Consider the following 288,358-nt stretch of genomic DNA (forward strand, 5'->3'; position numbering starts at 1 on the left):
AACCGACATGTTTAGTGCTGTAGCTTCAGTTTCCAAGCCTACAGTACCTGACGACATTTTGCAAGAACAGGTGAACATAGCACATGGAGGTGACTAGCCACGGCGGTGCCGGCGGCACCCATACAGAGGTGCAGGTGTCCAAAAGTGATGTCAAGGAGGGACAGACTGAGCAGAAGAGTGTAATAGAAATGGTAAGCATAGTACTGTAGTTACATGATTAACAGGAAAGGAGTGTTAATCAAGCCAAAAATGTATATAAACAGTAGTGGTGACCCCAAATAGTCGACGATTCGATGCTTCGACTCTAGGAGCCTGATTCGACTACCAATCTCACAGTCGAATATTCGCGGGCTGTTATGATATGGCTGTTATGCCATTCTGACTAGATGTGAGTGCTCTAATGTTTGATAGAACATTAGTAGATAGTACTTGCAGTTTTCTCTCAATAAGTTAATATGCAGCCTATTATGATAAAGCCATGAATAAGAATCTGAAAATAAAGAAGCTTCAAATAAATATTTTAAAGTGCGTGAATAAATCCAACCACCCCATAGATTTATGTTTCACTTTCCATAATCTATGACCGACAGAGGAGCATCTTGGCGGCAGGGATTTAAAACTTCAAGACTCAAACTGACACAGGCAGAGAGACTGGATTGTTTTGAACAGGTAGGGTACAAGTGATTTCAAAACATTTCAGCCGGTGTATATCGTGTATAACCTATATTATTTACCTGATATAAGATGCATTTGCTTTTAAGTCAAGCACTTCTGTAGTACTACGGTGATATCTCTTCAGTGCACAATCAACAAAGCAGAATATTAATTACTATTACTGGGACTGTTATATACATACTATTATAATGAGAACAACATTATAATAAAACGCTTTGAATTTTTAGAGTTTAGCTGCCGTGTTTCTGCATTAGGGTTAGGATTAGCATTAGGTCGCATTCAGAGCTCCGCAGATATGCATTCAGACTCTTTTTGTTGTATAAATAAAGCGTATTCTATATGAAATTATGAATCCCATTGATTTAAAACCTGCTCATATGCGTCACTCTACTGCTCATCTTTAGCACGCGCAGCTTAAAACTGAAATGCAGAGCATTAATATCTAGGATAACTTTATAATGAGAGCACTATTATAAAATTGAGAATTGTTAGGGTTTTGCTGACGTTTAGTGTTAACTATCTTTTAATCAAAACATGAAAACATTATTTACCCTGTTTGTATCTGCGAGGCATTTGTTACACATTTTCCCTGTGTGTTAACATCAGTAATTATGGCTGTCGAATGTCTGACTTGACTCAATGTATTTTGCCCCACCCCAAAACTATCAGTCGAATATTAGCAAGATTCGAAAATTCCGATTCGACTATGAAAGTCCTTAGTCGGGGGCACCCCTAATAATTTTTTTTTTTTTAATATAACCAATAATAATAGTCTAATAACAATAATAATCATATAGAAATATTATATATTTTTTTATATATTATATATAGTTTGCAGTTGAGTGTGAAGCGGCTGGGATGAGAATCAGCACCTCCAAGTCCGAGGTCATGGTTCTCAGCCGGAAAAGGGTGGCATGTCCCCTTCAGGTTGGTGGAGAGCTCCTGCCTCAAGTGGGAAGGATGGAGCGGGAGATTAACAGGTGGATAGGTGCAGCTTCTGCAGTGGTGCAGTTGATAAACCTGTCTGTCGTGGTAAAGAAGGAGCTGAGCTGCAAGGCGAAGATCTTGATTTACCGGTCAATCTATGACCGACAAGATCCCGGATACAAGTGGCCGAATGAGCTTTCTCTGCAGGGAGGCTGGGCGCTCCCGTAGAGATAGGGTGAGGAGCTCTGCCACTCGGGAGGAGCTCAGAGTAGAGCCGCTCCTCTTCTACATCAAGAGGAGCCAGCCGAGGTGGCTTAGGCATCTGTTCCCAGGGGAAGACCGAGGACACACTGGAGGGACTATGTCTCTCGGCTGACCTGGGAATGCCTCTGTATCCCCCCGGGAGGGCTGGAGGAAGTGTCAAGGGAGAGGGAAGTCTGGGCGTCTCTGCTTAGACTGCTGCCCCGGATAAGCGGAAGAAGATGGATGGATTGATGGATAGAAATATTATGAGGAAAAGATGGACAGTTAATGGGCTTACAAGACTATACAATGGATAAAATGTTTTCTTGTAGGCCTATTTAATATATTACATTTTAACATTTATTCATGATAAACTTGAATGTTTCTAGTAATAAAGTCCGGTAGCCAAGGCATATGGTTAATATAATAATTGAATAATGACATAACTATAATAAATAATATAACAATTTATTAATTCAAAATAAAATATTAATAAATAAATCTCTGATAATCCCGGGTTATGGTCATGCAGGTTTGTTTATAAATAAACTCGTGGCCACAAGAAAAATATGTTGTTCCCTCAAGGTGACCAGATTTCTGAAATGAAATGAAATCCGGGGAAATTTCTTAGTTCAGAGGTCAAAATATCACTGAAATCTCACTTGTCACAATGTAAAAATTTAAAAACAGAGACAGTATGTTTTTATGTTTGTTATTGTGGATCTATACATTAATATAATAATTGATACAGTGGTGTTTGATGCTCAAAATTAAACTGAAAAATAGTAACTATGGCAAATAGCCTGGGGTGTAAAAAGTCCAATTCCTGGTAAGAGCATCATTAAACATGATTTACAATTAATTTAACATAAAAGGCTCATTTAAACAAGTTTTGAAAATTTGTAACATTTAATTTAAAAAAAGCTGTCATCCCTATATATATATATGTATATATATGTATATATATATATATATATATATATGTGTGTGTGTGTGTGTGTGTGTGTGTGCGTGTGTGTGTGTGTGCGTGTGTGTGTGTGCCCACAAGGATAGCTGACCAGACATGTGTGTGTGTGTGTGTGTGTGTGTGTGTCACGGAGACGAACCCGGTGATTCCCTCTGCTGGCCAGCGGAGGGCACCCGCACTTGAATACTGACACACACGCATCCATTCATTCACTTACACTGACAACACTACACTTCCCATAAGCCCCGTCCTTGGACTCTGATCACCTGCACATGTGATCGTCATCAAAACTGTGTATTTAAGCTGGACTTCCACCACAGTTCAAACGCGAAGTCTTGGTTTGCTGTGTCTGTCATTTCTGAGCGTTATTACCCGTGTTTGATTTCCTGTAACCGATTCTGCCTGTTATCTCTACGTACCTTTGCTGCCTGCCTACCGATCCCTTGCTTGTTACTGGATTACTGATTCTCTGTTCTGCCCACGCTGTTGATATTGCTGGTTCCGACCATTTCCTGTACGACTACAAGCCTTTATAATAAAGCCTACATTATGGATCCTATGTCGAGTTCTGGTTCATTACAATATATATATATATATATATATATATATATATATATATATTAGGGGTGTAACGGTTCACAAAATTCACGGTTCGGTTCGATACGATACACTGATGTCACGGTTCGGTTCGGTTCGGTACGTTTTAGATACAGCAAAATGTAAAAATATCTCAACTTTTCAGAATGCTGCAAGCGCACCGCGGGTCATGTGACAAGAACTAACCAATCAGCTTCATCCTTTCACGTAACAACGTTGAAAACTCAGCCAAGATGAAGGAACAGCTGATCATAGTTGTATATGGATTGCAATTTTGAAATAAATTTAGTAGCAGAGCTACTGCAAGCGATTTTTAGAGCTGCAAATCCATTTATCCTTCCCTGAAATTTCCGCGTCTCATGGAGAGAGCACGTCATTGTTGCTTAGCAAAGATAGACGCCTCATGAGCGCTTCTGCCCGGGCGCTTTGGAAAGGAGGAGAAAGACGCGCTTAGCGTTTTCCATGCGGTTTTAGGCGCGATATGTGAACGGCCCCTAAGGCGCTCGCTCACTCAGCACGCACTGAAGGCTCGTTGCAAAATGTCTAATGCATTTAACAGACCAGAAATATAAGATCCTAAAATAACCAACAGGTCTGGTGTGGGTGCACTTTGGATTCCCTGCTATAATACCGGTGTCTAAATGCTGCAGGGATAGTCTTTTTTTCGTCTTTTCCCAGATACTGACACAATAAGGTGATGTCAGAGTTGACATGTTTCAAGTATTCCCGCTGGGGTTTTTTTTTTTTTTTTTTTTTTTTTTGTATTCCCGCTGGTGTACCCTATTGTCATGTTGCAGATGCGACATACCGTTGTTTTTTTATCCACCACTCTCTTGCCATCACCATTATAGCTTAAATGGAATCCAAAGTACACCCAAACACCAGACCTGTTGGTTACTGGAGGATCTTCTTTTTTCTGGTCTGTTAAACGCATTGGCCATTTTGAACGAGCCTTCAGCGCGTACTGAGTGAGCGAGCGCCTGACTGAGTAGCCTAACATAAACATATAAGATGGTGTTTTTTTCTTCTTCGGGAGTGTCAGGGGCGTTGCCTGTTACGTCGTTTGGGTTATTGGGCTACCTTGTTGAACGCATATCATTATATTTCTCTCTTTTTTTTTTTTTTTTTTTTCAAATATAATTAATTAGTCCAACGAACCGTTCGGTATACATAATGCGTACCGCGTACCGAACCGAAAGCGTCGTACCGAACGGTTCAATACGAATACGCGTATCGTTACACCCCTAATATATATATATATATATATATATATATATATATATATATATATATATATATATATATATATATATATATATATATATATATAAAATACACACACACACATATATAAAAAAACACAAACACATATGTAATTTGTTTTATTATTTTGAGAAAAAAAAAAAGCAACTCTGCTACCTCAAAATGCTAAATGATAAACACTTATTATATGTGCACCCTAGTGATTCAGGACAAGCTAAAAACACGGTTTGGAAAATGGATTCAGGGTGTACTCGCTTATTATATACATTTTTCTACATTTTGAACACAAATAAAGTTACGGACCGTAGCTCTGATTGGCTGTTTTTTAACGGGAGCGATGCATTTCTGCAAATGGCAATAGGACCACTGGGAGGAACCAGAGGAGCTTGTTTTTTTCACAGATTATCTGTCTCATATTCTACTGTCAGGACATAATGACAGGTTTTAACAAATATGTAAAAAATATATTTTTACAAAAGTTACCTACTGCAGCTTTAATGTGCATGAGATTAAATAAAAATGCAAAAAAAAAAAAAAAAAAACGAATGAGTCTTCTTTAGTTTAAATAAATATGTAATTGTGCAAGTGTAGACCTAATTGATTCATTTATAATTGTTTATATCATTCATATCAGAGAGTTGTGACAGCAAAGTTTCATGAATGTTTAATAGGCCTTTTATGTGCAAATCAATCACGCAACCTACCGTATTTTCCACACTATAAGGCACACTTAAAAGCCTTTAATTTTCTCAAAAAACGACAGTGCGCCTTATAATCCGGAGCGCCTTATATATGGATCAAGGCGCTCTGTCAAAATGTTGACATTCCCTTTAGCACAGTTCCATCTAGTGGAGGCATTACGCAAACCCAGTCAAACGTTTGACTGCAGTATCTTCTATTCTATTCGCTTTATAATCCGGTGCACCCTATATATGAAAACAGTTCTAAAATAGGCCATTCATTGAAGGTGCGCCCTTACAATCCGGTGCGCCTTATAGTGCGGAAAATACTGTACATGTCTTGTTATACAATGCACACAAACATTATTACTTTGTTTTAATAGGTATATAACGCAGTCTCTTTTGATAACTGATGATAATAGCACTCTGCTCACGTCCAAGCATTTCATGGCCACAGTAGTGGCTTGCGACCGGGAACAAGTAATCATAGATATATACACTAGATGTCAACTTGGCAAAGGCAGTTAATTGGAACCAATGTGTCAATAGAGCTGCCATCTTGAAACAGGGGGGACCCCCTCTGTTTTAATGCATCAGTGTCAATGTAGGCAAAAGGTCTAATGGAAATAAAATTACCATAAATGAATGCGATTTTATGCTAAATTACCGTCATGAATGCGATTTTCTAGTTTTTTTTTTTTTTTTACCAACGGTCAGACATGTATTTATCATTGAGTTCAGAGAAAATGTAAGGTTTTGATATTAAGATATATATAATATTATCTAAATATAATGCATAGTGCTAGTAGGCCTAAGTTTATTAGTCACATTCTTCCACTTGAATGTACTTTACTGCGTTAATAAACTATCACTACTTACTTACAAAGGTGTGACTATACATGTTAATTTAAACATTTTAATTATATTGTGTGACGAGTGGGGCAGGGCTGAGAGCCGTGGGAATGGAACAAGGCCGATGGAGTGATTTGGAAATGACCAACACTCACCGGTCTCCCATCCCACGGCAGAGATTGGAATGATACAAAAGAGGATCGATGACAGTGAAGGATGAGAGAGGACCAGGCCTGGGTTTTATTTTATTTTGTGTTTTTATTTGTGCGCGGCAGTTGTCCGCGAGGGGCTGTTTTGTGTTTATTTTGTCATTAAAGTTCATTTTGATTGTCCACCGGTTCCCGCCTCCTTCTTCCTGTGATTATGAAGTTTGTATTGTTACATATTTGCTTATTAAATATGATACACAAAGCAATTTGCAGGTGGAAGCAAATCACAAATTTTGAGAGAAACGTATCTTTATTCCTGTCACTCAATACTTTTGCCACATTAAATAAGTATGTACTTAAATCACATTCATACAGAACCCCCACCCCAAATCAGTGTAGTGTCACACAGCACCAGTCAGAGAAACTATTGAATAGAGACCAAAACAACTGTCCACATTTCTAACATCTTATGATCATATTACATTGAAATAAATACAATGCCTCATTCTAACTCCAGCGCTCTGATAAAAAATAAGAGAATCATTAAAAAAAGTTTCCAAATGTTTCCAACACTGACAATAATCAGAAATGGTTACTGAACAGCAAATCGGCATATTAAAATGATTTCTGAAGGATCATGTGACACTGAAGACTGAGTTATGATGCTGAAAATTCCTGATCACAGTAATACAGCAGCCTACATATTAAAACATTCACATTATTAATTTAAATTGAAATATTTCCTAATATTACAGTGTTTACTGTACAGGTCCTTCTCAAAATATTAGCATATTGTGATAAAGTTCATTATTTTCCATAATGTAATGATAAAAAATTAAACTTTAATATATTTTAGATTCATTGCACACCATTCATTGAACTTTGCTGTCCCGCCTCCTCCCCTTCCTTGTTTGTTTTTTTTTATTTGCCACCCTAATCCTATCATAGTGTATTCATGTTTACCTTTATTGTTATTTGTCATGTCTTGTTGGTTTATGTCTCTGTCTCAGTCAGTCATGTCCCGTGTTTGATGTTCCCTTGAGGAGCGTCTGGAAGCCGCTCCTTAAGGGAGGGGTTCTGTCATGATTCTGCCCTCGTGTCCTTGATTTTTCTCTAGTCTTGAGGCAGGATCATGACAGACCCGTGTTTTGTGTACAAGCACATGGCCTTGTCTTTGGGCCATGTGCTTGTGTGGTCTCGTTTCCTTGCCCCGCCCCCCTTGTTATCCCTCTTATTATTGCTTTACCTGTGTCACCTGTTTTGTTATGATTAGTCTCCCTATTTCTATCCCCTTGTGTTCACTGTCCTGTGCGGTTCATTGTTATATTGTTACACTTTGTTACCCATTGAAGATACGTTGTCTAGCCTGTGATTGTTTATCTGTAGAGTTCCTGTGTGAAGAGTCTTTTGTTAACTGTTAGTACCTAGTCCTGTTAAGTCACTTTGTCTTGCCCTAGTCGTTGTTTTCCCCCCTCGCAGGTTTTGTTTTCCCCTTTTTTGTCTACAATAAATCCTGTGTATTGGGCATCCTGTCTGCGATTGAGTTCATCCCTACCCTCCACATGACAGTTTTATCAAGGGCAGGGTCAATCCAGCTAGCTATCAGAAGATTTTGGAGCACTTCATGCTTCCATCTGCTGAAAAGCTTTATGGAGATGAAGATTTCGTTTTTCAGCACGACCTGGCACCTCTCACAGTGCCAAAACAACTGGTAAATAGTTTACTGACCATGGTATTACTGTGCTCAATTGGCCTGCCAACTCTCCTGACCTGAACCCCATAGAGAATCTGTGGGATATTGTAAAGAGAAAGTTGAGAGACGCAAGACCCAACACTCTGTTTTTGAGATAGGAATTTGGGGTTTTCATGAGCTGTATGCCAAAATCATCAGTATTAAAACAATAAAAGACCTGAAATATTTCAGTTGGTGTGCAATGAATCTAAAATATATGAAAGTTTAATTTGTATCATTACATTATGGGAAATAATGAACTTTATCACAATATGCTAATTTTTTTAAAAAGGACCTGTATTTTCAATAAATAAATGTAGCCTTGGTGAGGATAAGAGACTTACCAAAAAAAGAAGAGGGAAGGGAGTTGAGGGGCATTTACAAAATTTTCTCTACAAAAAGGGGGGGGGGGGGGGGGGGGTGAGGAGAAAAAGTTGGTCCACTCAAACACACAATATTTAATTTGATTTAATTCATACATGCTTACCTAAAAACAATGGCACAATAAAATAAAATAAAATACATTTCATGTCCAATCCCTCACTTTTTCTAGTTATATAAGGTTAAAATATTTTGCCTGTAATTTTTTTCTCATATCACAATATAACATTTATATCGCCTGGACAGTGTAAAATATTGTGATATGAATTTTAACTTATATCACCCACCCCCGCCTCAATTTTTTAAATTTGACCTGAGAAATGCATATCATTCGGTGCACATAAACTAACCTGCACCTGCTCTTTTACTGCACTGGTCACAGTACTTTACATACGTGTATTATTTTGCACAGACTGCACATTGTTCATGCTATTACACTGTAAACTGTCTAACATTGTTACTGAACAGAGCACAGTAAACTATTTCTATAAAAATATCTTTGCACTACTGTTATTTTACATAGAATACATTGTTCAACAATACTTTTGCACACTCATCCAACTGTATTTATTACCACTGTTCTTACGTTGCTGCTGTTCATAAAGTATATATAATCCTACATTGCTTTGTTCATAATGTACATACAATGCCTACATTGCATTCCTATTTATATTTTGTACATTGCTTGATACTGTATATAGCAACTCCACTGTACATTCTGTAAATCATAGCTTTAATTACTCTGCACTTATAAAACACTATATTCTTGCACTTCTGGTTAGATGCTAACTGCCTTTCATTCTGTATATGCTCCCACTAAGTCAAATAATAAGAAAGAACCAAATTGCCTATCACAGCTATGCTGATGATACTCAGATTTACCTAGCCTTATCGCCAAATGACCACAGCCCCATTGACTCCCTCTGCCAATGCATTGATGAAATTAATAGTTGGATGTGCCAGAACTTTCTTCAGTTAAACAAGGAAAAAACTGATGTCATTGCATTTGGAAACAAAGATTAAGTTTTCAAGGTGAATGCATATCTTGACTAGGGATCAAACAACTAAGAATCAAGTCAGTAATATTGGTGTGATTCTGGAGACAGACCTCAGTTTCAGTAGTCATGTCAAAGCAGTAACTAAATCAGCATACTATCATTAAAAAAAACATTGCAAGAATTAGATGTTTTGTTTCCAGCCAAGACTTGTTCATGCCTTTATCACCAGCAGGGTGGACTATTGTAATGGGCTCCTCACCGGCCTTCCCAAAAAGACCATTAGACAGCTGCAGCTCATCCAGAACGCTGCTGCCAGGTTTCTGACGAGAACCAGAAAATATGAGAATATCACACCAGTCCTCAGATCCTTACACTTGCTTCCAGTTACATTTTGGATTGATTTTAAAGTACTTTTACTCATCTATAAGTCACTCGATGACCTAAGACCGAAATATATTGCAGATATGTTCACTGAATATAAACCTAACAGAGAACTCAGATCATTAGGATCAAGTCAGTTAGAAATACCAAGGGTTCACACAAAACAAGGGGAATCCGCCATTAGTTACTATACCGCCCACAGTTGGAATCAGCTTCCAGAAGAGATCTAGGTACCATACTCTCAAGAACTATAAACTGTGTCACCTAGATACCTGATTGGGCAAATAGCTGGTCAACTGATCAAAAAATAGGCACATGTAATTTACATACATAAAAAAAGGGGATAAAAATAATATATATATATATATATAATAAATTAAATTGATTACTGTTACACTTTTTAACGTGACCTTGATCCTGTCAAAACATTATCTGTTATTAGTCACCGTTTACACTGAACGTAATAAAATCAGAATCATTCTCACCAAAGTTTCAGCCCTAGTTATTGTTTGTTATAAAAATTTTGATCAGGTTACTTGTCTGGTCGGGCAAGTAAAATTATCTTTCAATTGCCTCTTCACAAAATCCACTTGTCCCAGCCAACCGGACAAGCTTTAATGTCGAGCCCTGAAGTGTGATTTAAGGTCACATTTTTTGTTGTCTTTTGGAAGCAGCGTTCAAAATCCACTTGGCTCAGAAATCTGAGAAGACACGTGACGCCTCTTATCCTCGTGGCTTATAGACTTGACTTCAAGTACACTTGACTTCAAGTAAAGTATAAAAGCAGGGCTCTTTCTGGAACTTCACAAAATCTTCCTCTATGATCCTGAAAGCAACAATCTGAAAACCAAGGTGAGTTTTGGCACAGAGACCTACTGAATAACCTTTTGACTTAAATTATCTTTGTCTTTAAAATACATTGACAATCCACATCTGTGCAGTGCAGTTTAATACATACTTTAAAAATTTTAATGCTTAACTTTTATTTTTCAGTTTCATCATGGCAATGCTGAGAAGTCTTCTGCTTCTTTTCATTGTGTTCTCTGTGGGGAACACAGAAGGTAACATATATTTATTTGTAAAACCTTCTCATTAATGAATTTTAAAAGCTTTTCTGCCAAACCTTTGATGTTTTGTAACTTTATGGAGAAGGATAGCAGGAAATGTATGATATTCAAATTTATCATTTATCATAATATTATTATAATATTTCCTATGTTTATTTACTGGATAATTCATTTAGTTAAAAAATGTCCCCATGGATGGACAAATTTTGGAGTCCGATGCTACAAGTTCTTCTCTCAGGCAGTCAACTGGGTCACAGCAGAGGTAAAGTATTAGTTACAAGATGATTTTTATTATTTTTACAATAAAACTTTCTTTTTGTAAATAAATTTGACAGAAAACTAATACTGAGAAAATAATCAGGCAGTCCTGACTTTGTTTGAAAATGTTATTTAAAATGCTTTATGCTAAAAAAAAGACTATTTTGTATTGACAATAAAAAAATCTATGTCTTTAGAGGAAATGCCAAAGTCTGGATGCAAATCTCGCATCTGTACAAAGCAAAATAGAACAGGATTTTCTCCTGAGTCTGTTGCCTTCTTCTTCCACACACTGTTGGTTTGGTTCTCATGATGGTGAACAAGTAAGTAAAGTTGTATGGCCTTTTTATATTTGCTTTGTCTAGTTTGTTTGTCATGACTGAAATCTCTAAAGTTTGTAATGAAGATGGTTTGACTTTTTCAAAGCCAAACTAAATGACCTTCTAAATGGAGTCTAAGTACAGTAGAGCACTCTTATAACAACTGTCTTTACTCTTTAGGAAGGACAGTGGTTGTGGACTGATGGTTCTCCGTTTGACTTCACCTACTGGGCCCCTGGACAACCTGACAATAAGAATAGTGAGAACTGTGGGGAGCTCAGCTACAACTATGGAACGTCCGGTAATATGAAATTGTTCATTTGTCAAACATGTCTTAAACATTCTATTTTATTTGGATTATAACATGGCAATAATGATGAGAATGACATATTTCATTTTTTATATCCATAGATAACCGTTGGAACGATGCAAACTGTTTAACCGAACATGGTTATGTTTGTGCTAAATACCTGTGAGATCACATGCAGTCATCCTGCTCCATGGTTACTTTGATTGTACTAAATTTACATGTTCTGATCTTATATTTACAAGTGTTTTTCTGAAATTAAACTTTTCTTAATTTATTTTTCTGAACGTTAATCTTTTCTCAATACTGAAACACTCCTCAAATCAATAAAGGCATTTAAAATAAAAAAAATGTCTAGCAAAGAATTTAATATATAGTTATTATAAGAGCTTTATAGACTTCAAGTGATGTCATCATCAGGGGAGGTGCTTGAAACAAAGCTGGTACCTCACTGACTAGAAGACAGAAATTTAAGGGTGTCTATCAGTATTATCTTACAAAAAAGTACAGTGGGTTCTAATACACCCTAGGGTTCTTTACTCACGTTTATAGAACCTTTTATACCCAAAAGGTTCTATGTTAGGCTGTGGCCTAATGGTTAAGGCAAGGCAAGGCAAGTTTATTTTTTATAGCACATTTCATACACAATGGTAATTCAAAGTGCTTTACATAAAAGAAAGTAAAATAATAATGAAGAAAAATAATAAAAAGAATAAAACAAGCAATTTTTTAACTTTTAAAATTAATACAAAAAGTACTTATTTAAAATGAATTTAAAACAGTTAGAAAATGATTTTACATAACTAAAAAAAAACTGTGAAAATATAGTGCAATCAGTTCAGACATTGCACAGTGCTCATTCAATAAATGAACAGCTAAACAGATGAGTTTTAAGTCTAGATTTAAATGTGACTAGTGTTTTAGTACATCTGATCTCTTCAGGAAGCTTATTCCAACTGCGGGCAGCAAAGTACCTAAAGGCGGATTCCCCTTGTTTTGTGTGAACTCTTGGTATTTCTAACTGACTCAATCCTCTGAGTGGTCTGTTAGGCTTATATTCAATGAACATATCTGCAATAGATTTCGCTCCTAGGTCATTTAGTGACTTATATATGAGTAAAAGTACTTTAAAATCAATCCTAAATGTAACTGGAAGCAAGTGTAAGGATCTGAGGACTGGTGTGATATGCTCATATTTTCTGGTTCTCGTCAGAAACCTGGCAGCAGCGTTCTGGATGAGCTGCAGCTGTCTAATGGTCTTTTTGGGAAGGCCGGTGAGGAGCCCATTACAATAGTCCACCCTGCTGGTGATAAAGTTTCTCCAAGTCTTGGCTGGAAACAAAACATCTAATTCTTGCAATGTTTTTTTAAATGATAGTATGCTGATTTAGTTACTGCTTTGACATGATTATTGAAACTAAAGTCTGTCTCCAGAATCACACCAAGATTACTGACTTGATTTTTAGTTGTTTGATCCTTGTTTAACTGAAGAAAGTTCTGGCACATCCAACTATTAATTTCATCAATGCATTGGCAGAGGGGGTCAATGGGGCTGTAGTCATTTGGCGATAAGGCTAGGTAAATCTGGGTATCATCAGCATAGCTGTGATAGGCAATTTGGTTCTTTCTTATTATTTGATTTAATGGGAGCACATACAGGCTAAACAAGAGCGGTGCAAGAATTGACCCTTGTGGGACTCCGCATGTCATGGACGTCCACTTAGACTTATGCTCCCCTAGACTCACATAATAGCCTCTCCCTTCTAAGTATCACCTGAACCATTTGAGTACCATCCCAGAAAGCTCGACCCAGTATTTCCAGTCTCTCTAGTAGTATGTTATGATCTACAGTGTCAAAGCAGCACTGAGATCTAGCAATACCAGCACCGATATTTTGCCAGAGTCACAATTAGAGAGTTGGACTTGTAACCTGAAGGATACAGGTTTGAGTCTCAGTGCCTGCAGGAGTTGTAGTTTGGGGGAGTGAATGAACAGAGCTCTCTTCCACCCATGACCGTAGCCAGCCATGAGGTCACCGAGGTCCTGACCTTGGTAAATTTTTTCATGTTCGAAAATAAAAAAAATTCTCTGATTCACTAATTTGCAGTAAATGTAACACTTTAGAAAGTTAATTAAGTAGGAAGTTGCTGTTTAGGGTCAGCGATAACTTTATCTTATATAATTTCCAAAATAATTTCGGTTTATTTTATTTATTTATGGGTTTTTGTTTATTTTAATAGCAACATTTGGCAACATTGCATTGCCGGCATTAGTCTGGCAGTAATCAAAAAAAGGCAGCGGCTATTTACACTAATTGCAAATAGCAGCATTTTTTTGTGATATGCTATTTACACTGAGTGAAAATATCTATAGATTCTATTTATACTATGCAGGATTGCTATTTATACTACTTACTGCAAATAGTGGCAATTATCTGCATCTCAGTATTGTAGTACATTATAGAACAACATGTAGTAATAACTGATTGAGTGTAAATTTAATGGATGCCACCTTACTGGGACAATAAAGCCCTCCCTACACCTACCTTTAACTTTTTGATTACTTAATTTTCATTGAAAATAAATGCTTTTCTGATGTGATTGAACATGTCAAAGTATGTATGACACACACGATTGACCTTCTGCACCATTAGAGCTGTATTGTCAAGTATTGTCTTTTGTTTCTTGGCTATCCGAAAATAACAATGTTTGGTGGGCAATATGTTTGGTGTATGTTTGCATGAATAATAAACAACTGATAAAATTATCCATAATCCATAAATATAGTATTAAAAAACTTTGTTGCAATAAATAGGGTATGATTTAAAAATGAGCATCCCTCCAAAAACATCTACATTTCTGTCTCTTTTCAAGTGTTGAGAGTATATAATTAGTTGTATTTATAGGGGTTATTATAGCACAATTCTATAATAAAGGGGTTATTAAAGAAACCCTCTAGACCAGTGGTTCCCAAACCTGTCCTGGCGTACCCCCAACACTGCACGTTTTCTTTGTCTCCCTAATTAAACACATCTGATTCAACTCATCAGCTCATTATCACATGGGTTAATGAGCTGATGAGTTGAATCAGATGTGTTTAATTAGGGAGACAAAGAAAACGTGCAGTGTTGGGGGTACGCCAGGACAGGTTTGGGAACCACTGCTCTAGACCTCACTAATTTCCAAAGCCTGGCTTCAGCCATGGTTACCTGTCTCCTGGGATTAAGTTACCAGGCTCTGCATATGAAATTATTAGTTGTTAAATAACATAAAACTGTATGTTAATGCCATCATCTTTCATTATTGTTATTCTATTATTATTTATCATGTTGCATTTTTTTTTTTTCAATTTCTGACAAGAACTAGGCAAGAGAGGTTTCTGTACCTAAATAAACCACAACATTAAATCAGCTTAACCAGAAGTTTACGAGTTGGCTCATCTATATGAGGAAGTTCTAAAGAGCGCTCCGTGCATATGGTCAGTTGGTTACCAGGCAACGTAACAAGTCCTCTCGCAGACAAAGGCTCGTCATGTTATTCTCTTGTTCATGCGCGTCTTGCACACACACACACACACACACACACACACATATCAGGGGAGAATTGTTGTCCCATGTCAAACATTTTAACTGGAACATAAAACCTGACCTGGACAACAGGCCATAAGAACATATTACTCCATCAATGCAAATAATTAAAGTAACTTATAGCGCTACAAAACATCTCCGGTTACTCACGTAACCCTAGTTCCCTGAGAGGAGGGAACGAGACATTACATATGGGGAAATCCATTTCCTCGAAATTATGAAGTCTGATTGAATAACTCTTTTGCCAATGGTGCCCTCGCCCTCACCTGATTGGCTGGCAGCCATCAATATAGGTGACGGCGGGCGCCAAAAACTCAGAATCTTCGTCTGAACGAGAGTTATGAGGCTGGAAGGTTTTCCACACGGCAGGTAATGTAATGTCTCGTTCCCTCCTCTCAGGGAACTGAGGTTACGTGAGTAACCTGAGACGTTCCCTTATCGAGTCGGTCTCTCGACATTACGTATGGGGAACAATAAAACCCCCGCCGTGTGTTAAATACTGTCCGGCCCAGCTCGCATCAAGCCACAGAAGAGCAGCACTAGTTCTTACAGACCATTAGCTCTAGGTCGGGGACCGGACCTGGTTGAAACACCTCTTGGCCCAGAGACAAATTAGCTCTTACACCATCGTAATTCAGTGCACCCAGATAAGCAACACTGGTGTGATATGGGGAAAATGCAGCAATATGTTGGTGCTTGGGAATACACTGACGACTTATAATGCGGGCATAATACAGTCCCTCCAGAAAAACGCGGATTTTTTTGATTGTTGCGGGCAAAAATGCGATGGAATATGCGGGATATTTTTGCAATTTTATGCGATGTAATTGCAGGAACTTGCAAAAACTGTGGTTTGATGAAAAAGAGAAAAAAAGGTGATCCCCCAACACCCTGTTCTCACTACTACTTTACTGTAAATTACTTATGACTAACTATGATAAGCAAGCATACTAAATAACATAATATTTAAGTTCTCATTCTGTTTTATTTCAGACCTTAATTAACACATGACCAGAGACGGTCTCTGCTCAAACTTACAAAACATTGAGTCAAACAAGTTCTCTAGCTTTACAAAAGGAATATTCAACAACTTCTGTACAAATGAATAAATAAAATACTTAAAAAATGCTGTTTTACAGGAATTGCAAAGTGCAATCTCTTACTGCAAAGTAAATTATTTTACATACTACTAATATACTTACAACTGTAATGTTTTGGTACTATTCTGTAACAAAAAAGTGCAATCTTACAACTGTAGAGGTGAATCAACTTTTGAATGAAACTACAACAGTCCACTGTGAAAATGAAAACTAACTGCATAGCCTCTAACACTGGCCTATCATTTGCCATCCTCATCATCATCCCTCTCCAAATAATTTGCCCCCACTGTCATGTAACACACCGGTTAACTGCTTCGAGCGGTCTTTTGTGCTATTTTTTGTTGGCAAATGAGAGTGATTTGCGTGCTTCACCCTGGTTTCACTGCGGGGTTCGCAGATGATGTTCACGTCGCGTAATTACGTCACTTCATAAGGTTCCCATTGGGAAATAATGGCGATTTACTTAGTACTACTGTGAAGTAAACGCAAAATTTTTCAACTTTCTGCTAAGATATATGTGACTTTTTTTGCAACGAAAATACAGGGATTATGAAATCATGCTACCCCCGCATATTTTGCTTCCTGAAATCGACAATTTATGCGGCGAAAGTGCGGCCTATTTGAAAAAATGCGACCCCCGCATAAATATGCGGCATTTGGCTGATTATGCATTAAATCAGGCGATCGCATAATCGCGTTTTTCTGGAGGGACTGATAATAAGGGGCAACATTATATAGTGAATGAATACCTCAACCGCAGCTATTACTAAAATAACTGACACTGTCTATATGACCTGGTCGAAACCATGGCTACGTCACGCACCAGGCAAGGCGTGCCTATAGCCTAGTCCAATGACTGCTCAACTCCCTCCTCCTGCACTGACAGCACATGGCACCCGCGTAGCAGACGAAAAGCACATATGCACGCAGGGCACGCACGGGGCACAAAGCGCACTTCTGAGACACTGAATTACTGTCCTCCTCTGGGCAAAATGCTTGAATTGTAACTATCTGAGCTCTGAATGGCGTTGAGAGTACTTTATTCGAATAGCCGCGTTTGGGTAAAAGTCTGACCATACAATCGTCCGGTCCAAACTGCATACACGCGCTGTTCACTGACAGGGCATGCAAGTCTCCCACTCGTTTCCCGCAAGCTAGCACGAGCAGTAGCGCCCTCTTAAATGAGAGCACTTTAAGGTCACTAAACTCGGCTGGTTCAAAAAGGTGGGTCGGACAGCGCACTACGCACTAACGACAGGTCCCAGACCGGCATCTGACTGTCACGGTGCAGGGTGCCATCTCAGCTTCCCCTGTGGTCTGTGTTGTCCTGTCTGTTCAGTAGCTCGTGGTCTGGGCAATCAGCGCTAATCATGGCGGGGTTGTGCAGATCACGAGCTTATTCTCCCCGCCTGTTGCTCATTCCCCCACTCCCTTTATATGTCTCTGCTTTTCTGTCTGTGGTCGTGAGTAGATTATTTTGTCTTTGCCCATGTTTTGCACTGTTTCTCAGTATCAGTCTCACCTTCTGTTCTTGTGCCAAAGGATTCGTAATTCGGAGATCCGGCAGCGTGAGTGGTCCGCAGTGTGCCGGCCAGCTCAGAGATCTGTGTGCGCCAGAGCTTTTCGTTATTGTTTATGTTATTTTGTGTTTTGTGGCGAGAATAAAGATTCTCCTTTTCTAACTCTGCATCTGAGTCCTCTGTCCAGTACGCACCCCGTGACACTGACGAAGGTGGGGTGGATTAAGCCGCCTAGCTACCCGAAGAAAGCTCGATATCAGGGGTGGCCTCCCCACTGAATGGCCGTCTAGCAAGTCACGAAAAATGGCGATAGTGGCCACGTAGACTTTCACTGTAGATGGGGAACTGCCAGCATCCAGACGTTCCTGTAGGAAGGTCAGAATAATAGATATCACAACTCCTGGGGACCTCATTTTTGTCAACACACCAGTTAGAAAATACTTTCCTCTTCAGAGTGTATAAACGCCTCGTCGAAGGGGCTCTAGCCTCTGCTATTATCTGCAGCACTCGCTGATATACTCCACGCTGATCTGCCACACATGCAGGTCCCAAAGCTCTGGGTTGGGGTGCCATATGGTGCCCCTCGCCTGGGGTAAGAGGTCCCTTCTCGGCGGGATCCGCCACGGGGGAAGCCGCGACATGTTCACCAGTTCTGGGAACCATGGCTGGTTGGGCCATTTGGGTGCTACCGGGATCAACGCACATCTCTCCTCCCTGATCTTTTGCAGCACCAGCGGCAATAACTTGACTGGGGGAAAACCATACTTCCGTCCCTTGGGCCAGCGGCTCGACAGCGTGTCTCCCCCCAGGGGGGATGCTGTCAGCGAGAAGTACAGAGGGCAGTGGGCGTTCTCTTGCGACGCAAAGAGGTCGATCTCCGCTTTGCCAAACAGATTCCAGATCATATTTATCGTTTGTGAATGGAGCCTCCATTCTCCGTGTACAATGCCGTCCCTGGACAGCATGTCCGCGCCGCAATTCAAACTGCCCGGTATGTGCACTGCTCGAATCGACAGAAGTACCCTGTCCGTCCATAACAGCAGCTGTCTCGCTAATCCCAGCAGGGATCGCGAATGCAAACCTCCCTGGCGATTGATGTATGCCACCACCGCCGTGTTGTACGTTCTGATGAGAACATGACGGTGTTTCACAAACGGAAGGAAACTGCAGCGCTAGATGAACCGCTTCCATCTCCAAGCAGTTTATATGCCAGCGTGTCTGGTCCCCTGTCCATGTACCGAATGCTGGTCTGCCATCGCATAGGGCTCCCCAGCCTGATAGTGAAGCATCTGTAGTGACCACTACACGTCTGACCACTCTGCCCATAGCAGCACCCTGCTCGAATATGGTCGTGCCGACCAAGGCGCCAGACTCTCAAGACATGATCACGTTATGATAAGGCGTACCGTTCCCGCTCTCCACGCCCGCGGCTTCACTCGGCTCTGTAACCAGTGTTGAATCAGTCTCATGTGCAACAAGCCCAGTCGGCAGACAGAGGCTGCGGCCGCCATCAGACCGAGCAACCTCTGAAATGTTCTTAAGGGGATAGCTCTGCCTTGAACGAAGAGGGCTAGTGTATTGTGAATCGACTGGATTCTCAGCTCTGACAGCTTCGCGATCATAGTGCGCGAGTCCAGTATCATACCCACGAATGTGATATATTGGCGCGGCTGCAGTGTGCTCTTCTGAATGTTCACAGACAGCCCCAAGCCTGTCAGATGGGTGAGGAGTCTGTGTTTGTGTTCCTCAAGAGCACTTCTCGACCGTGCGATGAGCTTCAGGGGAGCGAGCGCTGTATTCATGCACATTGTAAATACGCGGGGAGCCAAAGCGAGCCCAAACGGCAACACTTTGAACTGGTACGCCACACCCTTGAATGCAAAACGCAGGAAGCGCCTGTAATGTGGGGCTATCTGGATGTGGAAGTATGCATCCTTTAGATCAGGGATAGGCAACTCCGGTCCTGGAGGGCCACTATTCTGCAGAGTTTAGCTTCAGCCCTCATAAAAACTCACCTGCCTGTATCTATCTAGTAATCCCGAAAACACTGATTGCCTTGTTCAGGTGTGTTTAATTAGGGTTGGAGCTAAACTCTGCAGGATAGTGGCCCTCCAAGACTGGAGTTGCCTATCCCTGCTTTAGATCCACTGCAATGAAGTAATCGTCGGGCTGAATGTGCGCGAGGATCTGCTTCACAGTTATCATCTTGAACGTGCATTTCCCGAGCGCTTTGTACAGTAATCTCAGGTCTAAGATGGGGCACATACCTCCGTCCTTTTTCGGAACTAGAAAATAACGGCTGTAGAACCCAGAATTTTTCCGTTCCTCGGGCACTATCTCTACTGCTTGTTTGGCCAGGAGAGAGGATATTTCTGCTCGTAGCAGCGGGGCGCTCTGTTCTGATACTTCTATCATAATCATACAGCCAAAGCGGGGTGGTCTGCGAGTGAACTGGAGCGTATAGCCGCGTTTTATCGTGTTGATCACCCAATAGGATGCCGCGTGGATCGTCGCCCACGTGCTCAGATGACTCAATACAGAGGGTATTAATGCATGCTGCGGCGGGGGCTGCGTGCCAGCCACCGGGGAAGCATTGACCGCTATATGAATGGCAGGTGACTCATCCGTGGCTTCTTACGTGGGAACATACATAGTCACCTCCTCGAGTTTCCCCGAGCTTCAGCTTTGCGAAGCGTCTCTCGGGGGAGACGCTTCGCTTATGTAGTGGGTAATAGTAGAGGGAGGAAGAAAGCTCTTTTGCTGAGGCATGTAATGCATGTTTATTGAAACAGAACACAGCAGTTTCATTCTCAAAACATTTACATTGTTGACGAACTCTGGGCGGGAACACGCCCTCTTCGCTGCGGGTCTGACAAACACGTCCCGCGCTCTCTTCCCCCTGGCACGAGCATCAGGAACACTGCTCCTTCTTGCCCGCCGGGCGCCCTTGGCTGCTAGAGACCAGTTTAGTACCAAAACGGGGCTTCCTGGGCTGCCTCTGGCGGAATGGTGGCTCTGGCTCACGACGCTCTACCGCGCTCGGGAATGCGCGCCTGGTATATCCCGCCTGCTGCTGTGCTGAAGAAGACCTGCACCTCGCTGCAGGTGGGGCTTGAGACATAATCTTATCTGCAGGGGGGGCTTGAGACATCACCTTATCTTGAGGCATCATCTTAGACTGCTTGACGGTCTCAGCGTATTTCTCCGACAGAGATTCCACCGCGACACCGAAAAGACCGGTGGGGCTCACCAACGCATCAAAGAACTGCTTCTTTTTTGCAGTACCACAAGGCTGCTCATATTGCGGCTGATTCCCTGCGTGACCTTCTTCGACGCCGCGAGAGTGAGATCCGCCGCCGTGCGCAGCTTCCCTCGTCCAGGGACCCCAGGAGCCGAGTTTGGAAGACCTGTAGGATTGCCATCGTGTGGAGGGCAGATGCTGCATGTCCAGCCGATATGTATGCCTTCTCGGCGATGTGAGCAGTAGCTCGACATGGCCTAGGAGGCAAAGAGGCGGTTTTCCAGCCGGGAGAAGACGCCAGGTGGGCCGCGATAGCATCCTCGACGGGAGTTGGTCGTGCGTATCCTAATTTCTCCGCCCCTTCCACCGTCGTCAGCTGCTGGGTCCCCTGTGTATGGGCTCGGGCTGAGAAAGGGGAGCGCCATGACCTAGTGAGTTCCTCGTGGACCTCAGAGAAAAAGGACACAGGTCTCTGCGGGGCTTCAGCCTGGTGGCCCGCACCGAGGAAGGAACCGTCCATCCAGCTCTTAGACGACAGCTCCTTGGGGGCTGTCCACTCCAATTCCATATCTGCCACTGCCTCCGTGAGGATCGCCATAAGCTCCGCATCCAGCGAGGTGGGGACGGCTTCAGACAGGGCCTCGGACCACGCTCCCGGGTCTGAGGCATTAGTAGACATGGCGTCGTCCTCGTCATATCCAAACAAGACCATTTCCCGCGCTTCTAGTGGAGGGCGGTAACTGGCCTCAGAGTATGAGAGGGGATCTTCCACGTGAGGGAGGTGTGGACGTTGGGCCGACGTCAGTACCTCGACAGAATCCATCGACGGAGCTCTCTGCAGTCTCCCAGTTCGCGGCTCGACGGCGGCGGACGGAAGAGAGGCAGGAGATACAGGGCCACCGTTACGGGTAACGGCCAGCCTTGCACGAAGGTTCTTGATGGGAAGCTCTTCACAGGCATGACATCCCAATCCTTCTAATGCCGCCTCTGCGTGAGCCCGACCCAGGCACAGCACACACTGCTCGTGTGCGTCCGGGAAATCAATGGGCCCACCACACATGCGGCAAAGTGACATTTTAAGAGTAAAAGTCACCGGAACGCGAGAGGGGATCATTTTCCACAATTTTCCGCTCTGTATGCGTGAATCCACACGAAACCAGACTCAACTGAAGAAAAAAGATTCTGAGATTTTGGCGCCCGCCGTCACCTATATTGATGACTGTCAGCCAATCAGGTGAGGGGGCACCATTGGCTATTTGCAAGCAAAAGAGTTATTCAATCAGACTTCATAATTTTGAGGAAATGAATTATTCCATACGTATTGTCAAGAGACCGACTCGATAAGGGAACCGTAAAGCACAAAACAGCTAAAAAAGGTGGCAGATCAGGCGTTTTGTAATCACTACTTCAGTGTTTTATACAATTAAATTTTATTATAAACAGCATACATTAATATTTCATTAATATCAGTTTTTTTTTAACAGTTTAGCTTTTGCATCTAATGGCAGACTCCTAGACATACAGTAACGAGATCAACAACTCACCAACAGACATAATTAATTCACTCAAAATTTTTAGTTTAGGATATAGCTCAGATAGGTATCGTTATTTCTTCCTTTTTAGCGTCTTTAAATAAACTTTTAACAAGTTAAACAATGTTAATCACTAGTTTCCTCCGCTTCCTCTCCACTTTGATCGTTACTGTTCAAAGTATGCGCGCGCTACAGTTGCACACACACTACATTCAGATTTCTTAAAGGGGAAGCGTCTCAGGCAGCACCATTATAGATGTCTGTGTTTCTATGAATTCTTAGTCACATGTAATACATTTTAACTTATGCTGACATTATGAAATATAATATTTATTATATTTGTCTAACTGTATTATGAATTTAAGTTTCTATATTTGTGTATATGCAGGCTGCATTTTTATGGGTTACAAGTACACACACACACACACACACACACACACACAGTTTTACTCTAAAAAAGTTAAGTTTTTCTTAAAAAGTAAGTAATTAACACAATCAAATAAAAGTGAATATTAATTTAAAAATCACAATGTCCAATATGATACAAATCAATAAAAATCCTACATGATAAAATTAAATCCCATTAAATAAAACACAATGTCCAATAAGATGCTAAGCATCAAATAAAATCCTACAGGACACAGTATAATCCCATTAAAATAAATCAGAATGTCCAATAGGATTCTAAGAATCAAATAAAATCCTATAGGACAAAGTGAAATTCCATTAAAATCAATCAGAATGTCCAATAGGATTCTAAGAATCTAGTACGATCCAAAAGGATAAACTGAAATTCCAATAGGATTTTTTTGACAAGGGTAATGCAAAATTTTTAGTGTCGGTCATGGAGGGAAAAACAATGTTTCACAGCACAAAATTATTATTATCATTATTAATATTAAATTATTTTTAATATTACCTTGTTCATAAATGGTAAATTTTTGTTGGGTCAGACCCATCTGCTAGCAATGGAAAAATATGCACAAAACAATACACTTTTAAATTTGAATTTATCATCAGAGGGACAGATGACCCCCCCCCCCCCCCCCCCCACTAAACAAAGTCATTTTTATCATAATTATTATAAATTAATAAATATAAATAATATAAAGTTCAAACGTACAACATTATCTTTTGTAACATTATAAATGCCTTTACTGTCACTCTTGGTCAATTTAATGTATCGTTGCTGAATAAAACTATAAATAACTTTTGAATGTTAGTATAATATATGTATAGTCCATTTGTGTGAAGTTAGAGGGTTCCTGAGACAGATGACGCATGAACAGTCCAAATGGTCAGTATAGTAAATGGCTTTAATGTGACAATAAAGCACATGATTTCCCCTCTTCTAGGAGACACATCTTTAAGATAGAAACACATCTGCATTGATTATGACACTAATACTTTGCCCATATACAACCAGTATTGGTGAACTGGTGTTGCAGATTAACGGACATTTCTTTAAAAGCAGAACAATCTACTATAAAAAGCACCTCAGCGATAGCTACAAGCAAAAGCTGCATTTCTACACAGCTGAGACACATATATCACAGATGTTTGAGGAATCCTTGAAGAGTCCCTCTCTCAAGGTTCTTTAGTCTTATAAACTTGACATGGGAACATTTGAATAAATCATAAAGTTCCAGAGTCTACCTGAAAACATTGTTCATCTGTCTACAGGCAGTCAGGTTTTTTCTTCAGCCTTTAAAAGGGGATTGCCTCAATTCAGCTCTTAAAAATAAAATAAAGGTTCTCTCAGGAGGTATTGATGGTGACTTGATAGCTGCAAAGCAGTTCACAGTAATATTAAAAATGGCCAAACTCCTCTGGTCATTCACCCTTTTACTATCCTTGTTTCTACATAGCCATATTCCTTATTTGTTACATTTTAGACACTATGTGCAAAGACAATTGACAGAATCCATTTACAGGAAGCCATTTGTCCTGTACAACATTAGCTATAGATAATTACACAGGCTCCAAACTAAAGTTCGGTAAGAAAATCAAAAAATTATGCCGTAGTTGCTTTCCAAGAGCACTAATCCATCTTTCTACCTCATCCTGACAGTTTTTGGGACCTCCACAGCTTTGTGTTTGGTGGTGGAATTGCTCTCCCCAGCTTCACCTGTCTTTTTAACCACTTTGGGGCTAGATGTGCCTTTCCTGGTGGACTGTGGGCTTGTTCCTTTCTTCTGAAGCTGAGGGCTGGATGATCCTGTTACACCCCTCTTGGCCAGTAGAGGGCTCCTGGAGGTCTTTATTTTAGGTTGTTGTAGAGATTCCGTTGGCTTTAAGGGTCTTAGGCCCAAAAGTCCACAGTAGTAATTACATTGATGTTGAGTAATGAACTGCTCGATTATCTTTGGAGATCCCTTATCTGTGAGGCCTTGATACCTGCAGCAGACATAAAATATTAGTCTCTCCAAAAGAAAGAAAAAAAAAAACTTAAGAGGAAGTGAAAATATCAGGAAAAATATAATCTTGTAGTAAAATGTACCAACCCTTTAGACTTAGTAACAATTTCAATGCTTGTGATCTTTGTATCGACACCTGAAACGCACACAAGAGTTTATATTATACGATTATATGGATACATTTTAAAATATAGTACTTAGCAACTTACTCAAAAGTATATGTGAAGTAAATATCTCTTTACCTTCTAACCGAGTAACCAGGAGATTTCCATTGGTCCATTGATGGATCCAGTGCTGGAAAGTGCAACACTTCTGCTCCACCTCAGAGTTGGCTCTGGCGATCAGTCTTCCTGTGCTGTCCATCAGACAGTATTTCACATACACACCATTCAGATCAGTCTCTACTGAAGCATATGGAATTGTATTGGCAGGTCGATACATCAAGTGAAGCGGGATGACTCTGAATTTATTTAGAAAAGCAAAGAAGTCTGAAATTAGATCATTTTGACACAATCTCTTATTTGTAGCCACATGCATTGCATAGAAATGCCTTTTATTCAATATTACTTTATAGACCTACTCTAATGAGAATCCAAAGTTCTCAATCACTCTGGCCTCAGCTGCAAATATTTTGCAGTACTCCCGAACAGTATTTTGGATTTTACAGGCCTGAGGATAAGAAGAAAGAAAACTTTACTTGAAAAATATCTACACTGAAAATCTCTGTGGTGAAAAATACACAAGCTTCTTTTTTTTATTTTTTTTTTATACAATTATAATACAAGCTCTAAAAAGACCATAAAAATATATGACTTGTGTATTAATAACTGAATATTTCAAATATTAATTAAATTAATAAATAACCACTTTCTCCAATGTTTTCTTTTTATCGTTTTTGCTGTGTCAGTATAACTTGTAAATAGTGATCCACTAAGACTCAAACCTGTTTGGTGATCTCTAGATTTCTCTCGGCCAGGTTGCTCTCCTCCTTGGCTCCATATGCAATGGGATTTCTTACTTTAGTGATGCATGTGCTGCCTGAGTCAAAGACAGGGTCCAAACCGTAGATGACCTTTGCCCTGCAGGTCTTGTGTACAGATCCCTCTCCAATCTGAGCCTCTGCCGTCATGATGCGACCAAATAATTTATCACCCCAATAACCCGAGTCTGCCAGGCCTTTGGTGAACATCATTTTTGTCATCTCAATCTCTTCTCCAACTGAGAAGACCGAAATACAACACAGAAAATTCAATATAGGTAAACAAAACAATTTTTTTTTTAATTTGTAGCAATAAACACACTTAAATTACACCAGAAGTCTTACCTTCTAAATCTTCCCTTAAGAAAAATTCTGACAGGACTGCCCAAAAAAGAAACAATGTCAAAGTGAACATAATAAATAATACATTAGCAGATTTCTGTTTATTAGTGGACCAATGAGTTATAAATTACTGTCTGCGCTGAGTAGGTAATCTGTGATGTCAGTCCCATATTCATTCTTGACTGAGCAGCCATATACTCCACAGTCTCCGCTGGAAGCCTGGACTATGGCCAGGGCCACTGGACTCTCATCCCCAGCACTGAGAGAGATAAAGAGAGAGAGAGAAAGGAAGAGATGTAAATTAAATGTAATCAAAGGCACTTTACAGTTGAATTATAAAGTAAAAGCATAGTAAATGAACCAAGCTTAAAAAGCTGAATAAGTTATTATAGTCTTAAATACATATACACATACGTACATATACATATATACATAGTGTACACTTTTTAAAACCCTGTTTTATGCTGTATTAATGGAAAGTGGCACAAACTTACAGCCACTTGAGGGCAGTGTGTTACAAACACAAGCACAGATGACGCATTTCAGGGTGTATGCGTGTGAGCAAGGCGTCATTGTGCTGATACAGCACTGTGAGAAACAAATTTAGATTTTAATATCCCCTGATGGTGCAATTGGGCAGTGTTGGGTTACATACTCTCTGACTAGAGCCTCACCAGTAACAGCTGTGGTGTTCATGGTCAAATACAAATAAGTGAATGACAAGTCCACAAAGCAGCTAACAATATTGCTAATAACTTTTCAGATTTAAAGCATTAAATGCTTCTTAGGCTATAATATTGAGGTGAAATGTGCACACTGCCATAGCGGAATAATTGTTATATGTCAACATTTCAGTAATTTGTTCAAATATGTAGAAAAATGCTTGTAAGGTGCTTTATCAATAAACTTTTCCAGGTTGTGTTGGTCTTATGTTTTCCATAGATTTACATTTATGCATTTAGCAGAAGCTTTTATCCAAAGCGACTTACAGTGCATTCAGGCTATACATTTTTACCTATCATGTGTTCTCAGGAAATCAAACCCCCAACCTTGTGCTTGATAGCACAATGCTCTACCAATTGAGCTACAGGAACACCATAGATTTACTGCATTCAGATTGGTCTATCAACAGTAACTTCAGTCTTTTTCATTCTGTTGTTTTAAGCTTGGTTTAGGTTTTTTGGCTGTGTTGAAAGATTACAGGGGAATTTACCGTCTTTCCATCTCCACAATTTCCTCTTCGTCTCTGTACCATTTGATGATGGAGTCACTAAGAATGTTAAAAAACTGGCACCACAGCTTCAAGTGGCCCGAGGCATCTGAGAAGGGCTCCCCCCTAATCTTGCGGATAACCTGAGGTGCTGAATGGAAATAGGATCAAGGGTAATGTGACAGAGGCAACAAGTTAAAGATAAGTAGTGTTTACTCTTCCTCCACATCAGTCGTTCCCCTACATCTTGGTGTCACCATGATAATGTCTGAACGGTGCAAAATTAGAACACTTGCTTAGAAAGAAGGATAATAACAAGAATATTAAGAAGGCTTATGTTGGTCTAGTCCAGGATCTGAACCTGTCACCCTCTGGCATTTTTTACATTTTGATATTATCAGTATCGGTCAATACAGATTGAGCAGCTAACAGAATTGTTATTTAATTTTTGTGCAGTTTTGTACCATTTTTTTTTTTTATAGATATAAAATATCTCAATAGGTTCCTACTGGAAAAACTGCAATCAACCTGTATAAAAATACATATGTGTTACCTTTGAAGGGGTCCAGCTTCTCCTTTTCTGCTGGTTTGCTTTCTGTCTTTGTGCTGTCTGTCACCTCTGCCGTCTCCTCCTTAGGTTTTGGCACATCCAGCGTGGCCTTGCGTCGTGCCATCAATGGCGAACGTCTTTCTGTGGGTGGTGTTTGCTGCCCACTTTGAAGTTGCAGGAAAGCGGCCCTGCGTGCCTGACTGGGCGACATATACGGACTATCCCTCTTACCCTGCGTGTCAGATCCCTCATCCTCAGACTTGGTTTTGGCGAGATAGATTTTTCGGCGTGCACCAGAAGCCAGCTCCTCAGGGGTGGCTGAGGGTATTAGGGTGAGACTGTCTCGTCGCTTCATCTTTGGGCTGCTCTCACAGGACAGAGTGGATGTAGGTGTACTTCCTCCACTCTCTTCCCCTTTCTTCTCACTTCCATCCACTGATGCAGCTGAGGTGGACCCCTGATTCTCTAAGTTTGGGTTATTCTTCGCCATTAGCCTTCGCAAACTGGCAGGACTTAGTGGAGGGAGTGTAGGTCCCACAGGGGTTGTTAGGCTAAGTTTCTCTATGGAAGGTTTGTCTTTTTGAAGCCTGTCAGATTCAGGTTCTACCTTTGTGTCTTTCAGCTGGGGAACCTTATCTGGGTCTTGGTTAGTAATACTAGGCAGAGTTTTTATAGACATATCAGGACTCAGCTGGGACATGAGCTGCTCTTTTGGTTTCTGGGAAATAGCAACTAGACCTTGTTGATTGCTTTCACTTTTTGGCATAGTAACTGAAGTCTCAGAGTCATGTTCTTTGTTATCGGTCTGCCTTTCTGCATTAGTGACAGAAATGGGAGGGATATCTTGTGAGATTACTATGCCAGGAAGTGAGGTGTGACTTTGAACAAGAGTTTGCTCTTGTTCAAGAGTGGTTGTGTTGTCATCAGCACATGCTATGTTGATTATAGGGATATTACTCTCATCTTCCCTGCCCCACCCAGTGTTGATACTTCCTTGTTCTACTCCACCTCTCACTCTTGCTTCTAGATTTTGTGGTTTAATTTCCTGTGTTCTCTCCACAGAAGGTGACGACTGAGTGTTCCTTGCCACACCCAAAAGATCTGGAGTAACTAAGGCACTGTTGGAGGATAATTCACCTGATGCTCTAGTGGCATCATCCATTTGTCTTTCCCTTTCTCTAAATATCTGTGCCACCTCTTGTGTTAAAGGTTGCATAACCCTCTCAGTCTCTAATTTCAGAATTTCACTTCTAGGTGCAATAACAGGTTCTTCACGTTTGACTCTTTCTGGCAATGTGACCTTGATTTCTGGGATGAGTGGGGTAGATCTCTTTTTTGCTACATTCTTAATGACGGTTTCTCTTGTATCAGGGAGTATTATGATTGGTTGGACTGCTGGTTGGTCCTTCTCAGTCAAACGCCTCTCTGCTTGTGCTTTTGTAAGGAGTTTTGGTTTATCTACTTTGTATGGCCTCGGTTGAGTTTCTATAACCTCAGTTTCACCTCGTCTTGGACTTTTGGGGATCTCCATCTCTGGAATTACAACAGATGCCTCTGTCTCTGGAACAACATTATTGTTTCTCTTAACATCATCTTTCTTTGGTTGGCTGGAGTCATCCTTTGTTTTTTCAGTATTAACATTGTCTTTTTCCTCAGCGCTTTCCTCAGTATTTTCTTCACCACTATCTTTTCCCTTTTCTTCAGCACTCCTACCCTGACTTGGAATGCTTTTATTATGCTCCATATTAAAATCGTTCACTTTAACAGAGTCAGCTGCAACTTCTTTATTCTCTGTGAAACTAATATTTAGTGCTGGCATTGAGTTTTCATCTGGTTTAAAATCAATTTCCGTTGCACTCTCAGACACAAGAGTGATGAAATCCCCTTTTTGGCTTAGCTCCAATGCTGGCGACAATGAATTCTGATCATTCATTTCATATCCTCTGTCAATCACTACAGCTACAGGAAGGACTGACTCTTCTTTGACAAAGTCACTCACCGACTCATTTTCCTCTGCAGTGTAAGATTTCCCTTCTATTGCATCATTCATCTCCTCTTCATTTTTCCCTGTCAGGGAACCTCCCTCTAGCATTTTTGTAACACTTTCCTCCTCCATATGAGGAATTACTTTCTCGTTTGGCTCTTTGCTCTCTTCTACTCTCAGCTCAGCTGACTGGGACTCAGTGTGCACTTCGATGGGGACAAAGTCGGCAAGCGGGGAAAGCTGAGACTCTGGCTGGCTCTCACAACACTGCATGCTTTCCAGGTCTGCCATGATGAGGTCTGTCAGGGGGGCAGCTGAGCCCCTCTGTTCCTCTAAAATATGCATTTCCTCAGCAACTCGCATGACCTCATCCGCAGGATAGGTAAATTCCAGACTTTCAGTCTCGAATGGAGGATTGGACAAGCCCACAGAACCAGGAACATCTGTGTCACTAGGTTTAGTATGGTTACCTGTAGCCTTAAGACATAAACAGTTGCTTGTTAAATAGGTAACTTGTGGGTTCATAACACTGAATTCACTGCACAGATTGTACAGTTTTAGATTGTCCTTTTGGCATGCACTAGATCTTGATGTTTACAGAATAGGATATTAATTATGGGATAGTAATAAAAAAGTAAAAAAGCGTAATGAATCACTTTTATGCTTGGATTGATTTGCTCCTAAGACCATAAAATCAATAACTGAGGAAGAAGTTTATTTTTTATTTTATAAAAGCTTAGAATTTTTATCATTAATGTATAATATGTCATGTTTTTTATATAAAATATTATATTTATTGAATAAGCATACACCTTAACAAAACATTTTGGTCATTTGGTGTGTTTACTTGTTTTTTAAGCTGTTATATTTGAAACTATATACAAATGTGTAGTCTCAGACTACCAATCTTGTGCAATTTTCCAAATATGTAGAACAAAAACGACTTAATATTTATGACTTAATTATATATACAGTATATATATCCCTTTCACTTCACTTTTATAACCATATCACATTGTATATTCCATATTAGAACATAATCAGTTCACACTGTTATAATGTTACGATTACTGAAATATATAACTGTAAAAAAAAAAACTGAAAATGGAGTGGCATTTCAGTAGTGGCAGAAGTAGCTTGTCACATTTATAGATCGTTCCTACAAGAGCTTTCTTTTAACAGAAGTTCCTCTGTTGTGATTCAACACACAGAGTTCAGATGAATGTGCAGGGTTCCTCTAACTGACACACCACAACAACTAACATTAACTTCCCACGAGACGCTAGGGTGGTTGCACTTCCACATTACATAGGAAATAAAACAGCTGAATGTGTTACATGCCAGGTGCAACGCTATCACATGTTTGTCCTGTCTGAGACTGTAGAGCACATGTGAATCAACTAAAGGTGACATTCACCCTGTTGTCTAACAAACATGATTATAATTCTAGCATTTAGCAGTGACTGGTTTTAAGCGATGATGCAATCACTGTGGTTCCACATGCCTTTCTAACAGCCTCATTTCTCTCTAATCTTCAGCCATGGCATTTTAAAAATCATGTGAGGGTTCTCATGTGCACACTCTTGCCAAGAAAGAAGCTCAACTACTGTCTACAGTTGCATAAACAGTAAGTAAACATGTTTTGTAATAAAGTCTAAAACCAGAATGAATAATAGGGCATCTTGGGCATGTAATCATCCATTATACATAGAGAGGTTCTAAAAGAGCTTCAAATTTTTCAGTAACGGTGAATTGCCAGCTGACTTTGGTTTCTCTGACATAATGTATACAAGTTTAGCAGTCAGTAAACTCTCTTTGTATGGTAATGCTTCTCTCAGCACAGATTACAGGTTTATTTTAAGACATGAGGAACCAAAGAATCTGGAAAATGTGAAGAGGTTTTGTCTTCTTGTCTTAGTGTCCAGCAACTGTCCTTCATCATGTCCTGGCTATCATTATAACACGTCCATTTAAAGTCAACATGATTATGACAATACATCCCATTTCAGGTCGAATACTAGTTGGTCCCATTGAGTAAATAAAATTTCTAGAGAATTTGTCTATGGGATTATGTTGTTCTTAATGTCTGCTGACGCATGAAAACACATTTTCTAACTATTCTAGATAAGATAAAAACCCAGTTAGTCTGACTCATGCTCACTCTGTGTATTACTGATTGTTAAAGGGCCAGTGGCCCTTATTCAAAATCCTGGGAGAGAGCCGTAAATAAGACAAAAGCAGAGCTCAGAAGTTGTGGTGTTCTGAGAAGCTGAAAAGTAATGATCAGTATTTTTTATTTTTTTTAAATAAGCTTTTAATAAGCAAGGTTTAATATTTCACACTGAAGAATGAGTTATGAGCTAGGAATAAATATATATGACAAATATAATAAAAAAAAAATTATATTGTAATAATATTTCACAATATTACTGTTTTTATTGTATCTTGATCAAATAAATGTAGCATTGGTGAGCATGAAAGACTTCTTTCAAAAACATGTAATTTTAGTTGAGAAAAAAAATAACATGTTACACACAAATATTTTTCTTAAACTGTAATGCTTATAATAAATATTGTACAATATTGTAATTAAAACTGTATTTAATTAGAAACAAAAATAGAAATTTTAACTAGTGCTCTCAGACTTTATGCCCCGCTTTATTTGTGTACTGTATTCCAAACACTGAGAATGCAGTTTTGACAAGAAAATAGTCATTATAAGAACAATGCTGACACTTTCAGTCCTTACATGAGAAGTTAAAGAGCAAATAATTTCAAAGCTGCCTACTGTGTTCTCTTGAGTATAGTCAGTGTTATCATCTTGGCTATGGACTGGTGTAATTAAACTCAAGTCTTGTCGCACAAATGTGCTCTCTATAAATAACTCCCATGTGCCATGGTGCAGGAAGCCCTGCGCTACAGATGTACAAAACCGGCAGGTTGTCAAGTGAGAGGTGTGATGAACTCACCATGAGAAGAATAGATTGATCAATCTGCTGGACTTCCTCTGGACTACTCTCGTCCTTTGGCAACTCATTCTCCCCTACAGAAAGTCTAAGTGTTGCTCCAATGCTCTCAACATGCTCTCTTTCAGGGGTGGGAGACACATCCTCAAGTTTGTTTGTATGAAATTCAGAAACATGTTCAGCTGAATTGGAGTTTATGATATCATTAAGGACAACTGAGTCTTGTGTTTGTGGTAAAGGCTTTGTTTTTACTTCCAAAACCACCATTTGAGATGATTCCTGGGCCAGCTTTGGTGCCTCATGCTCAGAGGCCTTATTATAGACCAAAGACTCTTGAGGAGGTGTTTGTGAAGGAGGGAGATGTTGTGGAATTTCTTTTTCTATGATAACTTCACTTGTTCTCTTTGTGGTTTCTGTTGTCTCTGACTTCTTGCTTTTGCCAAAGAATATGTCCTTCAGGGAGTGAAAAACCGATGTTAGAGCTGACTTGTGTTGAGTTTCTGGCTCTTTGTGTGATGCAGCTTTGGTTGAAGGCCCAGATGTAGCTCTCTGTTCTTGTTCTGTGTGTCTAACTTTCTCTCGTTCTCTCTCTTTGGATCTCTCTCGTTCTTTCTCCCGCTCAATTTCTCGTGATCGGTTCCTTTCCTCTTCTTTTAATCTGTCCCTTTCCATCTCCAGCTCTCGTTTATTTTCTTGGACAGGTCTAACATCGACCTCCATGATCTCCTGTGACTTTGCAGAACTCTGATGTTCCTCAGCAGCTTGTGACTGCACAGATTCAGCTAAGTATTTTGCCAGGCTCATTCCTTCATTAGCATCCTCTTGTTTTCTGTTGCTCTGGGTGGGTTTAATAACACCCATCTTATCAAATCCATTGGTAATACGCATCTTCTTTTCACCTGGTTTCTCTTTGGCAGACTGCTTTGTGGTGACCACCTCCATTGGATCGCAGATATGGCTGAGTTTCTCATTACCGTTCTCTGTTTTCATCTCTGTTATTCCTACAGAAGCCTGTACCATGATATTATCAGACTTATCATCTATGATTGCAGGCTGCTCTTCATCTGTTCCTTGGGAGGTCAAGTTCTCCTCTCCATCCTGGGTTGTGGGAGAAGAGCTCAGGGTGTCGTTCCCAGCAGGAATCCTACGCTTCCTTAGTAAGCGTTCCTGGTTAATCACATTTAATTGTTCCATCTGCATGTTCTCCTTCCCCCGACGTCGACTCTCTTCCAGCTCTCGTCGCTTGATCTCAGCCTTCTGTTTCAGTTTGGCGAAGAACCTTTGGTGGATCAGGTACTCACTCATGGTACCCACTTCCAGCACCCCAGAACAAGAGACGATGCCCTTACTATTCCTCGCCGAGGCTTGATAAATGGCTGCATCATCTTCTGTACAGCTGTCAAATGAAGAAATGTAGTTAATAGTCACTGTGTAAACAATGAAATCATTGATTTGGATGTGAATGCATAAAATGTATTTCTTTAGAATAAGCAGTCAGGTCATACTTGTAGATGTGGAGTGTGTGAATTTTTCCATTGCGAAATATTTCATATTTGGGAAGACCACAATATCGATCTAACTCCATGTCATCTTTGTACCAGGTCAACTCAGGAGCCGGGTAACCTGTTGAAAATGTGAGTAAAATGAAGGAAGTTTGCTCTCATTAAATAATGGTATTTTAATCTTTCACCCTTGCATTCAGTATTTTCATTTATTTTCATAACCATAAAGAAACTTACCTGTGACCACACAAGAGAACTTGACATTGCATGTTTCTGACACTGCCTTTGATTTTATGGTGGTCTCAAAACATGGCTGGGTCTCTTCAGTCAAGTGAGCCATGACTGTACATAGTGTACTCCTGGAAATGGCCAATACATATTTGTCAACTCATTAATCCCCATTTCAGGAATGCTTGTATATATTACATAAAATTAATCCAAACATTGTTATATAAATCAGTAGTTTGCAGACAGGAAAGTATATTATTAATATAAGTAGTAAAACGTAAAATTATAATTATCGGTGTCATTGGGAGGAAAGGCTGTAAGGTAATAACAGGGTGAGATGGTATCATTTTAGCCTTATAATATTAACATGTAAAAGTTTGTTTTGGTATCATTTATAGTGGACTTTTTCATGTACAATATACAGTGGTTATTTGGGTGGGTCACAGTATTGATCACGTTGCAATTGGCTTCAATTTGGTATTTCTGAAATTGTAAAACAAACCAAAGCAGAAAGGCATTTTGGGGAGTAGAAACTGTTATTTGAAGTGTAGTTAGTTTGGGATTGACCTTTTGAGAAGCTTTTATTACCTCGACGGCCTGTAGTTTGAATACCTGTGAGTTGAAAAGCTATTTAGAAAAGAGTCAAATCAACGTTACACTCATTAGACAAGAGCATCTAAACTAGGGACTAGTCACTGTGTGACCCTGATTTTAATCACAGCCAGGAGCATCTGTAATACTGTACATCATACAGTAAATGCTGTTGCTAATGGGGAGATCGTTGTGGTCTCTCTTGGCATAACCGTGGTTGAGCCAACACAATACAACTAATATGGAAACCATAGTTAGTTCAGTATTTCAACAGCAGCAAATGATATTAAACTGATAAAATTGTGATTGTATTTAAGTTGACGTGTGCTAAAATGGGATCTCATTTAATAAAAAAAAAAGTATGAGAATAGGAGAATAGTGGCACATAAAAACCAATGATCATGTTCTAACCATTAATTATACCATTAATATTCCATATCATTTAGATACATTTTTGATTCTATTTATTTCACGAATGTCAATGATTAGTAAAATACTGTAGTTAAGTATTTCCAAAATATTTATTAAAAACACAATTAATTTCTAGACCTGAAAACCATCATAAACCTCAAAATCAACATCCATACTGGAGGTTTGGATAACTCTGACACAAGCAGAACGGCTTTTCACAATCAAACAAGGCAGAAAAGCACCCTCAATCAAATTTGATACACTTTTACCTGTTTTCAGGCCTGACGTTGGAGAGGTAGTTGCGGCTCTCTGACCTTCCGCTTGCCGATGAAACATCCTCCCCATTTTGGCTTCCCGATCTCCCATTTCCAGAGTAAGAGCGGGTCATGGGTCTCCTGGATGTCATTGTCCAAAATAAATAACTTCAACAGTCCAAAAAACCCACCAGTCTCTTTAAGTGGGGTCTCAGTGTTTCTGCAGGATAAAATACAGGTCGGTCTCCGGGCGATTGGAACCAAAATGTAAAGTTCCACTTGCTAGCTATTTGGTGAACAACTGAAAAGCAAAACATACAAATCAATCAAACTAAGAAATACAAACACTGAAAGTAAAAACAATATTAACAATATGTAACTGAATTTTTATAAATATAGTTTAAACAGAACCATTCTGTTTCGAGGGCAGCTAGTCTCAACAAGCCAACCATTTGAACAGAGAAGTTATAAATAGGAACTGCTGTCTGCTTATTTCAATTTGGTCAAACGCACTAGTTTGTATTTGATTTCAAACCAACACATATAGTTGAGACTTTGAATTTCTTGACTAAACAGCATAACACTTCAAGAACTCACCATTAGTATGTTTCTTTGCCTGTTCTTTGGAGCCTGCTGTCCAAGTAGCACTAGAATTGTCAATCACAGCAGAGCATGTGAGTTGCCAGCAGGACCCTATTTATAGCAGGCCTACAAATAGGCGCAAGAGCACATCACATTTTCCACAACTAGCCATTGCTCTGAAGCCAGTTGAAAGAAGCGTCCAAGAAAAAGACAGCAAAAACTTCCAAGTGAAGGTTAAAAATATATATATATATATCCTACTTTAATCATTCCTTATCTGCCAGCCTTATAAAATCCTGTCATTCTTTCTCTGACTGACTGTTTGTCTGATATACATAAACACATAGAAATGGCCCATGCACTTTGTGTAGAAATTTAGCCAAATGCATCTGTGTTGTGGTGGAAGTCATCTGATTCAAGTTGCCCTTTGATGACAGCTCTCCGGACAAGCTCAAGCATGGCCCAGGTTTAATTAGGACAGCCCCCTTCAGTCACTCTGTCTGTACACCCTCCCCATAACAGTCAACAACCTTTCCCACCGGTCATGTGTCATTTCATCATTTTCCAATCATAAAAGGGCTCTGATTACATGCTGTCAAGCAACCACTCTCACAAACATACCGTGCGTCATTCAAACAAGAGATGAAACCAAATAATATAAGTCACACACAAGTCACACGCAAGTAACAAGTCATTCAATTAAAAAATGATATTGAATTGTTATTGTTTAATAAGATTTAAGAATTGCACAATACGATTTTAAAAATGCAATGATAAAGTGCCGAGAACATATAGAAACAGAAAATAAAGCAAATATTTTAAAACTGTAAGTGTATCTGTGATGTTGTAAAGGGTAAAGCCAGTCTAACTTTTTGAAATATTGCATCACAATAATCAACTACAGTATATCATCTTTTAACTATATCATCAAACAAATAAATAATGTGCCATTTAGTCTCAAGTCCAAACCAATAATCAATCATCTGTCCAGCTCAGGATTGTTAGTGGCTTTCAATTTGACGTCAGCCTGTAATTAACCTGATGAAGAAGGAAAAACAACTATTTTCAGTCTACTGTACCTACTGTGTGCGGATGTTGATGGCGCATCTACACTGAGAATAGCGGTAGTGGGAGGTCCAGTCTGTCATTATTACGGGAAACCATTCATTTTTCTGCCAAACTCTTTCGCAGCATGTTGAATATCCAGACGTCGATACAGCTGACGCTCTGTGTTTGTTTGCATGACGGGTTTTAGGAAGGGAGTGTGATATAAGTCGCAGTCAGCCAGCATTCACAGCACACACCAGCATTAGGACAGGTGAGTCGAACACCCCTCTACATAAATCTACTGTATATACAGTACCTCAAGCGAACGACGCCACCAACTAGATGCTGTTGGTCACACACAGGGAAGTTGTTAAAAAGCGTTATACATAAGTAACTGTAAGGTTTTGAGACAAAAACCCAAAGTCCTATTCAATTCGAGTCATTTTGTAAATTATTTCCTCCAAATTAAATATTCCATTAATTTTTATTTTCCGTAGCTGCTGTGTAAACAAGTGAACGCCATAAAATCACACTGACGTACATTCAAACCAAAACGTTTAAACTTGTGCTTACATAGTTATACAAATATAACTTGGGTCAAGATGTTTTAAGTGTTACAGTTAATACAATATCTGTATCTGTTTGCCAAATAATGAATACATGTTTTCACAAAAGGTCAAAAAGTCTTTAAACTGTAGAACTTAGAACTTTTTGAACCGCATTTGAACTGCAAAATCTGGTTCGTTATTTTTGGCCAATGCCTCAGGTGCCTACAGTAAGCAGAATTTTAATTTACGAAATAAACTGATATTTAGTAAAACGTTTGACAAATTTACCCGTTCTCCTTATAGTTTATTTATTGGAGAATTGCTTTATAATTAGTAGATTATATATATGATATTTTATTGTATTGAAGTGGTGTGACATTTTAAAGAATGGGGTATTTAAGTCATCAGACTGACAAATTTTGAAATGACAATTAAAGCATAAATAAATAGTTCAATTAACTTATGAAATTAATTATGAAAGAGCCTTCTCATTTCCCTCCAAGGTGTTTAGGATAAACAAGATATGATAAGCCCAGTCATTTCAAATTTGCTGTCACTTTTCTCTTTAATTCTACTTTAGCAATAAATGACTGTACAAACACTGTTGATATCGTGATTGATTTGCTTCTTTTAATAATTAATCATTGGGCACTCTATGTGTTGAAACTCCGGATTGCTTAACTTTTCTCCATGTATCATTGTTTTGATCCTGAATGCCACTTTTGTTTGTTATGTTATGCCACTATTCATGCTTCAGTTTTCTTTTTACACAGGTGGTAAAATTCTGAAATGACTGACTACCTTAACAGTGCAGCACTATTGCGGTCCAGGCCCATACACACTTAAGAGAAGCACCCACAGTCATGAGAACTGGTATGATATACATATCCTTATGCGTTTTTCCCCTTGAAAAAATTCTACTTTCTATGCAGACTATATATGAAGAGTTTATTTGCAAAAACAGAGACTCAGTTTTTATTAATTTATTAATTGATTGTGTTTAATTGTTAGTTAGCTGTATTCTTTTAGTTGTTATTATTTAATCAAAACAACCCAATTGCATTTTGATTGATATTAATTGCAATGCAGGATGAAAAACATGACTTTTCATTTGTGTTTTCAATTGAACTCTTCATATGTATAGTTATTTTTTACTGTATATAAAACTATATATGAAACATATATATTTAATTTTTTTTTTTTTTTTTTTTTTTTTGTGGGCAGAAGTTGTTATTTTGCAGCAGCCGATGTCTGTGTGTGTACCACCAAACCATGAGGTGACCTTAAGAGTTCAAGCAATAGGCACTGGTGCATTGAAGTATCAGTGGTTTGATAAACAACAGACAGAGGTTTGTAGACTTTATATATTATATACTTTACACCTTTGATTATTATTTTTTTTATATAAAGTTGTAAAGTTATAGATTTATAGAGGAATAGATACCAAAATGAACATAATTTATCAATCTTTTCAGGTGGCAGGTGGGACGGAGTCCGAGCTCACCGTCTCTCTCCAGAGATCTGGAAAATATATTTGCAGAGTGAGCGACCTGTACTGTAACTATCAGTTCACAGAATGGGTAAAAGTGAGAATCCTGGATGAAACAGGTACTTTCCGTTATCTTGTATTGTCATTACTTTTTTATTATCAGCTGCATTAATCATCTGGCCTAAGAGGCCATATTGAGACTGACATTTACTTATCAGTGAATTACTTTGCAAGCTTTTTTCTCAGTGTGGCAAGCAGTTTTAAGACTGCAGTATCTGTTAGATAACGTGATGCTTTGTGTTTAGGTGTTTCTTGCACGTGGAGAGGGGAACCCCATATAGTCATTCACCCAATAAGCCAAACAGTAAACCCAGGGGAGACTTTCACTCTTAAATGTGCAGCTTTAGGCAAACCTGCTCCTGCCTACCAGTGGTACAGAAATGGTCGCATTCTTCCTAAACAGACCACAGAAACACTTAGGGTAAGGCTGCTTTGCTGTTGTATTGATTCATTTTTATGTCTAAGTTGGGTTCGGGTCATTGTTTTTAAGTGTGAGCAATATGATTTTACTGTAATGACTGACTCAGTGGTACACATTGAAGTTGGAAGCTGCCTAAAATAATAATGTTTTGCATTTGGTCTTCTTTGTTTAGATAGAAAATGCCAGCGCAGACACTGTGGGCTCATACCTTTGTGCTGTGTCAAATAATCTGGAAGAGAGATGGTCAGAAGCAGCTGAGATTGAGATCGGTAAAGACCACCAATGGCTGTTTATGTCAAGCTTTTCAAGCCTATCATTGGCCTTCAGTACACAACTTCCATTTTGCAGTTGTTTTTTTGAAGATGTTAGTGGCTATATGTTTTTTGTTTTGTTTTTTTGTTTTTTATTGTTGTTCTTTATCAGCATCCCTGCCACATAATTTATTATTAATACTTTTTAAATCTTTTTTTTTTTTTTTTTACTTTACTATTTAAAAATAGTTAAAGAAATAGGTCACTCTTAAATTAAAATTCAAAAAAAAAATTATCCTCAAATTCTCCAACAGATTTGGAGAAATTTAGCATTACATTACTTGCTCACTAATGGATCTTGCATTCAATTTGACAGTCCTTTCTCACTTTGTTTGGCGTCATGATTCAATTTAACCTGCACATTATCACTGTCAGATCTTCATAGCAGCTTGATTTGTGATGAAACGCAATTTGATGAAAAAATTAATAAAGGAAACCATCCAGTCTTTAGCTCTGGGCCATGAATTCTTTGTGCTCAGTGTAGTTCCAGTCTAGTTTCAAATTAGTGGTACTTTCCACAGCTTGTAGGAGTTAAGAACAATAAGGAACTGAATTGTATTTTGAGTCTAAACAGATCCTTAGATACATGACTAAAACTAAAGGTAGATTGAAACCAGCTCAATAAGAGCTTCCCTTTTTACTTTGTCACATTGTGGAACACAAATAATGCTGCTGTTCTGATAATTTTTTTTCCATAGTGAAACTATATAGCTATAGGTTTTGTGGGTAGCATCCAGCGGCATGCTGACATTTCTTATTCTCTTTCAACTTTCACCGAAACTTTTTTCCTCTGGTTCCCCCACAGCACCTCCAGATCAACATCCAACGCCCACACTTATGGGTAGGTCACAGACAAAAGCTTTTTTCAGCTCAAGTCAGGTCAAAAATAGACTTAGTACTTACCTGTGTTTCACAATACTTCCACCTGGAATATTTAGCCAAGATAACAAGTTGTAGAAAAAGCTTGAAATATCAGGGGTTTTCAAATAATGAATTGGAGGCCGGCCACAGTTATGGAAATTATTGAAAGTTTGAAAGTTCGCTGAAATGAAATAATACCTAGAAAGTCCAATCCTCCATTGAACTGCTTGCAAAAATAAAATAAATATATATATTTTTTTTAAACTTTGTAAATTTCTTGTAATACCCAGTTATTAAATTAAATTATTTATATAAAAATATTAACAATGCATTTTAAATTCTGTGTAAAAATAATACTTTATCTTTCTGTACAAAGTCTGTTTGTAAACTCTCCCATGCAATGAATATAACGTCTATATTTTACAATTATAATAAAATAAAATATAATATGATAAAAAAGTAAAAAACCTTTATGAACCAATTTAATGAAGGCAAACATTCTTTCCTTTAGCAACCGACAAAGTGGCATTATTGATTGGGAACCTGAACTACAATCACCATCCTGGTCTGATGGCCCCCACAATGGATGTTCATGAGCTGGCCAATCTTCTGCAACAGCTGGGCTTCAGAGTGGTCTCTCTGCTTGATCTGACTCTTCAGGAAATGCAGGCTGCCATCGACAAGTTCTTGCAGCTCTTGGACCGTGGAGTGTATGGTGAGTCACAGGTTGTGGCTTTGCTGGAGGAGCCGGTAGGAAATGCCTGGTGTGTTTCACAATACTGCAGGATGTAGAGTTTGCACTGATAGCAATGGGTTGTTTGAGGTGAAAGTTTCAGATTCCTGACTGCAAAAAAAAAAAGAGAGTCAGGAAATTATGTGCAGAAATAAATTAATTGCAGTGTGCAATAACATGCTCACTTGAAATGATCTGGGTATCTCAGTTTGAAGTTGTGGCTGTCGGTGCTATCCATTGTGTCTCCATAATGTATATTTTGTGCTGGAAAGTCTTGTGCTGGATGTTTTTTCCAGTGCAGTCCATTTGAAATTCTCCTAAAAAGAATGAATATTAGTGTTGCTCAATAAACATCACTGGAGCGTCTCGAGTGACGAGTCAGAGGAAGTTCCATCTGAGTGGAAAAAAGGCTTTTTTTGTTTTCCGGTGATACAGTATCAGTGCATGTCATGGGTCAAAAAACCACAGCACTTTCAACCAAAGGGCTTTTTTTCAGATGCTGTAGTCTGTTGATTGGCTGATAAGGGATGTGTGGGCTTGCTGCTTTTACCTCCAGAAACCTATAATGCTTCTAACCAACAGATTTATACTGCTTGCTTAGCCCACACTGGACTTTCCTTTTTTAAACCAGTATTGTAAACTGCCTTATAATGAAGACAATTTTGGCACATAGTGTATTCAATAGGAAGGGGAAAATGGAAAGTGTTTAGTCATTACTTTGATTGCCTCTGTACTGTTGTCAATATGGGTTACATTTTGCTGATGTCATGGAAATAGTCAGTCACAGCATCATCTAAATATGAAACATTCTGTAATTTCAATGTGTTCATATAGTTTCCCCAAAATTAAGCTTTATCATTATTTGTTCACCCTAATATCTTGCCAAACTTAGCAAATGTCTCTTCTCTTCTTTCTGTGGAGCACTTATTGTACATTTTTGGCCAGTTCAAGCTGTCAAGCTTCAAGACATACACAAAATCACGTAAAACTATCTTCTAATGGCTCATGTGCTGTATTCCAAAGCTGTACAGTTGCTTTGTCTTGTAAACAAGCTGATATTTTAAGTTTTTTTTTTGACTGATAAACCCAATGCGACCAGATCAGCTGTTCTGGAAGCTGTCACTGGTCGAATGAACTACTTTGATGATTTTATGGTTATGGTTTTAAAAAAAAAATATTTTGTGTTCCTTTGAAAGAAAGAATGTCATACGGGCTTTTGGAACGTCATGGGATGAGTAGAGGATGACAAATGTTCTACATCTTGAAAGTAGTGAAAGATTTGACAGTTACAACACCAGTTTTCTCTGTTTCCTAAGATTTGAATCTCGCTTCCTGTAAACTTTTTTTTTTTTAACTTATTTTAACAAAGTATTTGTTGATTTCTCTGTAATTGATTGCCTTTTTTATATTTAATGTTAATGTTGTATATAAAATGTATTTAACGAGAGACCTAAAACAGACATATATTTAATATTTTAGACCATTTTTAAACGCACCTTCTCTTTTCTCCCTATTCAGCTGTTTTTTACTACGCTGGCCATGGTTACGAGCACTCCGGCAGAAATTACCTGGTGGCCATTGATGCTCCACGGCCCTACCGTACAGAAAACTGTGTGTGTGTACAGAGAGTGATGCACAGCATGCAGGAGAGAAAAGCCCAGCTCAATGTCATTCTCCTGGATACCTGTAGGAAATGGTAGGCCTGCGGGAACATGATGATCTTGTGTAATTTATTGTTTGTTAAAAAAATTCTATTTTACAATTCCAGATTCTTGAAATTGTTTGAAATGCTACATTGTTTCAAATGCGACATGCTGCTGCACTGTTCAGTGTTTTTTTTTTTTTTTTTGTCCTCCAGGTACAAACAAAAAGGTCCTTCCTCTGAAATTAAGCCTTTGGCTCCTCTGGGCAACACTGTATATGGATACGCTACGTAAGTACTGGCAATTGTTCTAAGCCTCTAACAAAACTTCTTACACAACAGTATTATCATATCTTTCGGTATTGTCATGACATCTGCTCTCACAGGAGTGAAGATGCAGAGGCTTTCGAGGTCCAGGATGGTGGCAAGAGCACAGGAATCTTCACCAAGTATCTGAACAAACATGTCTTAAAGCCAGAGAGGGTGACCCATGTCTTGGAGCAGGTCTCTGAGGGTGAGTGCTGCTTGCAATTCTCTTCTGTTCCAAAACTTAGAGAGCTGCCTCAGTAGTACTGCCTACAGCTTCCTGCTTAAGGTGCTGTGCAGTCACATTTCCGTGGGCGAAATATTGTCATTTCAAACGGAATTCATGTGATCGTGATTTTTCACTTGTAGGCGAAAGATTTCCCCATGTAGATTTTGCAATGGGTTCAAGCTAGTCTCAGAGATTCGCTGTGTTTATCAATAGAAAGTAGCTTAGTTTGAAAGTGACTTCTGTGTGAGCTTTTCTTCATACACTGCTACAATATTGACAATAGACAATGGCCTTTTTGCCCTTAAATTTAATATCAATTCATTTTAAAAGGTCGTAAATGTTATGACTTCTGTGATGTAGAAAATGTGGATGGAATCCAGTCATAACAATAAAATTAACTGTATAAAGTCACAGAATTTGTCAAAATTTGGACGAGCTGTCCACTTAAAATATATTAATACTAAACTGCAAATCGTGGTGCAGTTTTGTCTACTACAAACCCAAGCACGCAGGTTTTTAGTCTTTTAGTCACATGAATTTAATCTCCAGAGCTGCTCTAAAAGATTACTTAATGAGCATTTTACTATTTCATTTGATAAAAAAGAAATTGGTAGAATGTACTTCACAAAGAAATAAAAACAATTAAATAATATAATTTATTAAATCATTACTTGTTTTAACTGCAGTGTTTTAACCGCAAACTTCTGTTGTGCTGCACGTCATTTGCCTGTTGTTCAAAATTAATAAGATTTATATTTTAAAAAATTTAGTCGTATGCATTTATTTGATTACCCCCATATTTGACAGTAAACTGCTATTATTAACTGCTGTTAATAATATGAACTATTATTGTGAAAATTTGAATAAACAATTAAACGTGAAGTTTTATTAGCTGCCCTTTTTGAATATTACAATTGAATAAACCATTAAAACACAACTGAGAAAAGTTAAACCATAAATTACGGAATTTGGGAAAATTAATACTATTAAAGGTGCACTAAGCGATTTTTGTAAAACGATGTTGATATTTGAAAGCACCAAAACAAACATGCCCGTACCCCAACAGGATCTCGCACTTATTTTGAAATCTCCGCCCCACGTGTGCTGTATGTACACAACCATGGCAACGATGATCGCGGAAACAAATGAAGATAACACACAGGCATATTCAAACAAAAGCCAACGCAGATAAGTCGTGAGAAATGACGTAAAATCAATGTTACTCACCTACCGAGAAAAAACGATGCAACCTCAGCATCTAATTCGCGCTATTCTGCTTCTTCTATTGCCTGATCATAACCTTTCTTTTTAATGTTTTGTTTTTCTGATATTTTCCTCCTTTTTTGTCTATCATCTCTGTCTATCTATAGTCGATCTGCTAATATCCGTCCTGTGAACTCAAACTGAGCGTTCTGTTCTTGCTATCATTACAAGACATGCCACCCTACTGCTTACTGGCTACAAGTGTGTTTCAAGACTGTTCGAAGCTGAGGTCAAAAGTGCACCTTTAAAGGTGATTATTTAATTAGGTATATGTGAGAGCTTATTGTGCACTGTTGAAACATCTCCAAAGTCAATATTAGATGTTCATATCAAAGCCTAACCAGGACGTTTGAGCAATTTCAGAACAGTACTCTCTTGCAAGCACGGTAATAACAAGATATTATCATATGAAATCATACTTCACACTTGTAGTGAACAAGGTCACAGTGTCTTTCAGAGCTTTTGATCATTAGTGGATTTCTACTTGGAGCACTTGTGAGTGCAACAACTGGTTGACATCCACTGTATCCAAGACATTGGCTTTCTGTATCGTCCATGGCATGACGTGAACGCGGATTTGTGTTTTAATGGTTGAGAAAATCCCCCCTCTCCCTGCAGAGAGCTTATTTGGTTGTTTGATTGGTCTCTTTGGTAACAGCCCTTGGCTTTTTTTATATTGTAGCTGCCAAAGCATGTGACCTCATTCTCTGGCTGCTGTGCTCAGGTGGGGAAATTTGAGAGTGCTTAACCCAGGGACGGCTGCAGGGTGCCCCACTTACACCCCTCCTCCTCCTCCTGTCTCTCATGCACCCTGTCCCACTGCCATTATCACTGTGTTTGTCATGTCCACAAGCACTATACTCCTTCCTGTCTCAATAACTGTCTTTGATCATAAATCAATGCTTAAGCACTAGTTACTGGACTGGTTACTCGCAGCCTAACACTATACTGTAAATCATTTGATTTATTCTGTATTTCTGGCTTTAAATGTCTTTTTGGAACAAGTTTTGCTAAATTATTAGTAAGTATTTACACTATTATTCAAGTTTGGAGTCAGTAATAAAAAAAAATGTTTCTCATATTCACCAAGGCTGCATTTATTTGGTCATAAATAAAGTATAAAGAGTTAAATTGTTTAATATAATTACAATTTGAAATAAATGTTTAATCTTTTTAATATTCCAGCATCTGTTAATCCAGTCTTCAGTGTCACACGATCCTTCAGAAATCAATATAATATGCTAATATTGTGCGCAAGACTTTTTTCAGGGTTCTGTTGTGCTTCTACAGAAAATGACCCAACTTGCATTGCTTTCGCAATAAGATTTATATTACAATTGTAAAATCCTGAAATTTTTTGCAACATGCCGCACTACAAAAGCAGCACGTCTCAAGTCTGTTTTTCTTATTTGAGAGAGCAGGGCTTAATATGTGTTAATAGCTATTTTACTTTCTTTTGCAATTGGGGAAGGAACCTTATAGCATGTTGCTCAAAGGTTTTAACTTCCCAATTATATGGACAACTTGCTGAGTCATGTTTCAGTGTCTGATCCTTATGATGAACACCAATCACATTTCAACAGAACATTAATACTGTAGTGTGTAGAGAATGTATTTTGTAATAGGAAAAATATTGTGTGGTTTGTAATGAAAACCCTGTCGTTCTCCTTTAGATCTGGGTAAGGACCCGCTGGTGCATGGCAGGCAGGTAGTAGAGATCAGACACACTCTGACAGAGCCACGGGCTTTGACCGATCCTGTGCAAACATCCGGACACACCATGGAACTCCGCCGGCGGGACGCTTGTTGGAAACAGGCCAATGGTATTTACATATTCCTCAATCAGATGTGACCCTGGACCACAAAATCATTCGTAAGGGTCCATTTTTCTGAAATTGAGTTCTATACATGGTTTGTTAGGGTAGGGAAATATTTGATACAACTATTTGAAAATCTGGATTTTTTTGATCCATGAAGTGCATTTTTGCTATTGCTACAAATATACCCGTGCAACTTATGACTGGTTTTGTGGTCCAGTGTCACATATTATGTCATCAGAGGTTCCTTTCTCAAATTCATCCTGTGTATACAAACAAACAAACAAAATTACCTTGATTAATGGGGTTAATGTATGCCCTATATCCAGTGTTATGCAAGCTACTTGGAAAATGTAGTGAGCTAAGCTACTAGTTACTCTACAGTAAATGAAGCTTCACTACACTGAAGCTACCCCCCTTGGAAATGTAGCAAGTTAAGCTACATCAACAGTAGCTTGCTACATCTAAGCTACTTTTAAAATTAAATTTTTATGTTGAACACGTTTTATTACAAGTCAGTGCTATCTCAGTGCTTAAAACTGTCAGGCAAATAGATAGGCAAGTGTAATTGTTTAGTTTAATCGTTTTTTTGTGTACCTTATCAATTTGGCAACAAAAACAATCAAAATACATGTAATTAACAATCTGCGCACAAGTAAGTGTATGCACCTGTTGCATGGGCATGCTTAATATACTGTAGGACTTTGCAGAACAAAATGCAAGACCTCCAAACAGTACAAAAAAAATGGCCAGGCTGGCCCTTATGAAACAAAAATATATTGCAGTATATTGGGAAATATCATGTAATATACACTGATATATTGAAAGCGGCAATCATTTGTATATTTTGCAATATATTATATAATATATGTGTCATCAATATCTTATTAAATGTATTCAAATATATAAAATATTAGAAATAAAAAGGGATAATGATATATTACAATATATCACAATATATTTTAAGAAATATATTGGTAAATATATTTTCCTTTCGTAAGGGGGACCCTGATAATTTTTACAAGCAACATCTGAAAACATATTTTCTCTTTGTTATCTCAGTCAGTGTCATGTACTTGTCGAGGTACGGCCACGGCGACTCACTCCTCGGGATTAACTGTTCTCCGACCTCATCCTATGTCATAATTTCATCAAATAATTTTTTGCGTGACTGGCCAAGGAGTGGTACCATCCGGAGCAGAAGGTGGCGGTAATGCATCATAAAGATGGTTGGTTGCTGTCCACCGTTAACACGAACAAGATGAAGTAGCGCCGTCGCGTCACTGATCCAGGATCAGCGATCTTAGCAGTTGTATTTCCCGATTTGAGTTTGAGCTTCAGAAATGCTTGCGAAAATGTAGCTTGTGTGGAAGCTACCGCACTACTTGGTAAAAAAAAAGAGCTTCGCTACTGAAAAGCTATTTGATTCAGAAAGTAGCGAAGCTACGACCAAGCTACTGAGAAATGTAGTTAAACTAGTAGCTTCGCTGCATGTAGCGACGCTACTGCCCAACACTGCCTATATCTTCTATGTATTTTTTCCACCTGAATTCCACTCACATTTCCGGTAAAAAATTTGAATAATTAAAGCTGCAGTCTGTAACTTTTGACACTCTAGCGGTTAATAAACAGAACTGCTTGCGTCTTGCGGAAGGACATTGTAGCAGGAGCTACTTCTCTGTTTATGTCTATGAAAAATCGCAAAAGGTACTGGGTGAAGCAATCGAAAATAGTCCAGATATAAACACTTATTATAGGTGTACCCTAGTGATTCATGACAGGCTAAAAACACAGTTTGGAAAATGGATTCATGGTGTACTCGCTTATTATATACATTTTGTAAATTTTGAACACAAAAAAAGTTACGAACTGCAGCTCTGATTGGTTGTTTCTTACCGGGAGCGGTGTATTTCTGCAAATGGCAATAGGACCACTGGGAGGCGCTAGAGGAGCTTGATTTTTTCACAGATTATCTGTCTCATATTCTACTGTGAGGACATAATGACAGGTTTCACAAATATATATAAAAAAAAAATTCTACAAAAGTTACCTACTGCAGCTTTAAGATGCTTTTGGAAAAGTCTCTTATGCTCTTATACAGGGCTCAGGGCTGCAATTATTTGAATAAAGTAAACAGCAAGAAGAAGTGTTTTCAGTTTTTCGTGAGTAAAGAAAGGTCTCTTGTACCAAAAAATAGTACATAACCAGTTGCATAACCAGTTTCTGCCCTTTTTGAGTTTTTACTGCCATACTTTTCCGATCTTTATTTAATTGGCCTCTTTAAATGTCCTTAACATGAGAAATAATCAGTTTGACATTATACATTAATCTTACATAGTACACTGAACTATTTCAAAAGAGCAATGACATTTTTTGATTCATGATGTTTCCCCTTTAAAATGCTAGATTCACCACCAGTAATGAAAATGCAGATTTGAATACAGTGAAACAGAAGTCAGTGCCTACAGTCAAAAGTGCTCTGTCACCCGTAACCATCTCACAGTTTGTGACTTCCGTTTTGGTTTCATTTGTGGGTTAGATTGTGATACATGACTCATGGTAAGAGCACTGCTAAATGATCATTCATAAACCATGTGTCTGCTTTAAAAGGAAATGTATTTCCTCCCAAAAAGAGCCAAATTGTCATCAGTGATCTAATTCAAACTGATTCCATTATTCACTTTAGATTGTGACTGGTTTTATCAATCAAGTAAAAAACTTGAATAGCTGCCAGTTAAATATGAGAACCACTTCATTTTGTTGATTTGAGCAAACCATGTATTCTGACACCTTTAAACATGCTTGCATTTACCAGCTTGTAGGGTTCTTTGATGAATGCAGCAATAATCTTACTTTTGCGCAACATCAGCAACAAATATAATAGTTCTACTTATCATACAAATCAGAAACTACTACTTTATGGTTTCTGTTATGTGTGTTTCTTTTTTTGCCTATTAATTAAATTATTATTTTTTACATTGCTGTGTATTTATGTGTTTGCTCATGTTTTTCGCAGTTCTTCCTGGCCGAAGGTCTCTGGACTTTCCATATTGTACAGTGGAGCTGAGTTTCTCTGCCCTGTTCTCCAATGTCCTGGTTGTGTTTGGTAAAGTGAGGAACACAAGCGCTAAGGCCCAGGACTGCACTCTGATTCTTGAAAGTGAACCAGTAAGTCGCAGCTTTTCATGTCCTCTTTTGCTGTCATAAACACATACACCCGGATACACAAGGGGGATAAGAGAGTCAGGACGATGGGGCCCAGAAAAGGAAAGAGGGTTGTGTTTCATAGTGTTTTGTACTTGAATGTGCTTCTTACATTTTCCCGAACTTATGAATGTAATATGGAGGAGGTTCATGCCGTTATATTTAACATTAAAGCAAATAATAAGCTGAAACAATTTTCACTCCCTTCATGAGTCTGTTCTAGACAAAATAGGTCCTATATTTGGAATCAAGCATTACTCACCAACTTGAGCTGTAGCAGATTTTGGTAGCATATTTTGATCAAAACTCATAACCAGTGTAAATTCAGTATTATTTATATAATATTGTAATATTTATTAATTTTAAATATGATTTTTTTTCTTTTTTTTTTGCGTTTTAGTACTTTTATGTGCTTTTTAAACTTTTTTTTAATTGTTTTTGTTTCTTTATATTCTTGTTTTATTTTATATATCATTTTAGTACTGTACTATAGTAATTTTATTATATGTATATATATACTTATACACAAGCAATGCACTTAAAAGCTCAGATATATTTGTTTTAGTAGGCAAATAACTTATTTAGATTTTAGTAAATTTTTCCTAGAATATATAATATGTTATACAATATTGTTTGCCTTTTTATTTTCACAGTAGTTTAAACAGTAATGTTTTAACACTAATAAAATATTGATATACTGCAAATTTGAAATGTAAGAAGTTGAGCAGAAAGATGTAGGATGAAATCCAAACTGTGGGTCTACTGACCTCCAGGGGTGAAAACATGTAGTACATAATTGGGTATACGTATATACAGTTCGACATTCACTTTACCTGTATGCTTGATTTACAGTTTAAGGTGTGATGTGTTTTTGTTTTTAGCAAATGCAGGACATTTTCTCAGGTTCTGGTAGATCAGAAGAAATGGACAGTCTGCTTGTGAACAGCGGTGAGACTCCCGACTGCACCCTCAGATTATGTTGCCTTCAAAGACTCCAGGTACAAGGACTTTTTGTTTTTGAAGTGAAAAATAGAGGTATAGATCTTAAATTTGAAAACATTGATACTGATACACGTTCAATTTAAAACAATTGATTATCAAGTGGTCAAAGATAATAGTAGGGTTTTGGCGAGCATGATATATGCAAATTATAAAATTCAAATTACTAAAAATTAAAAGGGCTTTTTTTATTATTATTTTTTTTTTTTATTATAATATATATAAATGAACCACTGATGTAGAATAATGCAGTATATCTGGAAGTCAAAAATACTGTGTAAAGACATTAAATAATTGCAATTTATTCTTACTTCCTAGGGATCTCTGGTGATCAAAGTGACACTGCACTACACCCAAACGCAAACTAAAGCACGCCTCACAGAGAGCAAAGAGCTGGACATAGGCCGGCCTCTGATTGCCTCCTGCAAACTGAATCAGATGAGACCAGTGGACAGGAGACAAGAGAGTCGTGTCCATACTGTGGACCATATGTCCAATATAAGATATCCTCATCATCAGAACCATCCTCGACCTGGTCAGCCCTACACACGCAAGGCTGAGAACCGATTACAGAGTTCAGCCAAATCCACTTCCATGAGCAGCAATGAACCGGAGGAGAATGATGAAAATGACTCTAGTGAATTCACTATGTGATGTTCCTTCTATTTACAAACACAGAGTAAGGCATTGTTTTGATTCAACAAAGGATTTTTCTTACATTAATTGTTTACTTTTTGCTTACTAATTACCAGTTGTGATACAGTAAATGTGTGTATGTGAGAGAGAGAGAGAGAGAGAGAGAGAGAGAGAGAGAGAGAGAGAGAGAGAGAGAGAGAGAAAGAGAGAGAGAAAACAATGAAAGGAAGACGTTCTCATGCAAATGTAGAAATATTTATACTGATTATTTGTAAATCAAATTAAGTGTAATATTCTTATATAACCAATAAAGTACTACTTCTGGAGTTTGCCTGTGTGATGAAATTTCATATTCAAACGCAACCTTGGAATGTAAAGATATTGATATTAAAGTCATTAATTATGAATGCATTTATAGAACCTTACATAAATATGGTAATAATAAGGTTAAAAGATGAAAATTTTGGAAAATCAGAAGATGTTTTGGATTAGGTCATAAATTTATTTTTTATTTTAACAATTTGTATTTATATGTATTATAAATTTAAGCCATATCACATTTACATAAAATTTGTGTTGCATGAAGCAGAAAAAAAAAACAATTATTTATAGATTAAGCAAAAAAGGTGTTATTTATTCAAAAATAGAATCTTTTTTATTCAATGTAAGAACACAGACAAAACATATTACATTTACATTTATTCATTTAGCAGACGCTTTTATCCAAAGCGACTTACAGATATATATTATATATATAGAGAGAGTAACATTAAAATTATATATAGTCACAGTGCACTTTTAAGTGTTTTTTGTTTTAATTTAAGTGAAAAAGAATATTTGCTTATTCAAATTTATGAAATTAAAAAATACAAACTGTCATTTAAAAAAAATAAAGAAACAGACCAATTTTCTCCCAATACAATATTCTAAATAATTTTAAAATGATCTTGAATAAATATTTAAAATCATTAGTAAGTTTTTCATTTTCATTTAAATCTTGGATACATCTTTTAGTTTAGCCAGACAAATCTTATGCAATATTTTGTAAGATACTACTTTGATGTTGTTATTGATACCAAAGACTTGATCCTACTGCCGAATGAAGAAAAAGAAGGGGAAAAATATACTGCTCCAGGAAATGAATCAGAGTACAGAATATTCCTTATAACCTTACTACTACCTTTGTCCAGCATCTTATTGGACAACAATGACCTCCAAATACGCAGCAGCACCCCAATCTTTCATTGTCCGTTTCAAACGCGTCCTTATTTGGAGATACTAACCATTGGCTAGAAGGAGTGTCAATCAGCTTCTGTGGTCCCGCCCCCTTGCTCAAATATCAAGCGGTGAATGGTCAACAGTCGGGCTGCTACTGTCTGCTCGTAACCACAGCGACTTAATCTGGAGCTGGATGCGTTCTGGAGGAACCTGTTCGCGATAACAGAAAATAAAACACTGAGCTGAAAATCTGCAGCGTTCATGCCATCGGATAAAGATGCCGTCGGCTTCGGTTAGCTCGTTTCACCTGGGCGACCGGAGAGTTTGGTCGATGTGACATTGCTTGAGCTTTTTGTTCTGGTCCCGGACGCAGAGCAGCGGTCGTGCTTTGAGAAGATGATGTTGAGTCGGCTGATGAGTGGCAGCGTCAGAAACCTGGAGCGAGAATTCATGTGCACGGTCAGACTGCTGGACGATACGGAGTATACCTGCTCCATTCAGGTCAGTCTCAGCAGCGAAAAACAGCCATCAGCAGAGCTTTTGTTGCTGGGAGGCTGGGAGAAGCGTGCGCAGTGGGTTTTAATAGCAGGTGCCAGCTGCCAGCATCCCCCCTAAAACCAGCTCCTTAGAAAACACTGCAACGCTCGTTTGATGTGGAAGAGTCTTAGCTTGTAAAGGCAGTTCAGATTATGTTTGATATTTATAGAGTGGGCTTGTTTTGCTCTCATCATGACTATTGTTGATGTGCTGGATTCCCATCTATCAGAACACAACACTGAAGTGCTGCTGTTGTAGCCTACTGGAATGTAAATGTTGTAGTTAGCATCTGGTTTGTTTATTTAAACAGGTCTGTGTTGCAATTTCTTCTTTGTAAGCTCTGTAAGAGCTACCTCAAGTTTTTTATTTATTTTTTTGGGACACATAAGTTTGAGATGTTTTAGGAGCATCCATGGTGATATTTTGGTGTAGAGGAACATTGCACCCAAAAAATAAAAAGTCTGTCGTTATGTACAAACCTGTATGATTGTCTTCTTTTCTGTGGAGCTTCAGGATACACTGAAAGCGAATATGAGTGAGGCTGTCAGTCACATCTCATTTTGTGCATCACGGACGACAGATTTTTCTTTTTTGGGTGAATTATTCCCTCAACTTTTGCACGGACGCCATGTGTAGAACTCTTGGATTGGGTGTCTGACACAAGTCTGTAGTAAACATGCCAGGACCGACTTCAGAGAATCAATTTATTCAATGCGCATGTCGCCCCTTTACAGTTTATTATCATAGTATTGGAAATGCTCCAGAAGCAGGAAAGTGTTGTATGGATTCTGGCATGATGTCAACACTACACATCCATTAATAATGTATGCTTTGGTCTCCAAAACTGCCCCTTGGGCACTTGTAAATCAAGCAGTTTAGCAGAGCAGCATGGATGGCTGGCTGCTAAGCACTGGCTGTACAGGAGTGTGTGAAATCCGGCAGATTATGGGAGGTCTGTTACTCCGTGATGAAGGGAGAGTTACATCATAAACACTGGGCATAGAGAAACTACAAGCAAACCTAGCTATTTCACTCTTTTCAACCGTCTCTTGTAGAATTTTCTCAATGATCCAGCACTGAAAGTAATTTTCCCATTTTACTCCATTGGTAAAGATCTTTTTTTTTTTTTTTATCATCCACTTATGATATTTTAAGTAAAGTTTTAGTTTATTACCCTGCCTTCCCTGAGGAAACCACTAATTGTTTTTCACAGTTTTTTTTTTTTTTCCAGTTTTAACAGGGACTTTGAACAGTTGACATTGCATGGCGATATTGATTTATTCCATGTAAAATTATGTTGTATAATAATATCATGATGCATGTAAGAACTAGCCAAAAACAAGCATATGTCACACTGTTGATACTGTTTAATACTAATTATTTTATTAACTTGTCAACTACTACAAGTTTTTAATTGATAAATTTGTAAATTATTACATTGAGGTTCAAACAATACTGAATATCACCTCAGGACCTCTTAAAAACTCAAATATATTAATTTATTTTACATTTAAAAACATGTTGTGTAATATCATGCATAGATTAATTTGCCAAAAAACTAACCTGATTGTCTTGTTGATACTGTATAATATAGGCTAATTCTATTAAATTATGCAAGTTTTTCAGTGGCTGTTAACATTTAGCTCCACGCAATCCTGAATATGTCTTTAAATAACTTCTAGGTTTTCAATTTAGGATTTTGACTAACTGTTGCTGCCTCAAACAGAGCAAATATAATAATAATAATAATAAAATCAAATATATTTGTGATTTATTTTAATAGGAGACTCAGACATACATCTGAGTGCAGGCTGACATTTTTTCCTGTATTCAGCTGTTTGTCTTTCTTTGAGGATACCTTTGTTTCATGCGTAGCTCGAAATGAAACAGGAGCCCACAGATCGCTTTCCCTTCCAGTCGATCTGAGAGCATCCTATTTCTCAGCCCTCAGAAGTCTTAGAGGACTGTGGCTCCTAGATGACACGCACTCCCTCGGGGCTTTCATACGCTTTCGACACATCAAGACAATCATTACGCGTTAGAGAGGATTAGAAGAAGGAAAAAAGGAATGGAATTTTTCAGGAGCCACCTGAGTGAAGACTTTAAACTGTCTTTATGAGGAAGGAGTGTTTGTTTTTTTGCCACACTTAATTTAATTCCACATTGTGTTAACTTGTTGATATTTAAAGGCCTGTTGGAAGGATTTTACAGTGAAAGCACAAAAGTACCATGGAAGTATTTGGAAAAGATTATGTTTTAAGGTTTTCAGTCCTTGTAATGATAATGCGGAGTAATCTTACTCTGACAGTACAGGACTTATAAGTGTCTGTCTAAAGACATTTTCTTGGCTTACACTGAAATATCTGAAGACATCCTGTGTCAAAGACTTTATATGAATGAGCAATTGGCCGACTGCTCAAAATGTCCACATCTTGACAGAATAACCACCCTTGATATAGATTTGTCATTCATTACTTTAAAGCTGATATTATACTTTTGTGCTACAGAATATTTGAATAAAAACAGCATAAAATCACAGTGACTCACTATAAAAGTGGGCACATGTAGTTTACAGAAATTTACTGTAAACTACAGTGACAATTATAACAGTGTATTTCATTAAGAAATATAATGTTAATTAACCAATCAACCTGAATTACCGTAATCAAATGTATTTTTTTTGTACTGTATAGCATGAGGTAACCAGTTAACAGGTTCTTTTAAAAAATAGCTACGTCTTTTTTCTACATTAAAAAATATATATTATTTTAATAATATCTTTTTTTCTCAATTGTCCATTTAACAAATTACAATTCACACGCATCTGCCTTGCCAAAAGAAAAAAAATGCGCACTGTTTTCAGCTATTTGAAATAAAAATTGGGCTACACACATATATATATATATATATATATATATATATATATATATATATATATATACAGTATATATATATATATATATATATATATATATATATATATATATATATATATATATATATATATATATATATATATATATATATATTAGGGCCGGGACTTTAACGCGTTAATTGAGATTAATTAATTACACAAAAAATAACGCATTAACTAAGATTAATTAATTACAGAAAAAAAAATCCCGCATTTTTAATAACTTATTTTTGCACCGCGGAACGTTTCTCACTGGATGAGTTTCGGCGGACCGATTATACTTGAGCACCAACTAGCGTTCGCATATCGCCGAGCCTGAGCCTCAAGTATCACCTCAACGCAAAACATATAGCAGCTAGCGTGGACTTTACACTTTATGTTGAACTATGTATTATTTTGTTGGTGCAACAGTTTATGTTGAACTCTTTATTGTTTTGGCCAAGGTTATTGAGAGTTGGACTTAGTATGTTATGGCCTCTGAAGCAACAGAGAGATGTTTTCTAATAGTCAGTTTTTCCAATGTTCTGAATGTAATTGACAGTATTGTGTTTTACTTAAAAAACCTATAAGCTTCCTGAATTTCTGAAATGTACTATTTCTAAATTGTTTCTAAATATGCTATTGCTATACTTAATGGCAAAAATTGCACTGGTCTGCTAGACTTGGTTGAACAAAAATAAACAATATTTTGTTGCTTAAGCTTATGTATTCATTATTCAATGGTATACTATAAATCCATGTGAAAAAAAAAATACTTCTCACTGTTCTCAGGTCAAATATTCATATGCGATTAAAATGCGATTAATTTCGATTAATTAATTACAAAGCCTCTAATTAATTAGATTAATTTTTTTAATCGAGTCCCAGCCCTAATATATATATATATATATATATATATATATATATATATTATAAATACAACATGTTGAATTAAGGATGCGTTCATCATATTTGCTCTCATGTAGCTTATCAGTAGTGACTATGTCAAGGTGATGTCCATATGACAGAAATGAAAATCATCCAGTTAGTTCATGACATGTATTCTTACAGCAATCTATTAACAGCAATGATTAGTTGTGTGTGTGTTGGATCAAGGTTGGGATCATCTTTTCTCAGGAGTTCGGTCATCTCAGATCTTCATAAGGGCTGGATCCAGCAGGCTGAAGCTTTACTTTGGCTTTACTTTACTTTTGCTTTCTAGAAATTATTATGAGCATTAGCACTACTCTAAAGTATGTAATAAAAGTGATTCTGTGCTATTCGTGAGGGCTAATTGTAGCCGGGCTGTGCGTGTCTGTAGAGAGTGCCAGGCGGGGAGGTGAGCAGCAGGGCTGATATGGAGCTGGAGTCGGTCCAGTGCAGCCAGCAGCAGGTGTGCCGTGTGCAGCAGTGCTGTGTGACGTAATGGAGGAGAGACTGTGACAGAGCAGCCTGCCAGCTTCTCTCTCTCTCTCTCCCGGCCAGAGAATAATCCAAACTCACTAGCTTGGGCAGCAGAGGTTGAGAGTGCACAGTCATTGTTTAACGTCCTTCCTGCCCTCCGCTGGTCATTATATACTGGTTTCAGGCCTGCCAGCTCAGCCTCGGGGTTCCAGGACACCTAGTCCGGGGAAGGAGCACGTGAAAGGCGGAACTAGGTCACCCTTTTATTCTCTCCCTCACTCCCTCCCTCTTTACCCCAAATATCTTGTTCCCACTATGCTTCGATTCAGTCCCTCCAGAAAGTGCTTTCATCACCGGCGGATAGTTTCCTTTAAAGCTGCCCAGTGGCTTCAGACCTGCTTGAGAATTGGCCTAGCTCGTGTGTTTGGCCTTGAAAATCAGAAAACGCACTGTTGTGTGTCGTCGCAGCTCGGTGGAAAATTGGTTCACCTAACATGTCGCTAATGTGCTTTTCAAAACGCAAGTCGTGTTTCGATGCTGTGATGATTGTGAAACTGAAGGTGTGATGTGTGGAAATCTGTATGACACCGTTAAATGTGTTGAGTGTAGCACGTCGCAGCTAATGTGAAACTTCAGAAATGCTGACTGTACAAACTTTGTAATGTGTTTATGTTACACATTCCCTTAACTTGGGCTACATTTAAAGGGATAGTTCACCTGAAAAGGAATGAAATTCTTGTACTCGTCCTCATCGTTTTCTGTTTTCTGTCAAGTCAGAATGTCAGAATGTTTCCATACAGTGAAAGCGAACAGTGATTAGGGATTGTTAGATTTAAAAAATGACAATAAAGCACCATAAAATATACCATAACAATAATCAATTTGACACTTGCACTATGTTCCTTGTAGTGTTGTCGAAAGACCCGGTACTTCGGTACCAAGTCAGTACTAAAAAATGATAATGTGACGGTACCAGGTTTTTTTAGTACCGGTGGTACCGAGAACCCGGTCAAACCGGTTCTTGACGCATACAGCGATATGATTCCTGCGAAGCAGAAAACGTGGATGGAATCTCAAAATCTAATCATGTCTCCATATGGACCAGTATCTGTAAATGTTAAGCCGCAAAAGTTGGTTGAAATATGAATCCTGCATGTTCTGCACGTTTCTGTGTGAATGAATGAATGAATGAATGAATGGCACATAGACTGAAGCACGTGACGCTTGCAGTAATTTCAGCATCTGCCATCTCAGTGAGGACAAAAATACATAAACATGAGTCACTTCACAAGCATTTTACCATTTCATTTGAGTAAAACCAGTGTCGATTTAAATGTATTCACGGCAACCCGTCAAAATAAGTTCATTTTTACATAAAGGCATTGTGCTAGAAATATTACTATTATTTAGTAGAATGTATGTGATACTGCTACTACAGTTGAAAAAATTTATACAACTTTATTTTTTAAATAAATAAATCACACAATATTTCTTCCATGTTTTAATTTTAATAGCAAATCCCCTTTATTTAACAAAAAATAAAATGTGTTTAAATTTCATTAATTAAAAGACAAATTAAATTTAGGTGAAACTAATTTTCATAATTGTATTACTTGTAGAAAAACTTTAAACACAATTGTAAATAATATTTATTTTTAGTGATAAAAAGTTTTTTTTTGTTTTTAGCATATTTTTGTGTTTTGCTTTGGTACCGAAATTTTCACTGGTATCAGTACCGAATACTGATATTTTGGTACCGTGACAAACCTAGTTCCTTGTAAGAGAATAATTTTGGGGAGGAAAACTGAAATTGGATATGTACAGCATTTAACAATACAATATTTTTCACCAGGTAACTTAAATGGCTATAGTTAGAAATTATATATTTCATTATATATATACGTTATTTAAAATTATTAACAGAAAGTGTACAGAGGTTTAAATAAATAATTCCATTTTAATTTTCATATGCCTAATTTCCACTGTTTTAGAATAGTTAAATATGACTATAAAGTTTTAATGAGTTTTATAGTGATTTTTATTAAATAGATTACAGAGCCCCACACGTCATTCAAAATTTTTTTTATAAAATGTGCGCACTATTTCGTTCCCTCGATTTGCAAAATCATGCGCACAATTTACTAATTAATTCTCTCGAATTATAAATCATGTACCCGATTTAGCAAATTGAGGGAATTAATTAGTAAATAGTGCGGACAATTTATAAATAGAGGGAACAAAATAGTAAATGGTGCACACGATTTAGCCTACTTTTTTCCTGCATGCCATGTGTGGGGCTACGTAATAGATAAAAAATATTTGCTTTTTATTTCATAGTATAGCTGCAAAAAGTTTACTACCAATTCTTATGTTTAGTTTCTTTATTTTCAAACATTAAACTTTTAGCTGGATTACATCTGAACTTGACATAAAAAATTGGATTTATTCAGGGCTGATACCATATTTAAATTTTTTCACAAATGATAAGGATGTGAGGGATAAACCTGACATCTGCTCAGTGGGTTGTATTGTTGTGTACTGTCCGTATTTATTATCCAGCTGAGGGAAAACTGAAAATAAAAAAGTTAAAACGTTTACACTTAAATTAATTCCTGATGACAAAAAGCGCACGGATTGTGAAAATTAGACCTATATAAATGACTTTGTTCTTTGTTTTCATTTGTGAAGGAATAAGTATTATGTCTATTAAGTCCATTTCTGATACGTTTATCAATCATGTTCTAAGATTAATCGTGATATGAGATTTGCTATACTGTAAATCCCTTAAATCTTTAGATCTTCTCGATGGAATATAAATGAAAGCAGAATTGCATCAATCTTTAACTTAAAGATTGTGATGACTAGCATGACCCTAGAAGTTCAGCTGGTATGAATTATGTATGGTCTCTCTATATCTGAGGGAAGAGTGAGCTCTCATCAGAAGATGCCCTTGCAGAGGCAGTTTGAATTTTACTGAGGCTGCAGCACTTTGCGTCCCTCTCCCTTGCTGTTGTTCTCAGTGATTGCAGGCAATTTACAAGCTTCTCACATCTACAGGTCACAGTGAAAAAGCACACAGACAACTGCGGCTAGGCTGCTGTTAACAGTGAGAACATGAGAGTGTGTTTGTATGAGTGGGCTGAGAGGGAACGAGAGAGAAAGAGAATTGCAAATTAGCACACACATCACACACATGTAATTGTGCTCTAAACACAAACCCAAATAATGGAGTATTTGTGCTTTTAAGGCTGCGATGAAGAAGAATATATGCTCTTCTAGGTGTTATTCAATTGCTTCCTTGGTGGACTTTCCGGCTTCAAATTCCTGTGAGGACATGTGGGCATCTCTGCTTATCACTTCTTGTGTTTTGTACCCTGGAACTCTAATTAGCACTAATTGTAAGTGCACTCAACCATGCTGAAGATGCATCTCTGAAACCCACTGCCATATTGCTCTTTCTAAGCATGAAATGTGTTAAGGAATTGTTTTCGAGATGGGTTCTTGTGTTTTAGAGGGAAAAAGAATTGTGTGTCAGCCATTTGTGGCAGAAAATGCTGTGTTATTTCTAGGTGACTGATCCCACGGTGTAAAACATGAGTTGTTTGGGATGCACAAAGCAAGTACTCTCCTCTAGAATAACTCATGCACAATTACAGATATTTTACAGGGCCTGTGAAGAAAATCAAGGCACCATCTCTTCCCAAATGCAATTCTAATGCATGTATGGAGTTTTTTTTTTCTTTATTGATGTTCCAAAGTAAATGTATTGTTTTTTTTGTTAATTCACCAGAGCGTCATGCGCGCTTCCATGTGTTTAATGAATGAAGACGCGCCATTCATTAACACAGACACGCAGAACATTTAGGATTCATATTTAAATAGACTGTTCCGGCTCAATATTTACAGATATTAGTCCATATAGTGATTTGAAGTGCAATGACCTATTTTTTATTAATTCATAAAAAAAATTGGCAAATTCCGCGTTAAACTGTAAATTAAATTTTTATGACTGGATTTCGCAATTCCCTCCGTGTTTTCTGCATCACGGAAATCATAGGGCCCTAGTTGTGGTATGCCAGCTCTATCTTGAAATGGACACATGCCACGAAGTTCTCTTTACGTTTGCCCGCGTCCTCAAATCAAAACACTGCTGACTCCTTGCAGTATGCGATTTCAGACGCAGCTCTTGTGGCTCCTTCTGCTATGTGGGTGATGTAAACGCGTTGTCACATAAAAAAAAATTATTGTGAAAGAACCTGAAGTGAGTTACTCGAGGAATCGTTTCAGCCCTAACAACAGTATTTAAACATAAAATAATAAAAAATCATAATGTACTTTATTTTTTGTAATAAAAACAATCCATTACAATTCTATTCTATTCTATTCTATTCTATTCTATTCTATTCTATTATTTTCTATTCTATTCCATTCTATTCTACAACTGTTCTTTTTGGTCCTCGAATCGGATTGGCTGATAAGAGTGTGATATTAGAGTCCAACAGAACTCCAACAGCCATTTCACTGTTTGTTTCACTCTGCTTGCCGAAGTTACCGTATTTCTCACAGAGAGTATCATGGCGGATGCCCAAATTCACTATAATTTAAAAATAATACTATTTTTGTGTCATGAAATTTATTTTTAAGAGTTTTTTAGGGGATAATGTACTTCAAATATGCAGTTTGTTAGTAAAAATAATTGCTATTTGAAAAATTTCTTCGTTTTAGGAAATGTGAGCTGCTGTTCAGCTTTCATGAATGTTCGAGATCACCCTTACCTCGAGCCGGATCTTCTGGAATTTGCAGATGGCTCTGTTGTCTTTATAGTGGTTAAACATGAGATGTAATTAGTTTTGGCTAAATCTAAATGTCTTCTAAATGATCTAAATGGCCATATTAATCTATAATTAGTTCCAGAGTAAATAGTTTTGGCTGAGGATAAAAATTTCATCATGTTATGTAACTTCAATGATGTATATCAGAGCACTGTCTTTATATTTTGACAGAATTGCCCTGCAACATTTATAATTGCTGTTGTTTATTAAATATATTATTATTCAATAAATAATATTGTAAATAAATGATAGTAGTATTTAGTATTGGGAAACAGTGTGTATGTGTTCTCGATGGTGATTTTAGTTAAATTGTTCTCCCATTAGATAGTTACAAGAGACTGTTTTACGAGTCAGAAGGAAATACTTTTAAGTATTAAGTTATTTTTACTTTTTACAACAGCATTTAAGATGCAGCCAATAAATGGAGTAAGCAGTGCTGTCATCAGAAATCACCTTTAACAGATTAAAGGATACTACGACAAAGATATCGCTTTCCTCAGCAGACATTCAAACTGATGTTTTTTATTGTGAATATGAGGTTTAGCTGAAGAATAAATGCTGTATCAGATGCAGCTAATCACAATCGCTCAGTCCATCTCTCTCTCTCATAATACTCCACTACACATAATACAATGCTTTTAATACAGTAATACAATAAGCTTTTAATGAAGCAACTCAATGTTCCTTCGTTACTAGCGCTAAAGTGACATTATCGGATTAGTAATGGAGGCTTGGGCTAAGCTGTTAAACTTTCAAACTGTATTTTGAATATGTGGTGGAAGTAGTTCTACACAAAAAAGGGTTTTTAAAGACACTCCATTGTTGTTCCTAATTTATTTTTACATGCTAGTGCCATCGAACTTGTAGACATGAGATATGGCTATATATCGTATATTATATTAGGGGTGCTCTGATTGATTTGGCAACCAATCACAATTAGCTGATTTGGGATGATTGATCGGCGCTCTCTAAAAAGGCTGATCTCATAACACCGATCTCAAGTTGATGACGCGCCTGCCGTCAGATCCTCTCAGTAACCTATGTCTAAAATGTCTCTAAATGTCTAAAAATCTTGATTGGATCATCACTATAAATAATTCTACATGAAAAAAAAGAAGGTTTTAAAAAGATTGGTATCGTCGATCGGATCGGCAGATACTGCTTTCTGTGATCGCGATCAGCCCTTAAAATTTTTCATATTTACTGTATGTATTTTTTGCTTTTATGTAATTACAATATAATATATGGAAAAAAATATCAGAAAATAATAAAAATAAAGTCGTTTTTATAATAAAAATAATAAAATAATCCTAGTCGCTCATATGTGACTTTTCCCTTCAGTCACAAAAGCATTTTCTGCTCTATTTCATACGGCAAAAATGCACAATGATTACTGACTGTCAAGTTCAGTTGTTGTTAAAACAACTGATAAAACATCTCTTTAAACCCAACAATTTGTTCTGCCTTAGAGTAAATAACCAGTAATCAAAGGAGCCCTTTATCAGCAATTCATGGCATATTTGTTGTGCTTTCAAGCAGCAACTGCTTCTGATGATTGTGATCATGTTTCTAAAATGGGTTTGAGCCCTGATTAACCGCCGCTGGTTCTGCTCGCTTTGGCCTCCTCCTCCTCCACGTCGGAAATCATCTTATGAGTGGATGAAGAATGAAATTAATGGCTCTATAATCTCTTGGTGTTTGTGAGTATGTGTGTCAGCTGGTTTAATGATTCGAGACTGCCATGGCTATAACATGTGTGTGTGAAGCGTATATATCTATGCATGTGGGAGGTTGAAGAGGACTTGAGTAAAGAAATCTCACTCATAATAATCCCTGGCCCTTTAAGGAGCTTTATTTTGAACAGATCAGGCTAAAAGAGGTATGTGTCTTCCTCGTCATGACTTTCTGCCTATCAGCGCCAGCAGCAAAGCCCTTGCATTGGTGAAAGACGTCTCCTTATAATTATGTTGCTACTTATAGAAAAAAGTTCAAGTTGATATAATCCTCAAAGTGAAGATGTCCGATTTGAACCCTAAGACTGCTGTCATGGATTTAAAAGGAGTTTGTGTAGATGCTCTATATAATATTATAAGTCAAAATATCACAGTCCTCCCACATGGCCTTCTTAATGTTCATATGAATACTAAGAAATGTTGCTTTTTGAAATGTACAGTGAGGTCCAAGTGACTTGCACTTAATTCTGTTATATTTTAACTAAAAATACTTGTTATTTTAAGAAATGAATTAATGAATTTTTTTATTTTTATTGTGCATCCCAATCAAATTGCAGTTGGGTTATTTTGATTAGTTTAAAAAAATAAAAGAAAATACATCTAACTAACACAATAAAACAAAATAAAAACACGATAACATAATAAAAAACATGATTTAAAAAAAAAATGTATAAAAACAGAATCATCTGATTTTACCAATAAACTTTTCAAATATAAATAATTATAAAAGTAGTGATATTACATAAAAGAAGAAATATTTAAGAATCAGGTCACTAAATAAATATGCATATGTATAACTTTAAGAACACTTTTGTACAAAAGGACAGATTTCTACACAAAATGGGGTAATACTGACTACTAAGAAAATTTGACATCCATTTTATATTATTATTATTAATATTTATTATTTTTATTATATAAATATTTTTATATTAGCACTTTGTATTCATCAGAGAATCCAGAGAAAATATATCATGGTTACCACAAATAAAAAAAAAAAAAAATATATATATATAATTAATATATATATATATATATATATATATATATATATATATATATATATATATATATATATATATATTAACATTTAGATAATAAGAAGAACAATTAATTAATATTTAAGCATCAAATTAGCATTTTCAAACTATTTCTGAAGTAATGGCTGCTGAAAATTCAGCTTTGCATCACAGATAAAATTTTTGAAAAATTTAAATTATAATAATATTTCACAATATAACTTTTTATTTGACCACTTTATTTTTTATCTTTCAAAATCATTTAAAAAAAATATTATTTCAAACATTTGACTGACAGCACGTGTACATTTAGATTATTGGTATTAAATTATTATACATTTACCTTTGTTATCATCTAACACATTTAAAATCTATTTTTATACACAGTAGTATTATTAAAAATGTTACAATTATATTTTATTAAATCTCAAAATGCATATCCAATTTCTATACTGTATGTACAAGCTTGTGAGGCCTAAACTCACTTGTTGGGAATGATTTTAGTGTGTTATTTTTCATTTATTGGTATTTAGCCAGTTATAAAATCAGTATGTCAATGGAGAGAGTTTAGTGCAGCATGTATATTTGCAAATTCGCTTCCTAAAGTTAATTCAACATTGCTCCAATACGCATGGTATCAGGGGTCTTCACAGTTGCTAGGGAGACTTCCCCTGGATTAATGTGTTGGCTAATAGTTTGGATGGCCCTTTGCACACACTGTAAAAATAGACAAATGTTCCTTACACTGCAAATAAATAGATGGAATCTTGTTGTTCTCACACTGACCTTTCCCAACAGTGGCTTGTAATGGAAACCTGCCAATAATGTGGATGAAAGTGGACGTCTTCCCCCTGTACCTGACCTCATTCTCTCTTTCCCACGCCGGCTGCTCTTCAACCCTGCTGATGCTTCTGTTACACCCCTCTGAGAATTTGTATCGAAACTGTTTGGTTTGTAACTGTTTACAGTATTTAGGTGCAGTATACTGTCTAGTGTCTTATGTCCTTTTCAGTTTCTTTCTAATGTTGTTTGAAAAGAAACTATGACCTGAAATTCTTTTAATTAAATGCTGATGATTTCATTGGTCGGCTTGTTGTTTTGGGGAATGCTGGACTCGTTTCATTGGCAGGATTTCAGAGCAGACCATATACAGTCTTTAATTTTATTGGTTAATGTGCTCTTTTAGTGCTTGTCTGTTCAGTCTTTATTCATTTCGTCATGAGCGCTTGTATAATAGCTGTCTTTCAGCATGAGTTTAGTGCTTTTTTTCCGAACTTTACTTGTCACCAACAAGGGGTCAGTGTCTGGATTCTGACTAACCCTGCAGTCTTATGTGATACCCTATACTAATCTTGAATAAAATGCTGTGCAGCTTGTTCATAAATACCAGTTAGTGAAGGATTGAATTTCTTTTTTTGTTCATCGGAATCTGTGTAACAAATGCAGCCATTTTTTCATTTCATTTCAACCAAATTTTATTTTTCTGTTGCTGATCATGAACATGTGGTTTATGATCAGCAACATCATAAAAATGCTTTAAAATGTTTATATATAAATGCTTTAAAATGTTTTTAAAGGCTTATGCTCAACAAGGCCACATTTATTTGTTAAAAAACAGTAAAACAGTAACATAATACCAGTAAAACTTTCTAATAACCTAATGGAAAAATTTTTTTCTGCTTAAAGAGCCACACAGATGGGAAATCAAAAACTACCTGTATTACAGTGTATGATGTAGCTGTCCATCTGTGTAAACAATGTGCAAATAATTAAACCAAAAAGTACACGATTTATAAAGTTATTGGCTTCTAAAGTAAGGAGTCGACTCTGAATCACTGAAACGAGTCGTTATAAATTTCAAATCTTTTGCCCATCTCTATGTACGTCACTAGGAACACTTTGCATAATAATCTCCGCCTACCGTGTTGGGAGAAACGGAACTCTGACCTGCCCCACCCCCACACACAGACGCTCTGTTTGGTGTGAGAGCATCATGTCGAGGAGACCGTTTGTTTTATTTTCACTGCCGTACAACAAATCCCTTTTGTTGTGTTCACAACATTTCACTGATGACTGCTTTTCTAATCTCGGTGAGTACAAGGCGGGATTTTCAAAGCGTTTGGCCATAAAAGAGGGTTCATTACCAACTTTATTTAGAACAACGAGCATCTCCGAATCACAACGCGAGGTATGATTATGAAGTTATGTGTTTGTTTTCTCTCGAGCGTCTTATCAGTATGTGTGCTGTCTGCAGCCTTTGTTTGTGCTGATTGTCATGTACAAACACGTCATTAAAATGAAGTGTAACTCCGTGAATACTCAACGAAGAGACATGAGAGAGATATCTATAGAAAGCTTGACATGTCTACTTTAAAACTAAACAAGTGCTGCTAACAGATATTCTGTGATAAAGTAATCCATATGAAAACAACGCAATGTCTGTTTTTCATGTCTCCCTTCGTTATATCCAATGTGACCACGCCCCCGCGCTGAACACGCTATTCAGATTCAAACTGAAGCGCGCGGCTTGAATATGCACACACAGAAGAAAAAGCAGCGAGACTGTTCAAGTTTTTTATTTTACTGATTGCTTCGCGATGAGAGGAATAAAACATAATTCACCCCAAACAGATGCTAACGCATAGTTTACCGTGGAGGTGTGTGCGGAACAACCAATCCAAACTGGTTATGTTAGTTGACCAATCAGAACACAGTATGCTACCGAAAGGTGGGGTTTAAGGAAACTTTTTTAACCTTGGATGGATTTAAACCTAATGTACAGGACTTATAAACAGTGATAGGAAGCTTAGAATTTTCATCTTACTGGTTCTTTAACATTTTTGTGAAATTCCATTAAAATCGTTTGTGGTAGAATGTTTTTTTTTTCATTTTAATTTTTTTATTAAAAATTAAATGAAATTAATACTTTTATTCATCAAAGACACATTCAATGTCATTTATAATGACAGTAAAAACATGTATTATATTACAAAATATTTATTTTTCAAATAAATACAGTTAACTGAAATTTGTATTCATTAAAAATCTTGAAAAACACAATAATATGAACCATTATTAATAGGGGTGCTCCGATCACGATTGGCCGATCGTTATGTGCATCTCGTCAGTAAAGCCGGTTATCTAATCAGCGGTTAATTCCATCAGGTGCGTGATTTCACATAGAGCAGCTGTTACTACACAGAGCCGTTGTTAATAGAGAAGATGCGCAAATCCACTTCATTTTCAGCGTTTTTTGTGCATTTTGTGCATCTTCTCATTAGAGAACCGGCTATACTGACGAGATGCGCATTAACGATCGGCCGATCGTGATCGGAGCACCCCTAATTATTAATAACTGGGCATATATATATATATATATATATATATATATATATATATATATATATATATATATATATATATATATATATATATTAGGGGTGTAACGATACGCGTATTCGTATTGAACCGTTCGGTATGAGGCTTTCGGTTCGGTACGTGGTACGCATTATGTACCGAATGGTTCGTTGGACTAATTAATTATATTTGAAAAAAAAAAAAAAAAGAGAAATATAATGATATGCGTTCAACAAGGTAGCCCAATAACCCAAACGACGTAACAGGCAATGCCCCTGACAACCCCGAAGAAGAAAAAAAAACACCAACTTATATGTTTATGTTAGGCTACTCAGTCAGGTGCTCGCTTACTCAGTACGCGCTGAAGGCTCGTTGCAAAATGGCCAATGCGTTTAACAGACCAGAAATAGAAGATCCTCCAATAACCAACAGGTCTGGTGTTTGGGTGCACTTTGGATTCCCTTTAAGCTATAATGGTGATGGCAAGAGAGTGGTGGATAAAAAAAACAACGGTATGTTGCATCTGCTACATGACAATAGGGTACACCAGCGGGAATACAAAAAAAAACACCAGCGGGAATACTTGAAACATGTCAACTCATTTACGCCGACATCACCTTATTGTGTCAGTATCTGGGAAAAGACGAAAAAAAGGAGAAACATACACGCAACAAACTATCCCTGCAGCATTTAGACCGACATTTGCAACTGATTCAAACAGGGCAAAAGACATCACCGCAGCGATCGGTAGGCTTCATTTGCGTTATAGCCGCGGATATGAGACCTTACTATTTACCATTCATTCTGTCATCATCATTATAGCTTACAGGGAATCCAAAGTGCACTCAAATACCAGACCTGTTGGTTATTGGAGGATCTTCTATTTCTGGTCTGTTAAATGCATTAGACATTTTGCAACGAGCCTTCATCGCATACTGAGTGAGCGAGCGCCTTAGGGGCCGTTCACATATCGTGCCTAAAAACGCGTGGAAAACGCTAGGTGCGTCTTTCTCCTCCTTTCCAAAGCGCTCGGGCAGAAGCGCTCATGAGGCGTCTGTCTTTGCTAAGCAACAATGACGTGCTCTCTCCATGAGACGTGGAAATTTCAGCAAAGGATAAATGGATTTGCAGCTCTAAAAATCGCTTGCAGTAGCTCTGCTACTAAATTTATTTCAAAATTGCAATTCATATACAGCTATGATCAGCTGTTCCTTCATCTTGGCTGAGCTTTCAACGTTGTTACGGGAAAGGATGAAGCTGATTGGTTAGTTCTTGTCACATGACCCGCGGTGCGCTTGCGGCATTCTGAAAAGTTGAGATGTTTTTACATTTTGCTGTATCTAAAACGTACCGAACTGAACCAAACTGTGAAATTAATGTGTAGTATCGAACCGAACCGTGAATTTTGTGAACCGTTACACCCCTAATATATATATATATATATATATATATATATATATATATATATATATATATATATAAAATATAAAAAAATAATAAATATTATTATTATAGCCTTGATGAGTATTTTTTAAAAGAAGCCATAAAAATATTAAGATCACTCCAGACTGGTAGAGTGTGTATGTATATACAGTATATACCTTATAGAACTTTAAAAATAAACAGCAATTTTTTTATGACACAAATATCTTCCTAAAAATATATTTTATTTATATATTTTTTAGTGCTGTTAAATGATTAATTGAGATTAATCGCATCCAAAATAATATTTTTGATTTACATAATATATGTGTGTATTGTTAACGTGTGTGTGTGTGTGTGTGTACTGTGTATATTTATTATTTACAGTATATATAAATACAAACACATGCATGTGTGTATTTAAGAAAAATAAAGAATATAAATGTATATATGTAAATATTTTCAAAATATATATAGTATGTGTGTGTGTGTGTTTATATATATACATAATAAATATACACAGCACACATTCATTATGTAAACAAAAATGTTTATTTTACATGTGATTAATCACGATTAGAACTACTTGCACTTCTGACAAAGCATCAAATTGTTTATTGTTGAGCTCTTAAATTCAGTCCACCAGTAAGTAAACTGTAGTTAAGAGACATGGCTTGGATACAACAGACAGTCTGTCCCAGAAGCACAGCAGTGCAGTTTGTTCCCAGGCACAGCATTGCACTGTCATCACTGCACCAGTGCAGCTAAAGACACACCGGGCATATGCTTCACGGAAGGAGCGGTTCTTCTTCTACTCATTTTTAAGTGCCACTGTAAATGCTGCACAGCATGGAGTTCAAGCATGTGAATGTGTGCCGTCATGCATGCGTGTTTGTTTGTGGATGTGTATGCGAGACTGGCTGCTGTCACAGTGTGTTCACACAGATCATTCCACACTGTTGCTACAGTCGGGTTATTAAAGATTAAAATGTGTGCTAGGCCTGAATGTTTCATGAAGAGCAACCTCACTAGAGCGTGGCTGGTGTTTACCCATGTCATGGTGCAGGGAAGATGCTATTGGCTGGAGTAGAGAAGACGTCAGCACTGAACTAGAGGATTACATCAGCGGGATACAGAGAGAGAGAAAGAGTGAGTGGGACAGAATGGTGATATAAATGTTTATTCCTATATCAAGAAATGTTTCTATGCTTCTGCCTGACTTGTTTTGGAAATGAATTGACTGGCAGCTGTGAGTAGATGCATTTTAACCGAGAAACAAAGTGACAAAGGCAGCACAGAAGCTACAGTGCTTCTGAAGTTATATACTACATTTATATAAGAAGTGCTGCACAGAGGCAGAAATATGTTGTGAAATGTTTTAAATATGAAATTATGTAATTAGATTAATTAATAATGAGAGCTGGATGGAATTTAACAGAATGGAATGGATCTCATGGGTCTCCAAACCTGACTTGACTGCTTCTTAAAAAGGTGGTGCTCATGATGGACCAAGATGCTTAAAATACCGAAACTGAATACATCAGTATACTTGTGTACATACACTACTGTTAAAAAATTTAGGGTTGGTAAGTTGTTTTCTCTTATGCTCACCAAGCCTGCATTTATTTGATTAAAAATGCAGTAAAACAATAATATTGTCAAATATCTATACAGTTTAAAATAACAGTTTTTTTTTATTTTAATATCTTTTAAAATGTAATTTATTCCTGTGATGGCAAAGCTGATTGTTTAGCAGTATTACTCCAGTCATTCTAATATGCTGATTTGGTGCTCAAAAATAATTTATTATTATTCATTTTGAATACTTTAATTTTTTTTTTTTGGTCCAGGAACATTTTTTTATTATTTATTAATTTATTGTCTATGATTGTTTGATTATGATTATGAAAAGTAATTTGAAACATCTTGTAACGATGTAAAATGCAACGCATCCTTTATGAATAGATGTATTAAAATACTGACCCCAAACCTTTGAACAGTAGTGTAGACCACCAGCATAAAAATATTGACAGGTTGACAGGATAAGCCAATCTGGGTTTAAAATGTATGGTAAGATTTTATATATATTTCCATATTCCTAATTTGTAAGTCCCTTTGGATAAAAGCATCTGCTAAATGTAATATATTAACAGTATATTCTGTTTATAAATGAAATAATACTAAATGATTTTGCTTAAATGTAAAGTGTGTAGTGACTACAACACCAAATGCAATTGTAAAATGTATAGTTCCTGAATAATCCCGTCTTCCATGGGTCAGAAGACAGATAGTCATGTGACCATATCAACAATGTTGTATGCCATCTTTAATGGGAAAATTGTCTTTTTTCCATTAAGGCTAAGATTACATATTTGATTAGCAGCAATAATGCTGCTCACTAAAAACACAGTTGTATGGCTATACCGTTCTGGTGTACTATCAGCGGATTGTTTTTATCACTGGGCTCCATGGGGAGAGTTGTGTTTCAGGCTTGTTTGTGTTCAAGTGTGATTGTGCGTTGTTGCACTATCGGTAACCGTTTATATTCTGAGCTTGCATCGTGCTGTGTAAGAAAAATCAGTATGAATGGTGGAGGGAAAAAGGCTCTACTGAAGTAAACAATTTGGCATGGTTTGTTGGTTGTATTTATGTGCTTGAGTGGCATCATTAACACCTCACAAGGTGCTTGGAGACCCGGAGGGGGCAGCTCAAAGCGGACGTAAGCCTCTCCTGTGGGGGGTGAAATTAGCCGGTGCTGATTGGGCATGCAAAACGAATGGTGAGCGGAACTCGCCGTTTCAAGACAACAAAGGTAGATGATTATCTCCAGCTGCTTTGCTGAAGTAGCACACACTCAGAACCTTGCTTCAGATTCTTCAGGATGTCTATATATAACTTACCTCTATATTGAGGTATACAGTATATTGCTACTATATTGCTTTTACATTAAATATCAGCTTAATCTCAGATGATTTTTCTAAAATTCCTTATGAGAAATAAAGATAGAAACAAACTAGACCGTACAATACAGGTAAGAGTGTAGAGCTAAAGTGGTTTGATTAGCTTGGATGATTTGGTGTAGTGAGTTCATATTGTAGTGTCTGACTTCTGATTGTAGGTTTTGTAGGACAATGAAGTGAAGTGAAGTGACATTCAGCCTAGTATGGTGACCCATACTTGGAATTTGTGCTCTGCTCTTAACCCATCCAAAGTGCACGCACACACACACACACACACACACACACACACACACCCAGAGCAGTGGGCAGCCATTTATGCTGCGGTGCCCAGGGAGCAGTTTGGGGTTCAGTGACTTGCTCAAGGGCACCTAAATTGTGGTATTGAAGGAGGAGAGAGAACTCTACATGTACTCCCCCCACCTACAATTCCTGCCAGAACCGAGACTCAATTTTACAACCCTTCGATTGCAAGTCCGACTCTCGAACCATTAGGCCACGACTTCCCATATGACTTCCCGTGTGATTTCCCGTGTGATTTCCATGATGTGGAAAATGTGGAGGAAATCATGGAATCCAGTCATAAAAATGGAATTTAACATGGAATGTCAGAGTTTGGCAAAAGTAGTGCTGTACAATTGATCAAGGTGCTTACTATAATGATGACACACTTCATCTCCAAAGCTGTTTTGAGAATTCACATAGTGAGCTTTTCCCAATTTAATTTGATAAAAACTATTGTCAAATCAGAAACTATCCTCATACATAAACTGAAAAGGTTTCCTCTACAACCCAAAACAAAAGTTGCTTAAAGTTTTGCTTTAAGAAATTATGACGAATATGTTACTTTCAAACATTTAGAATGCGTTTCTTTTATTGATTGCATTTTAAAAGATTCATTACATTTGTACTCCATTTTTAATGTGAAATTTGCATTCCAAAAAAAAAAAAAAAAACATAACTTCTATAAAGATAAAATGTATGTAATAAGGCCATTTAATAATACATTTGAATTCACTTAATTATGAAGACATGCTTTTGCAATTAAAAACCCCTAAACCTTATTAATCTAGAAAAAAATTAAATCGAAAACACAAAATTTGGGAAAATGTAAAACTGTTTTTATAGGGCATTAGATCATTTCTGAAACTCTATACAGAGATGAGTAAGATGTTAACCCAGCCGTTCAGAGTGTAACTTGGATAAGCCCTTACAATTTTTGTGTGCATAAAGCATCAGCGGTCAGTGAACGGGTGGTGGGCGTTCTGGTTGTGGCTGTGTCACTCCTCTCCCTCTTCTTTCTCATTCAATCAGATCAAGGCTTGATTTATCCTCAGATCACTCTGGCATTTTAGCTTTGCTCTTCAGTCTAACCAGAAAACAGAACAAAACTGCAAACTGCATCATTCACATGTACCCACTCTCTGATGCTAGGCTGGATATTTCCCTGTCTTATGAATCTGGCCAAGTAAAGATCCTTTTCTTCTGCTTTTAGTGGTTTGAAATGATCCAGAGAGGCTTACCTGTGTGCTCTTTCATCACTGCAGTGCTGTGAGAATAACTGACTGCAGAGGTCTTGTGAGTAGGCTACTAATCTGTTGCATTTGGATACCTTGGATGCAAAAAGACAAATTTCTCAGAAAGACAAATTTGTGACATTGATCGTATGACTTTGTACAGCTTATCAGACGTTCTTCAATTGATGCTCTTTTGGACAACATGATCACATGACTGACACATGCTTTAGTTCACGCAGCTTGAGTCCTGCTGTCATTAAATCAAAATAGAGACAAACCAAATATAATAATAATTGTAGTGTGGTACAATGTACTTATTGTTAATGCTACGTTCCATTTTCCATTGCCAATACAACATTTCTAATTTTCATTTAAAATTTTTGATCCAATATTTCTATTCTCTTTTATTGTAGCTTTATAATTCTCAAAAAAAAGATGTGACTAGTTTTAGTTAACAGTAGTAATTCTGTTGCATGAGGCTAAGCAGCTTTGTTCACCTGAGAGCAGTGCAGCGCTCACACTATACCGTGCTGCAGAGACCCGTTGCGTCTCCTGAGGCACCGCCCAGATGTCTCACAGTCCCCAGTGTGTCTTTCTCTCTTTCTGTCTGTGTGTTTTTCCTCTCTCTTACATTCTCCCTCTTGCAGTGCTCTTCTAGAGGTTCGTGCCGTCTCTGCAGGATTCTTCAGTCAATGATTGGCCCTGTGTTGCATTGGCTCTCTCATTAATCTCAGCGTTCACGTTCTCTTTACTCCTAAGAATCCTTTTATACTTCAGCTTTTTTGTTTCTAAAGTAGAATCTCAGCTAGTGTGCAATAATAAAACCCCATTAAATCTAAAAACTGTAGAACCGGTGGAATTCTCGAAGTGTCCTGTGGTGTGCTGCTGATAGAAGTGGAAATCTTATTTTTCCGGTACTGACAGGCTCCTCAGTCGATCGACAGTCAGCAAATGGTTAATGAGTTGGTACATTGAATTTTCTAGTTGTTTGGTTTTTATAATGAGATTTTTTTTTTTTTTTTTCTTTAACTTATTTTTTTTCGTTGATGCTGTGTAAGTTTAGGGATGTCCTGTAGTGGTCAATGCTTCTGTCCAAATCTGTGTTCATGTGATGTGTAAAAAGTAAATAATAAGTGGTTTTTGTTATTCATTCTGTTTTGTGAAGTCTTTCTTGTTAATATTAAATATCTCTAAATCTAAATATAAAATAGAATAAAAATATAGACCTTGCTGAACACGTGCTGACCACCTTAAAGCACTAATGTTTTCTTTTCACTGTGCTCTTGTGAAATATTATATTTCAGGTGATGTTAAATATGCTGACGCTTGAAGGTGAATAGACAGACATAAATATCATAATCCATTTTGTTCTCAGTTATAGTGTGGGGGTCAGCGGATGTACTCCACCTTTGTGATTAGTGTGGCTAAATTTCATCCATGGGGAAAATGATACAAGATTCTGCTGTCACACAGTTGAAGCCCTTTTTGCCGCAAAAAAAAAAAAAAATCTCTTTGCTTTCATTTATGTCTCTATAATTTTTCTTTTTTTCTTTTACACTCGTTTTGTACTTTCTTCTGAACCAGCACATTTTCTGTGTGACTTTTTATATCCCAGCAAATGAATGCAGTGAAGGCGTCTTCCATTATGGATGTTTATCAGTAGTGAGGGAGAGACAGAGCTGGATCTCCTGCAGTGTTCACAGGATGGGTGCAGTAGAAATCAGCACGAGTGAGAGGGGAAAAATAGAGGAAGAGTTCTTCATGTTTGTTCTCTTGATATCGCATCTTTTCATCTTTCATCCACTGAAAGGAGTGACAGAGCTCTATGTTTCTCAGCTGTATCTGATGAGAGCTTTAGAGAGATGATCAGAACACGATCAGCTCATGGCAATGAAATGGTGCCAAAGATCTACACACGTTTCCACAGTTGTTCTCTCAGGGAATATGTATTTGTTGAATATATATATATATATATATATATATATATATATATATATATATATATATATATATATATATATATATATATATATATATGTATATATATATATGTGTGTGTGTGTGTGTGTGTGTGTGTGTGTGTGTGTATGTGTGTATATATATATATATATGTGTGTGTGTGTGTGTGTGTGTGTGTGTGTGTGTGTGTGTGTGTGTGTGTGTATGTGTGTATATATATATATATATGTGTGTGTGTGTGTGTGTGTGTGTGTGTATATATATATATATATATATATATATATATATATATATATATATATATATATATATATATATGTGTAATACTGTATGTTCACTCTGTAGCACTGTACTACAGAAACGATATACATCTTGAAGCTAAGACAAATACTGATGCATTTATTTATAGGAACTGGTGTGCAGTTCATGAGAGGTTGTGCTTTTATCTCTCTAGTCCAGTGGTTCTCAACCCACGGCCTGCCGGCTGCATGCGACCTGTCACAAATGCAAATGCGGCCCACAGTGCTGACCGTGTAAAAAAATACAATAAAATAAAATAATTAATAAGCTTTCATTTTTTTATGTATTAAACAAATAAAAGTTTCAACAATAATTTTTTTGTCATATAAAATAATTTTTGTGATAATGTTTCAGACAAGCGCAGTACTGACCCAACTATAAACTGACGCAATTATACAGTTAACACACAGAATTACAAGCGCTTGCTCTGGCTGATTTAAAACAGTCATCAGTTAACCATCAAAATGCAAAGAAGAACACATGCAAAGAAGAAGAGTCACAGCATCAGCAGTGAAGGGAGGAGAGCGCTTGAAGAATGGAAGAATCAGTTTGCTGTCTACGAGCGAGATGGACAGCCTTTCCGCTTGATCTTTAGTAAAATACTGGGTGTATGCAAGACTTTAAAATGTCAAAAGACAATTTGATACCATCCATGCAACTTTTGACAAGCAATATCCACCTGGATCTCAGGAAAGAGCTCTCAATATAACTAGTCTTGAAAACAATGCCATTGCCATTGCCAGCTAGCTTAAAAGTGTCTCAGGCCGTGACATAAGCAACGTTCAAAATGTCTGTTTGATTATCTGAGGAACAAGAGCAAGATAATATGCAGGATGAAACGTTTACAGCTCCGCAATGACACAGTTACTCATCGAATTTCTGAAATATCTAAGAATTTGACAGAACAACTAAAATCTAAGCTAGCCACTGCTGCAGCACTCAGTTTGGCAGCGGATGAATCGACAGACATCGGAGACATTGCTCAGCTTTGCATTTGGGTGAGATGTGTGAATTCAGAGACTTTTGATGATGCAGATAAGATTTATTGGCGTTGAAATCGCAACATGAACACACAAGGGGCGAGGACATTTATAGAGCACTTAGTGAAGCATGCAAAGACGTGAACATACCGGCTTCCTCAGTTGTCTCCAGCACTACTGACGGTGTGTCCTCAATGACGGGAAAACACAATGGTCTCCTTGCAGAAATGCGAAAAATCTCCTCTGGGTTGTTGGCATTTCACTGTATTTTGCACCAGAAAACACTGTAAGTGTTTTAAGCAAGTTTGTTGATGGATACTTCATGGAGGTTATGGGCACCGTGGTCAAGTTGGTCAACTTCATTTGAATGTGGCCATTAATGCACCACTGGTTCATTGCATTGTTGGATGAACTGGACAGCTCCTGGAGACCTCATTCTGCACAGTGAAGTGAGATGGCTACTGTAAGTCGTGGATAAGTCTTGCATTGCTTTCTTGCTGTACTCCCTGAGATAGTTCACTGTCTAATAATAATAATAATTATAAATCTCATTGTAATCATTTAGATGCATTAATATCTGGTTAGTTTGCCTTTGTGACGTCGTATGTGAATGATATGCCACCTGTGGGACTTGAACTTGCACATAGTGCGGCCCACTAAAAAAAGGTTGAGAACCACTGCTCTAGCCTCTTGAAAAAGACTTGGAAAAAAACATATATGTTCGGAATACATGCTGCCGCGGGTGTTAGTAGTGTGTAGGAGAAGGTGATATTAAAGGTCTAGTAAGCGACTCCTTTAAAATACCAAACATAAATTGTCTCTACTCTCTGACAGATATCACTGAAATAGGAGCCCTGAGAAATTACACCTGTCTCTGTGACAGCCATAGGCTCTATAAACAGTTACAAAAAGAGGTGTATGAGTAGAAAACTTGCCAGTTGAAGAATATGCTGTGTCTTTCTGTTTTTATATGTTTGCGTTGGTGAAATAGGATTTATATGTTTTTGGAGAAGTGTTATTATCTTGGGCCGTGTGATGGGCAGCTCGCTCTGAAGTCATATAGGTATAGGCTATGTTCACACTGCAAGTGCACAAAACGTATTCTCGCTGCTTCATAAAATTACGGTTGAACCACTGATGTCACATAGACTATTTTAACGATGTCCTTACTAGGGCTGAACGATATGGACAAAATTTCATATCTCGATTTTCATGCCAGATATCACGATATCGATACAATACGATATGACTACGTGTTCTTTTGCTAAGCACGACCTGCACAACATGTCACTCTGGTTTACATCATCTTTTCTGAATCCAAAATGATTTATGTTTTGGCACCAAGTCAGATTCTGCACTGCCACTCGCCGCATTATCTCCCACACTCATTTTCTTTCTTTCTAATTTATACGCTGTCTCTGTACAGTGTGTGCGTGCTGGCTTTAGCGGTGCATTCAAGGGCACCCGTAAAACTGATGTTTGTTGTGACTGCCAGAGTTGTATGCAGGGCGAGCGCGGAGAGGGGAAATCTATATCGTCTATATCGTTACTTTTTTCGATAGTAATATCTTGAAAGTTCATATCTAGATATAGATACCATAACAATATATCGTTCGGCCCTAGTCCTTAGTACCTTTCGGAGCCTTGAACGTGTGAGTTGTGTTGCTGTCTATTTAGGCTCAGCAAGCTCTCGGATTTCATAGAAAATATCTCAATTTGTATTCTGAAGATGAACGAAGGTCTTGCGGGTTTGGAATGTCATGTGGATGAGTAATTAATGACAGATTTTTCATTTTAGGGTGAACAATCCCTTTAACAGCTGCCAAAACAAAGATGAAATGAAAACAATAATAATTGTATATATATTGTTGTAGATCATTTAATTGTTCTCTAAAGCAGAAATAAAAAAAAATAAAAAAACGATTCAGCCCGATTTCACCAAAAAGCCCCTTTCTTCCCTTCTAGTTCATTTGGACTCTCTGTCTGGGCTGCACCGTTGAGCAGCTCAGAGAAGAGACCTAAAGGGCTCTGCAAAGAAAGCAGAATGCACTGATTACATTTCTTCGTTAATTTCATTCGCTGCACTGCCTTTCCTAATGATGATGAGATAATGTGCCGGAGTACACACTGAGCTGCCACAGTGGGCACCGCTTGTACAAAAGACCCCAACCGAATGAACTGCTAAAAACTGAGAGCAAGAACTGTTGAATGGTTAAGCAGTGCTTTAACAGAATAAACTTATCAGAAAAGTGCACAAGGAGTCATGAGGAAGGAAGAAAGTACAGCTAGTGTGCCTCTTTGTTTCAGCGGGGCCATGTGTTTGTGTGTGTGTGGTAGTTCCGCTGTGGCAGAGTCAGGCCTAAAGGTGGGAGATGATGTGTTATGAAAATGTTAATTTGTGTAATGCATCTAATACGTGGCTCCCTTGAGGTGCTGAGGTGCATTAAGTCCAGGGTCTTTGAAACTCTGGCTGCAGGCAAAAAACAATTTCTTTTTTTATAAAAAATTCATAAGCGCATAATTGTTTCTCTCATGTTTAGCCTTCTTTGCTGACATACACTTTATTACAGTGCCTCTAATATTAGGCTCAGTCTACATCCATCCATCTCTGGGTGTGTGTTCACGGTGTGTGTGTGTTCACTGCTGTGTGTGTGTGTGTGTGCGCTTTGGATGGGATAAATGCAGAGCACTAATTCCAAGTATAGGTCTCCATACTTGGCCATGTCATGTCACTTAATTTTTAATTAACATTGAAATATCAGATCATTTGACTTATTTTTTAATTGGCAAATGAGGGTCAGTTTATGTTATAATATATTATGTTGTGCAACTACCTATAATGTAAGCATATGTATGAATGAATCAAAGTAACAGTTTTCAAGAAAATATTAAGCATCAAAACTGTTTTAAACATTTATGTTTCTTTCTCACAAAATGTTTCTTAAGGGGGGGGGGGGTGAAATGCTATTTCATGCATTCTGAGTTTTTACACTGTTAAAGAGTTGGATTCCCATGCTAAACATGGGCAAAGTTTCAAAAATTAAGTTGTACGTTTGAAGGAGTATTTCTGTTCCAAAAATACTCCTTCCGGTTTGTCACAAGTTTCGGAAAGTTTTTTTCGAGTATGGCTCTGTGTGACGTTAAATGGAGCGGAATTTCCTTATATGGGTCCTAAGGGCACTTCTGCCGGAAGAGCGCGCGCTCCCGTATAGCAGAGCACTGAGAGCACAATGGACGTTCACTGATCAGAGCGAGAGCGTCGCGAAATGTCACAAAAGAAGTGTGTTTTTAGTTGCGAGGGCAAGACAACCCTTCACAGATTACCAAAAAAATAAAAAATAAAAACATTAAGGGACCAGTTGACGGAGTTTATTTTTACAGAGCATCGACGGAGTTGTGCAAGTGTTTTTGTTTGTTCCCTGCATTTCGAAGATGCTTGTTTTACAAACAAGGCCCAGTTTGACGCCGGATTTGCATATCGTTTATTTCTTAAGGATAATGCAGTCCCAACGAATAAGGGTCACGATCGTGTGTTGCAACCGCATGCGGTGAGTAGAATTTACCCAATAAATGTGAGGTAACAATTTGCATAGACTTTGGTGGGGTAGATTTAATCCCATATATTGAGTATAAACTATCTGAAGTAAAAAGCTATTAAATGCTTGCATAAATTGGGTAACAATACCTCACATTTATGTATATATTCAACAGCTACTTACTCATTAAATTAGGTAAAAATTATCTCAGCAAAAATAAAATTTAGTTATTAAAAAGTTAAAAAGACCGTTCAGCTCATAATTTATTCATGCCGCAATGCATGATGGGAGTTTTTCTTGGCTACAACATGCTTTTTTGATGGTCACCGTTGTTGTGATGCTCACGCTGATTCTTGATGTCCGTGTTTCTAAACATAATAATTCTTTCTTTATGTAGAATTAACTAAAGCTAAAGCAAACATTGACCACTATAATGGTAACACACAAATTGTGATTTTCTAGTTTGGTGAGTCTGCTTGTTAACATCAGATGTCTTCAATAATGGTCAATCATGACCCAATTAATTTCTTAATTATCTCATTAACTTCAACTCTGCTTCAGTGTTACTTTTAACACTGCTTCAGTGTTTATATGAGTCCATACTCAATCAAAAACGCGGGCTGACGCATGCGCAATTTAAAGCAAAAAAACTCACGGTTTGGGGGTATATTTTACTGCATTTTTCTATGTGATGGTTTTTACTGTTGATGAATGGGTAGCATATGTAGAATTTACCCATTACTTTAGAATTTGTTGGCTGGCTGCAATAATCATGTACATTTTATATGGTTTCCACAGATTATATTTACAACTCTCCAAAATCACTTTTTTCAGTGTGAGTAAAACTGCTTCAAATATCTCTGTGTTGTTAACTTAGCTTTCGGCACGTAAGCACATCAAGTAAACCTTGTACACCTTTAAAGAAAAAAAAAAGACGACATAAAGTGGAACTTAGTCATTTTCCAAAACCGCTAAGCAAATATATACAGTTTCAATACATACCACATAGAGACATCCTGCTGTAGTCATTGCTGCTGCTGCTCTCGTTCAGTTTCAGCCTCGGGATCTGATTCTGGATCATAAATAAACGGCTGAATCTGACTGTTAGCCATGGTTTGTTTTGGATTATGTTTTTTTTTCCTCACGGTAATGTCACAACTTCCAAACGCTCTCAACACAAAAGCACTGACTATTTTTCTCTTATAAATATAATAAAACTAAAGACTTTTTGGAGATATGAAGGATGCAGTACTACTCAATAGGTACTAAGGATTAACAGGAGATTGAGTAAAAATGAGCATCTCACCCCCCCTTTAAGCAACAGATCAGCATCTGAGAATGATTTCTGAAAGAACGTGGCACTGAGGATTGGAGTAATGGCTAAATAAGTTTTATCATTCTTTTATAAATAAATATATTTAAATAGAAAGCAGTTCATTTAAATTGTAATAATATTTCACAATTTGTATTGTAGTTTACGGGAAATGCATCTGTGATATACAGAGAAAAAATGGGTAAATCGAGGGAACAAATTGGTAAATTGTGCACACAGTTTTTTTCCCTGCATGCCATGTGTGGGGATGAGCATAAGAGACTTAATTCAAAAACATTAAAAAAATCTTACTTACCCAAAACATTAAACTGAAACTTTATTACAAATGGTAGAAATGTTTTCAAATGCATATGAAGCCAACTTGAATACAAAGAGTGTGTTTTTAATATATTGGCACATGTCTTTTAATCTTTTTTTTTTTTTTTTTGGAATTGGCAAATTTGTCATTTGTAGAATTCTACTCCTCCCCACCCTTGTGTATTTTCTGGCTAATTTGATAATGCTTTCTGCTGCCAAATAGATAACATATTTAAATTCATTCTGAGCAATTCCACAGATTAATCCTTTTAAAATCAGCATATAAAATGTGGAAAAAAACAAAAACCCTGCAGATTGAATCTGGGCTTAAAGCTTTCTTTTTTTCTGTTCACAGAATCCCTTCCAAAATCCACAGCAGGTTTTCACTAGTGTAGCATCATGATGATTGGGGTAGAACGCTCCGGGCTTCCAGTGAATGAAGTGAATGAAGCCAATCACATGTCTTTCCTGAGTTGGTAGAGCTTGTGAAATGTGCATTTGTGTGTTAAGCAGAAGCAGAGGTGTGCCATATGGCTGGAGAAATGCAGTCTGCAGGGGATTGTTTCAACAGTGGCTAAAATGCTATTGCCCCGCCATGGCACTCTCAATAATGCTCCCCAGGGCTGTAGTAGAGCACCGCAGAATCTCCTCTGCCCCTTCATGTAAGGGAGAAAAAGAATGATGGAAAACCTCAGGCTTTCTGTTCAAGCTTCATAAAACACAAAAGGTTATTCAGCAGAGAGATGGAATCAGATGTAAATGCACCTTTCCTGCTTTTTAGAAAGTTGGAAACAGTGGCCATTTTGTTTCCACATTTCTTTTTTTTTTTTTTATTCAGAAAACAATTTCACCCTCATTTTGCTTTTTCAGGTCTGCAGGGAATGAGTCATAGAATCCAGGCTGTGGATTTTCATTTCATAATATCACCTGGTTAGACGACAACATTTCCATACCTCAGCATAGTTTTCGACACTCACCAATCTTCCTCTTGTTTTAAATCATGTCTAACGTGGAGGCGGCAGCACAAAGCACATTATGTTCCCCACAAGGCACAGCATGCCAGACAAACTCTTTCTGTTCACGAACAGTGTTAAACAATGATCCACAAGGTGGTGCTAAATTGAAATTCAATAGAACAGTAGATTATTCCTTTTAGGATGGCGGGACTATACCTATTGTTAATGTGATGTCAGGCCTTAATGTCAGTCTTGGTCTATTTTAGGACCTTCTGCATACATTTCTTAAAATGCAGATGTACAGAGTGGATGTGCATCAGAGATCTCAGTCCTATGCTTCTTGGAGTTTATTTCTTCACCGTCAGACTATTTCCTCCACTCTTATTATTAACACTATTTACATTGTATTTATTTAAACTCTTTTTAGCATCCAAAAACAGAATGTAGATCAGAATCTAATCAACGTAATCAGCATTGTTTGTGTTCAGGAGAAAGTGCACATGCTGAATGTGTTTATGTTGTGTTTACAGTGCTGTTTACGCTGTTTACATTCTGGGGAAAGCGCACGCATGCGACATGGACATGGTATACTTCAGAATGGCAGAAAACGAAAATGGTACTCTCCATGGTACTCTCCAAAATGGTAGAAGAGAAAAATTGTTGAATAAATGATTCTATTATATATATATATATATATATATATATATATATATATATATATATATATATATATATATATATATGCCCGTAAGGCCTTCATGCATCTAAGGAAACAAATTAACATATTTTTGATGAAATCTGTGAGCTCTCTGACTCTCCCATAGACAGCTATACAACTGAAACGTTCCCAGCAGAAACTGTTGTAAGGACATCAATAAAACAGTCCATTCAAATTTTATATATATTTTGGAACAACATGAGGGTGAGTAATCAATGACAAAATATAATTTTTTGGGGTAACTAACCCTTTAATTCACTTTTGTGAGATAAAAAAGTCTGAATTCTGACTTAGAAAGTTACGCTTACCTTTCTTACTTTTTATTATGTGGCAAAAAAAAAAAACTTATTTGTGAAATGTAAATTATATGTATATATTTGAGTTTATATCTAATAGTTTTGCCATTTTTTTCTCAGAATTTTTGACCAGAATTATCAGATAAAATAGAATGTGGAAATGGTCTTCCATGGAAAACTGTTAAATTTAAATGATTTAGTATTTAATTATTGTAAATGTTTTGTTTTAATTAGTATTTTACATTATTTCTGATTGTGAATTATACACTGATGCAATGTTTATTTATTTTTTGGACCTGAAATATGGTACATTTTCTAAAACTCTGCCATTATGGTGTCTGTCACATAATCTCGACTTCATCTACCCAGTGAAACCAGAACTCTCAGCAGGTCTTCTTTTGGTCTATTTGTGGTGGCTAAGCTGCTGTTTTTGGTCTGGATGCCTGAGGGCAGGACAGACAGGTGAGATGCAGACTGGCTGTTTTCTTCTGACAAATACCACAAGAGAAAATGGCGGGGATCAGGGGGTTATGGCAGTTAAACCACAGCGAGAGATTGGCAGTGAGAGTATGACTCACCTGCTTCTCTCTTAGTCACTGACTCACACTCCTTTCTACTGATGGAATACTAGCACAGATCGATCTGTTCTTACTCGTATATCAAAGTGTTTTTGCAGTATTTCACACATGATATTCAGATAGAGGCAGATTTTGTCTAAGCTTTGTTGGTTTAAAGGTGAAGTGTGTAATTTCGGCATCACTAGTACCAACATCAAACTGCAATGCAAATAAATCAATTTAGAAGAGATTAGGGATATTCAATGTCATTTTATTTTTATACAAGTTGTCCCCTTGTTTTTTCTCTCCCCTTATTCAGTAATAGAAAGATGCTGCTAATTGTAAATTAGTGCGTATTTGACTAATTTACTGTGCATAGCACTTATATATATATATGCATTTATTTAACCAAAAATACAGTAAAACAGTAATATTGTCAAAAATTACTACAATTTGAAAACACTGTTTTCTTAAAATGTAATTTTGACATTGTGATAGCAAAGCTTAATTTTCATCTGACATTACTCCAGTCTTCAGTGGAACATGATTTTTCAGAAATCACTGATGTGTTGCTCAAGAACCTTTTTTTATTTATTTATTTTATCAATGATGTAAACGGTTGTGCTGCTTAATATTTTTTTGGGGGAACCACATTACATTTTTTTTTTTTCAAGATTCTGTGATGAATTGAAAATTAAATATTTAATGTAAAATAAATATTTTGTAATAAAGAATACAAAATCTTTATTGTACTTTTTGATTAATTTCATTTCTTATAAAAAAAGACCCTTTCTTTACCATATATAATTTCAACATTGTGGAAGATATTGTCTAAAATGTTATTATAATAAATAAGGAGCATATGTTTTTACATATGTGTATGTATGCATGCATACTGTATTAATGTTTATTTAATTTTGAAAAGTTTTATAGAGAATAAACCATTTAGATCATCAATCATTTCATACCCTGATAACATCACTATCATTTTCTCAATGGCAGTATGTCATAGCACTTGACCCTGATATATAAGTCATGCACAACTTAATATCTTACTGGGTTGTGCCGTTCTGCATGATTGTGCTGCACTTTTCTCCTTGACCACCAGTTTCCTCTCTGGCTCCCAGGGGCTCCACCCATAGAGTGCTCCTTCACTCCAGGCATTAACTGCCCTCCATTATTAATGAGCATGTCATCTGCTCTGATCTGAGCACAGTCCACGGGACTCTTGTCAACAGGTTATTGAGTATGTCCTGTTCCACCTTCACTCTACCAGAGGTCTCATAACAGATTTAATGGCTCGCTCATTATGTAACTTAGTGGATGAACTAGTTTCAATAAGGTAATCTTGTAAAAATAGAGTTTTATGCTAAAAGAGAGAATAAGGTGGCTTTCCAGACCACCTTAGACGTGGAGCAGATGTGCAGGGTCTGTACTGATTCTGTCATGACATATGTATTCTCTCCTATAGTGCCTTATCACTTTCTTATGAATAAGTTATAGATGAAAACATCATGAATTGTTTATGGAATCTGACATGAATGAAATATTCTCACAGTGATGTATATTGTTGCTCCTCAAAACTATAATCATCTTACTGAAAAACTCCTGTGATGTGTGTAACTTCATGCTGTTTGTAGCATAAGAGGGTTGTCTTCTGTAACTGAAAACCAGCAGGAGATCCTTGATATTAAAGAATATCCAAACCAGCTCTCATCTCGGTTTTTTAACACTCAATCCTGCCATACGAAAGATTTCAAGAAGACTTTTTTAACGTTCAGTATTTGCCTTAATATTTTAAAACTTTTTTTCTGAAATACAGTCATCAGTTTGCAATAGTGAAAATCATATAGAGGGTCGTGACAGTGTTCTTTTTTTCCGCCGCAACAGTCAGGAGGCGGGACATAAATTGCATATGTAACCAATATACCTTGTGTAAGCAGATTTGTATTCTTGATTTATTTCTGCAATAACCCTAAAAGCTGTAATTTGCTCATGGAAGGGTGTAATGGAGCGATCCAAGAAGTCAATTAGCAGCAACCCAGCAGCATTACCTGTCTGTTAACCTACGTGTGTGAGTGATGCTGAATGAATGCGATCCTGCACTCTGTGTGATGGAGCACTGTTGTTATGGCCTGTGGCATTCAGATGGAGACTTTTCCTTATTCCTCTTTTCCAGGTCACAGAGTGGAAACAATTGCACCATTGGTACGAGTGTGCATTGTACAAATTGGGGTTCTTGTATGTAGGAGTAACACACAATGGGATGTGGTAAAATGTGTCAGATGGGCCATTAAATTGATAATATAGACAGTTCATGTTTTTTTGTTTTTTTTATGTGAATGTGATTTTTATTGCCACATAACAACCATTATGCATCTGAGGTTTTGCTTTACTAATGTATCTACTGTAAGGGATTAATCTGGACAAACATGCTGAAACTTGATATAATATAGAAAATGTGAAAGAGTTCAATTTAGGACAATTTAGGGTCCTTGCAATACATCCATTTTAATATAATGCATTTACAGTGGCATTTGGAATCATTGTAGAACAAATTCTTGATAAATTTTGAGGTTTTAGACTATAAATGTTGATGTTGATTGTCCTTGGACTGTTACAGTGAGGACAGGAATCATTCAGCTAATGAAGAGGAAGCTGATGTATCCAATTGAGCAAGCTTTGTTTAGGTCTTTCATTCGTGAAGGTCATCGCAGGTGTGCATGGTACAACGGTCTGTTCGCTAGGCTGTGAGAGTGAGCCGAAGAGGTTTTGTCGTCTCTTTGCTGAGGAAGCTGTTGGGAGCTTTTCCAGAATGCTGATAGCCATGAAATAGAGAATTGCAGTTATCTGCAGATGCTTATATTTGTGAAGCTAGTCCGTGAAATGCTGTTATTTAGGATCTCTGTTTTTACAGCAAGATGTTAGTCTACCTGTATTTGGCAATGTCACCTCTGATCCAGCTTTTTGTGTCTTCCCACTGAACAAATCAGCTGTTATGTTGTGAAGAAAATTGAAGAAATGAACAAAGGAGTTTTAATTGTAAATTTTGTCTGTCATTAGTTCCTTTTTTAAATTAATTAATTAATTAATTTTTAAATAGTCTCACCCAGTATTTATGTCAAAGTTTAAAACTTTAAAATTATAAATTAAAAGAAACTTAATTTAATACAAATTTGTATTTAATTCAGTTTAATAAAAAAGCACATAATGTCAAAGGTACTTAAGAAGATAAAATCAGCATAAATAATAAAAAAAGAACATATATACATAGGACCGTTGAGGCTCATAAAATACATAAATTCTTAAAATAATTAAACATAGCAACCTTTACATATTGGAAAGACAGAATCTAATCATTTGCTAATCAAAATACTGGTTCAGTTATATTTATAAACTGCTGCTCTTTAAAAATAATAATAATAGTAAAGTTATCTTTGTGAAAATGTTGTATAAAACCCCATAATTACATTTTATTAAACACCTTTTTCATTAGAATTCTTTGAAAAGGTTAATAAACTTCATTTACAGTCCTTCACAAACACACACATTCTTGTGTGAGATTGATTTAGGTACATCAGATAACATTTTTCCGGCCTTGAATGTCTGTGATTCTGGCTACACAGTCTCCATGGCAACAGGGCCCGTCATCATCATCGCCCAGCTGTGCAGTGTCATGCATGCCCAGACTCTCAAACCCTCGTACTGCTTCAATGACGCTCCTGTGGAGTGCAATCTCCCTCCAGTTCATGTTGTTCATCAGAGTCGCCTTCTGCCTTATTTAGTGTGGGCATAATATAAAAGAATAACCATTAAGTGTAAAACTACCTGCTGTGACTAAATGCTTCATAGATTTGAGCGTTTCTGCTCTACTGACTGTAAACTCTATTAAAGAATGTCTCATAATGAGACATTTATCAGATTATGTGGTGTGAAGCTACCAAAGCCATATGAGGACTCTGTTTACCATCAACTACTGGCTTGTCATAAGGATCAAAAACTGGAAATGGTTATATGCGGCTTTAAATTAACTCTTTGTATCCTGAGTTTCTTTTGCATCAGAGAGTTGAATCAAGGCTCTTCAAGTTTTTTTTAAAGGTGCCTGGCATGGATGAGTCATTTCCTGCTGCTGAGAGGAAAGATAATAAATCACAGGTATATGCTCAATATAAGATATCACAATAAGTGGCCATTAGTCAGACAAAGATATATACAGTTTTTTTATTGTTGCGGTTTGCATAATTTATTTACTGTTAGAAGGTATGAGCATTATAGTTTTGAGCAAACAAACAAAATACAGTCAAAATGCAATCATCGTTTTTGTGATGATTGTATACTCCTCCGCAATAAATTGTTTTTATTTCATAACTTTATTTCATACATATATATATATTTTTTTTTTTTACTAAATGAAGTAAAAACTAAATTACTTTTTTTTTTTTTTTACTAAATTCAGTATTATTGGCACCATTGCTGTAAACAGGTGATTGTGTTTGTTAGACTAAGTGATGGTAGGCAGATTTGCAGAATTTTTAAAATTGTTTAAAGTTAAGAGTTATTAAGTTGCTTTGGATAAATTGTCTGCTATATGAGCAAGTGTAGAAATAAAGGAAAATAAAAATTAATGTTACATTGCCCCTGGTCTCAGATTTCAGTTTCTGTAAACCCTTAAAAAGAGCTGAAAAATGTATGAATAGTGTATGTGTCAGCCTAAGAGATCTTTATCTTCTTCTGGATTGTAGTGTTTTTGAAGAAAAAATTACAGAAATATTAACTTCGCTGTTACCTTTCAGTATGTTCTGTATCAAGCCAAATCTGGGTTGCAGTTATACTGCCGCCAAAGATTTTTGAGTGACACAAATGCTAACATTGTTCTATAATCAATGAGGTTCCAGTAATTCTACCACAAAGCTGTTCAATTAAACTCATATTCCCCTTCTCATATGAAATGAAATGTCATGGGAAATATAGTTTTGTTTCTCCGATGCTATTTAATGGAAACTGTAACTTTTCACTATTCAGCTGCAGTGTCAAAAGTACAGGACTGGAAATGTAGATGCATTTAGCCTAGTTTGACTTGCACCCTGGGGAAAAGTTAGGCCTGTAACAATCAGCTGTTTAATCACTGTCTCTATGATTCTTGGTCTTCCTTTTTGTGGACTAGACTGTTATGCCAAGGTCCTTTGAGGTTTGCATGTGTGCATATTTTGTTCATATCTGTACTTTTGAACAAGTACAGTATGTTGACTGGATTGTAATTGTGTTTTGCAATTTAGTTGCAATTTGTTTGTAGTCCCTCCATTCGCTGCAGTAGTCCTTGTAAATGAAGCATTTACCGCAAACCTAAAACATACAATCCTAAAACCCAATAAAAAAGGAGTTAATATTGAGCAACTTGCTCATCAGACACACTGTTCTCAGTAAATTGATCTCTTTTGGCCTGTAGTAGTTCCAAACAAAGACACAGCAGATTTATACAGCACACAGCAGAATAGTTCACCTAAAAATGAAAATTAGCTGGAATTTTTTTTCTTCATCTGTATGGACTCATCTGAGAAATTAGCATTACATCACTTGGTCACCAATGGATCCTCTTCAGTGAATGCGTGCCGTCAGAATGAAAGTTGAAACAGCTATAAACATCACAATAATTGGTGATCGACTCTAGCCAAACAATCAACATTTTTGTGCATTTTAACTTTAAACATAATAGAAGTGTTTCATTCTTGAATGAACAAATCTATTTGATGAGTAGTTCATATATACATTGATTTGATTAGTTCGTGAATGAAATCAGCGTTTTTGATGAATTTACTAAATGAATGGTTGTTCTGTGTAATTTATGTACTTAATTGTATTTAATTTGTTTCTGAATGAAATCAGGTCTTTTGAATGGATCTATTGACAAATGCTTCAGTCACTTACTCATAAAGACAAGCACTTGATTGGTTTCAGCATTTTTGAAACAATTGGTTGAATGAATGATTCAATGACTCACTCGAAGACAATCACTTGTCAGCCCCTATTGGCGTCATGATGTAATCTCCAGAAAGAGTCATTAAAAACTTCAGTTTAGACAAGTAGAGTGATACTAAAGGTTAAAACTCCCAGTAATATTTGAGAACTGACTATTGTATAGCAATGGTGCCTGTGAAATAGCATTGTTTTTCTTTTGTATTTTTTTCTTAGCGTGAGAAAAAAGCACATAGAAGTTGATAATGCTGAACTCACTTGTAAGAATGATTCATAAAAAACCTCCCTGATCCTCAATTGACCCCAGAGCAGAGATTAAGACTCAAGCACAAGTGTTTGTCAATTAATGTTATAATGGAGAAGTTAAATGGAAGCAAGAGGATCATTTGGATGTATTTAATCAGATTTAATAGCTGTAAGTACGCCTTGTGTTTCTGTAGGGAAAGGTAAGGCCCAAGGCTCCCTCTGATTGGGTGAAAGACAACAGCTTCAGTCCCTCATTGGATAGCTTGCCTGTCATGTTTTTTCTTGTTGCTATGTTTAGTAGGGGAATAAGGGTGGTGCAAAGGACAAGGCTGGTCACATTCTCATCACTTTGAGGTGGTCGAATGGCTTTGCTGATGTCATCTGTCATTTGTGTCATGATGTCGTTACTCCACACTGTGGGAGGACGTTAGAGAACACTAAAGGAAATGAAAAGAGGGAGACAATGAGCAACACAGATAAGACCTCACAGGCACTGATGCTGGTCTGAGAGATAGTGACAGAGTCCAGGCGCCCCGGGAGATCGGTCCGGTTTCCCCCACCCCCCACTTGTGTTAGTCCAAATCTGTCGCCTTTGCGGAAGCTAAAATAGTATCAGCCATGTCAGCAGGCAAGGGTGCTTGCGGCAGTGAAAGGTATGAAAATTAAAAATTTAGAAATTGACAGTGGAATGAGGCTGACTTCAGCCTTCTGTCTCACCTCATCCTCTCTTCGTCCGTTTCTGGCTTGTGCTTTCTCTGTTTTTTTGGGCTGCAATGGAGATGCTCAGGAAGGAAACACACCTTAGAGGTTTGATTTGACAGGAAGAGTTATTTATATTGTAACAGATGTTACACTCCCTACTGATTTATTACTGTCAGACCAAGCGGAAGGAATTTATGGGGGGGAAAAAATGTTTATCTCTCAAAAACAGAATGAAAGAGTCTCTAAAGTATGTCCTCGTTTAACTGTAGGCCCACTGGGATACCCAAGTCAACATTTGTGCCTGATTTGACTTATGAACACAGATCTACAAAAATAGATTGAGTTTATATCATGTTTCTGTGTAATATATGGGACATTTACCCAAAGTGAATTAGAGTCCGCATGAATTATGTTTGCAATTCATTTTATTTCCATTATGTGATGTGCTCCTGAGTTTATTCAATGAGAAAAAATGTAGAGTAGGAGATACATAATGGAATGGAATCAGACGAAAAGAAAATTTGCTCAAGCAATGGCTATTATTGTAGCTATTTGGCCATTTATTAATGTAGCCCGAATCAGGTTATTATATTTAAAACTAAAATCATAATATATATATATATATATATATATATATATATATATATATATATATATATATATATATATAATTTGAAATCAGTATTAACAGAGATGCATATAAAATAACATTAAAAAAAATTGTTAAATGAAAAATTTCTGATTTTCATTTTAGTTTAACATGATGTACTGAAATAATAATAATAATAATAAGTTAAAACTGAAAAAAGAAAGTTAATAATAATGAAAACTGGGCATAAATAAATAAATAAATAAATAATAATAATCTATTGAAAATTTTTTATAGTATCTCAAATAACACTGGTCAGCAAACAAGGAAAGTAATTTCAGATAAAAAGTTACATAGCATATATAATGTAACAGTTTAATTTAAGATTAAAATTCACTTTTTCTTTAGAATAATATACAAAGTCATTCTCAATAAGACCAGAAATGTGCATTAAAGGGGTCACATGATGCGATTTCAAGTTTTCCTTTCTCTTTCGAGTGTTACAAGCTCTTGATATTATATCATAATGATTGAACTCTTTCTCACAAAGGATAAATATTTTCCCCCTGAGCCACTCCATTAGCCCATGTGTTGTCAATAACATTCAATCATTTTGATGTAATATCTCTGCCTGACATTTCTGCACCTGCCTTAGCCTTACGTATATATGACTTCACAGAGTTCTCATTCAAGTGCCTAACATGTCCATAATTGCATCTTGTAATTTAGAATTTTATTCAAGCTGTTGTGTAAGCCACAATCCAAATGTATGTACATAAACAACTGTCCTTTCCTCACCACAACGTCCAGATAGTGGAGACTAAATGTGACAGAAAGACTTGTCATTTACACCTCTGTTCTGACGTTCCCCTTCTCCAGTGACTGGACTAAGCTCTGACTTGTTTAGCAGGCAGCAGAGTCTGGGAGACAGGAATGAGAAAGACTTGGGAACAGTCCAGGGATTACTGAGTGTCAGCCAGCCCATTCAAATTGTCTTGTTTCCACGGCACTCAAAGGCATCACTCACTCTGTACCTTTCACAGGGTTAGCTATTAATAGAACAGAGTATGGGTAAAATCACCGTCTCATTCACCCGGTCTCAAAGCTCCAGAGCAGCCTGAGTCGGCCTGTGGTGAGCGCAGATAAGGTGCTTGAAAGAACATTCTTAACAGCAAGTAATTGCTTTTCATTGTAAGGCTGTATCTGATATAGTGTACGCAAATGAATCAGCTTCTTAGTGCTTTATGTTGAACATTTGTACATGTAGAAACTGCGTTTATAACTCTGCAATGGGTTCCTTGCATTTTAATTATATGGCTTAAAGGAGATTCATCAAAATTCTATTTGCATCTCCTGGAAATTCCACTTGCAGATCAGCAAAATAATCAGGGTGAAGCTCAGTTGATCTTTAAATGTGTTAAAATCCCCATTAACATCTCATCAACTCTCATCAACAATTTTCTATTATTTCCTGACCCGTAGCAGTGATGGCAAAGCTGATCTCAGTGATCACAGAGCGTAAACACACCCATGGTGCAGCATCACTGCAGCACAGTATTTAAGCGGGCCAAATCTCAGTTTTTATGTCTGTGCAACAAAGAAGGGTAAATTGTATCTACAATTGAATATGCACTACCTGTCAAAGGTTTGAAGTTGATTAGATAATGTAATGCTTATGCTAATACAATACAAATTGTTTTAATTTTATTTCTGTGATTGCAAAGCTGTTTTGTGTGTGCATGTGTATGTGTGTGTGTGTGTGTGTGTGTCAAATGATCCTGCAGCAAGTCTAATTTGCTGATTGGTTTTATGATTTTCAATGTTGAAAAAAATTCTTGAAAGTTAATATATATATATATATATACATATACATACATATATACATATATATAAAGGGAGTTCATGCTTTTGGGTTAAGATTAAATGGGTTGAGAAAAATTAATTTAATTTGAAAGAAAATAAGCAGACATTTTTTATATTTTAAGCATTAACTTGCTTCATTTTGATTTAGAAATTTTGAGAACAACTTAATATCTTATGCCATTTTTGCTTCTCGTCTTGATGTAAGAATGTTTAGATATTTGGACTGGAAAACAATACCAGACATTTTGTCCCATTTTAAATGTTTGAAGTAACAGTTTTAATTAAAGAATTGAATTGACATACACATTCTGAAGGGTGATGTGGACCAAAACACTGTAGCAGCACAAATACACACACACTCACTGGTCCAGTGCTTTCCCAGTCTGACCACACACAGCTCTGGTGTGCTTCTTTACCTGCCCAACTCGCTCACGTGAGCTCCTCTTTTTCAGCCTACTCATCCCTCATTCCATACGCTGAGCACAGGCATCTGTTCCTCTAGGGTGATTCTGTGTGAAGTCACCCGTCAGCTCAGCACCCGTGTGCCACCATACAGCTGCACCCTACAATAGTCAGCCAGATGCACTGATGTCTTCTCCTTGATTACTTGAAGTGAGCTCTAGGCAAACTATTAATGCAACAGCGTTGTCTTGTCCAGTGCTGTGAAAGGCTATGACTCGTGTGCTGTATTTATGTGGTCCTCATAAACCTACACCAATCAGAAGTTGTTGTTTTTTTTCCCCTCACTACCAATCTGTAGAGCACGTAATCTTCAGCATCTTGCTTAATGCCACAGTAGGCCTGTGACATCATGCAGTATTTCTTCTTATCTCAGCTTGACTCCGGTGACCTGATTCAATCACTGCTCACTCCACATGATTTGTGATTTTTAGATTCACAGTCTCATCTCAGCTTCATCCTACAATAATCCATTTATGATCATAGTGTAATCTATTTGAATGTAAAAATCCTGTTCTATGATATAAATCATGACTTATTAGGATCCTGAATGAGGCCTGAGTTTACAGTATATACAGTAATTATAATTGTGTTGAGTGTTGAATTGAAATGTCATTATGATCCATTGACTGCTTAATCTGATTAGATGTGATCGGTCAGTGGGCTTTATGAAACAGGGAGAAGAAACTTCATCTAGTTTACATGCAGAAGCGGAGATCAAAATTGTAGAATGATCTATAAATAACAGATTATCACTCAAGATTTGATGGAATATTATATGGCTATACCACTATTCTACTAACATGTTTGACAACTATCCAAGGCATTTTAACAACAATCTTTATTTTGTGGAAAACATGCTTTGAATGACTTCAGCGTATTTTTGCAGTTTGATTGGGAGATGTTTGTAGGGAAGGAACTTTATGTTGCTGAAGGAGGTTCTGATAATATTTGCATTCACTCTGCCATGTACAGTAGCTGTATAAGAGGCCCAACTTCTGCTGCAGAAAACATTTCCCAAACCATGACACTTCCTCCTCCACCTTTCACTGAGTTCTTTGCGCACTTGGGATTCAGTCTTTTTTGTTTGTTTGATGCAGAACAAAATGTTTCCCATCAGACCCAAATAAATTAAACTTGCTCTCATCACTAAAGTGAACTCTAGACCAGTTTTCCTCTCTCCACACAACATGTTCCTCTGCAAAGGGGAGCAAAACCTTTTGATTTTTTCTGATGACGAGAGGCTTCGTCACTGCAGAGTGCATTTTTTTGTCTGACATCTCTTAAACATGCCAAGACAGATCCTTACCCTGTTCAACACTGAACTAGCAAGCAATTCCAGCTGCAGTGCTGAACCGATTCCCCATTCCGTCTTCTCGTGCATTTGTGTTAAGTGGGCGACCAGCCTTTTGGGGGGACTTGAATTAATTACTGTCACTGTAAACCTGCAGAATTTGAGAAATGCCAGATTGGGAGTGACCAGCTTCTTTGCAATGGCTGAAAGGTCATGGCCTTCATCTAGACAACCTCCTGGCACAGGGTTTCAGTCACCTTAGAGCGGCCTGTCATCTTGCAATCTCACTGAAAATTGAGGGAATGTTGCCAGTTAAATAGGGTTTTTCCTATAATCAAGGAAATTAGCACCAGGTGCCAGATTAACACCAATATCCATGAGAAATTTCTAATTTTAATGAATTAAAATCTTATTTAAGGTTTATACTTTGCTTCAGAATACAATTAATTTATGAAATATGCTTAAAAAACTGCCCTTCTACTGCTGTTAGGATAACTTCAAATAGGGCTAGTAGTGACCTTGAAATTTAGGAAAATAAAGGTTATATGTTCTTTAATTATGGATCCCCACTGTATAGTTTATATAACCAATCTATATATTTATCATTAAATTCTGTTTAATCAAATTTGACTTCTGTAGTACTCTACAAAATGTGAGTTTGTTACATAGTGCCTTTAAATTTAAGCAAAATGGTGAGTTTGTGCTTAAAACTAAAAAAAATATCTCCCAGTGCAGTAAGAAAAATCAACTTAATTTAAAAGAAAAACATTTATTTCTCAACTTAATTTAAAACAAAAAGTTTATTTTTCTTTCCCCATTTGCAGGCCTTTTTGCTCGTTTTAAACATACATGTTGATAAATTTCTCAGAAAACGACTTTTATCTCATGTCATTTTGATTCTCAAGGAAATGTATTTTAGATATTTCTTCTGGAAAACAAAACAAAATACTGAGTAACAAATTTAAATGTTGGTGTTTTTCATGTTGACTTGTCCCTTATACATTTCATTGAATATTTAATTACAAACTTGACAGGTTGTGTATCGCCTCTAATTAATACAAGCAATATGAAGGTTGTGCATCATAAGTCTTGTGGGTTGTGTCTGTTTATTGAATGACATTCTGAGCTCCTTCCTTAATATTTGTTGCTGTGGTGGCACCTTGAAAATCTCATCATTCAATTTATTTATCTCTTTCCTCTACCTCCGTTGACACTCTGTGACTCAATTTTAGGTTTCATTAAGGACTGTTGTTTGAGGTGCTCTTGAAGATAAATAAGCTAATCAAAGAGTATTTTTGTGTTCAGAGAAGGTGTTGCACTGTCAGACACCAAGGATGTAGAGCAACTCCAGCTGTGTGAGGAATGCTAAAGCTAGTGCACTGAATGCTTATGAGAGTGTACGGTAGCACTTTATTTTACAGTCCTGTTCCCCATGTACATACTATGTACTTATTATAGTAATTACAATAACTATGTAATAACTAGGTACTAACCCTGAACCTACCCCTAAACCTAACCCTACCCCATGTAGTTACCTTGTATTACCAGAACTTTCATAGATAAATACACTGTAAGTACACTATAAGTACATGTTCGTACACGTACTGTAAAATAAAGTGCAACCGAGTGTGCTTATGTATAAAGAGGTTCTGCTTACAAACCTGGGTAGAAACTGAATTGTGCTGCCTTTAATGCCTTGTGCTGTAAATACTTTATTGATTTAATCTTTAATGCAATATGTCTCCATGTCTGTTTTTGAATCCGAGAGATGGATCTGAAAGCATACTGTTCAATCATGAGTAATGGAAGGGAAGGGAAGTGATTGTTTAAGTGCATCCCTGCATATATGAGCCAATCAATTATGAGAAAATTTCATTAATATATGTGCCTTCCACAAAGCTTTAAAACCACTTTTAAATCACTGCTAATAGTCTTTACGGTGAAGACTCTCATTCAGCTTAAATCTTATTTTACTATGCATTACAGTTTTAAGTTTAAAGCCCATTTAGAGGTTGAATAAACAGCTGTAGTTTGGGATGTAGTTAACGTAAATTATGTGTTTCATTACTGATTTGTATCTCCTTGTATCTCCTTGTGTTATAGGAATAATTTGATATTCTCTTGCTGTCATTCTTATTTTAAATGGGCTCTTTTTTATATTTTTCCTACCAAATAACAAATGTATGACTTAATATAAGAGTGAATCTGTTCAGTTCTTTAGATATATAGAAAGGCTCCATTTTTATATATAAAAAATGTTTTTTTGTAGAAGTGCTGTGTTCACATATTTTGAACTATAAATAAAGGAAAAGGGTTCAGAGGCTAAGGTGGTAAATCAATGCATTATGTAAGCAAGATGTAAGATGTTGTGCTCAAAAGTCTTATAGTCTATGTGTATAGTAATGTGACCCTGGACCACAAAACCAGTATTAAGTCGTTGGGGTATATTTCTAGCAATAGTCAAAAAAAACATTGTATGGGTCAAAATTATCTTTTTTTTTTTTTAATGCCAACAATCATCAGGATATTAAGTAAAGATCATGTTCCATGAAAATATTTAGTAAATTTCCTACCGTAAATATCTAATAACTTAATTTTTGATGAGTAATATGCATTGGTAAAACATTCATTTGGACAAATTTAAAAGTGATTTTCTCAGTTATTTTTGTTTATTTTATTTTTTTTTTGCACCCTCAGCTTCCAGATATTCATATAGTTGTATCTTGGCCATGTATTGTCTGATCCTAACAAACCACACATCAATGGATAGCTTATTTATTTCTTATAGCTTATAGCTTTCATATGATGTATAAATCTCAATTTTGAAAAAAAATGACACTTAAGACTGGTTTCGTGGTCCAGGGTCACAAATATTCTGTAAGGCCAAGGACATTCGTTAGGAAAGTGAAGAGGCTAAATTTGGAATTGTCTTTTAAGCTGCAAAAAGTCCACAGATGCCTTTTGTTTTTGTACTTGGATGATAAACAGTGCTTCAGCTGATTTGAAATAATGTTTGTAGAACAGTGGTGGAAATGACTGAAAGACTGAGGTTGTGTGAGAATATTATTCAGTAAGAAATGACAGATGAGGTCACGTGATCAAGCTAAACACAGTGAGTCAGCACGTTGTGTCCTCTCTCCACCTGCTCTGTTCCCTCACATCACATTCCGCTGGTTTTTACTGCAATCTTACTACTGCAGACAAATAAACAGCTCTGATGCATTGAGGCATGGACTGCACAAGACCTCTAAACATGTCTGTGGTACTTGGCACCAAAACATTAGCAGCAGATCCTTTAAATCCAGCAAGTTGTAAGGTGGGGTCTCCTTGATTTGGATTTGTTGGTCCAGCACATTGGAGGCAAAGACAATCCTCTGAACTCTTTCTGCACTTTCACACTGGAGGAACCTTTAAATAGTTCCTATAGAACTATTAGCGGAAGTTATAACTTTTTAATATTTTTACACCACAGGAACATATTTAGTTCTAGGAACTCCTTTTGGGTGAACTAATTTAGCTCCTACTTCAACGTAGGGTCTTTAAAACAGTTCTATAGGTACTACCAGTTATGTAAGTGTACTAATGTTGGGTGATGTCTACAAATATTGCAAATATGGATGGTCGATGACATCGGTGGGGGGTGGAGGATTAAGGGGGGTACCCATGCGTGAATCCTTATGAGGGAAAACAACTAAGGATTCCTAACACTGTGTCTACACCGGATGCAAGCGCGATGAGACAAAATACAATAGAACCACAGATTTATATTAAAGAATAATTTATATATAGATCAGTCAATAGAACTCAGTATAATCAGTGATGTTGTCTACACAAGATGCATTGCAGAATGGCGTGACACCAGAAATCCCTGACAGTAAACTTCTGCCGTGTTCTATTTATGATGTAGCGGAAGGCTAATCCTAAGCCTTACACATGCCCCGCCTATGGTGGTGGTGGTGGTGGTGGGGGGGAGGGGGGTCACGTTGCCATGCAACATCATGATGTCTATCAGCCATCGGCGATTACATTTTAGCATTTTAGCCATGTAAAAACATGGTAAACGATGATAAAAGCATTTACCTGTTGTCTGCAGCATTGTGTTCTTTTCTCAGCCTTGATTATAACACTACAAGTTGTCTTAGGATATTTAGTCAGTTTTTCATGGTCTTTCAATCATGTAAACTATGCGTTTAAATAACATCTCCGTTATCACAAAACCAGAAAAACAGCCTGAGGCAGAAATTGGATCTCTAGGAACGACCATGCTGGCTAATTTTAGTTTCTAGAACTACAATTTAAGTTTCTAGAACTACATTGTGCAAAAGTGCTTCCTGAAGAATTAAAGGGATAGGTCACCCCCCCCAAAAAAAAATTCTGCCATTAATTACTCACCGTCATGTCATTTGTAGCTACATTATTATGAAGTGATTATCAGAGATAATCTTCCCCACTATGTGCTTATGGAGGCTTTTACACAATTGAAGCATTTTTATGTATTTTCAACATTTGCCGGCCATAAAATATGGACTCTAGGCTCATACTGGCCATTATAGTTTCTCAAAGGGATAGTTCATCCAAAAATTCTGTCATTAATTACTCACCCCCATGCCATTCCAAACCTTTAAGACCTTCGTTCATCTTTGGAATTCAAATTAATAGCCAATATTAAGTTTTTCAGCAGTTTGAGCTACAGTAGTTCTTCTGTGTGATCAGAGCATGTGTGTGTGTTATGCTAATGTAGGAACACAAGGTTAAACTATTTGTATTTTTCCAGATTATTCTCAGTTTTTTCATTGCTTGTGTCCTTTCTACAGAAGCAAACCACTTCAGTGCTGGGAAAATATTTCCTCTATAGGGAACCGGATTCATCTTCTCTGCTCTCCTGAGGAGACTTAGTCAGATTGTTCTAGAAATAAATTAAAAGCTCAGATATTCATTTTCAGAAAAAAAAAGACCTTAACAAAGACCTATTTTTACTGACCTCTTTGGTTCTATTTGAAGAGGTTTAATAAGTTATTAAGTTTTATACAAAATACGGTTTTGGATTACAGACAGGCCAATTAAGCAGCAGTCTTCAGAAACTGTTCATTCCTGCAAGAACAGGGAAAATAGAATCACACCGGCAATTCTTCAGTCCATGCAGATATTTATCAGACGTATCCTGTTCCACCATTGGTATTATGCTCGGCCAGTTGTAGCAATGGAAATTAAAGTGAAAATAAATTTTATATTGAGTTATATAAAGCAAAATTGCCAAAGGCTAGCTACATTATTATGAAGTGATTATCAGAGATAAACTTCCCCACTGTAGGTGTATGGAGGCTTTTACAGAGTTGAAGCAATTTTATATATTTTCAACATTTACCGGCCTTAAAATATTGAGTGTAGGTTCATACTGGCCATTATAGTTCATTAAAGGGATAGTTCACCCAAAGATGAAAATTCTGTCAATAATTACTTATGACACTCTAAACCCGTAAGACCTCCGTTCATCTTCGGAACACAAATTAAGATTTTTTTTTATGAATTCAGAGCTCTTTGACCCAACCATAGACAGCAATGTAATTACCACAATCATAGTCCAGAAACGTAACAAGGATATCTGTAAAATAATCCATGTGACATCAGGGGTTCAATAGGGCTGTGCAAAAAATCAATTTATCGGGGAACCTTCTGGAAGTGCGATTGGGCTAGTTTTGGACAAGTTTTGAGAAGCAACTGAAGCATTTATACTTCTGCATTGTTGTCCACATCGACATGCAGTACAAATGCATACCGGTAGTCTGCAGTGTCCACGGGCATGTTGCTGGTGTAACCTGCAGTACCACGACAAAAGCAGAAGAAGAAGCAGCTCGTCGGAGAACCATTATAGCTGTGATGCCGGCAAATAAATATCAAATCATTATTTAAAACTACTAAAGGAGACAACAATGGAACCGGAGAAGATGGCATTATTTCCATCTCCATAAGGCAGGACAACTACTGATGTATAATGCTATGTAGTATATAAATGATAAGACACTTTCTCTTTGCTTTGTTTTATTCTATATAAGACGGTGTAACATTAAAATATATTAAAGTGCAAATAAAAACACACAAAACTCAAGTACATATGGAGGGAGGGATTCTAGCAGACCAATCAAAGTGCTTACGGTCCACGCAGAATTGACGCGCTGTTAGATTTTTGGAGAGCTGCATGTCAGGCTACTGCTTAAGGGAGTGCATCTACGCGTAGGCTACAGCGTATGTCTGACGCAGTAGTATGAATCAGCCTTTATGGGTTTGGAATGACATGAGGATGAGTAATTAATGACATAATTTTTGGGTGAACTAACCCTTTAAGAATCAACATCTATCACTGAACTGGAGTCAAAAAGAATATTTAAATCCTAATTTTCTTGCATAAACTAGCAATTCTTTCATTTCACTCTCTCTATTACAATGCACAGGTACATATACAAGAAAGCATGTAATGTTTTGCAGCATTAAATTGGCATATTATTTGCAGACATGATGGATTTTGAAGTGCCACTGCTTGTGTAAGGGGTGTCTGTTCCTCTCCTGACCAGCATTTTCTCTTTGGCCATGAATTAAAAGTAGAGCCTGAATATTCAAGTATAGCACTGATTTCTGAATTTCAATGAAGGAAATTTTCACAGCCATTTGTAAATGGATTTTTAAAAGTTTTATAATTTGCATTTGGATTTGTAATTCCTTTGAATAATGGAGTATCTTTGTCTTGTTTTCACTTTTTCAAATTCAACCAGTGACACATTCAGTATAGATTTACTTCCAATATCCAAAATGAGAGAATTTTTCTACATTTGCTTGACCTGTGACAAACAGAAAGCCATGTGAGTAGTATTCAGGTGCAGGTTCCTCCCATTGTAGACCTGAATGGCAAGTTTTGGAAATTATTTATTGTGGATCAGGGTTGGGCCGATAGACGATGCCATTGTCCATCGCCTATGGTTGACAAACATCACAATTTTAAGCTGACTTTTAGTGGCTCCTTAGAACGAGTTATTTGTTTCACGCCTCGGGCACACCCCCACCCCCCGAAATTCCCAGATGTCATCGTCCATCACGATGTTTCACTGTAGATATCATCCGATGCAAATTTGGTAGACATTGCCCAAACCTATTGTGGATGCTTAATTGCGAACATAAATAGTCATCCATTACCTCAGCTGCTCACAGCATGTGAAATGTGAATGCAGTAAATAACTCCATTGAGAATGCTAACTAGCACTGCCCAGAAAACATGCCCTCCTAAAACTCCTCATTTAAACATGCCCCCACATGTCTACGTCATAGTGTGAGAAGATTTGCATAACGCGCCCTAATGTTCACGCAAAGAAAGAAGGCATAACTTTATTGTTGCTACCATCACCGCCGCCATGTTGTGAGGAAGCTGTGTGTTTCATTGCAAAAATACTTTGTTTGGCCTTTCAGAAGAGGACACGACTAGAAATCAGTAGTTAATTTGTATTTACAAGACCGATCCCAAAATTATCGGATGCCGGAGGTGGGGACTAACCGCTACCTCCACACTATGCTTTTGACCCCTGAACTGAATAATAATCGGGACAACCGGATACTCCACCACATCCCCGTGTACGCACCGCACCTTAACCATGCGGCTTGTATCCAATGCCCTCGGTTTAATCAGGCTTTGATGGATTGAGGTTTGGTTACATCCTGAATCCACCAAGGTCGGATACTTACTCCCCTTGATACTCACAGGTATTTGGTACTCCCCTGCCTGACCGGGGGTGGCCTGTGGGACATCCGGGACCCGGATCATTGTTCCCACCTCCCTCACTGGATACCTGTCCACAAAATGGACATGAGGAGGGCCGGGTGGACGGGACCTAGGGAGAGGGACAGGTCAAGAGAGAGAAGAGAGAGGGGTAGAGACAGACTGAGGTTGTGGGTTCGCCGACCCCTGGGCACGCCACCATGTGGTCCTCTGCTAGATGGATGGCCGAGTCCAGCGACGTGGGACGGTGGCACTGGACCCACTCGGCTGTTCTCTTCGGAAGCCGAGCGATGAGCTGCTCCAGCACCACAAGGTCGATGATGTGTTCCATGTCACTTCCCTCAGCCAGTAGCCTCTTGCGGCAGGAGCTTCCGGGTCATCCTGTGGTCCCATTTTGTGGAGGGGTAGGTGAATGGGAACCGCCGACAGTCCCGTGGCCTTGGCGCGAACATCCCGGTCGATCCAGCTCCGGAACTTCTCGTGTTCCTCCTGCTGGGCTTGTAGGATGGCGTGGAACCGCCACTCCTGATCAGTTCTCAAGTCCAGCAAGGCCTGATGTTGCTCTTGGTGCAGGGTCGCAAGGGATGAGATGACGCCCGCAAATGGCATGGAGAACGGGCTCTGCATGGCAGCGGCACTCCTTCCTTTCCCGGGTTTCGGCACCAGTGTAGTAAGTTCGTAGGAGGAAAGGAAGAGAACAAGGGGTCGGATGGATTTTTTTTGGAAGTTTTAATAATAAAAAAAGTAATCTTTACAAATACTAACTTTTGGTTGAATTTTATTCTGACACTAGCGCACACACTATCGCCAAAAGCTTCCGGGTAACTCCTTCTGGTTCCAGTCAGCAGTGCGTCTCTCTCTCGACTGCTTCTGTCTCTCCTGGCATTTTATACCCTCTCCACGCCAATTACTGAAACAAGAAACAGGTGTTGATCTTTCCGCCCAAACCACTCACTTACTGATCGTCTCCTGATTCTCTCTCCCGCTGCCGACTTTGCTAAACCACACCCCCCCTGCCACATAGCGCTTGTTGTTTTACGTTTCTCTGATCACAAATGAAGACATGGTTTTATGTTTATGCAGCACGATATGCAACACAATGCTTAAAAAGACAGTATAACTCTTTATAACCAATAATTATGTTCCCACTGGATGTAACGAATGTCTTGTTTGTAATAGGTTTTAATGTTTTGTCTCGTAGCTTTGGGACACCTCATCACAATATGGTAAGGGACATAACATTTCCGTCACATGCTAGAGGTATTCGCACTGGATAGCTGACTAATCAGAGCACACCTCGCTTTTCAGATTGATGAGCTTTGATAAAATGTATGCGTTTCATAGAGGCGGGGTATAGAGGAGCAACAATAATGTACAGTATTTGGAAAATAATGTTTTTTTAACCTTAAACCACATAAACACATTGCACAACATACACAAAATTATATTCTTTTTAGCAACATCATATGACCCCTTTAATTGTACAGTATATTAAAACTACAATTATACAGTAATAGCAATCACTATTCTTTTTTTTTGTACTTAAGTTTTTTTTTTTATCTCATCCCTCTATCTCAAATAATAATAATAATTATTATTATGATTACTATTATTATTTTCCCACAGTGAGAGAGATGTTAGTGACAGCTCAAAAGTCCAACAGCAAATCTCTCAAATAGCCTTTCACTCGATTTTACTGCACAGTCGAATGTCCTCAGTGATTTGATAACAGAACAGTGTAGAGGATCTTGACAAAGAATATTTGCAACTATCTATTTACTGAATGTGTTTTTCCACAGCCACATTTCATCAAGAGACCCATTAATCGGGAGATTATAGAGTTTTTCTTTTCATGGCTCAAATTTGTTATGTTGGATTAACAGCAAAAGCATGCAGTGAACTGCTGTCAGAGCATGTCCACATTTTCGATTCATGCCATGTGGAAAAAAGCCTGAGATCATTTTTGATGCAGTTTTTCCATGTAGTTCACAGCACAGAATTTCTTGGTGTCATTTCATTAACTGACCTTTTTTTGCATGGATATGCCATGTTCTACAAATGCAGACTAATACAACAACAAATAGTTTCCTGGCCATTGCACCAGTCTGTCATTGGTTGGACAAACAAATTGTCCCTCTCGCCTGAACTAACACCATTAGTTGAGCTAACGTTGCTATCTCAGGACTCTCATTCACTGCATGCATACACACAGATGTGTGTAAAATCTGTATAATCTGTGTTGTTTTAACAAACAAATCATGATGTTCCTATAACTTTAATGCCAACATGTATTTTAAATGTATTTAGAAAGATAGGAACAACTGAATACGCAAAAATCACATACTCTGGGTGGCCTTTTCAATGGATTTAGATTAAATTTTATACATGGATATTTCATTTTTATTCAATATATTTCATCATATTCAATAAAAGAGTAAGCTTATGTATTAAAGCATGAGCTGTGATGTTCCTCTTCATAAAAATGCAAATACTTATCTGCAGCTACTGCTACCGAATGAGGGGTCTGTATAAAAGGCATTTTTTGTGTCTGATCTGGTTTTGAGAATGACACACTTGGCATTGCTTGAGCATCTTGCTGCGTGTGCTTTTAGAGCGCGTCATATGTTTGCTGAGAGTGACGAAAGGCTGTAAACGAAAGTTTGAGCATATTGAGCCCATATATGGAGTTGTTTGGGCATGTTTTATGCAAATGACTAGCCTCAGGCATGTAGTCGCTTATTTAGAATACTCCAAATTCATTAACATTAGAATTAGGTTAAGAACAAATTCAAGTGCGTATGCATTTGTTGGGAATTAGGTTCGCCTGTGTGTATAACTACAAATGATCCACACAATTATTAGTGAATGACACCCAAAGTTTTTACAAAGCTGCTGTGTTGTCATTGAGTGAGGATAAGAAAGAGAGTTTTAACATAAAAACTGCACAATTCAGCTTTAAGAAACCCTTCCTGAAGCTAAACCCTTAAAGAAATAAATCAATGTTTTTGATAAATGATGTTTATATGTAGTTTCAGCATTCTCTCTCAACTTTCTCTCATGTTTTATGTCCGTTCGCTCCAGCAGGCCTGTTAGTGTGCTCTTTGGTTGTTATCTGCAGCAGTCACATTGTATGTTAAGCTGACCAGACTGGTGATTCGGGGAGGCCTAATGTTATGAAGCAGATGACAAGTCGTGTTGCGTTTTCACTGGGCCATCCTGTCTCTTATGATTTAATGACTCTTTACAATGTCCCTTGGTAGTTATCATTTAAGAGGACACTGTTTTAGAGGACACTGGAAGAAAAGGGGGAAATGAAGCCCGAGAAACACCCTTTTGTGTTGCAAAGCCAAATCGTTTTGCATGTGAAAAATACGATTATTTCTCAATGACCTTCTTTAGAAGAGATGAACATCCATGAAAATCAAATGTGGATTCTCAAGGGAGTAATTTTGGACTAAAAGGGCACCTTGATTTTAAATGTTTAATCCTGAAGGGCAATTCTGGTTTGAAAGCATTGCCAACAAGCTTTAGAAGTCAGTATGATATTGCTGTATGTTTCCACAGATTGTCTTAGATTAGGTTTTATAACTTGAAAATCACATTCTTATGTTTATTTCTCCTCGGATGGGACACTGTTGCGGTCTGAGATGTAATTAGATTGGGAGGCGGTTTGTTATGCGGTTTTGTGTTGACAGACACAGCTAGAATGCCCTTTACACGGATGCCTCTCTGGCCCTGTGAGTATGAGCCAGCCCACTAATGAAACGCTTGGCTAGATTAACCACACACAAACTGTGTATGTGCCCTCACTTTGCCTTCCTTTTCCTCACATATTTTACCCATTCTACCCTTTTTGGACTTTTCCACTTTTTTTATTTTTAGTGATAATAATAAATCACCATTTACAACAGCAACTGTATTCCCATTACTGGGATTTTAGTCACATATGTATATTTTTAACAGGGATTTCACAGTTTAAAAATAAAAAATAAAATCTGGAACAGCCTATTTAAAAACTTAAAAAATATATATTTTTGGAGTAAGCTGGCCACTAAAAATAGTCATAGGACTTTTGTTTATCTTCGAAACACATAAAAATATTTTTAATCTTCTTTTTTTTTATATGTCCTTTGAATAATGTACAAAAAAAAGTAATTCACATGAATTGAGTTGTTTAATATATTGTAAGTCTTCTGAAGAGACAGAGTCACTTTTATATGATGAACTGATTTAATTTAAGCTTTGGTTAATACTTCATATATAAACATTTATAAACTCAGATACATACAGTAGTGCACATCAAATATGTCAAACCGCAGCTTAACACACAACAACAAACCTGATTTGTTTCTTGGAATAATATTAAATATCATACAGTATAAAGCAATTGCGTCTCTTCAGAAGGCTTGGATTAAGCTGCTTGATTTATAATTAACTTTTATGCCTACGTTTTGGTAGAATGGATGAATAAAAGACTTATGGGGTTTTAGGTAACAATATTTGAGTAAAAGATAACAGTTTATTTTTAGGTGAAAATTATAATTGTGGTCACACAGTTTTCAAACACTCCCTTCATCATCTATTGGTTGGCAAAACTGTTATTGCCACCCCAAACTCACATCATTGTCTACGCTAGCATTGCTTACTGATGTAGAGCAATGTTTTGAAAGTTCTGGGAAAAGAGAACCAGCAAAAAAAAGTGATATTTAAGATTTTAATATTAAAGAATTTGTAACAGGTACTGTACACAAATGAAATTAAATGAAAAAAAAAAAAAAACTTGAATGAAAATTGGAATGCTGCCTTAGCAACTACAATAAATGAAAGATAAATACATATAACTCTACTATCTAAAATAACACTAGAACATAAGTGTCAGTCCTCCTCAGAAAGCTCTATAAAATATATATTTTTTATATAATTCTTTATATAATTTTTATATAATTTTCTTGGAAAGAAAATTCAAATGCTTGGTCTAAAGGTGTTTTTGGTGACCTTGATTTTAATTTAATTAATGCAGCCTGGCTATAATCACTGTCAGAGCTTTGTGCGTGTTTCAGAGCAGACACCTGCTTTCATCATGACCCTTAAGCATTTTGTAACGCCTCTTTATCCTGACACATTTACAGCAATCCCGACCGTCACCTCTTGTCTCCTGCTTCATTCTTTGCCTGTGACTGGTAGGAAAGGTGAAATGAGTGTTGCTATGACATCCTCTTTAGGCCTGATGGGCAAATCCTTTTAATGAGCGGAGATTCTGTCATGGTTGGCTTTTTTCCCTGGATGAATGCTGTGCTGGAGGAGTTTAGACATGAGAGCTGCTCTCATCCTCAGCGCAGGATAAACAGCGGTGGATGGCATGCGCGGCTCTGGCTGGGCCGTAAGCCAAGCTCCACTAGCTGGACCACACAAGCGGCTGTCTCTCTCTTCTCTTGCTGTTTTTTTATATCTCTCTCTCTCTCTTAGTTTCAATTAATCCATGGGGTTTAAATCTGTCAGTGTTCACTAGTTTTCATTTTAAAGAGTGCACAATTATGACAGGGAAACTGGCATTCAAATGAGATGAAATTATAGGAATATTTTGGCATGAGGATTTGGGTAAAACTATTAGTAATATGTAAAACTGCATTTTTTTTTTTAAACAGTTGGATGTCAAAGTAGGCATCAAATATGTAAAATGCTATTCACTTTAAGATATGTTTTTCTAAGATTCCATTTAACAGTGTTATTCAATTGATAATTTATTTTAGTCCACACTTAAATGACAGTTATATAAAAATGTTCTCAGGCCATCCAAGATGTGCTTCTTCATTGGAACAGATTTGAAGAAATTTAGCAGTACATCACTTGTTCCCCAGTGAATCCTCTGCAGTGAATGGGTGCTGTCAGAATGAGAGTTCAAACAGCTGATAAAAACATTATAATAATCCACAGGTAATCCACACGACTACGGACTCCTCCTGAAGCCAAAACAAATTCATTATTAAAGGGTTACTCCACCCAAAAATGTTGTCATTATTCAGTTGGCGCTCCAAACTGCCCAATGCATTGTTTGCTTTCAAACCAAAGCCTAAATTGATGTAAAAACCGTATCCTTTCGCTGCGGCTGATACAGAAGAGCGTACGCCATCTGCATACAGCTCATGCTAATTTGGAGAGAATTGTTGAATAAAGGAGGAGAGGAATTGTTGAATAAAGTCGTTATTTATAGTTTTTTTCGTGAACAAAAAATATTCTTGTCACTTCATAACGTCACGGTTGAATCACTGATGGCAGATGGACTATTCTGATGATGCTTTTCATACTTTCCTGGACCTGGACACTGTTATTTATTTCGCAGTCTATGGGACAATCTCAATCCTACCGGTTTTCATCCAAAATATCTTAAATTGTGTTCCAAAGACGAATGAAGCTTTTACAGGTTTGGAACGACATGGGGGTAAGTAAGTGATTGACAAAATGTTTACTTTTTGGGTGGAGTAACCCTTTAACACATTTGATCTGTGCATATTTCTCTCCTTATTCAGATGAAAAAACTTTTTCACTGAAGATAGCAATATAGATAGAGGACTTATATTTTAGCTGGAAGCAATGGTTTGAAGTTGAAAACATCTTAATGATGGATTTGGTTTTGCCAACACATGTTAATTGATAGTCAGTCATGTTGATTACTTGCGTATTATTGTGATGCTTTTAACAACTGTTTCTTCTCTTATTCTGATGGCACCCATACATTGCAGAGGATTCATTGATGAGCCAGTGATTTAATGCACAATTTTTCCAAATCTGTTCTGATGAAGAAATAACCTTTACATTAAATGTTGGATGACAGCAAGCGGTCAAACCCCTTTACGTGCAAACATCGCCGACGGCCCCAGTTTATTATTGTTTCACTTTCACAGCACATTAAACATCACTGTCTTACTTCATCTGGACAAACTGTGCATCAATTGAAAGTTTAAAGACTCTAGTTTCGATATTTGACCAATATTTTGATAAAACATTGTTGCAGTGACAGATATTTAGTGATTTATGTCAGAAGTGCAAAATAATAAATCCGTATTATGCCACATTTTGAATAGATATTCACCACTCAAATTCAGTCACGTCAGCAGCGGTTTATTTGTGTTCACATAGACTCACTGAACAGCGTCAATAAGGATTTATAGACAAAAGATGCATATCTGCGGAGATATATGGATATATTTACTGATGTTTACTTCATATTTCTTCAGACAGAATCGTCATTTCTATTCATTTTCCACGGATTTACGCGATCTGATGATAAACAGTCTCTCCCAGCGATCTGTGTGTGCGTGCAGTGGTCCCAGCTCGTGCTGTGTGTCACTCAGACTCTGATTGGGCCTTCCCAGTGTCAATCTTAGAGTTTCATATATGGACACCGCCACATCGTGTCACATGCTTCCTGCACACTTCCTGGTAGTTATCTGGCCAAAACAACACCGAAACACCTCTGTACACACGAAATATCCAAATAATAAACCCGCGATTACGATAGTAAAGCTTGGTATGAGATTTTCTTGAGATCTGGGGCGTTTTTATAAAAAAAATCGAAAATGTACATGGGAAATGCTAACTTGTGCAGCGATGAAAAAGGCTAAAAATAATATATTTTTACAACAGTAAACGACCAAATTCCACCCCTGATCGCTAAAGGAAGTTATTATAAACACCTGATCGGGGTTTAAAGTGAGTTTTGAGTAAAAGTGTACTAATAATTTCATAAATTGTCTGATGTAGCTTGATGCTAACGTTAGCTACAATGCTACTAATAGCAGGTGCTTTTCTTCTTCATAATGCATTTTTGTCTCAATAATTCACGTAAGGTCGTAAGAAAATGTTTTGTTGTATTTTTATAGTAAGACTTTTGATAAATAAGGGCTAAATGCAAAGAGAGACTGAAGTGAGATCGCTGCTTTGTTGCTTTGTAAAGCCTGAAAAACCACAATCAATGCTAATAAAGGTGGAATAAAAACAAAAGAATAATGATAAAAGAATAATGCGGATAATGTGTCATACCTGGCGGAGGTGTGAAAGACTCGTTTGGTGAGAACAATAGAATCATGAATGGGGAGTTTTGCAAAGCCAACACACACACAAAATACACAGAAGAGTTTACATGTGAGATCTTACAGGGATGACAAGGGCCATAAATCAATCTGATTAGCCTTCTCTAAAAACACACATGACATGGCCTTAGAAAATATTTCATAAAATTCACAGTTTTACAGATTCGATTATGACATTTTTTATGAAGTTTTGGAAGACTTGTGGCCTTAGCTACACTGTGTTTTCAAACTCATTTCCTACATCAACATTTTTTAAAATACATTTAAAACATATGTTTTTAATATTTTTATTTTTGTTTTTATGTTTGAGCTTATATATCTCTATTATCATAACAGTCTGAGTGATTCTGATTCCTGAACAGTAAACTTTAAAGTGTCAGCTTTGTGTACAAAGGTTGATTATGTATCTAGTCAGAAAGAATCATGAGCAGAAACCTTTTTATTTAGGGAATGTAATTTTGGTCTCCATGCCAAAAAAGGGGGGTTACTAGTAAGGGGTTAAGTGTAAAAAAAAGAGGAACAGAGTGTGTGCATGTAAAAATTCCCATAATGTTTTCCACATAGGTTTCGTTCAGTATGTTTTTTTCTACATGAACATGACTCAGGAGTATTGGAATACAATTGTGATTCTTCTGCCACCAGTACTGTAACTTCCCTCCCTATCTCTGGGCAGAGCATTGTAGGAAGGAGCAGACAATGGTTAATAGATTATAAAAGCTGGCATTGTGAGAGCTGCTGGCAATATCCAATCCAATTTCTGTGCAAAAATACCTACATCATCATCTTAGTCATTCCTACAGCATGCAAAATCTTTCTTAGTATATGCAGGTCATGGCTGCTGTCTGCAGGTGTCTAATATATATCCCAAATGATCAGCTTGTCAGCAATTAACCAACCAGCTCAATGGAATGCACAACATAACATTAATGCATGCATTCAGATTTTTTGGGTAGAATATTGTCAGTTGTCATACTCAGTCAGTGACAGCCTGGCAGCCTGTTTTTTTTTTTTGCAGCGCTCATTTGCTTGCAGTGCTGAGCGCAGTCAGTTTGATTCAAAGCCTTGAAGGCTCGTCTTTCACAGCTTGTCAAGCTGGCTCTCTTTTAACACCACTGGCAGTAAAGTGAACAGCAGTGTGCATGCTGCGTGTCTCATGCGTGGGCTGTTTTGAATGAAATGTTTGTTTTATGTATTCCTGGAGAGATAGCTATTCTTTGTTGTGCACTGTAATTTGTCTATTGTGTATCAATGACTCCCTAATAAACTAATATTGTATCTCACGATACTTGAAGTTGTTCATTAAATGCATGAACATCTTAAATAAATAAGCAAGCAAACAAACAAATAAATACAATTATGAATACATACAAATAGAAATATTAAATCTAAATAAATAATGAATACATAAAAATATTATTTGAATGAATGAATGAATAAATGAACGATCAACTGGGGGAATTGTTCATGAGAGAATCGTCCTCCCCCTCAGGCCTGTCTATTCTAAATGCTTGCTTAAATTAGTTGTGTGGGTATCAGTGGCTAATGAAGCATCTGTTATAAATAACCAAAAAATCCCTCCGTCAGCATTCATGCACGCTGCTCACCGTCAGCGAGGACTTGCTGCGTATTGTTGCTCTTCATGTTTAATATAGGAAATGGAGTTATATGAATCATGTTTAGTTGCATTGCATGTTGCATCATTTGTGTTGTGTTTGCATTTGGCATTTACATGTATAAAGATATAGTGATATAATGATGCAGATAGTGACATATCTATATAAGGTATAATCACAGCTATCTGTGAAAATACTCAAATGGAAAATACCACTTACATATTACCATTCACACCTTAGCCAAATGTGTTAAAAATCTGTCCCTGACTATATCCAAATGTTTGGATATGTTAGTTTTTAAGTTTATTATTATTATTATTATTATTTATCAAAGGTATGTGTTTAAAATACAGATACAGGTCCAACATATTGACTCTTAAAGTGATGACATACTAGTTATATGAGTAATGTGCAGTATGTTTGCTGCTTAAATGTAATACACAGTAAAGCTGACTGTTATAGCAGTGCTAGTAGCAGTTCATGATGCTGTGTGTTTGGGAAGAATCATCCAGTTCTCTGTCTCCATTGAGAGGTCTTGGGCAGCTGTTGTCTGTGAGGGAAATGTGGGTCTTTGTCCCACTCACTCTGCGGTGCATTTGTTTGGGTCTTTGCTCCTCCATGGCATTGGAAGTATAGCAAACGCCTCAGAACAGAATGAAGACCACACAATAGAGCACACTGAAGCTTTGCATATTGACAATGTGTAATGTGGGGTGTCTGCTTACTGCAGATGCATCAGTGTGAGCTCACACTGTCAAACTCCTCAGCGATGACTCCGAGAAAAGATCGCCTGACCTCAGGCACGAACGTTTAGCGTAATATTAGACCATGATATTATTTGTTTACCTCTTGCACAGTCATTAGAGAAAATGCTTTTTGCAGCCGTTTTGCTAGTTTAAAGGATTTGTTTAAAACTGATAATTATTTGATACTGATACTTATGAACTTATTTTATTATTATTATTTGATATATTTTGATATTTTATAATTTGTCAAAAAAAAAAAAAATTAGCTATTCTTGTTCTCGGACATCTATTTTATTTTGTTATTTATATTTAATTTGAAACTTATTCAATTGATATAGATAAGTGACAGTAAACATTTTTGTAATGAAAACAAAAACAAAAAAACAATGTTAAATAATTGCATCAATATATTCTTTAAAGGACAGTTCATCCCAAAATTGAAATTCTGTCATCGTTTAGCCTCAAGTTGATCCAAACCTGTATGAATTTCTTTGTTCTTCTGAACACAGAAGAAGATATTTTAAAGGAATGTGAATAACCAAACAGTTGACGCGGTAGCCCTTGACTTGGAAAAAAATCAATGGCTGCCGTCAACTGTTTGGTTACCCTTACTCTCATGTTAAGCAGAAAAAAGAAATTCATAAAGGCTTGGAACAGCATGATGGGTGAGTAAATGGTAGCAGAATTTTGGTGAACTACCCCTTTAAATAAACAAAAGATATCAAAGCACAAAAGTTTTTAACAATTGTACAATAATAATAATAATAATAATAATAATAATGTTTCTAAAGACCAAATCAGCATATTGGAATGATTTCTGAAAGATCATGTAATGACTGCTTAATTATTATTTTATTTTTTTATTAATACTTTTTTTGTTATTACTAAAAGGCTAATGGAAGTGAGTTTGCACTTGCAAGCTGTGGTCTGTTGAAACCACCTGGGCTTATGTAAACAATAGCTAAAGCATGGTACAGTCATTAGTTGTCCCCCTCCCCACCCAGTTCAGCTGCTGCCAACTCACTGGAGAGAGACCCTCTTCTCCGGCCCTTTGACTGTGGCCTTTTATTTGTAATATATGCGCAGACACCCACTGTGCCTAATTGTCCTGGTACCATTCCAGCTCATATTTGCATAATAGCCACTCATAAGGAGCGGATAACGTGATAACCTCCATACTCGCCTTGTCATACCCAGCCTTTTCTGTTCCACTTTTCCCCTCTTTTCCCCTCTGTCTTTTGTGCAGAGACCCGCTTTGCTGCATTCGGTGGATTGTTTTTGGCTTCTTTCACACTGCAGAAACCAAGTTTATACTCTTGATTCAGTTTGTTAAAACTGTCAATTGTGGTGGAACTTCTAAAAACATGCTGCATATGTAACAGATGGTGAAAGGCAAGTCTCTTTCAATAAACCTGAACAGTTGTATCCAAAAATAGAAAAGATATTTCATACACAGCAAAGAAAAGAGTTTTCCCTCAAAGAGAAAATAGGCACTCTGTGTGCTAATGGTTTCCTTTTCAATTGTCAAGGAAAATCACCACATACTATATGTGGAAGGTCACTCTCTCAGAAGAGAAAGAATGCATTTTTATATTAAGGTGTATTTTACATCACATATCGACATCACAAGTAATTTCTGGATCCTCATTGGTCAATCACAGGTATTTAGTGGTCTAGTATTTTTGTATAAAGACCACTAAATTTGTATCTTTTGCTTGCTTAATTTCCCTCCTAAAACTCTCTGATCTCACACAATAAAATAATTTAAATATTATTTGCTTAATAACTAGTTAATATCTATATAAGAGTTTAATTTTTGTAATAACAACCAGTTGATTTTGTACTTATAGAACAGGTCATTTCTTTGCCAGTGTTTTTCTTTTCTTTTCTGCAGCAGCTCTCAATCGGATTGTAGTTATGAGGTTTTATCTCCACACAATTTGCTCAAATCTATTCCATCTTTAGTGCTTTTTATTATGGAGAGAGCAATAGATAATAGACCGAGCATGCACAACGACTGAGTTGGCGTAGTCATTACCACAGGCTAACAAGACAACATCCAAAACCAGTTTTTTATATCTTCTGAGGAAAAGGCACGCAGTGCAAAACTTTTCCAACACACTAGAGTATTCTTGGTGGGTGCTAGGGTGTTTCTTGGGGGTTGTTAAGGGTGTTTTGGTTGCTAGGTGGTTTTCTACTGCTCTAAGGTGCAGTATGTAATATTGACAGCTAGAGGTTAAAATAGGTACTGGAGTTCAAATTAAAAATGTTGGAGGGAGTTGTTTTTCCCACTTCTTTCTCCTCATATCGGTTGCCAAATTACGGACACACAACGGGAACGAGCACAACTGACACCGTATTTTTCGGACTATAAGTCGCACCTGAGTATAAGTCGCATCAGTCCAAAAACACGTCATGATGAGGAAAAAACACGCACTGGACTATAAGTCACATTTATTCAGAACCAAGAACCAAGAGAAAACATTACCATCTAAAACCGCGAGAGTGCGCTCTACGCTGCTCAGGGGTATGCTACAGGAGCACTGAGCAGCATAGAGCGCCCTCTCGCAGCTGTAGACTGTAATGTTTAATCTTGGTTCATTTCTCTTGGTTCATGTCAAATTCATTTTGATAAATAAGTCGCACCTGACTATAAGTCGCAGGACCAGCCAAACTATGAAACAAAGTGCGACTTATAGTCCGGAAAATACGGTAATTGAAGGCGACAAGCCTACTTATACTGTAAGTTGATTAGTTGATTTTTAATTGATCATAGGACTTTTTTTTAGATGGACGCTGAGGCTTTTTAGGTCAGGTAGAATCCACAATGTCTTAGTTTGTTTGCTGGCGTCCATTGCTGCAATAGGCGGCATTTACCATATGGCAACCTGGGGTGTTGAAATACTATTGAGTAAACTGGTAGTGGGCGGAATCACACAGACCAAAACAAAAACAGACATTCTGACGTTTAAAAGTAGAATAACTAGCTGCAGCATTGTTTTTCAGAGAAACAATTATGTGGACATTGCATGTTTCCTAAATATCTCCAAACATATTATGGGGTTTTTATTCTTCAGTACAGTGGAAAAATATGATATGGCTCTGTGACACCTTTTTGCAAGTATATGGAATTTTAAACTGTTATATTATCAGCTAGTTGAAGATTTTACGTGGAATTACCTAGAAATTACCTAGAAATTTAAGTAAAGCATGTTTGTAGCACAAATGATAAAGAGTTATGCACTGCATTTTAATGCTTAGGACTGGAAAAAGAGTTTTGAAAAATTGTAGTGAAACTCAGTACTGCTTTCCTAGCAAACATCACTGATGAGTTTGAAAGAAACGTGGCATTAAAAATGCATAGTGCTTGTTGGCATTTTTCTTCTGTTTTCTTTAACAGATTTATGAAGAAGATCAAGAAGGGACTTCTGCATTCTGACAGCTATAGACTTGTTTAGATCAGCTTTATAAGAGATCCAAATGTTGTTAAAACAACCCATACAGGAATTTTACAGTTATCACATTTTACAGGAAGTGCTTTTATTGGATGGAAATGGTTTCTAACTTTCTATAGATATACTGTGCTGCTTTGTGGTGCCATTGGGTCTCATTCACTAATTTTTGCGCACAATTTTCTTATTTATACGCACATTTGAACTTCTCACGAGAACTTTCCGCCTAATTCACAACACGTGCGTACGCACATGAACTTGTTCTTAAACTCGTCATTATGTTAGTGAATTTGGAGTCTTCTAAATGAGCGCCCGCGTGCACGAGGTCAGTAATTAGCATAATTCACGCCCAAACCAGCTCCATATAAGGGAGGAGGTGGAAGCCAGGAAAAATTTGTTATTTATAAGTGTATCCACTGGTAAAAAAAGAAGCATGGGTTATAACACAGGCTTAAAACTAAGGTGGTATAAGGTGAGAGCGGTTGGTGATGTGGCTTAGGTGTGGTTCCAGTGAGTTGCATAAATCAATGAGGACTTCTCTGGGCAACCTAAAGCGACTGAACAGCCATTCGTCACTCTCCGCGAACATATCTGTGCGCTCTCTAAAGACGCGCTCTCTCCTTAGAGCACGCGCCGCAATGTCTTCAAGCAGTACCAAGTGTGCCATGCCTCTAAACACAAGATGAGACACATTAATCACCGTTTATATAAGGATAGATCAGGTGATTGTTGTTTGGACCTCTAATATATATATATATATATATATATATATATATATATATAAAATTGTAATTGTAATTATAAGTTATCAATAACATCTAATTATATAGGGTTCTTAACACATGCTTATAAGGCCCCGGTTGTACATGATTATTGCGTACGTGTGGTATAAGTTGTTCTTGAATCTTTTCGTACATTTAGGATAAATTTTAGTACGAAAGTTTTTGATGAATCATGATTTATTCGTGAATACGTCCATACGCACATTTCACGCAAAAATCTGTGCCTACGCATATTTAGTGAATGAGACCCATTGTTTTTTTTTTTTTTTGGCCAACCAAACCCCTTAGCAGTAAAAAATATTTGAAATCTACCTTACAATTTAAGTTATAATTTAATAATTTAACAACACTTCTTGAGTGGTGGTCTGATGATGGTTAATTGTCACATGATAAGTAACCAGATGAGCAGTAGAAATATGAGACATGCATTATTCATCTGACATCATTTTGTGAAATTTGTGCATCCCTGACACAAGGAACACAGACCTTACTAATTAAGTTTCTATACAAATGCAATCTTCAATTTCAAAAGTTCAAAGCCTTGAGCTTTTGACATGTCAGATCATATTTTGGTTGAATATTTGTGAAATCTGCAAACTTTGATTTGTCCACAGAAAGGCCATTCATGGAACTGTGAATTAGGTGTACATTGCATTAAAGAACAGAATGTGTAAATGAGTACAGTGATGCTCTTCTACATGTAGGGCAACATGTTTTATACTTCTTTGATTGCATCACAGATTATTGAGATTTGATAAGGTATCATTAGTTCAATTTATTCTTTAGTTTCATTTTGATTAATTGAGCAGTCCCAAATTCTTTAATGTTACATCCTATTTAAATAATTCTTAGATTTTCATCAGTTCGCATTCGCAATCCCCTGCAGTTCCCCATTTAAGAAACCCTCTTAAATATCTGAAAGCTTTGATCAAACTTCACGGCTGATGTGTATATGACAGCATGTCTGAGAGAGTGAATATATATAAGAGAAACAGAGAGAAAGACTGCAAATTACTTGTGTGTTTGCTCATAGTGCTGTGCTGGTAAGTAAGGCCGGTCGATGAAACCATCAGCTAGAGTTTGGTTTTCTCTGATAGACGTGCCCTTGGGTCCTTCCAGGATTGTGTTCTCAGGGAACCCTGACTCTCCCCTGTCATACACAGTTACTTAACGCAGTCTAAACATGTGGCCACCTCATCCAAAATAGAGCTGCCCTGAACCAAGGCCCAGCGCAAGGGAGGGAAGTGATGATGGCGGCATTTGACAAAAAGCTTCAGCCAAGCGTGACAGACAAGAGAAATACCAAAAGTTGAAATTTTGACATGCACACTTCTAAAATTAATCTTTTTTGAGACATTTCATTCTAATATTTCATTGCTGATTTTACATTTCATTCTGTGATTTTCTTCATGGAACATCTTACAGTAAATGTATAGTTTTTACTGTTTACAAATGCAGAATGCAGGCACAATGCTTTCTAAAGAGGAAAGCAAGCAGAAAAACCTCTCTGTCAATTATTTAGTCGTCCTCTCTGAGGTCAGTGCGGCTGTTTCACGCTTTTATTTTAGAGTGATGAAGATCTTTAAAGTCCATTTGCAAGTTTCCAGGATGAAGGCAGACAAAGCTACTTCACTATAGTTTGTTTTGACCAAACAGTCTGGCTGTTGGGCTGTGCGTGCCTCTGTGTGTGTGTCTTAGATCAATGCAGTGAGCGTGGGCAGTCCTAATGGGAGCTGTCGCTATGTGATGGATGAGAAGTCGTGTCACCAGTCTCTGTTGCCCGCTGTGACTCAAGCAGGAGGCCCACTCTTCCTTCTGCATAATTAAGAGCTCTTGAGCAGCCATGGCTATTTTAATACCCTTGTTGCTGCTAAGGCAGAGCCAGCTATGATGTGCAGAATTTCAATATTCATTCATATGCAGTAGGTTACAAAAATGGAAATGCATCCATGCTGCATCAATGTTGTAATCATTTATATTCAGACAGCAAGTACAAGCATCTTATGCAATAAACCAGGGGAGTTCAAACTGGGTCTACAATGAAAAAAAAAAATAGAGAAAATCAGACTGAATTTCATGAATTACAGTTATTTGATTTCATTAACAGCCATATTCTCTTGAAAAAAAAATAGTATCACCTTGAATTTACAATTTACAAAAATTTGTTTAAAATTTGATTTACATTTAATATAAAATATCAGTATCAGATGATTATTATTATTTTTTAAAGTACACCATATTTTATATAATATATTCTAATCTATATTTTCAGTTTATAATTTCCACATATAATAATAATTCTTTCACAGTATTTTTTGTCTTTATACATTAATGTTTCGGTATTATTTATAGATTATTATAGTATTTATTATTATTTATTTTTTAGACTTATTTTTATTTTTTTCAGTTTTTAAGCTTTTTGGTTCCTTTTTTATTTAATTTAATGTGTGTGTGTGTGTGTGTGTGTATATATATATATATTTCATTCATCCAATCTAGGGTAATGATTCACATCTATATTTTATATCTTGAGCCAATGAAAATTAAATAATTGCCCTAAACAATATTTTCTATGTCTATGAAAACTATTTTATAAAACTTGGCACAAAGTATATTTTTCTTGTTGAAGAAAGTCAATTAATTGAGATTCAAATTTCGATCCAAACTAAAAAAAATAGTTTCAATCAACATAAAAATTCTCATTTAAGAAATCTATTTTTGTAGTTTTCATAGACATGGAAAATATTGTTTAGTTATTTCATTTTCATTGGCTCAAGTTAAAAAATACAGATGTGCAATCATTACCCTAAATGTTTTTTAATTGGATGAATGAAAAAAGAATTCTGTGTAATTTCCAAGTTAAATCTTTATCAGTTGTTTTATTTTTCCAATTTGTTAAACTAGAAAATTAAAGGGAAAAAACAATCAAATAAAGGAACATTCATGCAATTTTCTGTTTTATTTTAATTCCAAATGTTAATTTAAAAACACAACAAAACATGAATTTTTATCTAAAAACATGTCCCCATAAAACATAAAAAAAAAAAAAAAATAGTTTAACAAACTAACATAAAACATTTTATCTCAGAATCACAACAAACGGCATTAAAACTATATGGTTTTATTCCAAAATATTGGCAGTACTGAAGTTTAGGGGCCAACTCACCTTTTCTGAGGTTGACCATTACCTGCTGAATAAACTATAAAATGCTTTTCAAACCCTTAGTCCAGGTGCAGGGCATAATTCAGTCTGAAAAAAATGGACATAGAAGGCCTGAGATCAGACGGTTAATACAGAGTTTTCTTCCAAGGTGATTTCCACTCTAGATGGGTTAGATGTGGACTTGATTGATCAGCGCTGAGGATTCTTACTGGAGTCTGTCTTGTTGGCAGCATCCTAACAGAGGAAGAAACAGATGGATAAAGACATTATCAAGTCAGTCAGATAATGCTGTTGTCAAATACTCAAGATCATATGTTCACACCATGTTCTGCTTAGAGCTGTTCATGTCCTTGGACTAGGAACTGTGCTTTTTTTATGGCAACACTATCGATGCCTAAATGAATCTACAAGGGTCAGGTACAGTCACGTCAAGTAGAAGCTCACAGAAAATTGGTCATGATATAAACTAAATGATATGAGTTAATCTAAACTGATTTTTTAAATTTGACAAAACAAATATGTATAAGTTGAGCTCTTAATGAAAAATATTTATATGTATCAATGTTTTAAACTAAAAATAAAATTAAACAAATAATGGTAAATTAAATTGAAAGACAAATTATTAATTGGATGAAGTACTGCTTTTTTCAGTGTTTTTGCCAAGGCAATAGTACTAATTTAAGTTTTTAGAATAATATTTACTTTTTGTTTCATCTTTATTTCACTTAAAGGGATAGTACACCCAAAAATGAAAATTGTGTCCTCATTAACTCACCCTCACATCTTTCCAAACCTGTGTGAGTTGATGATCCCCATTAACTCAAGTCAGTGGTGACCAACAACTCTTTGGTTCTTCAAAATTCTTCAAAATATCTTGTTTCTTGATCAGCATAAGAATGAAACTTAAACAGGTTTGGAATGACATGAGGGTCAATATAAATGATGATAACATGTTTATTTTTAGGTGAGCTGTTGCTTTAATACTAATCTAAATACTAATATTAAAAACAATGGTTTTAGAGTTAACAATAAAACTGTTTTATTTTTTCGGAAGTTGGGCTCTGGCAAGGGAATTATCATATTTGTGGACCTTTAGCTTCAATAGACAGTGCCTCATGTCATGTAGGAAAACAATTCTGATAGTTGACTCATTTCAAGTTGACTCATCCTGTGAGGAAATGCAGGAAATGTGTTCTATCTATCTAGTATCCATCTACACTTCTTATCCTCACAAACGCACAATAAGGAGCTCTCCTTCCCACGCATTATAACCTTCCCAAAGCTTTATAACACCCACTGAAACATCCTCATTTACTTGGCACTCTTGAGCAAAATACTATATAGCCACCTTATATTATAAAAAGAGTATGGATTGTCAAATGATTTAGCCGAACAAACTCAATGAATGCAAAGCATTTTTTCTTAGACTAGAAACCGAAATAGGACCGTCCTTTAAGAAATGAAATGTAAACTACCTTAATAACATGAGTTGAGTATTTGCATATTTAGAATTATACATGTGACAGGATATGTGTAAACATACTATAACTTTCTAAAGGTTTGATATGAGAGAAACCAAACAATGAAGACTGAAATATAGTAACTAAAAGAAGTCAACCACAAGTGTATAAATCGTCATGCTTTAAGTGCCCTTATAAATGTCTAACAAAGGCCTTGTGCGGTGTCTCTAGTGTGCAGTAAGGTTACTGTTTATGCTAGCAAAGGAAAAGTGCAGTGAGTTCCATGTCCATCTGTGGAGCCAGGCAGCTGCGTTTCTGAAGTGAGTGGGCAGGATTGTGTGACTGAAGTCACTTCCACCCAGCAGGAGCCCCACAGGCCTTGTGCTGTCCTTTATGTTAATGAGCAGTCAGGTCAGTGGGAGGGAACAGACAGAAATAGCCCATTACCTTTAGTATGTCGCTGTGGGAGCAATGCTAGGTGTCACCTGGACATGTCATGTGGTGTTTGTTTGAAAGATGTTATGGGGGATATTGACTGCTTGTAGTTGAAGGCTGTTGTTGTTGCTGACGTGGCTTTGGGTTTTCATTCTGTGGCCCTAAACTGAGGGTGATTACCTCTTATTGATTTTTTTAAGTGTTCTATAAATCTGCCAGGTGTCAAGGTCTTTGTCTGCTGTCTGAACATGCATTAAGTGTCCTTCTCTGAACCTCGCTTTAATAAGTTTACTTATCTTCTCCTCATCTACTTTCCCTCATTTAATTCAATTATTTATTACCTTAATTGATCCCATTGTGCGTGCATGGGGAAATCTCATGGATTCCTAGAGAAATTATTGGATTTGCCCACAAACCTTTGCCAAACAATGGTAAATATGACCACACCTTCAGTTAAATTCACATCTTTCCCAGTCTCAGTTTAGTTAAATTATGGTCATGATTTGTCATGTCTGGGGCTTTGCAGTTTTCTTTAAAAAAAATTGAGGTTACAGGGAAGCACCTTGAATGGCGGTAAAAGGGGACCATTTTTGAAGGATTTCAATGCAGGAAAAATGTTGATTTTATAAAATAAGATTTATTTCTCCTGTTAAATTTTGCAATTATTTAATCTGTACAGCTCTCCTTGACAAGTTTATGTTGCTATGGTAACAAAGTCATAAAATCAGATGTAATTGTACCCAGAAAAGGTTAGTAAGTGACTTCTTTCCACAGAAGCATCCAGAGCATCACTTCAGGACAGCAGCAAACCTAGAACTTGACACTGACACAACCTAAGTGACACTTTAACCTTATTCAGGATGATTTATGAAGGGGTGTAAAATACCACAGTGAGGCTGTACTATACCCCTGCCATTGTGTTTCCCAGCCCTAGGGAGATCACTTACCACTAGTGAATTCAGCCATGAAAATGCAGAGAGCTATTTGGCCCCTGAGACTGGCTCCCTGCGCAGGCAGGCGTAAGAGGAGTAGTACCGTGCAGAGTGTCAGAGCTTTAATGGAGGCCCCAGGGATCCACAATCTAGTCCATAAATGATTCACAGAGTCATGAAAAGCAGGCTTTCATAGACCTTAATGCCATTTCACTGGCGAAATACATAATATCTGGTCTTTTGAAGAAATCTCTTCTCTGAGCGAGAAGAAACCTCGAATGTTCTTTGAACCGTTGATGAAGCCCGGACAGTTGGATTTTGGTGATATAGATTTCTTTAGAATGGGATCTTTTTATAATTATGAAAAAAAAAATAGATTTTTGAGGTTTGTATTTTTAATGTGTATTTTTGTTTAGAAGTAGAGTAATATTGTGAAATGTTATTACAATTCAAAATACTGTAACTGGTGTTTATTTTGGTGTACTTTTTACATTTTAAGGTTTACATTCTTTTCAGCAGCTTTTGCCATAATATAAATATATATATATTAGGGCTGCACGTTTTCAAGTTTTTCTTTAACCGTTAACCGAGGCCCTTAGCGGTTAATACTCGGTTAACCATAGTGTGCGCCAGGGTTTCCGTTGTCTGGTAATTTCCGGACATTGGCCGAAAAAAACAACAACAAATGTCCGACAAAATTTAATCTCTCCGGTCAAATTGTCCTATTAAAACTGCCTAATAATCCCGCCCACTAACACAATCTGAATTTGAGAATAAGCCTAAAATGTATAAAGCAAATATACACCGACCTTTGGCTATGTTATAAAGGAACAGGCTCTAGTAATAGTTATGTAACTTTCCGTGTTTAGGCGAAGGTAACAAGCAGGCTCCGCGGCCGCCTCGCTAAGGCTATGACTATGTTTGACAGGTAGGCCTACAATATTTGAAAATCGATAATTATTATTATTTATTTTTTTTATTACATTTATATCTGAATTTATGTCAACCTATAGACTTTCAAATATCAAAATGTCATGAATTAATATGTATTTGTGTACAAAATGACATATAAACATATTTTCCTATTATATTTTGCCTGGAAACGCTTCCAACAAGGCGTCGGTTCTATTTCTAGCATGCACGCATCGAGCCGTGCCTGAGCCGCGCGTCTCACGCAGGCAGTCGGCAAGCTCTAACCTGTTAACATGGGAGCCGAATTAAAAACAGACACGCCACGCAGCTGAGATGCTTTCTCCACGCATCCAGTGTGTCCTGACACCTGTTCTGTCGATTTGTCCTACGCTGTCAGATTTTCCTACCTCCCACCAAAACAGTGGGTACAATTCCACAACGAAAATTCGAGTGTAAAGTTATGGTTTATTAATGTCTACACCTACCACAACCCTAATCATACCCTTACAGTACTGCAAATACAGTAATTATGTGTTATATTCGCGGTTGTAGCTAAAAGGGATACAGTTACAGGAAACCACCAATAAATATTATTTTCTACCAAAAAGATTGCGTTTTTATTAAAGTCTACACCTACCCCAGCCCTAAACCTACCCTTACAGTAATGCAGATACATTAAATATCGTCGTTTTGGCATGAGACAAAGGACGCGATATTGATGTGCGCGTGCGCAGTAAACCCGCGTAGGAAAATCTGACAGGGTAGGATAAAATGTCAGGACACCTGCCTAATGATGCCCGGGTGTTGGCTGTTGAGATTACAACAACGAGGTTGTACTTGAAGTATATCTAAGCACTGTATTTCAATACTTGCATTTTGCCCCGTCACTCTCAATTTTAAAGTGCTCCAACGCTGTACTTTTTTTTGCCCGCTTCATATTAGAAAAATGATTTCTTGTGGACATTACAAATGTCTGGGAGCGCTCTGGCAGGCTCTGGTGGTGCAAAAATGTATTACAACTAAATTCAATGCACGCCATTGACGTCACTTAACCGAGCAAAATGTTTCACTCGGTTACGCAATTTTTAACGGTTAATCGGTTAACCGGTTAACCATGGACACCCCTAATATATATATATATATATATACACCGCTTACGGCGATTACTTTTTTTACGGTCATCCCTTTTTTTTTGGGAAAGAAATTAATACTCTTTTTTTCAGAACAAAATTCTATTTTAATAAAAATTTGATTTTAATAGAAATTTGGATTTTAAATAAATGTGGATCTTCTGAACCTTCTGTTGATCAAAAAAAAAAAAAAAAAAACCTGGAAAAAATATCACAGTTTCCACAAAAATATTAAGCAGCACAACAGTTTCATAATTGGTAGTAATGAGAAATGTTTTCTGATCATCAAACTAGCATATTAGAATGATTTCTGAAGGATCATGTCACATCAAAAACTAGAGTAAAGACTGCTGAAATTTCAGGTTGGCCATCACAGCAATAAACAACAGTTTAATATTTATTAAAATAGAAATGCCAATAATATTTTAATGAAATTTATTAGTGATATTTTCAAAATGTCTTCTTTTGCTTTGGAGATATTGCTTGAATTATAATTGCATCATGCATTATGAATCAGAAACACCAGTTAAGTTATTTACAGTGTGTTTATTTCATGTGATTAAACAAGTGACATGATTAGTCACTCCTTTAAGCTGATGATATAACATGTACTGTGAGTGTGTGTTTCAGGATCTTTTTGATTCGTTAAACAGTCCTGGTTCCCTCTCTGTTGATATGTCTTTATCTCAGAATCTCTTTTCTTGTGTTTTCTTCTAGGGTAAATTCGTCCTCTTTCCCCTCCTTGCCTCTTCCACCCTCCCTACTGTTTTGATGGCCCAGTTTGGGTATGCTTAGTCTTAGCTGCTTTCTTTCACACCATGACAGTGGGAATCCTCCCCGCTGCTTTTGAAAGTTGTAGCACTGAGTGTGAAATGAGAAACCTCTGTCAATGCACTTTAGTGACACAGTATTACATCTTAGGCTGATGATACACGGGGCAACTTTTTGAGCAATTTTACTGCACAACTTTTTTTAAACAAAGTTGCTTGGGCACTTTTCCATTGAGAATGGGTAATAAATGCCTTTCTGGAAAATTTAGATTGGTCCCTGGGCCCTGTGTCACACCTGAACCCCTTTCACATTGCAATTCCGGATGTAATGTGTCCCGGCAATTGTTCCCGAGTTACACACTGCCATTGATTTCCCGGAATATGTGCGTGCATTCACACACAACCCATAAAGGTCCCGTAATGACTTGTGATGTCAGGTCGAAAACACTAGGCACGTTAACTTTCACTGAAGCTGGAGAACGATCTCAGCTTCAGCATGGATCTCTGCTTCATTACAGTTTGCACATATTTTTTCATCGTGAACGTTGATCTGCCTTCAAAATACCCGGTAAAACAGTCTCAAGATAACGTGAGTTATCACTACGACACGGCATTTGTTCTGGCTTTTGTTCACACAGAGCTCGTTCCGAGAATGAACCCGGCAATGTTACTAGGTCCCCAACCCGGGAAGTGTTTGCGTTCACACAGAAGTAGGGCTGCAGCTATCGATTCTTTTTGTAATCAATTAATCTAGCCCTTAATCGATCGATTAATTGATTAATCGGATAAATTTTTTTGTTTGTTTTTAAACAACCAAAACAAATAACGCATATCGAAAATGATGTGGCTGTAAAATAATCAAGCATTTGGCTTTTATTAGAAAACAAAAAAACAAACAAACAGAGGAATTGAAAATATCTGTTTTATGTAGATTTCTTTACCTGCAGCATTTACCATTAGGCTACTAACAAATAATATATAATTTCTGGGGTGAGCTTATTTGCTATGGTAACCTAGCAACCTGTGTGTGTTTGTGTGTGTGTGTATGTGTGCACACGTGCCGTGCATGAGGAAGAGTGATGCCCCAGTCAGATCAGTTGCTTCATTGCAGTTTGTTACGGCAGAAATACATACATTCATTTACAATAGAACGCTGCATTTGGCTTGCATCACTTGCATTGTGGTGCATTTTAGGTGATGCATCCGTTCGAAAAAAAACGCGTCACAACATCACGTCCCAGTGTATACAGTGAAAGCATGCTGAAATTATTGTTGCATGGCTACATAAAAGTTTAAGCATATGTGATGCATTGCCGTGATCGGTCTGACTGGCGCGTAAGAGAGACGAAGGGTTCTTTTTTTAGGCTATACTCTCTTGCATTTGAACGTGAATAGGTTTACTACTTAAAAACATCAAAGCTAAAGATCATGTCTAGTCAAATGGGATTAAAATCAGCAAACATCAATGTATAGGCTTAGGCTATTACCTTGTTTCAGCGTGAAACAGCATGGAGTGGATGTTTTCGGTTCAGTTGCTGAATCATTGAAGTCGTATTGCTGTGGAATGCTCTTTGCAGTAGACACATTGATTGCACCTTGTTCTCTTCTTTTTTAAGAATGTAATGATCCCAAACTTTAGACATTCTCTACCATTTATGGACATTTTTACTCTCCGCCATCGCGACAGCTAAATTCAAAATGTATCACGCGCTATGGAGTGCTTCATTGATCAAAGGTCCGTGTGAATCAAATCCCTGCGCGTATAGTGCGCGTCATAGGAATTTAATGATGAATTTTTGTAATCGAGTTAACAGAGTAACTCGATGAATCGTTTCAGCCCTATACAGAAGGCGATCCAGCAATGTTCTGCCAATTTTCCAGGACCGACATGCAGTGTGAAAGGGGCTCTGGTTCCCAGTTGATGGTAACATTGCCCAACATTGCTCAAAAAGTTTCCTAGTGTATCATCAGCCTTAGCGAAGCGGGATTAGTTTTCAGTATCTGAAACAGCATTCAGCTATAATGCGAATACAAAGAAAATGTGAATTAGACTGCCCTATATTGCTTATGTTTGTGTCTTGTTTGATATGGAGCTGTGAGGAAGTGGTCTATGAATAGTACTGTGCTCAGGGCCATGTGGGCCCTCGGGTGTATGCAGATGGTCATCTGGCTGTCTGTTACAGGATCAGTGCACTTGAGGAATTGGAGTGTTGCATATCGGCAATTCGAGATCTCACCGGGGTTGAGGCTTTTCCTCTCAGCTGCCCTGCTCTTTCTGAGCTCTAATGAAAGCCACATCTCTCCTCAGAAGTCCATATTGCATTAGCGTGTTGCAGTAACCACAGTCTATAGAGGTTTTGTGTTTGTTTTCAGTGGTTTGTGTTATTGGCACTATACCGTGGGATCGAGGAGGTGTACTCTTGTCTTAGTTCTAAGGTTTTTGTAACTGCTTTTTCTAAATTATAACACTCCAGTGTGGTTCACTGTGTTAATTTTATGACATAGGGTCAACGTACCTATTAAGCTCACGTACCCATTAAGCACTTTTCCATTATTGGGATCAGATTATAAAAAGAAAAAATAATTTATTATCCTACTTGATGTCTTAACCAATTGATATGTTTGTTACTATATACCTCCTATAATTTCAAATCAATCAGATCATTGGACACTGAGATAGGGTCTTCGTGTGTACACACTGTCTGGCGGCCATTTTGAAAGCTGTCTGAAAACATTTACCAAAAGAGGAGCCACTTAAATGTGCGTATTTAAGATGTTCAAGCCTTTATTTTGAATAAGTTTCACTACTTCTTGTAAAAGTAAGAGATTATTGTTCAGACTTTTGAATATTATAAACTAGAACTTGGATGTGGGAAATAATTACATTAGGTTCAAACGGTAGTTTTAGCAACAAAGCGCAGATGCTACAGAACACAGTTAGCTGAGTAGCTGTGTAAGATTATGTGCTATGCTAGCATATTACTTCACCGGCATTACTGACTTGTACTTTTACATCCATAATAATATAAAGTGCTGTAAGTTTTAAATATTTCATATTATTTTAAGATGAGCTTAAAGCAGGGTTCCTCAATAGGCGGCCTGCGGGCCACATCTGGTGTTCTGTCGATTTGTCCTACATTGTCAGATTTTGCTACCTCCCATTAAAACAGTGGGTAGTATAATTCAACAACGAAAAATGCTACCGGTAAAATTATGGTTTATTAACACCTACACTTACCACAACCCTAAACATACCCTTACAGTAATGCAAATACAGTAATAATATGTTATATTCGCAGTTAAAGCTAGAAAGGATACAGCTACAGGAAACAAGCAATAAATATTTTTTTCTACCTATTAGATTGTGTTTTATTAAAGTATACACATACCCTAACCCTAAACCTACCGTTTCAATAATGCAAATACATTAAATATCTTTGTTTAGCATGAGAAAAAGGATTCAAAATTGATGTGCGCATGCACAGTAAACCCTGGTAGGAAAATCTGACGGGTAGGATAATATGTCAGGACACTGGCCCGTGAGAGAAAAATGTTTGCCCCTCGCTAATTTCAAATAAAGTGGCATAAAAATTCAAAAGCAGCATCAGAAAGCAACATTAACTTACATTGTGTCTACACTGGATGCGAGTGATGCGGTGCGACGTAGCAAAATACAACAGAACTTAATAATCAGTGATCCTGTCTACACTCGATGTGCAGGGCGCGGCAAATCCTCGAAAGAAAACTGTTGACTTGTCTTATTTATGATTTGCTGACACAACGTTCAAATGATTTGCAATGCTTTGTCATGTCCAGTGTAGATATACGATGTGACAGCAAAAACATGGCGAGTGTTAAGTAAAGAAAAGTGGACACTGAAAATAGATGATTCAAATGTGAATGGACTAAACAGTTTTGAGTGAGTGAGTGAGTGAGTGATAAGCTACCATCTGTGTTATGGATGTTGGTTCACAGTAATTTCACAGTTTTAAAGGTAAGTTTGCTTTGACATAATTTATTTTCGAGATCTGAAGTAAAATATCTATTGTTGCTTTCACTATGGCTATAAATAAAAAGCTTTTCTAAAATAGAATTCCATTTCGCTTATTGTCACATGTCGCTGTCGTGGGTGGTTAGGACAAAAACTACGTTACAGTTTGATCCCACCAAAAATCTAAGTATAAAAATATTAATGCTGACAGATATAATAATTGAATCTGTAATTAGGGAAAGTTGAGAGAAGAGATCCAGTCTGGAGATGAGCAGGAACAGTCGATTTGCATGGCAGACATGGAGATCCAGGTTTTTTGTTTGTTCATATATTTATAATTTTCAACAGGTAAAGTTCTTTTGTATCTAAATTCAAAAATGTTCATGATTGTTTGAATAAAACAGACTACTAGGGGGAAACTCTGAATATTTATCTTGTGACCATCTTTTGATTATTTTAACAAACGCAACAACAATATAATAATTGTAATAATAATAATTATTTATATAGGTCAGTGGCCCTTGCTTGGTATTGTTGGCAGAATTTTGCCCTGACGAAAACTAATTGAGGAACCCTGGCTTAAGGGTTCACTGCTATGAAAATCAGACAGCTTCAGTATGACTTCAATGAGAAAAAGATGAATTTCACAGATATTGTTAATAATAGTTGTTAATATTAAAATAAGTATGAACTTAATACATGTTCTAGACTATTTATTTAGCAAAATCCTGTCATTTTAATAAATTCTACATGAAATTTATTTAAAAAAAAAATTATGCTGCTTTTATTAAGCTCTCTTTAAGCTCTTCCACATTGAGTGTCTATGTGAATTAGGGATGTTTATTTCGGTTAATTTTCCTAATCGACAACCAATGCTCCTTAACCGATTATTAACCATTAACTGACAAGATTATTTGAAATTAGAATTGAAATAAATTAGAAAGTATAAATGTCTTTGACCCGTTAAAAATACTAACATTTGTTGGGGATTCATTTTACATGCGCAAAAAGCAACAAACAACAGAACATGAGGATTCACATGGTCATCATATCACATCACACACCTGCAGCACTTCTGCGAGTGGAGAAAAACATAAAGCTAGGTTTATATATATATATATATATATATATATATATATATATATATATATATATATATATATATATATATATAATTACTCACCAATATTTGTTGGGGGGTTCAAGTGATTGCGCTAGCACTGCATGCTCACACAAAGTTAAGCTTTGCTACTTTAACCAGTGCAACCTGTTCATTATCATAATAAAATACAGTCAGTCAAACATATGAAAAAAAAACACTGCTCAGTTTAAATATGTAATAAAATATGTGCTATTAAGTGTTATCACCGTACCACCATGATGTTATGCAAAACATTTTGTTTTACGTGGATATTGGAACACGAGTGAAGAAGACTATAATAAGTTGACATCCATTTAAAAAGAGGCTTCATAATGAGGCTAGTTTCTGTGTTCATCCCCATGAATTAAATGCTTTATTGGTGTGTTTTATTTGATTTTTGAATATGTTATTTAGCTGAACGTGGAATAGTATACATGTTCCAATGTGCTTAGATTGCATTTCATTACGAATATCTAACTGATCAACTTGAATGCCTTGTTGCTTGATTCTAGTGTTGTTGTTTTCTGTGATTGACTTTGTACCTAAAAAAAAAATTTATATATATATATATATATATATTTGCAATTGTAATGCGAAGCTAGTGCCCCGGAGACCTTGACTCAATCAATACATAGCCATGCTAACTGCCTGCTAAATGAACTCTGTATTTATCAACAAATAATGACTTTTCATGCTCTGTACCTTTTTATTAAGTGACTAAATCTGATAAGATTTAAGCATTTTTGAATGAAGCAACTTTTTTTTTAACTGTAAAAACTAACCTATGGAATATACTTAATAAAGCAGGTAACAATTTGCCCTCAGTTTGTCTATGTGCATTATATCCCTTTTATATCCTTAATTAAACAGCCATGACACACTAAAATAAATTATATTTAAATTATATTAAGGTAAATCATATATAACATTTGTCAATACAACACACATTTAATTACTTATTTAAAAAAGGGGAGTAATATGTTTGACATTTAAATTAGTTATTGCAGAACATAACTGAACAGTAAACACTAACTGGTCTTTCCCTTTATTAAAAATACATGAAATTACACTTGATCCTGCCCTATGCAGACGAAGCTTGCAACTAAAATTCTTGAAAAATAAATCAGGTAAAGTTCAATTTTACATCTTTAAGTAGATTAGACATGAATAAATTCAGTAGAAACAAAATGTTCAGCAATTGTATTTTAAATTTAACAAGCAGCAAACATCTTTCTTTCTGTATTTCTTTATTTATTTATTTCTTTCTGTCTTTCTTTCTTTCTTTCTTTCTTTATGTCTACTTTTCAGTTCATTAATTTATCTGTTATACCTTCTGATTGTTGCTCAAGGCTGTGAATCTGGAAATTATAGTTCAGGCTGCTACATTACCCACTGCCATCATTTAAACCCCAGCAGCCATTCTTCTTAATGAAACTCCAAACAAAAAAACCTCTGGCCTGCAGCCACACCGGCTTTTCTTAGTGATCCATGCACATAAGCACAAAATATTTGAGCAGCTTTTATAGCATGCCACCATGCTATAAAACAGCATTTTATTCTTCAGAGACTCAGAGATCAGCTGAAAGATTACTGGAATCTGGAGTGCTAACCAGTGAGAGGAAAACTGTGATATTAAACTGTACTGTATCATGCCATTGATTTCAGATTTGCCTTTTAAAAAATTACATTAAACATAATACACCTATATATAGATACTGATATCTAATTAATTTCCTGAAAGTTGCACTGAGCTGGACTTTTCTTGCTAGTGATGTAATGTACGGTATGTGGAGAAATAAAAAGGATTATAGCTGTCAGTGAAGAGAAAGTTTTATAGTGTTATGATTATATGGGAAATGCAGATGTGCACTAATGTTGTTTGTCCAGAAATGATTCTCTAAAGATGAGTCTCTTCAGATTATTGCTGAAAGTCTAGCATTTATCACATGTGGTAGAGTTAATGGAATTAAACCTACAGGAACAGCAGGGACCTTTGTTTGGTCCATCACTCTCAAAAGAGATAAGACACAACATCAGGTTTAATAAGCAAAATTTTCTTATTCCCCTTTTATTAAGATTTATTTCCTCTGTCTTTGATTTAATACTTTTAATTGTTATGCGGTCTACATTTAATGGCAAACATGAAATTGCGTCCCTCATCTGTTCTTTGTAGGGGTGTGAAGGTGTAATGTTTTAATGACAAAGAGCACTGTTATTTCCAATACAGTCTTCTCATTAACCAAGATAAATGATTTTGCCTTTGTGTTATCTCTGGCTAAGTGGATGCTTAGACATTTAGCCTGATGAACAATGAGTGTTGTCCAGCCATCTCCGTTAGATGATGAATAGGGTCCACAAATATTTGTGCTCTGCTCTCTCCTCCGTGTAAAAACAAGGGCTGGGATGGTGTGCGTTTGAGTGTGCTCTGTTATTTGTGTGCTGGGGAAGTGGATTTTTTTCAAAGCGTCTTTCGTGGCCAAATTGGGAGGCAGTGTAAGTAAAAAGGAGAACATAAATCTCAATTAAAAACAACTGATAAATAATACTCAATCACATGAGTCATAGATTTACACATTCAGTTCGAAGGAAGCTTTTGTATGTGTGTTACAAACTTGAGTGTCTTTGCCTGTTTAGCCTTAGTCTAGTAAGCAGGCATGCCATAATGGATTATAGGCCTTCAGTTGGGAACCTGCTTAGAAGTGACAGGGGCTAGCGCTCTCCCATAATCCTTTGGGCCTTTGTCTGATTGCTGACAAGTAACTCACCCTGAGCTATGTGAACGTTACTATCCACAGTATGTATATATACATACATACATACATATATTTGCCAAAGACTTAGTCCAGGGCTTTTTGTCAGGCATTTACTACTTCACCACCTAATGCTGTGTCTGATTAACCTTTTACAAAGACCTGTCCCCATTCATTACTGTTGCTATAGTCTCACATAGACAGACCTTCAGAATGATGGCTGAAGGTCTAGAATTTATGGCAGCTATCATTGGCCAAGGCCCGCCCATAAGTTCATTTGACTGACATGCCAAACAACCAATCACAGTTCATTTCGTTCATCGTCACGTTTCGGGGTTTGGAAATGTAGCCACAATAACAGACTGCTGTGTAAAACTGTTGGATGTATTTTAAAGATTCTATAACGCAATCTTAAAATATTTCACATACTTTTGAAAATCCAGTGTTTAGTTGATCCTGAGAAGTGCTCATCTTCACAATTAACATGACGCTTTCTTCTTTTGTGGGGGGTTTGGCGTCACAGCAATTTTGTTTCCAGGCGGAACATTTAAGAATGCGACACGCACGTCTCCCAGAAATCCTGTATATTTCAACCAATCTGACTTCGAAACTCCTGAAGTGTTTCCACTTTTGTGTGCCATATGCATCAGACGTTTAGCCAATGGTCTGTGGCTCTCACACCACGCATTAATGTATGTTTGCACACAGTGAAAAAATCATTGCAGAGCAAAGAGAGAACTGTGAACAATCAGGTTACTTTAGGTATGAAACAAAGTCTCAGGTGTCAAATTGTTGTCTTTTTTTTTTTTTCAAAGAGTAGATACCATTTTGTGGCTCTTTTATGTGTTGTGACAGATCACTGTATGGCATGTGAACCGATAATCTCTTCTTTTTTACTATAGCATGAAATAATCATGAATGAATGAACATCAGAATGTATCTTGTTTCAACCACGGAAGGGTGTTGATACACACTACTTTTCTGTTCAAGTCCACCAACGGTAATTTACTCGTCTGTCTTTTTGGATGAGTTTGTTTGACAGGCGAAAATGGCAGATTTACCATTATGATTGGTCAGATCGTAGAAATCAATTGTAGAAATAATTCAAGACAGAAAATATCAGTGCACCTTTGGAGAACCTAGGCATACAGCATAAAAATTAAAAAAGATTTGAATGTGTTGATTATGAAGATGATAATAATAATAATAATAATAATGTTTAATAAGTGACCCTGGACCACAAAACCAGTCTTAAGTCACTGGGGTATATTTGTAGCAATAGCAAACAAATACATTGTATGAGTCAAAATGATCAAATTTTATTTTATGCCAAAAATCATTAAGATATTAAATAAAGATCATGTTCCATGAAGATATTTTGTAAATTTCCTAACATAAATATATAAAAACATAATTTTTGATTAGTAATGTGCATGATTTTCTCGATATATATATATTTTTTCAAATAGTTGTATCTCAGCCAAATATTGTCCTATCATAACAAACCATACATCAATGGAAAACATATTTGTGATGTATAAATACAGGTTTTTGTTTGTTAACAATAATAAAATCATTATTTGGTTATCATAATTTGGTTAATTGGATTTCTTAAATATACAATACTACTACTACTAATAATAATAATATTGATACATATAATAGTTGTAATAGTAGTAATATTTATTATATATTTTTATTATGTCTTCTTTTTATTATAAAGTCTAAAAAAGTACTATAGTATAAATACTCACATTGATGATAATAAATATTCACCTTATCTGCTTGCTGAGATTTGTACATCTCTGCATCTCTGCGGGGGTGGTCTGACCTGTTCGCAAATAGGGGCACATCTTTCTCCTGTTTTGTTCCCTTTGGCAGTCTTACTGAGTTCCAGCATTCCTGTGTGAAGGCTGTGTGTTATACAGCTATCCAGCCGTCTATAGACACCCACAGAATGTTCTATTTGGCATCAGCCAGACGCATGCGCTCATGGTCCACTGCCCTCCATCTGCTCATTTACCCAAAATAGAACCATAAAAGTTTTCTACTGAAAGATTTTTATAATTGTTACACAGAGAACTTGAGATGAAAAACTGGAATCTGTCTTTTGGCAATTTTTGTGAGATGGGGAATATGATATCAGGCTTCATATCTTTATGTGTATGTCTCTGTATATGTGTATGTGAGTGTGTGTGTGTGTGTGTGTGTGTGGCACTCTTAAGTGCTGGGGTGTCTCACAGTGCACACAGCTAGATGGTCACTCCACTCACGCATCGCTACAGAATGACTCTTCCCATGTCTGTTGCTCCTTCTAAAACGCTAAAATTATTTCCAAGAGTAAACATACCAGCGTGAGTCTCTTCTGCCCTTCTCCTTGCCTTACATTAGTGAGTTCAGATGCTTTATTATGTCAGAAATGGCTCCTTCATTACAGCATTTATAAACTAGAAATGGCTCTCAAAGCTGTTTGCGCTGATGAAAATGCTGTATTTTGTGTTTGGCCTTTATATTTTTCCCTTTTCATACTCCACAAAAGGGCCTGAAAGAAATGTACTGAGTGTGTTGCTTGTCTGCTGGCTGACCTCATTATGTAAGCATCATTAAAGGCTTTCCAGAGGTTTTGTGATTGAGAGGTTCATCACACATCATGCTTGTGCAGTGACTGTTCACCTCAGTTCTTTCTGTAGACCAGGTTAGATGCCATGTTGAAATGTATGCTAATGAAAACTAGACTGTGAGGTGTAAATGTACAGTATTGAATGGCTTGTGCTATATAAGGTCTAGAATTATGTAATAAAAAACACAAAAACAATCCTAACAAAACTGGTTTGTGGAGTTTGTGTCTACTGAAAGTTATTTTGGGAAAGTTGTTTTGTAAGATGAATAATGCATTGCATGCACTGTACTTCTTCTATCCCTCACAGCTATGTTTTCATTCCTGTCAGAAATTAAATATGGTGCTACCCTGACTAAGCTTTATTACTGATGGACAGATTCTCATCCACCTGAATAAATGTATTATTTTAAAGGGATAGTTCATCCAAAAATTTTAATTCTGTCATTAACTACTCACCCTCATGCTTTTCCAAACCTGTAAGACTTTTGTTCGTCTTCGGAACACAAATGATGATTCTGACTCTCCATAGACAGTAACACAACTACCCACGTTCAAGTTCCAGAAACATAGTAAGAACATTGTTAAAATATGTGTCCATGTGACATTAATAGTTCAACCATAACGTTATGAAGCTATACGAGAATACTTTTTGTGTGCAAAGAAAAGAAAGAGAAAAAAAAAAAAAACTTTTTTCAACAACTCTTTTGGGTGAACTGTCCCTGTAATAGATTCTGTAAGATCTACACCACCATTCGGATCCATATCATTCAGATTAAGATAGCAGTCAAATTATTAACAGATTATTAGGTTGCATGTAAACAATGATTCACGGGGCAACTATTCAGTTAAAAGAGCAACCTGAAATTTCAAAGAATTGCAAATTTGACTTTTAATTCCTGTGATTCCCATTGATCAGCTGTAAAACCTTTGACTGAACATTTACTTTACGAATACTGTCCCTAGCTCTGTAACAAAATGAGTTGTCTTGGATGCATATGGCTTGCCAAGTCCTTACAGTAAATCTTAATCCAGAATAAATAACTCATGCCTGAAGACTTGCTACTAAGGGTGAATTGTTTTGGTTTGCAATTCAAACTCTGATCGCTTATAATTCCAGAAAGAGAGAAAAAAAAAATACTGCAAAAGCGAAAGGCTGTGATATTGTTAGTTTGAGGGAAAATGGATTCCGAATGCAAATGAGTGTGGTATTAGAGGTGGGCTGAGAAAGAAAAGTGACTTCAGGTTTATGGAATCTTATTTCTTTCTCCCAACTCATTTTCTCTAGGTATGAAGAGTTATGGAGTAGTTTAGACTGTAGCCTAAACTTATACAGTGGGACTATGAAAGAACTAAGAACATTGTATAGAATTTGTGTCCCTTTGCAAATGACCTATTAAGTGCAGTAACGAAATAATGATGAAATAGTATTGCACATGGAGACTCTACCATTTGATCTCACATACAAACTGTAAACTTTTGGCTTTTTTTCATCTGTTTCTCCTTCTAGTGCAGTAATTAGGACAGGCTCTCAGGTTTGTACAGTCATGTGTGATTTCCAAGCTTGGAAAAGTCAACGAAATGAGTGATACATTTAAAAATTCATGGAAATTTCTATAGGGGATTGAAATGGTTTTAGTTCTGCTCTGCTTTAAAATATTTAATTGGCTAGATGATGGTTTTTGTAGAATAAAACGTGCTGAACGTCACCTTGATAAAATCAGTGTGTTTGTTTTACTGGAGACATGTACACTAAACACTAATATCGACTTGATACCTGGCACAAGTAGAAATGGAAGTACATCCCAACAGTCTTATGATATGACTAGAAAATGAGAAAGTCATGAGAAAGAAATGGAAATTGCAGGACTCTCTTTGCATTAATATACAGTAGGATATACAGAATCTCTTCATAGGAGTCAAAGGAATTGTTATAAGAGTAATAGTAATTCAAATCCTATGCTTTCCTCCTCAGCCCAAGATCACTAAATTTTAGCTCTGTTTGGCTGCTCTTTTTCAGTTCTTCCACATTTTTCTTTGGTCCAAAAATAAACAACATACCCAGACAAATAATAAACTTCTGCCCTAATGATCATTTGTTCTTCTCTTTGTCTTTCAGAGGGATGCCAAAGGCCAGTATTTATTCGACCTCATCTGCCACCATCTAAACCTGCTGGAGAAGGACTATTTTGGCATTAGATATGTCGATCCGGATAAGCAACGGGTGAGTGTCCCACCATGTGGCTTGCCTAGAACAGTCCAAGGTCAACGGTATTACAGAGCACCAATTCATCATCTCAGCATTCGTGTCCACAGCCTTTTTATTAGGAGAAAGCTGCATCTGTCAGGATACTCAAAGTGCCTTTCATTTCTTAGAGCATATTGGTTGTGAATTGTGATGGCTAATAAGTGATGAATTAATGTGTGTTATGGGTGGGCTGTGTTTGTATTGATCCTGCACCAGTCAGACTGACTTTGAGGGTCATTCTGGAGGAATCAGAGAGTGTCACTGAAAGAGACAGAAGTGATGATTGATGGAATGAACCTGAACTCTAGGCCAGGTTTGAAAACTGTAAATCATTTGAGGGCAGGCCCTCAGACCATTATGTGGCTTAGATTAATAGTTTTTGCTTTAAAGGGCCAGTTTACACACAAATAAATATCTCCTCAATCAAAGCGAGAGCATGTTCTCCATGTTCTCCAAGTTTTCTGAAGGCATATGAGGAACAGACTAACCTTCCAGTGGCCCTTAACTGTGTTTCATGCATATAATCAATATATCAGTATGTGTAAACATACAGAATTGCCACTTTTGCCTCCAAAATGTAAATATCAAATTAATCTAATTTTAGAAATAGAGGCACTAGAATAGTATTAATGTATAGAGTGATTGAATTTTTTTTTTTTGTGAAAAGACTTGCTAAAACATCTGTATTTATATATATATATATATATATATATATATATATATATATATATATATATATATATATATTAGTATTGTTATATAATATCTTAATGTTTATTCATATTTTAAATGAACTTATTTTTAATTCTTATTTATTTTTTCTAATATTTATTTATTTAATTTTATATTTATATCAATATTCTATTTTAGTTCAGCTTTATTTCAATGAACAGAAATTATTTTAGTTGTTTTAGTTAACAGTAACAACATTGCTTCAAATGTTAAAACAAGACATTTTATTTCAACAAAAAATATATCTATATATATATTACAGCAAACGTTACAGCAATTTTAATACTTAAATTTATTTTATATCAGTTAGGTGCCAAGGCAAATTTTCTACTCTTCTAATGTAGATTTATGTTTTTCATCTAATATTTGTTCATTTTATCAATAGTTATATAATCAAATATGTTATTTCAGCTTTATATCAATTAGTTAATTTTTATGGCTTTAGTTAACAATAGCAACACTGTTTCAAGTGTTAAATATACATTTTATACTAGCAAATTATTAAATGTTTATATATTTGGAAATGTGAAACATTAAAATATATTAAAATTATATTAAAAAATGTTAACGATTCTAGATGAACATTCTGTATAGCTCCTGTAAGGAAACACTGTCAATCTCTAGAATTACAGATCTGTGCTGATCTGTGTTCACTAAGTGCAAACCTGACAGCACACAAGCTTTACGTCCACATTGAGTCTTTTTGACTGACCCCGTTTGGGAGCTTTTCACATTGAGTGACATAAATAATAATGAGGGCATCTAGCTGATGCTGTAGATGACACACTGGGACAACCTTCGCATCTACTGAGTGCCCACAATTCCCTTTAGTATATTCCTAGTTGGCCAAATATGGCACAGATTGGCTGACAGACCAAAAAGCTTTCAAATCACTATAATCTGAAATCGAATCTAGCCAGATGCTATTTCTAGACATTAGCCTACTGTCACAAAGACCCAAATATACCCTTATTCCCAAATCCAATGGATAAGTTTGGCTGGTTTGGCTTATCTGAGGCTGCACACAATAGCAGTGATAGAATCTCAGCATGACGTCGAAGATGTGCTAACGTTTCGCTCCGGAGAAGAAAGAAATGAGATGAAATGATTAATACATCTCCCCTGCCCCCATCTCACACTCATACTGATATAAAATCTCTGTACATCTACCCACACTGACCACCTGCTCCTGTGTAATTATGTGTTAGATGAAATATAGATGTAACATGTGTGTACATGTGCTCTGTCAGTATACGTTTGTGAATGTGTATGTGTGAGTGTGGAAATAAAACTCTCTCCTCTGTTGTTTTAGCATTGGCTGGAGGTCACCAAGTCAATTTCTAAGCAGATGAAATGTAAGTATCATCAGTCAGATCTTATTTATAGTGTGCTAGCTGCCATAATGGAGCAATTACGAGCAACAGCACTATGGCGACTGTAATGAAGCATGCTAATGGGATTCATGCGTGCTATACATTTAGAAATGGTGCGATCTCAAATAGGAGCTGTCATTTGATGTGATGATGTTGTTCTGACATTCAATGGGTCTGGAAACCTTGTGTTAAACTTTTATATTAGCATCCAGACCAACACACAGTTTTATAGTTATTATTTTAGTCTTTGGTATGAACAGGCCTTTACTCAACACTCACTTTGTTATGGTTCTGATCTCAAACAAACTACTGCAAAAACAACTTTCTTAAGGATTGTTTTTTCCATCCTTGAAGCAAGATACATCTACCTGTGAAGCAAAACTGCGTAAGATAAGGTTTGTTTTCACATAATTGTAGAATGTAAAAAAAAAAAAAAAAAGTTTCCACATTTAATTGCACTTGCTACTTAAAAGTAAAAACAAAACACATTTCATAGCCTTCGAAATAGTTAGCTGAAATAGTGAAACAATGAAAAGAAAGTTTACTTTCATTATAAACAAGCACTCTGTTTAATCAGAATTTTCCTGGCTTCACAAGATGTGGAACTGTAATCTGTTGAAAGTTTTTGAATGTTAAGTTCAACAACAGCAGGTTTTATAATTGTTTGACATGCATGATTTGTACTTTGGGGTCCAATTGAAACTATAAGGCATAAACGAACGGTGAAAATTTAGTTTTAGTATTAATTCTCCAAAATATATTTAAATTACAGTAACAAATTACTGTATACAAAGTGCAATATATCTTAAATTTCTTTTTTTCCCTTATCCCACTGATGGATTGTTTCCTGATATTTAAATGATAAACATCTCAAAATTGTGTTAGATCTATGTTTAAACACCAGGAAAAATTTGTCACTGGGATAAAAAATTAAACTTAATTCAGCATACATTCTCTGAAAACAAGTATATTACATATTCATATATTGCAGAATAGCGTGATGCAATCTTGCTTCTCAAGTAAACTTGTTTTTAAAGATGTTTTAATTAGGGTGTTACAGTAGACATTGTGTATATGTATTACATTAAGGCAGCAAGTTCTCAACCATGTTAATTTTCTCCACACAGCACAACCTCCATTTACCATGTGTCTGCGGGTAAAGTTCTACCCACCAGATCCTGCTGCTCTAAAGGAGGAGATCACCAGGTATGAGCTGCCACAATTAAAGGATTCTGCTTTTTGCATTCAGTACCTACGTCACATGATTAAATGGCACCTGATTACAGAGCTGGCTTAGTTTCTCACATAAAAAGATAGGAATTCTTTAAGCGTAGGCCTAAAGCACTGCTTTGATTAAGCATTACAAACCAGACGACAACAAATGTTTGGCAGCACCAGAAAGCCATGCAACTTTGCTTTATACTGGCTTTGAAACATTGTGCTTCTTTTTGCCCATTATGGCCAGTTTGCTTTAGAGTGCTGCATTGATGATGTACTTTTGTTAGCCAGCCTATTAATTGATGAAACACTAATTACCTTGCCCAAAAATCCAAAAGGATTTTTCCATTGGCTTTTGGATTATTGCAGAAAATAAGCTCTGTGATTGTTAGATCTAAGTCTCTAAGCCAGAAATATTAGATCCAGTCCCAGACACCAGATCTTGTCAGAAAATAGTCATTTTGTCTGATATCCTAAACAACTAGACAGAACATACTAAGTGATTTTTGTCTGAGGTCCACTTGTAATGTCATCAAGATTTTTACATGGAAAAAACAGAATAGGCTATTTTTCGTCCTGTTTTGACCCTCATTGAAATGCTCTGTTGGAATAGGCTTGGCGGATTGTAGATTCGTAAGTAAACACCCACTGCTATGATTGGCTAATAGTTGTGTATGTTTGACAGCCTACATTACTTTCGACATTACTTTCGGATCCAAAATACTGTTGGTACAGCATCGTCTTTCAGTTTCAATATTTTTTAAATTCTGCGTCAAATTGTACCTTGTTTGTAAATGAATCCACAGTTAAATTTAGTTAACAAAGGACCACATTTTTAATGGATTTTGATTAAAAATAATTATTTCTTAATGTTGGGATCAGAAGATAGTAGGGGTGTAACGGTATGCAAAAATCACGGTTTGGTACCTACCTCGGTTTTAAAGTCACGGTTCGGTTCATTTTCGTTACAGTAAGGGAAAGAAATGCAAACATTAAACTGCAGGTTGTTTATTACTATAAACTTTTTTAACAATTTGTTTACACTTTTTAATAAAATATAATAAAATATATAACGTTATTTAATTAATAAAAAAAGAATAGGAAATAAAATACTGCTGCAAAGTTCTCCACTAAATAAAATACTCTCAGTCTCAAACCAATCACATAATAAAATATAATGAAAAATATAAATAAATAACTATGATTACAGTGCAGCATTACCAATCCCAGATTGTAGGCCTGGTCATATTTAATATATAAATATATATATATATATATATAACTTTTCCAAAGTGTAAAGTGCAGCAACAACAGTTTCAGTTTTTTAGACCTGCTCAGATTCCGTTATTGCTTTGGCCCGATCGGAATTAAGAGCAAAGGTCTGTTTAAATGTCGACGGCAGCTGCATTTGAATTACGGTCATTTTTTTCCTAGTTGTAGTGATGTTCACACTCGCATGATGCCTTTTGAAAACTTTAGAATCAACTGCAGGGTAGGATTTGCGCTGAACACGGAGACTTCCGCCACTTAATATGTTCGTGTGGAAACACGAAAATGTACCTATGTTCTGCACACAAAATATTGCATTTGGTCATTCGGTGCACACGTGCACTGTACTGAAAGCCCTGTACTGAAACTGTCCTGTACAAATACACTTACCATTACACCCCTAGAAGATAGGCAATGCAAAGACTGTTTTTCTACCACTTGGCACTAGGGATGTAACGATTAACCACAAGACGGTTAAAAATCGATTAAAATATGTGACGATTCAAATCGGTTGAGATGCTAAACAAATCTCAATTCAATTAGGTATAGAAGTTTATATACATGTATATGTCTGAGGGGAACTTACTGTCTTTAGAAAAGTTTAGATTATATTTTTACTAGAGATGTTCCGATACCCTTTTTCTCTTCCCGATACCGATTCCGATACCTGGGCTCAGGCTATCGGCGGATACCGAATACTGATCCGATACCTGGGTGTGTATCTGTATATACAGCTGTATATACAACTAGCCCTGTGTAAATTGCTAGAATTATTTTATGGTGTGCTTCAGACTGATCCCTTAATAAAACATGAATAAATACATGGTGAACTACTGTATTCATTACAGTATTTTTATTATCTGACATGAATTTGACAGTAATATTATTTATTTTCTTAAGCGAAAAATAACTTCAAATGCAGCCAAAAATCTAACACCGCAAACTATAAAAAGGTATTTTAGTTTTACAATATAACTGTATAAAAAACTGCAACAAATAAGTCTAGGAATATAAAAAAATGATATATTAATCAGACAATCTCTTTACAACAAAACAAGTAAAAAACAAGCAACCGTCTAGGCATAATTATTATTATTAATAGAGACATATTATTATTACTACATAGAGACATAGCTAAATCTACTGTAGGCTACAACAGTAGTTTAATATATTGTCAATTTACTCATGTTAAACCAAACATTTATTTTAATGGGCTGCCATGAAGATCTTTGAGTGTCTGTGTTTATGATATGACAGTTTTCTCAAATGAAACGGTAAAATTCTCATGAAGGGACTGTTTATGCGTTCGTGTCCTCATATAAGGACACACGGCAGAGACTACAAAACAGCGAGCTCCCGTGCATATGCGTCTCCCACAGAGATGTAGAATTTGCAGGAGTAATATTTAAATAGTATTTTGCAGTTTAATATTCACAGACACTAGTATATATTCGGCTACTGTCTGGAGCCCTGCGCTTTGACTAACACGGAAGCGACTGAACGCAGCTGCGGGTACCGAATACACTCAGGAGTCGCTAACTACCGGTACTACAGAGACATACTGCTAACCACTGATCTATAATATAGAAGCGGCTTCACTGTTTGTTGGCAGTTTAGAACGGGATGAGCGATCCAGTCATATATAAATCAGTGCTGCTAACGCGTTTTCATTTCTTCTTCACTGTTTTAAACGGGTTGCTTGTGGCAACACAGCACAACTTCCTGTGTTTGCAATGCATTCTGAGCAGCGAAGAAGAACCGTGCGGCAATTAGGCAAAGCTAGCGGTCATAACTAGGTCTTGTTTAAGAAAATGTTATCGGATCGGTATATGGGTTCATGTACTCGCCGATGCCAGAATTTGTTTTGGTATCGGAGATATTTCCGATACTAGTATCAGAATCGGAACAACTCAAATTTTTTATTTTCATCTTGCGTCTGTATAATTCATATTAAAGTTCATAACTGCAGCACTGTTTTGTTTACAGCAGAAACCAAAGAAATGCTTTAAGCACCACCTACTGGCAGAGAGTGAATCTGCATCTTGTTCAGCTCGTCTGCTGTCTCTGTTTCATGCAGATATTATTTTATGTATAGTTTTATAAAACTGAAGTCAAACCATTCTGTTTTTGCTTCAAATTTTGAAATTGTACAATCTTATTTAGATTAAAAACTGCTCATGTTGCATGTCTGCAGCATATTTGTTTAGATCATGGTTAAATGCAGTGGTGGCCTCTCATTTTAAATGGAAAGAGCACAGACTAAACCTTATTTTGTTTATATGAAGAGATTTATTTTATTTGTGTTATTTATTTGGTATGGGGCTTGTTTAAAATTTTAATTTAGTTTTGTTATTTACATTTACATTACATAACAAATTTTGTCATTTAGCAGACACTTTTATCCAAAGGGACTTACAAATGAGGACAATAGAAGCAATCAAAACCAACAAAAGAGTAATAATATGCAGCTGCTATATTAGTATAGTACAGTGTTATATTTCAGTTTTTCGCAAAAAAGCATTTTGTCCAAGCAATAATAAAAGGACACATTTAAATTCATAATTTGTCTTAAATCTCATTTTGTAAAACAAAATTGTGAATCGAATCCAATCGTGAATCAAATTGTGAGTCGAGTGAAACCTTAAATATAAAAAGATAAAGGGAATTTTGATTTCTCAGTTCATGGCCCCTTTAAAAAAATAAACATTATTATCTCTGTTATCTAACACTATATCTTGCCGGTACTCTCAAGATTCAAAGCTGTTTCTCACTCACTGCTAAGGAAAGATGTATGGTCAGTGACTCCTAACAGATTCCTCTGAATGATACATGATTAGCCTCTAGCAAGCAAAGTCTTGGCCAGCATCACAGTGTCTCTCTCCACCTCTTTCATCCCCTCTCGATCAGTCTGCAATGAGGTCACCCAGAAATTCACACACTCGACCTGAAACGAGATCTTTTGATACTGTGCTTCTTATAACCTAATGAGAGACCGCATTAATGACAATGTGTGCATATAAGTAGCAGACATTAAATACTTTGACATATGGGCACTTCGCAGTGTGTTCAAGTATACATTGATGTGTGGAGTAGGGGGAGATGCTTGTGTTTACTGTACTGTGAAATTAAATGCTTGTGGGGAACGCAAAGTAATAACTCACGCTGAAATGAGAGGAGAAGCTGAAAAGAGACGTGAAACAAGAGGATGACATAGAGTTGAAGACAGGAAATTAGATGAGAAAGAGGCAGGTAGACAGAAGGAGCAGGAAGACTAATGAGGGAGATGGCTGAGAAATAGAGGGATTAAAGGACATCATTTGGAGTGAATGGAAGAATTAGCATAGTCCCTGTAAAAGAAAAAAATGCATCCACCTCAAGGCAAGGCAATGGAGTCACAGCTAAAAAAAAAAAAAGTGATTCTGTCTCTGCACAAAGCTGCATATGATACTTTCATTCTTTAACATCACATCATGCATTGTAAGTTGTTATGTTGTATCTAAATGATGGCTAATAATATATTTGAATGATATAATGCTTTACGTTTGACATATCAGCATCTTTCAACATACTGCATAAAACTTAATGTTAAACTTATTTTCATAATTATGTCTTAGTGAAGTCTTAGAGAATAAAGTTGTTGGTAATTAATGCCTTTAAGAATTTTAGGCAGCACCAGATAAACCTGTCTGAAATTATATGATATTCAGCTTTTTGAAGTCTTTGATTAAATCTTTAGTTTAAAATCTTGACATTTTAAAATTCTATTTTATATTTTTATGTGCTACACTGATATTTAATATCATTTATAAAATGTTTACCCTTTTCTTTACATTTTAAACTTACAAGCATAAAAATGTCACTTAATAATAACATCTGTCTATAATGTGATAATTTGGTATTATTATGTTTGTTAGTAATATATATCCATTTTCTGTGATTGTTGGATTATTGGAAAATAACTTGAGTAGAGTGCATATTCCACAGAGCAAAAACAAGCATCTCAGCCCAATATTTTGCCATTTAGCTGTTCCTATATTTGGCCTGCCCTTCTCCAGAACCAAATGACACTAACACGTAGACTGTGTTTCCTTAAATGGCAGATTACAGATAAAGAAGGAAGCCCATATGTAGGCCAGAAATTGACTGGTGGCTACAGAAAATGCCATTTAGCTGCTGTCACCTAGAGAGAATTCAGGGAACATATAATTGCATTTTTAGCTCCTATGGCCTCTTAAGTGAAAAGCTATTAGCTCTGGCTGGGCTGTCCTACTTTGAGAAGTTAAAGACAAGCATGTCGCTCTTTACTCATGGGACATCTGTTGCACTGAAGGTGAGAAGAGCCAAGTACCAGATTGGGACTGGATTGATTTATGAATAGAAAATGTGACACTGGTGCACGAGGAAGCTCTTGTCTTTATGTAACAGTGCCAAAAAGAAGTTTCTCGTCACATAAAGCAAACAGTAGAATGTTCTCTTTCCATTCCATTAAAATCTGATCTATGAGTTCTAAATGCATAATTATAAAAAGCAGCATCTGTGTTTATAACATTATACCGCTGGGAGACAGATGTTAGGTCCAGGGACAAAGACCGTCATTGTTTTGCAGTGTTTTTGACTGCTGAAGTATCTCTTTTCCCCAACTTGACAACTTTTGACACAGCTGTCTGCTTTAGGGCATCTCTTCCAAAAACAACAATCCTGTTCTCAATCCATTCCGGGAGCTCATTTTAACCAAATCAAAGAGAAATAGTCAGCATGTTTTGAGAGCGAGTTGAATCCACATATTTTTTTTTCTCCTACTGTGAAATTTCACATTGCATCTCTGTGTTTGTCATGATCAGCCCTCATCATTATTACAGACAAATGGCTTAACATTTAACATTTTGTTTACATAGTCTAACAAGAATGTGAAGGATAATTGAATGCATTTGCATAAGGTATTTTCTCCTGGTTGCAGGTATCTCGTCTTCCTGCAGATCAAAAGAGATCTGTACCACGGTCGGCTCCTCTGCAAAACGTCTGATGCTGCCATGTTGGCAGCTTACATCTTACAAGGTAACGCAGAATAAACTTATTATTTATACTAAAATACCTATTATAAATTCTGCCTGATAACTACCGTTCAGAAATTTGGGATTATTTTAATCAACAAGGATGCAACTTTTATTCTTCGAGGAGTCCTGATGGATAGAAATGTATCATTGTTTTCACAGAAATATTAAGCAACCCAGCTGTTTTCAACATTGATAATAATAAGAAACATTTGTAGAGCCACGAATAAACATATTAGATGTTTTCTGAAGAATCATGTGACACTGAATACTGGAATAAAGGCAGCTGAAAATTCAGTTACTTTAGCAGTAATTAATTACATTTTAAAACAAACTGGATATAGAAAACAATTATTTTAAATTTTAAATTACTGTATTTTTTGATCAATTAAATGCAACTTTGGCTCCAAACTTTAGAATCGTAGTGTATTATAATGTACTTCTAAGGACACAAAATTAAAATGTAATTAAAAATATTAATTTATTATTGAATCTTACTTTCTTTTTTTTTTTTTTTTGCACTATTATTTCAAACCAGGAATAAATAAATGGATGAACTTTTATAGTCTACAGAGATTCGGTCACATGAGAAGGGAATATAGCGGCTCTAAGGGCAGGATGCACAGTAATGTTCTTTGACAGGTTGGTCAGGGGCATGTTTTGGACGACACTTTTGAATTAAAGATGAACTGTTCCATCACTTCAGTGCACAGAGCAATGGTCAGGACTTATGGATACCAAGTGCAGAAGCAAACGGCATATTGAAAATGCTATTATTTTATGCTAATCCACAAAACCTTACATCCTGCCTACAAAGAGAAAATATGGCTCCCAACACTTCTTCTCACAGAGGGTGTTCATTAAGACAACACGTCAACATGCCCACTTGTCATCTAAAATGCATCGGAGTAACACGGTTGCATGATGAAAGATTGATTTATGTGTCTGCTTTACTGCTGAGGTTGGACTCTGTGAATGGTAGCATGATGAAAGATTGATTTTCATGACTACTTTGCAGCTGAGATTGGAGACTACGACCCAGGAAAGCATCCAGAGGGCTACAGCTCAAAGTTCCAGTTCTTCCCCAAGCACTCGGAGAAGCTGGAAAGAAGGATTGCAGAGATTCACAAGACCGAGTTAATGTATGTGTAACCTTTCCCCTGCTTTCTCTTTATGGAAATGTCTCTCAAGAATTCTCCTCTCAGCTTTTTGTATATTTCTGTACGTTTCTGTTTTTCAGATTCTGATCAGATTTTCTTAGTGTTCATGTCCTTAAATAATTAATTACTTCATTTAACATTTTTTCATCTTCATGATTACTGACATATTACATTTTCAGTAACACTAAGGTTAATTTTGGTAACATTAATTAAGGCTTTGATTGTCATGAACTACAAACAAACAACTTTTTTATTTTTTAAATCTAGGTTATATTTTATAAACATGCTATTGTTTATTATTAATTTATGTGCATATTTAATACATTACTGTTAATTTATACAACTTAAAAAGTTGGAAATTTATTAAGATACACTACCATTCAAAAGTTTGGGGTCTGTTTGATTTTTCTGTAAGTTTTTCATGTTCTATAAACTGCTTTCATTACAAAATTTGGTAAAACTGTAATATTTAAAATATGATTCTAATTTAAAATAACTAATTTTGTATTTGAATATGTATTTTAGAAAGTCATTTGTTCCTGTGATTGCAAAGCTGAATTTTCAGCATCAATACTCCAGTCTTCAGTGTCACATGATCCTTCAGAAATCATTCTAATATGCTGATTTGCTGCTCAAAAACATTTTTTTATTATTTTAATAAGAAATCTTCTGCTGTATATATTTTTGGAAACCATTATTTTTTTTTCATATAGATTTTTATTTAAAACCCCAAACTTTTGAAGGGCATAAAGAAATTAACATATTTAACCTTATTTAACTATAAATATTAAACATATTTAACCTTGCAATATTTTACCACAAAGTTAGATTTTTTGCTCAAGATTTAGTTTTAATGTAGTTAAGCCACAATCATGGATTTAGTGATGGATTTAGTCTATTATTACTTGCAGGATTGTAATTTGTCTTTAGAAGCAGTTGACTAGTCTTATATGGGCGGAAAATGAAAATAAGTCGTTGTGACATCTACACTTTGGAATTTAGGGTCACACCAAACTAGATGATCCACCAAACAGGAGCATGATTACTGCTGCCCTCTTGTGGTCTGACTGTTCTGTAACCAGAGCCGGCCCATCAGTCTTATTATGGAAACTATGTTGGAAATGTAGAGCGATGCTCCAAAATGATCCAGTAAATCAGTCCTTGAGTCTCACAGTGTTAAGGGTCGCTTTTCTTCTTTGATTTGCATTGAAACACAAGCCAGGCTGTCTTGTTACATTAAAGTCTTGAATTTTAAATGGCCAGTGCTGAATAAAACATGAATTGGTAAGAGGTTTCCTGGAGTGATGATACTTGAACCGTCTGGTTGGTTTGCTTTTGCTTTTTTTATTTGGTGGCCGCTAATCAATGTCGTTCAAGTGTAAAGTGTCAAAATAGATGCATTTGTTCATATTCAAATGAGCATATTTTAAAAAAATAATAATAATTAGGCAGTTTTCCACTTTGCAGGATATGTTGACTACAAAACCACTGGAATGGGGATTCAGTCAATACCAATGGCACCAGTGTATCACTTCTGAAATGTAATTGGTGACTCTTGACACATGGTGTTTAAATGCATTGTTTTGCAGAGGTCAAACTCCAGAAACAGCTGAGCTGAAGTTCCTGCAGAAAGCACAAATGCTTGAAACATACGGCGTGGATCCTCATCCGTGCAAGGTTAGACAACTCTATTTGACGCATTTACAGCTTGCATTCAAAATCTATTGTGTAAAAGTTTCCAAGAAAGCCAGCCAGACTTCATATTAAAAAATATATATATTTAGTTTAATAACTTAGTTTCTGGTGTGAGATCAAATGATCAAAAGTGTCAGTTAATACATTAATTATGTTACAAAGGACTTATATTTCAAATAATATACTGTTCTTTTGCTGTTCACAGTGTCCATCAAATTTTAAGCAGCACAAGTGTTTTCACCACTGATAGTAAGAAATGAAATCTTTGCGCAGCAAATCAGAATATTAGAATGATTTCCAAAAGATGATGTAATCTTGAAGGCTGAAAATCCAGCTTTGCCATCACAGGAATAAATTACATTTTAATATATATTAAAATAGAAACTGTTATTTAAAAATGTAATGATATAATGCACTATTTCAGGGTCTTTGTTGAAATAAATTGAGCCTTATTGAGCATAAGAGACTTGAATGCTTATAGCAACAGAGTTTCTTTAGTTCATGAATTTATAGTCCGTAGTGTTATATATTGCCATGTATAAAACCAATGATATATGTTTTGCTATTGTTAATTTCATTACATCTTTGCATATATTCTGCAGATTTATAGAAAATTAATGGGGATATTGCAGCTTGAAACAAGGCCATTAAAATAGTGTACTAAGAAACATACTCCCTACAGTGAGTTTTTTTTTTTTTTTGTCTCCAGTTTGTGAAATTAAAAGTCCAAAACTGCTCAATTTGCTGCTGAACATTAGATTAAGTAACCCTGAAAACAAAAGTTTTGAAAGTTCAGTTATGATGACTTCTATATTGTGCTGTATTGAGTCTTCTTGCTCAATTTCTGCTTGTTGAGAAATGAAGGTGATGTGGTCCTCCTCTGTTGTTGTTCATCACAGGATGTATCTGGTAACCCGGCTTTCCTCGCCTTCACCCCATTCGGTTTTGTCGTGCTTCAAGGGAACAAAAGAGTCCATTTCCTCAAGTGGTGAGTGACTAATACTTGCCTCTTTTCCCTACTGAACTTCTATTGACGTCTTCGGAGTTGAGTAAACACAGACATGCATACACGCATGCATCGTGAAGCTGAAAATAATGAGTCATTCTAGCCTAGCAACGGGCTCTGGGTATACAAGTCACAGCTGGTTTTATTAGATTGTATTATACGTTCCCAGCCAAAAGGGCCAGACCATCTGCCTCTTTCTGAGCCGTTAGAGCAGACAGGTGTCCAATTATCCTTCACCAGCTCTCCATCCAGAGGGCATGTTTAAAGTCATCTGGACACAACAAGTCCGTGAGGTCTGGCCATACAAAGAGAAGAGAAATGCATAAATACTGAGCCATTGTGCTGCCTGTCCTTTGTTTCAGTATCTCTGGGTTTTGTTATATGTGGTTCAATCTGTAGTGCATGCGTTATTCACACTTAAAGTAAGAGTGAAGAAAGAGTGCAAAGAGTGAAGAAAGAGTGCAATTGCGCAATCTATGTGTATATTTATATATTTATATTTATATTTATATTTATATGTGTATATCTATTGTGTATATTATATAACATAATATGGCAATTTATAGTGTTTCATGACACAATGGCTTGTTCATTGTAATTAATTAAAATGAGATAATGTAATTCGGTTTGTAAAATGTTTTTCAACTAATTTGTTTGATTTAATGCATTTGTAGTGAGACTTCATGTATAATACATGATAATTATGCCATTTTCTACAGTGACATCATCGTCTCTCTCTCTCTCTCTCTCTCTCTCTCTCTCTCTCTGTGTGTTTGTGTGTGTGTATTTGTGCATATATGTATTAATGAGTGTATGTATGTATGTATACAGTATATTAGGGCTGGGCAAGTTAACATGTTATTATCGCGTTTTTTTATTATTATGAAAGTCGTTGTTCACTGGCTCTGAATACACATACAGACAAATCATGGGTCACAAGAGGGGATGCTCCCGATCAAATTATGTAGGCTGAGCATCAACATTCACAAACCACCGTCCACTGTTATTTTTAACAGAAAATAATGCAGCAAGCTCGTAATCATGACTTTATAAGTTGGAAATAGGAAGTTTCCAATAGCACATGAAGACAGCAGAGAAGCGCTCTCGATCAACACAGTGGAGTGCATTGTTTTGTTAACTCTGTGGTTTATTAGTTTGAGTCGTATGGGATGTGGTAACACACGGCCCTCTCACAATATATTGCTGTACACATCTATCGCTTTTGCCACTAAGAAATATTCACGCAATCATGCAGCACATATCACTCTGGTGCGGTTAGCGCTCACACTCACTGATCTATTAACTGAACCGTGCTCTTGCGGACCTTTTCCAACCGAGCCAGGGACTGCTAAACGGAGCGATCACACTAGTCAAACGAACTTTGGGGGTCAAACACGCCCCGGCTGTCACGTTCGGTGCTACAGGAACGAGAGAAGGAACCAATTGCAGGTAAGTATGATTTATTAAAGGGGTAATCCAATAGAGTAAACAGTCCAGGCAGGGTCAAAACCAGAAGATCAAAACATAAACACAAACAAGACACGAACGCAAGGCAAGGCAAGACAAGGATGACGGGCATGAAATAACATAACATTAAACAAGGACTCCGTAACACAGACTAAGACAGACTGGGTATTTATACACAGAAGGATAATGGGGAAACAGGAGACAGCTGGGGGAACAATCAATTACACAACAAGGAGGAAGGTGACCATATAAGGGAACAGGAAGTGATCTGGTGACAGACACCGTGAGAAGGAGGACATCTAGTGGAACCCCGGGGAACAACAACCCAGACACTGTGACAGTACCCCCCCTCTACGGAGCGGCTCCCAGACGCTCCAAGACAAAACATAACACAGAAACCAGGAGGGAGGCGGACAGGTGGAGGCTCAGGGGGAGGGACGGAGGGCCGGAAAAGAAGAACATGGGGAACAAGCACCAGAACAGTAAACATAAAACAGGGAGACCAGGAGGGAGGAGGACCGGAGGAGGTTCAGGGGGAAGGGACGGAGGGCCAGACTAACTGAGGTAAACAGGCAGACACATAACAAAAACCAAAGACACAAAACAGAAGTCCCTGAAGGACATAATGTGGCATCCACCAGGGCGGAGCGGAGAACCACCACAACAGTGTGGTCAGGGCGGAAGCCCCCCAGGGCGGAGCAGAAGACCACCACGTCCTCGTGGTCGCCGCCAGAGTCCCCCAGGGCGGAGCAGATGACCACCACATCTTTGTGGTCAAGGTCGGAGTCCACCAGGGCGGAGCGGAAGACCACCACAGCCATGTGGTCGGGGTGAGGGCCCCCCAGGTCAAAGCGGAAAACCACCACAGCCATGTGGTCAGGACGAGAGCCCCCCAAGGCGGAGCTGACCTCTGTGCGGCCGGACCAACGGGACTACGAAACTCCGGTAATCCCCTGGTGTCTTTACTGGACTCCGGAGAGTCCACCGGAACCTGACTCGACTCCGGAGAGTCCACCGGAACCTGACTCGACTCTGAACTGTCTGTGAAAACCTGAGGCGCCTCGGCTTCGGGCACTGCCTCTGGAACAGCCACGACATCAGGCACCGCCTCAGCCTCCGGAACGGCCTCGGGCACCGCCTCGGCCTCTGCAACAGCCTCGGGCACCGCCTCGGCATCAGGCACCGCCTCGGCATCAGGCACCATCAGGCACCGCCTCGGCATCAGGCACCGCCTCGGTAACGGCCTCGGGATCGACCTCGAGCACCGCCTCAGCCTCTGGAACAGCCTCGACATCAGGCACCGCCTCGGCCTCCGGAACGGCCTCGGGCACCGCCTCGGCCTCTGGAACGGCCTCGGGCACCACATCGGTAACGACCTCGGGAGCGGCCTCGAGCACCACCTCAGCCTCTGGAACAGCCTCGGGCACCGCCTCGGTAACTGCATTGGGAACAGCCTCGGGCACCGCCTCGGCCTCTGGAACAGCAACGGGTACTGCCTCGACCTCGGGCACCTCCTCGGCCTCCGGAACAGTAATGGGCGCTGCCTCGACCTTGGGTGCCTCCTCCGCCTCTGGAACAGCGTCGGGCACCGCCTCGACCTCCGGAACAGCCTCGGGCACCGCCTCGGTAACTGCATTGGGAACAGCCTCGGGCACCGCCTCGGCCTCTGGAACAGCAATGGGCATTGCCTCGGCCTCCGGGACAGCATTGGGCACCGCCTCTGCCCCCGGGACAGCATCGTGCACCGCCTCTGCCCCCGGGACAGCATCGTGCACCTTATCTGGAGACTCAGGCTTTGAGTCGGCCATCTTGTGCTGTGGCGCCGGGCTGGCGGCCATCTCGTGCTGTGGCGCCGGGCTGGCGGCCATCTCGTGCTGTGGCGCCGGGCTGGCGGCCATCTCGTGCTGTGGCGCCGGGCTGGCGGCCATCTCGTGCTGTGGCGCAAGACAAGGATGACGGGCATGAAATAACATAACATTAAACAAGGACTCCGTAACACAGACTAAGACAGACTGGGTATTTATACACAGAAGGATAATGGGGAAACAGGAGACAGCTGGGGGAACAATCAATTACACAACAAGGAGGAAGGTGACCATATAAGGGAACAGGAAGTGATCTGGTGACAGACACCGTGAGAAGGAGGACATCTAGTGGAACCCCGGGGAACAACAACCCAGACACTGTGACACCGGCACGGTTAAGATTGCCTATTGTGAGCACACCCTAATTATTGTCCCGCATCCCGCACACATGAGTCTCTACCCTCACATCAAGTTGTCCTGCACCTCTCTCTGTTGCGATGGGTCCCGCGATGCAGGTCTTCAAACGGAAGATGCCTGTTATAATGTTATGATTGATGCTCTGGACTCTGACTGAGCATAACTTGTTTTCCTATAACTAACTATAAAATATTTTCTATAAAAACATTAATGTCCTGGCAGTGACAAATAGCTTGTTTTATATTTAATTTAATTACAGGAATGTTATAAGTTGATATTTAGGCTTCAATAAATATTTTAACTGCTACTATATAAAAGGAACACTGCTGTAAAAAGCATGAAGCCCAGTTATGATACATTATAAGGGTATTATTAAGGCATTATAATGAATGCATAATGCATTATAAAAATAAATAAAAAAACTTAATAATATGATGTATCATCTCATGGATATTCATAAGAACAGTTTTAATTAGGGCCAGGACTCGATTAAAAAAATGTATCTAATTAATTAGAGGCTTTGTAATTAATTAATCGAAATTAATCACATTTTAATCGCATATAAATATTTGATCTGAGAACAGTGAGAAGTATTTTTTTTCACATGGATTTATAGTATACCATTGAATAATGACTGAATACATAAGCTTAAGCAACAAAATATTGTTTATTTTTGTTCAACCAAGTCTAGCAGACCAGTGCAATTTTTGCCATGAAGTGTAGCAATAGCAAATTTAGAAACAATTTAGAAATAGTACATTTCAGAAATTCAGGAAGCTTATAGGTGCTGGAACCTTCTGTAAAGTGTTTTTTTAAGTAATACACAATACTGTCAATTACATTCAGAACATTGGAAACCCTGACTATTAGAAAACATCTCTCTGTTGCTTCAGAGGCCATAACATACTAAGTCCAACTCTCAATAACCTTGGCCAAAACAATAAAGAGTTCAACATAAACTGTTGCACCAACAAAATAATACATAGTTCAACATAAAGTGTAAAGTCCACGCTAGCTGCTATATGTTTTGCGTTGAGGTGATACTTGAGGCTCAGGCTCGGCGATATGCGAACGCTAGTTGGTGCTCCAGTATAATCGGTCCGCCGAAACTCATCCAGTGAGAAACGTTCCGCGGTGCAAAAATAAGTTATTAAAAATGCGGGAATTCTTTTTCTGTAATTAATTAATCTTAGTTAACGCGTTATGTTTTGTGTAATTAATTAATCTCAATTAACGCGTTAAAGTCCCGGCCCTAGTTTTAATATATTATAATATTTACTTATTTGTGGTTATAGCTTTTAAGAGTATTATCATTTATAACTCAATGAACATGTTGCATCAACTTTTACAATGGATTATACTTCTCATAGTTATAATTTATTATAAATAAGGGCTTCATATAAAGTGTTACCGAAGTACATTTTGTATAAAGTGTTTCCAAATGTTACACTTTTGTTTATATAGTAATTATAATTCAAGGCATTGATGTTTGAGTACAAAACCTCCACTGGCTCTGCACTCCTTTACCTAAATTCATTACTTCAGACTTATGTGCCCTCCATAGTGAACGTCGCTTGATTGTGCCATCCCAAAGAAGCACAAAGTCACTTTTACAGACTTTTAAATTAAATGTTCCCTCCTGGTGGAATGACCTGCCCAACTCATCTTCAAGAATCAGCTAAAAACACTCACTCACTATACTAATTCTATTATTTAAAAAAATACCAAAATAAAGAAAATTCTAGCTTTGTAATCTTTCTGTATTTTATCGGTTTTCTCTAACACACTAACTTGCTCTATTCTTTTTCTATTCTATTTGTTTTCATTGTATTTATTATATTATTTAAAAGCCCTTGCTATGTGTACTGTGTTAAGCTAACTGAGACTTATTATAGCACCTGTATATCATTGCTCTTTTGTTGATTTTCATTGCTTCCATTGTCCTCGTTTGTAAGTCGCTTTGGATAAAAGCGTCTGCTAAATGACTAAATAAATAAATATAGCAGTAGGCCTACTTTTAAATGAAAAAAGTGCTCAATACACTACGTTTGAATGCATTATTCGTTTTGTGCATAACAATGCAATTAATTGTGATTAATCACAGACAGTAATGTCAATCAATAATGTTAATCGTTGCCCAGCACACACACACACACACACACACACACACACACAGTATACAGTATACAGTATATATATATATATATATATATATATGTATGTACATGAGGAACAGGACTGTAAAATAAAGTGCTACCCAATTATTTGTATACAATTATACATAATACTACATATGTATGAACTACATATGTTTATTACATTTGTGCGAGTGTATTCTAAATTTATATACATTATAATATCTTAATATATGCCGCCTTCTTCCGTTTGAACAGGGACGAGGTGACCAAACTGAAGTTTGAGGCAAAGACATTCCATATATATGCAAATCAGAAGGAGGTGAGAACACTAAATATGGCAACACTGGTGAAGTCAAAGATAAATACAATACACCAAATTGCCTTATGATTGTGACACGATTTGTGAAACATTAATAATTTCCTTCAACGAAGTGCACCTTTAACGACTTATTGTTATGCACAGGACAAAAAGATCATCTTGACATACTTTGCACCAACTCCAGAGGCCTGCAAGCACCTTTGGAAATGCGGTGTTGAAAATCAAGCTTTCTACAAGTGAGTTTTTGCACTGCTCCTTCCTTAAAGATGAATATATTTGTTTGGTTAGACAGGTTTGATGCTTCTGAAAGGGCAACAGCACAATAAACAAGTTCCAGAAATAATTTGTTCCTTTTTGGCTCTTCCTAATTGCAAACACTGTCATTTCATCTCTCCAGAGCTTGATATTTAAGACTGGTAAATAAGCTGTCTAATAACTAATAATGCAAGACACTTCTGCAAGTGTCTGGACACCTACGTCTAGATGCTGTCACTGTTTTACCTCGCGGGGGTCATCTAATGGAACAGCCACGTGTTGAGAATGACCTTTACTGAATGAGCAATGAGAGATGCGTTCTGCTAGCTCCTCCAGAGGGATGTCCGTGCGCATTTCAGTCACGGTTGATTGTACGTGTCCTAGGTCACACCATGGGAAGTGTTTAAAGCAAAGTGCAGCTCAAGGCAGACCGCAGTGTTTCAGGTTTTTTTTAAAAGGAAAGTCCAGTTTCATAACATGGCGAGCCACCGCTGTTTTTGTCTCCGTTTTATGATGAACGATTTTGGCTGACTGAGGTGGCATCTTTGGAACGAGAGTCTGTTTCAGCGCTCATCATGAAGAGTGGGAAAGCTCAGTTTAGGTGAAGGGAATGGTGTAAGCACTGATTTGGCAAGGCGCCTTATCAAAACTGAATCTACATGGTATTCCAAGTCTGACTGAATTCATTCCGCTGGGGCAATATAGAAATTTGTAGCTGTATTTAAAGTCCCCTAGAGAAGGGGAATTTGTGGTAGGTGAAGGCAGATGATAATTGAAAAGTGGGTTTTATGATTCACATAAAGGCCGTCTATGGGGAAGAAGATCCCACACCTGGTGATGAAAAGCCTGAATCAAATGTTCACCAGAGACCAGAGTCAGAACACTCAATCTCAGCCTGAGGTTTCAGTCACTAGGAGGATTAGATGGAAAATATGTACTAGCTTTAGGAACCAAACATTTTGAGCATGTCAGTGGGGTAGGTGATATGACAAAATCGGACTTATAATAAAAAGCACATTTCATTTAACTGTAATGTGATATAATGTTGTTTTGCTTGGAGTTCAACAAACGTATTTCTATCATGACAACTCTCGGAGGGTTTAGCATGGTAATGTACATGACAATGTTAATGTGTTTGGTCTTGGCGGAATAGATCTGCTACGCTGCTGCTGCTGCGGCTGCGGCAGAACAAGTACCGAGACTTGCTACTGCCAATACATCCACAACATGCTGCTGTGAGCATGTAAGAAATACTGCTGCTGCACATAACATATATGAAATAACCCCCATATGTAGCATACATGAATCACCCTGTAGCAGATACAGGTGGAGCTGGGGAAGGTTGAGGCTTTCTGAAGCATGCTGCAGCTGTTACAGCAAGCACTAGCCAAGCATTTGAATGTTGAGCAGCGAGCACATTGGCTGCTGATATATAAAGAACCGATCAGCTGCGCCACATGATAATTATGTCATATTGAGTTAGACCTATCGTACGTGCCCCATCTAGAGTTTCATTACAGAACTTTGGATATTTATTTATTAAATATGTTTTACGTAATTTAAATTCAGTAATGTATAAAATACTTCTGAATTAAATTAATTAAATACAATTGAAAATTAGTTAATCTCATTAAGGTATTTTTATTTTGAAAGTTTATGAATGCAAACTACAACAGATGATTATTTATAACAATCGATGAATGTAAAGCAGTTTCTTTTGCACAAATGCCAGACAGATTCATGTAATTTTTGATTGTAAAATTTATAGTGAAAATTTTAAAGAAATTCAGAACTTTTTGAAGTCTTACATTGTAGCTAATATACACAGACCTGTTTCCACATATTAATTAAATTTAATGTTAGTTTAATTTTACAACATTTGTAAATAAAATGTCAACATTTCTTTACATAAATAACTAATATAGCAAATACTCTATTATTCTACCATAATATAGAAGTATAGAACCAAGTATAGAAACATACTGTATGTATTTAACAGATGTGTACAGTTGCAGATTAGATTATGTTATCATTTAATCAGTGGTGGACACATTTTTACTTTACCCGTACTTAATTACATTCAGTATCTGTATTGAGTGTCTTAAAAAAAAAAAAAAAAAAAAAAAAAAAAAATATATATATATATATATATATATATATATATATTAAATCTAATGTAATTCTAATGCAATAGCAGTGTCTGATCAAGCTAATTAATTTCCATAAACTTGTTGAATTGGTCGAGCACTTAGGTACATTAATTACCAAATACTTTTATTATTTTTACTCAACTAAAATCGTAAAGGGCTATGTATACTTCTATAAGAGTTTTTTTAGGGTATCTGTACTTGTACACTAAGTACTTGTCTGTACGTATCATCTACCACTGTATATAACTCTAAATAAAGATTTATAAAATGAATCTTAAAAATAAAATAAAAATAAATAAATACTAAATAGTCTTAGAAAGTTTGAACATATTTAATAACAGCAATGCCATATTTGTGCTTAAAAGAGTTAAAAGAGAAATTATTCTTAATTCAGACTGTTTAGTTTTGAAATACTGAGTTGTGTTATCCTTTTTATTTGCCTTGTAAATGTGTTTTTTGTGCATTTTCCGAGCTTACTCATTCCTCTCTGCCCCTCGTCAGGCTGGAGAAGTCGAGCCAGGTTCGTACGGTGTCCAGCAGTAACCTGTTCTTCAAGGGGAGTCGTTTCCGCTACAGGTAAGTGTGGACAGACAGACAGACACAGCACGGGTCACTGCCGATGGACTGCCACAGCCTCAGGGGTCCCTGCTCCAAAAACAGCCTGCTGTCCTCATCACGGTCACATAGAGGTGACTGCTTTGGAGCCAATGCACCACAACCTGCCGCGGATGGAGCTGTTCACACAGGCCACCTTTTAGACACAGATGTTTACTTAATAACTGCAATTGTAACAGATGAATGGAGCCATCGGGGCAATTAAACAAACAGCACGATCAATTATTATAGTGGGCTCTCAGACTCAAACACCTCATTAGGAAATTGATAACAGTTATTTTCTCACTCCTATTTAAGGAGACAGGCAGGATTTTAAGGCGTAAAAGGACTCCGCTGAGAGGTTTTGTTTAAAGAGAAGTAGTTCAGTCACAGCCGGAGAGGCAGAGATTGAGTTAAGAGAGGGGACTCAATAACGTTAATCTAATTCCTGAGCTTCATGGACTCTAGAAGCAGTGGTCACCATTCCTCACAGTCACAGGGATCACAATTCCCAGCGAAATGCCAACGGTTCGAACGTGGCTGGAAAGCATAGCTATTTTATCCTCAAAGGCTGAGCTGTTTTCTTTTGACTGGTATTAATAGATGAAGCTGGTCAAAACAGCCTCAACCTGGGTGTGAAATTAACACCTGTCACCAGCCGTATATACAGTGTGCAGGTATTTTATAATATTATTAGTGCTGTCAGTCGATTAAAAATGTAATCTAATTACATGATGTTTCGATTAATTAAATCTAATTAGTTGCTAAATAAATTTCCCTGTGAAAATGCCCACAGAAGATTATTTAAAGCTATTTTTGTGTTAAATGAGAAAGTATCAAGTAGACATTAGAAACTGTAGCTTTAGAAAGAAATATTTTATTTGATTCAACATAAAATTTAGTATACATTAAGGCCACAACAGCCTAACAAAAACGACGGAAAATAAAAGATGATGATTCGATATCTCAGTATATTTTTTGTTCATATGAAAGTCATTGGTTATCATATCAAAACAGCTTTGTTACCAGCAATCATCAAAATATCTTCTATGTTCTTTTATTAGGGGCATTTTTGCACTAACATCTTGAAATTTAGGGTATAACTGCATTTATGGCATTGATGTCCTGCATCATATTTGTTAACAGTCACTGTATGAAATATAAGTGCGTTCAAATATTTTAATTGCGTTATTTAAACTGGCAGCCCTAAATAGACTAGAATAGAATATATTTTAGTTTTTGGTTACAATATAAATACAAGGAGAATTTTATATATTTGTTTTAAATATATTTTAGATATTTCTGATATGATATAATATAATAGAATTTAATAGAATATAATATGATATAATTTTGTTTTTGGTTACAATATGATTGCAAGGAGAATTTTAGATACTTGTTTTAGATATATTTTAGAATATAATATGATATAAAATAATATAATACATACATTTTAGTTTTTGGTTGCAAATAAATAACAGGGATTGCTTTGGTCCTCTTAAAGGGGCCTTTATGTATTTTTTTAGTTACATATCTATGGGTATTTATTTTGATAAGGGCAATATTTCACTCTAGCAGGGGGAACTGGGCACGTCAGTTGTTTTTTGTTTAATTTCAGTGGAAGAGTAGCCAAAGAGGTAATGGAGCAGAGTGCAAAAATTAAACGGGAACCTCCAGAAATACACAGGTATGCATGAGTGCGGATCTTTTAACTTTTTCTAATTGTTCACACTGGGTCACATTATTTTGGTTTTGATTGTTTTTTTATGCATGAATGCATGTCCAGTAATACTGATGTCTGTAGTCATAGGACATACTGTAATGTGATAAATGGGTGTGTTGATACAGTACTGAGTGTATATGTGGTCACAGGGCTGGCTTGGTGCCCAGCAGAAGCTGTCCATCCATCACGCATGGGCCGCGGCTGAGCAGTGTCCCGCGGACCCGCCGGAGAGCCGTACACATATCCATCATGGAAGGTGAGAGTCCAGTTCAACCCATTAACCTGAGTTCATCTCTTCTCTGAAACCCTGACACCACAGGCAGAGCACTAAATGTCAAAACACTGAATGGTTTGTAATATCATCAAAATGCTGTAGAAAACGGCCAACTTATAATACAGCAACATATAATTTATAAAAAGAGGGCAATTTATGCCAGTATAAAGGCACTCAAAAAGTCAAGAAAACTATAACACTTCCAATGCGAGTTATTGTAGGCGCTATTTTTGTAGCTTATGTTCTAGATATTTGTGTTTACTATTACTATATTTTTTCTTTACTATGCATATATGTATGTATGTGTGTGTGTGTGTGTGTGTGTGTGTGCGTACATGTGTGAGTGTATTGTTGAATAGTAACATTTCTAATACATTTAATAAAATATTTATTTTTATTTCAGTTTTATTTTCAGTTTAACTCTATTTACTATTTCTTTTTATTTAAAATATAATGAATTATACATTTTTGCCTTTTGTGTATTTCTGTTTTTTAAAAGTATACAGCGTGTGTGCATAATTATTATTGTTAAGTTGATCTTTCTGATCATATTTTTTTCCCCAAGCACATTCTACCAATTCCAGACAGGCTGAAAAGTCAAATATTATTAAATGCCCATGAGGAATTGGTCAAGTGTGCTTGGAAAAAAATATGATCAGAATATCAACTTGCATTATAATTATGCACTGTACATTCATCATATACACTATTGTATATTCATCATATACACTGTAAAATGTATAATATATTAAGTAAAAAAAGTATTTATAATTAGTTTTGTTTTCATATAATAAAAAAAGAATTTTTATTGTCATACATATATATTAATTGATAATATACTGTATATATATATATAGAGAGAGAGAGAGAGAGAGAGAGAGAGAGAGAGATTTTTTTATTTTTACGCACACACATCCTTACCAAAGTTCACAAGTTGACCGCATGCAGTAATATGAGGCTGAAGCAGCCGTCACTTAGAGAGGAGTGGAAATGCAGGTGCTCCTGTCAGTCACACCACTCTATTTCTGTGCCAGATGTGTACAATCAGTACTAACACTTCCCTGTGGCACCAGCTGTGCCAGCTTGTCCCACCTATCCAAGGCTTACCGTTGTTCTCCTTCATTCTGCGTCTCATTTAATGAGCCTGACTGAGCACGGCCCTCTCTCAACATGAGTGCACTCTATATAGACAGCATAGTTAAATCTCTGGTCACTATACCCTCTCTGTGAATCAACACAGAAAATACCATCTTAAGATGTTGTGAAGAGCTCTTGTCTGTAGTGCGATCGTCTCAGAGAGCTGGGGAGGATAAAGTCAACTACCCTGCATGTGCTGACTGTGAGTCTTCACGGAGTATTAATACCCTCCTCTGAAAATAGACAGGACCTTTCTCACCATTTAAGTCACTGGCTGTAGAAGTGAGGAGGAGGTGAGAGGCCTGGGTGGGGCAGGATTGGCCGCCACCGTCTTGGGTGCCTACACTGCCTAATACTAGCACAGCCAAGCCTTTACCCAGCAGCCCACGGTGGAAATAGGGCACCAGTAACCGCTAAAGAAGTCCAGCAGCTGAAGACGTTTGCTTTTCAGAGATAAACATGGTGAAGTGCCTTATCCGCATCACCACCCGGGTGAACGTCCACCTGCGCATGATCAACCACTGCTATCGGGATGTAAAGGTTCGGGTGCTGAGTTTGGGGCCTCGTATGCTGGGAAAGGCCCTGGGTGTGCTGCCCCTTTACCCAGCCCTCATGGGGCAGCAGGACCAGCTGCGGGCATCACCTTTGCCCATGACTTCACCATCTTATGCAGTGCCCACCACAGCTTTAGGTAAAGTCTAATGTGTGTGCTTGATTAGGTTTTACTGAAGGTCTTTTTCAGCAAGATGTATTTTTTATTTCTGCTGTAGTGATTAAATCGGATTAGGTGGGTTAGAATAGAAAGAGACAGGTAATGGAATTTCTGTTGGTGTTTGTTGCCAGTTATAAAAGCTCTTTGAGATGTGAAGTGCTTTGATTCTAAAGAACATGCAATGCTGCTCAAACGTTTGGGGTCAGTAAGATTTTCTTTTTCTTTTGAACGAAATTGATGCTTCTGTTGAGCAAGGATGCATTAAACCGATCAAAAGTGACAGTGAAGAAGTTTGAGCTTTCTGTACATAAAAGACAACTATTAAAAATACTAAGTAGCAAAAGTGTTTTCAAAAGTGATAATTAGAAATGTTTCGCAAGTACTAAATCAGCTTATTAGAATGATTATTTTAAGAATCATGATACCGAAGACAGCTTTGCATTGTAAGACTAAATTACATTTTGAAACATTAAAATAGAAACGTTATTTTAAATTGCAATAATGTTTTTCACAATATTACTATTTATTGTATGTTTGGTCAAATACATGCGGCATTGTTGAGCATATTTTTATTCAAAAACATGAAAACATCTTACTACCCCCAAACTTTTGAACAATACTGTATATTTTCTTTTAAGTATTTGGGTGACTTTTATATAATACTTCAGTTGAAAGAGAAGTTGGAATTACCATTGGAATTATATTCATTATCTATACATACAACTGCACACAAAAACAATCATAATCTTGTTTGGATTGTGAACCTACATGCTAATGTTTTCTTTAAAGAGCAATTGGATCAATGAGATATGTGGACTGAAGATACTCCACCTCAGAATCAAAAGATTCTTCATGTGTTCTGATCATAATTAATAGTGCATGTTAGAAGCTTGAAAGCTGTAGAATCATTCTTGGGAAAGGAGGCAGTGCCTTCTTAAAATATTGAATGTGAAAAAACATTGTAGTACAAAAACGCAAATATTACAAAATATAACATTAAAAACTGCATAAATTGCTTTTATTTTCTAAAGAAACACCGCCCAAAGGCGACACCAGCAGGTGAAGTTACAATAGGAGTTCTTGTCTCTCTCACTTCCCCTGAGCCCACCAAGTTTTAATAGACCCCCTAAAGCATGCTGTGGTTTGGTGGGGGGTAACTGAGAATGAATGGGGGAAAGTCACATGAGAGGAGGTAATGCCTCCATTGTCAAATGGTTTGTAATGACTGGTTATGATCGGCTGTGATTGGTTCATGCGATTAATCCAAACTCTTGTGTTTGTGCGCATTCAGCATTCGCGAATCAGCCTGAGCGAACAATTTACTGTAATGGTGTTAATAAGAAGGCTAATTAAAAAGAAAAAGTGAGTAAACAACCCACACACTTAAGTAACCACTTTGTTATTTCAAAATAAGACTTGAAATGGCATGAAAACATGATCTGTGGTAGTTTTTATTATGTAATCAGCTTGGTGAAATTTAAAGTAAATCTCCATGCTGTAACCATATTCACCGAGCTTGATGACTGATGATCCGAAAAATTCAAAGGTAGTTTTAAAGTTAACTATTAAACAGAATAGCAGAAATTCAGTAGACACAAGTAACACACTAATACCTACAAAAAAAAGTCTCCCGGTGCGAAGTCCGAAAACCAACAGGAGGTTGGAGAATTTTCTCAGCAAGTTTTGTGCCGTTTTTTTGCCATTTTCAGACCTTGTACTTTAATGAACTCCTACTAGATTTAAACAGGTTAACACCAGATGTGGTAAGTCTAATCTAAAGCACTTTGTGATGTTAAATTACGAAGCTCTTGAGTTTTCGTTAAAGGGCATTAATGGCGGTCTGACACGTTTCAGCCAAGTTTCGCCATGAAATAGGAAGTTGTTATAATTTGGTCATGCAATGTCCGATCTGCCCCAAACTTCAATTCAATAAGTTCAATAAGAGTCCTGGCCTAAACACATCTAAAGGCCAATATACAGTTATACTCATAGCACCATCTGTTGGCTACAGGTTATGTCATGTTTTACATTAACTCAAACATACCATGTTCAATCTGCACCAAACTTCATGTTTGATCAAAGTCGTTGCTTGAAGACATCTATATACCAATAAATAGTCATAGCGCCACCAGCTGGCAGCAGGAAGTTTGGCACAAATAAATGACTTTGACATATTCCTTCTATATTTACCACTTTAAGTGCATATTGCCCACAGTTTGCGGTTTTCCTAAAACCACTGCTTAAAGCCATGAGCCATGATGTGTGTGAGGGCCTTTTCAACACTGCTTGCAGCTTTAATTTAATTGTTACTGCGTTGAGTTATTTTGGAATAAATGCAAAATGCTACCTTTTTGAGATTCATACTTCGCTTTAGAAAATAGAATATGGATTACATTGTTAATGTAAAAATATTAAATATAATTGTTTTTTTTTTTTATTCTTCTGATAGCGTAAGTAATATTTACTCCCATTTTTAGAACACACTTGATTCCTGGGTATTCATTAATCCACAATCTGCAAGTCTAAGACAATACAGTGCTGTTACTAATCTTTCACAGAGTTGTCATCTTGCAAACATCACAAGAAGACAGTGAAATGCAGCTGAAAAAAGAGCTGCAGGAATAGTTGCAGAAATGCACAGCATAATGTTTGAAGGACTGCAGCCTAAAACTAAACCTGATTCCAGCTGTGAAGCATTGGGAGAGGAGGATGATATTATCAGGATAGCCATTCATCACCTGAAGTTTGGTGATGCAACAAGACGTAGATACAAGAAGTTGTTCACCACTGGAACTGCTTTCACAGAAAAAATTGTGCTCTCAGTCCAGACATCAATTCTATGGATGCACTATAGTGACATGAGCTGAAGAAAGCGTTTAACACAAAGAACCCCAGGTATATTAACCAAAGAGTGAAAGATTAGTTAAAATTTCCGAACTACAGTACTAATAGATGGAAGCTATTACTGCTAAAGAAGAGTTAACAGTGAATTAATGTTCACATTTCAAGGTTCACTTTTTATGGTCTGGTCTGTAAATTTTTAAACAGCATTTTCCTTGCGAAAACAAGTAAAGTTGATTATTTTAACTTGGTTGGAGAGCAGTGTACATTTTTATGAGTTATTAATGCAGAAGTAAAGGTTAATACAAAGGCTTCACAAGCTTTTTCTTATAATCGTATGCTCATATTTCAAGTAAAACCTGAGCTATTAAATTCCAGGGTTCTTTAAACTCCGATAAATGAGAGCCGAGTTCAGCTTTATGCACTAAAGCAGATGTGCTTTCATGTGTGACCATTTTTCTCTTTGGCAGGATGTTTAATATTGGGAACGAGAGGCCTTTGGTTGAGCAGTGAAATGTCACATCGTCAAAAGATGAAATCCTAATCCCTTCACATCAGAATAGAGATGTAACATATCTGCAATGACAGGCTCAAGAATCTAATGCTCAGCAAAACTCGTATGCTTCTCTTCTTGGGGTTCCTTGAGGAAAAGAGTATGCGAGAACTGAAGCACGAGGATTTACAGGAGATTTGCAGCATCCTCACTTTGTGGCCTATGTGGTCACTTACTGTGACAAATCCTCTTAGCATCATGGTGTTAAAGTTATTATGTTTAAGAACAGAAATATACATCCCCTCTCAGATGGATTCTGTATATTATGTAACTTCTGTACTACATTATAATAGACTGGTATCACAAAACCTATTTAAAGCCTTTCTAAGTAAGTAGCTATTTAAGATTGTGTGCTATATATACAGTGCATGTTGTATATAGTGAAGTCTAGTCCTTTAGACTGACCATGTGCTGCTAATTGTTACAACACCTCAGCAAGTTGGCTGTTTGCCTGTCAATACGTGTGATTCCCAGGCCAGTTGGGGCTTGATGTACAGTGTCTATCAGAGCAAACAAGCTTGCAAACGTCTTTTCACATTAGCGCTCAGCTCAGGTCTGCTTTGCTCCGAGCACATTACTGAACTCCAGGTCTGTGATTCAGTATTTGGGTCCGACACCTTCATGAGACCCTTCTAATATTGTCCCTCGAGCACAATGCACACCTTGTTGTTTTTTCTGTCCTTTGCGATTGCTACTTGTCAGGTTGCATGAAATCAGCCCTTTGAGCAGCATTTGAGGCCAGAATAAGATGCTGAGACTAGACACGATTGATGGATGTTCTTACGTAGTTTTGACAAGAAAAATTGAAAAATATTTTGTTCATCTGCAACCATCTTTGAGTGCAACATTCACATTTCAAAATCTTATCAACCGGATGCATATTATCAAGTTTCTGCCCCAAAATTCTTTGCACACAAATATGTCAGAATACAGAAACGATTTGCCATTTGGTAAACTCAATCACTCACCTGTCAAGGAAAGGTCAAACACTGCCCCTACTGCTGAAGGAAGCATTTAGATAATATGTAAATAGAAAAATAAACACCAAAAATGGCATAGGTGAGAAGACAGTCAAGTCATTTATTTATCGCTTTATACAAGAGATTGCTTAACTCAGATAATGCGAAAATGAAAAGCTAATATTCTAGAAGCCTAGACTATATCGCTAAATAGGAAATGTATTCTATTTTTTTCACATTATCATGTAATATTTTGTAATTGTTGCATGTTTAGACTACTCATTTGATGTATTGCTTTTCATATACAAGGTAGCCTATCAATTTTGTCTGAACCTTGTATATTAAACGGGACATCATATGGTATGATTTTTTAGGTTCTTCATGAACTGTCTTTGGTTAAAATTGGTTCATATATTGTAAAACAATGCCATTTTATCTGGTCAAAAACGGCTCCGTTTACAGTGAGCCGTTTAGGTACATGTCTCTTTAAATGATAATGAGTTGCTGCTCACCCTGCTCCTCTCTTCCGTTTTTTTTTTTTTTTATATATATTTTTATGTGTGTGTATTTGGTGTCTGGTGCGCAAACTACATTAAACAAACAAATTCACGTGAGAATTGATAAAGAAATAAAGCAAGATACGAGTTCTTGCAAGAGACTGGAAATGTTATTAAAATGGTAGTCCATTAAGAAGTTTGTAGTACAAATTGTTTGTGTACTTATTTATAGCGAAAGGGCAAAAAAAAAAAAAATGATGGAGGAGGAAATAGGTGGGGAGATGCGGGGAGCAAGGATCGTTGATATTGTGGTCTATAACTACCCGCGGCTCTGTATCTTGCGCCCTCATTGGCTGTAGATCAGTCGGAACTCATTTCACACAACAGGATTTTGAATGAATTAATGATTCTCTCTTTGATAATTCACACTGCATGATTGTCACATGAATGAGCAACGATTTGCCACCGCAAAACCTTTCAGTGAGTGAAATCAGAGATAAAATAGTGCACGGTGAACTTGGCATTAAGACAACGGTAACCTAGAAAAGTCAGCCTTGATTTAACTTAAGCAAAAAGTAAAATGTTTTATAACATTATAATTCATTACATTGTCTTTTTATCTCTCTCTTATCCTTCCAGGTTTGGAATCCCTGCGGGACAGCGCCCACTCCACTCCTGTGCGCTCCGTGTCTCACGGCGACTCTTTCATCCCGCGTTCGCGAAGCCAGGTGACGGACTCTGGTGACAGGACGGCCGTCATATCCGATGAGACCTACAGTCCCTCCGACAGCGTGCTGCCCACTCCGGTGGCCGAGCACTGCCTGGAGCCGGCGGCCTCACGCCAGATCAACGGCGCCCCCTGCAGCATCGAGGAGGAGAAAGAGTCTGAGGCAGGCACGCCCACCGTGGGCAACGTGGCCGAGTTAGGAACAGACAGTAGGGCGGCAGGCCCCGTGCAGAGTGCAGGCGGGGAGGCCGCACTCAGCGAGACAGAACAGGTGAATAAGTTTGTTTTAAGTGTACTCCGTCTGCTCCTTGTGACCATTGGACTCCTCTTTGTCTTGCTCCTCCTCCTCATCATCCTCACTGAGTCCGACCTTGACATTGCATTTTTACGTGATATCCGCCAGACCCCCGAGTTTGAGCAGTTCCATTACGAATACTTTTGTCCCCTCAGACGGTGGTTTGCCTGCAAGCTCCGCTGGGTGGGCGGGCTGCTCATTAACAAGTGAAAATGAGGCACTAAAGCTCGTAAAGCCTCCCTTGTTGGGGTCGAGAAGACGCTAAACACGTGGAGAGAGAGAGAGAGAGAGACGGAGGGCATCGACCTGTCCCATGAACTTCTTTCATGACACTCCTGCTGACACAAGGTGGACCACCATGCCCACAGCTCCTCTTCTCTTCCACTTTTAGTTCTTTCTCCCCGTCCATTTTTACACATTTATTTTTTTCCTTTTCTTTATTTGTCTGTTTTTTTTTTTTTTTTTTTACAAAGACTATTTTTTTTCTTTCTTTTTTTAGTTTCCTTGTTTTGGATTTCAGGTCATTTCAGGTATTTTATTTTTACAAAAAAAATTAAAAAACAAAAAAAAACAAAACTTAATTCAAAGACTTGAGAAGAATATATTGTTCCTTAAATAGGGAATATGAAATATTTTGTTGCAACGAGAATGTTGCCTTCATTTATATTTATTTTAAAATAGTAATTATTGTTAAAGAATGTGGTTCATTAAGTCAAGTTGGTATGGTAGAGTGGGTTTGAAAAGCACAAGAAAGTTGAAAACCAATGCTTTTGAGTTTATGCATAATTCATATCCATCCGTCATGTAACTCTTAGTAAATTCTGAAGGCTGCTATAATTTACCACATCAACGATCAGATCAGCAGAGGGTTGGTTATATGTAAGGTAAGAATGTGCAAGTTATTTTTTGAAAGCGTGAGCTAATGAAAGCGTGAAAATAATGTTATTTGAAAAAATTGATGGGTACATGAGTTGTGTATTTGGTGGCTTGATTTTTAGGGTGTCAAATACTTTTTAGGAATATTAATTGTGTTTAGGCGGTAGCAAGCTGTGAAGTAGAATTCTTTTTAAAAAGGTTCTTTCTAATGAATACAGAAAAATTGATTGGTATAAATTGTGTTCTGTCATGTGACCCAATAGTGTCGATATCACTTTAAAGTTATCATGATTGATTTAAAAGCAACTATTACCCATAGATCCAATCTAGCTACAGTAGATGTGCAATACTGTAAGGGTTTGATTTTTAAGAAATAAGTGAATTTTTTTTTTTCATGAGTATGTGTATTTGCTTTATTATAATTATATTTTTTGAAATTTTCCATTCTTAATTTTCTATTCGCAATAGAAAAAAATCCCACTGTATAAAGTAATCTTTTTTTTTTTTGTCTCTTATTATCGACCTTGGTTTTAAGTTTTTATTCTGTGGATATCATGCTATGATTATTCTTAATTACAATAACAATGCTGTACTTTTTGTACAAAAAGTAGTTAGTTTCCTAATATATCGACAGTTTTTCCATGTATATTTTAACAGAAACTGAAATGTTATTTTGTTATTGAAAATTAAATTATACCTTTTTTAGCTCTGTTGTTCAAGATTGAGGTCAAGAATCTATGGTATTTCTGTCAAGGGAGACATGGTAAAAAGATTTTAATCCAAATCTACAATCCATTTCCAATTCACTTGCTTAACCAGTAATGAGTAAACCGGCCCTGTGCTTTGTATATTGTCCCTGCATTCAAACAATACTGATGACTTTATACACAGTTTAGCCAAAAGACTGTGTGTGTATGTTTCTGTGTATGCTCATATTTTAATTAACCAATGTTTTTGGCAATACGTTCTAGGAGGCCAAGTTTAGTCTTTACTACACCTGATTAGTCTATATTATTTATTTGAAGACCGAAGATTCTTCCAGTGGCATGCAAGTTGAACAGGGGTTTTATTTTTCCATACATGATCTATTTAATCCCTGCCCCTTTGAAACTGCTATTGATGTAATTGTTTTTGTATTTGAGAAAGTGAAAAATAGAAGAAGTGAATGCAAAATGCAGAAGGAGCGGACTTATTTTTGTGTCCAGTGAAAAAGAGACCAGGGTTGAGAGACAAGTAACAGCTAGTGGTAATTAGAGGATGTTTTAGATCTTACACTGGTACTCACAATAATTGCAGCATTTAGCATTAGTTTGCGGCAGCTGACAAGCTTGGCTTTACTAGTACAGTTATTTTAAATGAACATGCTCCAATCCACCAATCACATTCTGCTGTTGTGTGGCCAGAATCACTATGGTGCTAGTGAATAAATGACGTCTGAGATGTGTTTTAAGAAGCAGCTGACTGTAACAGTAATGGGTTTTACGAGCTGAATTGTGCAGTCAGTTCACATGCCTTTTTATCCATTTGAGAGAACCGCTGTCTTCCACAGACCACAGGAGCTGAAACTGGTTTATTCTACGATTAACAAATATGAGGCACATGGAAAACCGTAGCAGAAACTGCTGAAACGCGTGGAAAAGAGAGAAGGCCATTGGAGTTATGCATGCCTCTTACCTTGACAAGTATTCATGCATGTATTTATAACATCTCTGATGTGCCAAATTATAACAGCGCTGTGGTGGCACAAGTCCATTTATATTTTTATAGAATCTGATCAAACAGATGTTTTCACTGTACAATAATACAACGGTGTTGCTCTGATGAGTACTTGCATGCCATTGATGATGGAGTTAGATTCAGAATATCAATAAATGGATATTGAGGGAAAAAAAAAAAAAAGCTTGGAAGACCAGTTAAATATTAACTGAAGTGGATTGAATTTTACTCATTGACAGCCTTATGTAGCCTCAGTGGTCAGTCGTGCATGGCAGCGCCATTCAATAAGCAATAAACTGAATTATAGAATCATACAGATGAATCATTTTGATGGTTTTTGTGCTGTTGTGTAGCAAGTCAGAATACCTGTTGTTTTCTAAAGAGTTCAGAATGAATCCATTTCCTTTAAAGTTAGATGCAAAATTGCATTTTAACTAAAAGGATCATTTTATATGACGATTATTGCCAAAATTTGCTACATTTTATACTCATTATGAGCACTTATCTTGTTTGGATCCTGAACTGTCCTGGAGTTTTATGCTTCTCTTCATCCTTGAAATCCTATTGCACAAGTTTCAACTGGTGTGCTGCTTCCTAGACTAGTAGATCAAGGGCGATTGCTACTACTGTCCTTGTGTGCTTCTACTTCATAATTTTGTCTCCAGACAGTTTTCTTGTACTGTACGGGATGGCCAGGTTTGACTGTGATGAATGCAAGGGTCCAGTAAAGGACAATTGTCGGCTAAATTGGATCATTTCTGTAATTATCTAACTGGGTCATTTCACAAGGTCCCTCTGTGAACTTTGTACAGAAGTATTTTTATGCTTCTTAATATACAAGTGTAAGTTTAATGGAAGTTGAACACTTGCCATGACACTATAAAAAGAAGACTTACAGCAGTTTTTACTGTCCACTGCAGATAAAACACGTCACTGGCTTCAAATATAGCTTGACAGCATGAACAAAATGTTACAGCTTCAAGCTAAACTATTAAAGATGGTGATTTTAATGTTTAAGATCTGGTATTGGTGGCTATAGCTGTTAGATTCTGTTGTGAAATCGTATTAAATGGCTGCTGATCTTTAGAGATTTGGACTGCATTCCAAATAAGGTCAGGATGTCCTCCATGTTTATAAAAGAGATTTCTAGAGGTAATTCAATGAACCACTCGCATTAGACAGCAGCTGCGTGACATCTCAGATCTACTTGGTGAGCTTCTGATAAATATTCCACCAGGGACTTTAATTGATCATTATTAGAATGAACCGCTCCTTACATGCTTGCATACAAATTCCCAAATTATTTGGTAAAATCTGACTTCACCTGAACCGTAGCTTTAAGATTCACTATGGCGCTAAGATCCTGTAAAGATCATTGGTGGCATCACGTTTCATTTACTGTACTGTGGTCACTTGCCAGCCCCCACAGTCCCCTCAACAGATATGCATATACATGCACATTTGTTTATGCATAGATGTCTGTCTGTGGGCATGTTTTTCTGTAAGCTGCATCTTTTCTATTTGGGACTGAAGGTCGCTGTTTAGCTCCTTATTTTAAGAATATTGAACTATATACAAAATGTATGTGCCAAATGCAGTTCCTGTTAAGTCAGATTTCATTCCAAAATCATCTTTGTACTGTAGGAAACCTTCCATGAAAATGGTATAAAGAAAATGTTTCACTGATAGTCCCTTGTAACTGGTGCCATGGAAATATTCAAACTTGAAATAAAAATTCAAAAGAGTTTGAGATATCTTGTGGTTTATAGTTCACAGTGCAAACATTATGTAGGAATTAATCAAATGTTCTCTAATTTGCTAATTCAATAAATTAAGACTAATAACCATTTCCTTTATTATAAAATGGCATTTCCCCAAAAATATTTTGAAAACTTGCAAACTATACTGGCCTCTTTAAAGATGACATAGCAACCTGAAAGAAATGGGGTCATAGTTACATTTTTGTACTAGGAAATAATTGTAGCAAAAATATTTTTGAAACCCCCAAAATTGGTTATAAATACCCTTCTGATTAAATGTTATATAAATCAAAAATGTAAACTAAATCATTTATTGAAAATCAGTATAGAAAAACTCTGTACAAATTACAAATATTTGCAAAGTCAGATTAATTGACATTACCAGAAGAAGTTTTTTGATTCTATACAGTAGGTGAGAGAATGTTGGTTTAAGGAATGGACGAGCAGCAGTCTGTGGGGTGGGCAAAGCCACGAAGCCCGGCCTCTTCACTGCTGGGACTGATGGAGCCGACCTGGAACCACTGCCTGCACTTCGATTCCCAGCCCTGTATCCTGCTCTTCCTCCTCTTGATGAAGACCATTTATTGCTGTATCCACTAAAATAGGGGTGGAGAGGGAGAGGTAATTTGGGTTCATATAGCCAATATTAAAGTCAGAATAATCCAAAAATACTTCTGCTGTAACATACTGACCTTTAAGAGGAGTTTTGGCCACTGGCACCTTTTCTTCTTTTGGGTTTCCTGGAATAAGACCCTTGCTTTCTCTTTGCTCCTCGTCCAGAGGTGCTTCTGAAATAGGTTGATGTGGTGTCCCCTTCATCATCGTCATCTTCCTCGTTCTGATGGCCTCTTGTTATGTCAATCGATCCTGAACTCTCTGTCTGTGCCTCAGCTGCAGAGGAAGTGTGAGAACATTATATCTCTTAAACTACTTCATTTCAAGAGCTTTATAGGTTTCGAGCTAGCTGAAATATGATACGTTTTAAAGTTTATAGGTAGAGCAAGCCAAATCACAACTGTAGTATGGGCTTCTATTTTGAATTTATCTTGGACTAATCAAAATTACATTGACGAAATAAATATGTATCAGGCAGCTTTAAACTATTAGTAATATCAGCTAGTAAAATAAGAGGATCTCTGTAGTATTTTATATATATTGTTACATTACACACCCTAAACTTGCAATCACATTAGTGATATTTCATAGGCAAAAAAAAAAAAGTCCTTCACCAATAATATAGCAATGTATGAAGCACAGCTCACAAAATCATCACTTTTAAACCAAGCAGCTTTCTGTTGGTCAAAGTGCTGATCAACTGGATTTCGTCTGCAGTAAATGTGACCAAATCTTACAGATGGGTATTAGAATTTTTTCCAATTGAAGATTGAAGCTAGAAAGGATTACTGTAACGTAGGATTATTTATTGTGTTATGGAAAGCATTTATCTTGAGGACATAATCTATATGGTGTGCTGTCAGACCCTCACCCAGCAGCTGCCACTCTGAGTACTTCTGCAGCAGTTCAATAACCTCAGCTCCATACTTCTCCAGCTTGTCTTCAGTCACACCATCAATCTGCAGCAGAACCTCCGGATCAGACGAGAGAGTTTCTACATCACAATACATTTGACACCGAGCACATAGGGATGTGAAAAAGAAAGGGAACTAATTGACTTTTATTAACTTGAGATGTTTCAACCTCGTAACACATTATGTATAGCTGCTTGGGAGAAAAAATAAAATAAATAAAACTTAAGTAAATTCAGTTAAATCAGCACATTTCAGAAACTAAATTACAGCATACTATAGCCTTAATTAAATGATTAATTTAACATTTTTTTATTATATAAACACAGACTTTCAAAACATTTACAAATGATCAAATATTTAAATATAAACAATTTACACATATATATATAAATGCATACATACCGTATATGTATGCGTGTATATGTATTATACACACACTCACATATATATGTATATGTGTACAGTATGTGGGGGTGTGTGTGCTTGCATATTATATGTAATGAAAATTTGCTAACCAGCGATCTTTTTGAGTGTGGCTGTGGAGAAAATGTTGTAGTAATGGATGCCAAAGACTTTGCCCGACTTCTTGCACAGATCATTGAGTTCCTGTAGACATTTTTTAACCATCTCCTCTCCTCTTAGAAATGTTCTCAATCACAGAGGCTTTGTGCTTTCTGATGCTGGATGCAGTCTCCGTCTCAACAAACTCAACCTGCAATGGGGTATGGTCATTAATAAAGTGAAAGTGACGTGACATTCAGCCAAGTACGGTGACCCATACTCAGAATTTGTGCTCTGCATTTAACCCATCCGAAGTGCACACACACACACACACACTCACACACACACCCGGAGCAGTGGGCAGCCATTTATGCTGCGGCGCCCGGGGAGCAGTTGGGGGTTCGATGCCTTGCTCAAGGGCACCTAAGTCATGGTATTGAAGGTGGAGAGAGAACTGTACATGCACTCCCCCCACCCAAAATTCCTGCCGGCCTGGGACTCGAACTCAAAACCTTTCAATTGGGAATCCGACTCTCTAACCATTAGGCCACGACTTCCCACAGAGAGCATACAACATCGGTATTGACCATAAAGATCGGTGTCAGAGGTGAGAATAACCTAATATTAAGTCTCACCTGACCTGCATGCAACTACTCACTACACTCATGGCTTTAGGCCCAGCAGAGATATAGGCCACTGCCTGCCCCTTGTTAGTGATGTAGAGGTCCTCCATCAGAACACTATCCAGCACGGGTTTCTAAAAAAGCCTCTCAGCATTGTGTTTGGAATATGCTGCTCCTACTCCGAACATTCCGGACTGGATCCGAGCACTCTTGGAGCCTGCAGCACAGAGATATTCTTATTGAGGCCTCGAGCAGCCATCCTGATCCATTAAATCTCAAACACTGATGAGGCAAAGGATATTCATAGTAATATTCCCACTATCATTTATGACAGTCAAATCCTGCTAGGCTTCTTACCCAGAAATATGTCGCCCAGCATGTTGAGAGTGAGCCTGTTCTGCTGGGCGGATTTGCCATATCTGTTTCCAACCTTCTCACAGTTCTCCTGCACAAACCTCACAATCTTCTTCACATCATTGGTGACATTTCTTGATTTATATTTCTGGAGAAAAGCATTAAGATGTATGAATTTGTATTCGTATCTGTAATTAACATAAAATGGCACTATATTCAAAATACCAGTAAACTATTAGTCAAAGAATGTATCAATAAAATTGTTGGGTATAAACTATATAATTGTTGGGTGTAAACTATATCCAATTTCAAGCAATGTCTGTGTCCAATTATACAGTTTATTATTATGCATGACATTTGCATAATGTACGCTATAAAGAATTAAATGATTATATGATGGTCTTACATGTGGTCTGTCACAATTGTCACAGATGACTTCAGGATGCTCTTTACAGAAACTTGTATTGAATATGTGCTCGCCGAAGTAAGCCAGCAACTGGATTCTCCTGCACTCTGCCACATTCTCACAGAAGTGCACCATGCTGTGCAGGTTGTTGATGTGGGTGGCTTTGGATTGCTGGTTGCCATCTTTATCCACTGCAATTATATTAACAGTTATGTAGGCCACACTCACACAGACAGGTTAACTATGACTGTACAATAGTGTCTGGATTTTAGATCCCAAACGCATGTTTCTGTAGAGCACCTAAAACATGTCATTTAACTGAATAACAAATGTAACATTTAAAGTTATCGGTTATTTTTCTATGTCTTGCTCAGTTTTATTCAAGGTGCAGTAGATGATTTTTAAAAATGCAAACTTTAGCCTGATAGCACTGAAAGCGAACATCCCACCCTCCCTTAGGGTTGTGCCGATAGACGATAGTATCGTTATTATTTGGCTATCAAACTGCCCATCTATTTCACTTCAGCAGCACATTGCACAACACACAAACTTACATCGTCTGTAGATACCGACTATATATAAACTTGCGGTTTTAAATACAGTATTTTTATATTTAACGTTAGTTTATCAGTGTTTGATAGTATATGTTTTCGATTATTGGTGATTCCATAGGCTCTCTTGCGTGGTTTAAAACACTAAATAGTTATGCTATGACAATAACAGAGTCTCTCTCTTGCTCCACCCATCCATGACAATATCGTGTATCGTCGATCTCACGGGCTGATGATATGACGATTTGAAAAATGACCATATCACCCAGCACTACCCTCCCTGTGATCGCTGTCAAACGCCCCCTGAAGGCATTTATGCACACAGATCAGACGACCAGAGACAACATTAGTACAATACATCATGTGTTATTCAAAATGATACTCGGTATTTTGAAAGAAGGCGAGGTTTAAAATAAACCTGCATTCATATTATAATCAGCGTGAAAGTGCCATTAATCAGAATGTCATGCTTTTTACAAAAAAGATGAATCAGCAATTGCTTGCAGGAAAACTTACACCTGAGGACGGGTCATTGCCAGCTGGTTAAGAATGTCTTTCTGAACTCCAGGAGTGGCTGTGTCCGTCCGTGCCATTATAGGAACATTGGGAAACATCCGCCTGAGCTCATGTAAGTGCTTGTAACCTAGCCTGAAGTCATGACCCCACTGAGGAAGAAATGGATTTATTTATTTAACAATCTTTCTGCTATGTTGCTTTTAACAATGCCAATATTTTTGGTTTATGTAAAACACTCTCTTGTCTTCACTACTTAAATCACATATATTTGACTGATCTTGTTGCACTATACATTTTTCAGTTAAGTTTACCTGACTGATGCATTGAGCCTCGTCAATGACTAAGCGAGCCAACAGACCCCTTTCAGACAGATTCTTAAGGGCACTGATCATCCGTCCACTTGCACACACCTAAGAACAAAAACTACAAATATCAATACTGTTATAGATATGCATGCAAACTTGGAATAAACTTGTCTGATTTGAATCCCACCTTCTCAGTAGTGGCATAGTGACACTGCTTGACAAAGACCAAAATGTTTGTCCTATTTATTATTAACCCTATAAAGCCTACAATAATGTCCACCTTTATGTCATGTGTCTTTTTGCTGTGAAAGAATTATTTTTAGAACGTAAATGTAAGAATAACTTAATATTTCAAGGTGAACACTTAATAGACTGAACTTAGGTTTACTTATCAACTGATTTGCAACACTGGCCATAAATATCTTTAAATATTGAAAATCCACAAAAAAATAAAAATAAAAAATAAAAATCACACTGGCTGACCACTAGTTCATGGACACTTTATCTATAAATGTATATTAAACATGCAAAAAATGATGCAGCCAGACATGCTGCAGGTGTACACAAGACATAGTGTGCTGGGATGTCTAGTCTAGCATCAAAATAAACAAGAGATATGAGTCATAGTGACTCACATTGCTATAACATTTCTAACAAACCTGTAGGCATCAGTACAAACGTGTCTTCTCCTAACAGTCCAGCATTAATAGCCTCCAGCTGATTGAAACGGAATTGATGCAGCCCAATCTTCTTGTGGAAGTTAGGAAAACTGAAGCCTCTAAAGCGGTCATGAGCTGGGTTTCTGTACACAGCTTCTGCAGATCAAGGCAATCTCATCGTGCCATTTCATGGATTCTTTAACTACATGAACTAAACTTTACAGGATATTACATTACTTTAACCAACCAGTGTTGAATGTTTTGGTAGGTTTTAGTGCTGGTGGTGTTACAGTCTTTCTCTCCAAAGGTTTTGAAGGTCCTCCCTCCCGCACTGATGGTGTTTTTGCAACAAAGCTGTCTCTTGATGGCAAGACACTTGTAGGTTCTTCAAAATAATCTGGAACTTCAGTCTCATTAAAATCATCAATATCAAAGTCATCAATTAGGAAGTCACCAAGTGGCTCTGTATCTGCTCGAGAACAGTTGGGTTTTCCATGTTGGTTTCAACACTGCTGCTCTCAGCATTTCTCTTTCCTGAATCTATCCTATTGGGGGAATAAAACAAGTCACCCTGATCTCCACCCACAGTCTGACTGTTTGACTCATTGAAGGACAATCTTGAGTAGCACTTATCTGTTTTTGACACAAATTTACTTGAAGGGGGATTTGACCTGTTTGAGATATCCCTGCTAGTTACTGTTTTTGCTGCGCTGTTAGGATTCCAGGAACCACCAGGGGTCTCCACTCCATTGAAGATGCAGTCACAATCCTCAAACACACTATCATTTTTCAAAGATATGATGGAGGCTATGGACTTGCGAAATGGAAAGCCTGTTTTAAAAGCCTTTTCTGATGTCACTGGGGTCATATATGATGTTAGACTAGAGGGTGTGACTCCAAACCCTTTTCTGTTCAGCAGACTAGAATATGGAGTTGCTGCTGGGCATAACTGAGATGTTCTAGATGGTGCACCATTAGCAAGAATCATATTCCTGTGGTAAAGACAGAGACACAGTATAATGGAGAGTTATTAGTTATACAAGCAGTAATATCACTAAACACCAATATAGTAATAGAAAACAATAAAAATGTATATCACGCTTTTATAACTGGTACATTTCCTCCCTACGAGAAACGGAATTTCATAAAAAAGACGCAAAAAGCCATCTGACACAAAAGAATTATGCCAAAATGCCAAATCTTTTCAGGGGTTAGAAGAGCAGCCTTTATTTTGAATTCAAAATATAAATGTTTTAATTCACGCAGCGAAAGTACTCGTTTGTTGCCTTACCTGTGTGCTCTCTGCAGTAATAGCTCTGTGCCGCAGGTCAGTGCTATGAGCTCATGCTCTGGAATAGTGTCCACTAGATGACAAAATAGGCTCCATAACAGTAAAGAGAGCATCATCAGGTCCTAAAACAAATAAATGCAAATTAGACACATTACATAATTTATTTACATCATACCAAAGAGTTAAATCCTGCATTAATGATACCTTTTAATTATTTTGCATGTTCATCAAGGGGTGCTGACAGGTTTGAGACAGACTCGTGAGGTGGATCATTTTTGTCAGCATGTGTAACAGGGTCAGATGAACTATAAAACAGAGTTTTAGAAAATAAACTTAAAACAAAAATAAACTGTACTACTTATTTTCAGCCATACTTAATTTCTTTAATGTTACCTTTTCCCCTTTTCGGAGTTTAGTTCCAGCCGTGACAACTTGTTCTGTGCAGCATTATTGTGTCGTTCCAGTTGCTCCTTTAGGTTGTTTTGTGGAACACTCGGCATTGTGTGTGAATTTAAAGTGAAAATGAATACTCGATATTCATGTAAGTTATATGAATACAAATGCAAACGCAGAAAAAAAACAACCACACTATGTTGGAATTAATGTGAAATTACAACACTTGATTTTGCACAAAAACACCCACAACGCATAGTTTTACGTATAAACATTAAAACAACTAAAAGAGAAAGCCACACAAAATGCCTTTACAATTACCGCCACCGAACACAAATATCTGATATTGAGATATAACATACGAGCGCCACTCAATATCAACACTGCTGAAAGCTCGCGCTTACGGCTTACCGCGTATTCGTAGCTCACGATCTGATTGGACAGCTGCCAGTAACGTCACTTCCGCTAAGCGCCTGTTCTCACATTTTGTTGCGTTTTCAGTTTTACCTCAGCAGAATTTTTATCTTTTCTCCGTTTCTTCAATCTCTTTTTGTTGAGTGGATTTTTATTCGTGTCTCAACTTAAACGTATTATTGCTTTCTCTCTGGCGCACACTGTTGTAGCTCAAACATTAGATGTGGGTTTAGGTTGCCACAAACTGGTTTGCTGTGGAATTGCATATTATTTACCTATTCTATCTCAGCAAGGAAAGAAAGAACAGTCTCACAGTATTTAATTAAGAAGCAGCAAACAAACAAATAATAATAATAATAATTTAACAATTGTTTATTTTTTATTATTTGCATACATTTTAAACATAGGTTCTACAGCAATGTCTGCTGCGTCTTTTGCAGCTTTTACTTTGCAAAGTCTTAAAGCTCTTCTTAATAGTTGAACACCATTACTCTGATGGAAAGTAATCCATAAAAAAGACAGGACACACACACACAAAAAAAAATCCCTGAGATTATATTTATTTCCAAATTCTCAATTTTAATAAAGAAGACAACTTCAACATTAAGCATTTTAATAGAAATGAAGTGTCACTGAATGTTTTTAATGAATCATTCTTTTAATGTAAAGTTAAATAAGTACTTCACTTATTTACTGGCAACTAGTAAAGACTACAACAACTCATTGTGCATAAAATGATTTTGTGTGAGAGTAAATGTAATAAGTTGTCTCCCTTTTCATGGTGTAAGAAAATACTTTTCAGTTTTTTACACCAAAGGTAAAGGATAGGATGAACATGCAGCAAGTCCACACATGTTCTTTCCCCTCTCGATGTAGAAATATCTGTATGGCAAATAACAAGACATCACATTTATTGTTATTAACTTGACTAAGTGGTCAAGTTCCATACACAATCGCTACTATATTCTGTTACCTTACAGAAGCACAACATTTGAGTAAATCAATGCAAACAGACCCATTAATTCCCCAGTCGGTTCCCCAGGAGTTCTTCACTATCCAGTATGGAGTTCCATTCTGCTCAGCATAGCCCACAGCAAGCACTGCATGGTTCACCATGTCAGTAGTGTTGTGACACTTAGTGCTAAAAATACATTACAGAAATTCCCATGAATTGTCAGAAATAAATCAAGTATAAAAACAAATGTACATATATTTCATCCTAACCTGGTGTATATTCCATCTCTGTAGTGCATGAAATCAGATGTCACCTCATATGCAAAGCTGACAGGGTTCAGCCTGGCCACAGCATCCACCATGCCCATTTCATCATACTAATAACAGTAATTTACAGTTAGACTAAAGACATGAAGTTTTAATAATATTTGTACACAGACCATTACCTTTGTAATGTTTACAACCTCCTTCACAAAGGCAGCAGCCAACCCTTGTTTGAATCTACATTCACCTTGCTACAAACAAGTAGAGTATGAAGAAATGTCAGCACTTTACAAATTAACTATTGGAAACTATAGTTAAAGTTGTAAAATACTTACCATAGCCTTATAGGGGTAATCTTGTTCTGTCATAAGACCTTTGTTGTACATGATGTACTCAAAGGCATGACTTGGGAGGCCACTAAAAAGCAATGACGAGATGTAAAATGTTGTTTAGACCATTTTACAGTTAAGACTTTACTCCTAAAACCATAAAAGAAGCCAAGGTGAATTCATTCATCATTTTGTCCAACTCACCCATTGCAACCATGATTGTCGAAAGCACCTGCACAATCAACAAGCTGCTGCTCTGCCTGTAAAACAATGCATGATAGGAAGAAGAAGAAGAGGTTAGACAAAAGAACCTGATGTTTCATATGTTACAGTTATATTTTATTACTTAATGTGCTGTTTTGGGGTTTGTTTGAACTTGCCAAAGGGCAGAAAAATTGAACATTTTTTACAATGTTGATACTAAATTGAATACAAATTCATTATTAATATCTATTGATCAATTTTCACCGTCATTGTTAAATTAAAAGCAAAATTTACATACTAGTTGTAGGAGTTTCCCTGTGGCAATGGCAGTGACTGACTCCAGACAGCCTGTGGTGGAAAAAGTCCAGCAGCTACCACAAGCCCCCTGAAACAGTGTCACAGATTAAGCATTAGCACTATTTACTGCAAAAATAATAAATTATAAGTACAATGGAAGCTACCTGGTTCTTGACATCAGTTACATAGTGTCCTTTCGTTCTCCAGTCAATCATATCAGGATAAGGCCCATTACTGCTCAGATGATTCCCTTTAGTGGCGGAGCAGTTCTGTCAGGATGTAAAATATTCATGAATTGTGGTACTTTCCTATTTCCTCATTGATCACGAGGCTGTTAAAAATAATTCCTCACTGAGCACGAAGCTGTTCAAAATAATACCTGAGGTTCTGTCAGGAGGTAGAACTTTTTAAATTCAGTAAAGGTCATATCTGAAAACCGATTCAGTCCCACTGTAAAGTACAGAGAAATGTTAAGTGACTTTTTTTTCCCCCCTCATTCATGACACTGCTTTAAACCAAAGACTTCATTAAGTTAGATCAGATCAGTCATACTTGAAAACGTGTGGTTTCCTGCATTATGGCGCTCAATCTTCTTCTTGTTCTCCAGGAATATCTGTAGCCGCTGGTAATATTCATTTATCTCATATTTTTTGTTATACTGCAAATTTCAAAAGAAGAAATAAAGTTACTTCCTTCCTCTTTCAGATTTTTACTTCCTTCCTTTAGTGTGGCCTTAAATTTCCTTGTGTTGCAACATGACCATACAATTAACTTATTCTTACCTGAGACAGCCATGATTTGAAAAGATACTCATCTGTAACAAATAAAGATTTCTATTTTATTTTTAATGAACACAACATGTCTCCAAAGTACATTTATAAAGGTTAAATTACTTAATAATCTGCATTTTAGTCCATAAAATCCATTTTAAATGCTGTATTATATAGAGCTATAGCCTATAGGCCTACTGTAGCCTTTAAGTCTAAGTGGTCATTGTTATGCATTTGTATTGAAGACTGTAAGCGCCAAATAGTCAAAAGCGAAAGTACGACGCAAGGACGCACGTACGTGAAAGAAAAAAAAGCTCAACGTCAAAAGCTCGTTTTAAAAATGTACCTTCCTCAGTGTTCAGTGGCAATCCATACACCTGATAGAGAACAGCAAACAGAACCGGTAAAATCAGCCTGTTCATCTTCAACCCTGCTAACAGCTCATAACAACAGTATGTGAGATCTCATCACATGAGCGCTTTAGCACTCCTCCTACATGAGGGAGGGCTTTCGTTGTACTCTGCTCTTCGGGTTAAAGTGCACTTAATATTCTTTTCAGAATTAAAACGATATGCACAAAGAAATGAGCAGCATTTTTTAAATATAGCAGTAAATTATGCACTCAGATAAAGCCGTTTTTATTTTATATGGAGCGGGTCGCCTCCTCAGGAGCTGCATGTTGACATCACATGACCAGATGTGTCACGCCAGTGAGTTACTTAGAAGTAGTTCATGCTTTTAGCCAGTCTTAAAGGCAAACAGGGTTTTGGTTTACACCCCAAAATTTTTTTCTTCCTGAAAACAACCCTATACTATGACCATAAAAGTGTCATAAATATATGATGAAACTGTTCTTTTACAATCAAAATTGATTCTATAGGCCTAAATAGTCCACGTGTAAGCTATTTATAAAGTCTTACAATTATGTATGATTTTGTATATAAGTCAGCATAATATCAGAGCAAACAAACACTGTTTGCTTAATTGCATAAATGTAAATACTAAAAACCTGCCGTTTTAAAATAAATGAGGCCCGAATCATACACAATACACTTATGACCAAATTTGACAAAATCATGACAAAAACCACATACAAGGAAGCAATATCCCCCTGAGATAGAATAGATTTATTAGCAAGAGGTAATCAGGAAACATACAGTTTATTTAATTTTCTTTTCTTTTTTCTGCTCATTTCTTTTTTTCTTTTTTTTTTTTTCTTTTTTGTACAAAAACTGGAAATATTTCCCGAGCCGTGGAAATAAACTTAAGGGTTGAAAGATAATTCTCATACCACTGGGTATTGCTAACAGCAAAATGTTTGTCTGTATGTTTATATATCATTTATAAGAGTATGTGCACATAGATGTGTATACAGTATATATATATATATATATATATATATATATATATATATATATATATATATATATATATATATATATATATATATATATATATTTTCCTTTTTAAAGTTTCTGGCTGATACAGTGTTGCATGCCTGCCACATGAGAGTTTAGTGTGTTTCCAGACTGTACATAGTAAAAATACATACAAATATTCACAGAATAAGCACTACATTACTATATTCCTGCTAAGAGAATGATTATAGACAGGATTACAGTATATGCAAAAACACTTTAAAGTCCTCTACCTCTAGATCATGGTTTCAAAATCACAAATCATATAGCACTGAGTGTGTAAGCATAGGGTACAATGCTTTGAAGAGGTGTGCTTTAAACTAGTATGTTAAGAAATACATAGGGCTGCATGTACAAAATATACAGAATACTTTTCTGAGTGGCGAGTTGACAATGTTTTACAAAAAAAAACGTTTCTATGCTTGTTTTTTTTTTCTTTAGTTTTTTTTGTTTTTTTTTTAGGTAAGGATGCAGAACCCTACATCTTTATTCTAGGACTACAAAAATACCTTTTGTATGCTGCAAGCGGGGAGGTCATTCACTTTTGATCATACGCTTAAACGACAATGCATTTTACAAAGTGATATTCAGTCACGTTCCACAATCACTGGAACAGCAAGAAGGACATAGATTGTCTGTAAATGTACATTAGCTGGATAATCTGGTGTAGAAGGATAGTGTTGAACCCAGAATAAATTTTTCCCAAAATGCTGTGAAATGTGGCTGTGAGAAATGGAAACATTGCATGGGTAAACAATCATGAAATGACCAGTTTCAAAAAATATAATGCAAATCTTGCTTCTTTTTATGAAGAAATAGTCTAATTTTTTGAGGTGAGGAAATCATAAAAAAATATTTATTCAAAATAAACTTTGCATGCAAGAACAGATCAAATCCTTATTGGCCAATAGGAGACATAAGTATTTTTTTTTATGTAATATAATTACCAAGCTCTTCACTGTCTGCTTTATTAAGTCATGCAAAAACTCTTTAAAAAATGTCATGGCAGTTTATTCATTTCCATCCAACTCTTTAAGAAATCTAGGGATGGATGTTAATTATCGCAACCAATAGATGTAAAATGCTGGAGTTGGTTCTGTTAAGTACAGTGACATGGAATATAACAGTATAATTGTTTCTAAATGCTTGGTTTTATACATTAATATATTGGCTTTCCACATTGCTACATGGTATGCATATACTGTAAATTAGTTACATGCATCTATTAAAATCTCAAAATCCTCCTGCCGGGTTTTCATATTTCATTAAAGTGATGTGGATGAGCCTAATCAATTAAAGAGACAACCACACCTTGATTGTATCCTGTTTTAAGTACTGTCAAAAGCATATTTTGTATTTGGAAAAATAATATGTTTACCTAAAGAACAAAGGCTGAAATCAACAGGTAAGTTTCTCAGTGAAAGATCTGAAACAATTAGGTAACATTTGGTTACGACTAAAAAACAATGAAACACATCCAGGAGTAATAATTATGTTACATAACAGAACACATGGATGTATACTGTAGAGAGCATGGTGTCTGTACATTGTGTTGACGACAGGCAGAGTCTCTCTCAGTTGGGCACTTTAGGCTCAATTCTGAGAGAAGCTTCATACAGGCCTTCTTCATCCATTACTGAGTTTCTGTCCAGTAAATATAGTGCTGCCTGGAAGACAAACAGGGTGTAAGTTTCATATTGGATATGGTTCTTCAATACAACCATGACTCAATTCTCAATTTGAGTTTCCTATATCCTAGATTCCAAAGCAATACTACAGAAGAACAATTCTAGGTTCCACAAATAACCTCTCAGTGAACAGTTCTTGAAAAAACACATATTTAAGTGTAAGAAAAAAAAAAAAAAAAAAAAAAAAAACCTTTTTGTCCAATGGGAAGTTTTTTCATGGAACCATCCATTCAAATTAAGAAAAAAATTAATTAAGATTTTAAGAGTTTAGAAAAGAGAGATTATTGTCATAAATGCAACCAAGTTTAAATTTTACTTTCGAATACCTTTTAGTTTTGCATTAATTTTTCAGACAAGGTTAGTTTTTAAGAAGTCCAATTTTGTGATTAAATCGTTTTGTAGAGCTACCATTATGTGTTTCTGCATTCTGTTGGGCTTAAAGGTCTTTGTACTTTCCAAAAGTTAGTGTTCAAATACGAAAAAAATAAATAAAAATGGAAAAACATGCGAAAATTCTCAGTGTGCAAGGACCTTTACAGTTTGAACTGTTTTTAATCTGAATATAATTATGTATAGAACAAAACATAGCAAACTTTGCAAACACAAGCTTAACTAGTGCATGTTGATCATGAAACCTTATATTTTGTCAGTACAAACCAACATCAGTTCAATACCTTTGGCTGGTAATCAATCTTGTATGCCGTTTGCTGAAACTGCCTGATTTCTCGGATGATGTGGGAGATCTGTAAAATGAAGAAAATATGATAACAAAATTATATATTCAACTCTTTCCCACACATACATTAAAGAAATGAATCTAAAAGACCTACCATTCTCATTTTGGAAAAATTGACCAGATTGTCCTCTGTGTAGTTGGGCGTCCCCTCCTCAATAAAGGCCAAGTCAGTGAGGTACATTCCCAAATATGGCACACAGGGAGGGTCACAACTAGCAGAAGTATTAGAAAAAAATGCAGTGTTAGCCATGCCAGTTTTTTAATACTGTAGCTGTATCATATTATCATAACTAAAATAAAATAACCCATTAGCTCAAATACAAAAGGCTGATTTAAATTACAGCAACAAGTACTGACTTGCTGCAGGTGATGAAAAAAAAAAGACTTACTTTTTTAAGGCCTCTCTGAGGTTCTTGAATCTCCCTTCAGATGAGACCAACTTCTGCAGCTTGTCAATGACTGTTTTAGTCTTTGATTTAAGTGGAATGATAAAAGTGTGTTAAATGTTTTCAGCCTGTTTTCACTTGTCACATACTTTCAGATCTAACAGCATCAAATAACAGTTAATCAATATCGAATCAACAGGAGTCCAGTAAATATTATAATATAATATATTATTATTTACTCTCTTAAACTGCACTGGGCCTGCTTTAACTTTTAAGTCTATTCATTTAATTTTGATGAGATTTTTTTAGGCAGTTACCCACCTGTTTGGACACTTTGAGCCAGGTCTTCTTCAGACGGAAGATGGAGCTGCGGTTGAGGGATGAGGTGATTTCCAGCACGGCATTGTAGTTATGGAGACAGCGGCAGATATCGGCCACCGCCACCCACTTTTCTATCACTACTACCCGTACATTCACATCCTCACATTGCAAGATCTCTGTAGCAATCAGGTCACTGATCTTTAAAAGAGACAGAGGTATATCAACATTGTGTTTATTATGCTTTATTTGGAACAATGCAACTACAAATACACTGCAACAACTATGCACTTAACTAGGACCAGATGTTTTCACACTGAACACTTACATCATTAAAATGTTTTGTCGTTTTCATGATGTAAGGTGTCTTCTCATTTTTGTCGTTCTTCATCCATCCTTGACCAAAAAACTCCCTGTTCGTGACAATAAACACATTTGTAAGAAAAAAGCACGCAGATCTTGACAAACTTACTGGGATGATGGCATGGTCATAAATAGGTTAACATATCCTATTATAATACCACATTTCTTCACAAATCTTCCAAGTATTAAGTTGATTTAAATTACACAATGTCATTAAGCTTTTCTAGTAAAACGCATAGTTCACTCACAATGAAAAATGGTCTACTCCCCATTTATTCATTTATTCATGTAAAAGTTGTATGCTGTATGCCATTAATAATATAATTTTCATTTTGGAGTGACCTATCAGTTTACACTCAATTATATAAAGAATGAATAAAATGAAACATAATCACACTCACTCATATGGTATGACTTTGAAAACAAGGTGGTCCAGCAGGGTGAGCTGTTCTGCAATCTCCAGAGCTGAATGATTCTCGAAAGGCTCTGACTTTCCTCCTTCCGCCTGTGTAACAAAACAATTAGAGAGATAAGATACTAAATAATGAATTTCAGCAAAGTTTACACACCTTAGTAAACAGTGAAATATACTATACACTATAATACAATTAGACACAGAAGAGGAATTCCCTTTACTTTGTGATGATATATAGGGTTTACTTGAGAGCCCCAATCCACTTTGACTTTCAGTGAAAACCCCAATCAATTTTGGCTCGTGGATTTTGCATTCCTGAGCCACTCCCCATGCATACAGGTATAAAAAGGAGACAGGTGCATTTACTCATCAGGTTTTACACTGAGGAGCCGAGAATGTATCTCTAAAACACTTTCAGAGGCTCATGGGGCATATGGTATCCGCAGCCGCAGTCATGCCACTCAGATTACTTCATATGAGATGGACATGGCATTGTGGTAAACTTCGTGTGACCATAAAAATGAAGTGTTGCTGCCTATTCAGCCCCTAGACAGATATTGCTTTTCTACAGGCCGGGGTGCCCTTAGAACAAGTTTTCCGGCATGTCGTCGCATCAACGGATGCCTCCAGAGTTGGGGCACTAAATGCCAGACATGTTCCTGTGGCTCAGAGGTAGAGCATTGTGTAAGCAGTGCAAAAGGTTGTGGGTTCGATTCCGACGAAACACACACACACAGAAAAATGTATAGCTATACCATCTCCTCTGGAGTCAGACATGGCTCAAGTTGTTGTGAGCTGTCCACATTCCGCTATGTGACTATGCTATGTGATGGGTGAAGCAGAGGGCTTTACAGCTGAGACAGGTTCTGTAAATGTCCTGTAGGGAGTAGGGAGACTCCAACGATCTTCTTAGCTGCTCTCACTATGTGTTGAAGGGTCTTCCAGCAGGATGCCTGGCAGGCACCATATCACACAGTGATGCAACTATTCAGGATGTTCTCGATGGTGCCTCTGAAAAGGAGCACCTGATGGGGGCTGGGGCTCTGGCTCTTCTCAATTTGCGGAGGAAGAGACGCTGCTGTGCTTACGTGGCTAGTGTTCCAGTGTTGTCGGTCCAGAAGAAGAGGAGCATGCTGAGTGTGCACTCTCCTGAAGTCAACAACAATCTGCTTCGTCTTCTCCACATTCAGAGAGATTGTTGTCACTGCCCCACCCAGCCAGGTGGCTCACCTCGCTCCTGTAGTTTGTCTCATCTCTGTTGCTAATGAGACCCACCACAGTTGTGTAATCCCCAATCTTAATAATCAGGTTAAGAGTTGTGTGATGGTGTGCAGTAATGTGTCAACAGAGTGAAGAGGAGGGGGCTCAGCACATATCTTTGGGGCGCCCCAGTGTTCAGTGTGATAGTGCTGGATATGTTGCTGCCGACCCGTACAGCCTGAGGTCTACCAGTCATAAAGTCCAACAGCCAGTTGCACAGAAAAGTGTTGAGCCCCAGCTGGACCAGTTTGTGAATGAGCTGTTGAGGGATGATTGTGTTGAATGCTGAACTGAAATCTATGAGCAGCATTCTGACATATGAGTCTTTTTTTGTCCAGATGTGTGAGTGCTGAGTGGAGGGTAGTGGCGATGGCATCATCGATTGGACCGATATACAAACTGGTAGGGGTACAGGGAGGGCAGACTTGATATGGTGCATCACTATCCGTTCAGAGCACTTCATGAGAATAGGGGTAAGGGCACCTGGACTGTAGTCATTCAAACAGGATGGAGACGGCTTCTTAGGGACTGGAATGATGGTGGAAGCTTTGAAGCATGTGGGAACAACCTCCTGACTAAGCGAGATGCTGAAAATGTCTGTGAAGACATCAGTGAATTCCACTGCACAGTCTCTTAGTACACCCCCAGGAATGTTGTCAGGACCCAGAGCATTGCGTGCATTGATCCTTCTGAAGGATCTCCTCACGCTGTCTTGGGTCAGGGTCATCACCTGGTCGCCGGATGGAGTTGGAGTCTTCTGTGCAGTGGTGCTGTTTTGTGCCTCAAAGTGAGCAAAGAAGGTATTCAGTTGATTCAGCAGGGAGATATGGGGGGTCCGCGGTGGGGGCTGGTGGTCCGTAATGGTCTGTATCCCATGCCACAGGCTCTGAGTGTCTCTGCTGTCACTGAAACGATAGGCTATGCTCCTGGAGTACTGTCTCTTAGACTCTCTGATGCCACGGAATAGGTTGGCCCTAGCTGTCGTCAGGCCCACCTCATTTCCAGCTCTGAAGTCTGTAGACATCCCCTGTCATCCATGGCTTCTTGTTGGCCCGGACACTGATTGTCTTTGTGACAGTTACATCATCAATTCACTTGTTGATGTAGGCAGTGACAGTCTCAGAGTACTCTTGGAGGTCTGTGGTGTCATTTTATAGTAGGATTAGGGTTGTGTGGTAAATACGTGTTATTTGTATGCAAAAACTGCGTATTATATGCATGTCAAACACATGCTTACCATATGCATGCCAATGTAAATTTTGAGTATCAATACCATGAGGTTTTGTTTTTGTTTGCCGTACTATTTATACGAATTTTCATGAAACCAGACTCAACAAAACAGCCCCCCCCCCCCCCCCCAAAAAAAAAAAAACCCAACAACAACAAACAAACAAAACAAATGTTTCTGGATCAAATCAGCATATTAGAATGATTTCTGAAAGATCATGTGACACTGAGTAATGGACCAGAGTAATATCTCCTGAAAATTCAGAGTTGCCATTACACAATAAATAAAAAGAATATAAATTAATGTATTAAAATAGAAAACAATTGTAATAAGTCACATGATTGCATTTTGAGAATATCAGTGAGGGAAGAAAGCAATAATGTCTTCTTTCAAAAAAAGTAATGATCTTACTGACCCCAAACTTGAAGTTCTGATCGTTTTAGCACTGAAATGTTGAGTAATTTGGAGGATGACCCAGAATCTCCCCACTCACCATCTGTAGCACCTCCTCCAGACAGATCTGATTGTCACCAGGATCCTCCTGTGTCAATGTCCTGTCCAAAAAAAAAAAAAACACAAGCAAATCTGATTTAAATACATGAACAAGCGTTTATCAGATTACAGAAGTCTCAAATATTGCAGGACAGGATATGTGAGGACATGTGAGGACAGATTCTGTCAAGGGTGTAGACACACTTTGCTCACCTTATGATGTTGGCAGCGGCTTTCCTTTCTTGGGTAAGAAGTTCAGGGTCATGCATCACTTCTTCCAGGAAACTAATCACTTTCATTTTGAGCTCAGTGTTGGTTTCAAAGTCCTACAAACATGCACACAGTACACAGGTATGCATAATAAATGTTTATTTTAAGAACTGATCACTGAAAGGTTATTTGGGAATCCAAAAATTTATCTTTGATGGTGCTGCTAAAAAAAAAAAAAACTTTTATATTTGCTTCATCTCACCTGCGAATGTTTGGACACCCAGTGCCTGAGGACATTGAGAACTCTGTTAGTTGCTGCTCGACGAATCACAAACTCCTTATCTCCATTCCTCTGATCCGTGGGGAACCCTGACAACCAATCGAAATTCACATTAATCCGTCTTCTGCCAGGCAACAAATATCTGCAGCCTACGAGAGATTGAAACAGATTGCTGAATCCTACCTGTGCTTGCCAGAGACATGCGGCGGTACTTCTCCTTGGTTGGCGTGCCCTCATTGGCACCAGCAGTGGCAATGGCGAAGGCAGAAGCAGCAGACAAGGCGCTACGGTTGTTATCCAGCTCCCGACAGGACGACATCACCATGCCATTATTGTATGAGAACAGAGAGAATTCTGCCCAGAGAGAAATTATTATTAAATAATAATCTACAAACTAATTTTGAATCTGTATACTAAGATATTCAAGCTGAATTCATAATATAATATTACTGAAATGTAAAAAAAAAAAACAAGTAATATCAATTTCTGTTTGTGACTGCAAAATAAAGTAGCAACTTTATCAGCACACTTTTTGCAACAATTTCTAATGTGGCTTATTCAATAAAAGTCTAATAAAAAGCATATTGTAATATAACAATTTTCCTATGATTTTGCAATACAGTTGGACAATCAAAAATCTAAGAGTCATCTATATTATAAAGACGATTTTCAAGTACCAATTGTATATATTTTAAGAAATTAAATAAATTAAACTTTTAAAATTTTAAACTGTACACTAAGAGATCTGAGCTGAATTAAGAAAAATATTGTTGTATGTGAAACTTTAATAGAACAATATTAGAAATTGAAAAAAAAAAAAACTGTCAACTGCCTGCACCCCCAAAACTAAAAGGTCCAAACAAAAATTCAGTAAATGTGAATTCACTGTGTTTCAGAGTGCTCCCTCTTTAAGGGTACAGCAGGTGTGAAACAAGACAAGATGGACTCATGCAGAAATAATGGAGGCAGTGACATTATCTCCACAATGGATAAGCCTCCGATGATGACATATGAAAATGTCACAAGTATCTACTGCACCGAACGACTGTTAAACAAAAACAACAACCCAGATTGTCTGAGACTGCCAGCAAGACCAAAATAAGCACATATTTCCCTGCTGTTCGTTTTGTACTTTCCACAGGCTAATGCATCATGTTATCATATGAAAAATTTATTTTTGGAGCAATGATGATGCGGCAATGATTGCAGAGCATCAATGCATCCAGCAGGTGGTGTTACGAAACATAAAATTACAGACTGCGTCTTCATCAAAACAATAGGCAGGGCTCTGGTTCTCAAGATGGTTGAGACTAAAAATAGCTCATCATTTCAGATATATGTGTGTCAAATACACACTCAGAAAATAACAAAAGCAGCGTTTTAAAGAAACCAAGTTTGTTGTTGCATGCTTCAGATAAGGTTTAGAAAAAAAATCATAAGGGTAACTGAAACATGCTTTATTCTTCTACAGCCTTCTAAAGCTTTATGGCAATACTGCATCACGCATATGAAATAACAGGGTCATTGTTGACCTTTGAACCCCCATATAATTCAGTTTCGAAAGCAAGGAGACAGTACTGTTGCAGTGCATCGACTGCACTCAAACAAACCCGGTAACCGGGGTTGCAGAGAGAATACATGCTAATGGTTGCTATGGCACAAGTTTTCCAAACACCTACACACGCCTCCTTTGGCATTTCCCTGAGCTTTTCTTTTTTTTAACCTAGAGAATTAATGAGATTTTGCATAAATCGTGTCTTGCGAGGCTTCAATCTACGTCCTCAGGATCACTTCAGACGTTTACAGATACAGTGTGCATTTAAAAAAATTAACGACACGTGGGAACAAAAAACTCAACATTTTTTCGAAACTCTAAATTTTTACATATAGCTAAATATTCAAACTTTTCAAATAATAATAATAAAAAACCTGAATGTTATAAGACTTTTGAATTAAACACTCAGTGAGTCCGCCATTTTGAGCCACTGATAAATGCAAAATTTGGCTGGTCTGAAGGGTGCAGGTGGCTTGTCAGCGTGAGATGCAGGTGCTCTGGTTTTCATGTCAGTGAACGATAACAACATGGCAGGGAAGTCTAGGACAGAGTGTCTTCTACCTGAGGAGTTTTTGCATTTGACGTTTTTGGGAGTGGTGGGTGATTTGGTGGGCGACACTTCAGTCTCTGCCTCATCACTCTGGATCTGATCGTTATCGATTTCCTCCCTCACTGAAACGTCTAGAGAAAATCAGTCATAGGCATTACAGTTATCCATAATGCATAACATATCAAACACATGAAACAACACAATTCCACCATATTATGAGAGTTTGCACTCAACATTTAAAAAGTATTGGTATGATTAAAAAGGGTTTGTAGCCTTAAAGGGATACTCCACCCTAAAATGAACATTTTGTCATTAATCACATAACGTTACCCCCAAGCTCTGTTTGTCTTTGGAACACAATTTAAGATATTTTGGATGAAAACCTGGAGGCTTGAGACTGTCCCATAGACTGCCAAGTAAATAACAGTGTCAAGGTCCAGAAAAGGTATAAAAAGTTGTCAGAATACTCTATCTGTCACGGGAACACTTTCTGTAAGCGAAGAAAACAAAAATAATGACTTTATTCAATAATTTATTTGTCAAGGGGTCTCCTCTGTGTCACTCCGTATTCAAATAATCAGTAATATATATTTATATTTATATATATATATATATATATATATATATATATATATATATATATATATATATATATATATATATATATATATATATACACTATTTATTAATAATATAAAATATTTTGGTAACCCTATACCTAAAGCCTTTACATAGAATGCATTTTAAAGGATTATTAAAGGTTATAATGCATTATAATTATTCATAATGTACATTGTAATACGTCATATCTTGTTGTAAATAATTATAACCAAATTTAAAATAAGTGTTGTATTAACTGTGGTTACATATTCATGACACTGTGCAATGCATTGTAAGGCACATTACAAGACATAATTTTTTATAACTACTTTTATAACATTATACATAAAGGCTTTGAGTTTTACCAATTGAAATTTTGGTAAACTAACTTGTAGTATGACCTCACCCTGTTTGCACAGCGAAACCTCATCAGCCTTGTCCGTCTTGCCTTCACTCTCGTCAGGAATCTTGCTGGTGATGGGGCTGGACACATAGAGTTTGTTGATATCCAGTGTGGTCTTGCTGAAAGGGGACATTGAGGAGTACATGCTTGCATAGCCATTGGAGGAACAGCTAAGGGCAGCCAGGTCCAGAGCCTTCCCACCGGTGATGATGGGGATATTGAGGGACAGTTTGCGGCGGCGGTTGGGGGACGAGGTTTTGGTGATGGCCAGCGGGGGTGGGGAGGAGAACTTGCGGCTTGCACGGGGCGACTTCGGTGGCTCTCCGTAGAGGAGCTTATTGTTCTGGCTGCTCGCGAAAAACAGCTCCAGGGATCTATGTGTTGAAAAGGAGGATTGATTTAATTTGTGTAATTGAAGATTCATTTGTAATTCTCTTTGGCTAAAAGCGTATGCTAAATGACTAAATGAAAATGATTTAAAGACCATGTTGTCTTGAATTAAATCTCTTGAGGCTGTCAAATATGGACATGCATATATATATATATACAGTGGGGATCGAAAGTTTGGGCACCCCTTGCAGAATCTGTGAAAATATGAGTAATTTTCAAAAAATAAGAGAGATCATACTAAATGCATGTTATTTTTTATTTAGTACTGTCCTGAGTAAGATATTGTACATAAAATATTTTAACATTTATTCCACAAGACAAAAAAAATGCTGAAATTATTAAAATAACCGCACTCAAAAGTTTGGGAACCCTTGGTTCTTAGTACTGTGTTCTGTTACCTGATGATCCTCGACTGTCTTTCTGTTTTGTGATGGTTGTGCATGAGTCCCTTGTTTGTTCTGAACAGTTAAACTGAGCAGCGTTCTTCAGAAAAATCTTTAAGGTCCTGCAGATTCTTCAGTTTTCCAGAATCTTTGCATATTTGAATCCTTTCCAGCAGTGACTGTATGATTTTGAGATACATCTTTTCAGATTGAGGACATTTGAGGGACTCATACACAACTATTAAAAAAGATTCAAACATTCACTGATGCTCCAGAGGAAACAAGATGCATTAAGAGCTGGGGGTGAAAACTTTTGGAATTTGAAGATCAAGGTAAATTGTACTTAATTTGTGTACCGGGAAACATACAAGTATCTTCTGTTGCTTACGAAGGGCAGAACTAAATGGACAAAAATTATATTTCAACAAAATAAGAAAAATTTGGCCATCTTCATTGTGTTCAAAAGTTTTCACCCCCAGCTCTTAATGCATCTTGTTTCCTTCTGGAGCATCAGTGAACGTTTGAACCTTTTTAAATAGTTGTGTTTGAGTCCCTCAAATGTCCTCAGTGTGATAAGGTGTATCTCAAAATCATAAAATCACTGCTGGAAAGGGTTCAAATATGCAAAGATTCTGGAAAACTGAAGAATCTGCAGGACCTTAAAGATTTTTCTGAAGAACGCTGCTCAGTTTAACTGTTCAGAACAAACAAGGGACTCATGCACAACCATCACAAAACAGAAAGACAGTCGAGGATCATCAGGTAACAGAACACAGTACTAAGAACCAAGGGTTCCCAAACTTTTGAGTAGGGTTATTTTAATAATTTCAGCATTTTTTTTGTCTTGTGGACTAAATGTTAATATCTTTTATGTACAATATCTTACTCAGGACAGTACTAAATAAAATATAACATGCATTTAGTACGATCTCTCTTATTTTTTGAAAATTTCTCATATTTTCACAGATTCTGCAAGGGGTGCCCAAACTTTCGATCCCCACTGTATATATATATATATATATATATATATATATATATATATATATATATATATATATATATATATATAGGTGCTGGTCATATAATTAGAACATCATCAAAAAGTTTATGTATTTCACTAATTCCATTCAAAAAGTGAAACTTGTATATCATATTCATTCATTACACACACAGACTGATATATTTCAAATGTTTATTTCTTTTAATTTTTATAATTATAACTGACAACTAAGGAAAATCCCAAATTCAGTATCTCAGAAAATTAGAATATAACTTAAGACCAATACAAAGAAAGGATTTTTAGAAATCTTGGCCAACTAAAAAAATTTACAAATTAAAAGTATGAGCATGTACAACACTCAATACTTAGTTGGGGTTCCTTTTGCCTGAATTACTGCAGCAATGTGGCATGGAGTCGATCAGTCTGTGGCACTGCTCATGTGTTATGAGAGCCCAGGTTGCTCTGATAGTGGCCTTCAGCTCTTCCGCATACTTGGGTCTGGCATATCGCATCTTCCTCTTCACAATACCCCATAGATTTTCTCAGGCGAGTTTGTTGGCAAAATAAGAACAGGGATAACATGGTCCTTAAACCAGGTACTGGTAGCTTTGGCACTGTGTGCAGGTGCCAAGTCCTGTTGGAAAATGTAATCTGCATCTCCATAAAGTTGGTCAGCAGCAGGAAGCATGAAGTGCTCTAAAACTTCCTGGTATAGGCTGCTTTGACCTTGGACCTCAGAAAACACAGTGGACCAACACCAGCAGATGACATGGCACCCCAAACCATCACTGACTGTGGAGACTTTACACTGGACCTCAAGCAACGTGGATTGTGTGCCTCTCCTATCTTCCTCCAGACTCTGGAACCCTGATATCCAAAGAAAATGCAAAATTTCCTTTAATCAGAGAACATAGCTTTGGACCACTCAGCAGCAGTCCAGTCCTTTTTGAATTGAGATGCTTCTGATGCTGTCTGTTGTTCAAGAGTGGCTTGACACAAGGAATGCGACAGCTGAAACCCATGTCTTACATACGTCTGTGCGTAGTGGTTCTTGAAGCACTGACTCCAGCTGCAGTCCACTCTTTGTGAATCTCCCCCACAGTTTTGAATGGGTTTTGTTTCACAATCCCTCCAGGGTGCGGTTATCCCTATTGCTTGTACACTTTTTTTCTATCAATCTTTTCCTTCCCTTCGCCTCTCTATTAATGTGCTTGGACACAGAGCTCTATGAACAGTCAGCCTCTTTTGCAATGACCTTTTGTGTCTTGCCCTCCTTGTGCAAGGTGTCAGTGGTCGTCTTTTGGACAACTGTCAAGTCAGCAGTCTTCCCCATGATAGTGTAGCCTACAGAACTAGACTGAGAGACCATTTAAAGGCTTGGCAGGTGTTTTGAGTTAATTAGCTGATAACAGTGTGGCACCAGGTGTCTTCAATATTGAACCTTTTCACAATATTCTAATTATCTGAGATACTGAATTTGGGATTTTCCTTAGTTGTCAGTTATAAACATAAAAATTAAAAGAAATAAACATTTGTAATATATCAGTCTGTGTGTAATGAATGAATATAATATACAAGTTTCACTTTTTGAATGGAATTAGTTAAATAAATCAATTTTTTGATGATATTCTAACTATATGACCAGCACCAATGTAATACTTGTATTTGGCAAGGGTGCATTAAATTAATCAAATGTGACAACACCAAATTAGCTTTTTAGAATGATTTCTGAAGGATCATGTGACACTGTAGACTACAGCTGCTGAGAATTCAGCTTTGCCATCACAGCAAATCATTACATTTTAACAAATTCAAATAAAAAAGTTTTTTTTAAATGTAATAATTGTTCACATTATTACTTTTTATCAAATAAATGCAACCTGACTGAGCTTAAGATACTTGTAAGCGAGCAAAAGAGATCTTATAGAACCCAAACTTTTGAATGGCACTGCAAATTTTTTTCAATGTTTTTCAAAACTTTTTGTCATTCCAGCTTAATATCTAGACACCAAGATAAGGAAGCCATTCAAATGATTTCGCTGAAATAAAATAATAAAATAAAAAATATATATATATTTTTCAAATATTTTTGAAGACAATCGGTGCATCACTAGCCTACAAAAAGAAAACCGTTACATCTTTGCCTCTCATTGCAGCTCATGATTTAGCCCATAATTGCTTCCCAATGCTGTGCAGTGTGTTCAGGGTATATACGCTGACAGAGAGAAGCATAAACAGCCTACTCTTCACATCTCTCTATAAGACTGGAGAGCCTTGCAGAGAAGCTTTCCCACACATCGAGCCACCCCTACACGTCATGCCTGCACAGAAATAGCCCCTCTTATGACAGTCTGGGTGACCGTTGGAGCTGAGGCAGGGCAGCTGAGCGGGGGTGGTCTGGGGAGGCATCACCGCCGTGCAGTCTGCCCAGGGGAGAGTGGGTGCTACAGGCTGTGGGTGTGTAGGAGGTCCCCGGTTCTTACCGATTTGTCTGGATCTCCGTCTCCAGAGCCAACCGGAGGAGGAGACGCAGAAAGCAAGACATGCGAGAGAGAGAGAGAGAGTGAGAGAGGCTGCTTTGGCTGCAATACGTGCACACTAAATATTTCATCTCGCAGATGCGGCACGGGCGGAGGGTGGGGTCCTGCAGTAGAGTGGCCGGTTGCTAAGGTGATGGCGACAGAGCCCCGCTGAGATGCTTCAGTCAGGCAGGCACGCAGGCGATGAAGCAGGGCCCAATTACTGCTGTTTCCAGCAGAACACACACATACATAGAGCAGGGTGACATGCATTAGTGTGACCTCTCGCAAGCCTTTAGCAACTCCAGCACATCTCACTCCCTTCCCCTTTGGCTTTCTCTCTATTTCGCTCTCTTTTCTCTCCTTTTATCCCGTACGCACGCAGACGCTCGCTTGTTCTCACTATAGGGTGACAAACACTGGTGTGACCTCTCTCCTATCACACTGAATCGCTTTTTTCTGCTTATTCTCTCTCACACGAGAACACAACTCTAGCAAAGGAAAGACCTGCTGCTAATGAAGAGCTGCTTGTGCATTTCTAAATGTGTGCCAAGAAACAAGTCCGTCAAACGGCATAAAAAAAGCTGAGAATTAGAGATGGATCATGATAGGTCCTCCAACAGCCAACTAAACAGGGGTACATTTCTCAAAAGCATAGTTGTTAACCTGTTAGCAACTTAGTTGGTTGGCAATGGGAAATTGTATTGTAACCAACAAAGTTGCTAGGTTAGTTAGCAACTATGATTTTGGGAAATACACCCCAGGTTGACTACTTACATATATTTACAATATATACTTATATATATTTACAATAGATTCAAAAGTTTGGGTTTAAGGGGATTTTTCTTTTTTTCTGGAAATTAATAATTAATTCAATTAAATTTATCAAGAGTGACAGTAAATACTTTCCAATTTTTTTAAACTTTCTATTCAGCAAAGAATTTTGATTAAATGTATCATTGTTTCTGCAAAAATATTGAGCAGCGCAACTGTTATCAGTTGTGATATAAAAAAAAAGTATTCTTGAGCAGCAAATCAGCATATTGGAATTATTTCGGAATGATGATGTGACACTAAAGACTAAAGAAAAAAAATTACAGCTGCTGAAAATATAGTTTTGCCATCACAGGAATAAACTTTATTTTCTAATTTATTATAGAAAACTATAAATTGTAAATAAAATTTAATATATACACTGCTGTTCAAAGGTTAGGCTTCAGCAAGATTTTTGATGTTTTTTAAAGAAGTATCTATCATCAGGGCTGCATTTATTTGATCAAAGATAGAGAAAAAAACTGTAATATTGTGAAATATTATCAACAGTTTATTAACAGTTTTCTATTGTATTACACTTTTATACAATTTGTTCCTTTTATCTAAAGCTGAATTTTCATCAGTCATTACTCCAGTCTTCAGTGTCACATGATTCTTCAGAAATCATTTTTATTTATTATCAATATGCTGATATATTACCAAAAAAAAAAAAAAAAAAAAAAAAACTGTTGAAAACAGTTGTGCTGCTTAGATATATATATATATATATATATATATATATATATATATATATATATATATATATATATATTTATATATACTATTTCAAAACAGAGCAACTTTAAGAAGTTGAGAAGTCGTACTTTTAAAACCTGCATTTCATTTCATTCTTGCATCTCTTCAGCTGTTTTTGAGCAGAAACATGTCATAAATATTAGCTAAACATAATCCAAAATCAGCCTTGTCATGATTTCCTTAAGACTGATTAATCAACTAGCAAACGCCATGCTGCTTTTTAGTCAGTCGGCTTTATTCTACCATTATTATAAGTATCAAGTTATTAAACTCATCTTAATCAGTACTTCACACTTCAGACTGTGCCGAATAAAACTGTTGCTACAAAATTCTATGTACACAAAAGCCGTCATCTCTATGCATCCCATGTGATCTCATCTTCTGTATGCCAAAAAAAACATCTGTGTGGCTCACCGGGCTGGTATGGCGCTGATAGGCCTCTTGTATATGGTGATGAGTTTGTCAAGGACTACGTCTGCGCTGGTGAACACGCGGTAGGAGTGCAGGAAGGTGTTGAGGAAGTCGATGGAGAGGAAGCGCAGGTCGGTCAACCTCTCCAGCAGGCGTTCCACGCTGGCGTAGCGGATCTGCAACACCTTGCAGGAGTTCATCATCTTACTGAAGCGGATATCCACGTCATCACAGTACAAACTGGCATCAGACCTAAACATGTGACAGATTTTTAGACGTGATTTGCACATTAACAAAAGCATAGTGACTTCCAGTGTCAGAAGAAGTGCTTACTTGATCATCTGGGGCACAGTGACCTTAGAGTTCTCCTCAAAGGCATTCATCATCAGCCCATTACAACGAATATTATCTATGCACTGTAGTAAAGAGAGAAAGATAGGGGAAAAAAATAGCGTGAGAACAGTATTTGAACTACAGGGCGCAAGTAAAAGGCAAAGGTCTTGCCCAGGGCTGCGTGGATCACTCAGTGTTATCTGATGCTAGCAGACGTGCCTGGCTGATGTCACTGGTCCAGGCTGACTTCTCTTGCCGTGAGGAGGCCACCAGGATGATGGTGAAGGACTGGCTGTCTTTGGGCTCCACCACAATCTTGAAATCCAGGTGCTCCATGTCCTGACCGCTCTTGTCTGACTTGGCTGAAGAGAAAAAAAAGAAAACGTAGTGATCCTCTGGAATAAATCTAGCGGAGGTCTGTTGTGATTAGATTTGTGGTTGGATCTACTTCCATAACATGTCAATATCAGTGCGGGTAAGTACATAGGACTCTTATCAGAGTCAAAATGTGAGCCGCCTTCTGTTATTGCAGATATTTTAGGATATGTTTAAGATTAAATCAAGAGTTTTGATACGTACACTCGTCATCTGTGCCCTCTGGTTCCTCTATCAGTGTGCAGTCAATGAGCGACACCACTCCATTCTGCCATCGGGAGACAAGCAACGGTCAGACATGCTCTGAGAATCTATCAAATAATCAATAGCAGGTGACTAAAACAGTGATTACATCGACGATCTCCTTGTTGAATTTCCCAACAGACCAAGAGCAATAGTGGCTTATTGAATGTGGTAATATTGCAGTCGGCTGAAAGTGGCGATCACCCTTTTCTGGGCACAACATAACATTTCACCGGTTTAACAAGGAACACTAATACATTGAAAAATCATCCTCCGAGAAATTAAGGAATGATGTAATTGAAAAAAAAAACAAGCGAACAAACAAAAAATAAATAAACAGCCCTCCCTCCACAATTTTATTTTATTGTTTCTTCTGAAATATAAGTCTTAATAAATAGTTGAAGGCAGATTTCAAGTGTTTATGTTTATATATATATATATATATATATATTACAATGGAATTACAAAGTCTGCTGTGAGAGCATATTTTTTATATGATACCATAAAGCAATGCACTACATGGTGTATAGATAAATTAAAATAAAAAAGTAAAAAATATTATGAAAAAGTTAAGAGAATACCAATTATTAAGATAATATGCTGATCAAAACATGATTATTATTGTTATTAACTGATTAATTAGATAATTCTATTCTATTATTTCCAATAAGCAATGCATATTTATCATTATTAATTATTATCAATATTATTATTGTTGTCTATTCATTTAAGTTTATATTTATTTTTATTATTTTCCATGTGGGAAAGTGTATAAAAAATCATATGATAAAATCATATAAAAGTTACTTAATCTCAAAACTACTTTTAAAAAGGTAATAATTTGTTGGCCATTCATTAAAAACAATTACTACTACAAATTAATTTAATGGCATTTAATGTCTATTTTCACAAGTTCATTAAAAAGCTAACAAATTTATAAAAAGTTCCTTCATCTCTTAAGAATAAATGAAAACAAAATAATGAAAAATAAGTGCTGAAACAGCTTTAAAACTGTTTTTCCATATATATCTTCTTCATACCACCCCAGCCAAGTATGTACTTTTTTAAAAGACTGTGTAGTGTAGTGCGTGAGGCTTCACCTTGGTGAGGTGTAGTTTTCCTCCCGAGCCTCTAGTGCAGATGATCAGATGTTTGGAGAAAAGGAAACACTGCCTCTCTCCCTCCTTCTTCAGAGACAGAGAGCCCAGTCGGCCGCGGGTGATCTTGCCCTTCTCACTCATGGGCACTTGTATCAGAGATCCTGAAAAACATGCATGGAGGCAAAGGATGCATTATCCCTGCAGGGAAAACTGGGAAACGCAGTGCAGACAAATACTGTGCCAGCACATGGGGAAATACTGGATTGACATATGTTCTTATCAGACTCTTATCAGTTTCCTTGTGTCTTCGTATCCCGCAGCGCATCAGAGACATTTCCGATCTCAGGCTCAACACCAGGTTTGACTGGTAAAAATGTGATTACACTTGGAAATGAAAGAGTTGGTCTGGTCTTTGAACACACTGTGCTCTACAGAGACTAGCAGGATTAGGGTGCCCAATCCTTTGAGTTAACACTCTGCTTTGTGCTGGCAGGGAAAAGAGGGCAGCCCAGAAAAGCCTTGGAGTGGGAAAGGGAGAAGAAGGAGGTGGGGGACTTGACAATAAGAGGAGACAAGAGTGACAGTTTGCAGAAAAGAACAGAAGGAAAGGAGAATCCAAATGTCTTCTTATCAGGGATCTGTGGCTCCTTTCAGCAGAGCACTCAGGAGGATTTGTTTCTGTGTGCGTGTGTATGTGTGTGTGTGTGATGGGAGTTCACCTTGTCTGACAAAGGTCTGGCTGGTGTCTAGGAGAATCTCACAGCCCTCCACGATCATCCGCTCGATAGCAAGGTTCTTCCTAATGTTCTCCGTCTCGCTAACCTCATCGTGCATGATTCTGTGGAGGTACATAATTTTAGCACTCACAGATGTTATTTTTACTATATTACTCTTAACAGAAAAAACTTAATGGAAAATAAATTAACTGAAATACTGAACAAAATTGAAAACTTTTTTTAGTTTTCAATTGATTTCCTTTGATGATCTGGTTTCAGGAATGAATTACAGCTTCATTCAGCTTTTTTTATGAATATGGCCCCATAACCTGTGAGTATTGAGAAATGATGTAGCAATGTTTACACATGGTCATGGATGGGTGTGCTGGAGACACATTTTGATGTACCTGGAAAGCTCTTCCAGCTTTGACTTGGCGTAATCCAAGCTGTTTCTCTCCACATGCTCATGCGGAGTATGTGCTAACAGCTCATGCAGGGTCAGTATGTAACGAGGAATCTGCCAGACAAGAAGCACATGTCATAATGTTAGACAGGAGGGAAGTTTACCATCTTTTTTTTTTTCTGCAACAAACAACTCATCATATCCACACTTAGTCATGTACATGCATGGAAATCCAAACACAACTTTTCTAACAGTGTGCACTGTATTCTTGTAGAGGAAGCTAAGAGGGGAGCGCTATCACTCATCAGCACATTTATTACCAACGCTGCAAAGCCCAAAGTAGACCTTGCTAGACTAGATCCAATGGAAACTGCTTACTCTACAAGAAAAAAAACCATTATGGACCAGAATACGCTACAAAATCCTACTTTAAAAGACTAAAAAAGAACACGAGGACCTGCCATGTGCTACTAGCCAGCTTGTGATTCATAGCATGGTAATGAATGGAAGATTATGGTCACCTGAAACATGGGGTAAGTGAGGAACGTCTCCAGTGTGCGCTCCTCACAGTCAGGCTTGGCTTCATACTGTTTAAGCAGCTTGTCGAAGTCGCGGTTCTGCTTGCAGTGGGCCAAGATCTGCAAACTGTACTGGTGGTTACGTACAAACTCCTGGTAGATGTTCAGCATGGGCAACAGGATATCAAATAGGTCAGCTGAAGGACAGGAAGGAAGATCAGAGTCAGTGAGAATGGGCCTCAGATCTGTGGCAACTTTTGAAAAAAAGCTAACTTGCAATTTGAGGAGTCTACAGAATGTTCTTTGCTGTTGGTTGCCAAATGCTCTGGCAGTGCACTCACCCAAGACTAATGTTGGCCAGCTTGCTATTCGAGCTTTCAACCCTTGGTAGAATATCTGATGCAGAAACATTATGGTTTCGCTGCAGAAACAAACAGCATGTGTAAACAACAACAACGCAATTATTCCTGTAAATTATTAGACGTTTTTTGCAATGTTTTACTCTATGCTCACAAGTAAAAACAGTTATACTGTGAAATATTATTAGAACTTAAAATACCTATTTTCTATTTTGATATATTTTTTAATTAGTCCAGTCTTCAGTGTCACATGACCAGTGTTGGTGAATAACTAGTTACATGTTACAGAATTACATAATTTAATTACAAAATAAATGTAACTGTAATCTGTGAAAACAAGTGTAATTACATTACAGTTACTTATGAAAATTTTAAATATTACAAAGGGGGTGACATCTGAATATTTTCACACACATCATACTGAATAAATTTGAGACTTCTTTCCAAAATTGCATTGACTGCTTTAAAATATGAGAAATCAATGTTTCAAAGGTTTAGGACACATTGTAATGTTGTTTTATTTCCAATTTAGTTTTATGCATATGTGTGTAAATAATGAAGTATTTTGTAAGTCTGACAGTAATCAGTGTTGAGTCATACTGTAAGGTTAACACTGCCTTCTTTAAATGTTTAAAAATGATTAACAGTTGAAAACATTCCTTAGAAATTTAGAAAAGTAATCAAAAAATAATCAAATGTAATCAGTTACATTACTTGAATGAAGTAACTGAAATTTTTATTCTACGTATTACATTTTAAATAGGGTAATTTGTAAAATGTAACCTTTTACATTTCCAAAGTAACCTTTCCAACACTGAACATGATCCTTCAGGAATCATTCTAATATGCTAAATTAGAATTTTTAGGATTTACAAATCCGATTCCAAAAAAGTTGGGAAACTGTACAAATTGTGAGTAAAAAAAAGGAATGAAATAACTTACAAATCTCATAAACGTATATTTTATTCACAATAGAATATAGATAACATATCAAATGTTGAAAGTGAGACAGTTTGAAATGCCATGCCAAATATTGGCTCATTTTGTATTTCATGAGAGCTACACATTCCAAAAAAGCTATGACAGGTAGCAATAAGAGGCCGGAAAAGTTAAATGTACATATAAGGAACAGTTGGAGGACCAATTTGCAACTTATTAGGTCAATTGGCAACATGATTGGGTATAATAAGAGACTCTCAGAGTGGGAGTGTCTCTCAGAAGTCAAGATGGGCAGAGGATCACCAATTCCCCCAATGCTGTGGCGAAAAATAGTGGAGCAATATCAGAAAGGAGTTTCTCAGAGAAAAATTGCAAAGAGTTTGAAGTTATCATCATCTACAGTGCATAATATCATCCAAATATTCAGAGAATCTGGTGTGCGTAAGGGTCAAGGCCGGGAAACCATACTGGATGCCCGTGATCTTTGGGCCCTTAGATGGCACTGTATCACATACAGGAATGCTACTGTAATGGAAATCACAACATGGGCTCAGGAATGCTTCCAGAAAACATTTTCGGTGAACACAATCCACCATGCCAATCAAAATATGCTCCCATCCAGACGCTGTCTCTTTCATGGAAGACCTCGCATTTTCCAACATGACAATGCCAGAGCACATACTGCATCAATTACAACATCATGGCTGCGTAGAAGAAGGATCCAGGTACTGAAATGACCAGCCTGCAGTCCAGGACTTAGAAAAAATTTGCCGCATCATAAAGAGGAAGATGCAACAAAGAAGACCTAAGACAGTTGAGCAACTAGAAGCCTGTATTAGACAAGAATGGGACAACATTCCTATTCCTTAACTTGAGCAACTTTTCTCCTCAGTCCCAAGACGTTTGCAGACTGTTATAATAAGAAGAGGTAACTAAGTAAACCGAACAAGTCACCTTACAGGCACCATAGTTCCTTGTAAAACCGATTGGAAGAAATAAAAATTAACATAAATGAGGCAGTTGTTGGTAAAGCAAGAGCACAGAGCCATACAATTAATGTGGATCTCCAAAGCTCATATAACTTGATCATGGAAGAAATGGAATTTGCTTTAGAGTATGATATTTGACAAATCTGAGCACAGTGTGACATTCCCAGGATCTCTTCTTCTTCACCAGAGAAAACACATGAAAAAACATATGTGAAGCAGGAGACATCTCACTACTGTTGAGGAGAAATAGTTGAGATTTGAAAGTAAACTCATTTGAAATGTTTCTCCTTCTAAGCATGCAGTTTATTTCAAGCTGAAACTGTTGCTTACCTGTTGAGGAATATGCTACTGACATCATCATGAGTTATGGGCGGTTTCTTGGAACTGGCAGCCATGCGAAGCGGTCTCAAGAAGTTGTTGACAAGGATGTGGAGCTGTTGGACGTATTCAGCCTCTGCTTCCAACATGCTAAAGACGACTTGATTCCTCTTCCTCATGCTCTCTGCATGTGGCGAACGGATGTAGTCTTGGATGATGGTCTTCCACTTTCGCCGACACATCCAGCCCCTCAGGAAGCTTTGCACCTGGAGCAGGAGCATTAACAAACTCATCAAAAAAATACCTTGACCAATCATGAAACATAACACATTTGCTCTTTTCCAAAACCAAGCTGCATTTCAAGTAATCATAGCTGTTTTCAGCGAGCAAATTTAATTTGAAAACATAGAAAATATATATATTTTTTAGCATTGCAATGAGATACAGTAGGTGTGTGTAATATGTAATATAGTGTATATATAGTCACTTATGATGTTCAGTGAGAGTTAAGTTGCTACCTATGTAGCAATTCACTAGGTTTTGGACTAGAGCTGTGTGATTCAAAGCCAAAGTCTTACTTTCTTGATTTTCTTGATTTCTGAATCATCATCACTAGGTGCAGTGGTGGGATTCGACTGAATCTTCTCATTGTCTTTGAGCATTGCAGCTATCTGCAACAAAACAGCGATAAATATGTCAGAGTCAACACTTCCTTTGCAAAAAAAGTTCCTTCCCTCACTACTTCCCAGCATGCTGACAAAGTGATTGAGTCAGGCCAAATCAGTGCCAGCACAGTGTGGCACAAACAGTCGCCCTATCAAAGCTCTCAGATGCCTCTTGGGTGATTTCCGATGCTTAGGGTGCACAAATTTTCAAATTATTATATGGCCCTGCAATTTGAAAGGGAAACGTTGGGGACACAAAAGAGATAGGAACTGGCCAGCACAGTCTGAAGGTGAGTGCTCCATTTATTGGACACAGACTGAAAGAGTTTATTATGCTGCGGACCAAGGATGCGACGCACACAATACATCTGGGTTCATGCATATTCAGCACACCATTTCATACAGCCAGCTCCATTTGCACTTTAAAGTAAAATGACTATTTGATCTGGCTGATGAAGAATACAGCAGGGATCATAGTTTTCCTGGAGAGCCATTTTTTATAAGCAGAGATGCAAAGTGAAGTGCAAAGTAGTCTGGAGAAAGCTCTTGAAAACCAAATGCTTCTCACACCACTTTTCATTCTATCTACTATTTTCCTTTTCAGAAAAGAAATGAGCATGTAATATGGGTCACGATGATTGACTAGTCATCCATCAACAGACTAGTAGATAAGAGAGGCAGACTAGTTTTTTGTTGTTGTTGTTGTTTTTTGTTTATGCTGTAATATTAATTTTATTAGATCCTTTAAAATTATATATTGGGACAAGCTAATGATCTATGTAACAAGCAAAATAATAACACTGATGTTCTTGTTTTTTTTTAAATATATATAATTAGATCTAGAAAAAAATCTAGTAATGAAAAATTATAGAATTATGGAAAAAGTTGAAGGTTTTAAATAGATTTGGAATTTTGGTGGAAAATGTTATACCGTCATTGGTGAGTTTTACTTTTTCAGAAAAAAATTATGATGTTTGTTAAAATACATTAAAACATATCATTATATTTTATTTAAATAGTTTTGGTTTTTCTTTGCCATCAGTAATATACATTAGGGTGTTTTCTTTTGCATTTATGTTATTCAGCTGTGCCATTCATATTTATTGCATAATTAATGGTGTTTTGTCTTTTGTGTATATTTGCTTTTGCATAAGTACTGGCCATGTTTTTTTTTTATACAGGCCATTTACAATGAACTCTGATTCATCACATGTTTTTTTATTGTGCCACCTGTATTATTATAGTTGTATTATGGTTATCAATATATTTTGAAGTATAAAGCAGATTTCAACAGAAGTAGATTAGTATATTAATATAATATCACTTCATTAAATGTATGGTTGTAAAATATACAGGTACCAATATGCCATCCTGCAATTCCTAAAATACCTTGTCACCATATATTTTTCAGGGAATACTTTACAGTGCCAAACCTTTATAATATATTTTGTATCAAAACATAAAATTAATTTGTGTTATTTTATTAAAAGTTAAAATGTATAAATACAAGGTATTTAAAGTGTACCTAAAGTATACTTTCAATAAACTTCAGCATATCTTAAGTTGGACTTTAGCACTAGTACTTTTGTTAAGTAGGCCTAGATAAATATGTAAATATATTTGTAGTATACTTAGAATTAAATAAATGTTTTTCAAATACATTTAGGTAGGCCTATGTATATTTCACTAAAGTAACCATTGCATTTTTTTTTCAATTCTGTTGTGCGAACACATCTAATGTAAACCATGTTTGAGTGAACCTGAAACCAACCTTTTCATACCTGGATTTATAAAACAATTTGACTGGTTGTTCAAAACAAACCATTGAAAATTTAGCTTTGCACTTATTTCCCAGACTACATTTTCACTTTTGAGAGGTAGAGATATCATCAGTATAACTGCAGATATATTTGACTGGATTTTGGCATGTTCACTATAGATAAACAATCCCTACTGCACTTTGAATTACAAATTTTACCTCTGATTTTAGACGTTCAATCTCAATCTCTCCATCTTCTATCTGTTGTCGAAGTTGCTTAGCAACTGTTTTCTCGGTCTCCACGATTTGGAGTAGATGGAGGTACTTCTGCATGAGCGTTTCATGCTCGGTGGCCAAGTTTCTGTAGCTGCACACAGAACACACACACACACATATGAATACAAACACACACATACACATCCATCCAACAAAGACATACAGGACACAAATACACACACTGTGTGACTGTGCACACACACACACTCTGCACAATGAGGAACATCACAGTATACTAGAAATAAAGCTCATTAGCAGAGACGCAGTGTTAACACGTAACCCCATAAACACACACTTTATCAGAACAAACTGTGAATGCTCAAATTCAACAATTAAACAGAATTGTTGAAGCAGCGCTTATCTCAAAACAGCAAGCAAATCCAGACGCCTTCATATTTATGCACACAGATTTAGAACTACTGCAGGGCATCCAGAGATAAACAGCCAAAATAGTCCTCCAGTACAGACTGAGACCAGAACGGAGCACCATCCACCCTCGTCACAAACACAGACCTGCTCTACAGAACCACTTCCCCTTAAAAATAAACAAGACCTTCTGATTATGAAAGAATATCTTCTGAGTGTGTATTATTTAATACCTGCAAAACTTGCGAAGTTCAAAAGAACAGCATTTATTTTAAATAGAAATCTTTTTGTGACGGGAAATGTCTTTATTGTCACTTTTGATTAAATTAACATGCTTGTTAAATAAAAACATTATATTCTTTACAAAAAACAAAGCAAAACATTGAACAGTAGTGTATAGTGTCTTAGTGGTGACGATAGAAATAAGTGATGTAAATGAATCAAAGAAGTGACAAAAGTCACTAATAATATGGATGTGTTTAGCAACTTCATATTTCTTTCTCTGTTTTTAAAAAGACAGCAAGCTTTTTTTAGTTCTACGCTGCTAGTGCATCAAAATAAAGAGCAAATAATCAACCTTATTTGTCTTTTTAAAACTGACGCAAAGGATGATGGGAAATGCAGTTTTGTGATAAACTTTTTTTTCTTGTATTTTATCAACCTTTTTTACTATTATATATAAAATGTAAATATTTAAAAACTACACTTACAATCAAAATTATATCCTATTATGCTAATACAGTATGCTATTATTTGCTTCCACTATGATTCTCAGAACTCAAAAAGTCTTGGTTCAAATAAAATCCTGCAAGGTTGTGTCAATTCATACAGCAAGACAAAAAGAAAAAAAAAAACAAAAAAAAAAAACTATATATATATATATACATACAATTTATTTTGTCTTCTTCATTTTATCCTACTAATCACAGTAATAAACCAACAAGTCAAACCGTTATTTAATCTGATTATGTTTCATTGTTAATTTTAGTGCAACAATGCACAATTATTGCACATTATGAAACAATTGAAAGTTTTTTAAACAGTATTTTGCATATAAGGTTAACCTTTCATGCCTCAACCCATGAATGTGAACAGACTGAAAACATATCAAAATGCACATTTGTCCTTGACTGCATTACGGCTCTTTGTTATTAAAGGCACAACATGTTGTGCTTTGTTCGTTAGTTCCCAACAGAGAATTCAAATTCGAAGTTCATTACTAAAAATAAACAAACAATATTCCCAATAGAACCTCTGCAGCATCCAAGACTGCTTAAACAAGCTTCAGGCTAATTATAGATAATGAGACATGGAATCTGTCCACTTCGCATATCCTCCTCTTTATTTATTTCCCCCTTTCACATTTAAGCTGTGTGAACGGATCAGAATATGGAGCATAAACTAAACCAGAGAATCCTGCCATTATGAGAAGACAGTCTTATTTTCTCTACAGGCAAATTCTTGTCTAAATAAAAATAAAAATAAAAACATAGAAAAAAGGACTGAACTTACAGGAATTTGGTGTAAATGCACATGCAGAACCTGATTTTACCAAGTGAGACATGTTCGTGGGACAACATCGTTGTTGACCCTGGAACAACATTGTGATTAACCAATCAGATTTGAAGAACCAGTTTATAGATTTTGTGAAGTTTACACTTAAAATCAGTGTTTGGTGCTTGTACATCAGTGTCATTCATCTATCATTTCCTCTGATTTTAGGGATTACTCATGGTTAAGGTTAGGTTTAGGTGCAGGGATATGGTTAAGAATATATTTTTGGAGTAAAATGTTGTTCCAGGGTCAACAAAATATGTTGACCTAGGAACACATTGAACTTGGCAAAATTAGGACGTGCAATGCACATATAGTAAATGTATATTTCTTCAAAAAACAGAGCATATGCATAACCAAAACAGGCTACAGTAGCAACAAACACAGCAATTTAATCCCTTTTCCTTCGAGTCCACTGGAATAGACAACAGTATATGTGATCTTTTCAAATTTCACTGAATTGTTTACTTACCTGGCATGTGATATTGCTGCCACCCATTCATCGCAGTCCTTAACATCTTCTGTACGAAGCTCCAGAGCCTTCTGATTCTCGTGGCTGAAGCTGACTGTGAAATAATACTGTAAAACAGACAAAATAATAAAAAAAATGCATGTAAACTGCAATGCTACACCAAGAATCTAATTTACTACACTTGTGGATGAAATATGAGTCTGTCAGAGTTTATCTTAATCACCAATAAATAAAAAATACAAAAATATATATAAGAAAACAAAAGATAGTGTTTAAGTATATGTCTGTTTTCTAATTTAATATATTTTAAAATGTATCTTATTCCTGTGATGGCAAAACTTTTCAGCATCATTACTCCAGTCTTCCTTCTTCATTCCAGAAGTCATTCTAATATGCTGATTTTGCACTCAATAAATATTTTTTATTATCAGTGTTTTTACTGAAACCGTGATACATTTTTATTCAGAATTTTTTGATACATATATTTTTTATATGTATTAGTTTATATTGTGATTATTACAGCTAATTGTATATTATCCTTTTATTGAGGTAAATATATATATATATATATATATATATATATATATATATATATATATATATATATATATATATATATATATATATAATCATAAATACAACCCCTAAAGGGTCTCTCAATATCACTAAGAGGACCTGTGAATTTGAACTACATTTGGGCTGAATTTTCCAAGAAACTGATGACAATATTGGCACAAATGAATAAAAACCATGTATAAATAACAACAAGTCTTTGTGAAATTAACAGCATTTTTGAGTGTATCATTTTAAAGAATCTTCCAGTAAACAGATCAGCAGTCCAGAATCTCAGATAGGTACAACATAAAATATGAAAAGCAAAACCATTTGCAAATGCTAAATGACACAGTACTCCATGCATAACGTCACCAAGAACACTAGAAATAAAGTAACAGAGTTATAGAGTAATAATTACATGCTTCCACCTCCTGACTTGATGACTGAGAGTGCATGAAGAGTTCAGTGAATACAGAAAGGATCTGCTGGGTCTGAGTAGATGTGCTAAGGGATACATCGATGTGGCTGAGATAGCTCCAGTTCTCCAGAGGAATACCATAAAACATGTAAACTGGGAGCATGGTGCATTACATAACTGTATGCTACCTGTTACTTAGCAACTCCTCTGTGCACTAGTGGCTATGGCTCTATATGTGCTACCCGTTTCTCTCCATTTCAGAAAGCCAGACCTTAGCACTGAATCCCCAACAACCTCCATTTCTGCTGCACGGCAGACCTTCAAGACGTCTTAGTGCTGCTAAATTACATCACAGTCATTTGTCTCATGCATTGGAGACTCACTGAATGCAGGAATGGTGCAAACGCACAGATCGCTATATGACATATTTGGCTAGCTTATATATTCTATAGTAAATTGTTATTCAAATAAAAGACTTTAAGCTTCTCAAAGTATTGTTCCAACACATTTGACCATACTTCAATCAATTCTTCAGATTTCTACAGATTTTTCCACACAGTCATAAAATGTGAAACATTCTAGAGGATCTAGTGGTTCTGTTTAAAAATCCAAGTCACAAAATAACATGTAAGATCTGAACTGACTTCAAGTAACCATTTTAGCTAAGCTATATACAGTAAATACAGTATTTCAGATTTCAGAGATCATACTGTATAAAACACCTAATTGTATTTGTCAGTGTCATCCAGTTTTCTTCTACAGTGCAATGAACAACAAAACCTCAATAAAGCTTCACAGTAACAACTTTACTGATCAACTTCACAACCTTTTGCCATCTGCCACATGATGAGATCCTGAGGCCTATTGTTGTGCCATTCATCCACGACCATCATCTCATGTTGCAGCATGATAATGCTTAATGGTCTGGTACTTTAACGGTATTCTTATCGGTACTTTGTGTTGTGTTAGGCAGTCGAAAACTTTTAATTTCTCTGTCTGCACATAATGCACTCTTTGTATTAAGCAGGAGTTTTTGTACAGTAAGGAGCTCAATCAATATGGCCTGTGCGTAGTAACACTTTATTTCTTTGTTCAAATCTATTAACAGTTACACGATTTAAACTGATCTTGAAAAACTGAGGGACCACATTGCTACATTAAACTCTGTAAAATGTTAAGTTGGTCACAGTGCCATTCACTAAATGCCTCATCTGTGGTCATTCTTCAATAAGGTTCATTAGTTTAAATTAGATAATTACATTCGTTAACATATATAAATAACATAAATAATAATGAACAATATTTCTACAGCATTTATTAATCTTAGTTCATGTTAATTTCAGCATTTACTTATGCATTATTAAAATCACAAGTTGTGTTTGTAAACATTAACGACTTGATTTTTATTAACATTAAAAAAGATTAATAAATTGTGTAATAAATATATTGTTCATTCATGTTAGTTGATACATTAATGTTAACAAATGGCATCTGATTGTAAAGTATCACCATTAATATTAATTCATCATTCTGTTGAACTTGACAGTATTTTCTCTCATGTTATTTCATAGGAGCTGCAAAGAAGACGGAGAAAGCCAGAGTCTTGTGCCCTGTGTTTATCAGTATCCTTATGTTTGTTGGGTTGAAAAGAATAACTCAGTAAAAATCATTTGACTGATATCCCCCCTGCCAGGATTCTATAGATATCACAATATATCGATATTGTGAATTCTTATGGCCACATTAACCGTGATATGAAAAATCTAATTTTGTGACAGCCCTGGATTGGCGTATACGACAGTGTATTGCAATTCCTACCAATATCCAGCAACTTCCCACAGCCATTGAAGAGGAGTGGACCAACATTCCACACGCCACAGTGAACAACCTGATCAACTCTATGCAAAGAAGATGTGTTGCAAATGGTGGTCACACCAGATACTGACTGCTTTTCGGATCCCACAATACAGTACAACTGCACATTTTAGAGTGACCTTTTATTGTGGCCAGCCTAAGGCACACCTGTGCAATAATTATGCTGTCTAATCAGCATATTGATATGCCACGCCTGTGAGGTGGATGGATTATCTCGGCAAAGGAGAAGTGCTCACTAACACAGATTTAGACAGATTTGTGAAACATAACTGAGAGAAATAGGCCTTTTGTGTACATAGAAAAAGTCTTAGATCTTAGAGTTCAGCTCATGAAAAATGGGGGCAAAAACAATAGTGTTGCGTTTATAATTTTGTCCAGTGTATATACACACGCTACTAGTCAAATGTTTTTGAACAGTAATATTTTTTATGTTTTTTTTTTTTTTATATAATTCTCTTCTGCTCACCATGACTGCATTTATTTCATCCAGAATATGGCAAAAGCAGTGGAAATTTAAAATATGTTTACTCAAGGAGACATTGGATGCAAAATTCACTTTTACACGTTGTTTGAGCATAAATGTTTGTTGGCAGTGTTTGTACACATCCACCTTATGATGATAAAAAATCCACCCAGTGCTTTTTTAAAATCCCCAATAACAATGATCACTTTCTCAGATCAGGCTGTTTTGAGATTCTTGGCAGAGTGATGTAGTTCTGCACATGCCCCTCCCAAGACTATTGATTGACCGTTTTAATGTAGACCTGCTTTGAGTGAGCTGGGAACAATCTTACATTGTTTCAACACCGGAGCAGGTGTAGACAAGATTGTCTCCTAAGCGATTGATGTAAAATGTTGTGGGATGTAATCATGAGCATAGCAGTCGTCATTTACTCCTGACATTTGAGCCACTGAAGATGCAGTGGATTACCTTTGTTTTTGAAGTTAATGCGCTACGCCAATGTGCCTAAATATGCTAAATATTTGCACGAATCATCATGATCCAGCTTCACTTAACCCCTTTCTAGGCACCTCCTTTTTTGGCATGGAGACAGAAATGACATACCCAAAATAAAAAGGTTTCTGCTCATGATTCTTTCTGACTAGATACATATTCAACATATGTTCACAAAGCTGACACTTTAAAGTTTACTGTTCAGGAATCAGAATCACTCAGACTGTTATGATAATAGAGATATATAAGCTCAAACATTAAAACAAAAATATAAATATTAAAAACATATTTTTTAAATGTATTTAAAAATGTGTTGATGTAAGATATGAGTTTAGAAATAGAGTGTAGCTAAAGCCACAAGTCTTTCAAAACTTCATTAGAAATTTCATAATCTAATCTGTAAAACTGCGAATTTTATGAAATATTTTCTAAGGCCATGTCATGTGTGTTTTTTAGATAAGGCTAATCAGATTGATTTATGGCCCTTGTCATCTCTGTGAGATCTCACATGTAAACTCTCCAGTGTATTTTGTGTGTGTTTGGCTGTGAAAACTGCCCGATTAATCCCTATCTGTTATTCCATTGTTCTCACCAAACGAGTCTTTCACACCTCCGCCAGGTATGACACATTATCCACATTATTCTTTTATCATTATTCTTTTGTTTTTATTCCACCTTTATTAGCCTTGATTGTGGTTTTTCAGGCTTTACAAAGACACAAAGCAGCGATCTCACTTCAGTCTCTCTTTGCATTTAGCCCTTATTTATCAAAAGTCTTACTATAAAAATACAACAAAACATTTTCCTACGACCTTACGTGAATTATTGTGACAAAAATGCATTATGAAGAAGAAAAGCACCTGCTATTAGTAGCATCGGAGCTAACATTAGCATTAAGCTACATCAGACAATTTATGAAATTATTAGTACACTTTTACTCAAAACTCACTTTAAACGCCGATCGAGTGTTTATAATAACTTCCTTTAGCGATCAGGGGTGGAATTTGGTCGTTTACTGTTGTAAAAATATGTTATTTGTAGCCTTTTTCATCGCTGCACAAGTTAGCATTTCCGATGTACATTTTCAATTTTTTTTATAAAAACGCCCCAGATCTCAATAAATTCTCATACCAAGCTTTACTATCGTAATCGCGGGTTTATTATTCGGATATTTTGTGTGTACAGAGGTGTTTCAGTGTTGTTTTGGCCAGATAACTACCAGGAAGTGTGCAGGAAGCATGTGACACGATGGGGCGGTGTCCATATATGACACTCTCATATTGACATTGGCAAGGCCCAATCAGAGTCTGAGCCACACACAGCACGAGCTGTGACCACTGCGCACACACACAGATCGCTGGGAGAGGCTGTTTATCATCAGATCGCGTAAATCCGTGGAAAATGAATAGAAATGACGATTCTGTCTGAAGAAATATGAAGTAAACATCAGTAAATATATCCATATATCTCCGCAGATATGCATCTTTGGTCTATAAATCCTTATTGACGCTGTTCAGTGAGTCTATGTGAACACAAATAAACCGCTGCTGACCTGTCTGAATATGAGTGAGTTGTGAATTTCTATTCAAAATTGGGCATAATACGGATTTATTATTTTGCACTCCTGACATAAATCACTAAATATCTGTCACTGCAACAATGTTTTATCAAAATATTGGTCAAATATCGAAGCTAGAGTCTTTAAACTTTCAATTGATGCACAGTTTGTCCAGATGAAGTAAGACAGTGATGTTTAATGTGCTGTGAAAGTGAAACAATAATAAACTGGGGCCGTCTGCGATGTTTGCACGTAAAGGGGTTAATGTAGTTTCATAATAAGGTTCGGGAGGAGAACGTCAGATACTAAGCCTAATTAGCACAGGTGGAGCCACTTAAGATAATCAACCTTAGGGTATAAATACAGCCAGAGGTGGGTAGTAACGAGTTACATTTACTTCGTTACATTTACTTGAGTAAATTTTTTGGGTAACTAATACTTTTTTGAGTATATTTAAAGATGGGTACTTTTACTCTTACTTGAGTAAATTTTTTTGAAAACATCTTTACTTTTACTTCGTTACTGTGGGCGACGCTCCTCTCGTTACTTTATCTTAATGCTATAAATGTTATAAATGCTTCAGTTTATTCCAAACGCGCCGTCTACTTTTCTCTGGGCAATGAGCGATGCTCATTCGCGAATGATTCATTCTTTTGAGTCAACTCTGTCCAAAGGCTTGATCAAACCAGTTTGCAAACGAGTGAATTGGTTCATGAATCAGTTTGAATGATTCGTTCAGTTCCCTGCCGCACGCTCTGAGCGTCTGAAGTGGTTCACTCAGAGTTGTAACGTTTAACATCAGCAGCGTTGAAAACGTGGTTATGGAACTGCATTGAATTGAAAGCAAATCTGCAAAGGCTATTTGCTAGCGATGAAGATCTTTATTAGATGAACACCACGTGTGCTGTCTACTGTTTAACAGGTAATAACTTGGGCTACATTCGATTACAGAACACGATACCTGTGACATTAGTTTGTTGTACGTGTGACTTATAACAGAAGGGAACCAAGTTGAATGCAGCTTCCAAAAGACAAAAAATTGCAGACTAATATTTTATTAATATTAATACAATCACACCGGCTTGAGAACGTACAGCGAGTCATATCATCAGCTGCTAAATTCAGATCTGTGATCGCTTGCTGGCGCTGCGCCAGAGATAGATGCTTTTTTACAGCACTGCGCATTATAACCAATCACACAAGATTCTGTTGAGCTTTTGAATGCAATGGCCAATCAGATGTGTTTAGATGAGTCATCGCTAAAATTCCGGTGCTTCCTTCACTCGCTCAATGACTGAATACCTCTTTCTGGCAATTTCTTTCGTCAGAAACAACAAAGTGCAGATGTGTGTACGAATCTGTAAATAAGATATTGATTTCACAGTGTTAACAGTTTCAGTGATTTTCTGAGAGTGATTGAACTCTAGACTGTCAGTGAAAATTATCTTTGATAATGTAAATGTTATTTGTTCTCTTTATGAACAATGAAAGATTAGTAGCAGTTTTTATATCACATTGACTTTCAATGTTAAATTCACATTTAATATAAATTCAGTCGTATTAAACATATGTTATGGCATGACACCTATATCTGTTACTTAAGTAAACAGACAGATGTTCTGTAACTTAACAGTCATGTGAGGAGTTTTCTCTCTTCTCTGTGTCAGAAGTTATTTACACATACATAATACATACTTTAAAATATAATTTATTTTGTGATGCAAATCCGAATTTTCATCAGCTGTTACTCCAGTTTTCAGAGTTATGATCCTTCAAAATATAATTCTAATATATTGATTTATTAACAGTGCTGGAAACAGTTTTGCTGCTTAAATTTTTTTTGGAACCTGTGACATTTTGTTTAGGATTATGATAAAAGGAACATCATTGATAGTAAATCAACATATAATAATAATTTCTGAAGGATTATGTGACATTGAAGATTTGAGTAAAGGCTGATGAATTATATATATTTACACACACACACACATACATTACATACCTTTTATCTATATATCTAAATAAAAATAGGCTCAGTATACATGACCCAAAGTAACTAGTAACTAACTACTTGAGTAGATGTTTTATCCAATACTTTTTTACTCTTACTCAAGTAACTATTCAGACTAGTACTTTTACTTTTACTTGAGTAAATATTTCTGTAAGTACTTTTGCTTTTACTTGAGTACAGTTTTTGGGTACTCTACCCACCTCTGAATACAGCTGTCTCCATTGACGGTTTATCAGCATCCCCCCTCCACCCCATCTCCTCCACTAGAGTTCATTCTACACTTTTATATACGGGGGTGGGGGGGGGGGGGTGGTACTCTAGGTTTGGGCCATTCCCGAGCTCGGAGCCTCTTCCCCGGGCAGCACACAAAATATGCATTATAATACTTCAGCTAATTATATGTAAGTGTGAACTTGTGAACAGAAGAAGTGAGTATAAGGTTTTTTTTATGAATCTTTTCAAATCGCCTTTCCTAATAATAAGCTATTTAGAAAGTTCCGCTACTAAATGCAGCTAAAGTTTACAGTCTCATGAGAAGGGCTCTCACCCCACAGAAGAGATGGGCGGGATGAGCAGAGCTTATTAGCATTTAACGGGACATGCACCTAAACAGGTCCTTTTCCTTTCTATGAGCAAGGTCAAGACACTGCTAAACCAAAACTGCCTTCATTCTTTCAACTTCAAGCTGACTCATGTATATTCACACAACTAACTGACTCATATATGTTTTTAGCGTATATACAGTAAACATGCACTCACTCACACACACACACACACAATAAACATCAATGTGTGATCAATCAAGTGTTTTAAAGTTGCATTATGAAGAACAATGTTAAAAATGTTTGCATAAAATGTTCACAAAACCCATTAATTACAAGAAAAACCAAACCAAATGTGCTCCCAGCCTACAAATGAGAAAACCAGAACTTTTACAAAATCAGATAATGGAGCATAAGTTGCTTCAAATAATGTATATGACATTCAAACAGTATTGCTCTTATAAGCAAAGTTTGCATTAACAAAACAAAGGAACTAAAAATAACACATTATGAAAGTTGCTGTATATTTAATGAGTTCAGACAAGTCTTTCATTCTTTAATCAGACACCCATAAATCTCTATTCTGCAACCTGTCACCTGTCACATCAGCCTTTGCTAAAATAAGTGAACCATTATTTTGGGAAAGGAAATGGCCTGTAAATTAATAAAAGTGTACCACCATGACTGTTACAAGTCAAAGCCATAATGCACACTCTTAGCAAGATACATGCTCTATTTTTGCATCATTCTTCATGTTCCCACATCTCGGTAAAGGATAATTTTTCCCATGTCAGTCTTGAACACTAATACAAGTGTAATCTGCAAGCAGACCAAAATAGCAAGCATCAGTATGTCTACATGCACAGGCTCATTCTTTTGAGCTGCAAAAATGCAGCTGTTCCCAAAAGAGAGATGAGTGTTTTGCTATAAATGGGCCCTGACCCCTCAGAGGTACTGAACAGAACAAATTTAGCCCGAACAGTATTAGCATTAATGAAGGAGGCGCAATGCTCTGTTACATGCTCCCGCAACACACACACACACACACACCATCCCTCCAACCACTCTTTTTCTCATGCAAATAGGAGTTGCCATAGGAACCATGGGCTAAAATGCAGATATATTAAAGTAGGTCCAATAAATGAATTGTAGAGCAGAGATTTGATTTGGATGTAAATACAATGACAATGAAAGGAAAGGTAACGGGACAACACAAATTTGTGTTGAATACGCTTATACGCACACTGCCCAAAATCACCTTTGTGCTGATTAAATGCTTTTTTAGATTAGTGAATAACATCAAGGAACACTGCAATAACCCCCCCCCCCCCCCCCCCCCCCAAAAAAAAACAATTAATAAAGAAAAAGAAAGAAACTAAATTTGATTAGAAATTGAAATGGATGTGGGGCCCAGTCTGCAAATTGTGCATCTCACACTGAATTGGGCTGATTTTTTTTTTCCTAAAAAAGGAAGTAAATATACACCTGCACACCTGTGTAGCACTAAACTCTAGATTAAATAGGGTGTCTCACTTTTTTGCACCTGTATCTGTGAGTTGGCACACCTGGAGAAAGAGAAGAACTGTATAATGCTAAATATGAATATGGAACAAACACTACATTAAGATCATAAGAGTTTACAAGAACCTTAGAAGGTTCACATACTAGGTAAGATCTATTCCAAGGATATGGAATAAACAGGAAAAAATGTAGGGATGTAGGGATTTAACATGCTTTAATCCATGGCCATAGATCTTTTTTTCTTGCAATAAAAAGTACAGCTCGTTATTTGGCAATTGCAGCTCCAAACACCAACGTACAAAAAAAACAAAAAATAAATAAATGCATAACTAAGGCATTTGTCTTTCAGATCAGTTCAAAAGAAAAAATCATCATTGCGTGTTTTTTGCAATGTAAAGGAAGAAGCAAAATATATTTTATTTTGTATTATGACATATAGATATATGACGAGTATGAGTATGATCAGATGAGTGAAAAAAGATTATCGAAAAAGGAAAGAAAAGTAGGGCAGGACCAAAATAATAACTCAAAATAAGATCAATGACATAGATTTATACAATAGATTTTATATATATATATATATATATATATATATATATATAAAGAAGATTAAAGTCTTTATTTTTGGGTAACCCTTTCACTTTAAGACACTGACATTGTTTAAATTGAATAAAATCATCGAAATCACATGAAAAAAAGAAATGTGCTTACTCAAGACGCATAAATTGCAATAGACACTACTACGTAATTTACTATCTTCACCATTAAATATATAAATAAGTGGAAGTGGAAGACCGATGAAAGCATCTATATTGGCGGCTCTGCTCAAGGCAGGTATTAGCAGTAAAGCAGGCATCTTACATTATTTCCATTTCAGTGAAAACCCAAAGCTTGCCACTGTAAAATTATTTATGCAAATGAGTTACACTGAATGAGGTTACCGTGTGCATGCCTAATATAAAAGATGAAGTGTGCGTGACTCTGTCAAACACTGAGTCATTGATTGTTAGGTAACGTCGCTCTAACTGCGCTCTGTTCTTTAGAGGATGACAGACATGCACAGCATCAAACTCCATGCAGCATCCTGCTTTGTCAGCACACGGACAGCTGTTCATAGGAAGGTCTTAGACTTTTGTTGAATTGTGGTTCTGACACACAGACGAGCACTGCAGGCTGAAGACACAGCCAGGCAGGTTTAACCAAGGTGCAACATCTTCAGCTATGTCTGTTTCCATCACTGGCTAGTAGTCAAAAGTCGTGCTTGTATAACAAAGAAGAACTGATCCAGCTTTTCTAATATTTTCTTTCAAGATCACCTGATAAACCATCCTAACTACTGTACACTTTAGATTGCCATGTAGATGCAGTGATTAAGTGGTTGCTGCTGAAAATTAAAGGTGCACTCAGTCAGTTTTTATTTACATTTTACTGGATTTTATACTGACATCAATAGGTTCACACCGGTGTTTTTTTGCTCCTTTTTGGTCAATATTTATTATTTATTTCCATGCACATATCCATAAAATCCACATTCTTGGACTTCAAGGTTTGTGTTTGTTCGCAGTATGTTGCGAGTTCTCTCCCTCTATAATGCAGTGCTGCTGTCTTAGACTGAGACATTTGGTGGTGTGCTGGCCATGGCCACCACTTGACGTCCTGCCGTTTGTTCTCACTCTGTGTAGCTGTGGGTCATCACTTCAACATGGACCGCTTGAGTGGACATTTTATTTTTCCACTCGTACTGATTCTTTTTAGACTGTCTAGTGGATCACGGACATGCTTGTCAACATGAACTTAAATGTTTTATAGTTTTGAAACACAAAAATGTTTTCAAAAATAAAGTGATTAATATTAATACAGTACTATTATTGTTATTATTAGTAACCAGGTCCAGTAGAGTTCAACAGTTGTGTTCCTGAAGCAAAACAACACATTAATTTTCTCCATTGGGGAACTGATTTAATGATAACTTATAAACCTTTGAAAACAGATTGACTGTGAGCTTACGAGGCTGTTGATTATTTTTGTTGAAGCTATTAGCCCACACCGCATATAAATGCATTACCTATGATTTAGTGCAAAATAAAAAACACCTTCAGAGAAACACAACGAGCAGGACATAATTGAGTCTTCTATCCACACTCTCAAATGACTTAAATATGTGTAATATTTATCAACATCTTTAAATCAGTGGTTTTATATTTATCTATTCTTTTGATGTCATATGCAATGCTTCATGGGATTGTAGTCTACTTCCTTCTCTCATTAAAGCATTAAAGGGTTAGTTCAACCAAAAGTTCCGTCATTAATTACTCACCCTCAAGTCATTCCAAACCCAAAAGACCTTTGTTCTTCTTCGGAACACAAATTAAGATATTTTTCATGCATTCTGAGAGCTCTTTGACCCTCCCATAGACAGCAAGGTACTACCACATTGAATGTTCAGAAACGTCGTAAGGACATCAGTAAAATAGTCTATGTGACATCAATAGTTCAACCGTAATTTTACACAGCTACAAGAATACTTTTTGTGCGCAAAGAAAACAAAAATAACAACTTTGTTCAACAATTCTTCTCCTCCTCATCCAATCTGCTGTGGCTTGCCTCCATTTTGGGAAGTATCACGACGCATGCGCGCACTTCTGCTTCATGTCCTTACTACATTTCTGGACCTTGGTCGTGGTAGTACCCTTGCTGTCAACGGGAGGGTCAAAGAGCTCTCAGAATGCATCAAAAATATCTTAAAGGGGTCATATGATGTGATTTCAAGATTTCCTTTCTCTTTTGAGTTTTACGAGCTGTTTGTGAATAGATAAGATCCATAAAGTTGCAAAGACTAAAGTCTCAAACCCAAAGAGATATTCTTTATAAAAGTTTAGTTTCATCTACTCCCTCCTACATGTCCCAACATGTCTATGTCACGATGTGGGAAGATTTGCATAACGCTGGCCAAATGTTCACGCAAAGAAAGAATGTGTAACTTTGATTCTCGCTGTTGCCGCTGCTGCCATGTCGTTGAGACCTGTTTCGTTGTGAAAGCGAAAATACTTGGTTTGGCCTTCCAAAGAAAACATGACTAGAAATCAGTGGTTAAGTTGTATTTACAACACTGTTCCAGAACAGCTATACCAAAATATTCAGATGTGTGCAGCGCATTTTATGGAGGTCCCTGGTGATCCTCCGATCTTGGGAGAGTAGACTACAATGCTGGCTGTTCTGACTCACAGACTGTAAGTACGTTTACATATTTAAAGAATTTGTCACTGACGATTCAAATGTGAGTTTTGAGCAGTGTAGTCTCTGATCACAAATGCAGACATGGTTTTATGTTTACGTGGTGCAATGCAATCAGTAAAAACACAGTATAAGTCATTATAATTATGTCCCTCCTGGATACAACAAATGGCTTGTTTGGTTTTATTGTTTTTGTCTTGTTACGCCAGTGTTCTGACCGGGACATGCCATCACAGTATGATGAGGTGAGTAACATTTCCAACACACGTTTGAGGCATTCGGTCAATCACAACGCACTGGATAGCTGGCCTATTAGAGCACACCTCACTTTTCAGATCGATGAGCTTTATAAAACAAAAAAACTACGTGTTTCAGAAGGTGAAAAAATTATGTATATTATGTGGAAAATAATGTGTTTTTTTTTTTTTACTTAAACCACATAAACACATTTCATTACATAAAATACACTAAATAATACATCATATGACCCCTTTAATTTGTGTTCCGAAGATGAACGTGAGTAATTAATGACATTTATTTTTGGGTGAGCTATCCCTTTAAGTGCACAGTTTTGTACATTTGTCTTTTGTCTGACTTTTGGCTCAAATTCTGGCTTTTGTGACCTGGCTGGTCAACTTAAAGGTTTTTAACAAATAGCCTATACTTTATTTTGAAAAGTATCCCAATCCAGAAAAATAAATAAATAACAATTGGGTGGGCTCTGTTGTATTCCATTGCATGACACTGTTGGTCATGTGATCTCAACATGGTGGCCTCCATTAGAAGACCATCCGATCCATTTACAATAAAGCAGCTTGACAAATAACGTTTTAATCGTATTTATCAGAAACTCGTTTTATTCTCTCTAACATATTTTAAGTAAAAAATGTTTTTTACAAAAACCTGAGTGCACCTTTAATTTAGGCTACGTCATCTACACGTTTTTATAGGAGCATAACATATTTTCTGGTCAAAATAATAATTCATATTCACTCTGAACTCAAACAAGGTTGGCACAAACCACATTGTTATATCTATGTTATAATAAATAGACATACTACTGTGAAATGGATAAAAAAAAGATAATATGACATATCTGAAGGAGTTACAAGGTTTAGCCTAATCATCAGCATCTCTGTGTTGGATCACAATAAAACGAATAAAGAACATTAAATGCTGCACAACTCCTTTTTATAGACACCCAAAACAATGTCTTGTGAACATAAAGTTCACTTTTGGGAACGATTTGTTATTAAACACGTTGTGTAGACGCAGTTGCCAAGGTAGGATGCTATTAATATCAGAGCGGGAATTAAATCAATACGTCAAACAGACTGCGATTCTACGCCAGTTTTCCGCATGATGGCGACTCTGAGGTTTATAAAGTGCTTCTTTAGCATCATTTTCTCTCTTGTGTGAGGCAGAGAGCGGAACAGTCGAAACTAAAATGTCTCTGAGGAGAAACGCTGAAAAATAACATCCCTTTTCCTTGAAAGCTAAACGGATATCAAACGATGAAAGACACTAAACTTAAATCGGTAAACTGTTGACTGCCGTTAGCGTGACACTGACAAACAAGTTTCTGCATAAACCGCTGTAGTAATTATGTCATTCCCTCTCCTTCATGTTGTTATATATTCTGTGATAGACAAAGGGAGATGCTTGGCGTAATGTATAGAGGACTCGCAGCATCAGTCTCCATTCGCTTTCATTGCATCTTGTTTCATAAAATGAAAGCGAATGTGTACTGAAGCTGTCTTTTTGAGTTCCACAGAAGATAAAGTCATACAGGATTGAAACAACATGAGGTCGAGTAGCCTACATCACAGCATTTTGATTGTTTAGATTAACTATACTTTAATGACAAAGAACATTAACATATATCTTATATTTGTAATAAATGTGTGTAATAAATATTTGTATATAAATTGATGTAACCACAAGGAATCTATCTATTAATAACTATACGCATATTATGTAACCTATCCGATGGTTTCAAACACAGTATCCTGATGTCATCTCGCAGAAAAAAAAAAAGAAAGATGCTAATTTCCAAGTAAAAAAAAGTAGACGTGACAGATAAACCCTATTAAACAAACGCACGGAATATCAGGTGCAAAAATCTCCGAGCACCGAGCAAAGCAGCAGATTGCTGGCGGTAAAAGTGTTGGTTGTCTCGACGAGCGCATGTTCATCATCTTTACGCATAAAACAAACCCCAGTCGCTGCTGGCTTGAAACAGAAAGAACGTTTTTAGTTGTTTTACCCCCAAAGTAACTATATCTAAGGCTCTGCATCAGCATTACAGAAGTATGAAGCAAAGTTGTCGTTCAGTTTGTTTCGTACCTGTTTTTCTAAGCACTCCTTGGCTGACAGGGAAGGTTTGGGTGAGGGCGACCTGTCACACACACATCCCTCCAACAGGTATAATCCCGAGGGTCGCGAACTGGACTCGCTCTCAAAATAAAAAAGCATATTTTGCAACAGAGCAAACCACTTGGTGTGCCATTTTGTGTTGTCGGAGCTCTTTTTGCTCAAGCAGCCTCGCCTCGTGCCGTCTTTCTTTGCCAAAAGACCCAGGTAGGTGACATGACCATCATTAAGTCGAATTCCCTTCTGCATTTTTGTGGAGAAGATGCTGGTTTTGGGGGAAAGGCTTGTCTCGGTCCTTACATCTTCTTAGCACCAGATCCCCGAGGAGACGGGCACTTTCTGGTTTAGAAACGAAGCCTGGCACGTTCTGCCCATCCACTGCAATCACCGCCTGGGCATGAAGTCGGGAAGAATCGCGGAGAAAATCGAGAAATGCCAAACTCTACCATCGTAATGTTGTCGAATGCGTTCAGGCTTTGGAAAAAGACACCGAAATGCCTCCTGTTACCTCTTATGTGACGCAGTGAGCGGGGAGAATTAGGTTACAGTGTATGCGAGAGATGGTTTATCGCGTTCTCACGTGAAATTCTCTATAAACCAGTGCGCGCGCTCAGTGCTGAATGAGGCAGTGGCGTCACGTGACCAGCTTTCAGAACCTCGGACAGAGAGAGAAACGTACTTTTGCAGTCACTCGAGTTCATATTAGATCTGTTGCACAGATGATGACAGATTGCTTCATGCGAGGAAAAACCCTCTTGAACCTGTATTGCATTTAAATTTGTTACGAGTTACACTAAACGTAAAACATAGCTAATATGCATCTGAAGTGGCAAATATAACATACATTTGCATTTCAGTGCCACACAGAGGCGCATGATATAGCCTGTTTAAAATCGCAGAAATGTTAAAGGCAGAAATAATACTGAGAAAAGTAATGTTAGGAGAGGTTGAGCTAAAATTGCGATAATATTGTCTCTGTTATGATCTTCATAGGGACCGCAGAAAATTTATTAGCCATATATTCACAATAAAGTAGCCTGTCTTGAGGGCCGTATTGTTTTTAATATAAAACCCCTACACAATAAAACAATTTAGGACCAGATTTTGCATTTAAAAAAGTCATTTAAATCACGTTTTCATTAATTTAGGGTAGTGTAAGAATTTTTTTTTTTTTTTCCAGAAATTTTATTTTATCAAAAATATAGCTAGTGCATGAATATTTTGAGGTTGATTAGAGCTGCATAAATAAAAAGTTTGTAAACCACTGATTTAGGGCATACAGATGATATATAATAGTTCTCTGTTACAAACAATTTTCTTAATTATCAAAGCTTTTAAGCACATGTCCCAATCAGCCAATATCATGCTGTACAAAATAAAAACAACCTAATTCAGAAAATAGATACTTGATATATATATATATATATATATATATATATATATATATATATATATATATATATATATATATATATATATATATATATATATATATATATCAAGATACTGAGATAAGGAGCTTAATGGCTCAAAGGGAAGAGGCTAAAAAGGTTGCGGTTCTTTCTGACTCTTTTGAGGACAGAAAATGTTATTGTATTTTAAGGAATCATGTGACCAAGGTGAACAGAGTGAAAAAGAAAAAAATATTTTCAGAAGAGAATTGACGACAGTGGTACAGATTGTAAGAGAATGTGGAATGTACTCAATGAAATTATGGGAAAAAAACTTGCACTTCTTTTGTTGAATTGAATGGAGTTTATTTGACTAAGCCAATATAGATTGCAAATTATTTTAATGATTATTTTGTTAATAAGGTTTCTAACTTTAGAGAGACAATGAAATACACTGTTGATTCCAACTCAAATGAGCTAATTGAAAGGTGTATTATGAAAGATAAACTCTGTAGTTTTGAATTTCATCAGCTTAATGTTGTGCAGGTGTTGCTGAGATCTTTGACTGTTGGTGGGTCTGCTGGTACAGACAACTTGGATAGTTGGCTGTTAAAGTTATCAGCTGGACATATATTTCTAAACCAATCTGTCACATTTTTAACAGATGTCTGATTGGTGGTGAGTGTCCAAAACTTTGGAAGGAGGGTAAGAAAATTCCTTTACCCAAAGACACAAAATCAACTTTCTGTTGTCCATATAAGCATTTTGCCTATTCTCAGTAAATTATTGGAAAAGATTGTATTTAAGCAAGTGCAAGATTATTTTTCTGTCACGGTTTGTAAACCGTGATCTCTGGGTTTTGCACTTTGTGAGTGAAGTCTGTGTGTTTCGCGTCTGCACTGATTTGTTTGTGGGCGTCTCCGTTAATTGTCATCAGCAGCAGCTGTCACTCATTACTCTCCCTCTATATAATGGCTTGTCTCACGTCTTGTGTTTGTGAGAGGGTTGTTTCATGTCGGTTAACTGTGTTTTGCTTTCTGTGTTGTTCTGCGTTTGGATGTCCGTGTCTTCCCCCGGAACCTCGTCCGCTCATCGCAACCATCACAAGCATCACTACTTACCTTCAGCTCGATTCCCCACAGTTCCTGTGCCACCCTCTCCTGCTGCCAACTCACCACCACCATCTGGATTCCTCACCGCCTTCCACCATCTTGGATTGTGTCTTCTTCCCAGCGTTGTTTGTGTTGCAGTTTGTTTGGTTTCTGTCTTTAATTAAAACTTTGTTCATACTCGCACTTGTTTCCAGCTTCTCCTTCACCCAGTCGTCACAGAACGCTCTCACCATCATGGGAGCAGCGAGCACCACCTCCTTGTCTGACTGTATCCACCACAGCGTCAATCGTATTGATCAGCAGCAGGAGAGCATCGCAAACACCAGACGCGCTATCCAAGCGCTGGTGACACAGGTGTCTGAGCTCACCCAGCAGATCCACCAGCTCACCTCTCCCACTGCGTCCATCGCACCGCCTGCGCCGCCCGTCCCCCGGGAGACCTTTCAGGATCACTTCCGGCCATCTACCTCCTCGAGCTGCCCACTACACTCAAAGACCTTATCAACCTGGCTTTTCGAGTAGATGCCCGGATTAATCGTCTAGGTAGATAGACCAGTCCTACACGCCATACCATCACTCCGGAAAGGGGCCGCTCGAGTCGAGAGAACACAGTCGGTCCCGTCGACGACCACGAACCCATGCAGGTGGGTAGAGCTCGGCAGTCCCGGAGGGACAGAGTGCGGCCGAGGTCCCAAGGACTGTGTTTATGCTGCGGAGGCTCAGGACATGCCTTCTATTCCTGCCCGGTAAAAGAGCCAGCCCAGTAGTAAAAATGAGTCTACTATCGGGTGGGATCTCCGCTGGGAAGTCCTCAACAACATCATCGACTCTCCTTCCGGTGAAACTGCAGTGGGAGAATCACAGTCATGACTGTCACGCCCTTCTGGACTCTGGAGCCGAAGGTAATTTCATTGACTCACTCCTTGCATGTCACCTGAAGATTCCTGTCCTGCCTGTGTCTCTACCCATCCATGTCACCGCACTCAATAGCCAGGAACTGCCACACGTCACCCACTATACCGAACCCATCACTCTGCTCACATCAGGCAATCATTGCGAAACCATATCCTTTTTTCTTATCGACTCCCCTGTTGCTCCCATTGTGTTAGGTCACCCCTGATTAATTAAACATAATCCACGAGTGGATTGGGGTTCCAACACTGTCACATTGTGGAGTGAAAGTTGTCATGAGTCTTGTCTGGTTTCTGCTTGTCCTGTTGTCCCTATCTCTGTCTTTCAGAATGAGGTATTATCAAACGTGCCCGCAGAGTATCTGGACCTGAAGGAGATGTTCAGTAAGTCCCGTGCTGCTTCTCTTCCTCCGCATCGTCCCTACGACTGTGCTATTGACTTAGTGCAAGGTAAGTCTCCGCCTAAAGGCAAACTATACTCTCTTTCTATTCCAGAGAGGGAGGCCATGGATAAATACATTTCTGATTCCTTGGCGTCTAGTTTCACCCGCCTTTTCTTTTCTCCAGCGGGGGCGGGATTCTTTTTTGTGGGTAAGAAGGATGGTTCTCTGCGACCTTGTATTGACTACCAAGAGCTGAACAACATTACGATAAAGAACACCTATCCATTGCCGCTTATGTCTTCAGCTTTTGAGAGGTTACAGGGAGCATCTGTATTCACAAAATTGGATTTACGTAATGCTTATCATTTGGTCCGCATCAGGAAGGGGGATGAATGGAAAACCGCCTTAAAACTCCTAGAGGGCACTTTGAATACTTGGTGATGCCGTTCGGGCTCTCCAACTCGCCAGGAGTTTTTCAAGCACTCGTTAATGACGTGTTGAGAGATATGGTAGATCCGTTTATATATGTTTACCTGGGTGACATACTGATTTGTTTCTTCATCTCTCCAGGAACACATTCAACACGTCAGACGAGTGCTCCAGAGATTATTTGAGAATGGGCTTTTTGTCAAGGCAGAGAAATGCATATTCCATGCACAGTCTGTTCCCTTTCTAGGGTATATCGTCTCGTCCAAGGGAATACGTATGGACCCTGACAAGGTTAAGGCTGTGATAGATTGGCCATTTCCAGATTCCCGTAAGGCCCTACTGCAGTTTCTGGGGTTCGCCAATTTCTATCAGCGTTTAATTCGCAATTTCAGCCAACTAGCCTCACCTCTGACAGCCTTAACCTCTCCCAGTATTCCGTTCAGGTGGTCGGACGCAGCTGAGACTGCGTTCACTAACTTCAAAAGCCGCTTCGTTTCGGCTCCCATCCTTGTGGCCCCTGACTCCACACGGCAGTTCGTGGTGGAGGTCGACGCATCAGAGGTGGAGGTAGGAGCAGTATTGTCCCAACGTGCTGCCTCGGACGATAAGGTACATCCATGCACGTTTTTCTCCCATCATTTATCTCCTGCTGAACGCAATTATGACATTGGTAACAGAGAATTGTTGGCCGTCAAATTAGCTTTAGAGGAGTGGCGTCACTGGTTGGAAGGCTCAGGGGTACCTTTCATTGTTTGGACCGATCATAAGAATTTAGTGTACATTAGAACTGCCAAAAGACTCAATTCCAGGCAGGCTCGGTGGGCACTTTTTTTGGTCGCATTGATTTTACTCTATTGTACCGCCCAGGTTCCAAAAATGTCAAACCCAATTCTTTATCACGTCTTTTTGATCCCTCAGCCTGCCCGGTGACTCCCGAGTGTATTTCACCTGAGAGAGTAGTTGTCTCAGCACTCATATGGGAGGTCGAGTCAAAGGTCATACTCGCACTTGTTTCCAGCTTCTCCTTCACCCAGTCGTCACATTTTCTAACTATGATTTGACTATTATGTTTCAGTATGCTTATGGGTATGGTCATTCCACCTGTACTGCAATGACACAAATGTCGGATAGCTGGCTAACATCAATTGATAATTCAATGCTAGTGGGTACACTACTACTGGACTTCAGTGCTGCCTTCGATGTGATCGACCATGAAATTTTGATTTCCAAACGTATTAGTTATGGTTTTACTTCCTCAGCAATCAAGTGGTTTAAGAGCTATTTGTCGGAGAGGTCGCAAAGAGTTTATTTGAATGGTGCATTATCTTGTAGCAAGTCCCTGGATTGTGGTGTTCCTCAAGGAATTTGCCTCGGACCTTTGTTATTTTCAATTTTTACAAATGATATGCCATATATACTCAATGAGGCTACATTGTTTATTGATGATACTACTCTTTATTAAGCTTCTTGGACTTTGGCTTGATTCCACATTGTCATGGTCTTATCACATTAACAGAGTTGTTGCTAAAATGGTCAGAGCTGTTGCAGTTACGTGTAAATGTGCACAGTTTCTAAATTCACAGCTGTTTAGTCGTGTTGTTTGTACATTGGTTTTGTGTCATTTGGATTACTGTTCTGTTGTATGGTCTGCTGCATCAAGTAGTCATTTAAAAAAATTATAAGTGGCTCAAAACAAGGCTGCAAGACTGGTTCTTGGTTGTTCTTCGAGAACTAGTGTTGCAGAGATGCATGAATGTCTTGCTTGGCTGATGGTCAAGCATAGATCATCTGTTAATATGTTAGTATACCTACATAGAATTATTAATACTCAGACTCCTAAATTTCTTTATGATAATATAATTTACTATTCAGATATACATTCATATTACACAAGAGGGGCGAATAGTCGACAGATCTCTCTACCCCTACCTAAATCTGACTCTATGAAGAGAACCGTGTTTTATAGGTCAATTGTGTTTTGGAACAATCTTCCAGTTGGGGTTTCGTGAAATTAAGGGAATAACTGTTTTTTAAAAAAAAAGACTAAGACTGTATTTGTTGTCAACATCATAATATTGTCTGGATTGGTTGAGTGAAGTTGTATTATGTGCTATGTTGTTTTTCATTATTTTATTATTATTTTAATTAGTACTTTTTGTATTTTTTTCTCTCATGTGTATTTACATATGATATATTTGGGATTGTAATTATTGGGTTTTGTATGTATTGTTTGGACCCCAGGAAGACTAGCTGTCGTCTCGGCGGCAGCTAATGGGGATCCTTTTAAGGGGGGGGGGGGGTGAAATGCTATTTCATGCTGTCATGGAACGGTCTGCTACGCCCTCCTCTGGCGGCATCAGATCCCTCTCTCCTGAATATTAGGACTGCATTTCCCAGTGTCCCTCTCCCCAATCATCCCCGTCTAACCCTGCTTAATTATCTTGAATACCTTTTAGTATTTTCACCTGCACCTTGTGTTCTCCCCTTTATATGGACTGCCCTCCCCTTTGTTATTTTGTGAAGTTTTGATTTACCCCTGGTCTGTATTGTTATTATCTCTGGACTTTGAAACCCGATTGATTAGATTTTCTGAGTTCTCTACGAACGTCTGCTTAAGTTCCCTTTCATTGCCAGCCTGAGTTTATGTCAGCGGTTCTCTGCTTATTCACCTGTATTAATAAACTGCTGCAGATGGATCTAACTGACTCCGCCGTTTCATCACAGAAAACTTAACCAACTCAAGATCCAGCAGAGTTTCATTACCTCGCCAATGAGGTTTCATCCCAGGCTGCGGTGCTCGCTTCACATCAGCGGCAGCTGGTAAAACTAACCTCGCTCACAGAGGAACTTGTCAGGTCTGTTCAGGCACTAACCCCGCAGATTGCAGCTGCTAGTCAGGCCGCAGCTCCCACCGCACCGGTCCCTCTACTGCCAGTCGTGAGTACGATCTCAAATAATCCAAGATTATCCCTACCAGAAAAGTATGACGGTTCACCCTCCACTTGCAAGGGATTTTTGTTGCAGTGCGAGCTCTATCTAAGCCAGCAGGCTCCAGAACATCGCACCGATGAGGGCAGCATCTTTCTCATCTGCACCCTGCTTACGGGAAAAGTTGGAGTGGGCAACGGCACTGTGGTCAGGAGGTCAGCTCACGTCTATTTCCTATGATGCTTTTGTGACCCTATTCAGGGAAGTGTTTGAGCACCCAGCTGGAGGAAAGGATCCAGGGGAACGGTTACTCGCCCTGCGGCAAGGGAATTCCACTGCAGCGGATTACACTCTCTCCTTTCGTACGCTCGGCGCTCAGACCGGCTGGGGGGAGGATCCTCTCAAACTACTGTATCGGAAGGGGTTGAATGCGGAGCTGCAGGGTGAACTTGCTTGTCGTGATGATGGAAAGACCCTCAGTCAGATCATGGAACTTGCCATCCGGCTCGATCATCTCATCCGGGCTCGCCGCACTCCAGTCAGGACCAGCCTGAGTTTCAACCCGGTATGCACCTCAGAGCCCGAGCCCATGCAGATCGGATACACCCAGCTCTCCGAGGCGGAACGTGAGAGGAGAAGGCGCAATCGTTTAAGCATGTACTGCGGTCAGGCTGGTCATTTCAGGGCTTCCTGCCCGGTGAAACCCACTTCTCGGAACCCCGCTGCGGTGAGTTCACGTTCACTCTCTTTCCAAGCTCTCATTGTGGAGATTTCGTTAATTATGAATGGGCAGGTTATAAAATCGAGGGCTTTTATAGACTCGGGAGCTGCTGGAAATTTTATTGATGCAACCTTTGCAAAAACTCATCAAATTTCTCTCCGCTCTTGTAAACCCTCTGTGACAGTGACAGCTTTGGATGGACCATCCAGTTCTACACTATTCATTCGCCACTTCATCCTATGATTCTGGGGTTTCCTTGGCTGGAGAGACACAACCCGCAAATTTCCTGGTCGGAGAGGAGGATTACCCAGTGGTCTTCGTCGTGTCTGAATAAATGCATGCCCGCTGTCCAGGGTCCTGAATTGAGTGCCAGCCCCTCCGTGGACGTTAATCTACAGGAAATCCCCGCTGTTTACCATGACCTTGCCCAAGCATTCAGCGAGCGTGAAGCTTCACAATTACCTCCCCATCGTGCTGTCGAGTGTGCTATTGAGCTCCTGCCGGGAACTATGCCACCACGTGGCCGTGTATACCCCCTATCTCAGCCAGAGACCGAGGCCATGAATTCATATATAGAAGAACAGCTCGCCAAAGGCTTCATTACCCCCTCAACATCTCCTGCTTCTGCCGTTTTCTTTTTTGTCAAGAAGAAGGATGGGGTCTCCGACCGTGCATAGACTATCGGGGTCTCAATGAGATAACTGTAAAATAATGGTATCCTCTGCCTCTGGTCCCAGCTGCTCTTGAAATGCTCCGCACGGCCCGATATTTCACAAAGCTCGACCTACGAAATGCTTACAACCTTATTCGTTTTCGGGAGGGTGATGAGTGGAAGACTGTGTTTTCTACAACCACCGGCCATTATCAATATCGGGTCATGCCGTTCGGCCTTTCCAACAGTCCTTCAGTTTTTCAAGCATTTGTCAACGAGATCTTCAGAGACCTGCTCAATCGGAGTGTAATTGTGTATATTGACGACATCCTGATTTATTCAGACAACCTTGAAATGCACGTTCAGGATGTGCGAGCTGTTCTCAAACGCCTCATCGAGCACCAGTTGTATGCCAAGATACAGAAATGCAAGTTTCATCAGACGCGGATCCCGTTCTTGGGTTACATCATCAGCGCAGACGGAGTTGTGATGGATGACAAAAAGGTACAAGCGGTGGTTAACTGGCCTTGACCCACGTCAGTAAAAGAGCTACAGCGCTTCGCCAACTTTTACCGCCGATTCATTCGAAATTTCAGCATGATTGTGGCTCCTCTCACTTCTTTACTCCAAGGAGGAGGAGGACGTTTCCGCTGGTCATCGGAATGCACTGCAGCATTTGAGAGTTTAAAGAAGAGATTCACCACATCACCCATTCTCCATCACCCAGATCCTGAGAGAGAGTTTATTTTGGAAGGGGATGCTTCTAACACAGGCGTGGGTGCCATTCTGTCACAACGTCATGGTAATCCAGCTAAAATGTACCCCTGCGCATTTTATTCTCTTAAACTCAATGCAACAGAGCGCAACAATGATGTGGGCGATCGAGAACTTCTGGTGATGAAGGCTGCCTTTGAAGAGTGGAGGCATTGGCTGGAGGGGGCGTGTCATCCTTTCACTGTGCTTACGGACCACAGAAATCTGGAGTATCTCAAATCCGCCAAATGTCTGAATGCTTGCCAGGCTCGCTGGTCTCTCTTCTTCTCCCGATTTAATTTCAGTCACTTTCAGACTAGGTTCTAAGAACGGCAAGGCGGATGCTCTCTCACGCCAGTTCGACAGTAAAGACGAGTGTTCTGAACCAGTTTCCATTCTGCCCTCCTCTCTCATTGTCGCACCAGTACAGTGGGATATAATCACAGAGGTTTCTACAGCTCAGCAAAAACATCCCGCACCACCGGAGTGTCCGGGGGACCGCCTCTTTGTTCCTCCCGAGCTCCGCAACCGTGTTCTCCAATGGGTTCATTGCACTCCCAGCGCGGGGCATCCAGGTATCACGGCCACCACTCAGCTAGTCTCCAATCGCTTCTGGTGGCCTTCCCTTCGAGCTGACGTGATCAAGTTTGTTCATCAGTGTTCCACCTGTAACATGGTCAAGTCTTCTCACCTGAAACCAGCTGGCCTCTTACAGCCTCTGCCGGTACCGCAACGCCCTTGGTCCCATATCGCCGTGGATTTTGTCACGGACCTTCCTCAGTCCCAGGGTTTCACCACCATCCTCTCGGTAATAGACCGGTTTTCAAAATCATGCCGTTTCATCCCTTTGTCTGGTCTTCCCACAGCCTTACAGACCGCCGAGGCCCTCCTCAATCATGTGTTTCGGCTTTTTGGCCTTCCTGAGGACATTGTAACTGACCGAGGCCCTCAGTTTACTTCTCGTGTATGGAGGGAACTTTGCTCAAAGCTCAATATTAATGTAAGCCTCACCTCGGGCTACCATCCTCAGGCCAACGGGCAGGTTGAGAGGTTGAATCAGGACCTAACTCGTTTCCTACGGACCTATTGCCATCAAAATCAGCAGGAGTGGAGTCGTTTCCTTTTATGGGCTAAATACGCGCAGAATTCTTTAGTTAAGCTCGCCACTGGACTGACACCGTTTCAGTGTGTCCTGGGATTTCAGCCTCCACTCTTCCCGTGGGCGGGCGAGCCCTCCGATCTCCCGGCGGTAGATTCCTGGCTTCGGCGCAGCGAGGCCACTTGGGATGCTGCTCATGTGCATTTACAGCGGGCCATTCCCAAATATCAGCACTATGCGGATCGGAGGCGACGCGGGGGTCCCCGGTACCGTCCCGGCCAGTGGGTGTGGCTTTCAGCCCGAGATTTCCATCTCAAACTACCCAGCAAGAAATTATCCCCTCGCTTCATTGGTCCTTTCAAAATTCTGCGCCAGATCACCCCGGTATCATTTAGGTTGGCTCTTCCCTTTCATTACAAAATCTCACCTACCTTTCATGTGTCTCTTTTCAGACCCGCAGTCACCCCCAGGAGAGAGGAGGGCCAAGAGGGGAACACGCAGGTGCAGAATCCTCCCATTGAGGTTGGCGGTGCGGAGGCCTACCGGGTGCGAGCAGTACTGGACTCCAGACATCGTGGTGGGGCTTTACAGTACCTTATTGACTGGGAGGGGTACGGTCCTGAGGAACGCTCCTGAGTCAGGTCTCATTTGTTTTCAGCGGAATCTGAGGAAGACGGCAAAAAAAAACGCATCTCTCTAGCATTAATAGTTTTTGAGATAACTACACATTTGTAAAAGTATGCCATTTTGGGCGGTACCGCCCAATCCGTCCCCAGAGGGTTAAGGATAATGCAGTCCCAACGAAAAAGGGTCACGATCGTGTGTTGGAACCGCAGGCGGTGAGTAAAACTGCTTCAAATATCCCTGTGTTGTTAACTTAGATATCGGCGCATAAGCACATCAAGTAAACAATATGCGATGTTGTCATCAAACTGCACTTTCCACATGTACACCTTTAAAAAAAAAAAAAAAAAAAAAAAAACGACATGAAGTGGAACTTAGTCATTTTCCAAAACCGTTAAGCAAATATATACAGTTTAAATACATACCACATAGAGACGTCCTGCTGTAGTCGTTGCTGCTGCTGCTCTTGTTAAATTTCAGCCTCTGGATCTGATTCTGGATCATAAATATACGGCTGAATCTGACTGTTAGCCATGGTTTGTTTTGGATGATGGTTTTATCCTCACGGTAATGTCACAGCTTCCAAGGTGTGTCCAAACGTTTGGTCTGTACTGTATATATATTTATATATATGGATATAAATATATAACTAAGGGTAATTGGGATATAATTAAGGGTGATTGGAATATATATATATATATATATATATATATATATATATATATATATATATATATATATATATATATATATATATATATATAGATAGATAGATAGATAGATAGATAGATAGATAGATATAGATATAGATATATGCTGCATTTTATTTAAAAAATGCGTTATGATTATCAAAATGCTCCCTATGGGCCTTTTTTCGAAAGGAAGGCTTACGTTTCAATAAAATCAATTGAAACTGCTTTCAAAAGCATTATTGCCATTGGCATTAAGCTCACTAAACATGCTTATCACACCTTCAGAGGTATTATTGTTCCTTAAGGTTGCTCTAAATTAATTCATGGCTAGACCGACCAATGCATTTATCTGTAATCAATTGTGTGAATGGTCATTAGTGGTGGACTAGCAGTAAATCATGCAGGGCTATGCATTTGCTCTGTTAATCAAAGGAGCATTTGCGATGAGCGGTACACTTCCTGCCGCTCTGCAGGAAACCTTGTTTTGTATCTCTAAGGGTCGTTGCATTTTCAGTGCTCCCTATGAAAATTTCTAAGAATTTTTTTGGTCTTTGACGATTCTTGTTAAGTACTAACTTTGTATCAACAGTTTACACAAGGACTTAAACCAGCACTTAGTGTCCACACTCAAACCTCACAATAGATGACGGCTGTAATCAGCCATTTGTGCTCAAACGCAGCAGCTCCTTGAACATCATTTCCCCTTCTTTATCTCCTGTGATTGTTGACACCATGTCTGTGATTCACCATAAGGAGAAACAAAAAATCTACCAAGAACAAGTTCGTAATGCACCCATTAAACCTTTTTCTGTAGAGACTATATGACTCCTGACTTCCTTATATAATAAAGATGTCAGAAAATACCACACACAAATAGTCTTGTGAGAGGTGAGATAATTACTTTTTGGACACTTTTGTGTGGTGTCTTAAGTCTCACCCAGTCTATTTTCCAAATGCATCTTATTGTGGACAATTTATCCATGGGTACAAACCTTATTATGAGCCTGTTATTTTTGATCAAAGCTATATATTCCAGTGAAATTTTAATTTTTTTTCAGCAAATTACTATGCCTGATTTGTCCAGTCATTTTCATCTCCAAAAACCTACTCCTTCCTTAAAATTTCGCACCATGATCTAATCACCAGTGGATAGAACCAACTCAATGCTACATTTTATTATTTTCCGTTAATCAGTTTCACAATAAAGTGCTCCACAGATGACGTATTTTTGCAGGCCAACATCATTAATCAATCAGTAAAACATTCAAACCTGTTGTTCTTAATCTGGATGCTTTATCCTGTGTAAAAAAAAAAGAAAAAAAAAGATCCAGAATATTAGGTTAAGATTATACATTCCATGTTCATCCAGAGTTAAAGGGGATAATTTAATTACAATCATCATAAAGTTTCTAATTGTAATTAACAGGAATTTTCTCGCTATTTTTCTGCAGAACTGGGTTGGGTGTTGGATGAAGAAAGTAAAGGTCAATGCACACTGGATCGAATTCAGGAGAATACTATAGGCATCAGACACACTGATGGTCCATGTCATTCTTGCCATCCACCAATGGCTCATTGAATTAAACAACTCACCATTTCATTGGCAATCAATTGGGGAACCAATTATCTCGGCTCATCAGAACCTGTGACGTGCCATCGTGTGACGCTCCTCTTTGTCTCAGTGCTAATGTGACTAAACAATAAAACATGTCATAGCACACAGACAATATGCCCTTTTAAGCACCCAATTTGTTTAAAAGGCACAGGCTTTAATCTGGCTCTGTCAGTCTGCTGGCTACTTCACGGATGAGATTCATTTATGACTTTATCCTTGTTGTTATCTGCTCTCCCTCAGAACTACACACTCATAAATCCTCACAGTCTGCCATGACAGCTATTTGAATACATAAAGACTTGTCCCTCGATAAGATATTTAACATGGAATTAACATTAACATGGATAACCTGGTTACAGATGAAAATAAATGCTGATATTAAGAATTCATTTATATATCTCTACGTATTATTTTAAATAGTTTTCACTGTCATTACTGATTGCTATCTGCTCACGTCATCTTTTGAATGCATTTGCATAGAGGCACATGCAAGCAAAGAGATAACACTGAATACCTGCCGTTCAGTACTTGTGTTTGCATTGGAGGGTCCTTGAGTTCTGAAAGCTCTGCTCTTTTCATGCACGCATTTATGTGAATGTGTTTCATAAGGCTTTTGTCTTTTAGACATCGATGAAGGGAGTAAAAGCAACAGTTTTGTCTGCGGCAATCTGAATCAGCATTCTCTGGCAGCAACAACAACTGCTGACAGTGTGGCTCAGAGACAGAAAAATAAATTGCATTAAAACTCTCACCTGTACTTTTTCCCCAGCACTTTTTCTGTGTCCCCACCACAGCACCTTTCGACGAGGAAAGGCACTTATGCTTAACGTTGAGAAACAATTCATCCAAAAAATTTAATTTGCTTAAAATGAAATCACTCTAAGGCCATCCAAGTGGTAAGCGAGTTCATTGTTTGTTCATTGGAACCAAATTTGGAGAAATTTAGCATTACATCATTAGCTTACCAATGGATCCTCTGCAGTGAGTGGGTGCCATCAGAATGAGAGTCCAAACAGCTGATAAAAACATCACAATAATACAAGTGAATCAAACATGAACCTAATCCAGAAATTGAAATCTTGTGAAGTGAAAAGTTGCATGTTTTGTAATAAACAAATCCATCATTAAGATGTTTTTTAACTTCTAACATGTTGCTTCTGGCTAAAAACATGTTCTCTATCAATAATTCTGCTTCCTCCACTGAAAAAAAAACATCTTGTCTGAACAAGGAAAGTTGCACTGCACTTGTTAAAAACATTTCTAAACAAATATATTTTGATATGAGATGACAACAGACAATGGACTTCTCCATTGGATGTACTGACGGCACCCATTCACTGCAGAGGATCCATTAGTGAGCAAGTGATTTACTGCAAAATTTCTCAAAATATGTTCAGATGAAGAAACAAATTATATACATTTTGGATTGCCTGAGGTAGAGTACATTTTCAGCAAATTAATTTTGGGGTTAACACTTCCTTTTAAGGAGAGGTGTGCCATTTCTACATCACTATCAATAAAAATAATAGTAAAATATTGATTGTTGTCAGACTGGTTTTCTGGTTTTAAACAGTTAGTCAGACCCCCAAGCAAACAATCAAACAGAACTTGCCAGTTTCTTAAGCTGATTTATGTTTTCAAAGTCTATGTAAACCTTCACCTTAGCATGGGATACTGAAAGATTCCTAATGATCTTCAAATTGAATGGATGAAGATATACAGTAGTGACCCCTCCACCCTGTGCGCTGTGTTGGAGACTGGTCTACCCCTAATTACATGATCCACTAGGCCTCTAATTCACCATGCTCCTCTTAGACGACATTTACTAATTACTCCCTCCTTTTTTTTTGGCAGCAGCTCCCTAGCTCTTATTAAGCCTTCCCTTGTTTCTGATTGTCTGCTCCCTGTGCATGCTCCACCTATCAGAGATGAAGGAGCATATGGGCTGTTCCGTCAAAGCAACTCTGATCATTCTGTTCTATAGTGAAATTAAAATGTTTCTCTATATGCTGTGTCTAAAATCAGTGTAAAGGTTTGTTTTAATCACAATTTGATTCTTGTTTATGTTTTAGTAACTGTAGAATTTTGAGTCAACGGTCATTAAAATGGTTCGGTTACCAACATTCTTCAGAATATTCCACTAAGTCACAAAGGTCTGAAAGGATGATTCAGTCTCAAATGTGTTTAGGCCATTCAACATATGGCTTTATTGCATACAAAACTCCCTAACCCAGCAAATACCTATTCAACAATGTGGTTCACACATAACCCTAGCTGTTTATTTTTAAGAGTGAATGCCTTTTGATAGCTGTCATAGAGTGGCAAATCTCTGTTGCAAGAATAAAAACATGTAACCAGTATTAGGCCTGCTTTAAAAACAGGGATCAGACCATGGAACATGATGTATTGTCTGCCAGTTAAATGCCTTAGTCCCAATGTGTTTACTCTTCCTTGAAAGATGAGAACATGACTGTTTATGATCAAAGTTTAACATTTGTGATATGACACATGCAGTTATGGATAATTTCTGTGTTACAATAACAGAGTAAAAGTCAGCAATCTAAGCAGGGTCGTAACTGAGGACAATTCAAGCTAATTTTCGATATTTACACTGTAAAAAGTGATCAGTTGACTTTACTTTAAAAAACTGAGGAAACATGTTGCCTTAAAATTATTAAGTAAATTAACTTCATGCATAATTATATAAGTTAAGTGAACCTGACAATTCTGAGTTACACTGACAAACAACAGTTTGAAATTGTTTTGTGTTCACTTTTTATTTTAAGTTGGACTAAATGTATTAAATTGCAATTACTTAAAAGTGTGAATCTACTGCATTTAAAACTATTAAGTTAATCTGAGTTCTGTCTACTTAGTTAAATTGAATAAACCCATTGCCTTGACAAAATTAAGTAACCACTTAATATGTGTAATTACAATTCACTTATCTTATTTATGAGTTTCTCTTAATTTGTAAATTTTAGGCTGAAAGAAAGTTTTACTGTTCAAATAATTCCAGCATTATTATTTTTTTTTTTTAAAAAGAAAAGGGTATAAACATATAATAGTTGACAACTGTTTTACAATTGACATTTTAAATAACCTATGTAAATATATCCGGTTATGCAAAATACTATTTGTTTATTTATTTATTTTTTGTGAAATTTAGCTGTATCATTCCTAATTGAACTTGACAAGACAAGAACCACTGTAAGAGTCATTTTCAACAAACGATTGAAAAGAATAAATACTATATGTGCACACTGTGTTTGAATTTAATGAACCTTCAATAAAATTAAAATATTATTTGCAAACAGTTCAAATGCTTACAAATAATTTGAGTTATTATAAATACATTCTAATAATAATAATAATAAAATATTTTTAAATATTGAATTATTTTAAATAAAAATGACAATGTCACTGATGAAAACTCACCCAATAGGTTTGTTCCCCACAGTGTTCAGTGGCTACAGTCTTGAATCTATTATACACTGACACAACAGATATCAAATGTATAGAACAAAATGTGAACTCAAGACTAAAAAGAGAACAACATGAACAAAATGATCAACTCCTGTTCCAGCTCTCACAGACACAGTCAAATTATGCTCATTTTTGGCATCGTTGCATCAGCCAGCTTCAGAACTCCAGCTTTGAGTGGGTTTATCGACTGAAAGTGGAGGCTTTTCAGGTTAATGAAAGTTTAACCTGAAAAGGAGATATTTAATCTCAATAGTGTCCTGTCATTAATGCTTGATAAAATGGTTTGTGGGTTTTGCTATCAGCTTTAGTCGGCTAAAAATAGTAATACTGAGGAGTAAAATACACATTACTTATTTATCAGGTGGTGAAGACCAGTGGAATACAGCTTGAACGAGACAATAATTTTAACAAACCATTGCCGTTACTAATGAAGCTCTTTCTATAATGACTGCATTTATAGATTATTTGTGACGGGTGGTGAGTAACCAGCCTGCAGGAAGTATTCAACCTCATCTCGTGGTCTACTGAATGGGTTGAGGATGCTCTTGAATTCTTCCTTGAATTCAGCTTGGCACTTCTTTCTTCAAGCCTATGGCAGGACTTGCTGCTTCCTCTTAACAGAGGCTGATTTTCCTCAGTCAGGACCCATTAGTTGGTCTGCCAGTCAAGGGGTTCGGAGTGGGGAGTTTGCATCAACCCCAGAGAGGCTGGCCTGATGTTTCCCCTACACATGCCTGTTATCATTGGGCATGGATAATAAAGGGGCTCTGCAGTAACCTCTGTATTTCCCCCCACTGTCAACATCATTATCAGCTTTTCAAGGACAGTTTGACTGATGTACCATTCATGTCCAATAGATGACTAGCTTCTGTGGCATGTCAGCTTGTGATGTCAAGGTTTGCATCTTTCAAACAAAACACCGATTATTAGTTGCACAACATACAATGAATTTCTGTGAGTGAGGGATGCAAAACAATAAGAAAGGTTGCTGAACAGATCTTTGATGCCAGATAAAGCTTGTGTACAGGTAGAAAGTTTGATGTTTTACCCATCAGCATGAGTGGGCAAGCCAGAGTGGAAATACAGAGTGTGGTTTCATCATGGGTATGAATGCTCAGCTAGGTGAACTATGTATGGGAAATAATTTAGCACTTTCAATTTTCTTTAAATTTAGTGACATAAATGTAAAAAAAAAAAAAAAAAAAACATTAAACCAATAATAATAATGACTGAAAGAAACATAAATAAATATAAATAGTAATGATAAACATGCACATTATAATAATAATTATTATTCATTTAAAATGGTTTAGTTATCATTATTAATTTAATTATTATTATTAGTATTAATAATCAACTAAAATCTTAATAATTAACACTTAAATAATACTAGCTAATAAATTGTGACATGTATTTCCTCTTCTTCTTTTTCTTCTTATTAACAACAATTTAAAACTTGTTTTATTTATAATTGTTATTATTAACTGAATAATAATAATGATGATATCATATTATTATGATTTATTTATTTACCACAATTTTAAAATGGTCACTTTTAAGTATTATTATTAAATAAATATAATAATAATAACTGTTATTGTTACTACTACTAATAATAAATTATAAACAAAATAGAATAACAATACCAACATAAACATTTAACATTTTACTAAAAGGTTGAGAGGTATTATTAAAACATAATAATAATAATAATAATAATAATAATAATAATAATAATAATAATAATAATGTGATAATAAAGTAAACAAACATTGACCCAGAAGATAAATCATTTCTGGCTGTAAGCAAGTTAACTAAAGAACAAAATCCTTTTTGATGATCGCAATAATATCTACGACAACTAATCATGAGCAAAAAATGGACAAAACCATGACTGATCAGATGCTACATTACATTGTGTGACACACTCACACAGTCCCACTCTTCACCTGTACCTGGGGGTCGATATGTGTACTTTCAAGCAAAGCTCAATTCCGTGTGGTGCTTTCTATTCAGCCTGTGTTCAGGATCTAAGCGCATGCATTGATTCTATTTCAGTGAGCTCGTGGAACACTGAGTACTGTCAGAAGGGCACTATTTTAAGAACTTAATATGAATTATGGAGCAATGTGCATCTTTGCGGCGGTGACCCTGAGAGCCCAGGCGTCTGTGGAAATTGCGGTGGCGATGAGCATGGACCGTGCCCTTGCTCCCAGTGTGTCTGGATCATGAGATTGTGTTGTGTGTTGTGAAGTTGGAAGATGGCAGTGGTCCATCTTATGGTCTTGGCCCAGGGCAGTGTGCTCAGTGCTGGGTACTGCCTGCAGGGTCGCCACCTGGCTGGTGCTTTCTCCAGTTAGGAAGTGCTGCTCAGAGAGGCTGGACAGCATGAACATAATTGAATTTCACACATGCCACAGTGTACAGGACTAAACAGTACTGTGTGCATTTTACTCTGTAACATTTGAAGCAAATTTGCATGTGTGGTTTTGTGGGGAAATTTGATTGTGTAAGAAACTTTAAAGGAATTGTTCACCCCAAAGTAAAAAAAAAAAAAAACCTAAGCCTCAGGCCATCCAGAATAAAGACGTGTTTGTTTCCTCATCAGACAGATTTGGAGAATCTATCATTACATCACTTGCTCACCATAGGGACCTCTGTAGTGAATGGGTGCTGTCAGAATAATAGCCCAAACAGCAAATACATACATCACAATAATCCACATGACTCCAGTCCATCACTCCATGACTCACAGAGTCATGGAGTGCTATATCCAAGCATGTTAACAGAAAGTTGAGTGGAACGAAAAAGTGTGAAAGAAAAAGATGCATAACCAACCAAGAGAACCACAGTCTTATGAGGATTGTCAAGCAAAATCGATTCAAGAATTTGAGGCTGAGGCTGGGGTCAAGGCATCAAGAGCCACCACACACAGAAGTGTCAAGAAATTTGCTCAACCACAGACAACGTCAGAGGCGTCTTACCTCGGCTAAGATGAAGAAGAACTGGACTGTTGCCCAGTGGTCCAAAGTCCTCTTTTCAGATGAGAGCAAGTTTTGTATTTCATTTGGAAACCAAGTTCCTAGAGTCTGGAGGAAAGGTGGAGAAGCTCATAGCCCAAGTTGCTTGAAGACCAGTGTTAAGTTTCCACAGTCTGTGATGATTTGGGGTGCAATGTCATCTGCTGGTGTTGGTCCATTGTGTTTTTGAAAATCAAAGTCACTGCACTCGTTTACCTAGAAAGCACTTCATGCTTCTTTCTGTTGACCAGCTTTTGAAGATGCTGATTTCATTTTCCAGCAGGGACCTGCCCACACTGCCAAAAGCACCAAAAGTTGGTTAAATGACCATGGTGTTGGTGTGCTTGACTGGCCAGCAAACTCACCAGACCTGAACCCCAGAGAGAATCTATGGGGTATTGTCAAGAGGAAAAATGAGAAACGAGACCAAACAATGCAGATGAGCTGAAGGCCACTGTAAAAGAAACCTGTGCTTCCACACCACTTCAGCAGTGCCACACACTGATCACCTCCATGCAACGCTGAATTGAGGCAGCAATTGAAGCAAAAGGAGCCCCTACCAAGTATTGAGTATATGTACTTTGCAGGCCAACAACATTTTTGGTCTTATGAAGTAGTTTGCCTAATCTACAATAAAATGCCATTTATACAGCTTTAACTGAGGGTGCTTTAGATTTCATTTGAAGGTAGAACTGGGCCTGTTTCTCAAGATCAAATCACACTGCTAACATCCACTAGTTTTCAAGTGTGATTTAGCCTTTTTTTTTTTTTTTTTTTTTTACAAGTTAAGCTATAAGCATAAGTACATTCTCTGGGAACAAAACACAGTTCTGTCTATACACTGAAATTATTATTTCTTTTTTGAAAGTTAGTCATCTAAATTTGTTTAAATGTAGCTAAAATTCATTTATTGCAAGCACTTACTTTAATTTTTTTTTAGTAAATTCAATGAACCTTTTTATTATTATTATTCATTAGTTCTCTCAACTAATAAGAGTGAATTATAGTCATATAGAAAGCTTTCAATGCAGAGTCCTCGTCATTGCATCCAATGCCGAACATGTTTGCTTGAAAGGCTGTCATGTCCCTTGGCTGACATCTCATTTTGACTGAACTGATTTATTCAGAAAGAAATGAATAAGAAAGAGCTCCTTTGCCAGCAAGGAAGGGGGAGAAACAGCCAGAAATAAAAGCCTGCCATTTTTGTGAGTATTATTATATAAATGTTAGCATTGAGATCTGAGGTTTAACGCTTATTCAAACCAAATTTGCAGATTTGAAAATGAAACAACGCACAGTTTCAACTTTAAACAGAGGCAGAAGTACTGTACTATGATGATTGGACATATAATATAATAACATTATATATATATATATATATATATATATATATATATATATATATATATATATATATATATAAATTACATTTTTCTTTTATAGATAGATAGATAGATAGAAAGCGCTATGGTGTTGGTTTGAGCTATGGATGGAAAACATCCTGATGCATGAAATAATTTACCCTCCAGCCTCAGTTTAACTCAAACATTTTCTTTCTCTGTTCTTCATTATAAATAGAAATAACGTTTCATCTGAATTGTTGGGTTGGATGCATTATGTCTCTTCCTATAGCATGCCATTGTGTTGTTGTTCATATCTCTGTTGCCATAAAGCCCGATGTCAGTGTGAAAAAGGACAAACATAAAAAACACAAACTGGGCCAATTATCAGTGACTATGAAATCAAACACTAATGCAAAGTGGCAGAGCCTAGGAAGAGATACGCAGGGTGTCTTCAAGCTCTGCTCCCTCTGTCAGGGCTGTAAATGTGAACCCAGAGAGGACACACACAAGGTCTCCAGTTACATAACCAAGTCCGTCTTCCTGTCTCTCTGCTGCTACTACTCCTCTAGATCTGCCATGAAGAGGAGGTGGCTGTCCCTCTTCATCCTTTGCCCCAGGAAGAATAAGTCCTCTGACCATCTGACATATCATGTCGCACGTGTTGCAATTCACACAGCCACATCTGAATGTATTGGCAGTGCAATGGATTTGAAATTGTGCTTAAGGGCAAAAGTAAATTACACACACAACCTATTGACAAAAACGCACAAACTATACTAACTACCTAAACTTCAAGCATATTTATGTTCACAGTGACTATAAATGATGGTTTGCAGTTGTCAGCTTTGTGATTATGTCATTGTATGTTTTCTGACTACAAGAGGTTTAAGTTGGAATAATTGAATAAAATAATTCAAACCAATGTATATATTAATATAAATAAAGTTAAATTAAATTACATATACAATTAGACCTGTATATATATATATATATATATATATATATACTGTATATATATATATATATATATATATATATATATATATATATATATATATATATATATATATATATATATATATATATATACGTGTGTGTGTTTTGTATGTTTTGCTAAAAATAGAATTAAAAGGGCACATTATAATATAGCCAACTGAAAAACAAAATAAAAATGTAAAGCTTTCAAACATTTATTGTTTTGACGCTTAAAAAAACCCTTTTCACAAACACCATTTACAGTAGTTATTGTTTAGGGATGCCAATGCTAATAATTGTGCATTGCCATAAATCTATAATTTTGATCAGATAGGGTCTTTAAAGCCTAAGACAGGGATTAAATACTAAATTATTTTTTTATAGAAATGTTGATTGATATTTAACGACCTCAAAAAGTGGAGATGAGTTCAAAGACACTGGTCTATACAAATTAAAATAATACCTTCCTTGATCTGTAATAATGAAAGCAGGTGCTTAATTTATGGCATCAGGTGACCACATAAATTGCAGGTTTTCCCAAAGATATTAATAGAAAAAGTAAAGAAAACCCTCCAGATGATACAAGATCAAACTGTGCTATGTTTGGCTCTATCAGACTGCTATGCTGGCAGGATATTTTGCTAGTTCTCCCTGAGAAGGCTTTAAGAAGTTACAGAGTCATGCATGGTGCCCTTGGGAAAAGAGCAAAATCTGTTTGTAGAATGTCAATCTCAGGCCTGATGTCTCTATTTCCCATTTTCCTTTGCACATGCAGCACTCTAATTCTCTATGCAAGAGAACAACAAAAAAAAAAACACATATGGTGGAAACTGAAAAAAATATGCCTCACAGTAAATTTCAAAGGTGATGAAACTCCTGAGGGTTTAACTGTGTTTCTATATTGGGAGACTGTGTAGCTACCAAAATGTCTGATGCACTTGGTTGCATATGGCTCTCAAATAAAGCTCTGTTTTCAAATTAAAGTGACATAACTGGAAGGAATGTACACATCTGCAATCTGCCTTTTATCCTTGCAATGTGATATAATATGAGGGTGGGTGGATTTATCTTGATTAATGATGGATTTTCCAGAATCTGTTATAAGTTTTTTATGTGTCCCTATTCAAGTTAGTGTCAACAGGTCACGTTCTCCACCTTAACAAAAATACATAAACAGTAACAGCTTGATATAAAGCCCCATAGAAAAATGGCACGTGGAAACTGACACAACAAAAAGAATGAAGTGAGTTGAAGTTCAACAATACGATTATGCTAATGAACATGTGATAATTAAGGTCAGAATAAAATATTATTCACAATCACACTAAATGTATTTTAAAAATTTGTCATTTCACCACTTGCTCACCAATGGATCCTCTGTAGTGAATGGGTGCCGTCAGAATGATGAGTCCAAACAGCTGATAAAAACATCCACAAGTAATCCGCATGTCTCCAGTCCATCAGTTAATGTCTTGTAAAATGTGAAAAGTTGCATGTTTGTAAGAATGTTTGCTGTTTTTAACTAAAATACAGTACAAGTCTTATATCCACAATATTGTTTTCTCCAGGAGATAAATATCAAGTAAAAACCATTTTAAACAGATATTTTTATGTGGCCTTTTTCACTTGAGGAAACATTATTATTGATTACAGTCTGGTATTTTGTCCATAAGCAACATATCAAAGTTAAAATGCTTTTATGATGGATTTGTTTCTTATAAGCACAGGTTTTTCCTCCACAGACATTATTTGATGGTCTGGACTTGCATGGATTACATATGGACTATTGTAAAGTTTTTATCAGCTGTTTGAACTCTCATTCACTGCAGAGGATCTATTGGTTGAGCAAGTGATACTTAATTCCTCTATATTTGTTCTGATGAAGAAATCTACATGTTGTATGGCCTGATGGTGAGTACATTTTCATAAGATTTTCATTTTTGGGTGAACAATTCATTTAAGACAGTTAAGAGAACATTTCCTTTCCATTCTACATTTGTGAAACAAACCAAAACATCTGTTCCTGCCTCTCTGCTGTCAGTCAAAAATTACATTTTACAAGTTCATCTTGCCAGCAGTGGGGAAAAAATGACTCTTAACCAACCTCTCTTAATAACAGTGGGGATAATTAGTAGTTAAGCTTAATTCTATTGAGTCATGTGAAGCGGTGTGATTAATATTCCAAAGGCTGTTCGTACACACACACACACACACACACACACACACACACACAAAAAGCACATAATCTCATAGAAGAGGGACAGAACATTCCAGTCACATCTAATCAACGCATTCCTCTTATACTCTGAATTACATCCCTGAAACAGTCAATCTCTAGACATGAACCTTAAGGAACAAGGATAGAGCATAGTCCAAGCAAATGCGCCTGTGTAGCAATAAGCGGGTTAATGACTGTCCAACTGGGCAAGGACAAAGATGCAATGCATTTGAGAAGGAAACAGCAAGAGAGAGATAGAGAAAGAGAGGCAGGGATGTGGTTATTATCTCCCTGTCATCTACACCACCCAATCTCAGCTAAATTAAATGTAAGGATGACAGATGCTGCCCATCAGCGGCAGGTTAGAGAGGTCAAATCAAGATCCATACGCTGACCTTTCCCTTTTTCACTTCCTTCTGCACTACCCATCAGCACTATCAGTAGAAACTAATGAGAGGTAATAGGCCCAACTCCAAGCAACTGTCATCATTTTACAGATCCGGGCCTGATTTGGGCTCGCTTACGCCATCGTTGATGAGCGCTCTCATTAAAACGCTATAATCTGTGCTTGTGCGCAATATCAGCACTCTAATTCACGTTGTACAGCGTCATCTATGTCCTCTCCCAGGAGCCCTCCCATCCGAGCCATTGCTCTGTCATTTGTCTGCCTGACATTTAGTTAGTCGGAAGGGCAGATTTTTCAAGGTTTGATTTGTACAGCATTTTAATTTGTTGTTGTTGTTTTTCACAGTGTTGCGATGCCGTAAATTGTCCAGCCAAGGGTGTTTGTATCTGAGCTGCTCGCTGTGGTCTGAATGTAAACGACTGATCTTACAAATATCAACATTTCATTTTCGCCTCTCAGCACATAAAAATCTGCATGACTGAATTGGGTTGTTGTTTTGTTTAATGTGTTTGTGAATGCATATGAGAGCAGGACAAATCACATGAAAGGTCCAATTATGTTTAAACGGATGGCTGTCAAAGGGATAGTTCACCCAAAAATGGAAATTGTGTCATTAATTTCTCACCCACCCTCATGTCTTTCCAAACCCATAAGATCTTTGTTTATCTTCGGAAGACAAATTTAGATATTTTTGATGAAATCTGAGAGCTTTCTGACCCTCCATAGACAGCAACACAACTACCACGTTCAAGGCCCAGAAACGTAGTAAGGACATCATTAAAATAGTCCATGTGACATCAGTGGTTCAACCTTTATTTTATGAAAATGCAAGAATATTTTTTTTTGTGCAAGAAGATAACTAAAATAATGACTTAATTCAAAATTTTTCCTCTTCTGCGTGTTCACAAGAGTACCATGACACGTGTGCATTCCTCTACTTGTAAACAAGGCGCAGCGCATCCCTGTTCTATATCAGAACATTAGCTCCTTCATCACATGCATGCATCGTGAACTGACACAGAAGAGAAGAAATGGTTGAATAAAGTCATTATTTCAGTTTTCTTTGCTCACAATAGGTATTCTCATAGCTTCAACACATTCTGATCGATTTTAACAATGTTCTTAAAATGTTTCTTAACCTTGAACATGTCAGTTGTCTTGCTGCTATGGAGGGTCAGAAAGCTCTCAGATTTCATCCAAAATATCTTAATTTGTGTTCTGAAGATGAACATAGTTCTTATGGGCTTGGAGTGAAATTAGAGTGTGTAATTAATGACAGAACTTTCATTTTTGCATGAACTATCCCTTTAAATAACCAAATTCTCATTACTGTATTGTGTCCAGAGTCAGACTATATATTTATTTATTTATTATACTATTCTTTATTTATATAGATTAAAAATATATATTTTTATTTATGAACAAAATTTCCACAGGAACTGTTTTCAACATAAAAAAAATTATAATAATAAAATCAGCATATTAGAATGATTCCTAAAGGATCATGTGACACTAAGTAATAGCTGTTAAAATCTAAATTACATTTTAAGATGTATTCAAATAATTTTAGATTTTTTTTTTTTTTTTTTTTGATATTTTGGCAAGTTATTTAGAATTGTGATATTTCATCATATTATTGCATGTATGATCAACTATATGCAGCCATGCTATATAAGAGATTCCTCAATCATTTTTAATATCTTGCCAACCCCAAATTTTGAACAGACGTGTATTTTTGCTCTTCTTGTCTTTAAGATATAATTTTCAGTATTTAGCAGTTTTAATAATCATCAATTATTCTCAGTGGTGATTCGTATTAGATATAGTTCAAGTTGTAAACAAAACGAACATTATTGGAGAATGTTTTATAAGAAAATTATATTTCAGTCTTTCAACTTATATATAATAAAATATCATATTTTATTCAACGTTACTTGCTTTTTCTTTTTCAAATTTACTAGCAATTTCTGAGTGAAAGTTGTTTGACCATCCATTTTGTTTTTCAGTTTAGAATACATTTTTCATTTTAATAATTAGAGAAAAGCACTGTATAACCCTGACAATAATATGGTAACATTACTTTTCTTTTCTTTAAGCAAAATGACTTCTTTCTTTTTATTGTAGGTTGTTTTTTTTTAGAATATTTTAGAATTATTTGTGAGATTTTCCGATGAGTTTAAAATAAGACAAGAGACTTGCACAGCCACTGCCCACATCCAGACAGTGGGCAGATGCCTCCACTACAGACATGATCTCAGGTGCATCTTCCCAATCCAACTGCAAACAGCAAAGAAGTCAGTCCCCTGTTAGTCTTCATACAGGATGAATCCCCTCACAGCCTGCACTTCATGTATTTGGATCATCTACATTTGGAGATCTTTTTGTGGCTGGATGTCTGTGCTGCATAGTGTCATGGCCTGAAGAGAGCATGTGCAGTGGTAGGATTAATAAGCCTCTTTCAGTCCGCTTCAGTTAGGCTCAACTCCACAGGAGAGCCGAACAGCGGCCGCCTGCAGTGCACAACACTGCACTCCAAAACTGATAGAATTAGACAAGTCAGTGCTAGAGAGCAAGATTTCTGACGGAGAGGCAGGAAAAATTAAATTTATTGCATCAAGTGTGTGGTAGGTTTCTTGTTACATCAAGGGACTTTTAAAGGCTTAAATTAGCTTGACCTGCATATGATACCAAAATGATAAGAAAGGATGGATTAACTGATTGTGTGTGTATCTTTATAAACAAAGATAAACAACTATTTTAAAAGAGAAGCTTAGCAAAAAAAAAAAAAAAAGGTAATGTGATTAATGTGTTCACAGAAGAGAGAGAGCGCCATAGCGAAATAGCCATAGAAAACTTTTGACACCGGCAGATACAGTACAGTGAAAGAATGAGGCTGACAACATGCTATATGACATGACATAAATTCTATGTTAGTCGACAATAGATGTCAATAAAACATAAGTTACTCACTCTATTACTGTTATACTTACAGCCTAGTTTTTATCTTTACAGCATAGAGTTTTAAAAACTGATGATAAATGATGATGTGTAGTACAGTCTTTTCTATTCATGACATAATCCTTGCAGTTTTTTTTTTTTGTTATGACATGAAGGTAATGTGAATTATAACAACACTACCATTTAAATGTTTTTGGGTCAATACAACTTTATTATTATTATTATTTGTAATGAAATTAATACTTTTATTCAGCAAGAATGCATCATTGATCAAAAGTGGCAATAAAGACTTATTTGTTTGTTTATTTTTTTGTTTTTTAACAAAAATGTATGTCAGATAAATTACTGTATTTTAAATTCAGTTGTTCCTGAATCCTGACAACAACAAAAAAATCTGTTTCCATAAAAATATTATGCAACACAGAACTTTTCTGTCTTGATATATATAAAAAAAAAAAAAAAATAATAAAAAAATAATAATTCAGATTAGCATATTTGTTTGATTTCTGAAGGATCACGTGACACTGAAGATTTGAGTAAGGGTTGTTGAAAATTTAGCTTTTGCAATCACAGGAATAAATTATTTTTAAAAACAGAAAATATCATTTAAAATATAATAAATATATTTAAAAAACAAATATGATCATACAAAATTAATTTTTTTACTAATGCTGTGAAATGATTAATTATATCCAAAATAAAAGTTTTGTATATGTGTGTGTACTGTATACATTTATTATGTATATATAAATACACACACACAGGCATATATTTAAGAAAAATATGTTACATTTATACATTAAATATATTTATATAATAAAAAATTATAAATATAAATATATACATGTATACATTTTCTAAATATATATTGTATGTGTGTGTATTTATATATACATAACACACTGAACAAAATTATAAATGCAACACTTTTGTTTTTGCCCCCATTTTTCATGAGCTGAACTCAAAGATCTAAGACTTTTTCTATGTACACACAAGGACTATTTCTCTCAAATATTGTTCACAAATCTGTCTAAATCTGTGTTAGTGAGCACTTCTCCTTTGCCGAGATAAGCCATCCCCCTCACAGGTGTGGAATATCAAGATGCTGATTTGACAGCATGATTATTGAACAGGTGTGCCTTAGGCTGGCCACAATAAAAGGCCACTCTTAAATGGCACAACAATGGGCCTCAGGATCTGGTCATGGTATCTCTGTGCATTCAAAATGGCATCAATAAAATGCACCTGTGTTCATTGTCCATAACATACGCCTGCCCATACCATGACCCCACTGCCTCCATGGGCCACTCGATCCACAACATTGACATCAGCAAACCGCTGACCCACACGACGCCATACACAACTGTCTGCCATCTGTCCTGTACCATGACAACTGTGATTCATCCGTGTAGAGAACACCTCTCTAAAGTGCCAGACGCCATTGAATGTGAGCATTTGCCCACTCAAGTCAGTTATGGTGACAAACTGCAGTCAGGTCGAGACCCCGATGAGGACGACGAGCATGCAAATGAGCTTCCATGAGACGGTTTCCGACAGTTTGTGCAGAAATTATTTGTTTATGCAAACCGATTGTGGCAGCAGCTGTCCGGGTGGTTGGTCTCAGATGATCTTGGAGGTGAAGATGCTGGATGTGGAGGTCCTGGGATGGTGTGGTTAAATGTGGTCTGCGGTCCAGTTGGATGTTATGCCAAATTCTCTGAAATGCCTTTGGAGATGGCTTACGGTAGAGAAATAAAGATTAAATTCACAGGCAACAGCTCTGGTGGACATTCCTGCAGTCCTCATGTCATTCTGTGGCATTGTGCTGTGTGTTAAAACTGAACATTTTAGAGTGGCCTATTATTGTGTCCAGCCTAAGGCACACCTGTTCAATAATCATGCTGTCTAATCAGCATCTTGATATGCCACACCTGTGAGGAGGATGGATTATCTCGGCAAAGGAGAAGTGCTCACTAACACAAATTTAGACAGATTTGTGAACAACATTTGAAAGAAATAGGCCTTTTTCGTACATAGAAAAAGTCTTATATCTTTCAGTTTATGAAAAATGGGGTCAAAAACAAGTGTTGCTTTTATAATTTGGTTCAGCATAAATATACACAGCACACACAGATATATCATGTAAATAACAACTTTTATTTTGGATGTGATTAATGTCACGCTGCCAGTCTTTGTTTTCCTGGGTGTTCCCTAGTGAGCTCACTTCCCCTTAGGCACTTCACCATAGGCACTTTAATTCCGCTAGTCTGGTTGTGTCTTCACAGTAATTGCACTCCAATTAGAATCGCACAGGTGTTGACAATACTCTGTCATTAGTTTCCCTATATAGAGCTGTCTTCCTCTGTTGTCATCATGGAGTCCTTACCCTTTGTGTCTCATGCTCTCGTTCCCCGAGACTTCCTCTACCTTCTTGTTCTTCTGAGTTCCCCGTTTCATCCGGTTCCCTCTTTTGGTTTTTGTTTGTCTCTCATGACTGTTTATTTTGTATTTACCCTTCCGTTTAAATAAATCCCTTACCTGCACTTGGATCCACCCTCTCTTTGTGTTTCATCTAAACCCTACCGTGACAGAAGGACTCCATCCTCAAGGATCCAGCGGTATGTCTGCTGCCATGTACTCATCAGCCAGCAAGCGTAATGGTTTTGAGGGCTCTCGCCTAGTGGTGTTCCGGGGGACCAGGGGAGGTCGCTCCGGAGCAAGCGGTCGAGAGGAGGTCCGGCAGCGATCGCCACTGTGGCCTCCCATCGATCCGAGATTCGGATGGGGGCGGCCATTTCCCCAAGATGTCCCGAGAGGAGAGGGGAAATGCAGATCGGCTGAGCCAGCGCCGTGGTACCAGATGGCCGCCAGTCCTGTACAGCGGCACCAAATGGCCGCCAGCTCAGCGCCACAGCACAAGATGGCCGCCAGCTCAGTCCCACAGCACAAGATTGCTGCCAACTCAGCCCCACAGCACAAGATGGCCGCCAGCCTAGCGCCACAGCCTAAGATGGCCGCCAGCCTAGCGCCACAGCCCAAGGTGGCCGCCAGCCTAGCGCCACAGCCCAAGATGGCCGCCAGCCTAGCGCCACAGCCCAAGATGGCCGCCAGCCTAGCGCCACAGCCCAAGATGGCCGCCAGCCTAGCGCCACAGCCCAGGATGGCTGCCAGCCCAGCACCACAGCACAAGATGGCCGACTCAACGCCACCGACTCTCCATCGTAGAGGGCGGAGGAGGAGACAGGCAGCTACTGTTCCTCAGGACCCGGAGAACGTTCCCGAACGGGCCGCTGCCATCCATGAGGCCATTCCCGATGCGGTGCCCGCTGCTGTTTCGGAGGCGGTGGCTGAGGCTGTTCCCGATGCGGTGCCCGCTGCGGTTCTGGAGGCCGAGGCGGTGCCCGCTGCTGTTCCGGAGGCCGAGGCGGTGGCCGAGGCCGTTCCCGATGCGGTTCCCGTTGCTGTTCCGGAGGCCGGGGCGGTGGCCGAGGTCGTTCCCGATGCGGTGCCCGCTGCTGCTCCGGAGGCCGAGGCTGTTCCCGAGGTGGTGCCTGATGCAGTTCCCGAGGCGGTGCCCGATGCAGTTCCCGAGGCGGTGCCCGATGCTGTTCCCGAGGCGGTGCCCGATGCAGTTCCCGAGGCGGTGCCCGATGCAGTTCCCGAGGCGGTGCCCGATGCAGTTCCCGAGGCGGTGCCCGATGCAGTTCCCGAGGCGGTGCTCGATGCAGTTCCCGAGGCGGTGCCCGATGCAGTTCCCGAGGCGGTGCCCGATGCTGTTCCCGAGGCGGTGCCCGATGCAGTTCCCGAGGCGGTGCCCGATGCAGTTCCCGAGGCGGTGCCCGATGCTGTTCCCGAGGCGGTGCTCGATGCAGTTCTCGAGGCGGTGCTCGATGCAGTTCCCGAGGCTGTTCCCGAGGAGGTACCCGATGCTGCTCCCGAGGCGGTGCCCGATGCTGTTCCCGAGGCGGTGCTCGATGCAGTTCCCGAGGCGGTGCCCGATGCAGTTCCCGAGGCGGTGCTCGATGCTGTTCCCGAGGCGGTGCCCGATGCTGTTCCCGAGGCGGTGCCCGATGCAGTTCCCGAGGCGGTGCCCGATGCAGTTCCCGAGGCGGTGCCCGATGCAGTTCCCGAGGCGGTGCCCAATGCTGTTCCCGAGGCGGTGCTCGATGCAGTTCCCGAGGCGGTGCCCGATGCAGTTCCCGAGGCGGTGCCCGATGCAGTTCCCGAGGCGGTGCCCGATGCGGTTCCCGAGGCGGTGCCCGATGCGGTGCCCGAGGCTGTTCCCGAGGAGGTGCCCGATGCTGTTCCCGAGGCGGTGCTCGATGCTGTTCCCGAGGCGGTGCCCGATGCTGTTCCCGAGGCGGTGCCCGATGCTGTTCCCGAGGCGGTGCTCGATGTTGTTCCCGAGGCGGTGCTCGATGTTGTTCCCGAGGCGGTGCTCGATGTTGTTCCCGAGGCGGTGCTCGATGCAGTTCCCGAGGCGGTGCCCGATGCTGTTCCCGAGGCGGTGCCCGATGCTGTTCCCGAGGCGGTGCCCGATGCTGTTCCCGAGGCGGTGCCCGATGCAGTTCCCGAGGCGGTGCCCGATGCAGTTCCCGAGGCGGTGCCCGATGCAGTTCCCGAGGCGGTGCCCGATGCAGTTCCCGAGGCGGTGCCCGAGGCGGTGCCCGAGGCGGTTCCCGAGGAGGTGCCCGATGCTGTTCCCGAGGCGGTGCCCGATGCAGTTCCCGAGGCGGTGCTCGATGCAGCTCCCGAGGCTGTTCCCGAGGAGGTACCCGATGCTGTTCCCGAGGCGGTGCCCGATGCTGTTCCCGAGGCGGTGCTCGATGCAGTTCCCGAGGCGGTGCCCGATGCAGTTCCCGAGGCGGTGCCCGATGCAGTTCCCGAGGCGGTGCCCGATGTTGTTCCCGAGGCGGTGCCCGATGCTGTTCCCGAGGCGGTGCCCGATGCTGTTCCCGAGGCGGTGCCCGATGCTGTTCCCGAGGCGGTGCCCGAGGCAGTTCCCGAGGCGGTGCCCGAGGCAGTTCCCGAGGCGGTGCCCGATGCAGTTCCCGAGGCGGTGCCCGATGTTGTTCCCGAGGCGGTGCCCGATGTTGTTCCCGAGGCGGTGCCCGATGCTGTTCCCGAGGCGGTGCCCGAGGCAGTTCCCGAGGCGGTGCTCGATGCAGTTCCCGAGGCGGTGCTCGATGCAGTTCCCGAGGCGGTGCCCGATGCAGTTCCCGAGGCGGTGCCCGATGTTGTTCCCGAGGCGGTGCCCGATGTTGTTCCCGAGGCGGTGCCCGATGCTGTTCCCGAGGCGGTGCCCGAGGCTGTTCCCGAGGCGGTGCGCGAGGCAGTTCCCGAGGCGGTGCTCGATGCAGTTCCCGAGGCGGTGCCCGATGCTGTTCCCGAGGCGGTGCCCGATGCTGTTCCCGAGGCGGTGCCCGATGCTGTTCCCGAGGCGGTGCCCGATGCTGTTCCCGAGGCGGTGCCCGATGCAGTTCCCGAGGCGGTGCCCGATGCTGTTCCCGAGGCGGTGCCCGATGCTGTTCCCGAGGCGGTGCCCGATGCAGTTCCCGAGGCGGTGCCCGATGCAGTTCCCGAGGCGGTGCTCGAGGCGGTGCCCGAGGCTGTTCCCGAGGCGGTGCCCGATGCAGTTCCCGAGGCGGTGCCCGAGGCTGTTCCCGAGGCGGTGCCCGAGGCTGTTCCCGAGGCGGTGACCACAAGGCCGTGGTGGTCTTCTGCTCCGCCCTGGGGGACTCTGGCGGTGACCACGAGGACGTGGTGGTCGTCCGCTCCGCCCTGGGGGACTCTGGCGGTGACCACGAGGACGTGGTGGTCGTCCGCTCCGCTCTGGGGGACTCTGGCGGTGACCATGAGGACGTGGTGGTCTTCTGCTCCGCCCTGGTGGACTCCGGCCTCGACCACAAAGACGTGGTGGTCTTCCGCTCCGCCCTGGAGGGCTTTGACTTTGACCACAAGGCCGTGGTGGTCTTCCGCTCCGCCCTGGAGGGCTCTGGCCTTGACCACACGGCTGTGGTGGTCATCTGCTCCGTCCTGGTGGACGCCTCAACATGTCCTTCATGGACTTATGTTTTGTGTTTTTTGAGTTCTGTTTCTGTCTGTTCCTTTTAGTTTAGTCTGGCCCTCCTTCCCTCCCCCTGAGCCTCCACCTGTCCGCCTCCCTCCTGGACTCCTTGTTTTGTGTTGCACCTTTCCATTTCTCCTGGTTGCTCCTGTCCCTGTTTTCTGTCCCTCCGTCCCTCCCCCTGGTCCGCCGCCGTTCCACCTCCCTCCTGCCTCTTTTTCTGTTGGGGTTTTCCTGGGTTTAGGTGGAGCATCTGGTAGCTGCTCCGTAGGGGAGGGGGTAATGTCACGCTGCCAGTCTTTGTTTTCCTGGGTGTTCCCTAGTGAGCTCACTTCCCCTTAGGCACTTCACCATAGGCACTTTAATTCCGCTAGTCTGGTTGTGTCTTCACAGTAATTGCACTCCAATTAGAATCGCACAGGTGTTGACAATACTCTGTCATTAGTTTCCCTATATAGAGCTGTCTTCCTCTGTTGTCATCATGGAGTCCTTACCCTTTGTGTCTCATGCTCTCGTTCCCCGAGACTTCCTCTACCTTCTTGTTCTTCTGAGTTCCCCGTTTCATCCGGTTCCCTCTTTTGGTTTTTGTTTGTCTCTCATGACTGTTTATTTTGTATTTACCCTTCCGTTTAAATAAATCCCTTACCTGCACTTGGATCCACCCTCTCTTTGTGTTTCATCTAAACCCTACCGTGACAATTAATCATTTGACACCAATAGTTTTCATTTTATTTTAATTAAATAAATGCAGCCTTGGTGAGCATAAGATACTTTATTAACATTAAAACATTAAAGACATCTTAGCAACTTATACATGCATATATATATATATATATATATATATATATATATATATATATATATATATATATATATATATATATATATATATATATATGCATTATCTGTTTTTGCAAATTAACTCTTCAAATGCAACCTTTTTGAACAGCAGTGTAGCCTATATAATAACAGAATTCCTCATATTTGGGTGAACTGTTCCTTTAAAAAGTGTTAAAAGTCTTTTCTAAATTTAGTTTAAATGCCCTTGCCATTAAAATGATCGTAGGCCTACCGTGCCATATGGTAATTGATCATACTCCACTACACCATAATGCACAATTGATTTTCTGTGGTTGAAGCCTCATCTAAAGGGTACAGACTCAACAGTCCCTGACTGTTAATTTTACACCATAAAAAAATGAAAACAATTTATAATTATTATTTATTCATTTATTTTTAATGCATTATTAGAAATAGAAGTAACTGACTGGAGAAGGGCAACAACCATAATGCTCATTGCTGGGTTTGATCTGCATCTCTTCAGTCTAGATCTTCACAAAAGCCAAAGATGGTAAAGAAAAGGCTTCCCAGCTCATTTATTTCAGTCTGGCTCTGTGTGCCTTTTACACACCGCCTGTGAGCTAATTCTGTTGCACAACCCAGCGCATCCAACGTCACTGAAGCATCAGCCAGAGGTTGTCTGGTCAGCAAGACAGCTCGTGTTGCAATCGTTCAACGCAACAATGGCTAGTTACACCAGTGACTAATTGCAGCACAGATGTGAAGGTATTTACGGTTCATGCTGACTGTTGAGCTATGAGATCCGGTTCTATCGACCGAAAGGAAAAATGCAGTTTCACATCTACGATTACAGATAGAGACAGAAAAGAGAGCGAGGGACGATGAGAGAGTAAAGAGAGAGATCAGAAGCAGCATAGCGTGAGGAGAGGGAAGGAGAAAACACAGTTGACTTCCTCTGTCGTTACTTACACCTGCAGTAGGATGCGATCTCCATAGCAACAAGACTTGCCAACAGCGTGCAGAGCTGATTTTGAGGTGGTGATCTTAAACACCCCCTTTCTCTCCTTTTTACTGCAGTGTTACTGTAGAAGGCATCCATTGCTCTCCCTTCGCAGTGTTGCTGTGTCATTATTAAACGCCAACACTAAAACCTCACAGATGAAAGATGTTAGTATGAATACAAAGTGCTGCTTAATGAATCATTACAAAGATTGTGAAGTGTTGTACCTCGACGGCATACTGAAGTTGCAATTAAAACCTGGAATGAAATGAGAGCACAACACTCAAGTTCACATCTGAACTTCATTAAACGCAAACTTTATCATTTAATGGACTGAGATGGATCCACTTTAGATGGTTTGTAGTGAGTAAACCTAGATACAAGGATAAACCATCTGCATGCAGGCAGATTTAGCTGATGTCAAAGCCTTTTATGGTGAATACTGAGAGTATGGCTTTTATGTTTTGCATAAATTCACATTGAAAGTGTCATATCACCTGCTGCCAACTAAAAATCCCGATCAGTAGTTAATCTGTAACAACCAATGCAAAAGGCTCTAATTAATATATGCTCCAGATTTACAGATTATGCAGGGTTCATGTTGAGAGATAATGGCCAGCTTTGAGTTCAGCGTTGTCCTGTGGACCTGCTCCTTATCCTCAGCTTACTCAGCTGCGAGCTTTGCAAGCGAAGTGCAGCCTCATCACCCGCTTTGATAACGAGCCTGATGAGCTGCACGTGAGCGCCATCTGCTGGACGGAGACAGAAATCAAGGTGCAGGAGAACTGTGTGCGGATACAACTGCATGCAAGACAGGTTAGTTTGAATTTCTCTTATCTGTATTGTTTTCATGTCTTCTGCATTAACTGCAGCCTAAAATGGTTTGCTAGTACTAGTTGGTTAGACTAGTCTAGTTGTTTGGGGGAAGATGCCCCCCACCTCAGTGTTTTCTTAAAATCTCCTGTTAATTTCTTAAGTGGTTTTAATCTCCTTTTATTTAAATATGTTAAATATTATGTTGAATATCAAAGGCTTTTGTGTCTATTTGCTAATGATGTATGCCTAATTGTGGACATTTTTTTTTCTAAATCTAAATCTAAATCTAATACATATACAGTATATATATATATATATATATATATATATATATATATATATATATATATATATATATATATATATACACACACACACACACACACACACACACACACACACACACAAAGAAACAGCAAGTAACACATTGAATTAAGCATGAAACTTTGAAGTAGAAAGACTGAAATAGTATTTTCTGGTAAAACATTCTTCTTCGGCTGCTGCTGAACAGAAAAGAAGCTATTCTATTGTATAAGAAAATATACAGTTTCTGGTCCCCATTGACTTCCATAGTATTACATTTTTTTTCAGTGGAAGTCAATGGGGACCAACAAATGTTTGTTTATACATATTCTTTAAAACGTCTTCTGCTGTCTTCAGCAGAACAAAAACAGACAGAATGGTTTAGAATAACGTGAGAGTGAGTAAACGATGACAGAATTTTTGGATGAACTACTCCATCTTTTTCCATCTTACACTATACTTGGCATCCAGCAGAAAACTAGAGCATACAATTAAAATTCAATTTAATATAATATTTATTTATTATTTATTATTTCAAACTATATTTTACATATTGATAAATGTATAGGTCAGTTTAGGACACTTGACAGTTAAGCTAACTCATCTTTCAAATAAATTTCTGTACTTGCTTTCTCTTGATGAACTAGAATTATTTGGATGTTCAGGATGTTTCATGTGATATCAGCTAGCATTTCCTCTCATCAGTCAATAAAGAATAATAGTTCTTGAGATGCATCTGAATTCAGCCTCTCCATGTCATTCATCATTAGTACATAGCCTCTTCATTTTATACCACATGCAAGCCACAATTAGTGTCAGCGGAAAACACTGGAGCAGCATTCTACATGCTCCGCTGCACTGTTAGCACACAACTCAATGTCTGTTTCTAGTGTACAGAGTTAAGGCTGATAGGCTAATAATTCATAACAATTCTTAAATGAAAAGTCACAGCTCACCATCCCATCCAACAACACATTAGGCAGTCATATTATGTGATTTTTGAACAAATTCTTCAGTTTACTACCATAGTGACAGACACACAACGTTTTTATACACCTATATACTTTCTGTATGTAAATGTGAGGTGAAATTATATTCTGACCTCTTATAGTCTGTGCAACCTCTTCTAAAGTGAGTTACATTGTGGCCCCTTTCTGTAAAAGCTGGTTTGTTGTCATGGACACAGATAATAAAAAAATAAAAAATACTATGATCTGTGTCCATAGCAACTGAGTGATTTTCAGTACAGCCAAAAATGGTTTTAGGGGAAAAGTCTTTTAAGGTAGTGCAGGCAGATACGTGGGGTCCTTCCTTCACATCCCAAAAGCCACATCAACATCTAAATGTTACGAACCCGCTTCAGCGTCACAACATAAAGCTCCAAAATCAGTCTTTGGAAAGAAGCGTCTGATTTACCCTTATGAAATACAGTGGCACATCTCAGTTTGATATATGAACATATATAATATATGACTGCTCATGTGAACATATGGACAGTGCCATTAAACAGCCACAGCTGCTCGTTCTCCATGCACTATTTTTTCAGCTCAAGGATATCCTGTACAGTGTGTAATCTCTATGATAGAGCAGATGAGTGCTTTGTTTAGAAATAGAAGAAGACATTCTAGAAAAGCCTCTGTATCCCTTGAGAAATAAAGTTGATGACTATTTTTAGAAAGTCAGTGTACAGCCCCCTGCTGGCAAAGGCGCTGTGCTGCACTGCTGTGCTATAAAAGAGGAGGATGTGTTGCTGAGCGAGTAACAGGATTATATCACCACATTATGAGCACCAGATCAGCCAATAAACTGCTGTTGGTGAGTAAACATAGAAGGTGCACAGAAAATATGCACATTTGGATCATGCTTTGCAATGCCAATGTTGTGGGTTTGATTATATGTATATATAACCTCTGTGCCAAATTAAATAAATATAATGTAAAAATCTGGAATGTTAAATTAAATGTTAAACATAAATTAAATACAGTTTGCCTTAAAGGAATAGTTTGCCAAAATAACAATAATAATAATTTGCTGAAAATTTCTCAGGTCATCCATCCAAGATGTACGACTTTGTTTCTACATTAGAAGAGATTTGGAGAAATTTAACATTACATAACTTACTCACTACTCCTCTGCAGTGAATGGTTGCCGTCAGAATAAGAGTAATACCCAAGAACTGTAGTAATTTACAAGCTGAGTATTTGTAAACATGCCCTGGTTATGTTATATGGTATAATAAAGCCTACAGTACAATATTTTATGTATCCTCTGCAACCCCCCCATCTGCCATCAAGCAGCCCCACAAAGGCATATTAAGAAAGAATTACCTGATGTCTGTAAGAAGGCTCAATCAAGGCCCTTCACCATTGACCAGCTCTTGTCTTTACAAGACAATAGAGTGTGTAAATCTCCTTCTACCCATCGTACAATCTCTTACCATGACACTATTAGCCCATGGACCTTAGCATTTCTAATGCTTTTTTTTTTTTTTTTTTTTTTTATTAGAGCTGGCTCTCAGGAGATTGTGGTGTGCCTGTATGTGAGTGTTTGTTGAATCCAGAACATTATGTACAGATAAGTGTGTTTTATCTGCCGGAGAGCATGATGGTTAATTGGGAAATTGTAAAATTGGACATGAAGTGAAAAGCAATGGACGTTTAGATCACACAATAGTTATCAAAAATGAGGGCATCATTCACAACACTGTGAAGAAAAACAGCTTTCACTGGGGCAGCACACTGATGTACAAAAGCTAAAGGGTGCATACCTATTTATCCCTTAATTGTCAGGTATTGGTAAGGGAGGAACTCAGGTGCAGACTGGGATCTCAAAACAAAGGGTTTATTAAATACAAAAAGGGGAAAAACAAAACCCACGAGGGGGAAAACACGGAGCAAGGTAAAGACTAAATAACTAAAACAGGACTGGACTGACAAGATAAACAAGGACTCTAAATACTAACTATAAACAAACACTCACGGTAAAACAAACACTTCTTAAGGAACAATCACAGAGTGGAACAATCACAGGTACAAATCTCAATGAACCGACGCAAGACAGAGCACACTAGGAAAGCTAAATAGGGGGAACAATCAAGACACGACAGGTGGCACAGATGGGACAATCAAGACACGACTAGGTTAACAAGGGGGGCGGGGCAAGGGAACGAGACAACACAAGCACATGGCCCAAAGACAAGGCCATGCGCTTGTACACAAAACATGGGTCTGTCATGATCCTGCCTCAAGACTAGGAAAAATCAAGGACACGAGGGCAGAATCATGACAGAACCCCTCCCTTAAGGAGCGGCTTCCAGACGCTCCTCAAGGGAACATCAAACACGGGACACGACTGACATGACAGACTGGGACACAGACACAAACCAACAGGACATGACAAATAACAACAAAGGCAAACATGAGTACACGACGGCAGGGTTAGGGTGACAAATCAAAAAAAACAAACAGGGAAGGGGAGGGGGCGGGACCACAAAGTTCATGGGGGACAGACCAGGGCGGGTGGGAGGGGTAGGAATCTTAGGAGGACAGGACGAAGGCTGACGACGGGGGGTACGGGCAGGTCTGGGTGGTGAGGGGCGGGGAGGGGTCTCGGGACAACTGACAGGGGACATGACAGGAGCAGACAAGGGACGCGGGGCAAGACTTACGGGACGCGGGGCAAGACTTACGGGACGCGGGGCAAGACTTACGGGACGCGGGGCAAGACTTACGGGACGCGGGGCAAGACTTACGGGACGCGGGGAGACGACATCTACTGGACGCGGGGGGACGACATCTACTGGACGCGGGGGGACGACATCTACTGGACGCGGGGGGACGACATCTACTGGACACGGGACACCTACGGGACACGGGGCAACATTAACGGGACACGGGGCAAGACTTACGGGACGCGGGGAGACGACAGCTGGACACGGGGGGACAACATCTACTGGACACGGGGGGACAACAGGACACGGGGCCACATCAACGGGACACGGGGCCACATCAACAGGACACGGGGCCACATCAACAGGACACGGGGCCACATCAACAGGACACGGGGAGACAACGGCTGGACACGGGGAGACAACGGCTGGACACTTAGGACTTCTGGGGACAGGGTCAGGGGACAAAACAGGACTGACGGGGACTTCTAAAATTTGGACAAGACGGGACAAATAATCAGAAAAAGCTTTAGCAGCTAGGACAATTGGCAGCTCCTTATGAGATGAGACCGACTGTACAAGAGTCTTTGCTGCAGAGTCGGCCGCGGCTCTCTCCTCCGCTCTCACGACTGCAGCTCTCTTCTTTGCCGGCTCGGGCACGCTCACCGCTGCTGGCTCGGGCACGCCCACCGCTGCTGGCTCGGGCACGCCCACCGCTGCTGGCTCGGGCACGCCCACCGCTGCTGGCTCGGGCACGCCCACCGCTGCTGGCTCGGGCACGCCAGCTCTCTACGCTGCTGGCACAGGCACGCCAGCGCTCACCGCTGCTGGCACGGGCACGCCAGCTCTCTCCGCTGCTGGCACGGGCACGCCAGCGCTCACCGCTGCTGGCTCGGGCACGCTCACCGCTGCTGGCTCGGGAGGAGACAGGGTCACAGGACCGGCAGGCCCCTTCTTCTTCCTCTTCCTCCTCGGGCGCGGTGCAGAGGCTGCAGCTGGGTCAGAGGCGGGTTGGGGGAGTTTGGTCTCGGACAGGGCAGACTCGGACGTCGAAGACTCTGAGGCTGACTCCCACGACAATCGTCTCCCTCGCTTCATGGGGAGACTGTTGGCTGTGGAAGGCGCCTCAGGACTCTGGGGGGGATCTGCCTGTTCCCCCAGGGTTGCCACGGCCAGGACACGACCCTCCGGGATCGTTGGCAGCTGGGTAGGTGGGGACCTCTGGGGCTCCTCCTCTCGCCCGCTCGCTCCGGAACGACCTCCCCTGGTCCCCCGGAACACCACAAGGCGAGAGCCCTCAAAACAATCTCGCTGGCTGGCTGATGCCATCCAGCATTGCCTCCTGTCTGCTGAGTTCCTTGGCGGTCGGTTCATTCTGTCAGGTATTGGTAAGGGAGGAACTCAGGTGCAGACTGGGATCTCAAAACAAAGGGTTTATTAAATACAAAAAGGGGAAAAACAAAACCCACGAGGGGGAAAACACGGAGCAAGGTAAAGACTAAATAACTAAAACAGGACTGGACTGACAAGATAAACAAGGACTCTAAATACTAACTATAAACAAACACTCACGGTAAAACAAACACTTCTTAAGGAACAATCACAGAGTGGAACAATCACAGGTACAAATCTCAATGAACCGACACAAGACAGAGCACACTAGGAAAGCTAAATAGGGGGAACAATCAAGACACGACAGGTGGCACAGATGGGACAATCAAGACACGACTAGGTTAACAAGGGGGGCGGGGCAAGGGAACGAGACAACAGAAGCACATGGCCCAAAGACAAGGCCATGCGCTTGTACACAAAACATGGGTCTGTCATGATCCTGCCTCAAGACTAGGAAAAATCAAGGACACGAGGGCAGAATCATGACATTAATAGTACATGTGTGTACTTAATTAGTTGACCTACTTTAAAAGTGCATATTAATACCTTTTAAAGGGTACTGTCCCAGTGACAACTTGTTTCTTAGTTTTCCTTTCATTGTGTGTTATCTACAAACAATGATTGGCAAAACTTCTCGCTTATAACAATATATGTTTTTTAGTGTTGGGAAAAAAATGAACTAAAAATAGCATTGCTGATATCAACTAAATTGTCAGTAAAATGAAATTTAGCATAAAAAAACAGTAAAAAGCCACTTTTTAGTAGTACAAAGAGCTATTATACTGTAAACCGCTATTTTTGCTTGCAAAATGAAAGAATTTAACCAGATTAATTTCATCTGATTCATTCACCTATCACTGAATCGTTTCATAGAGTCTATTCATTTAAAACAAATAATATGGCAGATTAAATTAACTGCTTGCTATCTTTTTTTATTTTATTTTTTTTTTGTATTCCAAAATATATTTTGGACTTTTATTTATAAAAAAATGTATAATTTTCAAACAGGATTCCATAGAGTCAAAAGTCAAATGTTTATTTGCTGCCTTTCTCCACGAACATCATCTTCCTCTTCTGCCTTACAGGAACACAGACACTGAGATCCAGCTGATAATATGCCCATTCCACCAAGACCGCACATCTCACACCTCATACTCTCATTGCTATGTCACACACACCACCCCCGCCTTCTGTGGCGCTGCCTGCGCGATGAAGACTCCAGCAATATGACAGTGGGAATGCAGAGCCCAGCTAATCCCAGGAGAGAGCGCCGCAATGCAGTGGAGATGCTTTAGCAGATCTCCCCTCATCCGTGTGAGTGCCACTGGCAGCTGGTGTGGAGAAGAAAGCCGGAACTGGATCAAGAGCGGGCCGCCCCTGTTTTCTTTAGCTTGACACTTTCACACCGGGCTGAGAGGAACTGGACTAAGATAACCAGTGTGTGCAGTGCCCACAGACACAGAGCGAGGGGACGCCCTCCCTGTCCTTCTGACTTTACTGTGCAGACGCGTCACTGTGGATCAGGATCCCGAGGGGCGACCACGCAGAAAAGCTGCACAGAGCTGGTCTTTGCAGTGTTAAGGGCAAATTAACTTCAACTCAGCTAATTTACCAAGTCCCTGAGATGCACTGGCTCAGGGCCATTATATGAAAGGTTTTTCAGTTTCAGACAATGATTTTTAAAAGTAAAATAAATAATAAATAATGCCATGTTTAAATGAACATCATAAATTATGCAATAATAATATTATTATAGTTATTATTAACTTGTTATTAATATGTATTTGGATATATTGTAATCATGCAGAATTATCTGGCAGATTTATATAACATTCCAAGCTTGTACTGATACTACAAAATTCGTTTTTGCTCTCAGAATTATAATATAGAGTAACAATGACATTAAAAGACTCTGCCCTACAAACTTGTAAAGACATGTAACTTGTAACAAGCCTTTAAAAAAAAAAGAGAAAAAAGAAAAACTGATGCACATGAACAGACCTACAATACTTTTTAATAGCGCATTTTGCAAACTAAAATATTAATGAAAAATATTAAAAGAGAGCGCAAAGGAGATAGACTACATGTTTGATAATACTACAATGAAAATACATTCTGTACATACTGTAAATATATAAGATATATATAAAAATATATATATAACATTATAACATTTTTTAAACTGACTGACTGAGTATATGCGGACTCATTGTGGTTTATACTCTATTCTGTGCAATTAAAAAAACTATCTCTGCTCACTGTATTGCAGTCATACTTGTGGATATTTATACTGTACTGTTAGAAGTCTCAGTATAACCTATATTTAACATTCCACCACCAGCTGGGTCTATAGGCTTGGCTTATTCCCTGGAAGCCTGCGAACAAACAGGGCTAAACAAGCTCACAGACACAAGCAGAAACTGGCAGCCTTCTCACAACAGCAGCATGTGCAAGTGACGGGGATTGCGGGGAAAATGGAAGAGGCATTATGTGGTGGTAAATCCCCACTGATGTGATGCTCAGATAAGTGTCCTAATTCAACCGATGCCAGACATCTTGAGTCTGTAAAGTTCCATTATCTCAAACGCTGCAAACAATACTTTTAAACAAAACAAAGACATTGATAAAGACATCTAAAAACACTTAACCCAGTCCTGACTACCAGGTAAAACGTTTTATGAATTTAATTCTTTTTTCATATCATTACATGCTATGTCCTCTGTAGAGGACATTGGGACTTTAAAAAGTCCTGTTAAAAAAAAGGGGGGGGGGGGGGGTGGGGGGGGGGGCACGATTAGACATGAAAAGGCAAAAACAGTGGGATTTTTGTTTTAATCACAAATCTGTTTTATTTTTTTTTATATACTGTAACAGAATGAATTGATATACCACTTTTTCTTAATGCAAAATGTGTGTAAAATGGCTTTAAATCGATTTTTCCATTATATACAATATATAAACTGTATCTAATTTGCATATTTGTGTGTTTTTGGTTAATATTGATTAGTGCAATAATGGGTGTAACAATTGGGATGGTTTTCATAATAACATCTAATATTTCACAGGATTATTGATATATAATTTTACCCCCATTCATTTGTTGTATCTCCCAAAATGTGTAATAAACATTTTTTTAGGTCCTGGTGTCCTCTACAGTGGACATTGACAGTATGAAATCGACGTCCTGTTTCATAACAGAAAGTCGTATTTTGATTTGAATATCCATAACATTTTCCTCAAATGTTGATTTATGACAAACCATTAGACAATTTGTCAGATTAAAATGATCATTACAAAATATTTTCATATTTCCATAAGGGTGTTAAATTTAATATCTAAATTAATGTCAGCAATTTTTTAAAGACCAAGTAGAGGGAGTGGTCACGGTGAAACATCCAATCATTTGGTATCTCTGAAAAGCCCCGAATGGGAAGTCGTGGCCTAGTGGTGAGAGAGTTTGACTCCTAACCCTAGGGTTGTGGGTTTGAATCTCGGGCCGGCAATTCCATGACTTAGGTGTCCCTGAGCAAGGCATCGAACCCCCAACTCCTCCCCAGGTGCCACAGCATAAATGGCTGCCCCTGCTCCGAGTGTGTGTTCAGTGCTCTGTGTGTGTGCACTTTGGATGGGTTAAATGCAGAGAACAAATTCTGAGTATGGGTCACCATCCTTGGCTGAATGTCACGTCACTTTTTTTCCTGCTTTTTATTAAAATTACCCATTGTTCTGCCATAGTAGCATGCATTTAGATTTTGACAACCAGTTTAAACCATTCATACTGCACCTCAATATCATGGTTTGATGGAACTATTTGGTTTCGAGGTATTCGTATGCAAAACAGTACATACAGTACATAGCTCAATCAAAACAAATACTGTAATAAGCCTATATTCCATTACATTAAATGCAGGTCTACATTAATAATACAATAAAATTTGACATAAAGATTCCACATTTTTGCAACAATGCCATGTTTTTACCAGTTAGTGTTACTACAGTAAATCCATGGTAAATTATGGTGATTTGTAGAATGAAAATCTTTCGGACTGTGAAGTGTTTTCATGTTTTTCAGTGAATTTAAGCGCTGTTAAGTGTCAGTGCGTAAACGCATCTGCTCTGGTGAGCTTGCACTTACTCCCTAAGTTCGTCAGATGTTCGTGTTCTCAAGAATGATCCAAAGAGCATTTTGTGCTTCAATGGAAAAAATAACATCTGAGCTTTTTTACACAGATCTAATTGTTTTAGCATGCAAACACAATGCCCACTAGGGTTCAAATTTTGTGCTTATTTAATACTTTTGACATTAGATCTTCAGTGTGATGTCAGACCACTGACACACTATTTTTTTCTATTTTTGATACTGTAAAGCTACTTTGACACAATCTGTATCATTTAAAAGCGCTATATAAATAAAGGTGACTTGACTTGACCATTGGACCCTAATGAATCATATTAAAACCAAACGTTGTGCCACTTTACATTTTGGATGAGATATATATTTTTATTACATGCAAGCCAAAATAATTAAAGGGAGGAACATGGTTTTGAACAATCTTAAGTAGTGCTCTTTTATAGAGACAGCCTGTCTCTGCAGGGCATGGAGATGAAGTCTAAGCTGACAGGTATGTGTGTGCTGGAATGCACAGCTGAACCACACCTGTGTGAATAGCACCTTTTCCAATCCGGCTGCCTGTGTGCTCCTCTCCTAGCCCCCCATTGGCTGGCGTTCTGATGAGCGACTGAAATCCGAATCTCAGTTGTGGACCAATGAGAGCTTAGAGAAAGTGAAATTGGGTCGGGCTAAGGTGACATAAAACTCATCAATGAGGTGTGTCTAAACAACTTTCTCTGTGAGTATTTTCAGGATACTCCCTAGTCAGCAGGTCAGAGGTTTTATTTCTAATGGGAGTGGAAGGTATCAAGATGAGCTCTTTGGACATTTTTTGACATTTTACTGCTGTGAATATACTGGATGGGGAGTTGGACATACAGAATATACAGGGGACTCTTCCATCATGGTGAGACTTCGAATTCAGTCGACCACATCTCCTTATCACTTTTCCAGCCCAGCAATCCATTTTGTATCCGTTGGACGGAGAACTGATAAGGGCATGTGCCCGATACTCCCTGCTGGTTCATCTGGGACTTTGTCATATTGTTGTTTGATAACTTTATCCATTTTGTTAATTTGTATGAGTGTGAACAATGGGATCCAAATGGATTTGAGAGATACGAGTGCTGGTTCGTACACCTGAAAGTGTAGTAACACGTATAAACTGAGCAGCCGGAATATCAGGTTTTGTATCTGTTGCAGCCCCGGGGTATGTGTAAGAGTTTTCTTTGAACACTATTGGTTTAAGCTTTTTCTACTTGTACAGAGTAATTCAAGCATGGATAATGCATATAAATAAACTCATGAATAAAATATATGTTTGTGTGTGACTGACATAACTGTATGAAATGCAGAGCTGGAAGATGTTGTACAAATAAAAACTTTTTTTTGTTTTGTTTTTTGCTTTTGATTTATTTAGGATGTGTTTGGTGAGTGATTTATCGGTAAACACTGTTAACAAACAAATGTTGTGTTTGCTAGTTATAGCAAAATAGCATTCTTTTTCCCCACATCAATGAGGTTACTTAAACTAAAATAATTTCTTTATTTATACAGTTTTATTTCTACAATAAAAATATACCAAAAGGATCATTGAAAATAAAATTGCACCTGCAGACTTTTTCAATCCTCAAGTGCTTTACAATGTCAATTATTGATTCACAAAGCTAAGCTCTATCAGTACCACCAGAGGGTATTGTCTCTCCATTTTCAAACTTCCCCTCGGTTCTCATCACAACAACTGAAATTATGGCTTCATGGGTGCATGAAATCAAAATGAGCATAAGTTTGCAGAGAGGGGCAGTTGTTAAATTGTATTTTCAACTACACAAAATGATTATATTTGAAAACATTATAAGAAGCATGTGATTGACATTGTTAGCATGTGTAGAGCAGAGGACGAGTACTGGCCATTTTGGAAGATTAAAAGGAAACTTTTTGACCTTGTGTTATCCATAACCTCTTCACCCATCCGTATTGTTTTCTTAACCCCTTTTTGTCACTATTTAACCCATTTAGTAAACAGGCATTCTGGCAGATCAAATGGTTGCAGTGTTTTTTGTAATATAAACAACAACAAATAAATAAATACAAATACAAAAGTCATGATAAGTTGTATGATCCAATAGATAGAAAGATAGATTAATGGTCATAGTTTGGGCATCACAGCAATCATGTCATCATTTAAATCCTGTTATTGCATTTATTTCCAAATAAATAAATAAAAAGAGAAAAGATAGACCTGCTGTATTTATATGCCTCCATGCAAAACAAGCTTATAAATCAAACTTAATTATCTTTTCTTTTCTTTTTTCTTTTTTTGTAAAAAAAAAAAAAAAAGAAATCTAAAATAGCAGATAGTTTTGTGTGATGGGTAGGTTTAGGGTAAGGAGATAGATAAAACAGTTTGTACAGTATAAAAACCATTATATATAATACCCATTAAAAGAAAATTAAACCCAACATGTGAGTGTGTGGACATAATGCTATACTTAATGCAGTCCTGTGGGTTCAAAGCTAATATTTGTTTTCTGTCTTCCATTGCAGACATAGAATTACATGTAAAACATTTAGCTGGAATAACTCCCAAACTTTTGGACAATAAACAATTTTTGCCTTTCCTTTACTGTAACCATAGAAACAGCATTACTCATGGTGTCCTCATCATGTTAAGTTTGTTTGGTCTAACACAGTTCATCTCCAAACCTATAAACAAATGCTGCTGCACCATTCAACAACAAGCAAGTGGCCTAAGTAACTGGACATACAGTAATCTTAGGCGCTGCGAATAACCTAATCTTAATTTTCTAGGTTGAACCCCCATTTCATTTTTAATTAGACAGTTTGATGAGACATAACGACAGACGTTCTGAATGCAAATAGCTAGCAGGCTTTAGTTTACATAACAGCCAGATGATTTGCAACTTGACAGTTGGTTTGAGTTCAACTTTAAACTGTAATGTTTGTTGTACAAAAAAAAAAAAAAAAATGTAATCAATCTCATCATGTTACAGAGTCTTATAAAATGTAAAGCTCTCTCAGTCGATTGTTAAGGGTAATTAACCTGTATGCTTTATTTTTATTAATAATAAAAAAAAAACAAAAAAAAAACAACAACATTAAAACAGACCTTAAATTGATTTAAAGAATTAAGAATTAAAGTTAAGTGAGTGGAATCCTCTGTTGTAAATATATCATTGCTGTGACAGCTGTACAGTTTCGATTTGTTGCTGCGGTAAAGCAATCCCCTCTTTTTGCAGAATTTCATCCAAACAGATATTTTGTAGGGAAAACATGGAAGAGAAACAGATGCCAGTATCAGAGCTATTTTTTTATTTAAAGCTATTTTCAATAAAAGATCCAACATAATATAGGCTACTTTTAACTTTAAGTTGAACTTATCTGTTGAGAAAAAATCTGCAAACACTTGGTAGCCAGGAAATTCCTCCACCTTTTAAAAACACGACCAGGCTTTACTGGTACACCGTTTTCCTTCTTTGTGTATTTTGGCAAGTCTCTGAATTTTGCCACGCACTTCTGTAACGAAATCTTAGCGTATTTTCTTACACCCTGTGGCTACAAACTGGCTATTGGCTAACTATGCAAATACATGTTGACAAGCATGTGTGAGATCATATATGCAATAATTGAAACAGAGAGAGAGAGAGAGAGAGAGAGAGAGAGAGAGAGAGAGAGAGAGAGGGTCCTCAAATGCCTACCATTTGAATGGCTTTAAAGACTTTCTCCGGTGCCTACACACTCATCGATAGGTTGATTAGCGACCTCTTGTGGTGATAGTGGGATACAACTCCAGTGACCAAGACTGTAATTCACTGTCTTAATTATAGATGCAAGCATAGAGAGCTGTCACCATGACAACGGAAAGCTAAGAAAAATCTAGGATATGGTAATCAACTCCAAAAAAAGTGTTGCGGGCTGGGGTAACATTATTATATACATGGGTTGAGAGAGATTATGAAATGAATAAATTAAAGATGTCTATTTGGTGGATGTCAGGTGTGGCTGTTCATATGAAAAAACAGAGCACACAGAAGAATTACACAGCAGCATATTCAATTTCACCTCAAATTACACTGAAGAAAGTAAAACTAACTGCATGATCTTATTATGAAGACATCTAAGCTCTTTCATTATTATTATTTTTTTAATTAATTTCTAATTATCTATACACAATAAAAACGGGGCCAGTTGCATAAAACTGTATAGACTAGCAGTCAGCCAATAACTAATTAATCTTATTTTTGGATTAAATTTAGACTATGCTTTAAATAATAATAATAATTTTATATTATTATTATTAATAATATAATTATTAATAATATATTAATATAATTATTATTATTAATAATAATTAATAATTTCTTTAAGAGACCAGTATTAAAGAAAAATCAGATGACCGGTCCCTGTTCATTTAAGAGAAAATGTTACTATCTAAAACCACCCATACTGCTTTGAGTTTTTTTTTATGCAATTAATTTCACACCCAGAATGCATAAAAAAGGTAAATATGTACAGTATAAACCTTTTCAGAAAACTCCCCACTACAGTCTGCTCCATAACAGGTAATTTTTTGGCAGGTCACACAAGTTCACACTCATAAGCCAGCAATTTGCTCTCCTGCTCATCTATTCACATCGATCACAGAGCCACAGAACATGTGCCACTAAATCAGCTCGTGGCCTGGGGGTGTGATTAATATCAGTGTAAAACTGAATTACTTTCATTAGTACAAACTAAGTAAATTAGGCTTTAACAGCTGTGGGAGAAAGAGTCTGTTCACAGAGAATACTATTACACTATTATATTTCAACTTTCAATAACACACTGCAGTACAGACTCTAAATTCAAATTGAATGAGCCATGTCTGAAACTGTAAAATTACTAAAAACACATCTCTGTAACTGTACATTATATATAAATGTGCAAAGTGGTTTTGATTTGCCTCTAACATTTTTTTAATAAAATGTTTTAATGATTTAAAAAAAAAGAAAATAAAGTATGCTCATCAAGCCTGCATTTATTTGATCAAAATACCTTAAAAAAGTATTATTGTGAAATATTAGAACAATCTATCATAACTATTTTCTATTTTAATATATCTTAAGTGTAATTTATTACTGTCCCCTGTCAAAGTTAAAATTTCCACAGCCATTACACCGGTAATTAAGCAACAAAATTAATTAGAATTTTTTTTTAACAATGTAAAAGTGACTTTCACTTTCATTTTACATTAAATAGTCACTTTCAATCAATTGAGTGGGTTCTTGCTGAATAATAGTGTATATATATATATATATATATATATATATATATATATATATATATATACACACAATAAAAAATAAATTAAATATGCTAAAATAAAATGAGAAATAACACATACACACACGTATGTATATATATATATATATGTATATATATGTGTGTGTGTGTGTGTGTGTGTGTGTGTTAATTCTCATTTTATTTTAGCATTACATTAAGCATTGGTGTCTTGTACCACTTTTTTTTTTTTAATCTAATATTTTGCATAATATTTTTTTCTTGCTATATTGTGAATTCAAAATAATAATGAACACATATTTACTGGAAAATTATGGCTTTATGAAATTATGAGTTTCACAATATTCTTTCTGATACTTTCAATTCTACAACAAGGCACTTTTGTTAACTCAACAAATCTTCATCTATGTTAGTCAGCTGAATAATATCATTTTATCTCAAATCAGCAGCATTTACAACAACACTATAGAATACATCACAGAAAAACAAACATTTAAACTGTTATTGCATAAAAAAGGACGTAGGAGATCAATGAACCTTACCAGTACTGGCCTGTGTTAAGAGCCCTAAGAACACCACTAACCTTTGCTAACAGCATGGCCTCTTGTGTCTTACTGCTTTATTTTCACTTTGACAATCACCAATCTCCACATGCTCGTACATTTTACTTTAGAAAGGCTCCTAAAATTTGATCTAGGTCTGCTCAATTCATAATTCACAACAGTTCCTGCATTATCATACCAGCGGGCACAGATATTAAAACCAGTGAACCAAATCAAGCTCTGAATGAGCCTTATTAAAATGACAAAAATCAAGAAGCAGCACGAGTTGCTTACATTTGTGCACAAACTCAGCTCAACAGGCCCGGCGTCATCCCCATACTAATGAGTCACGCTCTGCCATGCTGCTTTTTCTTGCCGAACTTCCTAGCTCCTTCTGTCCTGAATCAGATCAGCTAAATGGAGAAAGTGGGGGAGGTTTATCCGAACCACAGGATGTGACACGGCCCACTTTTTCCTCTCTGCCCCCTTCCCATTTGCTCAATGAATGTTGAAAAGGGGGAGCGCAGTGCTCCTCTAATGACCATTATTAGCTTGTTTAGCCGATTGATTGGTACAGAGTATGAGTGTCTGCTCGGCCCAAGACAGACTGCAGAGTGTTGGTGGCAAAAGCGACAGCTTCGCAGTGACTTTAGAGTGAAGTTGATTGGGAATGGAAAGTCCTCACAAGCCTCAGTTCGATCTTTAATCAATCGCAGCCTTCTGAGTCCTAACCATGACCATTAAGAGAAACGCGGAGCAGAGAAACCACAGACAGAGCAACACAACAGTATTTCCTCTCTCTCCAGCAAACACAGACACAGCCGTTTCTGACCTTTTACAAGCCGCAAGCACCAATCAATTGACCTTTAGCAGCGCACTAGACGTACACAAGATACATGCAAAGTGCTAAAATTCCTATGGAGACGATAAGTATAGAACAGAGTTATCAGTGTCAATTGTCAATCTGTCTTCACTTCAGCATTTATAATTATGTCTACATACCATTTATGCCCTGTATACTACTGTGCTAATCAGAAATGGACCTATCATCAGATAATATGCAGTTATAGATTGTCACTAGTCTTTAAATAGGTTGAGATAAAAGCCGAGACAGTAATATTGTAACAGACAAAAGCATATCATGTGAATGTCAAATACTTTTCCATCACTGTTCGGGATCAGTGAGGCACAGAGAGCAAAGATCAATATGAGTATTGAGAGGACTCATCATCATTTTATAGTGTCCAGACATGAAAAAAAAAAAAAAAATCAATGTCAAAGCTTTTGTTTGGACATGTTGTTTCTTATTCTGAGGACAATCAAAATAGCTCTTGGTGTTCATTTGTCTATGAAATTCCATGTGGTGTTGATCAAATCCATAAAAAATAAAAAAAATAAAAAAGCAAATCCCAAATAAATTTCTCTATAAAATGAGTATGACATCTTTTCTGCTACCAAGACAGCTCTAGAGAAAATAAATGGATGAATGTTACAACTTTCAGTACTTCCAATGACTTTTTGTTCTAGCAGTTCTTTTGAATGTTCTATTCTTCAAAGAATAAAAATGTATCAAGGTTTCCAAAAAAATAATAATATACACTACCAGTCAAACGTTTTTGAACATTTATAATGATTAACAAGTTGTAATGATTTTAAAGAAACCTCTTTGCTCACCAAGCCTGCATTTTTCAGCGAAACAGTACAATTTTGAAATATTTTTTATAATATTAAATAACTGTTTTCTATTTGAATATGTTTTAAAATGTAATTCATTCTTGTGATTTCAAAGCTGAATTTTTAGCATCATTCCTCCGACCTTCAGTGTTACATGATCCTTCAGAAATCATTATAATATTCTGATTTGCTGTTCAAAAAAACATTTATTATTATTATAATTATGCTGAAAACAGCTAAGCATAATTGTTTGAGGTTTATTTGATGAATAGAGAGAGAGAGAAAAAACCCACTATGGAGTATTCCTTCATATTAAAACTTAAAAATTAACGTTTCTAATAGAGTAGATGATGTCACATGAACCAGTTTACCTGACTTTACCTCAAAAGACACAAAAAGGCTCAAGATGACATCATTTTCCTCTGGTCATGTGGCTTTGCAGACGAAATGCATTAAAGGGATGGCCTGAAAATATCTTTGATGTGTGACAAAATGAGTCTTTTCATGTCTCTTTTCGGATGTTCTTCTTGATCCTTTTTCTGCCTTGAGAAAGGACACATGCTGTTTGAGGGATGACAATATTTGATTAGAACACAGTGGGCTAGACATGGAAAAATGTCACTTGAGTAGCTGGGAAGATGCTAGGGTGGGCAGACTTGTTAGAAGACAGTCCTGTGTGGATGAAATTTGTGGCACGGTAGATTTTTTGATGTTTGTGACATTTGTGGTCCCTTCCAAACCTTTCAACAATCATTGGTCAAGAATCCCCAGTCCTTCCTTTTCTGGACGTCTTTCTGAGGACATCGCCTTCTCTACTCTCACTGGCCGTCTCTGTATGAGAGGAAAGATCCTAAAAGAGAACAAAAGGCTTATATTATTTTGAAAGTCAGAATGAAATGGTCGGGATAAAGCATCGCACGTTTAAGGCTAAGAGAAAGAAGGTAGCTCTAAGTTGCATCCGGATGACAAAGCAGCACATTCAAAGGGAAGGGGATTCATGGTGTCAAAAGGAGAAAAGTGGGCCCTCATTGTATAGGAAACCAAACTGTCTGTCAATCTCACTGACTTTCAAAAGACACAGACATCAAAAGCCAATAGCATCTGTAAAAAAAAAAAAAAAAACTCATGGCACACACTGCATCCCTCCAAAATACATAAGTGTGTTTACAAGCATTACGCTTAATAACGTAATGTACAGTCATTTTTTTTTTTTTTTTAAAGAAGCTTTGGTTTAAAGTTAAACTGCCTTATCAATGGCTTTGTGTCTAACAAACATGCCCTTTTTGCTTCACAATTAATTAACTGATTGATTGGAGATTATTGTGATGTTACTATCAGCTGTTAGGACTCTCATTCTGACGGCACCCATTCACTTCAGAGGATCCATTGGTGAGCAATTAGTGATGTAATGTTACATTTCTCCAAATCTTTTCTGATGAAGATTCAAACATGAGTGTGAGTACATTTTTAGCTCATTTTCATTTTTGGCTGAACCTTTAACAACACAAATAAGATACCAAATATACACATCTCATTTATTACTATATTATTCATAAACCATATGTGTAACAATAACAGTAACATTAAGCAAAAGAAAAATGCTCTCTGCTGAGTGATTCGCAAATATATCAACTGATACAAACCCCACTCTAGACATTATACGTAAAAGTGCATCTGAACATCCAAGAAGAAGAAAAGATTGTGTGATTACAAAGAGAGCCTCATCAATGAAAAATACTTAGTGCTATTTTGCAGAATAATTCTGCCTGATAGCTATTAAATAAATTTGTCTGTTTTATTTTTCATGTCCTTTACAAGAAAGTCTAGGTAAATAATTGACTAATAGAGTGTGCAGAGCTCTTGAGTTAAGAACAGTCTGTTCCTACTCCTCTTGTCAGTAAATAAGGACTTGATTGGTTGATTTGTGAGTCCCTCACAAACATCTTTAAGGGAGAGACACACACAAAAGAAAGAAACATATATGAAGAT

General features: G+C 37.6%; 6 protein-coding genes, 1 long non-coding RNA gene and 1 pseudogene across 8 annotated transcripts; 4 read left to right on the forward strand and 4 right to left on the reverse strand.

The window, feature by feature from the left end:
• The first annotated feature begins 10,636 nt into the window (after window positions 1–10,636).
• Window positions 10,637–12,007, forward strand: LOC113091660 (galactose-specific lectin nattectin-like). Its single transcript, XM_026257261.1, has 6 exons — window positions 10,637–10,697; window positions 10,839–10,906; window positions 11,089–11,174; window positions 11,368–11,493; window positions 11,671–11,791; window positions 11,902–12,007. Exons 2-6 carry the CDS (start codon window positions 10,846–10,848, stop codon window positions 11,964–11,966), a joined length of 459 nt encoding a protein of 152 aa, XP_026113046.1. The 5' UTR covers window positions 10,637–10,697; window positions 10,839–10,845; the 3' UTR covers window positions 11,967–12,007.
• Window positions 12,008–24,147: 12,140 nt separating this feature from the next.
• On the reverse strand, window positions 24,148–37,397 carry LOC113091633 (alpha-protein kinase 3-like). Of its 2 annotated transcripts, XM_026257211.1 has the most exons (15): window positions 36,808–37,397; window positions 36,226–36,511; window positions 35,543–35,566; window positions 34,964–35,085; window positions 34,730–34,847; window positions 33,228–34,620; window positions 28,278–30,735; window positions 27,728–27,875; window positions 26,646–26,773; window positions 26,518–26,553; window positions 26,137–26,411; window positions 25,774–25,862; window positions 25,436–25,653; window positions 25,281–25,329; window positions 24,148–25,173 (listed from the first exon to the last, which is right to left on the reverse strand). In XM_026257211.1, the coding sequence occupies exons 2-15, from the start codon at window positions 36,360–36,362 to the stop codon at window positions 24,831–24,833; spliced, it is 5,538 nt and encodes a 1,845-aa protein (XP_026112996.1). In that variant the 5' UTR covers window positions 36,363–36,511; window positions 36,808–37,397; the 3' UTR covers window positions 24,148–24,830. The 2 variants fall into 2 exon arrangements, with proteins under 2 accessions (XP_026112996.1, XP_026112997.1); XM_026257212.1 differs by lacking the exon at window positions 35,543–35,566 and having other exon boundaries at window positions 36,808–37,396.
• On the forward strand, window positions 30,434–36,369 carry LOC113091635 (uncharacterized). Its single transcript, XR_003287414.1, has 4 exons — window positions 30,434–30,540; window positions 31,797–31,885; window positions 34,826–34,858; window positions 36,236–36,369. It is a non-coding gene; the product is annotated as an uncharacterized LOC113091635 (long non-coding RNA).
• A 541-nt stretch (window positions 37,398–37,938) lies between the features above and the next one.
• LOC113091634 (mucosa-associated lymphoid tissue lymphoma translocation protein 1-like) lies at window positions 37,939–52,684 on the forward strand. Its single transcript, XM_026257213.1, has 15 exons — window positions 37,939–38,110; window positions 39,161–39,260; window positions 39,612–39,736; window positions 39,863–39,995; window positions 40,182–40,357; window positions 40,530–40,626; window positions 41,474–41,509; window positions 42,041–42,244; window positions 43,781–43,958; window positions 44,121–44,195; window positions 44,291–44,418; window positions 47,376–47,525; window positions 50,536–50,687; window positions 51,605–51,721; window positions 52,041–52,684. Exons 2-15 carry the CDS (start codon window positions 39,251–39,253, stop codon window positions 52,374–52,376), a joined length of 1,917 nt encoding a protein of 638 aa, XP_026112998.1. The 5' UTR covers window positions 37,939–38,110; window positions 39,161–39,250; the 3' UTR covers window positions 52,377–52,684.
• Window positions 52,685–53,538: 854 nt separating this feature from the next.
• On the forward strand, window positions 53,539–178,003 carry frmd5a (FERM domain containing 5a). The gene is made up of 14 exons (XM_026257190.1): window positions 53,539–54,077; window positions 141,171–141,275; window positions 143,344–143,386; window positions 144,532–144,610; window positions 150,849–150,946; window positions 151,961–152,084; window positions 153,692–153,779; window positions 154,697–154,785; window positions 160,886–160,949; window positions 161,094–161,185; window positions 163,856–163,930; window positions 165,567–165,635; window positions 165,821–165,927; window positions 173,284–178,003. The coding sequence occupies exons 1-14, from the start codon at window positions 53,973–53,975 to the stop codon at window positions 173,874–173,876; spliced, it is 1,731 nt and encodes a 576-aa protein (XP_026112975.1). The 5' UTR covers window positions 53,539–53,972; the 3' UTR covers window positions 173,877–178,003.
• Window positions 178,004–178,094: 91 nt separating this feature from the next.
• Window positions 178,095–185,539, reverse strand: LOC113091631 (Bloom syndrome protein homolog; annotated as a pseudogene).
• Window positions 185,540–186,104: 565 nt separating this feature from the next.
• ctsh (cathepsin H) lies at window positions 186,105–188,882 on the reverse strand. Its single transcript, XM_026257264.1, has 12 exons — window positions 188,725–188,882; window positions 188,391–188,422; window positions 188,161–188,266; window positions 187,988–188,058; window positions 187,773–187,877; window positions 187,610–187,696; window positions 187,312–187,367; window positions 187,114–187,195; window positions 186,961–187,029; window positions 186,785–186,891; window positions 186,576–186,701; window positions 186,105–186,442 (listed from the first exon to the last, which is right to left on the reverse strand). Exons 1-12 carry the CDS (start codon window positions 188,798–188,800, stop codon window positions 186,367–186,369), a joined length of 993 nt encoding a protein of 330 aa, XP_026113049.1. The 5' UTR covers window positions 188,801–188,882; the 3' UTR covers window positions 186,105–186,366.
• Window positions 188,883–190,254: 1,372 nt separating this feature from the next.
• rasgrf1 (Ras protein specific guanine nucleotide releasing factor 1) lies at window positions 190,255–233,637 on the reverse strand. Its single transcript, XM_026257262.1, has 27 exons — window positions 232,953–233,637; window positions 217,938–218,044; window positions 215,489–215,636; window positions 213,424–213,516; window positions 212,858–213,111; window positions 210,582–210,661; window positions 210,244–210,437; window positions 209,727–209,836; window positions 209,323–209,441; window positions 208,604–208,764; window positions 207,465–207,528; window positions 207,105–207,247; window positions 206,886–206,968; window positions 206,556–206,804; window positions 200,284–200,654; window positions 199,289–199,408; window positions 197,356–197,526; window positions 197,155–197,261; window positions 196,896–197,008; window positions 196,684–196,744; window positions 193,689–193,792; window positions 193,253–193,337; window positions 192,928–193,125; window positions 192,610–192,689; window positions 192,315–192,432; window positions 192,159–192,227; window positions 190,255–191,463 (listed from the first exon to the last, which is right to left on the reverse strand). The coding sequence occupies exons 1-27, from the start codon at window positions 233,226–233,228 to the stop codon at window positions 191,371–191,373; spliced, it is 3,771 nt and encodes a 1,256-aa protein (XP_026113047.1). The 5' UTR covers window positions 233,229–233,637; the 3' UTR covers window positions 190,255–191,370.
• Between the last annotated feature and the right edge of the window lie 54,721 nt (window positions 233,638–288,358).

The sequence above is a fragment of the Carassius auratus genome, unplaced genomic scaffold, assembly GCF_003368295.1.
Source record: "Carassius auratus strain Wakin unplaced genomic scaffold, ASM336829v1 scaf_tig00214259, whole genome shotgun sequence".
Lineage (NCBI taxonomy): Eukaryota > Metazoa > Chordata > Actinopteri > Cypriniformes > Cyprinidae > Carassius > Carassius auratus.

What these genes read in the sequence shown, in the direction of transcription:
- LOC113091660 (XM_026257261.1), top strand. Translation starts at nt 10,846, where the DNA reads ATGGCAATGCTGAGAAGTCTTCTGCTTCTTTTCATTGTGTTCTCTGTG. An exon ending in CTCTGTGGGGAACACAGAAG is followed by an intron (nt 10,907 to 11,088) that starts GTAACATATATT and finishes TAATTCATTTAG; the next exon opens with TTAAAAAATGTCCCCATGGA. An exon ending in CTACAACTATGGAACGTCCG is followed by an intron (nt 11,792 to 11,901) that starts GTAATATGAAAT and finishes TTATATCCATAG; the next exon opens with ATAACCGTTGGAACGATGCA.
- LOC113091633 (XM_026257211.1), bottom strand. Translation starts at nt 36,362, where the DNA reads ATGACATCCAGGAGACCCATGACCCGCTCTTACTCTGGAAATGGGAGA. An exon ending in CACACACTCCACATCTACAA is followed by an intron (nt 34,621 to 34,729) that starts GTATGACCTGAC and finishes TTCATTTGACAG; the next exon opens with CTGTACAGAAGATGATGCAG. An exon ending in ATTGTTACTAAGTCTAAAGG is followed by an intron (nt 25,174 to 25,280) that starts GTTGGTACATTT and finishes TGTCTGCTGCAG; the next exon opens with GTATCAAGGCCTCACAGATA.
- LOC113091634 (XM_026257213.1), top strand. An exon ending in CTGGATACCTGTAGGAAATG is followed by an intron (nt 43,959 to 44,120) that starts GTAGGCCTGCGG and finishes TTTGTCCTCCAG; the next exon opens with GTACAAACAAAAAGGTCCTT. An exon ending in TGATTCTTGAAAGTGAACCA is followed by an intron (nt 50,688 to 51,604) that starts GTAAGTCGCAGC and finishes TTTTGTTTTTAG; the next exon opens with CAAATGCAGGACATTTTCTC.
- frmd5a (XM_026257190.1), top strand. Translation starts at nt 53,973, where the DNA reads ATGATGTTGAGTCGGCTGATGAGTGGCAGCGTCAGAAACCTGGAGCGA. An exon ending in AGTATACCTGCTCCATTCAG is followed by an intron (nt 54,078 to 141,170) that starts GTCAGTCTCAGC and finishes TTTGTCTTTCAG; the next exon opens with AGGGATGCCAAAGGCCAGTA. An exon ending in GAAAATCAAGCTTTCTACAA is followed by an intron (nt 161,186 to 163,855) that starts GTGAGTTTTTGC and finishes GCCCCTCGTCAG; the next exon opens with GCTGGAGAAGTCGAGCCAGG.
- ctsh (XM_026257264.1), bottom strand. Translation starts at nt 188,800, where the DNA reads ATGAACAGGCTGATTTTACCGGTTCTGTTTGCTGTTCTCTATCAGGTG. An exon ending in GACAATCATGGTTGCAATGG is followed by an intron (nt 187,196 to 187,311) that starts GTGAGTTGGACA and finishes ATTGCTTTTTAG; the next exon opens with TGGCCTCCCAAGTCATGCCT. An exon ending in AGAGATGGAATATACACCAG is followed by an intron (nt 186,702 to 186,784) that starts GTTAGGATGAAA and finishes ATGTATTTTTAG; the next exon opens with CACTAAGTGTCACAACACTA.
- rasgrf1 (XM_026257262.1), bottom strand. Translation starts at nt 233,228, where the DNA reads ATGCAGAAGGGAATTCGACTTAATGATGGTCATGTCACCTACCTGGGT. An exon ending in AAATCAAGAAAATCAAGAAA is followed by an intron (nt 213,112 to 213,423) that starts GTAAGACTTTGG and finishes CTCCTGCTCCAG; the next exon opens with GTGCAAAGCTTCCTGAGGGG. An exon ending in CTGGCCAACATTAGTCTTGG is followed by an intron (nt 210,438 to 210,581) that starts GTGAGTGCACTG and finishes CCTGTCCTTCAG; the next exon opens with CTGACCTATTTGATATCCTG.